General features: G+C 41.7%; 14 protein-coding genes and 1 long non-coding RNA gene across 28 annotated transcripts; 10 read left to right on the top strand and 5 right to left on the bottom strand.

Annotated features, from left to right (window-relative positions):
- Positions 1–39310: 39310 nt before the first annotated feature.
- jag1b (jagged canonical Notch ligand 1b) lies at positions 39311–65637 on the top strand. Its single transcript, XM_026309304.1, has 26 exons — positions 39311–39668; positions 39925–40230; positions 46744–46795; positions 49111–49368; positions 49774–49834; positions 52015–52145; positions 52240–52359; positions 54067–54180; positions 54260–54373; positions 54463–54576; positions 55043–55089; positions 55585–55758; positions 56173–56323; positions 57317–57481; positions 57592–57705; positions 57822–57935; positions 58123–58236; positions 58652–58768; positions 59350–59377; positions 59774–59859; positions 60456–60569; positions 60652–60761; positions 61832–62071; positions 62650–62781; positions 63009–63150; positions 63732–65637. Exons 1-26 carry the CDS (start codon positions 39612–39614, stop codon positions 64205–64207), a joined length of 3651 nt encoding a protein of 1216 aa, XP_026165089.1. The 5' UTR covers positions 39311–39611; the 3' UTR covers positions 64208–65637.
- Positions 65638–66503: 866 nt separating this feature from the next.
- Positions 66504–96011, bottom strand: slx4ip (SLX4 interacting protein). Of its 2 annotated transcripts, none has more exons than XM_026309872.1 (8): positions 95991–96011; positions 94324–94397; positions 87487–87576; positions 87027–87153; positions 76531–76608; positions 75139–75227; positions 68310–68416; positions 66504–68213 (listed from the first exon to the last, which is right to left on the bottom strand). In XM_026309872.1, the coding sequence occupies exons 2-8, from the start codon at positions 94348–94350 to the stop codon at positions 67415–67417; spliced, it is 1317 nt and encodes a 438-aa protein (XP_026165657.1). In that variant the 5' UTR covers positions 94351–94397; positions 95991–96011; the 3' UTR covers positions 66504–67414. The 2 variants fall into 2 exon arrangements, with proteins under 2 accessions (XP_026165657.1, XP_026165656.1); XM_026309871.1 differs by lacking the exon at positions 95991–96011 and adding an exon at positions 95503–95710.
- On the top strand, positions 95975–98492 carry mkks (MKKS centrosomal shuttling protein). The gene is made up of 4 exons (XM_026309870.2): positions 95975–97027; positions 97269–97450; positions 97862–97972; positions 98064–98492. Exons 1-4 carry the CDS (start codon positions 96043–96045, stop codon positions 98490–98492), a joined length of 1707 nt encoding a protein of 568 aa, XP_026165655.1. The 5' UTR covers positions 95975–96042.
- A 710-nt stretch (positions 98493–99202) lies between these two features.
- Positions 99203–101139, bottom strand: srd5a2b (steroid-5-alpha-reductase, alpha polypeptide 2b). The gene is made up of 5 exons (XM_026309873.2): positions 100768–101139; positions 99997–100160; positions 99762–99863; positions 99531–99681; positions 99203–99397 (listed from the first exon to the last, which is right to left on the bottom strand). Exons 1-5 carry the CDS (start codon positions 101040–101042, stop codon positions 99331–99333), a joined length of 759 nt encoding a protein of 252 aa, XP_026165658.1. The 5' UTR covers positions 101043–101139; the 3' UTR covers positions 99203–99330.
- A 745-nt stretch (positions 101140–101884) lies between these two features.
- LOC113132047 (uncharacterized) lies at positions 101885–103039 on the top strand. Its single transcript, XR_003295863.1, has 3 exons — positions 101885–102134; positions 102297–102405; positions 102543–103039. It is a non-coding gene; the product is annotated as an uncharacterized LOC113132047 (long non-coding RNA).
- A 2245-nt stretch (positions 103040–105284) lies between these two features.
- memo1 (mediator of cell motility 1) lies at positions 105285–110718 on the bottom strand. Its single transcript, XM_026309970.2, has 9 exons — positions 110257–110718; positions 108802–108883; positions 108646–108714; positions 108407–108519; positions 107801–107912; positions 107287–107429; positions 107090–107166; positions 106585–106689; positions 105285–106140 (listed from the first exon to the last, which is right to left on the bottom strand). The coding sequence occupies exons 1-9, from the start codon at positions 110315–110317 to the stop codon at positions 106009–106011; spliced, it is 894 nt and encodes a 297-aa protein (XP_026165755.1). The 5' UTR covers positions 110318–110718; the 3' UTR covers positions 105285–106008.
- A 592-nt stretch (positions 110719–111310) lies between these two features.
- spast (spastin) lies at positions 111311–115673 on the top strand. Of its 2 annotated transcripts, none has more exons than XM_026310118.2 (16): positions 111311–111689; positions 111767–111850; positions 111928–112011; positions 112114–112280; positions 112920–113053; positions 113130–113223; positions 113316–113390; positions 113523–113594; positions 113690–113765; positions 113862–113953; positions 114036–114115; positions 114215–114257; positions 114385–114464; positions 114551–114621; positions 114724–114764; positions 114875–115673. In XM_026310118.2, the coding sequence occupies exons 1-16, from the start codon at positions 111572–111574 to the stop codon at positions 114998–115000; spliced, it is 1437 nt and encodes a 478-aa protein (XP_026165903.1). In that variant the 5' UTR covers positions 111311–111571; the 3' UTR covers positions 115001–115673. The 2 variants fall into 2 exon arrangements, with proteins under 2 accessions (XP_026165903.1, XP_026165901.1); XM_026310116.2 differs by having other exon boundaries at positions 111925–112011.
- A 12411-nt stretch (positions 115674–128084) lies between these two features.
- LOC113132090 (opsin-5-like) lies at positions 128085–133040 on the top strand. Its single transcript, XM_026309911.1, has 6 exons — positions 128085–128223; positions 128880–129085; positions 130902–131001; positions 131991–132095; positions 132180–132403; positions 132573–133040. The coding sequence occupies exons 1-6, from the start codon at positions 128085–128087 to the stop codon at positions 133038–133040; spliced, it is 1242 nt and encodes a 413-aa protein (XP_026165696.1).
- A 1001-nt stretch (positions 133041–134041) lies between these two features.
- On the top strand, positions 134042–153847 carry vit (vitrin). Of its 8 annotated transcripts, XM_026308647.2 has the most exons (24): positions 134042–134136; positions 134309–134593; positions 139029–139119; positions 139331–139396; positions 140163–140319; positions 140427–140560; positions 140644–140721; positions 141163–141378; positions 142041–142085; positions 142516–142554; positions 142652–142702; positions 143781–143843; positions 144366–144428; positions 146424–146498; positions 146773–146838; positions 147233–147295; positions 148128–148190; positions 148493–148540; positions 148943–149008; positions 149402–149549; positions 149633–149736; positions 151127–151353; positions 151434–151947; positions 152212–153847. In XM_026308647.2, the coding sequence occupies exons 3-24, from the start codon at positions 139086–139088 to the stop codon at positions 152388–152390; spliced, it is 2499 nt and encodes an 832-aa protein (XP_026164432.1). In that variant the 5' UTR covers positions 134042–134136; positions 134309–134593; positions 139029–139085; the 3' UTR covers positions 152391–153847. The 8 variants fall into 8 exon arrangements, with proteins under 8 accessions (XP_026164432.1, XP_026164431.1, XP_026164433.1 ...); XM_026308646.2 differs by lacking the exon at positions 134042–134136 and having other exon boundaries at positions 134254–134593; XM_026308648.2 differs by lacking the exons at positions 134042–134136; positions 147233–147295 and having other exon boundaries at positions 134254–134593.
- A 331-nt stretch (positions 153848–154178) lies between these two features.
- On the bottom strand, positions 154179–178295 carry LOC113131434 (striatin). Its single transcript, XM_026308654.1, has 17 exons — positions 177937–178295; positions 167352–167455; positions 164856–164929; positions 162715–162793; positions 161852–162022; positions 161321–161456; positions 161072–161231; positions 160029–160139; positions 158781–158924; positions 158528–158664; positions 158237–158412; positions 157998–158045; positions 157798–157919; positions 157535–157702; positions 157306–157446; positions 156270–156458; positions 154179–155710 (listed from the first exon to the last, which is right to left on the bottom strand). Exons 1-17 carry the CDS (start codon positions 178147–178149, stop codon positions 155541–155543), a joined length of 2343 nt encoding a protein of 780 aa, XP_026164439.1. The 5' UTR covers positions 178150–178295; the 3' UTR covers positions 154179–155540.
- Positions 178296–178515: 220 nt separating this feature from the next.
- On the bottom strand, positions 178516–195731 carry heatr5b (HEAT repeat containing 5B). 2 transcript variants are annotated; one of them, XM_026309144.1, is made up of 36 exons: positions 195653–195731; positions 195080–195244; positions 194784–194995; positions 194305–194413; positions 193992–194141; positions 193182–193353; positions 192936–193093; positions 192553–192847; positions 190909–191064; positions 190427–190677; positions 190154–190265; positions 189911–190063; positions 189717–189816; positions 189415–189524; positions 189167–189330; positions 188762–188937; positions 188462–188567; positions 188158–188348; positions 187722–187881; positions 187334–187523; positions 186978–187147; positions 186743–186890; positions 186475–186654; positions 186036–186290; positions 184842–185023; positions 184676–184744; positions 183777–183956; positions 183449–183689; positions 183079–183315; positions 182719–182846; positions 182224–182368; positions 181745–182017; positions 181293–181517; positions 181035–181186; positions 180677–180890; positions 178516–179406 (listed from the first exon to the last, which is right to left on the bottom strand). In XM_026309144.1, the coding sequence occupies exons 2-36, from the start codon at positions 195203–195205 to the stop codon at positions 179099–179101; spliced, it is 6198 nt and encodes a 2065-aa protein (XP_026164929.1). In that variant the 5' UTR covers positions 195206–195244; positions 195653–195731; the 3' UTR covers positions 178516–179098. The 2 variants fall into 2 exon arrangements, with proteins under 2 accessions (XP_026164929.1, XP_026164930.1); XM_026309145.1 differs by having other exon boundaries at positions 192598–192847.
- Positions 195732–195913: 182 nt separating this feature from the next.
- On the top strand, positions 195914–198010 carry gpatch11 (G patch domain containing 11). The gene is made up of 8 exons (XM_026309568.1): positions 195914–196051; positions 196157–196383; positions 196472–196513; positions 196604–196724; positions 196814–196904; positions 197098–197205; positions 197397–197478; positions 197606–198010. The coding sequence occupies exons 1-8, from the start codon at positions 196002–196004 to the stop codon at positions 197659–197661; spliced, it is 777 nt and encodes a 258-aa protein (XP_026165353.1). The 5' UTR covers positions 195914–196001; the 3' UTR covers positions 197662–198010.
- A 3604-nt stretch (positions 198011–201614) lies between these two features.
- LOC113131943 (interferon-induced, double-stranded RNA-activated protein kinase-like) lies at positions 201615–210270 on the top strand. The gene is made up of 19 exons (XM_026309722.2): positions 201615–201861; positions 203592–203709; positions 203830–203984; positions 204066–204189; positions 204278–204351; positions 204490–204618; positions 204733–204865; positions 205926–205969; positions 206051–206105; positions 206432–206460; positions 207446–207488; positions 207579–207655; positions 207785–207904; positions 208003–208131; positions 208228–208444; positions 208526–208669; positions 208815–208916; positions 209254–209316; positions 209606–210270. The coding sequence occupies exons 1-19, from the start codon at positions 201755–201757 to the stop codon at positions 209741–209743; spliced, it is 2001 nt and encodes a 666-aa protein (XP_026165507.1). The 5' UTR covers positions 201615–201754; the 3' UTR covers positions 209744–210270.
- A 1259-nt stretch (positions 210271–211529) lies between these two features.
- LOC113131929 (interferon-induced, double-stranded RNA-activated protein kinase-like) lies at positions 211530–221749 on the top strand. Of its 3 annotated transcripts, none has more exons than XM_026309695.2 (16): positions 211530–211750; positions 214759–214879; positions 215089–215162; positions 215255–215389; positions 215535–215667; positions 217315–217364; positions 217475–217525; positions 217601–217688; positions 218037–218095; positions 218211–218333; positions 218473–218601; positions 218689–218893; positions 219452–219592; positions 220163–220264; positions 220540–220602; positions 221000–221749. In XM_026309695.2, the coding sequence occupies exons 1-16, from the start codon at positions 211644–211646 to the stop codon at positions 221135–221137; spliced, it is 1719 nt and encodes a 572-aa protein (XP_026165480.1). In that variant the 5' UTR covers positions 211530–211643; the 3' UTR covers positions 221138–221749. The 3 variants fall into 3 exon arrangements, with proteins under 3 accessions (XP_026165480.1, XP_026165481.1, XP_026165479.1); XM_026309696.2 differs by having other exon boundaries at positions 217598–217688; positions 218214–218333; XM_026309694.2 differs by having other exon boundaries at positions 217598–217688.
- Positions 221750–226716: 4967 nt separating this feature from the next.
- On the top strand, positions 226717–233317 carry LOC113131930 (eukaryotic translation initiation factor 2-alpha kinase 3-like). 2 transcript variants are annotated; one of them, XM_026309698.1, is made up of 16 exons: positions 226717–227063; positions 227297–227393; positions 227502–227593; positions 227687–227777; positions 228033–228097; positions 228181–228265; positions 229481–229512; positions 229690–229732; positions 229834–229910; positions 230022–230147; positions 230264–230392; positions 230642–230852; positions 230934–231077; positions 231169–231267; positions 231436–231498; positions 231666–233317. In XM_026309698.1, the coding sequence occupies exons 1-16, from the start codon at positions 226999–227001 to the stop codon at positions 231801–231803; spliced, it is 1557 nt and encodes a 518-aa protein (XP_026165483.1). In that variant the 5' UTR covers positions 226717–226998; the 3' UTR covers positions 231804–233317. The 2 variants fall into 2 exon arrangements, with proteins under 2 accessions (XP_026165483.1, XP_026165482.1); XM_026309697.1 differs by having other exon boundaries at positions 231166–231267.
- The last annotated feature ends 41501 nt before the right edge of the window (positions 233318–274818 follow it).

The raw sequence follows: 274818 nt of genomic DNA, 5'->3' as shown, positions 1-274818 counted from the left end.
CTGTTGCTTTCACCAGCGCTTCACCTCTAGTTCGTCCTTCCTTGTAAAACAGCGTTGTGTTGTAGCACAAGCTCTTTCTCTCCTGTGTCAACTCCCTGTGAGGGTGTCTGTGAAACATTCACTCAGCAGGGATACAAGCAGTTACGGGAGACTGCATTGGGGATAAACCAGGCAGAAAATCCACTCATCCCTGGGGTGACCATTAGATGTGATATGTTGACAAGATATGGGAATGGGTGGTGTTTGAGGTGAGGCGGTCTCATCAGAAGTTACAACTCGTAGTCCTGAGGATTTCAGCCTTGAAATACCATGACAAGGGAACAAAGCCAAAGCTCTGATCCTTAAGCGCCATAATGACTGGGTGCATGTCAGCCATAGGGACTGATGTCATGTACTGTATATTTGCAGTGTTTAGGTTTGGGATCCTCATGCTCTCAACTGAGCTCTATAGTAGAGCTGAGTACAATATCAAGCACTGCCTAAGGAGTGTCTGGAAACTGTCCAGCTTTATCGCTTGCACAGATAGGAAGGGTGTATCTACATGTAGATTTGTGAACACACTGAGTGAAATGTGTGATTGCAGTGTAGGGTGGAGATCACACAGGTAAAGCACAAGAATGTGGCATGAAAAACATACTTGTACGTGTTTGCTCATATTTACGTTTGTACATGTCACTGTCTCACTTGTGAGTTTGTCTAGCCCATTTATCTTCTACTGGAAGAAATGTTTCATCACTGAAAGCCAATGAGAGGTACTTGGCATAAACATACCAAGACACTAAATCCTAGTTCAAAAAGCATGAGATTATTTTTCTTCAGTAGAGAAATAGAAACATGGCTGGAAATATTTTCAGAAGGAATTTTGTGAACAGTTGAACAGTTGAAAACATGCAATGATGGAAATATGTAATGTTTAGGGTTTCAGTGCCCTGGTCAAAAAGAAGTTCAGCAGGGCTGAGGTATGCCAATGAGGCTTGACCCTGAGTGCTCCCATTGTGCTTGCTACATTATGACGCAAACAGACAGTAAATACATGGATTCAGTGAAAAATCAAACATGTATTGACAGGTCAAACATTTTGGCATATAAACATAGAATCACTACTGGCATGGCAATATCACCCCAGGGATGGGACTGGATAACAGTCACATGTGATTAATTTCCTTTAGGGTACTTTTAATTGCAAAGGAATGTTGTGTTGATGTCATTTCTTCAGTGTTCTCATGCTACATTACTTGGAGTTTTTCAAGAAGGACAAGTTGCTTTCACAATGCAGGATTTCAACATAGATGCAACTGCGTAGCAAGTTGGTAGTGCACATGGTAAGGCCACCTATGCAAGTGGAGTTTTGTTTTATAGACAATTTCACCTTGTGACTGTTTTGCCATTGTTAACATCAATTTGGGTGAAGTTGCTATGAGCTAAAACTAAAATCCTTTTGACTCTACTCTTCTCTACCCTACTCTGATCCACACTGGTCAGCTACAGGATTGTGCACTTACTGTATATTAACCACTTTTTATACTTTATTATGTTTGATTTGCACAGTAAAACACACTGTTCCCATGGCAACGGGGAAGCTCTACAGTGAAAGCCTTATTTGTGTGACGGATGATTTCCTCACCCTCTCTGGTTCACTGCCTTGGGTTGGACTCTCATGTTTGGTGGATTTGATGAGCAAACAGCAAATGTTCGCTGTGTTTTGGAAACAGTCCATTTCTGACCCAATTCTTTGGTCTACAGCATAAGCTAAAATGCCATATTAAAAACAGTATACTATAGTTGGTGTGACAGGGTCTTTGGAGATGTAATGTGACATTTTTGTTTTCATTGAGTGTATTCCTTTAATTTTCCAAAATACAGAATTCCCCTGCCCTGAGTCCATGGCACAGAAAGGTACCGTAGTATATTGATGCACACCACATAAGCCACAATTAAAACCATGTTTGCCATGATGCATAGTATCGTTGAAAGGAAATGTAAGACAACAAAGTATCAGATCTTATGCCCAAAGTGATGGTGGATTTCATATGCAACCATTAAAAATTAGAAATCAAACACAGATGACCAGCAGATTCACCACGGCATTTTGTTCTATTACAGTAATGAAAATGCATCATCTTGCTTAACTGTTCTTGAGGAATACAATATCATTAGCTGGAGGTTCTCAAGCAAACTACAGGGCATCTTTACAGTGGGACTGGTTGAATAAATCTGCTGTCTTGCAGTTCTCAGACTAAGTAGATTTTACGTGGTCTCTTTGATCTTCTTAGAGCACCTGCATCCGATGTCTCAGGGGAAATCCTTTAAAAGTCAGAGGCAAGTTTATGTGGCTCTCACAGAGACCTGCTTTCCCATCACTTTATTATCAAGTCTTTTAACTCCATCTGCAAGGCTGAAGCTCCTGAGCATGCTCCAAAGTATCGGCATGGGGAAATACCTAAAGACATAATAATCATTAAATGATTAAGCCAGGAAAGTGGGTATTGAATTATCCCATGTGCATTCAGTGTAAGTGCTGCAACTCTCAGAAGGCACCTGTGTTCTATCACGATGCCATTAGGGTCTAAAAAGATCCCGTCCAGGGTCTTGCTAACATCCTGTTTCTCCTCGCTGTGTATATGTTGTGTGAGGTTGTGTTCGGCTGCAATCCATGTGTACTGTATGTATATAAAGGGGAGGGGGGACACTAGGCTAAGTTGTTTTGTTTTAATCAGTTTCGCCTGTAATCACACTACTCAGAGCTGGCAGGCGATGAGACTGGAGATGGGCCCGATGTGGTTAAAATTACTTCCTGTTTCTCGGTCTCTCACTCTCCGTGGGCTGACTCATAGCTGGGGAGCGGCCGTGCATGTGAGTGTGAAGACCAGGGGAAGTGAGCTCACTGGTGGGCTGACCTGGCCCTCTTTGGGCCAAATCACTGCCCGCTAATTAACCACAGAGTTGCCCCTTCCCACCAGTGCCCAGCAGGGAGTCTGCTCACCACAGACACTAAGCCAAAACACTCAGTGGTCACTAGTATATTCAACTGCTCAGCACTTTTAAGCATCTACTGTATGGCAGATACAACACCATGGACACTGCTGAATCTCTCACTGATGTGCCCGATGCCTTCTCTCGACACTTTGAGTGACATCAGTTGTTTTCTTTGAGGTGATCTGGCTGTGGTCCTGGGATCATGTTGCCCATGTTTCCATGACAGTGTGTACCTTATGTTGTGTAATGTTTTCCAGATGAATAGGTGAAGCCAAACATACTACATTACACCAGCATCTGGTAGAATAATCTCCTACCACCTCCAAAATGCTTTCCTTGGATGCAGAAAGAAAGTGATGATCACAATTTACAACAATCGGCTTTGATTTCTGGAAATCTAGACCACCACCTTGTCTTGGCTGGCTGTGACTTATAAACTGGCAAGATGAGAGTCTGTGGATTGAAGCTAATAGGCTGAAGAACAGCCAAGCCCACCCACACCTGACAATCCAGTATTATCCCAAAAAAAAGGCAGGAATTAAGTGAACTGGGATTTGCTTTTTTTTTTTTAATTTTTACGCAGCTGAAAAGTCAAGATATCTATTTAACAACTCACAGCAGAGTATGAGGGATATTTCTGCTCTAACAGTAGTAAATGCTATATGTCTGGCTCATGAGGGAAGCAAAATGCTGATCAACACATAGTTTCCAGGAGAATAAATCCAACAAGGGCTCAGGGGGGATTCATGTAGTCAAGTAAACAGAAAATTTTCTTTTTGCATACTTTTTCTGGGTTGGAACAAGACCTTGACTAGACTCTCTTCTAGACTGATTCTTTTATTAGCATTACAGGAATGTACTTCATGTCACAAAGTGAGAAAAAGCACATACTTTATCTACTTTTCATAGGCACAGGTCATTTCAAATTAAGAATGAAAGTCAGAGTTTGTGATGTAACAACAGATGAGCAAACATTTAATGAGAGAGAATTAATTTTATGTTCTCCCTGTTTCTGTGACATTAATACTGATACATGTTTTAATAAAGACCAATTCAAAAGACATTAAAAATAAAATAATGTTTTTATAATCCCTTTGGATCTCCTTATGTGCATTTTAAAATAGAAACGTTGTGTAACTATCTATTTCAGCTGGAGAATCATACCGAATCATCATCGATATTGAGAATCATATGACAGCTTTTGACAGAAAGCGCATTGAAGCTTTGCATCATGGGATGTGTCATTAGTTGAGCAGCTGGCATGGCACTCTGTTGATGTAATATGACTGTCATTATCTTCCACACTCTTTGCCAAAGGAGGAATACCTTCTCAAATGTCAAGTCAGATCAGCTCTGTGGAAAACCACACTGACTATGAGAGCCAATTTGTCCACATTTGCAGTATGTGGCACCACACCAGCTCCAGTTACATTCACTGGTCTCCTGATTGGCCCTTATTAAGACAGCTATAATATGAACTAACTCTCTACAATCCCACTCATCATACAGATATTGCATTTTCTTTTCATTGTCAAATTCAATTGTTGGCCAGAGGAATAATTCAATTTCTGGCCTGTGCTGACTTCCACTTTCTGAACAAAGGACCAAAGCACTTTGCTTGCCAGGACAAATAAATGTACAGGAATTTGTCTTGGCACTGTTAGAATGGGACAGATGGACATTATAGAGTTTAACAGAACATACTGACAGACATACAGTTGAATAAGGACAACAGGACCTCACACACTGTGTTCAGGGATATGGAACACTTACTATGGACATCAGTATAGTGATATTTTTCAGAATAAACTGTCTGCACTACAGTTTGTTTTTAATTTATAGGTTCCTTTGAATGCAAGTGGCATGAGCTATTTCAGTGTACATAGCTTTCAAAACCCCCTGCAAATCCTGTACAGTGTTTTCTTTAACATGAAGAAGCTGTCTCTGTGCCATATGGATATTTTTTTCCCTTTGCAAACTGTTAGAAACTGCTTTCATTACAAGCTGTCATCTTTGTGTTTTAAAGTATTTCATACTGTATAGTTCTGCTTTGCCCAAGTGCAAAAACAGTGTGGTTGTGTGTGTATGTGTGCACTCAGGGGCGCTGATGATTATACTGTGCAGCCCTGAGGAATGATATTTATTGCATATAGGCATGAATATAGTCTCCTTTATCCAGAGGGCAGGGATGGGATCACTCTTAGAAGCATCCGGAACATACCTTTTTGTTGTGATTGGGCTGAGATTAAACTACTGAGGCTACAAACACAAATGTGGACCACATATGAATTAATGCAAACTACAACCATATGAAGCTGATGGCAGACAAATGAAAGAAAGAGAAAATAGACAATGACTGCAGGGTCTGTTGTAATTAGAAGCAGTGGACCTGCTGGAAATACCCCACTGAATTGATGAGATTGATTTTGTCTCCATCTGCACACATACACATCTATAAGTACACGCTTTTGCATGTGCAAATGCGCATGCGTATGTTGTATATGTGTGTGCACAGAGCTCCGGAGGATTTACTTTTCCTGGCACTTTTAAACAGTGAAGTGAAAGAAGAGCTTGTAGTCAGGCTTGTTTGCCAATAGCTGTTGCAATACTTCTCTCATGCAGGGTAAAAATTTGGGGTTGGGAATAAGAATCCAGTGTTACAGATATACAATAAGTAGGCAAGCCAGGAAGGTTTTTTTTTCTGCAAAACCAGCTCTGTATTTCTGGTTCTGTTCAATTCACTGAACAGTTTTAAGTGTTCGTCCATGTCCTAGGGAAATATATAACAGGTTTGGAGCATTTCTAAAATAAGGGCAAAACTATTTGGATTACTGTATTTTCTGGACTATAGGTCACACTGGGGTATAAATCGCTTTCAGCAAAAACAGCCTTGTTAAACACAAGAAAACGTATACAAGTAACTTTGGTGTATAAGTCTCAGGTCAAGCCAGAGGAGTAAAAAAGTGCGACTTATAGTCCAGAAAATACGGTAAATGTTTTGTGCAGCTATACCAAACTTACTGTGATTCCTTTTGTAACAGACAGATTTAAATCATCTCAAATGCATTTCTTTCTTTCTTAGAAGAGGAAGGAAAAGAATATGGGAATATAGGGCAGGGGTTGTAAGGAAAGCACTTTCAGAGGGAGAGCCCAGCCTTGATTTGACTTTTTGATCATTTTTGTAAAGGACACACAATTCTTGCTTAGGTTTATACATACAGTCAAGCTTTTAGTCTGCTTTCAATATTGTTCCACAGCAGCTGGCGAGCACACCTGGGTAAACACCATGCTCTAGCTCTTGTCCTGTTCGCTCTTACTGTCTCTGTGTAACCAGTCAAGATCACTGGCGGCTGCAGGGGCCTTTATTTGTCTTCATACTTCATTCTCCACACTGCTGGGCTTACAGGGATCAGATCCAACCACAGATCAATCTCAATTCACCAGCACTGTCCATCTAGATACCAGAGGGACACCACAACAAAAGGCCTGACCAGTTTCCCTCTTAATCCTCCTCGTGCAGAGCAAGCAGGACTCACAACAGTATGCATTACCTCAGGAGGCTGACATAGCCCAGCCCCTCCACTCTGGACTGGTGGGCTCATTTACATCCAGAATTTTGATTGTATCAACTCTGATGATGTCAGCCTGCTCTGCCACTAACAGCTTTCTGCCACTCTCTCCCAGTTTTCCCTCTCACTCTATATGTCAGTCCTGCCAGCAGATTAATCAATGGCTCCCCTCCACTCACTCATCATTTCCCCAGCAACAGGCACAAACTCACACTGCCAAGAGCAGGATATAGCCTATTAATGTCACACCTGACTGAAATTTACATTGTGTAAGCTGCACTCACCCACTCCAACTATTTGCTTCAGCAATTTATTTCGCATTATTGAAACAGCCTGCTCCTGCCCTGACCTTCCCTCAATTGCAGCATGGGCCTCCAGATGCTGGTGACTTAACCCCTCGCCTGTAAAACAAGAGTAAGAAAAACACCCTGGTTATGATGACTATATTGGTGGCCTTGTACTCCCAGAGAGCAGAGGCTTGGCTGAGGCTCACTGCGACTGCAGAAGGCCAGTGGGTATTAGTGGTTATTGTAAATTTCTTGGGGAGCCATTTAGTTTGGTATCAGACCAGTACGCCTTCACTGACCCTTCCCTCTGTACCCATTGCAGTCACCCCTGCTGTTCCCCCTCAGAGTGGGGAACTCTGTTTTAGGGGTTTGTAGATCTCACTGTTTATTTATGAGTATTTAAATGCCACAACACCCTGGCAAGTATTTTAATGGAGGTGAGACACTCCCATGTCGCACTACTCCCCTCAGTAAAGTTTTACAGCGTCCCACCACACTCTCTAGAGAGGCCAGGGGAAAGTGACGCCATAGCTTAGCAAAAAGTCAGAGGTATCTTGTGTGAGGTACCTTTGAAAGTGTGAAACTGTTGTTTGGGTAATTGCTTTTCATTCAAAGAAATGTAAATGCTACTGTCCCTCACGTGATGCTGTCCTCTCAACTTTTGCTAATCAACCCACACGGCAGTTGTGTCTGTCAGGCTTCACCACCACTGTAGCTAATGGATCCGTACTTTATCACATTGATTCTCCCTGTAAGGCCAGCCCTCCTGTCAACCCACCCACCTTTCCCCCTTCCTTCATATGGCCTTGATGAGATCCAGACCCTGTGTGGAAGCATATTAAAGTGGCCCAACAGTGTCAGCAGGAGATCTAAATGGAAGGCACTGAAATCTTTTGAACCTCTGTTACATTATAACAGTTCTAAACACATCCAGCTGGGTCCAAAGTTCAGGGAAGACATAAAAGCGCTGTTGCATGTTACCTTGGAGGATGATAATAGCCGAGCACCACTAAAACTACTAAGTCGGTCCACAATCAAAGGGCCTAGAGGAAGGACTCCCCGCACTTCTTGCTGGCTGCTAATGGCCTGTGTGTGTCAGAGACTACCTATCTGACAGCCATTATATCTCCTATAACACACGTTCAATGCATTGTAAAGGGAGGGAATGTTTTCAATGTTAGTGATTAAACTCCATTAACTTTGGGTTAATTAACATACAAGACTTGGAAGAGCAGTAATTATCCTGAACCAGCCTGGAAGTTCACCCTTTAAGCAACTTACAGTACACTGATCTTGATAGGGGGCCGCTCGTATCGTGACTTCATGGCTGCCAGACGTCTTTGTAGAATTGTTTTACAGGAGTTGGACTGCTGACATTGAAATAATGCTGATTCTGTCTATATCATAGAGGAGAGGATCTGGACGGACATAACAGATCGAGGCCAGACTGTATACAGTGTGTGTGTGTGTGTGTGTGTGTGTGTGTGTGTTCCTTGAGTTATGTGTTGGCTGTGGGAGCCTCTGTGGTGTTTCAACCACATACGATAAATATGAGCTTGTGGTGAGGCCGTGGTGCCCCAGGAATGCTCACATGTGGTCGAGCGCCTCTCACCACGATTGACAAAAGAGTTAGATGGCTTTTGGTCATGAAGATTCCTGGTGGGGAGAGCTACATAGGAGGCCATTTGACTTCAAGACTTGAGGCCGCAGTTGCCAATGCCAGTTTCCTTTCTGGCTCAAGTCTCTTACTAAAGCGTGTTATTTGTTTACTCCCAACTCTGACACAGCAAGCAATCACACTATTGTTTAGTAGCTGGCTAATCTTTGTTGGAGCCAAAAATGCACTTAATCACCAGTTACCAGCATCTGACAAACATGGAATGACATGGACGACAGCAGCATCGCCAAGATCAAGTGTAATTCTGTAGATGTCTTTCCATATTTATGTATACAACTCAGAAATACTCTTTCAGTCTCCATGAGATTATGGTTTACTCAGATCTAACAAGCTTTGCATGAAGTGTAATAAAGTAAGTACTTTAGGAATCTGAATGTAATTCCAAATGAAATAAGAGCCTAATAAATCTTAACTGCAAGGGAATTAATCAGTAAGATGTTTAAACCCTGAACCACCTAGACCAAGAAAACCCATAGACTGAAAACGCTCATCACCTCTCCGCACACACTCCTTAGTAGTTTTTTGTCTTCAGGTTCTTTGATGGAACTGGAAAGGACATGACCTGTCCTGACCAAACTAGACTTTAACATGTCCAAGCTCATCTCCTCAGTCATACTGGCCAATTGATTGTACAACAGAAACTGTTTTATAGCAACCTCCCTAACAAAAAGAAAAACATGCATCCTGATTGATGTTGCAGTAATTGGGGAGTCTGTTATTTTAATATCAATAGTCTAGAGAGAGAGCCAAAGTAATTTGTTACCTTCAGCAATAGTGCCAAAATATTTCTATGGATCTATTACTCATACTGTAACTGGACATTCACAAAATGATGCTTGATCCTTAAATAGCTTACTGAATACTGAGCTCATTATACGCTGGTGTAAATAATACACCAGCGGAATTTGAAAATTGTTTAACAGGCAACAATGAGAAAACAATTACTAAAGTGATTTAATTGGGTCAATTATGCTGCGGTCAACTATTAAATCGTTTTTCCAGCAAACATCAATAGTTTTAGGAATGCCAATATAAATCATGGAACTATGAAATGGCCTCTCCTTCCACACATCCGTCATCGGAGACCAATCTGTTGTCTCCCATAACTTCATGGCTGACAAAGGTCATTTGCCTGAGGCCCCAACAGAGACTATATCCTCTCTCTGGACAGATGCAGTGGCATAAGTGGGGCCCGGATGCCCCCCTCTCCTCCTGCTGACCTCTCCTTCTCTTCCAGAGTCTGAGAAAGGGTCCCAAGGTTGAGAAGGTCCTGGGGACTGGACACATTGCGGCATTAATTACACACTCAGTTACCATTCAGCCTAATGTTTGGCCTCCCCCCCCCCAGGGTTAACTCCTTCCTGACAAGCAGGGAAAGTAATGGGGCCTCTGTGACTCGTTTGCCAGCAGTCAACCAAGACAGCTCCTCTATGTCCTCTTCCTTAGCGCTGTACTCACTGACTGACAGCGGTTAAATGCTCCAGTCCCGAGTCACTGTGCACAGGGATCACATGCAGGGAGGAGGAGACAGAGATAATGGGAGGTGTGAGGCAGTGGGTGACAGGCGGGACACTTCATCCCATCAAAGGCTCTTTGCAGGTCGTCTTGTGCAAACAAAGAGGCTTTTTTGGAACGTTATCTATCAGAGGCTTCTCTTGCCGACATCCCCACTGCGCCCATGACTGCGAATGGCTGAGGAGGAAGAGAAGGAGAATAAAAGATACAGAAAGTTGAAAGAGTATGCACCGACAGGATATCCCCTGTGGTTAACAGAAAAGTAAACACGCTAGAAAGAGAGAGAAAGGAAGTCTACCTCTGTCACACAGACTTGAGGTGAGATGCTTGCAGATGTCCTTCGATGTATATAAGATTAGTTCCTGAGCTTTGGCAAGGCTGGCGTTCGTCTCCAAAGGCCCGCTGGCTGCAACTATAATCACAAGTGTCTCTGCCTATTGCTGAAGTAATCCGATTTCTGTTGACAGGGGCTATAGGCTGTAATCTGATAGGAGAGTGCTTATAATATCAAGGTTAGTGTTTCGTTTGATTAATTCATAGCCTACAGGGTCTGTGAGATAGAAGGAGAGCGCAGCATGAGATCATGACCCTGGAATTCTAAACAATAACCATCTGTGGTGAACTGTGCTAAGCTCGATCTGACTCTCAATCGCTGAATCACATTTCCTCTCTCACTTCCTTTTTCTCCGTCTTCCTTCTCGTCCCTCGTTCTCTCTCGCAAGATAACATGTTAAAACACACTCACATCTGGAATACACACAGACACCTGCAACAGCCATTTTGCAGCTAAATATGTCACGGCATGCATGCTGTTGAAAATAACTTCTAAGCCTGAGGCACATATCACCATAACACCTAAGCTAAAACAGAGTCTCTGTGAAACTCCTGTGTTCACAACCCCCCGAATGAATCATCTTATAGACTAGGTCAAAAATTGACCTTATTTACTTTCTATTTTAAAATATTTGTGTAATTTAACAGTTACTTAACTATAATCAGCTTAGTAGCAGTGTTACATCTGACAGGCAGTTCTCAGCTCCCTGTCATAGATTTAATGAATTGGTCCACTGCACTGTGCTGGAGAAATACTTCTATGTTTTACATGCTTGTATCCAACATTTTTAAAACATGGAAAGCCTGAAATAAATGAATTTCCTTTCTTTTGCTCCACAAAGAACTACATCTCTGTAAATGTCAGAGCTCTTCCAACATATAACTCCTTGTTAAGAAAAAGTGGCATGTTTTGTTCTCTTTCAGCTGGTTGCCACAGTTGTGGAAATGATAGATGAAGTGTTACTTTTTGGACTATTTTTAACTTTTCCAAACTAATGTTCAGACATCCCATCTGGACAGGGTTTAGGCGCAAGGCAGCCTAAGTTGCCGTTAGTTACAGTAACAGACACCCTGAGCCCTCCTCAGAAGTCAGAAACCAAACATTATACTTGTTTATGTGCCATGGCACAATGAGCACAGCTCGGTTAACCATTTTCAAAAGGTGGTTCGTGTCTGTTTTACACGCTTGGAAAGAGATGTGTTGAATGTACGTGATGATTTAAAAAAGCTGCGAACAGCCCCTTTCTGCTCATTAAAATTAAGTAGAGTTTCCATAAAGCTGAATAACTGTCTGATTATCGTTTGAGAGCATACAGTATTGTGTTTATGTTCAGGAAAATAGTCTTTCTGATACTTTTCTACCAGTCTTGTTATGTATTTCACAGGAATTGTAGCAACATGCTAAACAACAATAGAACTGAGAACGCCATACTACAGAAGTAAGGAAGAGTTACTATTTACACCATAAGGGTCAAGGGTACATTCAGCACGTTTGGATGTTTAACAATAACACATTTGTTGATCTCCACACATGTTGGCAAAATAATTCTCTTTGCCATTGTAGTAGATGGAAGACAATTTGTTATTACAGGATAGGTGACATTTGTTTCACTGTGTGGAGCTGTGGTGTAATGCAGTGATTTACTTGAGGGTGCGCTTCAGGTGGCCAAAATATTATTTTCCACATGGGTATAAAAAAATGTGAATAATAGTTTGTGTAGTGCAGGAAATAACTCCCTAATTAACTCCCTTGATGGCAAATTTTAAGCTTGAAGGACTGTAATTTAAGTCAGAGTTTTAAAAGCTATATTACATTATATGAAATCATTTTGGAATCATTTCAGTCTGTGACAGGGACACAACTGACTTGTGTTAGGGTTATTGGAAAGGCCAGATCTACACAGAGCAGGATGTCCCTATTTTATTTATTTAGCCACTTCATTTACAGATTTTTACAAAGCTCTATAGCCCACACCCAGACCCCAGAGGCTTTACTTTGACATTTGATTGACCAGGCCTTTCAGAGAAGGACTGTCTTAGTATCAGCATTAGGAATCTACTAATGTTTATGCTTTATGGGGTGTGGCAGGATGAGCATGTTCGGCTGAGATTCTTGCAGAGAAAGGGAGGTACACCCTGCCTCACGGCTAGAGTTGAATGTCAACTGTAGATACACTGGAGAACAATGCAGAAATAACACCGTCTACTGAAAAATATCCTCCTGCTTACAACTTGATGTGGCCCCACAGAGCTGCACTAAATTTCCTTTCTATTTCTTTTTTTACAGACTTACCACAAGGTCCACAAATAACTCTATATTGCATGTAATGTATTTATCAGGACAGGATTCTCACTTCATACCACTATTTTTGACTTTATAGTGTGAAAGGGCGTTCCCTTGACTATGGGTATACAGCGAACAATAACTGGAGTTACGTTTCCCTCTTTGCCCTCTCTTTGTGAGTCTCAAATAGCACATCGACCACAGAGAGTGCCTTAGGTTTTCAATTACACTCTCAGAGTGGTCCCCGATCACTTCCCCTGCCACAGGTGGAGGGATATATGTGGAGGGGCAAAACCTGGTGCTCCATTTAAGACATATGTGGGAAAAATTCACCCTGAGCTCTATTTGTTTGGAATGTTTTATGGTTACAGATGTGACTCCTACTGTGTCAGCATTACTTCGAACTAACAATGTCTCTGCTTGTCTAACCACTAATTACAGCAGCTGAGCTCCCCATCAGAAGTGGGGCTAATTAACACATAGCATATCCAAAAATACATTTGGCTGTCATTATGCTGCAATTCACACAATTGATTTTAAATCTAGAAATTGGTGCAATGGCCAGTGGTAATTTTCATGATATTTAGAAGCTTTGCAATACGTCAAACTATTCTTATCTTGACTCACTTCAAAAATGTCACCTAATCTGGAGCTTAAGCACTTTCAGTTTCTGCCACCTTGCAGTTGGCATTTGCCCGGGTGGCCCCATATTGCTTTTGGGGGGTCCTGAGGTACATAAAGTAATATTGCACCTATCCTTTTCTCATCTGTATTGCATGTGTTATTTGGGGGCCCGATAAGCCACCAAAGTAGAACACAAACTTCCTTCTCAAGGAGTTTTGTGTCCAAGAGAACAACAGAGGAAACAGAGCAAAAGACAGAGAGAAAGAGAGCAAGCACTGTATAGAGACTCAAAACCAGAGAACCATGTGGCTACACCATAAGACTCTGAAGGAGAAGCCCACACAGTAGGAACAACAGTGCAGTGAACATGATGGGAACACATGCACAGATTGAGCAGTTACAATAGAAAATCAGTAAAATACATCCATCCATCCATCCATCTTCTATACCTGATTTTTCCTGAAAGCCAGGGTCACGGGGATCTGCTGGAGCCTATCCCAGCTCCTATCCCAGCTCTCTCTCGGGTGAAAGGCAGGGGTACACCCTGGACAGGTCAGTAAAATACAATAAAATAAAAAGAAACCTCTGACAAGCATATCATGCTTAAAGCTGGCCAGCCTTCTTTGCAATATGTCATCTGTAAAGTTATATCCTGTAGTTCTGCCTGGTGGACAGGCAGAGTGTCTGCGGGGCCCCAAGTCCCAGCACTTGGAAGCCAATGCCAAAGTTTTACCTGGTCAAATATACAGAGAAGAGATTATTCCTTTGACTGAGATATCATTTTCACATTGCAGCTCAAAGCCTTTCTCTCATTTTAACAACTTGAAGGAATGTGTCATGAAGGATGATACACTGTAGTTACCATGTCCTGCATACATACATGATCTACAGTCAACTCAGTGGAGTAGTTCAACATGTCCCCCACACTTATTCATCTTTCCTTAAAAGCAATAGTTTGAGATTTGAGGAAATATACCTATTGGTATTCCTGTCAAGAATTAGATGAGACGTTTGATTGCGCTCTCATATCTATATGATAACTATGAAGTTATCATATGATCATGATCTTATGCTGCAGGTGGTTAATTTAGCTCAGCACAACCAGAAAACAGAAAGAAACTGTGAAACTTTGATTTTTATGAGCAGAATAAATACACAAAATGTAGTATGTTAATGAGTGAACTTTAGAAGTGATGATATATTAATTTTGTTGTGTTTGGACAGAGTCAGGAAAGCTTTTCCCCCATGTTTCCCATCTTTATACCAACCTAACCGATGTATGATGCTAGCTTGTACTGTTTACAGTAGAAGAAAGACAAGTGGTATCACCCTCATCTAATGCTGACCAAAATGTTGAATTATTAGATAGCTTATTATGGTGACTTAATTGAGTTAAGGCTCACTTTTGACATCCAGGTTAATTGTTTTTTATTAGCATTCAAATAGTCTCCTCCACTGGCAGTGGTACATTTCAGTTAATGCCACAAATCAAACCTTTTATTGTATTGTCAGGATCATCAGCAGAGTCAGAGAAAACAGTTTTCAGAAAGTGACCCCTTAAAAGGCTGCAATGCCCTTTGACCCCTTCCAATCTTCATCACAGGAAACGCACGGTCCTTGTGCTCATTAGCAGTTAGGATGTATTAGAAATTGGAAATTCAATTAGTGGTTTCAGTTTGTCATTGGGTAGCATTTCCTCTGTCTGAAAGCCAACCGGTCAGGCAGTGTGGTGTCTAACAGAGGAGTTTGAAATGGAAATGCTATTGTGGTCGTCCTCCACACCCTTCTAACATTAGTCGTAACCAAACCCACCCAGAAATAAAATTACCCAAATGCAAGGGGATTTTCAATTATGTTTTTTTCCTCGTTTCTGTCTTACACTTAGACACTTCTTTTTTGCAAGTGGAAAAGCAGCATACTGAAAGTCAGTCGCCCACTCACTCTGTCAGGACACTTGATTCCAATTAGATATTTTTCTTTGCTTTCTTGTTGTAGCCTGTCTGGACCTCCTCCTTTTATCCCTCCCTCTGCCCTCCCCACTAACTCCCTCACTGTTGAACTCTCCCCTCTTCTCTCCCATTTCCTCGCACATGTCCTCATTCTCTCAGCCTCTATCACAATATGTAGTTTTGTGAACCATAGTACCCTGCTTGGCTTTCATGTATTCTCTCATACGCAGATCTCTCACAGGCTGACATCCAGTGACCGATTTTAAACTGTCACGTCAACACAACAGATCAGGGCCGAAAACACTATGGCAAAGCTATTACAGCAGAACTGTTTCTATGATGACAGAGCAGGCATTTACAAAAGGCTTTAGAAGTTTCCAAACTGCTTTTGTTTGCTCCTAGGCAGTGAATATTTATTAACCTGTATGTCCATTTGACTTCAGCTCCGTGCTGTGAAGGTCCTCCTACACATTGACTAATGACAGCCTGTCCACAGAGTGCATACAATACATTTCACCCAGAGCGCAGTAGTCACATGCAATTCTTCATCCAAATTACTGTAATTAAAACATTCCACTATCCTCTATGTGTTGTATGTTCACGTGCTGTTGCTTCTTGTCCTGGCTTTCTTTTAATTCAGCAAATCCAATAGAGGTATTAGTTTCACAGTAGCTGAGATTTGCTGTATTTGGAAATCCTGTGACATTAATGGCATGAATTATTCTGCTGACTCATTACACACAGCCCTATGACACTGCCCAAATAGAAGAAAAATAAATCTCTGTGCTATTATTGCCTTAAGAAAGAAAGTCGGTAACATTTCTGCAAAGAAGAGAGTGTCAGTACACTGAAAAGCTTCTTGCTAAGTCCAGTTCTCCTTTGTTGCAAGCCAGAGACAGATGATTTAGTGTGCATCTCTTCAGCCTAAATTGTTTCCAAGCAGGGGGTTCCTCTGGAGTGTCCAGCCCATCACTTCACAACTGAGGCCTCAAGTTTCTGCTCCATGTTGCATAGAAGGTTGCAAGAGCCAAGCTATGTGTCAGCCACATTTATCATGTAATTGTATAACCCTGGAAAATTCTGTGTTATAGTTTGCAATTTCATGGCAAACCACAATAATAGAGTAATAAGATTATTTAGTATAGTTGATATTTTCAGAATTGCATCAGTGGTGTTTGAAGATGGAAAGCTTCCAATTGAATTTGCTATTGAGCTGGCAGAGTTGTGTTTCTGATTATGCAGTTGCTTGATGGCAGACTAAATTCATTTCCATTGGAAAAGCTGAGCACAGTCACCTCTGGTCATCCACCTCCAATTAGTCGTCATTCTGAATGGGATCCTGTTACTGATGGGCCAGCTGAGGTAGGGAGCTGTAATTAGGACTGCTACTCAGGGGAGAGATTAGGGCCAAAAACGCATGAAAGGGGAGGTATGGGAACACTTGGTCATCCTTCATCATCTTGAACGTACAGACTGCAGTATAGCTGAAAACTACTTACTGCTCACTCGAGGCTGAAACATTCAGCACATGGAAAAGAGCGATGGATGAAAACATACCCCCTGGTCAAGGAGAGAATACATTCAGTAAGTCAAAAAATCATCAGATTGCCTCCAAACCAAAAACACATCCACCTCATCCGGAAGATGATATCTAATGTTGTGCATGGTCTGGATGTAGATAGCAGATGGACCCCTATTATGTACTTTCCAGATGACAAGATTTACCCACAGATTCAAACTCTCAGTTGCACTGTAAAGCAACCTATGTTCAGAGAAATGACAATTGGAGGTTGGCAGGCGACATGATAAACAAATTAACTTCAGACTAAGATAACAGGGGAATAGTCTGTGGTCCTTTTTAAGATAAAAACCGAACATGCATGATACGCTGTAAATGTGCAGAGGAAATAGAAGTCAAAATTACAGTAATCTATACTATTTAAATCATTTTGCCTCTCTTCCTGTGTGGCTACAGAAAGATGAAATTCATGCCTAAAATTAGGAATGGTTAAACAATTGTGTTTACAATTAAATATAAATGTACTCCTGCAGCCATTTATGCAAATAACTGAAGCTACAAAGGAAATTAGAATTTTTCCAAGGCCTCTAAGATGTCTTTCAAGATTTCGGAAGTGCCAGCAGGTGGGATTTTCAATATCTGTGAATATAATCTAATCTAAATGAGGAACACATTCATTTAGTCAACCATTAGTTTACAATTGTTTGAAAATTTGCCCCAAGAGTCCTGTGTAGATGCACTTCAAGGAACGTAGAGGAAATGTTGCATTGACGGACGTGTCATCAGGGACCACACAGAATAATCCTTCATGACTCTTCAAGGCCAGAGCCATGCAGGCATGAAAGATCTCCAACTGGAAGGGAAGCCTTGCACCCTGCCTTTAAAAAAGCACTCCTTCTGCTTGAGTGTCTTCAAAATGGGACAGATGCAACAGGCCGAGACGACCTCTTGAAAAGGTCAAGGAAATACACAGGGACGCCTTGGTGTAGGGCGGGCTGGACCTTATTGGAGGTATCCATCATCCACTGAAGATGTTGGCACTTTACCAGAGACACATGCACATGCTCAAACATGCACAAAGAAATAACCCGTACACACACTTGTCTATCTTCTTTTCATGACAGGACGTCTCTAATGAATATGGCACTCAGAAGACCCTTGAGAGGAAGCAAGGCCACTCTCACTCCTACGGCTAACTCTGCAGGACACAGAGAGGCCCTCGCACGTCTGCACTTCACAAGATAACCAGATTGAAAAGCCATCCACAGACAAGCGTGTTCTGTCAAGGGCTGAGGGACATTTTTATGTTTCCCTGATGCTGTCTGTTGCAGACGTAGAAGGTCGGCTCTGAAGCAGTGCTTGTTCATGGCTATTACAGTCTCTGGTACAGTGATGGGGCCCTTTGGCTCAACAATACCCGCATTATCCTTCTCTGTCTCTGTCACTGTTCACCAGGCACTCTGTCTTGATATCCAACACACACTGTCAGTGTGTTATGGCCCCACTCAAGAGACTGTATAAATTCAGATTATGGAAGAATTATTCTGGTCTGTCTGGCAATTAAATACACTCATGTTTGTCTTTCCAGGGCAGCTATCCAAGGTCTCATCAACACCAGTCCCAGTCTGATCTAATTTTACCAAACACTTCCTTTTATCTGTGTTGACACATTTTTATCAGAAGAGGACTCATAGGACTGAAATACTTCATTCCACTCAGGCTTCTTCAAACCTTCAGTACAAAAACAATGGTATGGAGGATCTCAGTTGGTCTGTGTGGCTGCAATGGTAAACCGGTTCACAGTCTCACAGTCATCTGGAGTTTATGTTCTAAAAATGTATGTCTAAGTCATTTACATGTTATTTAATACTCATAGTATCTTATTACCTTGAGAGATGAAAAGTGAAGTTCTTCATTTTGACTCCTCTGCTGTAGAACGCTGTCTAGAGAGTGTAATGAGCAGCTGGCATTGGATAAAGCGCAGTGAAATCTATCATAGGGCCAAGTGGATATTCTGAAACATGGTGCAGGTTAACCATGGTCTCTGGGTGTGTAGAAGATACATGTTTATTTTGGAGTTGAGTGACAGGGAACACAACACTGAGACCCAGACTTCAGAGACAAGAGACGTCGCGTCAGAGCTCTCCCCACCACAGTGGCAGCCGCTAACGAAGGCTTACCTCTTCCAACAGTGCTGGTACTGCACACACGCCGTCGCACCGTCACCATCAGAGGAGACCCACCGCCCTACAGACGATGGCGCTTTGCCAGTGGAGAGGAGAGAGGGGGTTTTAAGTGCCTTGCCTGGCCTGGCCTCATCCAAAACACAGAGACCACTTAAAACACATTCCTGCTGCTATTTAACACAGCTCAACAGCTGGGGTCTTCCAAACTCAGAGAGGAGTTCAACTGCTTGGAGTCAGGCTCCCAGAGACTAACACAGTGTGGGGGGCAATGGGATTAAGCTATTACCTTAACACAGTAGATGAAAAATAAAACCAGGTAATTCCCCCAGGTCTCCTGCTGAGTTATGAGTTCCCACGTAGGAACATTACTAAACTTTTTTATATAACTTTCTTGTTTCTGGACACAATTAGTTATCATTGTCATCTCATTACAAAGGATGGAAGCTGTACGAACTGTGACATAAAACATTTGGATCATTCTGTGTTCTCCTTGACAAACATATAGAAAAACATTATCCATCTGCAGGTAATGTTTAGCAAGTTTGTATGTTTGCATTAATTAATTACAAACACAAAATTTCGAAGGGATGATGGCACCAGATGAAAAATTAAAGGATCCCCAATGTCACGAGGACATACATGCCTGAACCAGATTTCATGGTAATCAATCAAATAATTGATGTGATATTTCACTATGGACCAAGTGAAGGACTGACCGACCAACAGACAGACTGGCATTGCCATTCCTAGAGCCTTGTTGCTAGCATGACTGAACTAGTCAAAACATAAGGATGAAAATAACCTGAAGTTGGAGGCTGTTTTAGTTTGTAGAGTCATTGCTTTTGCTGTGACGATGATGCATGTCTGGAAACAGGACAGTTTTAGGTGCAACATCTAAAGAGCTGTTACTTTTGGCTAAATAGTTTTCTCAAAGACTAAATCATTCCTCTGGACCGGTTTTCTGCCGAAAAGACACTGATGCTCTATTTCTCTCTGGAACACTTTGAGTAAAACTCTGCATTATTCAGGGCTTGATGGGCTAAGGAAATGTTTTTATTCCTCCACAGATGCATGTAGACTTAAAATCTTCCAACATACACACAGTAACAGCAAGTTTAGACTGCAAATGATTGTGACTGTAAATGAATGCATACAGCACTTGCATGTGAACACACGTGAAGGCTTCAAACAGAACATTCCAGTGAAGCACCTCTATGGGTACTGTTACTTCACTTCCTTATAAAACATCTGCTCTCACTTTGTGGTTGATTATTATAGAGGCTCACTTGTAGTGTTGTGTCAGACAATTAAGTCACATGAGGACACACAGAGAGTACACAGTCTCCATCTTGTTAGGGAACCAATCTAATGATCTAAGGTGACCACAGGGTATTAATAGCCTGCAAAGTTGCTCACATGCGCTCATTGTAGATTAAACGGGTGAAGCAATCCTTTAGAGGAAGGCAAAAGAATCATTCGACCTTGATGTTAGGAAAAAAGGGGTAACTGAGGTCATTATCTAAAAAAAAAAAAAAAAAACAAAAGAGAAAGTCCCTCTGGTTAATCCGACAGAGTTTGTCGTTATTATGAGGACAGATAACACATGGGAACATGTGGAAAGAATCACAATCACAGACTCAAACACACGCGAGCACAGACACACGAACTTCCAGTCACAAAGGTTTTTGCGACAGACCTAACCATATACACCAGCAACTTTATATCCTCTTTTACCGCACAACTTGTCTGATGCACAGACAACCTCTTAGCTCTCTCTGTAAGATAACTTGTTATATACTGTATGGTCATTGCCACACACATACATAGACATAGTGGCCAGTTTTGTTTTTTTTTTTTATCCCCTACCCCACTGGAGCATGGACAGGCCAAAGCTCACTTTTCAAGAGGGGATGCTTTGAGTTCCAGAGGGGTGCACATGAAAGAGCAGCAGAATATAAAGGAGTGCCCAAGGATACACTGCAGCGCTCAATGTGAGGACAATTTAGCCCTGATGGAAAACCTGGATCAAAGGCCTGGCCTCCATAATTGCACATTCCCCAACAAACACTGTGCCATTTGAAGAGTGGGCCAGACCTCCGGACTCCTGAGACCTGTTCTGTGCACAGACACAGGCAGCCCCATTCCTTTCACCTTGCTATGTTCTCTATCTCAATGTCTTGCTAAAAGATTAGAGAAATGCTTTCATTCCAGAAGTGCTCACGATTTCTCTTTGAATGTCAAGATATGACCAAGGCTGAGGCAGACGGTCCTTAAAGTTTCCATTCTCTTTTTTTAAAGGTCACCAAGTCATGATTATTACCAAAGTAAGTCACAGTTTGCAATAACAAGACTAAACTCAGCGTCAGCAGATGCACTGTACTTGCAGTATATTCACATTGCTCTTTTGTAAGGTGTAAGGTTGGAATGTGCCAGAATCACCAAAATCTCCAATATAAGTTCCTGAATAATTCTAATGACTTTAGGATGATCTGTTTGAACAGGTGGGTTTATCTTTTTCTTTATCTTTACTGTGGAGGGCATAGCTTTCTGTGTCCTTACATGTAGGAGATGCTGGGGCAGGGAACTCTTTAAAAACCAAATGTTCCTTACTCCCTTGAGTCCTACCCGCAGGTTTAGTTTTTTTTGCATGCAGGTTCAGCCACCAGAATGCACTTTGAGAGGGTGTAAATCTTACTCGGATATCTTCACTGTGCTGCAGGTGGGAGACATCTGGATAATGTGGAATGTCTTGGCTTTGCTGCAAGGGAAAACATCAGTACAAAAAATATATATATATATCACTTCAAGCTGTAAATAGCACAAGTCAACTTTTTCTTCATTAGAATTTTTTCTTGTACGTTTCCGTGCGGAAGGATTGTGTTTTATATTGTTTTGTTGTAGGCTGTTTTGGTTGTTATCTTGTTGTAATACTGTATGATGTATGTTGTCATTCCTGTTTCGCTATTCGCTAACTTTTGGAAACGACGCACCAACGTTGGCAACAAGTCTCTCCTAACAGGGCACAGACGGCAGCAGAAAACCAGCGTGGTTGCACAGACACTGACAGCTCTGTCCATGAGAGCCTGTGAGTGCTTACTCCAGGACTTCTAATGGTTTTATGTTTCGTCTAGACTTTAATAAGTGGTTGTGTCTTCCTGAAAGCACACCCCAAATCTCCCCTGAAACTCCTATGGCGATGTTTTAGTAATAAAATACTAGATGCATGTGTTGTTGAGCTGGACTCAAATAAACATTCTCCTAATAGATCCACATGTGGTAAACCTACATAAAATGACTTGTCATCAGAAATATCACTCAGTAGTGTGTGTTTTTCTGTGTTTTACTACATCCATGCATAGACTTTGAAGAGGTTTTTATGAAGTAGAGATCAGACATAAAGAGCATAAGTTATTTCTTCAAAATGTTCTGCAAATTGTCTGCATGACACAGGTTTGGGATTTTTCAAATCAGGCTTATAACAATATTGATGTGCCTATTATTACGTGAGAATTAGTTATGGTCAGTCTAACCTTTCCAACTTTTCAACCAAAGTGCAAAAATACATAGTTCAGCCTCACCTTCATATGAAACTTCAGCTGTCCTATGAAGCCAAATCAAGTCAGTTTATACAAATACTATGTAAGACAGATTTCCCTTTTTTTTTTTGTTTGCCTGGATAGTTCTTTGCTGAACTGTGGTGGATGGATACATTCTAGTAGTTTCATATTGGTTTTATTACCACTACTGGGTTTTAAATTATGTGTTACAGAGTGTAGAGTGGAATTACATGATACAGCCTACAGCGTAACTCCACTTGTGCTCCTGCTACTGTAATGGTTTAGTATTATCCAATAATCGTCACTTGTTGCCATGGTGGATGTTTTTCAACAAAAATTTGTTTCACTGTTTCAGTACAGCTCTGGAAGAAGAACTATACAGAGTTTTGTGGAGTGCAAATGTTTGAGTACTTTTTTTTTCCTTCAGAGTTATTGGAAAATGGAAATAAATAGCTCAGATATCAGAGAGCCTGAAGACCTACCATGTTAGAGATCAGATAAAAAGCTCTGACTCAAAATCAACCTTTAATTTGGGGTTATATCTAAGAGTTATATAAATTATATTTTCCACTATATTATGTCACATTTAATTCTGATTAGGTGTATTTCTGGCTCCTCTTCACAAATGTGTAATGAAGTGATCTGGTACTCTGGTGCAATTTCAATTCATGTATGGATATGTAGATAAAACAAAGCAAGTTAAGTACTGTGAGCTGTCACTGAAACCTTCCAACAGTAGTTTAGAAATTACTGGGGAACCTGAGTCAAGTCAAGTTAAGTAGCTTTTATTGTCATTTCAACAGTGGATAATGAAGCAAAACAACATTCCTCCAGGAATCGTGGTGCTACATAAAACCAGACAAACTACACAAGACTACACATATCTAATTATTACACTAAGAGCCCTAAGCTACATAGAAGTAGACAATGTAGAATACAGCACAGCACCAACTAGTGCAGAGCTTACCAGAGCTGTAGTGAGTAAGGTGCAATACAAAGTAGTGCAATATATTTATAATAGATGTGAGCAACACTGACACGCTAATAAGATCTGGACACACTAACACACACAAACACAGATAGACGCACACACACACACACACACACACACACACATATCTACCATCTGACCTGTGACCCAGTCCTATTATACCTGCTAACCAGATGGACCATCAGATAGCCCCTCTCTGTAAATGTATAAGTCCATTCAGTAATGACCTGTCATTAACCTGGGAGGATTTTCTCCAGTTGTCAGTGAAAAGCATTCGAGTGGGTCAGATTGAATTTCTCTTTTTTTCTGACATTCAAGTTCAAAGCTGTCGGTGGAAAAGCCCAAGAAAATTGCTTAATTTAAAACCTGGTTTGAGCATTTTTCCAAAGAACTGAAACATAATGATCATTTCTTTGCCTCTGAAAATCTTTGTGGGGAAAAGGGGGCCAGTGGGCAACTGAGTGTTTCCAAGTTTTTATTCCTTCTTGGCTTTAGTAAAGCCCGTTGAGGTGCTAATAACAAGATGCAGACTGTCCACAGACTCAGTTTTGACAAGTCCACAGTCTCCCTTTCACTCAGAAGGTAGATCACTGTAGAGATGAAAGCTGGGAGAGGGAAGGGGGAGGGCTTTGGTGTTAATCAGGTGCTGATTGGCAGCTTGGGAGCCTTCAAGAGGTTTGAAAGCCTGTAGAGGAAAGGACCATTATCCCCTAACACCACAGCTTTACCTTCTCATTATTGTTAGTGGTGCCACTAAAGATGTAGTTTTGAATTGTTGGCTGTTGATAGCCAAAGCTAAGTGTGCTTTTTGAAAAACGCTTTCTATCAGCATTCAGACAATATACCTTAAAATCCAATCCATTCAGTATTTTCAAAATCATATCTGACTCATCTAAACCAGACCTACGGAATATGTTTTCATATGCCAAATCAAATTATGCAGTTAAACGCAGACTAAACCTTAGTGGGGATCAAACTCTTTCATGCCCAAATAAAGCCCCTCTCCCATAAATATGTTCACAAGATCCTTTAGGAAATGGGACACAAGTTGGCTAATTGAAGGCTTGGTAGGGGTTAAACACTTCCTTCAACGTTTCAATCTGTCCATCCACATTGCTCCATGCCAGAACTAAAGCCTGGACCTACACTGAATGTGGGATTCCAACTGGGTCTTTCCATGCAACTATAGACAATACTGAAAGTCCACCATTTCCACTTCTGAAACACACAAACAAAAACCATCACTTGATGCAGTTACAAAAAAACATATATACAAAAATGTGACTGGTAAATCCTCACAGACCTGTTCCTCTTTGTGTCTAAGCTAATGTTATGCACAATGGAGTTCCAGCAGCGAATTTTCCTCTTTATCTTATTGGGGCCTCACAGTGATTGAAGCCTTGTCTCTTAAGTCTGCCCGTTTAACCTGAGGCCATCACAGGATATGGCGTGAACTACACATGCACATCACACTGCTTAGAGTTTAAGCTTTTCACACTGTTAGATAAAACTGATTGGTGCAGAGTTAGCGGAGTCATTCACACCTCTTTAAGTATCACCCACTTCATGTGTAAAATATGTGACAAGTCTCAGTGGTACCATATAAACAATCAAATAATGAAGATTTCTATCAAGATGCAACATAGTTTTCTCTTCCCTGCTACTTTGTCTCACAGTCTAGTCATTGTTCCTTTCTTCATTAGTCAAACATAGTTGTGCATTTGTAAATTACACATTGATTATCTTTCCACTAAGATGTTGTGAGATAGTGAAGATGCCTGAGAGGGGGGCTGTCACATATTTGCTGCTGTCTTTCAACACTAAATGTTGGGGTGTTTTCTGTCTTTGGCTGTTTGTTTAACCACTTATATGATTGGATTGCTCATTAATTCTCGTTCTGTCACAACCAAGCGTTAATCATTTTTAACTGTGCCTTTAAACTGCCACCCTCAACATCTGTCCCTAATGATTTAATGTTGACACATTACACAGTGAGTTATTTTTCTGCCACTGATATAGTCTGTTGCTTTGATGCAACAAAGCATAGTAATTCATTTGAACTAAATTAGCTTATAGCAAATTTGATATGATGAGGCTCGGCTGAGTGGTAAGCTATGTCTGGAAAGTCGAGTCACAAAATGTGTATTACATGTACATGTCATATGTACATATGTATATTATAGTTAAAGACAAATTAAAGGGCTGGTGTTTTTTGTTTTAAATGATAAAAATGTGTAGACTGCACAACGTTTGGTAGCAAATTGCTTTTTATTTGTACAAAACATAATAATAAGCCAAATTGCTTAGTGAGCCGTGAAAATCACCAATTTATTATTGTCACATAGCAAGATCCTTATCATTATTTCCACACCTCAGTCCTATTTATTTGGGTAAGCTTGCAACTGTGAATTAGCATGCACTAAAGAAATGCCAATCTTTTTCTTGTTTTTTCTTTTTTCCTTGAATTGCTTTCTGCATGTTTTATTGTGCTATGATTTCCAAACATTGTGGCCACTAGCCTCAATAACCACACGCCATCTGGCTGCTGGTCACCACACCTATAGGAAACACACCCACAGGACATGGCTTATGCCTCAAAATATTGAAAACATCATCTACATTCATGTTTTGGGTTAAGAAATATTTCAGTAGCCAAAAAAATCCATCAACTTATGTTAAACATTCAGAGGCTTTTGCAACTAAACTTCCAAAGAGTATAAACCATTAGCTTTCATATAACTGATGAAACAGTTTTTATTCAGCTATATACAGTTGGTACAGTACGCAGTGAAACAAAACAGAGTTCCCCAAGGAGACCAGATGCAACATAGACCAATACAAAAAGACACATAAATATCAACAATATCTAAATATCATACACTATCTCTAGAGTGCAGGTTACTGGAAACTGCGAATAGTCTGGACATAAAGTAGAAGCATATTGTAAACAGTATGAAAATGACAGTATGTACATACAGTGAGTGCGAACTGCACCCTTAGTCCCTATATCAGGACTTATTCTGGACGTATAACTGCAAATGTTTGTGGAAATATGCTTTTCTGTAGTATGCCAACTTTAAAACACAGGTGGAAGCTCACTCATTCAAAAGCCTTTTTATGGTCTATTGGGAAATTAGAGCTGTACACACACAGCCACAGACCATAAATGTCAGTTCTGTCTCCAAAAAAATATGTTCACAGTCAACTAATTTGCAATGGCATTTTCTAGGAAAGACAATGCTGCAATTACATTTCATTGTCGAATTGTTGAATGTTTCACCTCCTGCACCAGAACAGAACTCAGACAATGAACATAAATCAGACAGTAAACACATCTCCTCATACGTATTTGCCAAGGGTTGATGATGTGTAGTAAATAATGTTTATTTGTTCATTTGTAACTACTTTAAGCTTCAAATAAACATACGTGTTCCAGCTTTAGGGCTAGCATAGAAATGATTTGACACTGTGGAAGGATCTGGGCCAGCTGTGGTTCTGATCCAGCCGTTCACTTGTGTAGGTCCAGACAGATCAGTGTGAGGGAGGGTTTGCTGCTGTGAGGCTGCTCCACCTAATCCCAAGCTGCATTACTCAACCAGTTCAGTCAAACAACGCACAGACGTGGGGACTTCCCCTTTCCTCCAAAGACGTAGAGAAATACTGTATTGCCTCATGCACCACTGAGGTAATATAATTACTTCAACCAAATGCTGCAAAATCGAACCTGAATATTGTCTTAACTGTCCAGACCATGTATAAGAATATATGAGAAGGCCAATTTGTCCGAAGACGTTTTACAGCAAACGTTATCATATGTCTTGGATTATTGTTGCATCTAAATACGTCTCACGGTGCTATGTAACAAAATTTTCTCTGGTGGTAACATTAGTCTGCTGAGAGCTCTCCAACAGAGAGTATTACCTTGACTCCTGCCAAGAGATTTGAACAATGCTTTTAGTCATTTTCATGTTTTTCCCCCTAAAAGATACCAATCAATCCTTCTTAAGGGGAAATCCATCACATGGGTGTACAGCACTTACACAAGGTATTGTCTCTTGCACGCAACTCTAAAATTACTGCTATCCACTGTTACTGGCACTCTTTCAATACCTTCAGGGTATTAAGGGGTGTCATTTCTGAAAAGCCCAGAACCATGTGGGTAACAAGGTTCATATCTGTTGGAACATGGCTCATAAAAATCCATCTCTCATCATATACAGTTCATGGGGGGGGTAACTGCATGTAAATGCAGCTCTTTTAGTGCATGTTAGGGTTAATTATATGATGAAAGACGTGAGGAGTCACAGATCCTTATAGATGGTCTTTTCTATTCACAAATGTGACAGCAAAACGTTTGATTCATGTGTTAATGTATGTAATAAAGACACTTGCAGCTTAATTCCTCTTCAGTAGCAATAACAAGGAGAGGAGACTGTGTAAAAAGTGCACACTGGATCTGCACTGACATATTTCCCTAGATAGATAAATATGAACTTGAAACAAAGCAATGGGTCTATCTCTGAAAATAAACAGGGCCATATATTTCACTTGGAATAACAGAGATCAGCTGTATCAACACTGGTCCTCCTACAGCAGCCAGCCACCTCAAGTGAGAAACCATCAAGTCTGAGAACTGTCCTCTGAGTGCATTTGCAGAGACATGAGGCAAAGCCATTGTCATTCGGCTGAACGGGGTAATGAACTAATCAGGGTTTGATACCAAAGACTGCAGCTGGGTTTTAATAATCAGTCTCAGAAAATACAAACAGCAAATCTACTAACAGGTCCAGCTGAAGAGCATGTTGTGGCTGTTATGATTTGATGGTAGTATTATGTTAGTGAGGCCTGCCTAGCTTTTCTCTCACAAATAATCTGACTGCTGTTTGCACTGGCACAGCTGATTGTGTTCCCTTTGTTCAGCTGTCTGTGCACTCCCTGCCTTTTCCCCAGTTTGATAACATAATACTCTGAATCTGCTTCCAAAGGGTAATAAAAAGAAAAGGAGCCGCTATCTGCTCTTTGATTGAGCAACAGCCGATTTAAACACATCCAGTGAACCTGGAACAGTTTACCATCCAGTGTTTTCTCACTCTCATACATCCTGAAGACGTGGAGCATAGCAGGCTCTGAGAATTATTTTCTTTTTAAAGCAAAAGGCACCCTCAATGAGGTTCAGATTTGTTGATCTTTGGATGTAGAACTCTCATCATTTAATGAATACAGTGTCTTCTCTTCACGCCACTGCATGTTTTTTATAGTACAACAAAACTGTATTGGCCGCCAGAGCTACTATCTAAAAGTCTTTATTGGTGATGCCTTTAAGGAACACCTTAAAAACTGAGTTAATAACATTTGTTTGCATATCAAATAAAAATCATTTAGGATGTCACTCCATGGGTTTTCGCTACAGCCACACTAACATGTCTTAATTACACCTTAGACTGCAATAAAGTGCACAAAAACATGGGTAGCTAATGCATTTTTTGCAAGATTGCTGAGTAAATCTCTAGAAAATCTTTTCACTTTGAGGTATTTGTCATGTTCATCATCTCATCCTCCAACTCAGCTGGCAGCTTGTTCATGATCCAGCATGAGGTTGATGTGAAGACGTCTTTGCTTTTTCTCCTTGTACTGCTTTCTGCATTTATTATTGCATTAACTGTTTATTATGTGATTTTCCAACTTTGTGGCCAATAGCCTCAACAGCCACAGCCCAGCTGACTACTGGGTCACCACACCTATAGGAAACACACCCAGAGGACATGGTTTTTGCCTCAAATTACTGAAAATATTATCCACATCCATTTGTTTGGTAAACAAATATTTCACTGACCAAAAATATGCATCAACTATACTATAAAATATTTAGAGGATGTTACAAAAAAAAAAAAAGACAAAAGAAAATTTCTAGGTTTTTCTCTAATTCAGCGTTTTTTGCTGCTTCCGTATGTTAGTTATAGTTTCATGAAACAACTGATGCTGAAAAAAGATGTCCTGCTGTTACGCTGGGCCTGTTCTGTCAAGTTTGGACGCTTGCAAACTGTATTTAATTTGTTTGCCTTGCAATATCTGCTCTTGGAAGCTGAACTGTAACTTATGATTTAATGGTTAACTTTAGACACTTGGTTAACATTAGGGAAAGACTGTGGTCTTGGTTAAACGCAGAAAAAGTCAACACTGATTTTAAGCATGAGTAACCTTAACCTAAAGGTCTCGATGACTAGAATAAGGCATGTTTTGTCTACTTTGGAAGCGAGTAGTTAATGTGCACACATCCAGACTAAACACATACAGTAAGAAAAAGCACAAATATTCAACCTCTGGGATCTGCAACAACCCTCATACAAGCGTGACATGCTTAGTCACAGGCCCACAGGCTGTAGTCTGGGGGGATTCTGTGTTTTGTTTCAGTCATCAAAGCTATTGGGTTTAGAGTCTCGTCTCTCTGCCTATCACTCAGCAACACTCATGGCCACTTGGACCCTGAAATTTTACTCCTGGCTGCTCAGAGGAGAGGGTGGTGGGGCTGAAGAAATGTCTCCCCGGCCCTGCTCTGCACGGCCGGGGGTCACCCTGCCATTCTTCTGTTACACAAAAGACTGCTTCAAGTGCCTGTGTGACAATGACCTTTAGATCACTGGAGCGTAATGATTGCTGGTTAACGTGAATGCACTCTGTATTAATTGAGCCAGAATTAATATGAAATTTTTAGGGGTTTTTTTTATAAGTTGGCAGGGAATCTTGTTAGTGGCATCCAGTAACCGTGACTAAATGTTTATTTTTTTGTTAGTGTTAGAAATGAACAAGCTGATCCCAGACTGGCAGACTCAAACTCATTCTAAGCCTGTTAATGAGCACAACCTCTCACTTTTAACCCTAACGGCAAACATAATGTCTCTCACAAGCTCCTCATAATGAATGTGCACAAACCACACGTCGACAATAGCAGTGAAGCTTGATTTCACAAGACAAGCTTTTAACTTAGCACAAAGGAATGTCAGATGTGCTGACACAAAAGATTCTTCTTTTTTCCTCCTTGATTTACATAAAGAGTAATGCACCGAGGGAGATGAGACATTCAAGACATTTGCACACCACATTAAAATGCATTTACGGGTCCTGATATAGGTCAGAATGAAAAACATTATCAAATAAAAAATAATTAAAACAAGGTTTAGGATCTATGGTTCCCAGACTGTTGTTGTGTAGCCGTCTTTGTAAACACAGTTGGCTGCGGCTGTCAGTGAGTTAAGAAAACAGTGGGCCTCTTCTGCTGTGTCAACCTTGATTCAACGATCCTGTGAGACTTGCCAGGGGCTCGCTCTCTTTCAGCACAAGTCGACTCAGCCAGTGACAGACAGGGACCCTCGTGTCAAAACACTGCCTGCTTCTGCCAGCCCATAGGCAACCCCAGAGGAACGGTTGCTCCATCACATTCCACACTGTGCACACATTTATGTATACAGTACATTCTTGTGTATGACAACTGATAGCATATTAAATATCTCACATCACTGTAGGGCAATTTAGCAGGAAGCCTAGTCCACCATCATATATTATACTACATGATGATGGTATGAATGTTTATGAAAGTCCTCCATGCACTGTCCTCTATCTGATCTAAAGCCCTTATCTTTTAGCTTCTCTTTCCACAACTACTTTCACTTTAAAGATTAATTTGAACATTTTAAACCACTAAGTCATTCTAGCAGCATGTCTGGGCCTGGAATGCTTTGCCTTCTCTGCTTATTATCTTCACTTATCGATAGCTTAACATGATTTTCTCTCTGTTGCCTTTGCTGATGTTTGCTTTGGTGTATTGGACCATTTTGTGTGGAATAACCACAAAAAGAGAGAACCAGGCCCAGATGCCAGTTTGTTGCAAACTGACACCTCTTCAAAGAGCTGCAAGTCTGCCAACCATGCAGAGTTATTCTCTTTCTGACCTGAGTTCAAAAGGCAAGACTACTCTCACACTTAAAGCTGATTGGATGTTTAGCTTGACAGTATTATAAATGGAGAAATGGCATCATGTTTTAAGCTTTTAGACACTTCAGACGTCTATACTTGGCTTATTTCGAGAAAGCTCTTTTTGAAGCCCTTAGTCGTGTATTTGTTTTTTTTGTACTTGTGTACCCTGAAAGCAGCCAAGTGAATGTAACTTTGCTTTCACCCACTGGAACGCTCTGAGGTATAGGAAGAGGGAAATTATGAGCCTGGACATTCCCTCTTCTCACTTTTCATGATGTCTTGGATGCAGCACTGTTGTGCACAGAGTTTCCCTTGGCTTCGTGTGATGTGATAAAGTATTTATTTTTTTAATGTTCCTTTTACCCAGTATCACTGTTTACTGAGGTATTTTAATATATGACCAGAGAGTTATTTGTTATGTTCTCCTACGCCAAGAAAAAAAAGCAGCTCAACTACAATGTCTCAATGAGCCAAACTAATAATTTGGAAACGTATTACACACACACACACACACACACACACACACACAGTATTATATGTTGTCTGCATGACACCCACATTGCCTGCATGTTATTTGTCATCATGCTGTGTGGAAAATATTGCTCCCAGTGACAGCTTTATGACTACTTCACACAGTATATGGAGATGCATGGCCGAGAAAAAAAAAAAACAGATGGCAACAAAAGCCTCCTGTTGTCTATTAAACAAATCAGCCTTAGTGAAATCGAACCATCCTGAGGTTTACCATTGATTCTGTGTCGTTGTTTCTATTGTACAGACTGAACAGAGGTGACATTTCTTTTAACAAACTGTATTGAAAAATATCTGCTATGTCTACAATGCAGCATGTGGTTACAACGTATAACGACTGTAAGCTGTAGTCAGAAAAACTTGGCAGCATTTTATTCAGTTGATGATTTGTTTAATAGTTCACCTCTTTAATAGTTGTTTATCGTATTTGGTTGTCAAAAGTAAATTAAAACCAGGTTGTAATTGAATGAACAGCTTCATCAGTACCTTGGGAAACTATGTGTGGTAGCATTTCAGTGAAGGAACCCAAACACACACAATGCGTGGAAATTAGATAAAAAAGCAAGAGTTAAGAAGTTAAAATCAATATGTTCATATTATAAATAGTGTAGATTTGCCCCAAATGTGTTCTGCACAGAGTTTAGTGTTCTGTGCTGACTCTCAAGCTTGAGTTAAGGATCTAAAAACAAAAAGTTAGCAACTGGCTGGAAGCCAAATTTAGAAGAGCCAAATATTTACATCAGGTTGTAGCAAAGACCAATACCAGGTGCTAAAAGGAAGATGAATTTTGAACTGACATTCAACAGGTGAACACAAACACAACTTAAAATGAACACTGGTGTTACTGCATATTTGTTAGCTGTATAAATAAGCAACTGTTTACACAACAGTTTTACCATATCAAATTTACAGCATAGGGGATAATGTGTCAGTGTTCACAGCTTGCGTCTTCATAGTGTGATCTTTGGTCAGATCTGGTCTTATTATGTTCCCTCTGCTTTATACAGGGCTGAGCTAGAGAATTATTTCTTAAAAATTATATTTTAAATGTATAATTTTCATTCTTTCAGTATAGAAAAAAGAGGAGAAGTCAATTCCATCATTACAATTACTAAGTAATTTATGTCAGACCTTTTAAACTAACAGGACCTTCACAATGGGAATGAGAGTAGGCTCATTAGTTTAACATTAACAGGTAGGTGACATGCTCCAGTGAAGTGGACCCGTCCAATATTCAGTGTTGACATGTGTTGTATTGAGTTGTTCCCACATATCTCCATGTTCCTCACGTGACAGCGCCACTTTTGTTGCACACACACACACACACACCTGTAAACAACCTGAATATAGTCCTCCCTTTTTTAGTTGACACTGTAAATCTAATTGGCAGCATATTGACTCAATAAAATATAAAAATAAAAAATTCACAGAGCACACTTTTACTGAATTTAAATATCATATTGTTCATTTTTATTGACTTCCTACCACCATATACTAGTGTTTAACATCATATCATGCACTTACATCCAGTTTCCTGAAACAACACTGTGGCGTTCAATCTGCAAACTTACAAAAACAACATCAATTCAACCTGACTCGAGTGAGAAGATTGAACATGAACGCATATATCAGCTCATGAATGCCTGTTCCATCTCAGGCCTCATTCCTGATGTGTGATCACACATTCTGTATGTGTGTGTGGGAGAGCTGGTGGACTTTGTTTACTTTAGAGGAAAGTGAAATGCCGGGGTTGCCTATATTAAAACTGACAGGCCCATTTGGAAACAATCATCAAATGTGTCATGGAAAAACCGTTACGTCATGGTGCAAGGGACGCCAAGACATTGCCAACATCAATATTTTCCTGACTGGCCTTATGTACTTGTTCAGGTTTCTCTCGACGAATCTACAGGTAATTTTTTATGACAGTTTGCTATAAAAAGAATAACTGCCTCTCCTTACTCTGATCTACGGTGTAATGTGATCAACAAACAGGCACAAAAGAGAGGAAGAGTTTTATCAGTGTCACCTCCTCCAGATAGGATGTTCTGGTAATTAACTGCACTCACCTCAAGCAGGAGCCAATATCCTGTTTGAAGAGAGCACTGTTCTGACTCACTGATCCTGGGGATAACACACACACACTGGCCCTCCTAAATCTGGAAGACTGCTTCAAATGGTGTGATGGGCAAAGGATCTAATCTCCCCGCCTGAATAGTTTGCATCCTCCCACCTGAGCCATTGTCACACTGATCAATGATTTCGGTCGTAAACATTAGTCGGCATTCCAGCATGTCCAGACCAAATCTAATCAAAGACAGATTTGGCTCTCCATAGTGAAACTACTGTGCTAACTGTGACATATAACTCTGCATACACAAATGACTTAATCACGTGACTACAACTGAGCGGAGCTGTATGAGATCTGTTAGCCAGGTGGAAATGTTACACTGGTGACTAGTAGGCTAGTAGCCTAAGCAGGGATAATCTGATTTGTTTCACTGACTGCAGCCCTCTGTCCTCCCTTCAGAGGATCAAACACCTCCCCTGGCCATTAAGGATATGCAAGGACACACAGGGAGTGATGATCCATTCACAGGTTCTTAACCTGACACATGTGCACTCGCACTGAGTGCTGATCCGGGCATCTCTTATGACGCTGTTGATGTGAAACATAATCATCTAAATCCCAGTTCCCCAGTGTGACTGACATACACAGCACCACTTTGGGAATGAAAAAATGCAATAAAGGCAACCAGAATAAACATCAAATAAATGAGTCACAGTATGACCACAGCAATTAAGCCCAGTTTGAACTAATGAAAAATCAAAACATATGCTTTCAACCTAACCGTCTATAATCCAATTTTCACTTAACCTCCTGTGCACAAACCACACTGAGATACTTCTCCCATACACCACTCACATGAAAATACCATCACCTCACAGAATGGACTTTTGGATAAATGTTGAAAATAACAAAGCGGCCAACTTTAAGAGTGAAAAAAATATTTGTCTGAGTGACGATTGCAGATACCATCTGTAACACGTTCTGTAAAAGCGACTCCCATAAACACACCGTGTAAACACTGCAATAGTTTTAAAAGGGACGAACACCCATCTCCTCCTCAGATGTGCTTCTTCATCCCTCACATCTTTCACTCACACGCAGAGAGACCGACTACTATGTAAACTAATTCACTGTATTTCTTTATGCTTGCACAGCTCCGGCTTTCCCAGCATATTACTTTGAAGATATATAGTTCACCATAGATATTATCTGTTGATCATCATGGTGGCTCCACAGGAGCAGATAGATGAGTTGAACGTAGTTCCATTTCATGTATTCATTGTAAACCTGAATTACTGCAGTGGTAAAAGTACTCAGACCCCTTGTTTAATTTTACATTGTAAAAATACTCCATTACAAGTAAACATTTTGTATTTAAAATCCCACTTAGGTAAAAGGTACTGAAACACTATGACTAAGTTTGACCCTTTTGGGGTGTCTTTTTCATGTACCTGCCAAAAACTCACTGACATCTGAAACATAAAGGAGCCCCAAGGCTGTGATCAGCTCGTTAGTTTTTAACAATGGGTTGTTTTTTGTAGGTTTTGATTATTTTGATTTAGCTTATCAGAAAGGTAACTACAGATATCAGATAAAAAATCTAACTTTTAACTCTGAAATGTAAGAGAGTAGAAATAAAGTAGCACTAAATGAACATATTCAAGTAAAGTACAAGTATGTCAAAACTGTGATGGTGTACAGCAGTTCAAGTAAATATGCCAAGTTACAGTTCATCACTGTATCACTGTAAAGGACATTAGATCACTCAGCCTATTATACAGATTCTCTCTAGACCTTTTTATAACACCTACATGTTACATATTGGACATGTTTGGCTTCCAAACTAGTTGTAATGTTAGAAAATCATCCATTTTGTCAGTGACAAACCCCCCCCCCAGCAAATGAAAGTGAAAATAGCCTTCCAGTGTCAAACTGTGCTCATGCATCATTCGGCACAGTGCGGGTCAAACATTCAGGAGAAGCAGAAATAAACACAGCGGGTGGAGATTTTAAACTTGGTCCAATGAGTATCCCCCCATAGCTGTACCATGCAGGTACATTTTTGAAAAGGTGTTGGTGGCTGATGTACATGTAATTTCCACCACGCCCTGATACGGTACAGTAAATCCATCTTTACTTTGTCACACTCTGCTTTTTTCTTTTACTGTTGACTGTCCACAATAAAAGTCCTTGTTGAAGCAACACAGCTGCGTCAGTTTCGGTCATACAAGAAAGCAGGGTGAAATTATTCTGTGCTGTCTTTGGGAGCCAGACCATAATGACATTAATATAAATGGGATAACATTTAAAATAGAAGGCTGGTTGTTCTAAATCTTTGTAAGAGAAAGTGCACCGCAGGTTTCAGTAAAGGTAGGGGGAAGGGAATGTTCACTAAGCACCTAATCCACCACATTCTTGTTAGGGGTCTAAGTCTGAGTTCAGGCAGGCTTCAATGCCATGCATAGGAGGGGTTGCTGAGGTAATTGGATTGGAATACGGCATTGAGTGTCAGACAACAAAAGATATCCATCTCTCTCATGCCGGTGCAGCTCTTTTGTTGCTGGCTGGAATTTACTTGGTCATTCACTGCAAGCAGGATCAGGCCACCAGGACTGGCTCAGTCTGGTGGTCTCGTATGTGGGCCGGTGGAGTCACAGCGCCTGTGCAGCCTGTGTGTGAGGATGTGTGAACCACGGATCCCCCAAAGCCCAGGGGTCATTTGTGTGATCATTACCATAATCACATTAAGGCTGCAGGAGATTAGCACCATGGCCTCAGAGGAGAAACCCTCTGTGTGCTCCATGGCGACTACAAACCATGCTTATAGGGAACAGCGAACACGCTGCTTAGATATTTCAGTGGCATGACAGACAAACATGGGCAAAGTGGCAGTTTAATTGGAAGAACGGGATAAAGAGGCTTCCTTGTGCAACACCATTTTCTTTCCAAAGATGTTGACATAGTGCATCTTTCTTTTTAAAGTGTATGCACATTTACATTTTTGTAAAAGTGTAAAATAGTTCACTGAGATCATGTATCTCCTGCTGTCTTTGTACAGAAGTGCAGTACTACCACCACCTTCCCACACCTCAGTCATACCAACACAAGCACCACCTCTGTGGAGGTCATGAGGGTATAGCAGATTTAAACTCCATCCCCCCCTGCCAACCCTTCAACAGTCTGTACGCTAAGATTTTGCTTTTGCCATCAAGGCAAAAAAAAAAAAAAAATCTGCTTAGCTCCCCAGGGTTTAAATTTTTCTCCAATTAACCCTAATTACACAGAGACAGCATTTCAATGAGGCCTGCAACCTGAGATGTCTATCAGTTCAGCAACTGAGGCGAGTGGGGAGGAAGCCATACCTTTTCATCTTGAAGTTCAACCACAGGAAACGCTGCTTCTGAAAAGTGACAGCAGTGATTGAAGATCGTGCAAAGAACACTACGAAGCTTCCCTCCTCAAACGTGAAGAAACTTCACCCCTTGCTAGAAGTCTACCAGAAGAGTTCCTTCAAGACAAATACTTCAGGACATTTGCGGCTGATCCTGCAGAAGCTGACATTCAAATCTTTGTGTCACTGACACATCTAAAGATAAGATAAGCTGTTTGCTTTGCTGCTTCAGTGAAAACAATGAACTAGGCTTTGGTTGCATGTATGTTCTCTTACAAAAATTGTGAGAAAATGACAAACCTCTCTGCTTATCAGGGACAAACATAAAAGTGAGATGTGTGAAACCCTCATAAACGGCTATAAAGTGTGATGGTGAAACATTACATAGTTACTGATTGATACGCTCGTCTCTCTGTAATGCCACAGTTCCCAACAGTTTTTTCTTGATTGTGACCCACTGAATGACCTCTGTAATTGGTCCACACTAATCACTAACCACAGGGGCGAGGGGGGGGGGCCTTCCTCTCATATATATGTCTGTGTGTGTGTGTCGTCCTAGTCATTTATCCAGTTCACAGATTACCTTCTTGCAGAGATACACCTGGCTCCAATTGCCCTTCGACACCAAACACATACAAGGGGAAAAATATCTTTCGGCCTGTTTCTCTGTGGCCACATTAGCGAACTGAATGTTTAATCTATGAGTCTGATCAGCAGGGTTTTCATTCAGTCAATCTTGCCATTACACTTGGGCATAAACCAGACTGATTGTTTGAAACAGCATTTAAAAAGCATGACTTTCCTCAGGCAAACATCAAACCCACTGTCCTGCCACTCTGAGGACGCTGCTGTGTGCGTTCCCTAGGTCCTAACTGTTAAGCTGAGAAATATGCTGAAAACACTGTGATGGAACTTGCTCTTCATCCGAGGCTGACATTACACAAGGAAAGATGTCTATCATACCATGCATTTAACAAAACACCCTTGACTCACTTGCTGGCCTTGATGTGAGCTAATTTCGCAATCCAGATGATTTAGTGTGTTACCTCATTGAACAGAGGTGCAGGAGAGCAACACCAGGTGAACCCAGTCTACCTATGTATTATGCAGACACATTTATGTTAAGATAATAGTAGATATTGCAGTGAGTGTAATATGCAGCTGATGCAGGATGAAAGAAGATAAGATCTCTTAAAAGGGGGGACAGGTATTGCTAAAATGATACTTGTCACTGATAGTCAACATGACTGCAGGTCAGAGTTTATTTCGACTTTTATTTTTGCAGCATGTCAGAGTCCTTAGCGGAGTGTCAGTGGTGGAAAGTAACTGAATACATTTACTCAAGTACTCAGGTACAGTTTTGAAGTATTTTTATTTTTCTTGTCTTAAATTTCTGCTACTTCATACTTGGACTTCACTGCATTTCAGAGGAAAATATTGTACTTTTACTTCATTGATTTTATAACTTTAGGTACTTTCTGGAATCAGATGAATTAAACAGAATATAGTAAAATAATCCACAAACTACCAGCAGTATGTAAAGTACTTCAAATTATGTTTTAGTAAACATTAGCTCCACCTTTACCAGCTGCAAAATTAAACTGATGAACACAATAAATGTGACCCAACGATATAAATTACATTAAAACGAGACGTGCCATTGAGTACTTTTACTTCTTGCAGCCTATTTCAAGTATGTTTGGCAGAGTATTACTGCACTGTGGTGTGTGTACTTTTACTTCAATGGGATGTCAGTAGTCCTTCAGTGTGTGATGATCGTCACAAGGTGACAGGGGCGGGCTCACTGTGAGCAGCTCATGAATATGGAGGCTCCGCAGACACTCCCTCCTTGTTGAACTTGTGCAGCCAGCCCCGGATCGGACCAGCAGTCAGTCAGTCAGTCGGTCAGTCAGTCAGTCAGCAAGCAGTGGGCTCGGCTGCCGCATGGCTACTGTGTAAACTTTCTTCAACAAGTGGAAACTGTCGGACAACGAAGCAGGGCAGAGCTCCGGCGAAGTTCAGGGACTTACTAGGGAGAGGTCTTCTATGAACCGGGAACCTGTGCTCCGCTGATCCAAGTCTCGTTCCCCACTCGTGCATGTTTAGAGCAGAGGACAGCTCGGTGCCGTGTGTCGGCCAGACGACTAGTACAAACGAGTGGTAACAGCAGTCCGGAGGCATGATTTTGAGACGGGGCTCGGTCCTTGCTGCCCTTTTACTCTGCTTCCTAGCCAAGGTACGTGCACGACTGGAGGGAAAGCAGCGGGAAGGGTCACTCGGTTCGGGTGTCCTTTCGTCGCACGCGTGTCTAGTTGCGTGTGCGTGGTCTTGCTAACGGCGACCACGGCTCGTGCGGACCTGTGTCCACGGTGCACATGACGTGCGCTGACAAACGACGACACGGCCCGTGTAGTTTTAACGATACAAGCTGGTTTTTTCATAAATGAGGTCAAAGTTTTGCATTGCACTCACTGTGTGTGTGTCTTCAACAGGTGTCAGAGGGGTCTGGACAATTCGAGTTACAAATCTTATCGATGCACAATGTGAACGGAGAGCTGCTGAGCGGCGTGTGCTGCGACGACGCACGGAGCGCGCCGGATAGAAAATGCTCACGGGACGAGTGTGATACGTTTTTTAAAGTTTGCCTGAAGGAATACCAGTCGAGAGTTTCTGCTGCAGGGCCCTGCAGCTTCGGAATGGGATCTACGCCTGTCCTGGGAGGGAATACCTTTTCTTTCAAGAGCTCTGTGAGGAATGACAAATCCAGGATAGTTTTGCCCTTCAGCTTTGCCTGGCCGGTGAGTTGAAGAAACGGTCTGTGCTTCCTGACGCGCCTCTCCACACCAGACAAAGAGAGAAAGTGTGTGTTTGCAGGGCAGCTCTCTGCAATTACTGTCAGTCATTGTCGCCCCTATAGAAATCACAACAAACAGAGTTTGAGTTGGTAGTTTTGGTAGTTGGCGCTCTGAATTATCCTTTTGAAGACCCCCCCCCCTCCATTATCTGAGCCAATTAACCAGGTGTAGTTTATTTTCCATCAGACCTTCCCTGTGTTCTGTCAAAACAGCATTATTGTTAAAACTACTTCTGCTTTTTAGATCATCATAAATGTGTGTTCAGAAACTGCACTGATGGCACAGACATGCAGTGGGAAATGGAAAAGTGTGATGACCAACAATTAATTTCAACCCCAGTGCTCCTGTCAATATGAATTTAAGAAAGTGATCCATATTTGGTTTATTCTACTTTAAAAAGTCCAAGCCTCCTATTGGTCACTACTTTTTACAATGCATTTTTGAAATCGCCCTAGAAAGCATTTCCCAGGTTTGGCATGGTTCAACAAATAAAAAAAAAAACTGAGATAAAAAGTTGGGTGAGCTGCAATCTCAATGATTTCTTCTCCTCCCTGGCGGCTGCTCATGTTGCACAGTTCAGTGAAGTCCAGAGTGAAAACCCACTTTCTGGTTTCCTCAAGTGTCAGCTCTTCTTCAGAGTAAATAAATGGGCCTGACAGGCCTGTGGGAGTGTTGTAGCTCCGTGAGAGATATGATTTGCCATGCTGGAGCACATTTCGATGTAGTGAGAAAAAAAAAAAAAAAAAGCAGGACTCTGCACAGACTAACTGGCCCCACAGCTTGGCCTGAAAACTCCTCCACTGTGCCTGATGGGTGAAAGGCACAGTCGGCTGGTATGTGTGTGTCCAGTTACATCAAGGCTATTTTTACCTCAATCTCAATGGAGGTTCTTGTTGTAATTTTAAGCTTTGAGCACAATGATGCTTCAAACAACCAGAATAATGGAGGAATGTTTGTATTTTCCTTTTATATCAAAGTTTTTATTATGTCTGTCACCTGTGGGACAGAGCAGATTAAACTCATGTTTAACCTGGGATCTGAAAACTGGTGAAACAATGCTCTCAGCAGGTAGCCTGAAACTTGATATAGTCTTTTTTATTTTTTTTTATTTTTACTTGTTCACAACTTGGACAATGGAGCCTGACACTTTTTTTTTTAAGACAATGGTTTCTGTTTATGTTCACACTGTGGAAACATTAAGTTGGCATGAACGAATGAGGCAGATTAGTTTCATCTTACTGGTGGGAAATTATTCCTACTTGATAACAGCAGTTGTTGACATTGAAATGAGAATTGGTGCCATTTCAAGTTTTGAGGGCTCTGATGGCTTTGCACATGTCTCACATACTGATAATATGTATACTTCTCAGCAGCTGCATGGAAATACAAGAACTCACCCAAAAGTGATGTAGAAAAAAAAAATCTGTTTTATGATGTTTCTGCTTAACTTCTGTGCAGTTAGTGAATCAGCTAAGATCAAGTTTTGTTTTTTTTCTAAATCCAAGTATGCTGTAGGAAAGAGGAGGTTGGAGCAGACCAACTTGTTAGATTCTCTCGTCCTTTACTTGAATGCACATGAACAATCGTCAGGTTAGGTACGATATCACTCTTTGTCCTTCTCATCAGTTGATTGGCTGTTGTGGACAGATGGCAGTGTGGTGCAACTGGGTTGTTGGGTACTCCGAGTTCATGAAGCCCCCACCTACCCCCTTCATCCTCTCTTGTGAGCTGCATGAATTTGGCCTCTTGTCCAGACCGAGGGCTTTGTTTAAGTCACGCTCGGTTGGACCCCAGGTATTTCATCGCTTTAGCCTCGCCACCCACAGTAACTGCTGCACTTAATGAGGCACCACACATGTGCTTGGATCGGGCAGGGCAAGAGCCAGGCGTCCAGCTGGATGCCATCGGCTGGACATCAGTGTTTTAGAGCGACATATCGATTCAACCGGGGTCCGCCTCATGCTTTTAATCCACAGAGAAGTGAGGGCCCTCGCACTGTGTCAAGCAGGGACAATAGTGTGCCCTCACTGAGGATTACAGAGCATAATAGAGGCAGTGCAGCTGCAAAACCAGTGCAGGGCAAGCAACAGGAAGCAGTTGTAGTAGACTCAGCAGTGATGAAGCTGGCTCTCAGGCTAACTGTGACCTTGCCTCCTTTGTGGCCACCTCAGCATATTTACTGATGTTACTCCTCTGTACAAGGACAGAGATGAGGTTTTTTTAAGTGGACTGGATCAGTCCTTTAGAGGTTCTGTTCAGCTTTTATGAATATTACCTGCTCACCTGCCAACTACCTTCTTCTTGAGCAACTCCTTCGCTTTCATCTGAAAGCCTTAGTCGAGCTGACATCTTAATTATCCTCATATTTGACTTAATTACACCTATATTTTATAGGATCATTTTCCTCAGTCTTTCACATAACACAATCCTCGCTTCTCTTCTCTGACCTGTGACGTGTTGGCATCCCCATGATTGATTAGCTGACAAGTCAGAGCACCCTGAGAACTGAAATCAAGTGAGACGTAGAACAATGGCCATCTCAGCCTTGAGGCTAAGCACTGCTGGCAGCTGTGGGTATAATGACATGTTTGTTTTATTTGGTTTGCTCTGATGTGGCAAATTACTCAAGTGAAAGGGTGAAAAAGTTCTTTCTTTTTTCCTCTTCATCCCATCTTTTTTAACTTCACCCTATTTTCTCTTTTAACACTGTTTTTTTTATGTGTTGCTGTGTGTGGCAGTCTGATGTTACATAAATGGCTTCTGGTGTTTTGCTGCTTATCACAGTTGTTTCAGGCATACATTTAATTAGGATCACCTGTGCCCTGATTTTTAATGCCTGGTGACCCATGCATAACACAGATGACTGGCTGCTTGTTTAGTTAAATGCTTGATAAGACTTTTGTTCCTGGTCCTGGGTTCATGTTTTGATCTTGTTTGCCTTGTGAGAGATCCAAAATCTGTTCGTTGTCTTTTGTTTTAGTTGGCAGAAGGTGAGTTTCTTTGGTTGGGGTGAGGTTCTGTTGTATCCCAGGCTGACGTACCTTTTATTTAGTATATTAAATGATTTGTTAATTATACACAGTCTTTCTCTAACTCTTGTTATGATGAAAGTCTCTTAGTAAATAATGCATTCCTTCCTTCTTCCCAGTCCATCAGTGCAGTCAGGCTTTGAAGGCCAGTCTTTCCAAGACTGAGCTTGTGTTTTATGGCAAACAGGGTGTGTTAATTTGCAGTCCTAATCATTGGGTAGATCTCAGTTTGATACTGTTGAAGTGATTGACTCAGGAAAACTGATACAGAAGGTCAACATCCCATAGATCGAACTGTTTACATTTCATCTGTGCTGAGACGAGGCCTAGACCAGCCTAGTGTGCTGTGCCTTGCCTTTATTTAGACCTCTGTTATTCTGCGAGACATAGCTCTCTTTTTATTTTGTTAAATTTCCTTGTAATGATACATTAGATGGCTCTGTTTTCAGTCAAGGGTAAGATGAGTGACCTGTGTGTGTGTATTGGGAAAATTCCCCTACTGCAAGGAATCAGTAGTGTTCTTTGGCAGGTCAGTGGGCTTCGAACGGGAATGATCTTTATCACTAATGTTACTTGTCTGTTGGACGATATCTGCTTGGCCAGGAAAGATAAGAAGACATATAGCCACACTTATTGTACTTGGACGTGTGTGTGTGTGTGTGTTCATGTGTGTGTGTGTGTGTGTGTGTTCGTGTTCTATAGTTCAAAGAGAAGTTGTGAGTCAGCTGGGAGCCTGGGAAAAGTGAACCTGGCAGGCGGTTCCAAGCTGATAACTGCCAAAGAGTTATGGAGTGTTAGCGAATGAGGAGCTAGGCAGTATCTCACTTTCTGGAAGCAGTTTGGTCTGGACTAAAGAGCCTAATAATGCTGAGGCTACTTGTTAAATCAAGCCACTATGACAGTGCAGTTGTTGCGAAGTTAGGCATATGGCGACGGTGTGAGCGTGCCAGAACTTCCAGACAGTGATTGACTAGTCAACACTGTTATCAAGGTTTACACAGTTTAAATTAGGTTTTGTTGGTGGGACCTTAGTTGTGTTAATGTGTGACACATACAAGATCAGTCAGTGGTGATGATCAGCATGGTGCTGCAATAATTTCCATGTTGAGGCAAGTCCAAATCATGCAAGATATGGGTGTGTAGTCATGTTCTTAGAGGATTTGCATTTAAAGGAATAAGCCAATAACACATTAAACTTTGTTCCTCCTGACAACAGTCCACCACGAAGTGATTTAATATTTAATGATTTTTTTTTCCCACGCCATTAGTACCGACAAGTTTTGTGTGTAGCAGGTGACCCAGGCTTGTTGATATTTTCACTTGGCAGGGATCCATCAGTGCTCTAAACGTCGCCGCCTCTTAACTGATAATGTGTTGTTCAAATAGTTTGAGAGTTCACTACAGGGTGAATTAACTGTAGTAGTATGCAAATTCTGATACAAGGTAAATTTTCATTTATTCTTTCCCCTACATGCGGCATCTTGTATCAACCACGTCAATTTAATGACGTAAAGGTGACTCATTTTAAAGTTTCAAGAGGCGGATAACTTACTCAGTTCATGTGTGGCCTTTTAAAGTTCAAACTTTAACAATATTGTATTGTCCTTCCTGTTTTTAAGGATGAGCTCACCATTTGTCTTTTGCTGTGTCACACGTGGGATTTGTTTAAATAAACGTTCTCCAGGCATTAATGTCTCGAAAATACTGGGGACATGCAGTAAAAGCTGTTGTACTGATTCATTCATGTACTGTTGTATAGACCTGTAAAATGACTCCCTTAATGGGAAAGTGACATCAAAGCAATAAGATGATCCATGAGGAGCCAGGGGACCCGTGTGTTAATATAACACGCTGTAGGTTGGGCAGTACTACTGGATGATTAGCTATCACATTACCACTGACTCACTCGCCCATGTTCTGTATGATGCGATTGCAGCCAGCTGTGAGTCAGTAAGTACTGTAAAGCCTGTGTTTAGGGATGAGCACTGCATTTCAAATAATAGCTGGCCTGATTGCAGTGAAATGCTGGCATACGGTCAGACAAATGTCTACCAGAAAGATGGAAAGTTGAATGGCTGACAAAATAAGGTAAAGCCTTGAAGAAGAAGAAAAAAAAAAAAAAAAGAAAAAAGAAAGCTCTGGGCATGAGTCATACCCTTTCTTTCTTTCTGTGGGAAGTGAACAGGGGTTTTCCTTTGAGCAGGTTTGTTTACCATGAAGTCATCGTGGAGATGAGGGCCAAAGTGGCAATGCAGAATGTCTGAAACGCCTCTGAGCAGTGCTGCATGGGGCATCTGTGTGTTTGTGTGTGTGTGGAGACTAGAAGGATGTGTTTCTATTGGGCGCTTGAGAACTGTAGGCAGATTACGCTTTCTCACAGTCGCATACGTCCTCTCTGACTCTGTCATGTGCGCTCGTAGGCACATTGTTTGTTCTCTCATGACTGTGGCACAGGGCAGTGCGAATGTGTAAGCTGATATCGGTGTGAGCGCTACCGGCCCTGAATCAGACAAAGCGTTTTCAGGAGTGCTGAAATCAAGACAGGCTCTCCAGAGTGTAGCACTCATTCAGTCTTTCTCTCTGCCCCTTGCATTTTTTTTTTTTTCCTGTCTTCTCGCCCTCGCCAGCCATCACATACACTTCTTCTTTTCCCTCGGAGAGTTTCTGCCTGTCTTGATGTTGCATCGTGTTGAAGCACTTCAGCCTGGATTGTTCACAGCATTCATAGCGTTTTGTTAGAGGTTCATAAATTAGTATGAAATTGAAAATCCCATATACATCGCTAAACAAAACTGACTGTGTGCTTTCTCAGAGCATTGGAAATCATCCACTCACTTCTCTTGCCACATTTTATAAACATGTGGAAAAACTGTATTTGGGGGGAAAAACTGTTTCTAAAGAGTACAAGGTTACCCTGGCTGAGAGCAAGACATATTTTTGGCATTGCAGGGTGAAATATCCTTTTCTGTGTGCTGTATTTTTTTTTTGGGAGTTATTCTAGTCACTGCTGGTCTGTCTTTTGCAGTCCGGCATTATTTGGCCTGCTGGGGTGTCCAACTAGACCAGGTCGCTATGTCAGTCTTCCTAATTTTTGAGATGCAGATACCTCTCCCCCACTGCAGGCTTATCCTCAAAGTGAACAGTCAGCGACTTGTGTATTTTTTTTTTTTTTTCATCCCTTTGCTTATTTAAGTTCAAAGTTGACCGTTGATGAGGTTATAAAATGATTTGATTTATGTTATATTTAAGGAAGAAAACCTGTGCCTGCAAGTTAGTTGAATGGTTACCAACAAACAAGAGGTTGTCAAGTGTTTTGTGGTTCTTTGTACAACATCTATCACCTTATCACTGAATAGTAATGTTTATGATACAGTGCTCGTCAGTGATCCAGCTCTTGGCTAACGCCCCCTGTCTCTGTCTTCCTCAGAGGTCCTACACTTTGATAGTGGAAGCCTTGGACTTCAACAATGAAACCAGCGGTGAGTATTTGTTCATCTCCATCTTGTCTTTCTCTTCTCTTCCTAGTCCCTCCTCCCCCCAGGGACATCTGGGAGGAGTCGTGGCGTCGTGTTGAAGGTCAGAAAAGGAAATTCATTCTTCCTGAACACCGCCCTCAGACCTCTCCCCACATGGTCCTCTGTGTGTGTGTGTGTGTGTGTGTGTGTGTGTGTGTGTGTGTGTGTGTGTGTGTGTGTGTGTGTGTGTGTGTAAAATGTGATGACAGGTGCCTGTGAGGTGGGAGCGCAGGACAAGGAAGCACAGGATGTGTGGGTGGGGGCAAGTACAGCGAGGTAGAGTAGGAACAACGTGCAGAGAGGGCCCCCCTTACAAAAATGTTTTTATTTGGCCGATGACTGACAGGTGCTGCCAGTCAGGATTGGGAGGGGGGGTCACACTGTCTCACTGTCACTGAGGCATGAAACACAGAGTTCATCCAGTCCGGCGCCATGATCCGCCTGTACTGACAATGCAGGGGGCCGAGGCCTCTGAACTATGCTGTCCCATAGGTAAAATGACCTCTGGCACAGGTAGGGTGAGGACCACAGCCTCCGAGGTACTGCTGGGAGACTGTGGCTTTTCTCTCCATGATGGTGGGAAGGACACGGTGGTAACGTGCTGAATCTAAATTCTGGTAGCCAGGTTTAGTTTGTGCTGTAAAGTATGCTGAGGTTCCTGCTGGTTGGCAGCCAGATTGGCGACAGCATGGCAATCATGGGTTATCCCATGATTGTTTATGCAGGTCTGTTGGAGGTCAACATGATTTCAGTCTTTTCTGCTGTATTTGCCGCTCCCCAGAGAGCTATTAGGGCATTGGTGTGAAAAGCCTCCTGAATGTACACACTCAATGCTGGTTAGGCTCCTCTGAGCTCCACTAAGAATTTGCAAGCACTATTATTATTATTATTTTATTTTAATTTCTTCTCCAGATCACTTGTTCAGTTGGTCCATGTCCAGTGTTTGAGAAAAGTTGTCCCTTTTCATAGTTTAAAAGTTTTGATTTTGTCTTCACAGAATGTATTTGGTGCTTCAGCGTCACCTTTGGAAGCTTTACGAAGCTGATCTGATTTATGTTTAGCTCTGAGCCAGGCTGCAGGTAGAAAGGATGTGCTACTCCTGACACTGAAGGCCAGCAGTTGGTAGAGAAATGCCACACAGCTGAGCTCTGGATCCCAAACCACTGTGAAATGTTGTTGGGCACTGTGATTTCAGGACACACCACCCCATACGCACCACCACGCAGTAAATAAATGACAGCAGGCCATCCCCCACTGCATTGCATCATACTACACAGAGGAGCGATTCACCCAGCGGTCAGCCACCTCCGCTTGTGTGAGCGCAGTAAATAACAGCTCTGACACATTTTTCATTCTCTCCAAGGTGGAAGATTTGGATATTAAGTAGCGAGTGGTACATGTGCGAGTGAATGAGTGGTGCTAACGCACAGTGCTAGTGTTGTGTCTGAAGATTGGGCTGAGCATGTTTGCACAGTTTGAGGGTGTTTGCTGTGTGTGTGGAGCTCATTACGGCCCTTGGCTCTCAGGTCAGTCCTTGCCTGTTTGACAGACCCATGACCTCTTCACGTTTGACATGAAAATAAATCAGTTCCTCGGTCTGTGTTTTTTGTAGGTCTCGTTAAGTATTGCTCAAACACGACATTGGCCGGGCCTCTTGCTCCCCATTTAAAGTGTGGATACATTCTTGTGTGTGAAAAAGAGTTGACTCGAGACTTTTTGACTGCTTTTAGCACAAGAATGTATATGAGAAAAGCGGCCTGGAAAAAAGTGCTGATGGCACATTGGCAGCCTTCCCAGCAGTGACTGTGGCATTGGTGTCCTCACACTGTAATTTATGGTGGCTGCGGTTCTGTCCTCGCCTGAGCAGATGCAAAGGGTAGCATCTGAGACCAGTAATATCCTCAAGCTGTAAACCTGAGAAAACCAACCAGGGAGAGCTGCAGAGGGAGCGTGAGAAATAAAGCAGTTAGGAGTGCTTATTACAGACAGCCTTTTTTCCTTTCTGCATTTCCACCTTGTACTTTTCTTGCTCTTTAGCGCACATAGCTGCTTTAATTACATATAATCTGCTATCTAAGAGATCTTGTGCAATTTGTGTCATAATTTTTGGGGCATTTCTGGGCTCCCACTATATGATCATGGAGAGCATTGCAACTCCGAAGTGCGTAATGTCAGGATGCTGCTTCCTGCTTTTCTCTCCCTGGTTCAAACCTCTGAATACTAACTTGGCTGAGAAAACAAGATCAGTTTTGTTCATCATGTCAAAATTGCTGTTTTAGGTGCGGATGGGAAATTGATAGAGAAGGCCTTTCACTCTGGCATGATCAACCCCAGTCTGCACTGGCAGAAGCTGACTCACAATGGCCCTGTGGCCCAGTTTGAGTACCAGATCCGGGTCAGCTGTGATGAGCACTACTATGGCTTTGGCTGCAACAAGTTTTGTCGGCCCAGGGATGAGTTCTTCGGGCATTATACATGCGACTACAATGGAAACAAAACCTGTCTGGAAGGCTGGTCAGGACCTGACTGCAACACAGGTAAGCTGCTAAGATCACTGCCTGATGTCACTTTAATGGAAATACAGTTCAGAGGCAGCAGCTTGAGACAGTGTAATAAGTATGTAAGTAGCAGGATGACTGTAATCTGTGATTCATGCTGATACACTGTCTGGATGTTTTTTCATCTTTCTACCTAAAGAAAGACCTTCCATTGTCAAGGAATAAGCTTTTATCCCCAGGAAATCAGCCTAGGCAATTTTTTATTCAGAATTTTATTGTGTTTATTGGTAAACTTGTTTGTTGACACCTGTTGTTTCTCACAGGCTGAAATATTAAGAGTAGTAATTATATCATTTATTTGAATAAACCAAATATGCTCAATAATGGATCCAAGTTTAAATTGAGTTTCCAGGCAGTAATAGGATTTTCCTTTTCCTCTTCTAGCTATATGTCGACAAGGCTGCAGCACTGAACATGGATCATGTAAGGAGCCAGGTGGATGCAAGTAAGTGACTGAGGCTGCTCTGTATGATTTATTAGTCTGCTATCGATGATTTTACTGCATTTTTATTACGTTGAGATGTCAAACATAGTTTGTTGAAGTGTTGTTACATAGTGTGGAAACTGGTGCCAGAAGCCTGTCGTGTGGATTATTCAGACATGTTGGATCCAAGCACTAGTTCTGTCATGGCACGGGTCTCTCCCTGTATGTGCAGGGTTTTCTGGCCAGTACTCGGTATCCATACTCAGGCTTTAGCAGAGAAGCAGACTGAGCTGGCTGTAAATCTCTCGTGGTGCTTTGGACTGAAGCTGCCAATCTGGGGAAAGGAGAAAGCTCAACTGCCGTTTCCATGTTGGAAACGTAGTCTATGTGTTTGCCTCTAATGAGGCGAGTGTTATCACTCAAATCACATGTAACGTTCGGATGAGCCTTAAAGTGTACTGTTTGTATAGCTAATGGTTTCCTAGTGCTGTTTATGCACATAGCCAGGGGAAAAGCCCGACACAGATGGATATCAGAGCCGGGGCATTGTGTGCAATAACAGTTGTATCTCACCCTCATCCTGGAGAAGGGCACACACTGCCCAACTCTTCCCACAGCTCAGGCATTGGTTGCTTTCTTAGTTGTCTGATTTGGCTGTAAATCAAGCACAGGAAAAGTCAGGTTTTTTCATTTTCTGCAGCAGGTTTGTTGTTTTTCCCCAAGTGTTTGGCATCATCAGGTTTCTTGTAAGTGCTTGTGTGGCCACTGGCAGAACAAGAGGTTGAACTGCTTTAGTCTCTGCACAGGTGTGGCTATATTTAAAGCTCTGGGTTTATATGCACTCTGCCAACAAACTCTACAAGCAAGCTCTACTACTGTTGTATTGAGTGAGTAGTTTCCCATCATTGAGCTGCTGCAGTGTGTTCAACAACAGCAGTACATAGCAACATTGGCTGCAGGCTAGGGCAGCCTCTTTGTCACTAACTTTATGTCAGCTAATGAATCTCTGTGGGATTTTCTTTTAGCCTGGAGTTTCTAAATAACAGTGCACCTGAAGACCATTAGAAAATTGGTTTCAGAAGCATAAAGTGCACAGCCACATCATACAGATTCTTACGTCTGTGTGTCTGTGTGCTTCAGCACTTCTGAACAATGTAATGTCAGATTCCACAGTAATTTGGCTGTGCAACAACTGCAAATGACTTGAGATCCTGTTGGGGAATCATGGAAAGGAATAGCACACTTAAGAAAAGCCTCTTTAATCAAAGGCTGAGGTTTACTTAACTACTGTGTTTTTTTTTACAGTCCATCCGTTTTTTGGGGCTAATCAGTCGTCTCCCCCCCCCCCCCCCCATCCCCCCCCCCCCCAAACACCAGAGGGGCTTCCTGTTGCTAGACTCCACAGCCGCAACTATATCACCACTTTGCCACCTTTAAAGAGTAGTCTTATCAGTCAGGCTGGATTGCTGTCTTAATTCTGGAGCCCAAGGTAAAAACAGCAATATTATCTGTGCAATTGTGGACCTAGACATTTCAGTGGTCAGCAGGCGGCCTTCCCCTCCTTGGCCTTGGGGCACGAGCCTGGGCCCTGACTCATGGGAACCATGATGAGGAGTAGAACAGCTGAGAGGCCCTGCTCTATGCAAGAACGTCACTACTGCCAAGCCACAGGCACAGTGTTGTTGAAGGGAGCGTCTGGCCGCATGCTAATGTTAGCCATGATAAAGCTCCCATTGGAACTGTAATTTAGTGCTTTGTTGTTTTTTTTTTTTTTTTTTTTTTTTTTTTCTGTTTGGTTAAATGTTAAATACTCCTGTTTCCCTGTCCCCAAGTATTGTTTAAGAGCTGTTGCATAAACACCCTGCTACTTAAGATTCATTTGTGGTCTTTAGATGGAGGCCAGTTGTGAGAGCGGGAATACTGCCTCTTTGTTTCATTTGTGCTGCTCCACGCTGTATGCACTGATGTGAAGTTCATTAAGTTCAGATTATCTCTGTATAGCCTGTGAAGGAATTTGGAATAAAAAAAAGAGATTAAGATATTAGCATTTTCAGAAAACGCTGGGATTACCCAACCTCACTGCTGTTGTTGTGAATCTGCCTGTTTGATTTGCATGTGTTGTGTGTGTCTGGGTTGATTTCTGTCTTTTTAATTTATGTCCCACTTCTGAGGAAGCACAACTCTGTCATGTCTGTTTGCAGGTGTCTGTATGGCTGGCAGGGCCAGTATTGTGACAAGTGCATCCCCCACCCTGGCTGTGTACATGGCACCTGTGTGGAGCCCTGGCAGTGCCTGTGTGACACCAACTGGGGCGGACACCTCTGCGATAAAGGTTAATTCTTTTCTCTTATTCAGTTGCAGTCACGGTGGGAGTGGCCCACGTAGTGCCAAAACAAAAACTAAAGCTGTGTGAACTGCTTTCCCAGATCTGAACTACTGTGGCACTCACCAGCCATGCCTGAATGGAGGGACATGTATCAACACGGGACCTGACAAGTATCAGTGTACTTGTGCAGAGGGCTACTCTGGTGCCAACTGTGAGAGAGGTGAGTATCAGTGATGCTCAGTAACACAGCTTTTATCTATCTTTCTCCTTGCTCAGTGATTGTTAGGAAGTTTCAAAGGTCAGAAAATTTTAGAGATGAAGCACAGTTCACCTGTCATGAGGGTTTTTACACAGTAACCAGCTGTGTAAAAACTCTCATGACTTATGTTAAATGTTTTGTGTGGAGCTGTGGGGAAATTTTCTTAAGTCCAATGTCATCAAAGTTATCAACTTTAAATCCTTCACTCTCTCTATTATGGATTTGGGTTTGAAAGACCTTTGTGTTCAGAGCGCCTAGAAAAAGATACCATCAAGTTGTATTATGGGAAACATTGTATCCAATGAGTTTGATTCTTGAAAGGCACTAAATGTTCATTCAGTTCAATTCAATTTATTTGTATAGCACCAAATCACAATACAATCATCTCATGGCACTATACAGAAACCCAGCAAATCTCCTATGAGCAAGCACTTGGCAGCAGTGGAGAAAAGTCAGGATATCTCAGTCTGTGTTGCTTTGATGTCGACCGTTCTTTATCTGTTCCTCACAAGTGCCCCTACTCTGTGACATTCAGTACTAAATCACCTGACTGCTTAACTTTTAGGTCAGTGACTGAAGAAATTTAGGTTGCACTGGTTAAATCTTAATTTCATCCAGATCATAAATAAATAAAATGAAGTAGCTCCAGTAAGACAATCTTCATTTGAAAAAAATAAAATAAAATAAAAAAGATGAGGCTTACAAACTCATGCTTGCAGTTAAAAAGTGGAGTTGTTCTGGGCTCGCAGAGCTTGCAGATAAAAGGTCAGGTCAAAGGTGCCTTCAGTTTATAATCAGAGTTGGTGGGAACTCAGCAATAAGCTGGTTCCACTCCAGTGTGAGTGGCCTCCAAGTCAGGTAATCCACCGAGTTGATCTCCAGGGGCCGGTCATCCCTTCGCTCCTCGGGCACTTGAGACAGATGGGTGTGGTGCTAAGGTTCAGCTGCTGTGAACACTTACCGTGGAGATGATGGTTTCTCCTCATTAAATCTGAGCCTCTCAGGGTGCTGACAGCTTAACTGCAGAGATGTCAGGAAACTGTGCCCTTCGTAACAGGAGGGCTGCAGATCAGGGGATACACGGGAGTATTGGAACGCAGAGGCCTCAGGGTACAGAGCTGCATCCTCTTCCCTCCCTTCTCCCCTCAGCATACTAAGGGCTGTGATCAGTTCCAACCACCCAGATATTCGCTGTGTGAATCTTCATTTTTGATTCATTTGGAACCCACTCAACCTTAACTCATCCTTAGAGGAGAAAGTCCAGGGCTGAGACTCCCCCTCTCCTGTGCTCTCTCCCGCCACTCTCTCATCTTGTGCCGCGTCTCAGAAGAAGAATGGCGGGGAGTCAGAGGGAAGTCATGGTGCATTGGTCAGGTCAACTTAGCATGAAAGATGATTTCCTGGTGGTGTGGTCTGCCGGGCGGGATTTTGAGGGGGAGGAGGATACGGGGTAATTGGTGAAAAAGGAGTTGACTTGATGTGTTCTGCTGACAGTGGTCCCAGGCAGAGAAATCAGCCAAAAAGATGATCGTCCATAACAAGGCAGTGATTATGGTTTAATCACAAACTGTCATTAAATAAAAGATGGAATACCCAAGGATGCATTTTGAATTATTTACAAGAGTGTGCATGTGACCCCTTTACAAAACTGTCGTTCTCTCTTTCTAGCGGAACATGCCTGTCTGTCAAATCCGTGCTCTAATGGAGGGAGCTGCTCAGAAACCAGTCAAGGCTACGAATGTCAGTGTGCACTGGGCTGGAGCGGCCCCTCCTGCACTATTAGTAAGTTTGCACTCACTCTGCACCCTCGCAGAAAACATCATGCTCGATAACCAGAACTGACTGACTGACTCTTGCACAGATATTGACGACTGCTCTCCAAACCCCTGTAACCATGGAGGGACCTGCCAGGATCTGGTCAATGGTTACAAGTGTCACTGTCCTTCACAGTGGACAGGGAAGACATGTTTGATAGGTGCGGCACTTGAGCTCTTTCCCTTTTTCCACCACTTCACTGTCAACTGCACATGCAAATATCACTAACCCCTTCTCTTCCTTACTTAGATGCCAACGAATGTGAGAGCAAGCCTTGTGTCAATGCCAATTCATGCCGCAACCTCATTGGTGGATACTTCTGCGAGTGCGTCCCTGGCTGGGCTGGACAGAACTGTGACATCAGTGAGTTGAAGGCTGTCAGCTGCAGCTGTGTAACAGGACACCTATCCACCTCCTGCCTCCTTTAGGTTTTCCTTTCTCTTCATTCAGTACAGGCAGAATTGACGCTGTAACGTGAAGGCACAGAGCAAACAGCTGGACAAGTGCAGCCTTTTCCTGCATTGTAAATGAATCTGATGAATCTGCTGTATCATTATTAGCCCTGTGTGTGGCCAAGGCTATAGCGATTAGAGGTGGCTCAAAACAAACCCAGGACCAGTTTCACTTGGCAGCAGACAGAATTGCTCAATACTCTCTGTTGCACCGATTCTGCAGCCACATTATCCAACTCTTGAAGAGGCCTGTCTAGCTCCGACAGAGTTTTTAAATACCCTTACCATGGGAAACATAAAGCCTGCACTTGTTTTCAAAGACAGACTGTTTAGTCAAGCTGTTCAGAATTAATCCTCAGATTTGTTTTTCTGTGCAGATATAAACGACTGCAAGGACCAGTGCCAGAATGGGGGAACTTGCAAGGTACATGTTGGCTCAGAAGCCATTTAGTTTTGTGGTATCACTGCTTTGTTTGCCCACTTTTTTTTTTTTTGTTTGTTTTTTTTGTGTGTGTGCATGTTCTATGTTTTTTGTTGATGTACACTGGTTATATAAATAACTTTAGTAAACTGTTCTCTCCAAACCGAGAGAGGAATGGTAGAATTCCTTTCTGAAATTGAATCTGAGGGGAGTGGGTTCAGAGGGGTTTCTAAGGGAGGGACACAAAAGTTGCTTGACCACACTAGATTGAATTACCATAAACATTATTAAGTTGAGCCCATGCCAGGAAAATGTGTTGAAATAATTGCGGAGCTGTGATAATGTTTCTCCAAACTTGTCTCGGCCCTTCCCCCTCTCTATGCCTCACTCTTCATTCTGTTCCCGGGTTTGACAGTTATTGTTTGGGCCCCACCCTGTCAAAGCAGTTAATCAAATTTGTGGCTGCGGGAGGTTAACCCAGGTTCCTCTCCTTCTCAGGATTTGGTGAACGGCTATCGTTGCATGTGCCCCCCTGGCTTCACCGGAGAGCACTGCGAGAGAGATATTGACGAGTGTGCGAGCTCGCCATGTATGAATGGCGGACGCTGTCTGGACGAGGTCAACGGCTTCCGCTGCCTGTGTCTGGCTGGCTTCTCAGGAAACCTCTGCCAGGTGAGAACCTCCTCTAACCATGAATGCATCTCCCCTGCTATTATTTATCATCTTAAGGCCTCGGCCCCCCTCTAGTTCCCTTTCTGCCAGCATCATTGGAAAGTTTTTCTGCCCCACCCTCTTAAATGGCTGTTGTTCCACAGTCCGCCTTTTAAAAAGGGAGTGCTTTGTTGAAGCTGCTCCTGGCTACAGCTGGATGCATTCCTCAGTGCTGAAGCCCAGAATCAGAGGACGGCTCTTATGTCTCTGCCCTTTTTTTTTTTTTTTTTCCTCTCTCTTTCCAAGTGCTGTGCGTGTGTTGTTTCCTGGCACAGCCTGTAGGGAGGATGCTGTGGGTTTTGCTCTGTTTAGTGTAACAGAAACTATGTTGGCTATCAGTTTCACCGCTCTCTATTCAATACCTTTCTGCTCTAGCTGGATATTGATTACTGTTCGCCCAACCCATGTCACAACGGAGCACCCTGCTTCAACCTGGCCACTGACTACTACTGCGCTTGCCCAGAAGACTACGAGGGCAAAAACTGCTCTCACCTCAAAGACCACTGTCGCACCACTACATGTAAAGGTACGTCTCCTGCCTGCAAAAAGCACAAGCTTTTTATTCTTTATCTTTTTCCCAGTGTTTCTGAAAGGTAATCTGTGTAGCTTGCCATAGTAAAATGCTGATCAAGGCCAGGTCTTCGCCATTTGCCTGAGTAATTTGCCCACATTTTCCCCATTAGGGTAATACCTGTATTTTAGTGTTGTGCGCTGTATGTGCGCTGTATTTTAGTGTTGGGCTGAATGGAGCAGTTTTTCTTAAGTGTAGCTCCTTTGATAAATGCCCCCCCCCCATCTCATCTCCTCAGCAAAGCTTTTCCAATGACTCTCCCTCCTCTGAGCTCCCTGAAAATCTGGCAGAATGCTGATAGCACTGTGTGTGTTCTTACTAATGACTAGGTGGGCTACCTCTTCTTTTTTCCCCCTTGGTGAACATGCACATTTTTCTGTGTGTGTGTGTGTGTGTGTGTGTGTGTGTGTGTGTGTGTGTGTGTGTGTGTGTGTGTGTGTGTGTGTGTGTGTGTGTGTGTGTGTGTGTGTGTGTGTGTGTGTGTAATTGTGAGTGAGTGAGTGGACCAACCGCGGAGCGAGATACTAGATGGTGAGATTCTCTCTGCTCTTGGCAAAAGCTAAGTGATTACAGAGAAGCAAATTCACGCTGTGCTGCTAACCTGATCAGACAGGGGGAAAGGATAGGGATTTTAGTGCAGAATGAAAATGCTCTCTCAGAATTGCTTATAAAAGCACAACAGCTTACTGCTGGTTCTCCTTTTTTCCACATTCTTACACTGATACAGTTTTTCTCAGGGGATTTTAACTTGTTGGCATTATCTGTAAAGGCCTGTTATCTTGTAGATCTCTTCCTTTATCTCTTCCTCTGTATTATTAACTCTTTTTCCCTGTGTCATTTGCCAGTTATGTTGCTCCTCATCATTTGGAAGATACAAACGGCATTTTATGATTTGGTGCATGTCTTTTACCTTCATCTGTTGTTTCACCGTCTCTCTCCTCTCTGCAGTGATTGACAGCTGCACAGTTGCCGTGGCATCCAACAGCACGCCAGGAGGGGAGCGCTACATTTCGTCAAATGTGTGTGGACCTCACGGGCGCTGCAGGAGCCAGGCCGGAGGCCAGTTCAGTTGCGAGTGCCAAGAGGGCTTCAGAGGCACCTACTGCCATGAAAGTAAGCCCAGAATCCAGCTCCATTATACAGAATTCAGGGTACAGATCAAAATATTTCTGTCTGGCCCCAGCAGAATAAAAAAAACAATCTTTTTTCTGTTTAAATTTCAGACATCAACGACTGTGAGAGTAACCCATGCCGCAATGGAGGCACCTGCATTGACAAAGTCAGCGTGTACCAGTGCATCTGCGGTGATGGCTGGGAGGGTGACCACTGTGAGATCAGTGAGTAGCATCGTTTGTTTCAAAAACATGCATGCAACCAATGCATGTCTCAACGTGCTAAGTTTTGTGTTTGATACGTCACACATAAACCCGTCTCTGTCCAATGGTTTCTCCAGATATCGATGACTGCAGCACCAACCCCTGTCATAATGGAGGGACATGTCGGGATCTGGTGACTGATTTCTTCTGCGAGTGCAAGAATGGCTGGAAAGGAAAGACATGCCACTCCCGTAAGGGCCCTTTATTTATTTATTTATTTATTTTAAACCCTATCACACCCATGCAGTTAGTTTGTGCAGACTCAAAGTATGTGCTTATAGATGTATATAATTGCCCAATCTTCTGCTGTATGTGTTTGTTCATAATCACCTGAACGCTCAGCTTAAGCAACTAAAAAATTTGGAATGGTCCCTCCAGGCGAAAGTCAGTGCGATGAAGCCACATGCAACAATGGAGGCACCTGCCATGACGAGGGCGATACATTCCAGTGCAAGTGTTCCCCAGGGTGGGAGGGTACGACATGCAACATAGGTGAGGCACCCTGTTTGGTTTAATGTTTCATATTTACACACACAGTAGATGATTGCTTTGTGGGAGATCTGCGTCTTGTCTTTGAGATTAATCAGATCTGTCAGATCTGCAAGGTCCACAAACAGTTTTCATCCCTTCACTCTGTCAGCGCTCCCTCTCTTCCCATCTCCCCCCGGCCCATTTCTTCTATTCATGTGAGTGCTGACAGATATCCGCTTAAAATCCTGATTGCACTGACAATACACTTCAAAGTGGAATGCAGATTCCCTCACAGAAAACGGAAACCCGACCAAAAAAAGCCAAACCAGCAGCGGTCTCCTGTGACTGTTTAAGTTTGATGAGTGCACTGATAATCCTCTGTAATGTCGGGTAAAACTCACTGGCAAAACTAAACTTTTAATGTTCTGTCTTTTAGCCAAAAATTCCAGCTGTCTTCCAAACCCTTGTGAGAACGGAGGTACCTGTGTGGTGACTGGGGAGTCGTTCAAATGTGTCTGCAAGGAAGGCTGGGAGGGTCCCACATGCACCCAGAGTAAGTGATCGTCAAGGGGGAGAGGTGGAGAGTTGTTGCTGTTTAATGACAACAATCATCCTGCTGTCCAGTGCAAAGTTCTGTGTCTGATTTAAATCTGACTCTCTTCCTCTCTTGAGCTCTACCTTTTTTTTTCTGTCTCCTTCCTTTCTCATGAGAGGGGAGAAAGGGGTTCAGTGGAGACAGATGTCCCCACACCCGGCGCACTACATACAGCACTTTCTCCCATCTCATCGTTACAGTGCCATGTTGGCTTTTTTTTTTTTTTTTTTTTTCTAGCAAACATAGATTCACTGACGCGTGTAAAGGAGGGAGACACAGTTGGGAAGGGAATCTGGGTGTGGAGATGGTGGTGGTGGTGGGGGGATATTGGAACTCATTTTTTTTTAGAGTGACAGTCGACTTGGTTGTTTGCTGTGTTGTTAATAAGGTGTCCCAACACACCTCTGCTCACACAAGCTCAGACGTGCTCTTTTCCATGCACTAAACGCTCACACATGAAAGGGAGAGGGGGGGAAAAAAAACAATATGCTCACTACTTTCTGCCTCTCTCTCTCCCTCCCTTTGTTTTTCTCTTTCAGATACCAACGATTGCAGTCCCCACCCATGGTAAGTGGAAGCCAAACATTTCCTGAAGATTGAAACATGTAAACAGGCTGCTCCTCCTGTGCTGTAGTTTCTCACCTGCAGGCTTTCTCTCTCACTGTCTCTCTGCTGAGAACCTGGCATACACCCTTCCCCGTCATCCCTGAGGTGCAACCCTCTTGTTTAACCATTCACCACTGGAGTGCACTCCCACAGCCATGCGCACTTGTACAATGAAAAAAAACCAGTCTGATTGCCTTAGTTGCCTTTGACAAATTGTTATTGTAGGTTTAATGCTGAGAAAATTCCATCCTGAAATGGACTGATATCAAAGAATTGTGGATAGACGCCAGTCTGTAGAAAACCCCTGGGGGTATCTGGAGACACACTCTGACTTCTTCATTTTTTTCCCTCCTGCAGCTACAATAGCGGAACCTGTGTAGATGGGGATAACTGGTACCGCTGTGAGTGCGCCCCAGGCTTCGCAGGTCCAGACTGTCGGATCAGTGAGTATTAACCCCGTCTCTTCTCCTCCCTTGTGATCCCTGTTTGAGCTGTCAATAGGGCCAGGACAAGGGCTGCAGAGCAGTCTCAGTCGCTACAAAGGGAAGGTCTAGCTGGCCAATTATCTATGCATTGGGTTGTAGGCCAGGCTGAGCCATTTTGGTGTCACTCCTTTAGGCTGTACTGCTGTCCCCAGGGGAAACCAGCTTAGCAGGCCCATAGCCAATCAGCCATGCTCTCTGACACTGATTACACAGATTGTTTTCCCTCTTAAAGGCTTTCAGATGGCCACATTCTTTCCCATTGGAAACCCTTTGTTCTGCTAAGTCCAGCCTCTAGCTCCTGCATACCTGCTAACGATGCTGCTTTTAATGAAGCTGCATGGGGCAAAAATGTCCAGCGCTGATTTAAAGCATGTAGGCTTGTTCTTTATTAACCAGTGTGTATGTGTATGTCCGGTTCAAATAACACCAGACCTTAGTGAATTTGGCCTAGGAAGTAGATGTGAGTGCCGACTGTTTAACATTTGTGTGCTATCTCACTGTGCTCTTTGTGCAATAAAGAAGTAATTTCTTAGCTCTCGCTCTTCCCCTGGCAGATATTAATGAGTGCCAGTCCTCTCCATGTGCCTTTGGCTCCACGTGTGTGGACGAGATCAACGGATATCGCTGCTTGTGTCCACCAGACAGGGCTGGACCCCACTGTCAAGAAGGTAAAAGTCTTGATGAGACGATAAAAGATAAATGCACATAACAAACTTAACATTTCTAACATGGTGGCTGTATTTAATGCAGTGACAAGAAAGTCTTGCTCTGTTAACGGACACGTCATGGCTGATGGAACCAAATGGGAAGAGGATTGCAACACTTGTCACTGTTCCAATGGGAAGGTTGTGTGCACAAAGGTATGTCTAAACAAACTAATTTGTAATAAAAATAAGTAATGGAAATCATTGTTTCCCAATGAGAAGGGGTGCAGAGGACAGACTGAAAGGCTACATAGGTAGTTGAATCTTTAGAGATCTCAGGTAGGGCCATGCCAGGCAACACAACAACACTGTGTCACAGGGTGGAGGTGGCTCGGGAGTGTCAAATTCTGTGCAGACATGATGCAGTTTGTTTTGGAAAAAAAACAAAACAAAAACACAATGGCACTGTTAGGCCAGGGTGTCAGATGCCAGTTCAAAATCTTCCATGTCACAGTGTTTGAAGATCGGGTGATATGCAGTAAAAGCCTGAAGTAGTGCTCTCAATATCATATTCATCTAACCCCTGGATAAACAATGGTGCCCCACTTATACAGCTGCCCTCAGGAAGAAAATGCATCATCGTGAGAAAATGATCTAGGGTTGTGAAGCCTAAACTACCATGTCTAAACAGTCTGACACAGAACAGTTATTTGAATTCCACAGTAGCCTGTGTATTGTATGTGGATTTCAGAAGCATATGTGTTGATGAGGAATAAACTGGTGTCATTGACCTCAATCTTTAAACTCCATTTTAGATTTTGAAGTTGGCTTGGTGCATAGATTTTTAAACAGCCATGGTTACAGCTGTAGAGGCCAGTATTGATATTGCAAACGTGCTGAGGTTTAGCAGATCGTCGATGCTTATGTAGGCATGGTATCATTTGCTAATTAACACTCAACGCAAAGTACAGCCGAGGCTGCTGGGAATGCCCTGGGTTTTGTGGGATGTTTGGTAATAAAGTGAAATTTTGACAAAGCAAAACGTTGATCTGCAAAATGAAAAGCTTCATTTTGGGGGTCAGGTGTTATAATTTGTCCAGATGAGACATAAGTTTGTTTGTGTGTGTGTGTGTGTGTGTGCCCACTAGATTTCATTCATCAAACACTTATGTTGTGATTCATCCTCTGGGAAAATTAATTTGGGCTAGTGTGGCATACAAAAATGCTTTAGTCCAGTCATTTAAAGAAAGGTCTGACACTGTCTCACTACTTTTTACCATTTCCAGATGTGGTGTGGCCCTGCATCATGCAAAGTGGGTGCCAAAGGTCGAGGTGGGTGCCCTTCAAATCAGATCTGCATCCCCATCAGGGAGGGCCACTGCTTTGTGAAGCCCTGCCCTGATTTAGGAGAGTGCTGGCGCTCCAATCCTCCCCCGGCTCCCACCAAATGCCACCCCAGCTCCAGTTACCAGGACAACAGCTGTGCCAACATCACCTTCACCTTCAACAAGGAGATCATGCCTCGAGTGAGTTACCTAAAGCACCAGGGACAGAGAGATTGAATTAAAGAGTTTCTGGGTCTTTTTTTATTTTTTTTTGACATTTCTCCACCACCACTCCTTAAAACAAACTGTAAAAGATCGAGTTCTCAGAAGTGCTCGACCATCAGTCCTGGGTAGGAGGTTTCTAGTCCAATGCTACTAAAAATGTAATTATGTATTTAAGTATGCTCCAAGAAGAAAAGTGATGCACAACGAGTTCACCCTTCTCTGTGTTTCTGAGAGTAAGGCATTCATGACCATGCAGCCCATGCCAATCACCCCTAAACCCAATCCCAGTGCAAGATTAATTTTAGGATCGTATGGATTTGAACTAAACAGGATCATTGGCGACACAGTCACCACACAGGATCATCACTCGCCAGTTGTCTAACAAGCATGACTGCAGATAGTGACAAGCATATGAGCCTGTTGTCTTCAATCTAACTAGATGGCCTGTTGAACTTTCTGCCAAAACCCAAGCTTACCTCCTCCTTTTTTTAATTTGTGATTGCCCTGTTTTTCCATGTGCATTAACACTTGTTTCATTTCTTCTTCCTGTCCAGGGCTTGACTGTGGAGGAAGTGTGTAAGCAGCTGAGACACTTGAATGTAGTGAAGAATTTCTCCTTGGAGCATTCTGTATCCATAACCTGTGACCCCTCATTCTCAGCCAGCAACGAGATCCATGTCTGCATTGTAAGTACCTCCTCCCACTCCCAGCCTGCCACATGTTTCTTAATGCCTACTCAAAAAAAAAATCCTAAATGATTTATATCCTGTAGCAGTAAGACATGCCGGAGGATTTAGGCTTGGTTGTTTTGTGTCATCATTGACAGTCAGTAAACAGGATCAGTGGCAGACAACATGGAGCTTAAACATAGACCATTAGATTTCAAACCTCACCTTCTTCTTGGTTCTTCTAGTCTACTGAGGACCATCGCTTGGACCAGAGCCCCATCAAAGAGATTACAGACAAGATAATTGACCTGGTTAGCAAACGCAATTGGAACAACACCATCATCTCCGCAATTGCAGAAGTGCGTGTGCCAAGTCCCAACAAAACTGGTATGAACCATCTTCAAACACTGCTTGTTTCCTATGAACTTTTCCAGACTTGTACACACTTGCATGTGTAGAAATAGGTGGGAGTTTTTTAAAAAAGATCGGATGAGATAGAGCCCAGCCCTGAACATGACAGCAACGCAGAGCACCAAAGACAAACGTGCATGTATGACAAATGGTTCCTAAGTCTCCCTCACAGCTTGGGCCACCCAGGTCTGCCATCTCATGGCTGCTGTAATGAAAGTTAAGAAGAATCTAGTCAGGCTTTCAATGGAAAGAGCAGAGCTGCTTGGCTATGTGGCCTCAGATTGGCTCATACTGTGAGACTGGCTGGACTCAGCATAAGACTCCCGCATGTGTCCACCATTCATCAACAGTATGACAGCAGACTGCCGCCATGGCCAAATAGAAGCAGCCTCCTCCCCTGTTCAGGGCGTAGAGGTCAGGTTGCACTGGTAAAAGCATGCTAATGGTTTAGCAAGCATGACAGAATAATAAAACCTATTGTGTGTTGTTTCACTTCGACCATTCTTCTACACTTGTGGCGTGTCTTTGACCTAGGATTGTCTTCTTTCTTCCATCAGACTACCTTGTGCCCCTTCTTAGCTCCATCTTCATTGTCATCTGGGTCCTCATGCTGGTTTCAATTTTGCTGTGGTGCATGCGCCGCCGGCGGAAACAGAGCAACCACAACGGGGCATCGGCCACCGGCTCTGAGGACAACACAACCAACAATGTACGGGAGCAGCTTAACCAGATCAAGAACCCTATAGAAAAGCATGTGGGTCTCACAGTGGCTATTAAAGACTATGAAAACAAGAACTCCCTCATTGCCAAAATAAGGACAAATCATCCCGAGGGGGATGAGGACGACAAGGAGAGGCACTTGCAGAAGGGCCGCTTTGCCAAACAGCCAGCATACACACTGGTGGAAAGGGATGAGAAGACTCCCATCTCTAATCCCAACTCCACATCCAAACATCCTAATTGGACTAATAAACAGGACAACAGAGACTTGGAGACAGCAAACAGCATAAACAGAATGGACTACATTGTATAGCAGACAGCTGTGTTGCTGTGCAACCGAGCCTTATGCCTTCACACCCCGGTGGTGGGTGAAACGGGGGAGCTCCGGCATGTGTAGTTAGCAAACGCTCATGTCAGTCGCGACCCCACAGTATTTTCCGATATTCCCCGTGTTAATTTAAGTTTTGACATGCTGGCTTACACTGGCAGTGACAGTTGCTTTGGTTGGCTGGAAACACAAGGCACTGGTATACATTTCACTGTTCTTTCAAAAGTGTCCTCTCATGCATTTCATCCCTTTTTTTTTTTTTTAATTTTTTATTCATTTAGTGGACACATGGAAGGGGGCTCCTGTTGTAATAGTTGTACAATGACTAAAACTACCCGACGTGTTCAACACTAGAGCTAATTATTTTTAGTATGTGTTTGAATTCTTTCTCGTTCCATTTGAGAAAGTGCCTTTTCAGCTTTAGACTTCAGCAACTGTCAAATGAGAAAAAAGATCAACTTTATTATTTATTTTTAATTTTGGGAGGGCGAGGGGGAGGGAGGGTTCAATGTCAGCAGTTGCTGCCAATATGAAGAATTTATGTGTCAATTTATAACATGTAGATATGTACATTTTTATTAATCATTGTGTATATTTGATTTATTAACTTAATAATCAAGAGCCTTAAGATATCATTCCTTTTTATTTATATGTTCTGTCTAGTTTGAAGGTTTTGATAGCTGTGGAAGCCTACCATTTCTTTCACTTAATTTTTTTTTTTCATCGCTTTCTATAAAAGCCAAATTGCAAGAAAACAAAGGATGGGCACTTTGGGCCTGAAAGATATACTTTTTTTTTTTTTTTGTTTTGTTTTTCTTTTCTTTTTCTTTTTTTCGCTCCCCCCCCTTTCATTTGACATTTCATTATTTGTTGCCAGGACCTTGATTGAAGGCAAGTGAGGTTAGGACAAGAGGGGTGGACATGGTGGCAGACATATTGCTTGCCATTAATGGATAAATACTTAAGGGAACAAGTATCCTTTAGCAGCTTCATTTGAACCCTGTGTCACAGCCTTTTAAAAACTGACATTTTTTTCAAAGGCTGTTAAAATCCACCAAATTGCAGATGGCAAGTAGTATCAATACAACACGGCAGAATTCCCACCTGCTTAGTCAGCGTAATATCATAAGCTAGTGCTGAGTACTTGAACAATACGGGGGCAATGGGAACACTGTAGAATCTGATAAACTGCCTTGCTCTGCAAGTCTGCTTTGTTTCTGTGCACATTTGTTTAAAAATGCGGCTCTTAAATATGTTTTATCTCATTTGTTAACCCTTTGAGATCATGGCAACATTTTGTCCTATTTTTGACTTTTGTTTTGAGAATTATGTGTTGATTTGGCAATATATTTTTGAAAGTCATATTTATTAAATATTTTGTATGAAAAGAGAATTAAAGTTGTTTTTGTTCTGGAGAACGAGTGAAGAGTCTGTCTGTGAAGCTAAAATATCAGAGTGCAGCTGTTGTGGGAACTGCTGCTGCTGGAGAGACATCATAGACTTCAGCAACATCTTTGTGCAAATGTGTTTATGGCTAATTACATTGTAGAAAACTACCCTTGTATTTAGTCAATTGTGGAGACAAAAATACCCATGCTCTTCATGATCCTCAGACAATTTTGCTCTTGTTTGTCTGGTTTAACTAAGCCCTTTCAATCTAGCTGATCTGAGAGACCCACAACATAGACTGGAACAGATGTACTCCTGTAAAATCTGTTTATAGGGACAAACACACAACTGTGGCGTTCTGACAGTCATCATCATGACAGGCATCATCTGGATATGTGATATCCAACTTAAATAGTTGCCTCAAACTCCCAACAGACAGTTGGTTCAGTACATATCTAATGAATAATAGACTAACAAATTGGGATGGATCACGTATTACCTATGATGTAGAAATAAAATAAGAGATTACCAGCACCACTTGAGAATGATTTTAGACATATTAAAGGCTTACAACACTGGTGTCTATTTCATTAATCCAACTTATTGTTTCTGTTGTGATAAGAACAAAATTGGCTCATGACTCACCTCAGGTTTTGCTCGATGCTACAAACAGAGGAGCACTGGTTCTTAGTAACTGTTTTTGGACAGACGTTCACTGTCAAACTGCTTTGACCATCAGCCAGTCTGGACTATGTGTGAGCGAAAAAATGCACAGAGACCTACATGTTGTTTCAGGCTGGCTGCCTTAGCCTGTTGGCAAACTTCCACAAAGATTCTGAGAGGTTTTTTTTTTCCTGGGAAAAAAACTTTAATTGATATCATAAAACGTCTTTCCAGTACAATAAAAATAAATCAGGGGTGAACTATTTAGGCAACATTATGTCAACAAGTGAAACATCTTTGGGCTTCTACAGAGATAGGAGTGACCATTGGCCTCGAGTTGCCCCTTGCTTTCTCTGGGCCTGGGCAAGGAGAGTGGCATGTACATCCTTGTCACGTGCTGAGGCAACAACAGCAGCTCCGTTTTAACGTGTGACGCTGCAGACGTCCTGCTATTCCCAAACAAAACCACTAATATTTCAAAGCTGCTCATGTTCCCTCACATACTTGTTTCAAATTCCATATAAAAGCTCTCAGATTTAAAGATACATTTCAGGTGCTTAGCAGCTTAATAGTGAGCAAATTGTATAAAAATGAACTCTAACTACAAAAATACATTTTTGAGAAGGGGGTGATGAAATAAATCTGGAAACAGCAATCAATCACAAAAGAGCTTCAGCGGGGAAACTGGACAGTTTTCAGACAAGTAGGAGCCAGTATTTCAGACTGAAAGCCATGACGTACTGCATGGCTCCTGCCTGTCTGAAATCCCCAATCTTCAACACAAAACCAAATCTAAACTCCAATTAAAGGTTTTTGACTTTCATTTGCAGTCCTCTCTTGACCACCACCACTTACGGGTGGAGGCAAAGTCTGTTTCAAGTATTTGACAAAGCGTAACTCAAACACTGTATCAATTGCCATCATGTGTTCAGCATTTTGTCTGTGTGTGTGTGTGTGTGTGTGTGTGTGTGTGTGGCTTGTATGTACAGTACATGTGAAAATAATAGATATTGTAAAGTGTAACACATGTACAAATGCAAGTCATCTGAAGAGACTGTATGGGGTAAACATGTAGCCTGACACAATATCATCTCCTTCTCTGTGGCGTCAGGCATCTTTACTGTAGCTTGTCTCTCCCCCTCAGGACCTCTTCAGTCGTCGTAATCTAGAGGTTCTGGGCACATTTTCACTCCCCTCCTCTCCGAGCGTGGATCTGGAACTAATAGAGGAGCCTGAGGATGCAGGCTTGACAGATAGGCCCCTCAGACTTGCGGCCAGCCTGTTTTGGTTTGTCTGTGCCGTGTTATTGCTTGTGAGGGGGAGCCTCTGGGCCCGTTTCCCTGGAGTAAGCAGCTCTACTTCCACTGTGGTTTTCTTGCACTCTGAGACTGGGAAAGCCTTGGACTCCACACTGGCTTCAACTGGAGGAAGGGGCAGCAGAGGAAGAAGGTCAGCCTTGAATGTTTGCGTGGAGCAATCAGTGGCGTGAGATTGCATTGTGGCTGAAGATCTTCCAGCGCATGTCCTCTTGGCTCTCTGTAGGCAAGGGTCTTCCCCCGCCTCGATCAGTTTGCACCTCTTGCTCTTGCTCTTGCTGGTTTCCTGACAAATTTCTTGTTGGCAGGAAACTACCAAGGCCCCGTTTGGGTTGGTGCCGTATGGAGGATGATTCACAGTCTGCTGCTCCTGGGTCAGGCTCTGCTTTTGAGTAGTCCCGACCTGAGACAAAGCTTCAGTTGAGCCACTCATGCAGGGCACCTTCTGATCTGTCTCTGGGAGAACCTTCTGACCACGGTTGGACACAGTCTCTTTTAGATTTGATCCTGACTGTCCTTCGCTGAATTCTCCTGTTTGGTCTTTTGGACAGGCTTTTTGGTCAATTTGCTGCTCCCTTGTACTGGAACCACAGAGCTCCTGCTGGACACCAGCTTGTTTGGCTCTGAAAAAGTTAAAAGGATAAGAGGATATGAGAAAGATACTTGTGTGTCCTCTCTGACTCATGGGGCTGGAAAGTTCTGCATTAGATTGTACTTACATCTTTTGAAGCACAGTCTTCTTTGTTTTTGTGGGGCTGTTTAAAGACTCTTGGGTTTCTCCCACTCTGGAAAAATATTCTGATCGGCTTTGTTCGCCCAGCTCAGTCTAGAGAGGACAAACACAATCGGTGTAAACAAAAAATATTATTCCTGGCATTCCCCAGAAAAGTTTGGCTCCACAGCAGACTGCTGTCATCACCTGGCATTGTTGGACATAAAAAAACAATCACTAGACTGCTGTAAAAATCATATTATAACAAAGACACTTAAAGACAAAATAAATCAATGTGATAAACAGATGTTTATATTAAGTTAAAATCTTCTGATGCCCCTGAATTCTAAGTCGTGCTGTCTCCTCACTATTTCAACTATGGCTAAGTTCAAGAAGACTATTTTCTATAATGCATTCACAGATACTGAGTAACAGCCCAGCTGGCACAGAATCCCCCACGTAATGCTGCTCAAAGCAACGACCTCAAAGGCTTCAGAAAATAATCACCAGCTTGTCATAGTGTTTCATAGTCTCCACTGTCTGAGGCCTGGAGTGATCTTACAGCCTGAGGCAGACTTACTAAACGGTGGAACCACTTTGACAAGTTATTACAGCAATTTGAAACAGGAAAAAAAAAAAAACAACAAAAAAAAAAAAAACACTCATTAATAAGATGACGGAGCAAGACAGAGGAAAATACAACTGAGGCATGGGAACGGAAAAATGCAAAAATGGCGTAATATGCTTTTGGTATAAGCCAGTTAGTGGAGGTAGCCTCTTGGTGAGTAGACTGCAGCAGTGTCACTGTTTTAAATACAGGGTAGAAAAATCAGAAATGAAAAAAATCCCTATATTCACTCTCATTTTCAAACTGTGACAGCATGACCAGCAAGGGCTTCATTTACCAATTCTTATTTTATCTAATATTGTCAGTATACACTTGATGCCCTGTAAATAGCACATTCAAATTTAGCTAAAAGGTTTTAATATGATCACATACTTTTAGGTTTTCTTAGTCCGGGGTTCATCAAAGTCATGAGGATTTGTCTTCTAGACACCAACAATTTATGACCCAAATGTCCTTGGACAGTTGTTAAGATGGTTCACACTGAATCAAAGCCTCGCCACTAGTGCAGCTAAAAACTCGATAGACTGTTGCAATGGGAAAATACAACAGAGAAAAGTTAAATCTTGGAACATTTAAACTTGTGGCCACTATGTTTATTTAATATCAGCCTTTTTTTTTTAGTTGATTACAATTTCATAATCTGGTTGTAAAATGATCAATATGCAGTCGCAGACAGAAAAAAGCCAATGTGGTGAGCTGTGGCATCCACACTTTCTATGAACGCACCGAAAAAAAAATAATTATTGTTCTCTCCTGCACGTCATGCTACCAATGACAACATATGGCCCGACACACAAGGCAGAAAGAGTAATTGTCCCAGCTGCAAGGGCACGCTGGGGCACTGTGGCTTTGTGTTGGATGTCGAGACCTAGCAGCTCTGGTCTGTGGTGGGGTGGACGAAATGAGGAGGGCAGGCATAGGGAGGGAGTGAAACGGCTGGGCAGAAAGGAAGTAGGCGGAGATGACAAGGAACCAGGGACAAGATACTACAGAATGAATAAGAAAGAGCGTTTAGACGAAGGCGCAACAAAAGAAGACGCAACCCCAGTGTCATAACGCCTGACCTCAACCGTCTCTCCAACATACCCACAAACACAAGAACCCTCACACAGGAAGTTCTCCACAGGCTGCCCTTTGTGTAGCGATGGAGTCATGCCTGAGTGTGGGCAGAAGTTCAGTCCTGACCCTCTGTTACTGTATACCCAGAGCTACAGCTAGCCGTCGACTCTGGTTTGCGACAGTGACACACATGCAAGCTTTGCCTACGCATTCACACACCCACCCCAACAGCAACAATTCTGAGAAAGTTGTGGGTGCCATCATTTGCATTGTAATGCCTTGATATGTATTCTCACTGCTTAATATGAATAAATGCTGTTTGAAAATGAACTTGAAAGAAAAATCAACAAGAAATCAATGGGAGGCTCTCTGGGAAAGTTAGTGCCTTTCTGTTCCTGTCGGCATGACTTCAAAAGAGCGCGAGACACCGAGAAGAAATAGAGAGAAATAACAGTGATGGAAAGGAAGAAACATGAAGAGAGGAAGAGGTGGGATTTACATAGCATGTAGACAGAGAAAGATAGAAAGTCAGACAGAGAGAGAGAGAGAGAGAGAGAGATGGTGCGGGAACTATTTTCACAGTGGTTTGGACATTCTGCAATAAGAGCAAAGAAAGAGAGAGTGGGAATGAGATGGAGCATAAATAACATAATTATCATAGGGTTTGTGCATACAACAGTTACTATTGTGTGGGAACAGAGGTGGCCTAATCTTGTCTGAGGTGATGCAAACTTGCTGTGGCTAGAGAGAGATCCATGAAAAAGGAGGTTTTGAAGGTGGTGAATTTGAACGTCTACCATCCCACCACCGCTACCATCTCTCCCTCAACAACAAGGACTTAACCCCTCCCCACCGCCAGCTAGTCTGCTCGCCCCCACACAAAGCTGCAAAACACTTCTCGTGATGCAACATGTAGAGCCTCCAAAACAACATGGCTCCACCATGGGAGCTGCGACAAGACAGCACATCTGGATGTCAGATAGTAGAGATAAGCCTGGCAAAAGGGCAGGGAGAGCACTGAGAATGAATCATTAGGTTTGAAAGGATATCAGCATAGAGTCTCATAGCTCGCACTTTTCTGAATGACTCCTGGAAAAAAAACTTCAAAAAGATAGCTAACTACAGGCTCCATAAAATTCAGGGAACGGAGTGTTTCTTCTTTGCCATCTAAGATACGGTAGGAGCACAGACAGCAAGATTAAGTTGATTATCTTTTAATGCAGCTGCACTGGAAAGTATCTTTGTTGATAGGGTCAAAGAGTCTCTTGAGTGGTATGAAATACTCCAGTGATGCACAGAATGACAAAACCTTTCTTGGAACAGTATGTGAAAACATTACCTGTTTAGTTTTCACATACTGGTTTTGCCCTTTATAACTGACATGTCTCTGTGCAAGAAAACAATTTTTTTTTGTTTTTTTGTATTTTTCAGTTTATCCAGTGGGCTTTCTAAGGATGCTGGTAAGTCGGAGAGTTAAACAGCTTTTTGCAAAAGTGTAGCCGAAATTAAAACATGAAAATTACCAGAAAGAAATCAAGATGACCAGTCAGAAAACAGGTCAGTAATCCTGTAAAGACAGTTATTTGCTCATCTGTCCTTAAATAATGTCAACTTGATTTGTTTGAATCCTTTAAACTACTTGAGTTATAAAAATTGAATTATTCATTTCACTGTGAAGCCTTTCAATCCTCTAATTGGCACCAAGAAACAACAATACTTTTTAGCTGTGTCAGAGCAGAAATATCTCCTGCAGAGATGTTCATGAAACTAGTCCACAAATTCCACACACCCTGCTCCCACTGAGGAACCATGCCCCATTTGTCTAAGCTCACCACATCTTCCCTGCAACTAAGTCAACAAACATGCATGGGCACATACTTGTCTAAAATAGGACAGTTCTTATCCCTGAACAATGATGAAAGTTTTTGGATCCACCCATGTGTAAGGATTAAGACAAGCTGTTAACTGTTTTTCACTTCATGCAAATCGATGAAAGCAGCTTAAGACAGAATGGAATGATGGGAGATGATCACGTACTGTAAGAGATTATAGCTGTGTTTTTGGCCTAGGTGGGGAGGAGATCAGCAGACACTGGATGCTTGGGAAAGTAGTGCTGCTAGCTGTAGCGAGCTGTGAAGAACAGAGGCGTGCTGAGGTCATGAGTAAACACACAGGCTTGTCCAGAGCTCAGAAGGGGGGGGGGCTGGAAACACATCTGCTCTGCCTTTGATCCAAACTTCTGCAGCCCAGCACGCCGCTCACCTCGGCTGCCCACTCTGTGCCTGACAAGAAAACAACGGCCACAGTCCTAAACACCCGGCTGTTCCTTCCCATGCTGCCCTCCTCACTGCTGGTGCTGACTCACAAAGGAGCAGCTTTTTATGAGGGATTCGAATCTTCAAATGTCAAGACAAAAAAAAAATAACATTGTCTGAGACATGCCTTTTGTTTGCTTCATGCAGACACAAGAGCTTAAGAGCAACGGTTCCTAGGTTATAGCAGACTGAGCATGACTACATTAATGTCACCTCCCAGATGTAGCAGATGTTTGGAATAATTTTGCTCAACGAATCCAGACATGGCAGTCACTTTTTAAAAGCCAAATCACTGTTGGTTTTTCAAAGAGTGCCTGAAGCCCTCTCCTCCCATTAGTTTGCAGTAATGGAATAAGGGGGGTTTGTGGGGAGACTGTATCTCTACCTTTCCAAAACTGCCAATCATGCCCACATCACACACACTCACATTTGCCAGTGAGAAAGTAAACAGGGGTTTGAACTTTTCTCTTAAGCTGTTTACACAATTTTTTTCACATTTTGTGCATAAAACACTATGAATGCCTTCTTTTAAACACTGTCTGACAGAAAGATCAGAACAACACTTTCACTTTTCAAAGTGTTTGCATGATATGTCATACAAAGCGGTTCAGCTCATTCCCTTACCTTAAATCTGCATCCAAATAAGCGTCAGCCTTCTTGAAGACGTTGCTAGCCTGCCTTACCAATTTTTTTTTTCCACTTAAGACGAGGGGAAACACCCTCTAAATGTAACATTGGCGAGCCCAACATTCATTCTCCTCTGGATTTCCCTAAGTCCTGAAATGAATATCTGGCTCATCAGCTGCTAGAAGCTCCGCTATGTCCACCTGCTAAGTGCTAACTTGTCGATCTGCTGTTTGGTGTGATGTATGTACAGTATGTTGGGGTTATTAAGAGCTTTTTGGTGAAAACATCTGCCTGCTCTGTGTGTTCTGTGTGAATGGACCAAAACTGTAAACTTGCAGGCATAAAACTAATACAATGTGCAGAAAGACAGTTGACAAACAATTCATAGAGCTTAGGGGATCTCCAGAGTCAGGTGAATATTCTTAGTGGGTATTCAGACTGGGATGTCTGCCATAAGTTAACTTTGTTTATATTCACATTGATAATTGAACTCTCCCTTGATGGTTAATATTGTTTCATATAAAGTGATCAATCAGCACCAAATAACAGCTGTACAAACTGTAGCCTCAATCCTAAAATGTAGATTCTAATACTGATTTTAAGTATCAAACATCTATAATGACTACAATCCTAGTTCCTTAACATGGTAGAAATGACTAAATCTCACCAACTCCTCTTAAGTGACCCAAAGATGAAAATATATTAATAAGAGCACAAAGTATACAACCATGATGTCACCATACTTTGCTCAAAGCATAACCCCCTGACCTTATGACAAGTGCTAATTTGATGAGTCTACATTTCCACTGCGGTTAAGGATTTTCATCCATCATAAGTCACAAAAACTGAATCCTAACAACACAACACAAAACCTACTTAAATAAAGGAAAAGTGGCATTATTAAGGACTAACAACTTTTGTGTTGTCAAGAGTTGTGGGATAAAAGACACCTTCTTCTGCATAAGATCAACTTTGACACAGAACCCCAAAGACCCTGTTATTTTTAAACAGCAACATTATTATGCTTTACATTCGCCGTGACTCACTGCATAAACTTTTTTCATTTCAATTTTCAACTTCCCTGGCAACGTTGAAACTGCAAAAACTCCCTACCTGACAAATTAGAACCAAGCGGCAGATGTAAACAAATAGTTTTGTCATGTGAACAACTTCAGCCTTGCTGTCTGGTATCTTTCCCTTACAAACCGCGCTCGAGGTTGGGCTAGTGAGAGCTCCACCACAAGACTCCCACCCTCCAATTCCCAGTGCTTGTACTGTATGAGCCCAGAGAACCACATCCTGAGGAGAGGAACGCAATCGACAGCAATGTCTCCTTGAACTGGAAAATTGGTTACACAATCTGAACTTTTCACTGACGACTGTGTTGCTCCACTAAAAATATTACAATCGTTGCTTTCATTGGAAGCCAAACTGTGGAGAGTGCAGAGACATTTCAAAGGGAGACAATAGCAAAAACCCCATAGAAAAACAGCAGGCCACTGATCATGCAATGTGATGGGAGAGATGTCTGTCCTTGATGTGAGTGCCAAGGTGAGCGGCTCCACCACTATTTCCCAGAATGCTCTGGTGAGTTTGTGATCAAATGAGCACTGGTCAAATGATAGCTGTCTGTAATTTCAATAGTCAAAAAAGAGCTACATCAGTAGATCTCATGACATGGGCAAGAGTACAACATTATAGAGACGCCATGGACACTTACAGGAAAATACACACTGATCCCAACTTTATCTGAGTGCAATCGATCAAGGGACATGTCATGTGACTGCAAACATCCACATTAAAAAACTCAAACCATGTAGATGTAACAGAATAATGACTGTTTTTGTAGTTGTCTTGGACCCTGAATGATGATGGAGAATATGATATATTAATTATGCATTATATTGATTTTAAAATATTTGTTTATACTCAAAGTGAGGCGGTTAAAGTGCTGACAAAACCAAGATGAATATTAGGTTCTGACAGTGTCAACATTGGCTGCAGTGCCACAATAAGCTTAGATAATTGTAGAAGTGGCTAGATTTTCTCAAGAGCTAAAATGTACAAAACAAGTTAGTAGAGAATCAGCATATATATAAAGTGAGAGCACAATTTGGCAACACATCCCTATAATAACACACAGAGCCATACGGGACTTTTTGCCAGGCGACTGGAAGAGGAAATGGAGGAGTATAAACAGCACTCACTGCGGCCAGGCTCGGGTTTCCATGGTGCGCTGAGGCATCCTCTGGACAGCTCACACATACAACATATCGTTCAGGAAACACACGCAAATCTGAAGGCAGGCAAAGAAACAACACAGACCATCATGGTTAATAATGTGGGCTCACCTCTAATTATGAGTCAGAGTCAGACAGAGGGAACTGTGGTGGAGGTTTGAATTTACATCTAGACACACCAAGTATTTACTATCCCTCTGACCACGGAGAAAATGGCAGTTTACAGATAACTGCTAAGTTTTATGAGCTGTGTAAACAGCATGAGATATTAGACTTCATATTAACAACGTCTCTTGGGAGTAATGACTGTTTCAACAGGATTCAGTGGTACAGACCATTTACAAAAATAATGCTACTGCATGTGTTATATTAAAAACACAAAACTATCTATAAGAATTGCAGACGAACTGAGCACAATATATGACCTCAAATTGGCCAGCCAATAATTGACCTATGGCCTGTGACATAACCTCAAGTATGTAAAGACCTTGCATAACAACAGAAATCCAAAATGTGTAACATTACTCTTCTGTATTCTCGTGTGTTTCCTGGCAGCATGCTTAATGGCAAACTTTTTCACTCATATTGTTTAAAATACACAGGTGTCATGAAACATAAGCCGTTATTTACCACCTCTGTGTTGTTTAACACAGAAATCAGAAAACCAGGATATCATATGTTTATTATAAACATTCCTGCATTCTTACGAATGATCATTTTAAAAGGTTTTTTGCCCAGTAGACCTAACAGGATTTGTATTAAAACTTATACTTTAAATGTGCAATTAAACAATCAGAATAACAACACTTTATAGGGTTTTATAGGGAAGCAGAATTTTTACATGACCACTATGTGCTGATAACTCAGTGGACAGAATTACACAACCTCTGACCTCAGGAGACTGGGTCTAATTTGATGTGTAATGGAGCTGCTGAGAGAATTCGTCATCTCAGTCTGCAGCAGTTCAGTGCTGTCTTAACATCCAGGCCCCCAGGGAGCAGATATTAACTTTACTGACAGGAAGAGAGCCATGTTGGTCCCATGAAAAGGTGGCCAAGGGTCACAGGCACTAGATGGGCCATGTAGATAGATTCTCACTACCCTCCATAGACAGTCCTCCACTCTTTCTCTCTCCCACTCTCAGTAGCCTCTCAAGGGAACCACTTAATGGCTGCCTGCTCTCAACAACATCCCGAGCAGGTAGGGACAGGACATAAAAACAAGTGAGGGGGAGAAAAACCAATATGCAGACCACAGATGATTTGCTCTTTCTGTGGGAAATTTGGCTAAGTATGAGCCATTGAGATTTCTGACTTGTTTAACTGGGAATTAATAATTGAAAACATATAGGCTACGTACCTCCATAGATCTGCTTGACAATACATCTGAGGTTCATGTGCCGCTTCAGAAAATTGGCCACCAGGTTGAAGTTTTTCCCTAGAAATAAACAAAACACAAATACAGTCAATAGTAGAAAAGTCAAAAGAGGAAAACAACAGAAACACACCTAAGTAAAACTCTTCCACATGTGGCGACATTTCCAAATGTGGAAAGGTGCCACCACATACACCAGTGCTTTAGTTCCCAGCGGTGCAAGCTGGCAGTGTCGTCATTCCCCACTATGCTGATAGCATTTATTCAATTCACCATCGCAGCACAAGACAACAGCTGTTGGCAAATTATGCTTTGGTCATGTGAATGTGATTCAGACAGATAAAGTGGTTAATCAAAGGGCATATTATGCAAATATTTTTGATCCAAAATTAAGCTCTTAATGTGATGAGCTTCACAACTGGCACTCCATCACATAGTCTACTGTAGAAGTAGGTCAGACATACTGACTGCTGAAATAAACCCATGGAGCTTAACTTAAAGTGAACACATGTCTTAAAAACAAACTTGCATAGCTTTACTTCTAAAATCCAAAAGGCTTCAGCACACTATTGTCCTCTGACTCTGTCCTGCTTAAATGCATTTTGTCAATTCCCTGACACCTTTAATCTCATGCTGAGTCTAGGAGCACTACAAAAGCACTGGACTGGGAAACTACTTATTCTGCTTTCATTTAACTGACCTCCAAGTTCGGCACAAGCAGGGAAACCATAGCTTGAGCCTCTGCTCTATTTGCCATGGAATCCTTGTCACGGTATGTAAGCTGGACAGAAACAGTGGCCTGTTGCCTAATCCGGTAGGAATTTGTTGACTAAAAACAAGGATCTAGCTAACACGCTATCCAGTTGTTCTTTGTAAACAAGACAACAGTTCAGGGAAGCTGACAGAGCCTGCTCACCCTTTCCTACCATTTCCCTCTTCTTGATACAGTAATCGTAAAACTATTTTTGGATTTACTCACACATCACTATTCTTTTTTATTCTTATCTGGAATTGTCATATTACCGTTTCCGTGTGACAACCTCATTAACTTCTAACTACAGGCACATTTTAGCTTCAATTAAAGTATTACTCCCATAGTTTGAGAACATCCTGATCTTTTGCGCTCAAGGCTCTTTGAGAACTCCCTGGATAATGTCAAATATGCACATCAAGCTAAAAATGAGGCTCTCCATTTCTGAAAAGCAGACATTTTGAAACTGGGGAGGTTTTAACTCAACAGCACTGACAGACACTCATCAAGTACATTTGGAAAAACTCACAAAAGTCACTTTCACATACAACACAGCACTTCCCCCCCACAAATATGAAGGGAACATTTCACCTTTCTCTGTTAGCAGTACATCATCTCAGCACCAACACAGCCCATCTAATGAGTGTCTTCAAAAAGCAGCCGTTTCGTGTGTCTTTGGATAATGACATGCAATTACAGAGACAGTTTGGCACAAACCTGCCATAGGTTTACACTCAGGTCCACTAGGACTGATTAATGTCACTCTTTCTCTGTGTTGTGGAAAATTAGAAACCTGGGTCACTACTTTAGTGCACACAAATCATAACAGCAAAACAATACAAATGTAAATGGATAAGGAAATTAACAAATTATCGAAATAATCAGTCAGTCAAACTAAGGACGCATCCTAAACCCCATTAAAATTCTCAACTCAGTTGTTCTGAACTCAACTCCGAAGGCTATTTAGGGTTTTAAAGTACTGATACCTTGTTGCTATGATACTTAGCAATTCAAATAAATATTTTCTCTTATATATGTGACTGACTGTCACACCTTAGCACTTATGGGAATGTGTATGTGTAGGATCAGCTATTCTAAGGAATTTAGCCTACAGCAAAGTTCATGAGACAACGTTCGACAGCATAGATAAGATCTGTGCACACACTATACATATAAAATCTCTTAGAGACAGAAGGAAAACAAATCTCTAGACTTAACAGTTAAAAGGAAAATTGCCATGATTTGATTTCATGTGAGACTTGGCATCAGTTACAACAGTGTCTTTTTATGCACTTGCCATATATCTATTTTATAACACAGTCTGAAGCCTTAATTACTTACACTTTAGACTCATAATGAAGTCATGTCTCTTAAAAAGTTCCTGATACATAACATTTGAAGTAGGATTTCCCTAGATGTTACTTCAGGGTGGTAAGCTCTCACATGAAAGACACTCATCTTAACAGCTTTTCTTAGTTCAGTGATTGTTAATCTTGTTCCTCGGGCCTCATTATTTTTCATTGTAGCCACCTAATCAGGGGTTGACTTAATCCTGGGATACCAACTGAAAGCATTTATCTAGATGTGAGGGCAGAAAATCAGTGTAGCTCCAGAATTGGTCAGGTTGGGATTAAAATCCTACCTTGCATCAACAAGACCATGCTACAGGGGGCATGTGACAGTTTCAGCTGAATGACAAATACGGATTTATGGGAAAAATACATGGTTTTGTCATTTCACATCTTGATGAACTGGAGGATGCATATTAATGTATCGGCTGTTAAGAGTACCTTCCTTACTGAACTGTCTTACTGTCACTGTGTGGGATTTATGAAAGTTTGTTACTTTTATACCCGTTTATGTAGAATATCAAAGACTACAAATAAGCCAGTGGAGTGCTTCATTATTCCCAAAGGGAAATGCAGTAACACACATTATGGGTATGTTGAGCATATCTTTAGTTAACAATAGCAGTATTCCTCTATTGGAGAAAAAAAAACAAAATCAGACATTACTGTTGTTCTTTAAATAGCAAAGTGGTGGTCCTCTCTCTCCCATTCTGGATGTCTACCCAGAGAGGAATGCAGATCTGTATCTCTGTTTTGTTTTCTCTGCCCATTCTGGGTCCAGGAAGCAAACATCATTCATAGCACACTCATAGCATTCTATGTTTTTAGAAGCTTTGATTTAGTCCGTTACACTCTTTAGCCTCATGTCTAACTCCACAACTATTCTCATTGCTTTCCCTCGTGGGTTGAGCTTGCCAATTCCCAGGACAAATTTGACAGGAACGTCTGGACACAGATTTGGGAACCAGTGCAACACCATGGCCTGAGACATCAGCTGTTGCTCCAACTTCATAACGTCCTGCGCAGCGCAGCGTTGCTCTTGGCCATCTGCCCTGGTTCTCTCGTGCTAAGCTTACATTCATGTTTCTCTCTCACAAAGTTTGCTGGTGCCTCCTCTGGGAATGACTGGCCCCTTTCTGTGGCAACTGTGGCCCACAGTGGTGCAATACCCAAATCTGCAGAGTACAGATTTTAAACACTTTCATTTGTACTTCCTTCAAGAGAAGATGGTATTGCTTAATTGTTTTGAAACCCAATGCACAACAATATTATGACAGGTCAAATCAAACAGTAAACAAGCCAGCACGCCATGGTTTCAGAATTGTGGTAGATAATATTGTAACCGCTTGTATGGAGAGACTTCCACCATCTTGTAATATACCGCAGGACAAAAAAAAAGACTCCACAGAGTTGGTGCCAAGACTAGAATACTGTACTTTCAAAACACACACACACACACACACACACACACACACGCACACGCACACGCACACGCACACACACACATCCCTGCAGCTTTCACCGCTTCCTGGGAAAACAATGAGAGGAAAGTAAAGTCAACAAACCAAACGGCATCCAGAGTGACTAAGAGTGTAAAATGGAACAGAGAGGGGTGAGAGGCATTCAGAGCAGGGTCAAAGGTAAGCCCCAATGGAACAGACTTCATTAACTTCAGTCATATCCTGAGGAGATCATTAAAACAGCCATAGAAAACATAACTTTTTTTCTTCTTACCATCTGTATTCCTGGCAGCCAGTGCTGCTGTGGTACATGCAGGAAGCCTTAATCCTCCATATCAGAGCAGAAATGTTAGATTTATAAGTTGGACTCCCTCCCTCCCAGGGCGCTCTGATATGGAGGATTTGCTAGTTTCTAGAAGGCCCTGGCACTGCATTAGCCCAACCACAGTGGGTCGATGAGGTTTAAGAAATAATATTTCAGCATGTGTCTTCTCTCAGTGCATGTACATGCACTTATGTTACCTGGTAACTGCAGTAACATGACTATTTATGTAACCTATGCTCGATGTGAGTCAGACAGTTACATTTCACCTAGAGGAAACCAAGGAAAGATGGTAACTAGTTGATTAGCCTTGTATCCTAAATTGTTATATCCAAAGCCTGAGTGAAATGAAAGCCCTAATACCCTTCAGACACAACAAATGAATAAATAAGTCAACATAAACATGATTACCACAGACGAATAGAACCTTTTTTTTTTTCAAATTCTGGCTCAGGGGCACAATAAAGAGAAAAATGAGCAGCCTCAGTCAGTTAGTCTAAATGTGTCCAAGCAAAACTGAAAAACTCATCAGGCTGCAGTATTATATATCATTAATATGCTTAGCTTACACAGCTTCAAAAACATGGCACTGAGAAGGAGAGAAACCTGATTACCCACCAGCTGCATGTAAATGCAGGTTTTACAGTAACCTGGTTATTGCTATGCATGTAAAGGCATTCTCCAATTTCCTGTCGTTAACTTTCTAGTGTGCATGAAAATGTAGTGACTATGTCAGGAGAACTGCAATTCCCACGCAATCCCTTTATGAACAGGAGTTGAATCAGCAGGACAGTCAGACATCAGTGCCTGAGAATCCTGTTCTTTTGACATCTCTGCTTTGATGTGGACCCCCTCCCTCTGTCCTCAAGTGTGGGTGGAGAGATGGGGCTTAGAGCGAAAGAGAGGGGTGGAGTGGTGAAGGATGAGAGAGCATGAGGAAGTTACCCATATGTAAGTGGGGGCTTTCCTGGAAGGACATCACTCTCTGTGTGTAACTACGGCCGTAGCAGAGCGCACTGTGCCTTATCATCCTGCACAACGTCCACCTGAAACAATATTTGCACGAGTGTTCAATTTAACATTTGGGTGACCCCTTGATCGCAGTTACAAAATACGCCACAGCATGGTAGCTCAGGCCAACCCATAATGCAGCATGTGACTAAAGTGGTGGGGAGCATTTTGGAGCACAGAACAATTATCAAGGGAAAAAAATCTATTTCTCAGAAACATAATCTGCTGAGAGAAATTCAGTCACAATACAAAATGTCATGTTCAATAATCATTATATCTTAATTATCCCAAGAGGCCACAGATCTGTCAAAGCACTGCCACCGTTTATATTCAAGATAATTCAGAATGAGGAAGATGCAAACTGCTTATTTTGCATTAAGCTACTTTGGACTAATGTTGTGCAGAGCAGTTTGTGGACTTGAGTTATGTACTGTGCTGGCCCTTTAAAACTCAGATCAAGGTCTCATTGGAAGCAGGCTGTCTCTGCTTGAAGAATCCTCTATATATCTGCTACCATGTGTTTATAAATCAGAATACATGAATCATAGCACACATGGCTATTCTGTCTAGGTTTTACTACCAGTGTCTGATGATAAGAGGCAGATCATGAGGAAAAGAAGGAAATTCTGCATTGAACTAACTGAGGTTTTAAATTTTGTTATTTTTAAAATATATTAAATGATGCAAGGCACTGACCTTATACAAACAAAAGACCTGGAACACAATAATTAAAAGTTAAACTTTGTTGTTAGTATTGAGGAAATCGCAGGCAAGCCTTTCCTAACAACAAGGTAAATGTGACCAACACCTGTCCCCTGATAAAGCAGAGCTCACAACATAAACAGAAAATGACACAGGCCTATTTCTTTTAAAGTTATGCAAAGAGCAGAGAAAATGGATATCATCTAAAATGTTTCAGTAATTCCTGAAACAAGACATTTTGGTCAGGCTGAGCACTTAGCATGAGTTCAAGAGAGTGTGTGCTGTCTCCCACACCAGATTGTGGTAAAGTGGAAAGTCACATGAATGTGATCCGTGCTCAGGCTCAGGCTCAGGCTCAGGCCCTAATTATATAGGAAAAGAGTGTGGTGTGACAGCTATGGTGGGGATTGCGGTTATGTCCTACGAGACTGCAGCTGACCCTGCGGAGAAAGAGAAGGAGGGGAAGTGAGAAGGCATAAAGAGATGACATGAGGACCACAAAGAAAAGCAAACACAAAGAAAAAAAATCATAAAGGACAATAGAAAAAAAGAAAGAACAAAGAAAAAGGACACAGGCAAATGTGTGTGTATATATGTGCAATAATTGGGGTGGGGGTGTTAACAGTGGAGTCAGGCTGTCCTGTGTGCTGCCGAGTAAGGCCAGGGGCTTACAGGCAGGATTTAAAGTGCCACAGCAACACCACAAAGCACCAGGGGCAAGGGGGTTGCCCAGCAGGGGCCGGGGGGGGGGGGGGGGGGGCAAGGAGGGAGAGGGGCAGGCTGGCTGGAGCAGCTATGCTGATCAGGATCCATTTCCAGCCTGGGCCTTGGAATTCCTTTGTTCCTGTCACAGGTCTCCATTTCCCCCTCGCCTTAATCCCAGCCTCCCTCACGCCCAGTAACACAGAGCAGGGCAGGTAACTTGGCCACATGAATGCCTCTCTATTTACAGACCAGTCCCCACACAACAGCCGCCACATAAGTACTAAAAGCAATGAGAAGAAACAAGGTGGGTTAATACATGTCACTAAAAAAATACTTCTCTAATAGCAACCAGTCACAGTAGGAGGCTGGGATACATTGATTTCCCTGGGACAGATCCCCACCGCTCATAATTTATGTGTCTATACGTTGGTACATAAAAAATGGCACATTTTGACTGAACAGCTTTTCCAAATTTGATTTTAATGTGTTAGCTTGGGGCTGTAGGCCTTCAAAAAGCCATAGAGGCCAAACAAAACTAGACCCATCATGGAGCAGGGCAAAAATTAGCCTTCTCCCTTCTAGGATCTACACATACTCCGCATACTTCATTGTGAGGGAGATGGTCATTCGCTGTGAGGGAGATGGTCATTCGTAAACACATTCTCCAACAGTAAAGCTATCCAGCAATGCTTTTCTCACAATGGCCGTGGCCAGGCTGCCTTAAGCCCCCTTCATAGGGCTGCCAAGAAGAGTCAGTGGTACACTGTGCAGCACTCGCAAAGCCCTCTCCCACGGCTATTAGTGACCATTCATCTGGGGAGCCTGGGAAAATGCCTCTCCAGCCTGCAGTGGCCATGGGGAAACAGGCTGGCAGGTGTTCCCTCCCCATAAGCCCTGGCACCTGTGCAGGGAGAGGAAGACGGAACCAGCTCTGCCATGGGCTAAACAAGACTCTAGGTACCACTCTGCCAGGGCTCCTCTAACACTTCTGACTGGTAGGAAGAGGCTCAAACACCAGGCTGAATTATACCCAAGCTATGCCTCACATGCAGAGATCAATATGGACAGTAGACATTAGACATCTGGCAATGTGCTTTGGCAGTTTGAGATGGCATGTTAACTAAATCCGTGTAAAATGGGGCTTCTCAGTTTACACTTCACACATACACAAAATTATATACACCATTATGGAATATAAAATTAATACTAGATCAAGAGAAAATGAAAATCAACACACAACCAGCACAGAGTAAAAAAAGAGCTAATGTGAGAGAAAAGGTAAAAGTATACTAGTAATATCTGACAAACAAACAAACAATCTCTTGGTCAGTCAGTACATCGTGTTGTTTTCTGCAGTTTTCTGTAGTGCTGAGGCCTCTTCATGAAGATATGACACTCTTTTTGTTTGCCACAGCTGCCCACGTCCCTGCTGAAATATCCTATCAGATGACAAAAATGTATTCCTCAAAGTACAGATAACCTGCAATTACTCTGAGAAATTTGGGTGTGTTCAACACAACCTAACAGGGAGAATGTAAAAGTCCTCTCTCAAGCTCCCCTTCACTGGGCTTTTAACATCTAGCATCTCCTTTCTGCTTGTCCAAAGCCAAAATCTTTGGTGGGAAAAGTTCCCTCTGTTCATCTCTCTAAAAACATAAATAAATCACATCACTATGAGCTAATCACAAAGTCTCAAGCAGCCAGGGTAAAAAAAAAAAGGGGGGGGGGGGCTGGGTTTGACAGTTGGCCTCTACAGCTGAGATTTGAAGAAATGGCTTTGATTTATGTTGGCAGAAAGGATGGGATAAACCTCTGTCTGACATATTCAGTGGGTGCTATACACACTCATGCACCCAACACAGTATACATGCATAAATATAATAACCTATAGAGATAAGTCAGACACAAACACTTGCACTGAAGGGAGTTGGAATGTTAAAAGCTGTTGATGGCTCATTTGAAGTGCCAACAGCTGAGGCTGTTACACTGCTCTTACTGCTGCCTGTTGGCGGAAGCCCCTGTGATTTCACACTGGCACCAGCTCAAACACTGCCTCATACAAGACCCACAGTCCCCCTCCCATACTATGCTACACATAGCACCACACTCCAGCCGCCTATTCTTGGCCCAGACATCAGCACAGCCCAACCCGACACCTTTCCCTATATGCAAGAACATGCATGTGCACGTGTTTGAGCACATACATATGTCTCACTCCAGGATATCCAGATTAATTCTGCTCTCAAATAACATAATAACATAACACACACACACACACACACACACACACACACACATACACACATACACACAAAAACAGGTCTACAAGCAAGCAGAAGACCAGCTTCCACCCCCTGGACTGGAAAGTCCTGTGAGGATTAGCAGGTTAGCATTTGACCTGCTTACAGAATGGACAACCCCAATACTTAATACCCACCCCTTAATACCCAACCCCCTCACCCTCACCCCTCACCCTCCCTCACCCCCTCACAAGCCTATAGTCTGTCCTCCCCTTTTTATGGCTCCTGCCTGCCTGCTCACTTTTCACAGTCAGTCTCCACCTTTACTGCTCTGCTGCCTCCCTCACATGGGACAATGAAAAGACCAAGAATGTCATTACACTCACTTAAGACCTTTAATAGGGCGAGAGCACATGAACAGTATAGGCCCATTTAAGGCGCTATGTCTGTTCATGTCCTGAGAAGGGAAAATTCTCTGATATGGTACGGAGTCATGTTCCATTGGTTACATTCTTTTTGGCAAAGCTGCAATAAGCTTAATCATTTTTACATGCATATTTCACTGCTGAAATACTGATAGTCCCCTTGTTCGCGCAAAATAAATGTGTGCACAAAAATGTGTGTGTGGAGCCTCAGACTGTGGTCTTCATCATTAGAGATGTCTGTCTGTCGTCTGTCTATCAAGGGGAAAATGAGTCAGGCTTTTCAGTAACTTTACACTGTCAGCCTGTTCACACCTAGCCCAGGGGGGGACATATCTCTCCATTCCACTATCACTCCTTTAAATTCTCACAGGTCGTGAAGTGCATGAGTACCTGAGTGTGTGCACAATGATTTATGCAACCAGTATTTATACTGACTGTATGCTTAACAAGAAAATGATCCAAGTTGAGTAGCCTTTACACATGCAGCTGTGTATGAAAACAAATGCGCACATAAATAACGAACAGATGCAAAGTCTAAAGTAGAGGGGAGAGCTGCAGCCATAGGAAAATCTTTATGGGGCTGACTGCCCTGCAATCCCACTGACAGTCAGGCCTGCCTAGCTGAGTGAAGCTAGTTTGACTGCCCTTAACTGCTACCTGTAACAAGTCTGTCTGCCTTACAGCACAACAGCTGGGGGTTCATCTGAAGCTAGCCCTACAGTGCCTCAAAGGCATGTGTGTGAGTGGCAGGGGGAATGTACTTGCATTTTGATAACCAGGGGGACAAAGTCAGTTGTTTTTTTCACACTGATGCATAATTTTTCTCTCTGGCTGTACATGTATATACGTCAGGGCAACTGCTTTTGGTTAAATACAGTTGTGATAACACCACATTAAACACAATGTTAAGAAACAGCAGTTTTAATGGGCTTATCATCTTGCATGTACAAATGCAGTCATGAAATGCCAAGTCAAACAGTTCAACACAATATAAATCAGCTCTTGCCTCCACAGGTCACACCCTGGGTGTAGATAGCCACCATGTCCCAACTAGTTCTGTTGTCTTTCCACCCACTCTCTCCTCAAAAAGGTAGCCATGAAATGCTTCTAGACTATTTTATAACTCCATTCCATCCTGCTCAAAGGGCGCAGTGGCCCACCTCTACGCACACAGCCATATCTCTGCACTGATGTCCAAGTGAACAAATAATGGGTTTGAGATCACTGCCAACGCAAACCATTTTACTTATTCAAGAGACGATGATAGACACACCTAAGACAAGGAAGGGAGGACAAGGATGACTACATTCCAAAGGAATGAGTAATATTGAAAGCAATATAAAATAAACATAATGTGAACTCATTATCAAATAACTTAAATTAACACTCCAAGTAAACACATGGAGAAACGAACATTAAACACAATAATGGTTCATTAAGCAATACATTGTATCATGATAAATATTGGAATACTTGGCTGTAGTGTAGTGTAACAAGGGCTACAAGGTGATGTTACCTTTCACAAAAAAGGCTGAGGCAGGTGCCAGTTCCTTCTTCTGTTTGGGCTGCCTTCTGTTATGGAGAGACTCTGTGTACTGCTTAACCCTCTGATCAACAGCATCTCGAACGAGGGAAGTAACCTCCTAAAACAGCGTGCGGATGTTAGTACATGTTATTGAACTGCTGAGAGAAGAGCATTTTTATTTGATATCACCTACTTCATATACTAATCAAGAGCACAAGCAAATAAGAGGACAGTACAAGTGTCAACTGAAAGGCAACTCCGCAAGCAGGTAGGTGAAGCAGTGGAAACGGTTTTTCAACAATAAAAACCCCAAATAAGAAAAAACTGACAGCTCAAAGCCACTTCAGATTCCACGGTAATGCTGTCTTTCAAAAGGCCCCCCAACAGAGCAGAAGCTATATATTCAGTCACACACATATTCACACACACGCCCTTCTCCATGAGTCCGTACCTCGATATTATCCATAGTAAACCAGCTGGCATCCTCTTGGCCGCCCAGGGGCAAAATGTGGAGATCCACCAGCACAGCAAAGTTCCCACACTGTAACACAAAGAGGAAGGAGAGCCACAGGTTGCTGAGGGGCATTAAGTTCACAGACAACAAAGAAAATCAGAGTTTGCATGATTGACAGCGAGACAAACCACAACGACCCCCTATGTCCAACAAACATCACCCCAGGCCTCTCACGGCAGTGCCCTCCCTCCTGTTCCTGTGTCTAGCCACCTCTCTACAGAAAATGTTGCCCTGTCTGTCTCGTCAGATTTCCTCTCTCTCAGCACAAAAGCATTTTCTTGTTCTATGAGGTTTGTAATGCAGTCACTTCATCAGATGACAATAAGGTGCCCCTAAAGATGTACCACATAAATGAGGATTATCCTACTTTGTAACACATTGGTGATGAAACCCCTCAGATCTAGAGCACTCCAGAAGTCCTAAAACGTTTGAGTGCTGAAGAAAGCTGGAGAGAGGGCCGCAGAGTGGATTCCTAAAGCACTACGTTATTGTGTCTATGACAGTAAGCTACAAGGGATGGGGAGGCCAAAAATGCGGCCGCAGGTTAAGTTGCCATTACATCTTTCTCAGGCTAGCTTGATTACGGTTTACACATGAGTGCAAAAGCTGCCCGCTGCAACGAGCAAATGGATGTGGGTCTCGTGTGAACTTTGCCTCTCTGTGGACAAGCAAGTAATGGATGAACTGAGACCACCCACAACATGACACAGGAGAGCAACAAGTTCTGCTTTAAAATCCAGAATGCCAACGCAGCAAAAAGCATTCAACAAAATGGGGTAGCCAAAACAGAGCAGTATAAAGACAAATCTAGACATGGATTTTAGGGTCACAATGTAGAGCAGGAAAAGAGTGCATGCAAACAGAGGAGGTTATTCATTTAGTAATAGGAAATACTTATGCACACTAAAAGCTTTGTTTAAGCCAGGCTCATCCCATGGGCTGAAGTATTGCAGACAGAATGACTGAATTCTACAAGCCAGACTTGAGGGATGTTCCTACAGCCCCACACTCAGGATGACGTGAAACAAAGAATTAACGCAGTGTGTAGGGGAAGCCCCCTGCTACTTAGGTCCTAATTCTAGACACAAGTTTACACTCCTTAACTACAAACTCTCTACAGTTATCTCCTCCCTCCCAAAGGAAGGGCACTGTGAAAGTTTTATATACTGTTATAAAACTCAAGTTGGGCTGAGAAGCTTTTGTCAAATGGCATTCAAAGGAAACATACTGCCTCGGAGCAAATCCAGCTGCCAAATATTTTACATTATTGTTTCCCCATGAGAGCATTTTCCCTTCTCATTGTCTTTCTGAAAATTATAACTGAAGTAAAGCTGCTTCCTTGCTTCTGCTTTTAGTTCAAATAGAGGAAAAGGCGCCACCATAAGACCGATGGTTGAATGTTTCAGTCAGTCTCAGTCATTGCACTGTTCATGTGCAAAATATGTCATAATAAATAATGTGTGCCAACTTGTTTGTCATTGTATCCCGTCAAACGATGGGAAAGTAATGTTATTCTAAGTCTCTCTAAAACATTGCATTCATCCATGATCGTCTAACTAATCCTGTCATATCTCAAAATATGTGAGAACAAGATAAAGTACAAAAGTCCAAACATCTAGATGTGATCACAAATGCGTAATAGTACAAAACATAAGAGCAACCAGCACAAATTGTAGTTTCTTAAAAGCAAATAACTGCAGGGTTGTTGTACAAAAACATACTTTCCCAGACAAGAATGCCTGACCAGAACAGATCTGACTTGTGTCCCAGCTCACACAAAGTATAAAATGTGTGCATGCTGCCTGTCAGTAGCAGGTCTTCCCTAGAGATCAGTATTCTCTCCATCGTCTGCCCTTTGTCTCACATCAGTCCAAGGATGACTGGTGGCCTCAGATGACTGCCTCCAAAAATGTCCACTGTCTGAAAGCTTAGCAACAGAGGTTCAAGACCTTGTCAATCAAACCAGGGCCTGACTGGTAGATGAGCCCCACAGTGATTTCTTAGTGGTTGGACTATATACACACTTTGCATTTTGGTATCTGTATTTAACCCTTTACAGAAGTGTTTAAACTATACCACTATGAGTGACCCATTCACCAGGTGTAATAGCTCTCTGATGAATCATTCACTTATTATTAATTTTAATGTTTATTCATTGTCATGGTGATTTCTGAGGTGACAGTGAATGGTGCCGTGACACTGGAATGCATTCCAACAAGAGGTGCTCCTAATGCTCTGCTCCCTATGTGTGTGTTAATCCTGACAGATAACACAAGCTCAGTTTTCCAGGGTATACGGATCCAAATTACACAAGTGAATGTAAGCTCTAAAAAGTGACACATAAAGATTGATCGATTTCGATGAGTGCGGTCCTTACAGCACAATGAATGCCATAAAGTAGTTTTTGAGTGTCTGATTGAGTTTGTGGCTTGCGCTGAAAGCCAGACATCTAGAAATCCTTAGACTAACTTCTCTTTATCACATTATAGCAACAGACGAGACTCGATTGGGAAGGGGACATTAATGATAAACACTGGCTTTCCCCTTACACAAAAACAGCATGTGATTGCCTGAACTTCTCATAAATGGGGGATTTTGTCAGGAATGCAAACTAATGCAATCAGGCTAATGAGAAAATAATTCATTTGCCCAGCAAAACTGATGGCTTGCTCGAGGTGCAAATTCCCCACTAAAGTCAACATTTGAGGACAAGATGTGCTGTTAACGTTGCTGTGCGGTCCTTTGTGCTGACTACTGTCAATAAGACATAAAGCAATACAATCTAATTTTATACAAAGGTTCTGTTTACAGTTACATCATGTCTAAATGTGTTAACTTTGTCAAGAGTAACAAGTGGATGTGTAAGTTGAACTCTGCCATGAGCTATGACCTCCATTTATTGCAACTTAAAGCCCAGCTATGGCCCCTCTTCAGTAAGACCTCTGCAGGCAGCCTAATAGTTTGTACATGAAGTATAACAGAGACAAATTCCTTGTCCTCCTTGAGCAAAGCAACCTTAAAGTAATGAAAAAAGCCAGCATGCTCAGTCAGGGAGTGAAAACAGCAAAGGCACACTATTTCAAAGCAGTCATTTGAGTAAATACTACCATATATACACCCTGACAGTACCATAAGCAGGACCTTAAAGGCTTTCAATAGCCTGACATAATAATCTTGTATCAAATTCGTGAGCTATTCTATTTTGTGTGCCTTGCTTTAGCACTTTTAAGCTGATAGTCTGAACTGTCGCTGTTGTTGGAAAGAAAAAATTGAGGAGCCAGGTTCTAGAGGAAGTTACTCTTTTCATAAATGCTAAAGTGGGCCAGCACTGCTTTGTTCTCTGTCGTGCACAGGCTTTTAGAGTTATGAACAGAGGCTGAATGCTGAATGAGAGGTGGCGAGGAGAGCTACTTAATACCAAATCCTTTTTTGTGCCATCTTTTGTGTGCTGTCACATACTGAATGAATAGGACTGAGCCTTTATACAGGCTTTGCTCAACTTCTCTATTCCTAATTCTCCCCACTGCCAATCCCATTACATTTACCTGTAGTAAGAAAAGGATAATCAAAGATAAAAATATTAGAAACATGTGAGACTACTCACAATCCACAGCACACTGACAAAACTCCTTTATATATATATATTTTTTTATTGTCCATCTGTAAATAAACAAATCCTGACTCAAAGTCATTGAGTTTTTTTTCCTTTTCTGGTCTTTAGAACTCTGCTCTATATCAATCTCAGTTCCCAAAACACTCTCTACCTTCCCTTATCTCTCTCTCAGAACCAGCTCTCTATCCTCCTGCCTGTGCTGCTCCAACTTGGGCACGGGGCCCAAACTCTATGAACAGCTTCACCCGCCTCCCCACCTCGCTGCCCTTTGCCACTGCTATCGCAGCATATAAGAACCAGACCTTCTCGGACTGCACTTAGCTCAGAGGCTAACACTAACCAGCCACAGATGTTTACACTGGGAGAGAAGGGGCAGCAGATGCGATCTCACTCCATAAAACTTCTCCTATTTTCCCTTTGTCTCTCTCTTTTTCTGACTTTCTCCCTCTCTCTTTCTGCAAAGAACCCAGGGGAGCTCTTTAGATCTATGGGTGGGACAAACTTGCTCTCAGGCATTATTTACCTCATTCCCAGCTCTCTGTGTTGTCAGTCACCTGGTTCCCTCTTTAAAAAAAGGCACTTCTCTTTCCTAGTTTTTCAAACTGCCAAATACTGAGTGAAGCCTGAGACCTGAATATTAGTGAAGTGAATGTTATTTATAGAGACCGTGCAGAATTGTTTTGTGTGCAAAGCTCCCTTCATTCAGGTGAATGTTAGCACACCTGAGTCCTCTTTATTGGATAGTAAAAAAGAGACACAACCCAGGAGTGGAATTCCAGCAGCAAGAACAGACAGGAATATCTCCAGGTAACACTCGGCAAACAAAACTCAGTCAGTCACATCCTTGAGAAATTGGTAGATAGACAGAAATAGCAGGCTAAGAAATGTTGGCCTCATTAGGAAATGTGAATTCTCTACAGCAATGCAGGCTGGTGCTGAGATGAAAGGAGGTTTTTCTTTACCCATGTCACCTTCTCTTGTGAAAGATTTCCCAAGTTGGAAAGTGTCAAAATGTTTCCAATCAGACTGCCATGACTTTGTACAGAGGCATGATGTGTGGTCTGATATGAGCTCATCTGCAGTGACAACAACACTAAACAGCACATAAACCTCCGACAATAAACTGCTCTGTGATATATCAAAGTTTTTATTCTTAAAAAAACACTTTGGTCTCTGCCTAAACCAACTACATTAGATGGTTAGAAGTCAGCAGTGCATGTTTCTAATAGAAGGCAGATTGCAGGATTCTGCAGCAGTAATGTCCTGGCAGACAGCAAGCGCTTCAGTGGATCAGTGTTTTAACCTGCGGGCTCTTTTCAGGGGGTCTGAGAAGTGGCAGGTCACTATATAGTCTGACCCTATTTAAAAGCAGCATACCAGCACCTTCTGCTGTTCCACAGGCCAGGGAGGGAGCTACTTTGAAAATATTTTAGGAGAAAGGACTGTAAAACACACTGCTGAACAGCCTAGTAAACATAGCATAGGGTATCCAAGAACATAAATCATAACTGCTCTCTGTGAAAGACAGCAAATAAAGTTTGCAACATGTCTTTGTGAAAACAATGTCTCTGCAGATTTTTTTTCCTTTAATATTCTTAGAAGTTAATTAATTCATTAAAACCGTAATGGAAGTGGTGTTTGTTTTTGTGAAAGAGGAACCCAGGGTAGCGCCTTGAATGCTATTGTTTGGACTGATCCTTTCTAACATACTTGTTTGTGGTTAGTTTTTTAAGCATGGTAGAGGCTGTGTGCATTTTCTCAGGCAGAGTAACACAACAGTATCATTATGTGCCCAGTGGGAAGGAACCGTCCGTGAACCTCTAGGGTTTTACTCTCCCACAACCAAGTGAGGGGGATGGTGGGGTAGCCTGTATGCAAGCATGCATATGAAACAAATAAAGGGAATGAATGTAATATCTGGTCAACCAGGCACACATGGTATTACGGAGGATGTGAGAGATCAGTGCAAATGTCTGCAGCCTTCGTCCAAAACTCTCAATAAATGAAACATCAACAAAAGAAAGACGAGCGGCTTTCCATGCACTTAACAAAAACATCTGATGTGCATTATTCCTGACAGAGAATCAGACTGAGGATGAAAAACTTTTTTTTAATAGAACGAGTTTCCTTTGCTTGGTCCATTAGCAAAAGGCTCTCAGGGAGGGAGTTGGTTAAGATTTGCAAAAGGTGATCAGCAATTTCAGAAAACATGTTCTGAAGGATGAATAACCACCTCGGGATGTGAAGGTAAGACACGTGAAACGTGTAACTGCACTTCCCTCTAGTGGCCAAAGGATTTACAACTGAGAAGAGCAAAACAATGACTGAGAGCAACACAGAAGACCTAAAAACAGAATATTAATAGCATACATTTTGGAGAAACAAGCACATACTCCTGCATTGCATATTTTCCCCAAATACACAACAGCTTTTAACTTGTTTAACATAGGCCATGTTAACTCAAGCCATTTGCTAGAAGTACTGTGTGCAGCAGTTCTACTGTTGGGCAGCAACACAAACATAGTTGTTTATCATGAACACTGGCAATAAAAGCTGAAAAGCTTTAATCACATGCAGATTCATCTTATTCTTTAGTATCTTGTGTGCATTTTATGTGGAAAACATTTTGTTTAAAGTAATCATGAGGCTTTGTGGTCTATGAAAAGCACCCAAAAACTGCTCTGCCTAGTAAGAAAATATTTCCCAACATAAGGCATATGCACTAGTTCACAAGATACTGAAGAACCAAATTATGAAGTATTTAGATGGTAAATTTTTACTTGTGGACAGTACTGTTTTTTATTAGACCCATTTCCTTTATTAAGTATCTTCTAAAACTACCATAACTAGGTGTTAAACGCAGCACCGGGTTTTATAAGGTAACATGGGCAAGTCTGTTGCTGCAGAAAGTTCTGGGCAGATGTAATTTAAAATCTAAACTTTAAAGTCACACAGAACTTGACCAAAAACATCTAAACAGAGTAAGACATTAAATGGTGGGGTAAACACAACATTCAGGGTTATGTGTCTTTAAGCTTACATATAAAATCTCCCCTATGTGTTGTAATATAACAATACTAATAATTAATACTGTAATATACAGTAGGCCTATATTAATTTAATTCAATACTGTAATGCAGGGGTCTGTGTGTTGCACTTACCTTAATGACAAATTTGAGAGGAGCCATTGCAGCAAGCTTCGCAATCACTTAGTTCCACACATCTGTGGTTTCACCTGAAAAAAGTAGTACTTTAACATACTCTCTAATAGAGGTCGACCAGCTAATCGGTTGGAGATTAATCGGGCTGATTATTGCCATTTTGACCAGCAAAGAATCACATCACATCGGACAATCTCTGAGCTTATTAGGCCGATTAACAGGCAGGAGCATCCGCAGGCAGCCTGGTGTTGTTCTTGTGGAACACCTGTGACACAGCCCCTTGTGTCAATCAAACTGCCTTTCTACCAGACCTCAGTGGTTTGTGGACAAGTGGAGGCTTACTAACCTTTGGAAGGGTGAAATGAACATCATCATGGGAGAAAAGCCCTATGTATTAGGGATGCTCCAGCTCACCAAAAAAAATGTTAATAATAATAATAATGATAACCTTTTATTCACTAACAAAACTATTAATTTTGTGAACTTGTTTAGTTGACTTAGCTTCATACTTGCCAAGTAAAGAGCTAAAATAACAGATGCACTTGATAACTTTGGAGATAAAAAAGCAATGATGTGCAGTATTATAAAGCATTGCAATTATTCTTCTCCATAAACAAATGAAAGAAACCTTTCACACTAAACACAGTTAACTTCACTCCCATGTCTTATTTCCACATGAATAAGAGTTATCATGAACACCTCTGCCCATGATGCACCACTGTTAATTTAGTTTATATTGACATTTAGTTTATATCCCTCTCCTGCACCCCCACAGGTTTAGTTAAACAATATTCCGTTTTTACATAACAGCGTAACATTACGTTCATGTTAGTCTACTGTACAGGCTGGTGATGCTGTGTGTCTAGTGTAGTTAACACTGTCAGGTTAACACAAACTGTACAAACCTGGTCTGTGTGTCTTCATGTGTCAACACTGAAACTAAAGCATTTCTGTCATAACGTTACAAAAATGAGGGTTTAACGTTAATCGATCTTTTCTGTTTACACAACAAATTGTTTATCGCCCAGAAACAAATCTCCATATCTCAGCCATCATTAGCAAATGAATTATTAAAGACACAACAAACTCGTAAATGTGTCCGATTTAGCACTGTGTCCCTAAAGTTACAATAAAATTAACAAAATAAAAATCATACCGCCAACAGTTTCGAAAACCTACCGGAAATGGCGTGAAAGGGTCGTGCAGTTTGTAGTCCAAAGCCAGCAGGAAGTTTTCGGTGGATGTTTTTTGGTAAAACTACCTCGGAAACACTAAGTTATTCAGCTAAGCAACTCTACAGTCCCGTTACCCAGCCGAGTAACACAACTGTGGATTTTAAGGTAAACTATCTGTCTACACCGCCACCATTTCTTGCGAGACCAGCGACAGAAAGCGACTCCTAATCGCATAGGTCCCCACTAGGACCCAACGCGCTACCCGCTACCATGGAAACGAGATGCATATTGAAAAAGCCTGAATTAATGTCGATAAACTATGCTGTTAAATTGTATGTAGATATTATTTTTGTGATTATATGACTCAATATAAGTTCAAACTAACACCGGTTGATTTATTTTATAATGTCATTATAAAGGATATATTTTAAATTAGTTTAATATTGATCGGGCAATGCTGGAAGTCTCACTGTGAAAGTCGTAGGTGCTTACCATGGATGAAGATGGAATAGTACCGTTTTCTGTGTAAATAGTGTCCACAGTGATGGCTCGACGCGTGAAGAAAGCTCCCTCTGTTTGTACAGATCTACCGCTGGACACCGCTGATGTTTGTGCTAAGCTTCATTTGCTGAGGCAGCTCCTGGGCTCTTGTTTTGGTCCGACAGGTCGACTCAAACAAGTCCATAACAACATCGGGGGACACGTGGTTACCACCTCCACCTCCTCAGTTCTCCTCCCAGCCATTTCCTCCTCACAGCCTTTTGTCAATATGATCAAAACGTCCATCCTCAACCACGTATCGCGTTTTAGTGATTGTGGTCTGTTTGCCGCCGTGTTTTGTTTGGCACTGATTGAGCGAGCAAAGCGGTCTGCTCTCAGAGAAAGCGTGGCTGTCAAGGTGAACAGGCACCTGTTGGGTCTGTGCACCAGGTACTTACAGCGAGAAGACTGCGGTTGTAAAGTGAAGCTCGACTTCTGCAGCATCCACAACCTGATCACATTAGCTCGCAGTGTTATCTCGAGCAAACCGGCGTGTGTGTTGACAGAGTCAGAGACACTTCACCTCAGCAAGTTGGCTGTCCAGGCTTTTTTGCTCACGGTCCCTTGTGACAACCCGGGGACAGTCAGTCTTGGCAAGACAGTGACTGTGCCTGTGGAGGGTCATTCTGTGCTACACTCTGCAGTCTTTCCAGGTTTACTGCTGGGCATTACTGATGTCTTTTGCCTCAGCAAGGTCGATAACCTGAACTCAGCTCCACTGATTATGGTGTTGTTCAGTGCATCTCTTGCTGGAGATCTTTGTGAACTAGGAGATGGGACGATTGAGGTGCACCCAGGTGCAGACACCGATTCACAAATACTGGATCAGCTCCTGGAGCTCGGCAAACAGGCGGTCAAAGATGAGGTGAAGCTTTTTGTATGCCAAAAGGTCATACACCCAGTCCTACAGCAATACCTCAAGAGTCATGGTGTCGTTGTAATAGAGAGACTGGGAATCAGTCTCATGGATCCACTAATTGAGCTGACAGGTATGTCCTTTCCACATGGGCCCATTGGCAGATTTACCACTGCAAATTCATGTTGAGCAGATAAGTACCTACCTAACCACCCAAACCTTGTGGTAAAGGTCATTACACTCATATAACTACAACTGTAATTACTTTGTTAAAGTGATGTTCAGTATCTGCTGTTTTATATCTTATATCTATATATATATCTATATATATATATATCAATGTGATGTTTTCATATCTGTCTGTAAACAAATAGGTGCTCAACCTGTGGCAACATTGCATACCACAATCCCAGCCAAGGCCTATGGGAAGGTGAGAGGTCTCAGTATAAGGCAGTTTGGTTCCAACACTATGCTGCATTTACATCCTTATGCGGAGTCAGCAATATGCACAATGATCCTCTGCCACAGAAACGAGACAATGTTGAGTGAGCTGAAGGTAAGATTAAGTGTGGAGTGTTGGGACTGTACTGTTGGCTTCTGAGATTTAAGAAATATAGAGAGAGATGTGAAAGCTAAAATGTTTAACCATTATATTTTAGATTGAACTTATGACATGCAATGGGTCTCGCTCCTGCAGATTTACAGTCTTCACTGTATACTGTATTATTCAGTTAAGCAGAAATGATTAATAATTTATGGCCCTATGAAACTGAGAGCCTTTCGCAGATTCAGTTCTACTGCAGTACCTTTTATAAAACAGTCCATCAGCTGGCATCAGATATTTCTAAACATTTTAAAACACTTAAAAATACTTTTAGATGCATAAATTAGCTTGGAATGTCAATGTAACAGGAAACAAATATGACAGACGAACAGCTGTGTTAATTTCTAGCTCTGAATGTTAAAGGTGGTTTGCCAGAAGACAGAACATGTGCTAAGGCTCACCCTGAGGGAACCATTTGCATTACTTGGAGGCGGCTGCACTGAGACCCACTTAGCTGCATACATCAGACATGAGGTAAGATCGAAAATGTAGTACTAAACCAGTCAAATTTTATGAATATATTTAATATTATTTCATTTTTAATTGTGTTTTATTTGCATCTTAGAGCATGAATGAAGTCACAGAAATAGCATCGGCATTAGGGTGTTCCCAGACAGAGTACCTCATTGGCGTGGAAGGGTTCTGCTGCTCTCTGGAGTCTGTAGTCACAGCACTGGAGCACAACAATGGGAATTCTTTAGTTGATCTGACTCATGCTCACCACTGGACTCTCTCTGCAGATGTTATGAAAGAACAGATGGAGGATAGCTTTGCCTTCTGTGGCTGTGGACTGGTGCAAACTAGCTCAAGCAAAAAGTGGACTTATATAAACACTAAATACACAGAGTTTGCACCTGCACCATTGTCTAGAGACACTATTCTTCAGCCTTGTGTGCTGGACTCCTTCACAGCTAAACTCAATGCATTTCAAGTGGCTGTAGAAACTGCTAATCTTGCACTAGATGTAAGATATATAATTCAAGATGTGAACTAGAAAATATGCATTTTGTTTAGTGTGGGATTCTGGTTTGTGTTGATTAAAATAACAAATCAATTGTATTTGTAATTTTTCAAAGGCATCGTAGTCAGTGGACGTCTTGTTTATGCTCAGTTGCTGGAGATTTTCCTCTTTCTTCAGACTTATTTGTAAGCAATGATACAGATGCTGATTTCTACTGTATCAGCTTTTTGTGAATTTTGTAGGCTTTACAGCCCATCCACACAGTGCAGCATTTTTAATTCACCAGCAATCTCACCTACCCATCCAACCACTTTAACAGGACCTTTAAATGACTTAGAGGGTATACATATTTAATGAGTCAAATAGGAATTATGCAGGGCAAATTATCTGCCTTAACTATTACAAAATTTCTGTCTGGGAGGTGCTGCAGGTTTGCCCACATAACCTCGAAAACTACCAGCAACTGACTAATTTTCACCCAGACAATGGGTGAAACTAATGAGAAACTTTTTTAATTTTTTCACACTGTGCTACATCCAGAACCAGCATATTGCTGTAAAATAAACTCAATACCTAACAGATGTGAAATATCAAAGGCTTACCTTAAGCAATCAAATGTTCCACCAGGCAGTCACACACACCATGCCTAGTGAAAAAGGAGCTGTTTGTGTATGTGTCTGTGTATTTAGTTTACACAGTTTCTACTTTTAGTTGATATATAAAAAATATTTTTTTCTTGTCTCTTGTCACAGTCTTGCTAGGTGCAGTCACTTATTCTATCAGCGTCTTACTGTTCTGAAGCAGTTTGTATAGCTTGTGTTGTCTGTTATTGGTTTTTAGCTGCTCTTACAAGATGGCAGTTCTTTTTCTCTCAGAAAATGAAAGGAATCAAAGCTTTTCGTGACTTGGGATATTCTTTGAATTTCTCCTGGTAAAATCTGTAACAGAGGAGCAGAAGATAAGAGCTACCACACGCAAAAATAGCATATGAAGTAATTCTAGAGGTTTTGACAGATGAATACTCATGCACTACGTCGGGGCTGCTTAGCTTTTCATGAATGTTTTAGGCACCTGTGATGATAATAGGCTCTTGGTCCAATGAAACACAGGCTGAACACAGCTAACGACATGGCAGGAAAAGACCAGGTGGCCATAGCATAGCCACACCACTCCACGATCTCTCCTAAGTAGTTGGCACCAGACACATATTCAAACAGGCCTCCTGCCGGAGAATAAAAGGAAGGCCATTGGTCACTGAGCACAAAGTGGAAATATTGTTCATGTGTAATCTATGTTTACTACCTGTCGGAATCTTGTAAATGATTTCCCCAGGTTTCCTCAGGTTGCGGAGAATGTAGTCGCTGTGTATATTGATGGCCATGCCAACGTAAAACAGTAGTAAACCTAAAAGAAATTCTTAGTTGTATATTATGGAAAAGTAAATCCTTTTAAATGTTGACATTAAATGATGTGTACAAAACGCTTGCAGTTCTTCAAGGGTTTCATCAATTTAGGAAATGATGATTATTGCTCCTACCGGTCTTAAAGCGATAGTCAGCTGACCACTCATCATCAAAGTGGGCACAGTGCAGCAGGTAGTGTCCATGAAGGAAAGCATTCACGCAGCAGAACAATCCTGCTGCCAGCATCACATGCAGTGGGAAAGGTCTTCCTCTGGTCAGTAGGGAAAAGACAAATATCCTGTAGTAGGTGGAAAAAGGAGAATAATATTGGAAAATGTGTTTTACAACCAGGTGAAGGAAGTGTGTAAAATGACTTTGAGCTGAGTATTTAAGTACAGGCAAAAAAAAAAAAAAAGGCTTCACTGTTCATGGATGGTTATGAACACATTCCTCACAGTGTTAAATCTTCAAGAGTCTAACAGGATGTCTGCTTTTTCAAACTCTTATGACTCCATCTGGAAATGGATTTCTAATTTGGAACTTTTTTCACTTACAAAGTGTCTGAGAACATACAGTATAATATATAGTAACTATAGCTATAGTCATAAAATAATAAATTGGGCCAGTACAACTTTTTTTTTTTTAAGGTAATGGGCTGCAAGCATTATCTCATGCGTCACTGGTTAGGTTATCTCATCAAACCAGTTTGACAAGTAACATGTTCAAATAACACAAAACCAAAGAAAGAAAAACCTGTCCTGGTGGCAGTTTAACCTTTGCTTGTGTTTGGTAACTGAGACAGTACACCTTCATGCACACAACTTCTTTTATCATTTATCTCCTTCACACTTCCATTCACATACACATAAAACAGCACCAAACCAGGCTTCTGTATTTGTATTTACCTTTGAAAGTAGTGTATGCAAAAGGTCCCAAGCAGCAGGTACGTCCCCATACTGAAGGGTTTACCCGAGATGAGCAGTAAAAGTAGGGGGATCAGGAAAGCTGGCATCTCCTGGAGGAACCAGGCCACTTTGGCTGGTACTGTCCTCACTGTAGGTGAGAATCGCATGTGACGTCCATAGCTGGCCTGTGCCTTCCTGTGAAAGACTACGTGCAGAAGTCCCAGCACAATGAAGCCCAAGCTGAGATAGTTGACTAGGTCTCCAAAGCAGTACATCACGCAAGTCTGTGCCTCAGCGCTACCAGTGTTACCGTGATCCTTTCTTCTCAAACACCAAGTGTGTATAAAGTTAAAATGATCCTGGACAGCCTCTGACTCCTCCCAACTGAAACAAGAGAGCACTACCTTTTTTAATCATGTGTGTACAAACAATAATTATCAGTTCCATCTCAAGAAATAAGAGCTGATGTTAAATTCCTGAATTTCCCAAAAGTACAGCATGATTGAGCTTAATTATATAGAGAATCATAATCAGCAGGAAGTCAGCTGCTAGAAATTTGTTCCGGTCTGAATTCTTCTAAAGTCCCTTGCTGCACACCTCATCTGCTTGTGCATTCTGTTTACAGACACACACAGCAACATCTGCATTAATCTCAAATAACGCAGCTGTTTCTTACATTTTACTATAAGTATATGACTAAAGATGGTGACGCTTTGACTTTAATAGGGTTCTGCTCGTTCTAAAAGAGTGGATGGTACCTCAGGGAGAAACTCAATCATTTTACAATAAGTTCATCAATGTGATTGTCTTCTCCTAATGATTTACTAAAAACATTATTGATAAACTGATGTTTCTGAAATAACCTCCATTTTGTGAACTGTGCATAATACCAGAATTAAACTACACTGTTAACCCAAAAGTTGTTTCTATGCAAACAGTTTGAGTAAATGTCACTTAAAAAAATTTGTTTTATCGCATTATTACTATTTATTACTTAAATAGTATGAGTATATGAGACAATCACTAGGTGTACTCATTTTTGTAAGTTTAACAAACTTAAACTATCAAGTTTTACCCACGGCCACACCCCTGTTTTCATTCAGTTGGTTCAAGACTCAAGACTAGTCTGGGCTTGCTTCTTGGTGGATCCCGAGAAAATATCTTTTTTCTTATTTTCAAGAAGTAAATTGGGTCTTATCTGCAATTTACCTCCTCCTTTGATGAACATGTTTTCTGCCTGGGAGTTATCTGCAGTAACATGCTGTTGAAAAAAATGTAATTTGCATTTTTCAGTTTTTCATGAGTTTGGACTATTGTAATCAGCAGTTGACTGCAGTTAAGAAGATGCCATTTTCTTGGTGAACTTGGTGAGTTGTTTTCTATGTTCAAGTATTACAAATTAGAAACCACTGAAATGTTTCTAGTTAGTTAACTCCAGCATACAAACAGTAGCTCTCAACTTATGTTGTTCCACATAAGATTTGGCAACAATAGTTAAAAAAAAAACAAACAAATGATTCTTTTTTTAGAACGAACATGGACATCACTTTTGCCCTTAGAAGAGATGAGGATATAAAGGATGAGCCTGACATTAGCCAGATGGTCCGACGCTGGCCAGCCCTTTTCACAGAAAGCCAGGTTTGTGGAAGTTTCCTTTGAATATGTGTTTTTTCTTACATACAATAGATACTTGGACAACATGTTCAGAGAGGTTCATTTGTGTTATAAGTAACTTTGCCTGTATGACAAAATTTGGCTTGTTTTGCATTTTTCAGGTTTACTTGGAGTTTAACAGGGTTGTTGGAAGAAACCTTTAAGAGGAATTCTTTGGTGTGCTTGATGGCTTGTGTCCAAGCTTGATGGAAATTTTCAAGATGAAGACAGGTCACATAGGACCTACTACTAGTTGGGTATTTCAAAGTGATTGTGAGAGAAAACATCTGCAGCAAAAAGGAAGAATATACTGTAGTGACTGGTGGGAAAAAAAACACACAAAACATTTTGATAATTTGATAACCAGTTCTTACTGTTTTTGGTTTAAAGCTTGTGTTTGAAAACTGGTTTTAGATCTCATAGTTCACGAAGAGCATCATTATCAATATTTGTTGCTTTGTTGTGTTTCAATAAAATTGAAAAAAAATGTACTGCGTTGTATGGTCATTGAATTGGAAGTTTCCTATCCCATTTATTTTAATACAAATATAGTTTTAAGTGTATTTGACTTAAAATATTAAGTTTTCACTATTTTGCATTAAAGTTGACTCTACTTAAATTAATTTTTGACTGTAGATTACTTAAACCATTTAAGTGTATATGACTTAAAAATATTACGTTCCGACTGTTTTGCATTTAAGTTGACTATACTTAAATTAACTTTTTTGACTGTCGATTACTTAAACCATTTGAGGCAAGTGATTGCCTCAAATGGTTTAAGTACAATCAACTTATCTGGGTTTACAGTGTAGTTGTGTTTGACAAACATGTATGAAGTCACCAACTTCTCAGCTACAATATTTTTTAACTTTAGCTTGCAGCTCTCAAAGGTGTTGATTCAGCTTTGCTGTTCCAAAAACTGAACATGATAATTTTGATGAAGGTATCTATGTCACCATCATTTTATTAGACTGTATCAATTTTCGATAGGTGTAACTAATATACTAATAAAAGCCACAGCTAAGAGTGTTCTTGTTGTATATACAACATCATCTGGACAGTTTCAGCTCCTTAACTAAAGGAACGGTGTTGATTTTACTATACTGCTCCAATCACTTGGCTCCCTCTGCAGGTGGCATGCCTAAATGTAAACTGAAGCTGGGTAAACATAGTCATAGATATTAATTCTATCCAGGGTGTCTGCATAAGTGGCTCAACAGTGTGCAAAATAAAAGTGATGAATCCATACCAAGTCAGTATTTTGTGTGACTGTAAATACACAAAGAACAAGACACCAGAACAAGGGGCTTTTCATTACATTTTACTTGTTTTGTAACATGAATCCTCGGCCTTATTTGAAGAGCCTTCTGGGATGCTTTGTCAGTGGAACCTGAGATCAAAAAAACTCCATTTAGGGAGTAGTTAAGTAGTATATTTTAGGTTTGTGAAGTGTAAGTTCCCATTATTTAAGCAAGAAAAAAAACTTATAATATAAAAACCATTTCAAAAAAAGATCAACAAAGATCCAGAAACAGAAAATGAACAGTGTTGAGGTTCAGCCTTTTGTCTCTCTCTACAGGAATGAGGTGAGGTGGAGAAAACAGAACACCACCCCCTGCTGGAGAAAGAAGGTAACAGTTGGTGCCATTTAGACCAACACATGAGGGACAGGTCACACATCTGTGGAGTGCTGGGTGAGCTGGAGATAAGGGGGAGGATACATGTGGAAAAACAAAAACTCAAAAGTACAAATTCTAAAATAAGACTAAAAGTGAAAATATGCCCTATATGTATATGTGCAACAGTGATAAAAGGCACAAGAGCACAGTGTGTCATGCTTTCCTAGTTTCCCTTAAATTAATGTCAGAGGTCAAGTGAGTCTGGGGATTCATCTTTCAGTCTGTGCCCACTTGGTTCACCAGATCTTGTAGCTTAATGCCAAGTGCGAAGCCTCTTATGGTGGTGAAAGAGAAGGACCAATGTTAAAGGACTGGATCATTTCAAAGGTAATACTTGCTTTCAGCAGCAAAAGTCAGTCAGTGATGGACAATGTTCAAATCTCAAACAACAGGAAAGTATAGATGTGTGCAGCCTAAATCATAATGTCACTGAAAACCTATACTGCCACTGTGAATCATCAGATTATTCAGGTTTTGTTTTGCAGTGAGCAACATTTTTAGATTTCTAGACCTTCAGCGAAGCATCATGACTTTATTCTGATCTTAAAGCTGATTGTGTTTTAGCCAATTGTTAAACGATGCTCTTATTGCCTTAGGAGTCATTTTGAAGTGAATTTGCATACACTGAGAACCAACAAACCTAATAACTACCTAGTGTATCATACTGTATATCTATTATACAGTAACATACTACCTAGGCATTAACCAATTCACTACTTTGTTCAGCCCAAAACAAAAGCTTTGTTGTTCTTACAAAACTGGATGTGTAACAAAAAAAATCAAAAACAGTCCATCAAAAAAAGAAAAAATACTTTGCTCAAGTCACCTATACTGACAATTCAACAACTACAAAGATTCAAGGTGGCAGTGTAAACAAAGACTAGAGGTTTCAGTGTTGAAGTCATTTACACAATATCCAGCTTTGATTACATGTTTGTAGCACCCAAATCTGCAGTGTGGCCCCAGTAAAATACATCTGTAATGCAACAAGCATAAAATTGGAATCTGGGAGCAGTGTCACACACTGATTGCACACTAATTTTAACGGGGCAAAGCATGGTGCTGGTTTTAGAGCTAAACTGACAACACTGCTTTTGTTGAAACCTGAACACTACTTGCGTAAATAACCATCACAACTAAAAAAACAAAAAACAAACAAACAAACAAACAAAAAAAACTAGGGAATAACATATGAAAAAGATAATATTTAATAAACTAATAATAGAGTAATCATGTATTTGGTTTTGTACAGGGGGTTAACGAGCTTTGTAGAGCGCAGCCCTTTGTTAACAATTACAACATATGTTGAGCAATGGTAGTAATTATCTATGACACCATTTTCAAAATTTAAGTTGTATGTAGCTTAAAGCAGTCAGTGAAAACACTCATAGCATCTTCATCTGGCAACATTTCAGCATTATCCATTAATATCTGCACCTTTATTTTCATTCCTTTTCTGAGGCAAATTACATGAGTCCAAATGTAAAGATTGTGTTATTACAACTCAAATCTATTGTTTGTCATGAAAACAGTAAGGGGACTAATAGGACAACCATAGTCCTTACAAAAATGCAAATAAGTTTTCCCCTCCCAACATTTATTCCAAGCCTAACTGAACCTCCTCAAACCATTCGCTCCTACATAATCTTAAAACTGCACTTCAAGCAAAAATGTTTCAACCAAAAGCTCTGACACACTTCAAATTGAGAGGAGGGTGGAGAAAGGCGAAGAGCTGAGGGAGAGACAGAGAGACTATATTGGCTTTGACTGTCTAGGTCTAGGTCCTTCCTGCAAATAGTGGGTGTAAGTGGGAGTAAGGTGAGGGGGGAGGGTGTCTGGGTCAGGTTATGGCGACAGATAATAAGGACAGGGCAGCAGTGCTGCAGTGGCCCCCCTGTGAAAGTCGACCTCAATGAACGACGAGTGCCCCGGCAGCGTAACTCACAGAGCTGTCCTGCCAGTTCCTGCACTCACTCGACTGGGCATAGTTTAGGAAAGTGAAGTTCATTTCTAAACCAGACTTCCTCAGCTCAGCCACAGCCTGCAAAACAGTAACATCCATTCAGTTACTGATTCAAACCATACCGCATACTAAGAGGGTTGACCCTCAGAGAGTGTAAGGATAGTGTCTCATTTTCATTTGCTAAACAAGCGCCCCAAAACAGTGATTGTCCCATCATATCTTTCAACAGGCCAGACCCATCAAGCTTACTACCAACTGTTACAAAACCAAAGATTATTAACAGCATTAAGAGTGTGGGTTTACAGATTAAAATGACTCTGATCTCTTATCAGAATTAATATCCCATTACTGTTCTGCTCTACTGTACAATCCTGTTTCGTAATTTTCATGTACAGATCACCAAGTGGTGAGGATGCTGTTTCTTTATTTGGGATGTGCAGCTTTAGCTGACCTGCCTTTATCACATCTACACGAAGTTAAATACTGACACACCTGGTGAGTCTGTTCTGCTGTGATACTTACATTTAGCAGCACTCCAATTGGATGACGACCACAGATGGTGTTGCGGTACTTCTTCAAGTAATTGGTGAAAGACATGGGATCCAGCTGCTCTATAATGCCCATCCCCTTCAAAAGTAAAGAAAAAAAAAGTGTAACTGAAGCCTTAAGACTTTTATGCGATATGATGATATGAGTTATGATGATACAGTTCATTTTATGATTGGTTAAAAAGGTTTTTTCCCCACACTGTACTAAAACAGCTGTAACTCCTGTATGCCCTATGTTCAAGAAAAACGTCATGAGCACAACTGAAGAAAGATTGTAGGTGAAATAAGTAATCACAGTGAATGCAGAAGGTTTTCAAAATACTACTGGCTCATCAAGACATTAATGTCTATTTAATATAGATTTCAGTTCCATGACAGTTATGGATGTGGCTGATGGTAATGAAAATGTTTTGTTTATATATATGTATTTTTTTTTTTTTTCTCCATAAGCGATTTCACACTTGAATCTCAATGGTTACCATTTTATCAAGATGCTCAATAGACCTGTAGATCTCCCCTTGAGATTCATCGTAGTATGTGTAGCGGAACCGCTGACCTTCACAGGACAGATGGGCATCAGTATAAAGCATGGATACAGTCATGATGCATTTATGACATTTAGGTCTGAACTACCCAGAGATCACAAACCTTTACATTTAATGACAGGATAACCTACCCCAGTGGCAGAAGTCAGATGAGATGATAAAAAGATTGGAAGGGTCTGCCAGGTACTTGCTGAGTAGCTTCCCATATTCCTGCTCCTTAGATTCACTCAGGGCACCCACGAGCACAGGGACAATGCTAAACTCATCTTTGTGGCTGCAACGTGACATTTTTGAAATTAACAACTTTAAATCAATAACTGCACATTGCTGTTGAATAGGCATGGATAGAAATAAGCTACACCAATACAGTTAAAGCACCCATCAACTCTTCTGAAGAAAATGTGTTAAGCTCATGCAAACGAGCCACTTCATCCCACCTGATCCCTGCTTTTCTGAACCAAGAAAATGTCAAGATAATAGAAGGCTGCATTAGTTATTCATGTCATACTTTGAAAGTGTCCCTGCATCAGTGTTGCTTTGGCAATGAAAAAAAGAACAAATCTAATGTTCACACTTTATAAATAACTGTTAAGAAAGAGCTTCAACCTTCTGTAGTAAAACGACCATTGCTCCTGTGTACATTACCTCTCCATGGCTTTAGCAGTGTAAGGCAAGTGCATTTCAATACTGTGCTCATCTTCATCTGTCTGTAGACTCATCCGCTCAAACAACCCAGTTTTCCAGAGATCAGCATAAACTGCAAAACAGAATTGAGTTTCAGTTTAATTGGTGCATGTTTGACCAAGAACACCCCTACTGATTAAGAATTTTTGGAGTTCATTTAACCTGGGAATCCTGACAAGTGCCTTGCAAAACAAAACCTGTCTGGTGCCTGGAGGGTGACTAAAAGGGAATCACCTTCCAGGACTGCTTGATGGTCCACTTGTTAACACTCTGTTCAGGCTATACTACAAGCTCTCTGCTTGCTTTACTTTTTCCTGTTAGATAAGGTGCTCGAGAATATCTGAAGAAATGCGCTCTCTTGAGTTTTCTGGCACGAAACATGCATTAATTTCAAAATTTAACAAGCCTAATGTGCAATCCAGACAGTGGTTATGTTACTCCCACACATCATCCTTTAAATACCCTCTAAATAATTAAAACAGTTAATTTGTTAACACGTGTAACTGAGTGACAAACAAACACACATAAAGGAGAAATTACAATGTCATGAGTGAAAACAGTGAATACCCTTCTCATCGATTCTCAGGTCATAGAGAGGTGTTCTATAGATGTCTGCAGGTGACAGGGCACAGCGAGAGAGGGGCACATGGTGAGAAGGTCCCAGGATGAACACCCTACGACTGAAGGACAACAGGACTTTATCTGTGCTGTACTATCCAAATTAAAATCTGTAGAGAGCGATGTACAATAAGAATACAAGGGATTTTCTTGAATATTTTACCGAAATAGGAAACTGAATGACTTACGTAATAGAGGGATCAACCTGCTTATAGGCATGTGCTGCACAAGCACCACAGTAGGTATAACCAGCATGCCTGCAAACAAAAGTCAAATTACAATCAAATGCCATCACAGGTACCATTTGACAGGTTAAGGAATGCTTCTCCCAACTGTGTGCTTACGGTGCTATGATGGCTCTAGCAGGTCTGATGGTGGACTGTGCTTGGGACAGCCAGCCCTCTAGTTGTGCATTCAGCTGGGATCCTGAACAGAGAGAATTGGAAACAAAAAACAAAATAATTACAGATTCATTTGACTCCTAAGCACCGGATTACAGGAAAGTCACCAACTTGCACTGCTCTCTTTGTGCTTTCCTGTAAATAAAACCAAAAACATAAACCGTCTGATCAAGATAAACAAAATTTGATAGATTCAGGAAAGCTACAAGCAATATGTCACTATAACAATCCCGTTACGGTGAATCCCAAATGTGGCCAGAGTGGCTAATTTAACCTTCTCAGTAAGTGTTATGTTATTTTGGGTGAGAAATGGAGACAAACTAGAATAAGCTTTATTATATCTACTGCATAATCCATACACATAACAATCCATCTCTGATTCTATTTAATACAGCTCTTGACAATGTTTTATAATCTACTAAACCTTTCAGTAAAACACTTTCAGAGTTAGTCGACTGGAACATGTGTCCAAGTTGATCCAAGTTAAACAGTAATAATAAAAGTACCGTTGCTGACTATACACTACCAGTGTCTACAGCTGCTAACGTTATTTCAACATCAATCAAGTCTGACTTATATAATTAAGTCTGTCTGAAACAAACCGGTATAACAGGTTTGTAAAAGATATCGGTTGTATATTATAGTTCATACTCAATATAAACTATCGATTATGTTTAACTTCTGTGCTGTTGTTACCAACAGTGCAGTAGAGCAGAGGATAAACAGGCCTGCAAGGTTTAACAGAAAGAAACTAAGTTATCTGCTAGCTAGTGAAATGGGGGAAGGGGTGCAACATGAGCCTTCAGTTTTCTGCCCTGCCCTACCTGATCTTTTGTTCCAGGGCGAGAAACATTAACGCACTTCATTTTGTCGACGCAGGGTCGTGTAATAACAAAAGCACAGAAATACCAACATCTTAAGCGAAAAATAGTCGCTGACAGGCTGTGTCGGGGACGGGGGGGGGGTTGTATTATCGAGCTATAAAGCAGACAGGCCGAGAAGTTGTGAAATATTAGCCAGGTAAGCCAGTGCTGAGTTCATAACTGTGATTGCTTGTCAGAACTGCTGAGCAGGAGATGTTTGTTTGTTTTGAAACATTTCAATGGACCATCCGAGGAGGAGGTGCTGACTAAGCTCAGACCAGCCGAGCACGAAACGGGATAACACCAGCTAAATGTTAGCTAGCCGACTTCTGCTGAGCTGGATTAGCGTTACAGCCCCAATGTTAGCTCCCATCCTTCGCCGTGGTATGAATCTGACTGTTTTCTCCTTCGATAGTAGGAAGGCTGTATACAATCGGTAAATGCGATGAAGCCCAGTGTCATGAGAAAAAAAACAGCCAGCTAGCATCCAGTGAGTGTGCTAGAGTGTGCTAACGCTGACGGTGCTGACAGTTACCCGAAGCAGAGTACCAGCTCCCGGCGTGACTTGCTTCTCTGCACACCACTCGGTTCGACATCTTGGTTCCCAAGCCGCCTATCTTGGTTTCCTTAACACTTGTCAGACGAAAAAAAAATTAAAACAACAAATGCCGGTGCTTGAAAAAAACAAAACAACGCCTGTTAGCTAAGTTGCTGGTAAAGACAAAGGGTCCTGGGCTAACAGGCTAACAGGCTCCGTGGTCCAGCTGGCAGTTGGGCTGTTACCGGTCGATAAGTTAGCCGGAGCGAGTAGCTAACGTCACTTTGTTAGACAGTCCGGCGAAATTATCATGGAAAACTTGGAAAGGAACAAATCGCCAGATCTCTATAATGTGCCGCTATAGAAGAGCCAGAGCAGCATTACCAAAACCAAGAGCTGTCACAGCCGAAATCTGAGGATTACTGTTTAGTCTGTCAAGACAGCTGAAACAGCTACCACCGTGACGTCAAAGCATTTTGATTGGTTGGCTGATTAACCAGCATAAAGTGATTGGTGGAACGGTCCAGGAGGCGGGTCCATCACTAAAATGGTTGTTTGATTATAAAATTGCTCTGTCCGTCAGGAGAGCGGGTATGGCGTGATCGTGGGAGCAGGTGACACCAGTCTTGAGTCCTTAGACTCGATTAAACCCCTTCTGAGTTCATTGTATGTGCTCAGGTTAAGTTGCAGTAGCCCCAGTTCATGTGAGTGCCAGGTCTGCTCAGTCTAAACACCAACAATGTATAATCCCAGGAGGAATACCCTATTCTAACCATTCAGTTTAGAAATTTTACCTCCAGAATAAAAGCATGCAGCTCATGTTTAGTGCTGTTCTATAAAATACAACCTATTCTAATCAGATATTTGGACCTGTAATAACACCTTACTAACACTTAGCCCTCAGTGCTTTTAGTAAGAATACATTTTACGACAGGCCCTTAAAATGAATTGTGGCATAACATGTACTGAAAGATAAAGTGTACAATGTGTAGTTTATTATGGCGGACGACTTTATTCTGAACACTCAACCGGAAATCATCTTCTTTGTTTTTAGCACAGGAACGGAACAGGAGGGCGGGGACTGCTAACAAGCTTATACACGAGAAAGCGGAAGCTAGCGTGTGGAAATGTTTGGGTAGCGACGAGCTATCCGTTTTCTTGTGATATATGTGGCTAAAGGATTGTTTTATGAATCACAGATTGCGGATTGAGCCTGTTAGAAATGCTTTTCAAAAGCTAAACTTCACCGTATCCTCTTTCACAAGTGGCTAACTCGGAGTTACAAGGAGACAGCAACGTCGACGTGAGAGTAATGTCGGCCAAAATAAACGCCACCAAAAGCAAAGACAGCGCTGAAGTTATTAAAAACTACCACAAGCAGGCGTTTGAGTGTATATCGAAGGCATTAAGGATCGACGAAGACGACACAGGTTGGTTTTGTGCTGTGAGGTGTTAGCTGATGTTAGCTGATGTTAGCAATAAACAGCACCTCCTCTCTGATTGACAGGGGAGAAGGAGGAGGCTGTGCAGTGGTACAAGAGGGGCATTGCTGAACTTGAGAGGGGTATTGCAGTAGAGATCACGGGAAAGGGTAATATGCCAACCAACAACCATTTGTACATGCTGTGTTTTAGCTCTTTGGCCTGATGCTCAGTGTTTTGTTAGCAGGCGATCAGGATGAGCGAGCAAAGAGACTTCAGAATAAAATGGTCCACAATCTCACCATGGCAAGAGACAGGCTCGCCCTTTTAGGTGAGTGACAGCTCGGGTCACCTGTTGTCCTAGAGTCTAGTTTCTGCATCTGGTTTTAAGCAGAACATCGATGCTGAGGATAAGTGCTGTTCTTGGTCACAGAGGCAACACTGGCATCTAAAAGGAGTAGTGATCCCCAGAAGATCTCCCAACGTGTCCCCCCACAACCAAGACCTGTTCCTAAGAGCCAGCCTGCAGTACGTGGTGTCTCCTCTAACATCAGGCCCTCAGCTTCTTTCAGAACTGCATTGAGATCCACTGACCCAAAGGTGATTTTTTTTTTTTTTTTTTTTTTTTTTAATTATATGTCCAGATGTATGTGAATTTAAGATGCCCCAGAAGCTGGGTTAAGGTAACTGGACGAGTTTTTAGGTGGAAACGTTTCACCACTAATCCGAGTGTCTTCTTCGGTCTAAGGAAAAGCTGCTAGGAAACTCAGACTTATCTTTCAGGTTGGTTTCACTCCACCCCTTAGCCTGAATAGGCTTGTTAAGGTGAACCGTGGAAGAGAGCAGAATTGAGGGTCATAATAGTACACAATGGTCGACTCTTGACCCCTCTGATCCAAAAACTGGGTGTCAAGTCTGCCCCCCCCCCCTGCAGGACATGTTACTGCATTGCTCCTCTTTTGTTTTGGTGTCTGGTCTTTAGGGAAAACCAGTCTCTGTCCCAGTGTGTTGGTGGGTTTGAAGTGAACTGGTATGTGATGTTTCCCAAAGATCCTTCTAAGCCTCTCTGAAACACCTGCTACATTGCGGTGAAATGTTTTGAAGTAAAAACTAGAAGTCCAGTTGCCTTGACTCAGCTTCTAAATAACTTCACCTGGACGACTGAGAATCTTCAGATTTTAAGATGCGTACTTCTGACAGAGTATGTAATTCTTTCTGGGTATGTTTGTTCCCACCTAGGTGACACCACGGGTGGGAAAAGCTCAAAATGGAAAACCTGCAGCAGTGAAGCAGCCACCAAAGAGAGAAATGAAGAACTTCAAAAATGTGGACAGCAAACTGGCAAACTTGATTCTGAATGAAATTGTTGACAGGTATTTAGAATTACTATTGTACATTTTCCTTGTCACTGACATACAATTTTAAAGTGGCATGTTCTGTCCATTGCAGTGGGGCATCTGTGTCCTTTGAAGACATTGCAGGACAGGATCTGGCCAAGCAAGCACTCCAAGAGATTGTCATCCTTCCTGCCCTAAGACCAGAGGTTAACACTTATAAACACAGTCACAGCTGGTCATATTTATGCTTTTTCCAGTACACATATACCATAATGCTTTTCTACATTTTGACATTCAGCTGTTCACTGGCCTGAGAGCTCCAGCACGTGGCTTGCTTTTATTTGGCCCTCCTGGAAATGGGAAAACCATGCTGGTAGGTTAAATGTTTTTTCTAACGCAATAAACTAATTCACTCAGATATAACTGTGCATCTCCATTTGTATGTAGCTGCTGTTAGCGCCCCAGTATTATCAGATGAATCTCACACTTTATTTCCTCATACAAGGCCAAAGCAGTTGCAGCGGAGTCAAATGCCACTTTTTTCAACATAAGTGCTGCCAGTTTGACGTCTAAATATGTAAGACAACACTTCAGTTCAGTAACTCCACACTTAAATGTGAAGTTTTTCCTTTTTTTTTTTTTTTTAAACATTTCTGGGCAACTCCTTCACAGGTGGGAGAAGGCGAGAAGCTTGTACGAGCTCTGTTTGCAGTAGCCAGAGAATTGCAACCTTCTGTCATCTTCATTGGTTTGTATTAAATAGTTATGCCTTAAACACCTATTTTTATCCCACAAATCTCAATTGTGAAATAAATCTCTGATTGTCTTTTTATTTGACACTCAGATGAAGTGGACAGCTTGCTTTGCGAGAGGAGGGAGGGAGAGCACGATGCCTCTCGTCGTTTAAAAACCGAGTTCCTCGTTGAGTTTGATGGGGTAAGAGCTGGAGAAGCCTCTGAAATTGGGTCATGAACCCAGATCGTGCACTAGTGTTGTTAACACGCCTTATTGGTTTCAGGTGCAGTCAGGAGGGGATGACAGGGTGCTTGTAATGGGAGCGACAAACAGACCTCAGGAACTGGATGAAGCTGTCCTAAGGTTTTTGTTTTTTGGGGGGGGGTTTTTTACAATCATACTTGCACATAATACAGTAATACAGTTGTCACCCACTGTTTTTCTTTTATATTTACATTACAGGCGATTTGCCAAAAGGGTTTATGTGACATTGCCAGACGAAAAGGTATTCACTGTTAAAAATCTGTCCCATTTCATACATTTTGGTGGTCTGTTGTTAGCTTTAAAATAGAAAATGTGCAATTTTTTTTTTTATATAATTAAGTGATAGTATAAAACTCTTGTTCCTCCAGACAAGATTCACACTACTGAAAAATCTTTTGGGAAAGCATGGGAATCCACTGAGCAAAAGTGAGCTGTCCTATCTTGCAAAGTGAGTTTCATAGTCATTAGCCATACAACTGCTATAGAAGTATTTTCATTTGAACCTATATTAATCCTGGATATATAATGTTACAGAGCAACTGCAGGATATTCAGGGAGTGATCTCACATCATTGGCCAAGGATGCTGCACTCGGGCCAATTCGAGGTTAGACCAGTTTGTCACATCATTATGCCAAACACATACTCATACGCTGGTTTCAGTAATGGGCTTGGTCTGCTTGACTGTGATGCAAAATCTCTCTTATAGAATTAGGACCAGACCAGGTCCGGAGTATGGCTGTGAATGAGGTGAGATGCTGTGAAAGTAGTCACAAAGCTACAGAAATATATGTTATCTCCATTTACTACTATGTAAAAGTACTTCTCTGTACAGTTACACTTTCTGTGCACATTCACAGATGCGTAACATCAAGATGAAAGACTTCGAGGATTCCCTGAAGCGCATTAAGCCCAGTGTTAGCCCAGCCACTCTCAACGTGTATACCAAATGGAACAAAGATTATGGCGACACAACAGCTTTTTGAAGGTGCATTTCCATTTTTAAAGAACTGGACTGAAACAGAAAATAAAATAGAAGTTTCCTGTGTTTTACAAGAGGTACAAGATGTCATTAGCATTATGTAAAACAAAAACCTGGAAGAAACCTTTTGTAGGTTGGTAAAGCTAAACAGGAATAATGAATAAATATTATGACACTTGGAAGTATTGTGGGTATATTTCCTGTTTTATGGAAAGGCTTCATTAATAGGATTCTTATGAGTTTCTTTAGTGTATTATTATACTTCTAAAACACTGCATTATTTATTAAGAATGTCCTGCAAAGTTGCAAGTGTTTTCTCTCTTGCATAGACAGCAGGTTTCTGTAAATCCTGACCTAGTCTTTTACACTTCCATTGTCTACCTGATTTATTGATATATTGAAAGTACTGATCACCAAGTGCTTTCTGTATTCTGTATTAATGCAAGAGCAAAGATCATTGGGAAAAAAATCTGTCACATTGGTGCTTTGGAATTATAAGAAAGTGTTACAATTTGCACTTAGAACTTATAGATATGTCTTTCAAAGTATGAATGAATTATTGTATGAATTCATATTCATTCTCCAAAAATTAAGCACTTAGTTGAAAAGTATTTTATTGAGCAGAATCATGATTTCTAACTTTCCTCATATATTAATAAATACATTTATTAAGTTTCTCCAGGTTTATTTTTTGATTGGTGACCAGTTTTACTGTCTTGTTTTGAGGTATCTAATAAAACAAACACTGCAAGAGCCCAGGGGTACGTTTGATTTTTGTTTTTTTGTTTTTCTTTCCATTAAGAAAAAAAATCAGTTCCTAAACAATAAAAAGTGCCTTAAAATATTCCTGTAAAAGATTTGGAAATACTCAAGGTTCAAAAGTTCAATTATAACCGGCACTCTTGTAGGTAGATGGTGCTGCAGTTCTGTTTTTGCCCAATCCAATGAGTATTTCCTGTGGCTTCAAGCTGCAAGTTTTTGTGCAGTAACCACAGACTTGTGGAATGCAGTTTGGTGCTGCGGTGTCTTTACGAACATAAAAAGTAGGTGCTTTGGAGAGAAGGTCACATCATTGATAAGTGACGTTACATTATCTAGCTCTGTGGTCAAGACCCCAGTAAGCAGCCACCATCTTAATAACAAGGCCACACACGCTGCGGTCACCAGCGGTTTTGGCATGGTTCATTCAAGCTTAGAAAATGTTTGTGGTCAGTCATAGGTCTTTAATTCAATGCACTTAAAAAATGTAACTTAAATCCCACCTCTGTCCCAAAGGGCCTTCATATGGTCAGCCAGCATGGAGTTGCCTGAGGTTTCTGTGGCCCTGCAGCTGCTTCATCTGTGCCTGCAGATGTTCAAAGACAAACATTTTCTGTAGTTAATAAGTTTTTCAAGCATGTTCCCTGAGTTTAATTTGAAGTCTACTTGAAGTTATAATGACATTTCTTGTCATTATAACTTGAAAAAAAATAGCTCAACATGCAAAACACTCACTCCCAGAACTACAACCACACCTAGGACTACTCTCTTTCCCTCAGGGGAGAGATGTTGGATGGAGTGTGTTTTTTAACTTGCCACGACTGAAGAGCTTCTTTCATCATGCCAGACAGGAATGGAGAGTGTTAGGGGTTAGTCTTTTTTTTTTTTTTTCTGTTTCTATTCTACACTGAGAGCATTCTGCACTGTAAACAAACGGTCTTTATAAGAGACTATTTAGTCATGTTATACTCCCACCTTTCAATTTACTTGTTTTCGTTTAAAATAAACGCTTACAGGTTGTAAATTTAGGTAATTACCTCATATCAACATTCTTATAAGTAATTTCTTTTGAAAATATCCTGTAATTACAGTGGAAAGAAATGATCATGTGTACATGATGTGCTGTAAATTTTCCAGCTGACAGTTGACGGAGATTTATTGAGGTGGCTTAACCCTTGCAAATGATTGACAGCTTCCTTTTTTCGGTTGCGCGTCAGAGGCCTGCACCTCCACACTGGCTCATTGATGCTTTGGGCACTACATCCACTCAAGAGAAAACAGAATAGGTGATCATTTGATACCTCCAATGAAATAGCCCACCCTGTAGAGAGTAGAATAATAGTCAACACAGTGAGGACCTCTGACTGACTGTGCAAACAGTCTGTGAGTGTTTCTTCAAGTGGCCCAGTATGAAAACACCATGTGAATGGAAGAGTCTCTTACAGTAAACGCATGTCTTCCTTTTAGCAGAGATTATTCTTTGAGTATGTGGAGATAATTATAAACCAGACATTAAACACTAAAAGAATATAAATCATTGCACTGACTATGTGTAGTACCGTGTTGGAGAGTTGCCCTGAGTGAAAGTGTTTTTAAGAAGAGCCCGATTGTAAATTGTTTAGCCCTTGGAAACGGATTTCCTTCAAATTCTGAGACTTGGCCCGTTTATCACCCTTGGTTTAAAGATGTGGTTCAGAGCTTACACAGTGAAAAGCCTTCAGGGCTGAGTTCTGTCCAACTGGCTGCTACTGTTCCACCAGCCAGCACACCCAAAACATAACTCCATTTACCACAGGAGTGTTATCTTTCTCTCTCCTGGGAGGCTAGCAGTAAAGTCTAATCTCATATCCATTGGCAATTCAGTCTTTTATGAGCAAAGTTATTTTTCTTACTCGTTTATTTTTGGTATGTGTGTTGGTGGGTGTGTGACAGCAGAATAAAGACGTTGGTATATAGATACGTACATGTATATACAGATGTGAAAAAGACAAACATCCGTTTGTCTCTTTACAGAGATCAGCCTTAATATTTAGGAAACTGTTGAGCTAGATCTCCTGAAGTTTACACTTTAAAATGGCCTAAAGAATAGTTTGAAAAAATATTTTAAATGTTTACAAAATGCACCCATGCACTTTCCTAACCAGGGGTAAAGATCAATACCACCCTCATGTCTGCATGGTAAATATGAGGCTACTTCTCAACAGCTGGTTAGCTAGGCTTAGCATAAAAACTAGAGAAAGTGAAACGCAACCAGCCAGGTTCTGTTCATTATACATGATTCGTTTAAACCATACAAAATCTGGAGTGTAGAAACTACACTGTGATTATATGAAGGTTGGCAGAATCAGTTTTGATCAGGACTAGTTGCCAGTTTCCAACCAGCACATGACCCTCAATAAAAGCTGTTGTTATTTTTACATGACATTTTTTTTACTTAAGCCAAGCTGAATTACAGTAAATGGTCTAATCAGAGTGGTTTCAATCTTCTCATTTCCCAAACTTCAAACAGTTTGTTTTAGCTGTTGTTTGCACTCTAAAATCTAAAATCATGGACGTTATATTTCAGATGAAGTCAGCAGAATTTCTTTGTTTTATGATTTTACTAAGTGCTTATTGGACAATGCTATCTAATTTTAAATCTAAATGATATATTAGATAGGCTATATTAAATAGGAGAACAAAAAGAACAATTGTCCAAGTCTTCAGGGGCCACGGGGAGGTGTTTGTTTTTGCTGTAGATTTGTATTCATGGGAAGAGTTTACAGTAACCCTCTGTCTGTGGTAAGGTTAGTAATAGCTGCTCTTACAGTCTCACTATCTAATTTGGTGTGCTGCACCTTTTTTACAAGGTGTAGAATAGAAACAGCCTGTGAAAAAACATGGTTAGGTTTTTGAATGTGTGTAGATGACTGACCAACAGAGCGAGTGGATTGTTTGAGTCCATTGTGGATGTTGAAGAACTGTTTGTTTTTTGTTTAATCTGTCAGAGCAGACCTATCTTGCATCTGCATGCCTTAGAGTGAGCCAAGTTAAGCTAATCTATTTTATCTCCTACAGCTGCCTGCAGCCACAAAGCCGTAAAAGACATTGGTGGACAGAGGGGAGCAAACTCCGTCATGTCTGCACATGACCTGCAAAGCCATTTATCTCAGTAACCCCTGTGCAGTGATCAGGAGCCAAGACTTCATAGAAACTGTGTAAGTGTAGAAGAGTCAGTGCAGCTTGACAACACATCTCTATAAAGGTCTGTTTTTAGTTTCACATCTGGATAGCCCTCTACACTGGCTAGTCTCTATGAAAAAGCTAAATGAGACTACATGCATCTAACTCAGTCCTTTAAGTGGACAAATAGCATCTTCAGGTGATGCTAAGGATACATATATAGAATTTGGACTGAGGTGGACATGTCGAGACGTGGGTTTGATGCTGTGAAGGGTGAAGAGACTATGCTGAGGGGGACGGTGCAGTGTCAGGGTGAGTTGCAGGCTGCCCTGCGGTGCATTCCTTCAGCTTATGTGCAGCCAAAACACTTGATGAAAAGTGAAAGTGGAGAAAGGAACAAGCATTTTCACAATAATAATGCTGTGTCTATCTGTCACACCACCTTTCCCACTCCCCTTTTCTTCATATTTTTATCTCCTTTTGTGACCCTTCCCCTCGAGTCTTTCATGTGAAGACAAGTGTGGTGGTTCAGTTCCACCTCTGACCACAGTGAGACAACCAACCCACTCACATCTCACCCTACTTGTGAGAACACAGACTTTAGAGTGCAGGATTAAGTCTAATGTTTAAAGAAGAAAGAAACAGTCTAATGATAATTATATTATATATTATAGATGATGACAATCTATTATCGTTGTCAGATGTAGAGTGATGAGGAATTAGAGCAGCAATGAACACACACAGCTCTTAATTATTACCATTTTACAGCTATGTCTCCTTAGAGGACTAGAAGGCCAGATTGGGTGACTGAAGGTATCTGACTAGATATTGAGGCAGTGATCAGTCCTAAACTACCACTAAAACAAATCGAATAGTTCAGCTCTATGAGGATGTAAACAAAGTAGTGGACAAACTGAAGTTCTGACCCAATGATAGTGTGAACTGAAAAGTCAGTTGCTAGTTACATTTCATGGCAATCCTTCATGAAAAGTCAAGAGTTCACCAAGTCAGTACTATGCATGTATACAGACAGGACAAAGGCAGCGGATTAACCAACCAACACAGCAAATGTGATCTTTTATGAATATTAAAAATCAGGACCACAAAACACACACTCCTCTCTTATCCAAACAGTCTTTTGTTTGTGGTGAAATAGGTATGTGCAAGGATCAAAGCAATTAAATGTGGGCCTTTTGAGTATAATTTGTTTTGGCAGGTATTGAAAGAGTCAAACAGAACACACATTCCTGCTTTGGCATTTGTAATGCACCAGAAAGAACTGAAGCAGTTTACAGAATCACAGATTTGCAGATCTGAACATGTTGGCATGCAGACTGCTAGCCTCCTTCAGCGAATAAAACATGCGAAGGCAGCTTATTTACAGAGGTGAAATGTGACGTGTAATGTGAATTCAGTCCCATTAAACAAACTTCAGCAAATCTGACGAGTCAAAAAGTCAAAGAAACTCAAACATTTTACACAGTGTATCCTTCATGATGGAAGTCAATTTGATTGTGGTCACTGGTAAATGTCATATACCTGTTTATCATGAGTAGTGTAACAAGCACATCAAACTCTATCAAAGAAATCCTGGTGAAATGAGCCGACAGAGAGTTTTAGTTTCAGCAGGATGTTTCAAAGCAGACTGTCTTGGCCATAAGCCCAGGAACAGGCCTGGAGCCCTTTCATCTCTCTGTGTCCTACAGCGTCTCACACTGTCTCACAGCACTACTCACAACACACACTCATCACGTTTTCTGTGGCATTTTGTAGATCTTTACTTTATGGTAACCTGTGTCACTTTGTAGCTCTGTGGGGTAACTTGAAGTGTTCAAAAAGATCCAATCCATGACTCTGTCATCATATCAAATTTCTGGCAACATCGATTTGAAGAACACTATAACTCTGTGTTTATATTGCCGGGACTGACTGCCATAAAAAACATATTGGATCCGGCTCTGTCCTTAAATCTGGGCCTTGAATGTTTACATGTTGTCCAGGAGCGCTTGGTCAAGGAGCAGACCTTGACCTCTGTCATGTGACCTGTAAAACAGATGTCACTTTATTTACAGCATAGAGCCTCTGCTTGGGGGGCAGGGGGTGATGGAGAATGAGGTCACTGGCGATAATGTTTTGGAAATATAACACATGAACTTTCATGCAACTCCCTGAAACTCCTGAACTTTGCTGCACTGGATAAGTCATGAAGAAACCTGACCTTAAACATACTGTAGATGTTACTGAGGAGAAATATAGGTGGGCTCAGACACAGGAAGAGCTGGGTCTGGAAATGACTTTCAAGTTGATGCCAACTGAGAAGCCATGTTATATGGAGCAGAAAGAAACCCAGAGTAAGTAAATGATAACTGCAGTGATTATTAGATGTTTTAGATGGTGATTTTGATGTATCATAGGGTAGCACGGCACCACGGGTTATAAAGTTTAATTTGCACCACTGCAGCATCCTGTGTAAATCACCGTATAATTTAACCATGAATGAACCACTGAAATGTGCCAAGTGGAACTAATGATAACTGGCATCGTACTGCAACAAAGCCCCAGAGATTGTTGCCACAGCATATAAAAGCACAACAGATGTGTCATGTGTGTCTGTTTGCTGTGAGCATGAGCATATTCACATTATTATAAACATTGGAACTATGTGACGGGGTTGCTTACAGTGAATTGTGACCTGAATCTGCATTTAACTTTATTGAGCTCTTTTTTTTTTTTAGCAGTCCGGCCCCAAAATATTATTGATCAGTCCACCTACACTACTCTCACAGCGTTGTGGTCGGATGCAGCAGGAAAAAGCTCAAATACTCACTATACGTTACCTTCTCAGTACTGAAGGCACAGACACAGCAAGCATGCAGCTGGTAAACACCGTGGCACATTAAGCAAAAGAGCTAGAGGTTTCCCTCGGGAGGGTGAATATTAGGCACACATTTGCCAAGGTGTCCAGACACATTACTGCTTGATTATAATGTTTGTTAGTAACAGCTGGACGTATTAACAAGCAACTGTTTGCTGTCAAGTGGCCAAAAATCCGTTATTGCTCCTTTAAGAAACTGCTGCAGCTCCTTGGCTCCAATTTCAACCAAACTGCTGTGTTTGTCAATGTGCTGCTAGCATGCGTTCAATGTGTGCCATGCTGGGAGAGAGGAAGAGATTAAGTTACTAACTGTCATGAGTTTAATACCTGGGCTGAAGTGACAGAAGGAGGCATTATTTATGGGGTACAACAGATTGGGCTCCCCGAGGGATGTCTAAATTTATTATATCCTTCATCACTCATATTTCAGCACTCTGATTTATGACGGCTTCGATTCTATGCTTTGTTACTTTTGTAACGAGAGAGGGGAGGTAAGAACAATATCTAAATTATTTACTGACTAAACTGCTCTATCAGGGACAAACACTGTTAATATAAGACTTTATGTGACTGGTAATTTAAGTGGAAGCCCAGTCTTGCCAGGTGTTCTACAGCTGGGCGTTGAATGTTTAACTGAGTCACTATATATGGACAGTCTGGTATGTTGTCCAGGTGGTCAGGAAAACCTTTCCTTTTAAGTAAGACCAGGATTCAGAAGGTTGAAGCTTTACATATGGAAATGAACAAGAGAAAGTAACTCAAAAGACCTTTAAGAACTTGTTTCGCTCCATCTGAAGTGTGGCCTTCTGTACTCATTTACCACCTGCCTACATGCACCTGACTCGTACATATTTCTGTACATTAGACAAATAAAATGTCATCTGGTAATAACAAGAAGTAACAATGCACCTTTACATTTCAGCTTACATGTGAATAAAACACCACAGCCTACATACTGTACTGTATAATATTCCATAATTACAATTACAATGTGAATAACTAGTGCTGGATTTTTTTGTAAATGTTATGAAATGTAGGCTGGTCCAGGTTAGACTACACATACTTTCATGAATTCTGTACATCTTTTTTTGTGATCATTTCTAAATTGTTTTAAACTGCTCTGTATTCCTCTAATATCTACTTCTGTCACTGCAATGACCTAATTTCCTCACAGTCAATAACACAGAAGGTAAAATTGGGTTTTCCATGATGCAACACATCATTGATTTGTAAAGAGCATGTCAAATATTTTGATAAGGGACCCTGAGCAGTCTAAAAGAATAATCCGATAATTTGGGAATGTCCTGATCACATTAAACACAGTTACACACCCTCAGTACAACCACAGTCTGACCTGCTGGTCACTGAGCAGCTCCACTGGAACACTGCTGTTACACTTGCTGAACCCAGATTTAATCCTGCTGGTATGGGGCTTTGAACCAGCAGCCGTTGTTAATTTGCTTCCATGTTCAGAATTACATGTGAAGATTAATACCACTTTTTGTGTCTGTAGTGTAAATATGAAACTATCTTAGCTTAGCATACAGACTGGAAATTGGGAAATACATTTTGGCTATGCACAGTCACTTCCTGTGTTATCTTGTCTGCTTATATGAAAACAGAGTCAAGCTGTTTTTATGCTAAGATGAGCTAATAGGCGACAGACATTATTGTAGTACGTATCAAGTAATTCTCAAAAAAAAAAGAAAATGATCCCAGTTAATCTATACACCTAAACCACCTAAAGTGATGATCTTGAGTAACAACCTAATTGTGTCAAGGAGTATTTCCCTTTGTTCATTATTCCTTCTTAATTAGGCCCAAGCAGGCATGTGTCATGGGTCAGCAGGTGTGAGAACTGTGTCATCTTTAAGGATAACAAGTTTTTACTGAGGCGGGGGATAATGGTGTGGCCCCTGAACCTTCTGTCACACACGGGTCAACACACTGACCCTGATGGGGTTTCAGGACAGTTAAGAACATCTGTCCTGTTAGCAGGGTCACATGTTTTTAGGAGATTTTAAATGTTTGTTTGATGTAACTTTAATCCTGACTGACAGCTTCAAGCTCATTTGCACCAGTGGGCTCCTCTTTGAATATATACCCATATATATATATATATATATATATATACACATACACATACACATACACAAAGAGATCTGCAGTATTGTAAGGGTGAGTGTAAGGCTCCTGCAGCTGCGGCTCCTCAGAGAAGCTGGGTCACTAATCTCCTCCTCTCTTGAGGAGAGTATCCAGGGTCTGAGCACAAACATTTCACTCAGACAAAGAAGCTGATGCAAAGAACTATCTAAAATCTCTCCACAGTGCTCAGGGGTGCCAGCAACTCCAGGTAAGACAGCATGGAAGAAGAAGCCACAGTCTGTCAGATAAAGAGCTGGCCAGGCAGAAAAAGACCCTTGAAAATCTCTGGAGGTTTGAGTGTGTGCTTCAGTTTTCCTCTGAAAAATATCCATCCTATTGCATGCATATCCCAAGAGGATGCAGAATTTTATTTGCGGATTTTACATTTCCGCATCCGTGTTTTGGCAAAATATCCCCTTGATTCACATCTAATGTGAAAACCCCTTCAGAGAAGGCGTACATTCAACACTAAATGAGCCCTAGTTACATAGGTTACCTGTTTAAACAAACAGACTGGAGGAGAAACTGCAAACTGGATCCTGTTCCCAAGCCAAATGTTTGCATGTGGTTCAGCACCACAAATCCTGAGCCAATCCACATCAGCTAACAGAGAGACTGTGTTCACTTGCTTTTAAATGCATACTGAACCATTTATCTATTATTTTCCTGGAAGGTTTATTATGCAGTTTTGTCCAAAAATACTTCTAACAATAAAGCAGACTAATTTCCCCTTAATATAACAGCCAAAGATAAGACCAGTAGTATAAAGTGCTCCTTTCATAAAGTTCACCTAAACAGCAAAATTAAAGCTCTGTAACACCATGCAGAGTGATTATATTTTCAACAGCAATCTCTGTGGCTGCAGGTTTGCCTTGTCAGGCCGGGGCAGAGGACTGTTTTGGTGCAAGAAGAAAGATGAAAAACAGTCCAGTCTTTGTGGTTAAGTCACTGCATGAACTGTGGACACCTTTGCCTTACAAGGAGTATTTCACAAATCTCAAGCTGTGCCATGAAACTGTGGAGAAAAGTCCAAATCAGCTGCCCCATCAATCCGTTCCTGTGATTCCTATAGAATTCTTACTTGCAGCCCAATTCATATGTTGTATCAAGCTCACATATTAATACCAAAAGCTGTCCTCTGGTGAATAACAATGAATTCTTCACTTCTGTGCACTGATATTTGCCCTATGACTGTCAAACCCTTTGAGGAGGAGGAGGTATGAACCTGTCAGGCGAGCAGGCAGATGTGGTTAATAGGGTTTTACTGGATATGTGCCCTCTTCACCTGTAGGCCAGCTGGATGCTCCTTTAAATGAGCTGTCCTGTTTCTGAAAATAACCAAATGTCCCTCTACTATGTTTCTTCAGTTTTTACTTATTCCTTTTGGTTTACACTAAATCATCTGATATGTCCACTGACACAGAGCAGATTTAAGATACTTGTTAACATTACTGTCACAGGTCTGTTTTTCTTCTTGCAGCAAAACAGTCCTCTGGCAGTGGCTTGACAAAGAAAGCCTGCAGCCGCACAGCTTGTTCTCCATTTTTACAAACAACATATATAAAAGACCAGATTCTGGCAAATCTTTGCCAAGATTTCACATCTTTGAACAGTTGTGAAGCACAAGGATGTATAGAAATGTGTGTTGCTTTGGACGACACTCTGTGCAGAATCGTGCACGGATTGACCGAAAAAATGACAGGGAAGCCATTTATCTCCGTACAGTGTAGAGCCTTCATACAAGCACTCCCTGTGTCGCTTATTTAGTGACAGGGAGAGAGAAAGTCTGTAGACCCGTATTGGTCTCTTGACTTGGTGTACTTCTTCTGTGAAGAGAGGCTTTGTTGCCCTTGGACAGCTTGTAGCTTTTAACCCACACCTCCATAATAGTATCTGTGTCTGTGATTTTCCATTTGGAAAATTGTGAGCTTTTAACCTCACAGAGAGAGAAGGGGAGGGAGAGACAGAGTAATCATCATAAGTCTAATGATACAGTGGTTTACTGTGGCTGCACTGTGATCGCCAAGCTTCTCAAAGCATACAGGCAACAGTGAAGCTGAGTTTGGTGTCTTGCTGCAATGTGCTGTGTGCTAACACCTGGGCGTTGTACAGCGTAGTGTGTGTCTTTTCAGGAATCCTCACATGTAAAAATATATACAGATTCATTTTGGCCCAACACAGATTCAGTGTTCAGGTGACTGCATACTGATTACAAGACCTGGCCCTAATACCGATTAACACTGGTTCTCTTGACCTTACCACCAACTGAATGCAGATTCCTCCTTGGCCCTTGGCCTGCTAGTTTAGCCACAGTGTAATCTCAGTAGCAGATGTCCTCAGCACTGACAGCACAGCAAAGTGCCGCTCACTTGCTGCTGGGTGAGCTAATCTTCTCACTTTCACTGCCACTCCTAACTGCTGTAGGTGCGATCAGCATTCATTAAAATGATATTAACAACAATGCCATGACGTCACATTAGAAACAATACAACCTGTCAGGCAGCATAGCACATTAACATCTGACATTATCAGCCATGAGCTTTGTCAAGTTTGCTTCTAAATCAAATAATCTGTGTCACTGTGGGCTGCACACGCACGGATCACCGCAGAGCTGAAGCTGTGCTGTGTGGCATCTCTGGCTGGAGCTGAGTGTTCAGTGTTTTCTCTTAAATGGATTCAGAGGTCCACTCTCCTCACGGCTCCATCTCGGACTCTCTGGACCAGCTATGAGAGACTGGAAGAAAAGGTTTGATGAGAAGGACCCAAAAGCACAGAGGCATCTGGCTGCAGCAGCAGTTTGTCCCCTGACATCCCGAGGGCCAGCAGAGTGGCTCTGTGGTGCACAGAGGAGGAGGGGAACAAGGTGTACTCTGTGATCTAAACATGGGCTCAAAGGGGTGGTTCAGGTTACCCCTTTGGTATGTGGGTAGGTGTGTTTCGAGGAGAAGAAAGGTGAAGGAAGGAAAACTGTAAATTCACAATGGACAAAAGGGTTTTAATCAGTAAAATTGCACCAACATGTGTTCCCACAGTTCCCCAAAATCTGCTATGGCTTAGCATGCCTTCATTGTTTCGTACTATAACTCTATAAATCATACTGGAGGGTACCACATGCTCCAGCAGTGCCAGATGCTGTCATGATGACGTCAGAGCACAGTGGACTTGTCAGTGCACACATTATCTCACCCTGATGTAATTAGACAGTATGATTCCTCTGGCTTTAGTGTACATTAAGAAGAATATGCTTTACGTTTTAGCCAGGTGCAGTCACACTGGCAGGACTAAAGTCATCACCTGCATGACCCTTTCTAAATGGAAGTGATTAGTGAAAACTAGAACATGTCTCTGGAGAGGAGGTGCCAGTTCATGCTCGCTGGTGTAGGATTTATGTTCAAAAAACAAAGGGGTTATTTGAATGACTGTAAATTGTTGCCAGAGCACATGGACTGTTTCCACAATCGGACAACATAAAGTGACAAGATGTGTCTCCGTGTTGGTCTGTAGGGTCTCTATTTCAACATACATTGCTAGTGGAGAGAGTTAAATGAAAAGACTCATAACTGTACAGTAAATAAAAAAGCGACGGCTGTAGCCTGTTAATTTAGCTTTTGCACAAATCCTGGAAACACAAAGAAGCACCTAGGCTGGTTCAAACTGCACCTTCAGTACCCTTTAAGGTCTAAGCTAAAACTAATTGCGTTGTGCTCTAAAAGGTGTTGACGTCATTTGAAAGAATGTTTTTTATGACCATATTAACATGACATACTCTTCTAAACTTGCACCTGCATTTTGATAAATTGTTAAGCAATGGTGAAAGTTTGGTCTCTGCTGAGGGCCATAATATGTCCTTAATTCATTTAAGCTTAATGAAACATATTTCCATTAGTGCACCAGCTGACCAGACATTTCCCTCCTTGCTAGGATTTTTACCCAAAAACTATCTGCTTAAATGTTAAGACATAGATAGGATTACAGCTGCAATCACTTAGACAGTGAGTGGTGAGGTATTAGTGACTAAGCTGGATTTACAATGCACTAACTGGCCATCCCTGCCGGTGTAACACAGCGTTTGGTCCGAAAAGCAGAAGAAAGCAGAGCTGCTATAGAGAACAGTAGAGATTCATGCCTTGGCATCGAAACTCAGGCCATGGAAATAACGCTGAAGGGATTTCCTCTGAAGGTAGTGAATATTCCATGGAGGAATAACAACCTCAGTACTCTGCGGACAGACACCCCTCTGTCCGAACAAGGAGAGATCATCATTGGCGTCTACTTGTTAATGATGGGTAAGTCAACCGTCTCACTGGAAACTCCTAAAACTTGAAATGTAGGGTTGCCGTGTTTCATTTTGTATATTTTGTGTATACTTCACAGTGACAGCTCAAACATTGACATATAATTTCAGGAGCAATCACTGAAGACAAAACAAAACAAAAACAAAAAACTCAAACCTGTTCTGTCTTCCATGACTCTGTACTGAAACAAATATACCTCCGAAAGAAATTGTTTTAGGTCAAATATTGCAAGAAAGAGTGACACGTTATTTAAGAGTAGACCTCAAAACAACTGTTGTCTCTTAAGTTTCCAAAGGCCAGTCCACCACTGACACCGACAATTTGGTTTGAGTTGGTAACAGTGTTTGTCTGTGGGTCCATTTCTATGAATGCAGTTGAGGGATTTTGTGCAGCACAAGACTAAGTTATAAAACAAAGGCTTTTGGCCACAATTATCAAATAACAGAAAGAAAATGATTTAATTCTGATCCTTCTCTTCTCTCTCCACTGTTCTAGTTTCTGTTACATTATTATTCATTTTCACATTGTACTCAACTCTACTGCAATATGTACTACACTATAGAGGTCTGTGCTATACTGTGATGTACTGTACTGTCAATGCTGTCCCATCTAGTAACTGAATGTACTGTTTGTCTCTCTGTCTGTAGGATGGTTGTCCTGGTTTGGAAACAGTTTAGTGATGTTTGTCCTGTACAGACAGCGGTCGTCATTTCAGCCAACAGACTTCCTCACTTTAAGTCTCGCCATCTCTGATGCCAGCATCTCAGTATTTGGCTACTCCAGAGGGATCCTAGAAATATTCAACATCTTCAAGGATGACGGATATTTGATCACTTGGATCTGGACCTGCCAGGTAAAAGCCTCACCAAGACAGCTCTTATTAAAAATAACATTTAGACTACAATTAGTGAAATCCCAGGAGCATTTCTTTGAAAGCAATGACTGTGCAGAGGGAAAACGTGCATATGCAACTGTTGTCCTCCCAATCCCAATTAATGAAGTACATTAAAAGAATCTGTGGAAGTCTTACAGTAAAGTAGGTATTTGTGTGAGCGTGTATGTGTATGTGCATGAGATTATGCTAGTAGCCACGTGGGCGGGAGGTTAAATCTGTAATAAGATTATCACAGTAGAGGCCTTGAAATGGGTGAACTATTTGAACAGCATAGTACCTGTCAACAACAGGGAACAAATACAAGCAGCGGGGGGGGGGCATTTGTTGCTCTTATCGTTCTAAATTAAGACATTTATATAAAAAGATTAGTTGTTTGTAATTTCCAACATTTCTGTGTTTTCCTCCTCCCAAAGCCAAAGCTTGAAATGAAATAGTTGTCATGCTTGGAATTCATCCAGGATATTTTTCTTGCTCAAGGCCAGCTGTGGTAGAAGCTGTGCTAGCGGTGCCACAGCGACTGAACTCTCTGAGGAATCATACAAAAACAAGCCGGTCTAACCCAAACACTTTCAGCCTTCGACGCATTAACTACTACTAGAAGTCCGAGTTAGACAGGTCTGCTGCTCTTATAGGCTTCAGTGCAGCCACACAGATGACCTCAGCTCCCAGATATTCAATATCAGCTTTTTAGGTGAAGGAGAAATATTGGGATTGTAGCGCACCCCTGTCATTTGACCTTCCCCTGAGAGGAGGAACGCCAGAGGTAAATAAGGGAAAAGTAAGAAGAGACAGAAACAGAGGGAAAGAACAGAAAGGTGAGGGAGACAGGCATGCAAGAAGCATTAGGAGATTACTGCATGGTGCATGATGGGACACGAACAGTTGCAAGATGGGCCCTGTGTGTTGAACCCTATGGGACAGGACATTATTGAATATGACAGACCTTCATGGGACCCTTTGATGTAACAAAGGGGAATACAGATATGAGATTGTCAAAGCAAAGCAAGTTAATCTATTACTGATGTGATATTTGTTCTGTCAAATGGAATTCACAATGTATATTCTTGTGAGCTGAGGCAGATACTGCAAGATGAGCTGAGAGGATCAAATCACAGACCTCCAAGAAGCCACTACCTTCATGCACATGGCCCTGAAGTCATATGAAAACAGCAAATGTACAATGTACCAGTTCTAAATTAAAATCATACCGGCCTAGACATTGACAGTGTAGTAATCAGCCAAATGTGAGCATGAAAAAACGTGATGACCGACAGTAATAGGATTAGGACTAAGGAAGATAAAGAAAGTAATCAGTGAGAGACCTCAACTGATCCATGTCACCTGGAAATGGCACAGCAGGGGACTGGGTGTCACACAGTTGGAGTCAGTCTGAAGCCCAGTGATATAAGTCCCTTTAAGAAAAGCTGTGCTTAAAAGATGGCCTTCTCTATCAATGGATGTGGAATACTAGAACACTTCATGGTTTGATGTATTACTCAGACACCTAACTTTTTTTTTTTTTTTTTTTTTAAAAAGCCTGCGGCCTGCATCAAAAAAAGGATGTGCACTCTGTCTGGAGCACATTGGCCAAAAGGCAGAAAGAACTGTTCATCTGTAACGTCTCTATCAGATAAAGTGTAAAGCAAAATGAACGAAAAAGAGAAGGGTCTGGAACAATTAGGCAGAAAATGGATACACACCCTGAGGCTTCACTGACAACTTTAAAGACATTTTAAAGCACAATTTACCAACCCCTCTCTCTACCTCCTTCCAGGTAGATGGTTTCTTCACACTGCTCTTTGGCCTTGCAAGCATCAACACTTTGACAGTCATCAGCGTCACCAGATACATCAAGGGATGTCATCCAAACAAAGGTCAGACCTAACCTCCCTAAATTGAAGTGACAGAACATAAAGAAAGCTTCAGATCAGTATCTCTGCCTTCCTGCATTACAGCCAATCGTATCTGTCACTGAAAGTGTGTTTTTCAGTGCTAATGAAACCTTATTACGACTTCAGCTGTGGAAATGACTGCAACCTGTCTCCAGCTATTATATTTACACTTCTCCAACGTGTCATTAAGTTAATTTAAGGTGACATATTTTCTATTTTCAGGTGTAACTGATGCTGAAGAATGTCTTAATTACACAGGAACAGGGTTGGGCAACTGCCTCTGTTGTCAGTGTGATTGTTTTTACTGTGTTTAAGGTTTTTTAGTGAACATGAGCAATATAAACCTGTTTTATTTTGTTTGTTTGTTTTTTTTTTACATTTGAGGTTAAATTGTGGTGGTGCATGTAGGATATCATTAGCTGGATTGATTTTCTGAGCTGCCATTACAGAAAACTGCTCCTGACATGAATCTAGACACAGTAATGCAAAATAAACAAATATATTTAGTCCAGTAAAAACTTTAGGTATGCTTGTGCAAGTAAGCAGCAATAACTATTCATCCAGCCAGTAACCCATAGCAATAAATGTATTATATACAGTATTGCCGGTCCTGTTTTGGAAACTATACTGCACCTACTGTATGGTATCGTGATATAAAATATTTGAGCGTTGCTCAGAAATAGAGCAGACCTTCCCCTGAATATAACTTTGTGTTTTTTCAACAGAGGTCCTTTTCATTCGAAGATGTTTGCAAAGGCTGTTAATATGAGAAAAGACCTCATTGTTCAATAAATGTCACAATCTTGACATTCATAACAAGTCAAGAATGCTGGATCTTTAAGTGCCTCTCACTTTTTCTGTCCCAAATTCATAACATTTAACCTTTATAACAGCACACAGTTCTCCAGCTGTTTTGCAGATATGGAAACATTATGCTTCAGTGTATTATTGTTATTTCTATATTTTTACAGCACACTGTATCAGCACAAACACTATTGCTGTTGCACTCATCTCTATTTGGACTGGAGCAGTGTTTTGGTCTGTTGCTCCACTGCTGGGCTGGGGTAGCTACACAGGTCTGTCCACACACACACTCAACAAATAAGAATTAAGCAACATAATCCTTATTATGAGCCATAATCTATTCTATGATTCGCTAGATCGAGGTTATGGCACTTGTGAGGTGGACTGGTCCAAAGCCAATTACTCCACCATCTACAAGTCCTACATCATCTCCATCCTCATCTTCTGCTTCTTCATCCCCGTGATGATCATGCTCTTCTCCTACATCTCCATTATCAACACAGTGAAAAGCACTAACGCCATGTCAGCTGACGGGTTCCTCACTGCCCGTCAAAGGAAGGTGGAGAGGGACGTCACAAGGGTATACAACTGGGAGAGAAAAGTTATTTCTGTGGTTTCTATTCGAAAGACATGGTTGCAAAAAAGTAAAATGAGACTCTTAAAACTCTACTTTAAAGTGCCCTCTCAGCAATAAACCTCCTCTGATGTAATGCCACTCCTGACAATTGTTCCCTTATGTTTCCCTCTAGATTTCCATTGTAATCTGCACAGCTTTCATCATGGCCTGGTCGCCATATGCTGTGGTATCTATGTGGTCAGCCTGGGGCTTCCATGTGCCAAGCACAACGAGCATCGTCACCCGTCTCTTCGCCAAGTCTGCCAGCTTCTACAATCCGCTCATCTACTTCAGCATGAGCTCCAAATTCCGAAAGGGCATCTCTGCACTGCTGCCATGTACACAAGAGTGTAAGGATGTGGTGCGTCTGCAGCACTTTAAAAACATCAAACCCAAGGCTGAGGCCCCATCACCGCCTGCGCTTCCTGTTCAGAAGCTTAAGGCAAAAGACACCGCAGGAGAGCCGAACCAGTCCAATCGTGACAGAGACTCAGGGGTCAGCAGCCCTCCTCAAACTCCTCCATCTGACACGCTGGAGGTCTTCCACATCAACTTGCCGTCACACATCGAAACATCAGAGTACTGGTGTGACAGGCTCTGAAGACTGCTCCCATTTGAACCAATACTTGAATTACAGGGGGAGATTGAAAGTATTTTTTTTTACTTTTTGGTCTTACCCATGTCAAAGTTTATGTGTAACCAATATTAATAATAAATTAATTTCTAAATCTCAGCTGGGATTTCACATCTGTTGGAAAGAGTTTTCAATTCCACTCCCGTTTATGGCCACATAGAAATACAATGCCTGAATCTCAACATGTGTCCAGCTGATGAAATGTCCAGTCAGTAACATATTGAGAAAAAAGATGTGCAAAAACATCTGGAAACACTGAAGTATCCTGAGCTGAGGCATGTGACGGAGTAGTAGTCTGCCATTTCCCCTGCTGTCCTGCCATCAGAGCTGCCATATATCCCACATTCCCCAGAAGATGCTCCACTAAGGACTCTCAACTACCTATAACCTAATGTGTCATTCACATCTTCATCCATCAATGCATCATCATGCAACTAAAAGCAAATCGCCAAAGGAAATGTTTTCATTAAAAGAAGCAGAGTGGCTCAGAAAACTGAGGAAAAGGTCCTGATGAATTAGAACATCTCCCTGTTGACAGGCTTTCAGATTAATGGCACTGCTGAAACAGAAATAAGCGAGCCTGAAATAACTCCGAATCTATCTTTTTCTGGCAACATCAATGGGCAGTTATCTACTTGAGCCATGAATGTGCAATCTTAAAAAAGTTCCAGAGGTGGTTTCTGCAAAGACCATAATCACAGGAACAATGAGGTTTTTTATAGCAGCCATTAAGACCTTTGAATCAGAAAGGCAGGCACTTCAGAAAAATCATTCATTTTGTGCGCAATAGCAGCAGCTTGCGTGCCAATCTGCATAAACCAACAAGCTCTCCTTGTTAGAGTAGCTGAGGTTGACACAGGATTTTGTGTGTGTGCGTGTGTGTGTGTGTTTGTTTTGGGAGGGGCTGTGATTCTGGGCTGCACATGTACTGTAGACCACAACAACAAACAAAAGCCACAAAGCGCAAAGTGATACCGGTTATGACTTTGTCTGTTCTTTAAACAGGTGTTTATTAGGAGGAGGAGGAGCGAAGACATAGTCTCCCCATTGGGTTGTTGTTGGGGTGAGTGATTTGGATAGATAACCAGAATTACAGCTCGTTTTTTCTTTCTTACACAAAGAACAGTGCCAAGTTAAAAAAAAAAATCTCCCATGTTAAGCCATGAAAATACGTGTTGGCTGCGTCTGTCTCACCTGCGACACAAACAAAAAGATGCTTGCACTTAATGCTACAGGGGTCCAACTCCGCGCATCCTCTCCTGCTGGCCCCGGGTTAATCATCTGACGAGCTGGGAGCCTGAAGTGGGACGGGCAATGAGGGGAGACTCTGGCCCCGTCCCGTCCCGCACTTTTAATGAGCCCTACGATCACACAGGAGTAAAAGTGCAGGTGGAGCAGCTCAGCGCTCGCACACACGCCAGTCGGTCCGAACTGCTCGTCAATGAAAGAGTAAAGACGGGGGGGAAACCGCGCAGGGAATTTCTTCTTGTAGCGCCTGGAGGATTATTTTACCTTCTCAGGTAAGTTCAGCCTCACTGCTCTACACAGAGGTGAGGATTTTAAACACAGCGCTACCAAAAAGCTCCACATGTGAACAGGGGACTTTTTCTGCTGCGTGGCGCGTATGAATTGTCCGCTTTTTATATAATGCGCAATTGCGCGCAGTTGATGTCATTTTGCCTTTAAGCGCTTTTTGATTTCAGATTTCAGATTTGAATCAACACTACACGAAGTTTTTGCGGTTGTACATTATTATTTATACATATATTTTCTTACCTTTTCAGTTTATGAGCATTTCAGCTGAGTGTGTGAGATTTGACAGATTTATCCAAACAGCACACTCCGGCTTATATTCAGCGTGTGTTCAACATTTGTTTATCCCCCCCCCCCCCCCCCCCCCCCCCCTTTGTTTAGTAAACAGATGTGTTTACTCTGGTGAGATTTTTTTTAATTAAGTCGTGTCATAGACATGCATATTATAGGCTACTTCTCATTGGTGATAAAAAATAATGATCTGTGGAAAATCGCTCAGCTTTTTTTCGATCAGGACGCCAAAGGCTTTGTATTTTCAAAATGACTCTTTTTTTCCAGTGTAACAAGCAGCAAGCCTGCCTAAGGGAAATTCTTCAGCTTTTGTTTTATTTTCCTGTACATCATGTTTGACATTTCTGCGGCCGATTAAGCACAGGTGGTCTCTATACAATCTGTCCAGCAGCAGACTACAGGCTCTGGCTTGCACTTATACCGGAGCCAAGAATTAAAGTAATTCAGTGTGTTCAGTGCTCGGTAAACAAATATCCCGGCAACAGCAGCCCCAAAAACTACAGAAAAGACCGTGCAGAGACTTGTTAAGTTTTCCTGTGTCTCATCTCTCTTGTCTTTCTTTAGCTGGCCTGCTGCTGCAACACTTGGCACATCTAACAGGCTTATAGTTCAGTTCTGACACCTTTAAACGCCATGTCAGTACTGTGTGTGTGTGTGTGTTGTCTAATGTCAGGCAGGCCATCACTCAGGAACACTATAAAACAAAGCCCTCAGCTGCTTATGACACTCAAATAAACCTGTTTCCTTTATGCGTTATTGCATTTGCACTGAGCCTCTAGACAAGGAATGCAGTGCTGCTGAAAAGGGGAAAGTCATTGTGTTGTGGTATGAAGTTTCATGGCCTTAAAGTTTACCTTTCATTACATTATCAGGGCTTATCAACAACTTCCTTCGAGCACTTGTGAAACCATGATGCCCCAGTCACAGGTGTGTGTGGTCTGCCCGTGCTCTGAGAACCCATCCTTTGAAACAGGCACAGAGAGCTACTGTACTTCCTGTTTGCATTAGAGCCTGTGCGTGACACTCCTGCCAGGTGTGATTTTCACCCTGCCTTATCAGATGGCTCGTCCTTATGCACTACAAATAGTTGTCACTTTGCCTACAGGGCCTTGAAATGTTCATTTTACTGCAACAGCAGACCAACAATCTGCTAAACATCTTAGCGTTGTGTAATCAACATTGTGTTGTGCATGTAATCCACATAGTAGTGAGAATTTCACACCAAGCTGGATTGAGCTTTGATTCCTGAAAACAGTGTGACCTGTCTGAGCTGCTGGGTTTTCTAGTGACACAGACTTTTATCTTTTTCAGTGGCTGAGAAAATCACTTTGCTTATTTTCAGCATGACTGTATGGATGCAGTTTCTCACAGTTAATTGGGACCATGTGGATGCTTTGTTTGATTTGGATCCCCACCCTGCTCAAAATAAGATGCTGGAGATGCTGAGTTATGGTGGAGAATATAGTTAATATGGCCACAAAGACAAACTGAAGCTGGGCTATAGGTACAGGTAAACACATGCCTTATCGAAAATTTAACACAAAGTTAAGTGTATGCAAATATACAACACCCACACCGTGTGAGACCCCACCCTGTTTGTGACTGAGGGTGGTGGTAAGTGTTGAACCTGAACGCACTCACGTACCGTGACATTCTTCAAAGCTATCTAAGCATGTGGTAAGATATGCAGGGTCACTGTTTATTTTATATCCTTTAGTTGAATGTGTGTGTGTGCACTTGTATGTGTAATCAAGGTTCATACCATGGGAATGAGGAAAATGAGGAGATTTTGGTTAAGTTATAATTAGGCTTTAGTTGTGATGGTTAAGAACTCAGAGAATGGGGCCAGGCAGTGCATTATATTAGTGACTGTCCCCACAGAGAATTTGTACAAATGTGTCTGTAAGAGAGGAAGAGACCTCAAGTCCCCTCACAGTCAATTATCTACTACAGAAGACTTACACAGTGTCTGTCCAGGGGGATCATCTGCCCTTTCATTGATGGGAGAAGGAGGCATTTAGAGGCTCATGCTGAAAAACACAAATTAAAGAGGCCATTTTTTGCTTTTTAAATTTTTTTATACAATGACATCATGCCTTTAATTAAAGGTTAATGAACAAAGTCCTGTGTTGGATAATTTGCATGCTGGAAGTAGCACTACATTGGGCTGTTTGCAGCTTAGTTTTCCTCGTACAAGGCAGATTAGATTTATACTTTCTTTTATCCTGTGTAACATGCTGACCCACCTCTCCTATACTGCACATTTGTTTTTCCCGTACTATAGATGTACATATCTGTCCCAGCTTGTTCCCAGCTCCAGCTTTCTTCCCCCGCAAGGACAAATTGTAGCCCTGATTGTGCAGCAGTGCTTTACCTGCCTGTCAAAGCACAACACCGTGGAAAAATCAAGTCACTGCTCATGATTGTTAGAAAAAAATGCAGCTGCATTAGGGAAAGTCCCATCACTGCCAACAGCAGCTATTTTAATTTTTACTTCAATATGATATGTTTGTGGTGTGCATTCACTCTAAAGTTACCTTCATTACATGTAAAATACAATGCTTCAGTACATAACAAGCACCTCATACACAACATATGTAGAAGCTACAATAGTAAACTGTCCAGGGAAATGGCTGATAGAGGTAACACCTAAATCGCCTGATAATTCAGATACTGCATATTTAGGTTTAACAGACTGGCTTGACTCATATGAGATCAAGATGTAGCACAGGATGCTTTTGTTTTGGAATCAGTTGATGATTTCCTACAGAGTTGTTAAGGAATAGTTTGGATATTTTGGGGAAAGGTTTTCACTCTGTTGCAGAGAATTTAATGAAATTATACTATTCTCATTTTTGCATAATAAATATGTAGGAAAAGGCAGCTTCAAATACATTGTGGGAGTTTAGTTTGGCTTAGCTTAGCATAAAGACTGTAAACACTGAGACAATATCTTTATATTTATTGTTCAGACATGGTAGTATTATCTAAATTTAAAAAGAAAGTGCAGCAGTAGCTGTATTGAGGTGGGGATGTTTCCCACCCAAAATTTGTTCTCATTTATTCCTATATGGCAATCGTCCTCTTCTTGGATAATATATTTTTATACTGTGCTTTCAATAGCATTACTTCATATTACTAAGATACACATGTATGATCACATGTTCCCACTTATTGGCATGTGGCAGCAGTGAAAGACATGACGCCACCCTTTGGGGAAGTAAAGCATTCCTCTATTAATAAGAAGGCCTCAGTCAGCAGCTCCTCAGTCAGGAGCTTCATCCCACTGCTTTGCCACAGCACAGGGACTGTGGTGACTCTCGCGTGGAGTTTATCCTCCACCCTGTGAATTAAGACTTTCTCTGTCAGTCTGTCTTATTTTAGACTCTGCTGCTCTGCAGTGACGTCTTGATGACCCACTTCTGTTCTTGTTAACGCAGGCTTTGATTGAGATTAATGTCTTTATATGTGTATAACTCTTGAGTTTGAATGACAGACACAGAAAGAAATGTTCTGCGACCAGATTTTATTTCAAACAGGGACCCAGCTTCATGTGGTTGTTGTTGTCAAACAGAGACGCCATCTGATTCAACACAGTTCTCCATTCCTTATGCATTAAATTATGTCTGCATGCTCTCTCATTGAGCCTGACTCCATAGATTCTAGTGGGAGTTTTATCCTAGAGCCCAGATGTTCGCTGTGGAGCTTCTGATTGACTAATTCTCTCACCCTTTTATAACTTGAATAGTTGGAATAAGAAACACTGACCAAAGTTTGAGGGCAGTCCTTAGATTCCTTAGATGTAGGTGCAAAAACACAAGTTACAACAAATGTTTGCAACATGTTTCATTAGTCACGATGACTTTATGGATGTTGGATGAGTCATTCAGCTCTCGGTGTAGTTCCAGTCCCAAGTCTGTGTGGATTTTATCCAAAACTCTCTGCAAAGTGTATCTTATTGCCACAGTCTTGCTCTGTGTTGTTTCCTGCTGACACCGCAGCACTTGTACTCGTCAAACTCACAAATGTTGACTGAAGTGCCAAAAGTTATTTTCAGGGTTTAGGCAGGAAGCAGGAAATGAGTGTCAGAGGATATTCACAAAATTTTGCTGTTTCTCCTGTTTCTCTAAGGGTGGAAGGTAATACAAGGACACCTGGTTGACCTGCTGAACCAACACATCACCCATCATGATCAGAGCATCACTCACTGCTATTTGCCTCGGTAAGCAACCCATCTGTCTTTCAGCAGGAGTGAAATACATCATCTCTCACTACAGCGTTTCATTACTGTGGTTGCTCTCACTGAGAATCTGTTTTCTGTACGTTGACACAATAAAGATTTAGTGCTATCCATCAAAGGCTTCTTGTGTGTACAGAAAAAACACTGATGATTATATTACTTTGTGTGCTAACGCCCTCTGCCTCGCCCACAGCGTACCTCCTGTCCTGTGCTTGCTGGGCCAAGCCTGACGGATCAAAGAACAAGAAACCAAAGCAAGGTAGACATCATCAACAAGCAAGCCTGTAATCTCTGTCAGTCCCAGTGTTATTGTCTCCACTGACTCTCTCCACTGCTGTCGGTTCTCATTCATAAAATCATTCCATCGTGCACAAATGTACAATGCTGCTTTTAGGCTACAAAAAATAATGTTATGTAAACGCCACAGAACGATGGTTGAGTAAAGTCCACTGCAATAATTAATACCAGTTAGAGGTACTGTACAGTAATTTATCTTAAAACTGGGCTTAAGTTAAGAAAAGTAAAAGGTCTCTACATATAATCATTGTTTCAACAGCATTTTACTACTTTACTTCTAATGTGAAACATTAAGTGTTTAAATCTAGTTGCATTATCAATTATCTGTTGTTACTTTAATGGATGATTTATCCACCTTGAAGCGTGAATAAAAAGCCTTAATCATAAATCTTAAAGCCCAAAGTGATGTGTGATTGAATTGTTTCATCAGACCAGATACTTAAATATTCCTTTAACACAGGACGTCATATAGGACGAAGAAAAACAACAAATTCTAATATTTGGAGGCATTTTTGTTTGAACAATAACTTAATACTAAAATAAAAACAAAATAATCAGTATAGTTATAGATTGTTTTCTGGTCAACTAAATAATCAATTAATTGACTAACGGCTTCAGCTCTCTAAACATGCTGCTGAAACAGTGGCTTTATAGAACCCTAATATCTGAATAATACCTAACTCGATCTGTCTTGAACCACTGTGCTCTACTTCCTGTTCCGTTTGCAGTTGTTCCAGACATAGGGTGTGACGTCAGAGCGGGAAAGATCAACCTCCCAGAGTTCATAGTTAAATGTCCTGCACACTGTAAGGAGACAAAGCAGCAGGTCTATGGGACCAGCGTGTTCGCCTCCATCTCCAGCATCTGCAACGCAGCCATCCACAGGTGACCAGCGAAGTGACGAATGCAAAAGAAACCTCGGTGTGAGCTCTTTATGGTGGTCGGGGTGGTCATTTAACAGTTACATCCTATGAAAATCTTTTTGTCCACAGTGGCGTCATCACTAACTCAGGAGGAAAGGTGATAGTCAGGAAGATGGCCGGGCAGAGCGCCTACAAAGGCAGCAATTCCAACGGGGTGCGCTCTCTGTCTCTACCTAAGTGGAGAGAGTCTTTTCTCGTCTCAGGTATTAATGATGATGTAAGTGATGTTAAGCACAGTTTTTTAGTATTAGCCTTCCAGTCAACAGCTCTTATCATTGCGTTTCAGTGGGGAAGCCCAAGAAAGGAGTGATCTACCCATCTACTCTGGACTTCGTCCCTTCAAGACCAACTTATGTGAAAACAAGTGAGAGGAGGGTTATTTTATGAATATAAATTTATGAGTGGACTGACATATGCTTATTGTTTCTCAGGACTTGGACAATACAATTCTTACCCAGTAAGCACTGAACCGAGATTTGGTTTCTTATAAGCTGAGCAACATTTGGTTAAAATGTGAATGTTGTTTAGATATGTCATCTGTTATTTTACTGGCACTCACTACGTCTTAGCATATAATTAGGACTGTGTTGAAATATAGTGCACTGCCATGCTATCTAGACCCAGACATCTAGACGTCTGTTGGCCTACAAATCATCAGATCAGCCCTCGACTTTGTCATGCTGAACTTCACCCAGGCTGAATGAGGAGCTGGAGCACTGCGTCTGCTGAAGAATGCCAAGAATTTATTACAACACTGAAGTTACTCTAGATGCTCTTCCATCTCCATCCATCCATCTCCTTACAGGGCAAGAGGAGGACAAATCACCTGCGGTCACAACGGTGATGCCTACGACAGCAGCACTTAAACCCACCACAACCACAACTCCCAAAACCACCACCACCACCACCACCACACTGGCTCCCACCACCACCACCACACTGGCTCCCACCACCACTGCACCTCCACCATCACCAACTACTGCCAAGGCTCGAGCTGCTGTTCATAAAGTCAGGGATGCAGGTGATTAAAACGAACGCGCGCTTGAAATGGATCATATTTTGACACACATACATGTACAAAAAGCTCACTTTCTTCTAAATCAGCGGATCTGTGTACGTTACGTGGAGGATTGTGTATTTACTTGGATGCAGGATGTTGCTAATGATCCAGTAAAACCAATCCACACGGATGATCCGCTGCAGCCAGTGTGCCGCTGAACTGATGTCAAACTAACATTAGCAGCTTGTAACTAGAATCTCTCTTTTTCCCCAAAACACGCTTTCATTTGTTAAACTGAGTGATGAAGACAAACAACTCCAGCTGATGATTACAAGTCACAGCTTCAATTACAACAAATTACAACTGGCCTGTAATGAAGATAGTATAATGCTGTTCAGATGCTTGACTGACTGACTTAACAGTACACTTGATCACCAGACCTTTCATCATTGTTATTTAATGAAAACATTATCAGACGGTAATCACTGTGAGTCATCCGCCCCGTTTTTGGATAGAAATGCAGCTACACTGACTAGACAATGCGGCGGTATCTTAAGGTATGTGTGTAAATGAGATGGGCTGTGTGCCTCACGGCCTCCCAGCCATTTCTTTATCCTTCATCTTCTGTAACATTATCTCTCTCCCCTCCATATTGGCACCGCATTTGTCTTTCTTCTATCCAGGCAGCAGTCACCCGTACCTTGCCTCTGCGGCAGGCGCAAGTTCAAGTAAGTGAAGCAAACTAACAGGGGTCAACGTTGGTTTTCTTTACTTTTTTTTTTGTTTGTTTTGTTAGTTTTTATTTTTTGGTGGCATGAGGCAGTGTGGTGATGTTGCTTAACAATAGGGTTGTGCAGGAATTCGGGTTTATATCAAGCATGGGATGGTTGTTTCACAGGAATCTTCTGAATACATTATGCGTCACGATTAATCAGTTGTTTTGTTCATTTCACAGCAAGTTTGTCATTATCAATGGCACAACTTGTATTTTTTAATAAGGGAAATAGGTTCAGTTCTCGTTTTAAGCAGCGCAAAACCATAAGACCATGACCTGAATTAAGGTTTGAAAACCCAAACTGCTTTGCTATTTTTTGTAGATAATTTGCTTGCAAACAAAGATTTTTGTCTAAATTTGCCCACACTGTGTTATTGGTATAGGACAGTCACAGTATGGTCAAGTGAAGAGTCCCAGCCAAGGTATGTCAATACTCTCACTCATTCTGCAGTTCTTGGAAAGTCTTTTACACCACATACAACAATTTAAGTTGAACTAAACCATGATATTTCTTCGAAGTACTCAGAGGAAGTGCCTATCCCAATAGATTCCCACAGCGTGCCAGCACAGGTAAACCAAGCTTTGATGTCTTTTTTCCATTCTGCCTTTGGATATCCAGAAATTGTCTCCATGTTTGCTCTGTCTTTCTTTGATTTCCTCTTTTGCTTCTGTACTGATATACATTAACTCTGCATGGTGTCTCTGTTGTCTATGTGCACAGCTGCTTTAAAAGACTTTTACTAGTCTGCTAACACACAGGGCCGGACCACAATGTTCTGGAAAAGCCTACTTCCTCTGCTACTGTCTTTCAACTAAAACATCACTATATCCACTCTGTATTAGTCCTTCTCTTGAAAATAATGTAGCATGTAGCACTGACACAGTGATAGGGTAACCTTTGCACAATATGGACGGGTAGAAAACCACCCAGGACAAAGGGGTTATTTTGATCCATTAGAGGCTCACTCTGGCTCAGTTTTTACCCCAGAGGTTTTTATTGTGCAATCACCATCTTATTATAGGCTGCTAAGATTTAGTAAGCACCACCAAACACAGTGGCTAATTGTGATGTTATTAGTTTTATTTAATCACAAAGTACTAGACAAGTTAATATTTTGACCTGATGTTGGATCTAAATGAAAAATATATTAGAATATATGGACCCATGTATCCATTAATATCTGGACTTTTGTGGCAATCCACCCAAGGGTTGTTGAGACATTACACTATAAGGTAATGCCAATCAACAGTCAGGGACTATGATTGTATGTGCAGAATTTCATGGCAAGTTGATCAGATTAAGTAAGCGGTGGACCATCATCACCATCTGAGACATTTTTCAGTACATATGGAGATACTGCAGTAATACAGTTACCATTTTTGTGTGTGGTCATTAAACCTATGTAGAATTAACTGTGTAAGGAGAATCTCCAGCCTCTTACTTTTATAGCTGGTTATATTTGCTGTACAGATCTGATTAAGTTGAGTTTAGTTCTAGATACGCTCATGATCACCAGTGAACTGTTTTGGCTGCCATTATTGTGACATGATCACCATACAATAGATGTTATATTAGTCTTCTGTCTATCAGCAGATAAGCTAATGAATGTTATTTCATGATATCCATGTATCCCAATTTTGGTCCCAGGCCAGCGCAGACCAGAGGCAGGGCCGGCTATCAGGAGACAGCCACCCTCTCCAGTTGGCCCAGGTCAGCCTCATCATTAACACACACACGCACGCACGCACGCACGCACGCACGCACACACACACACACACAGTAGGTAAATAAGGTGGGACTGACAGGGGATGTGGGTCAAGTCAAGGGGAAGGAGGGTATGAGTAGCTGTAGATGGTGTAAGCCTGGCCGTCATGTCCTGAGCCCTAAGCCATAAGCTGTGATCTTCACCCTTCACCTCCAGGGTCACCACTAATCTACCCCGTCAAGCATCTCAGCTGGCATTCCTTTCATGATAACTGATGTTCTGTGTCATCAGGTCCATCGGCTTATTGATGTTTTCATTTTCATAGATAAAAAGAGACAAATTAAGCTGAGTTAAGGTCTGTAAATAAGCTCAGCATATATCCTTTTGTTTTTCATATCATGCTGCGTGCAAAATGCTTTCAGCTTCACTCAAAGCAAAACAGCTGGGCTGCATTTGTGGATGGAGCCCCAGGCCTGAAGCTCTCTTCTGCTCCCCTTCTCCTCTGTCTTTCTCACTGCTACAAACAGCTTTTAACAGGGTTCAGCCGGCCCCACCCGACCGGACTCCAACCATGAGCCAGTCCAACCCGGGTAAGTATCTCCAGACCCAGAGAGTCCTCAAACTGCACAAGGAGACACGCTGTCACAGAGAAGTAGATGGGTTTGATCAAATAGTGCAATAAGTGGGGCAATAAAAAACACTGGTTTAATGTTTTTAAAACAGCACTAATGTTTAACTCCTGCGGGATGCTGTGGTTCAATGCATGGTCACTTCTCTATAAACAACAGGCAGGAACACAATGAGATACTTAAAGTTTACAGTACCCGGCATGAAAAAATGAGCGATGACTATGTCGATATACCTCAAACACGAACAGCGATGTAACGACACTGTTCTCAATTCATCCTGTGCCACATCTCGATGTCTGAGACAGTAGCACACTCTCAACTTTCTCTTTTAGATAAGACCATGATGAGAAAAGCACTCTGTCAGTACTGTAATAAGATCTTATGACAGATCCCATCTGGTCTGGCCTCTCCTCCTCTCTTGTAAATGCTTGTGGAGAGGGGGCGAAAGATGAAAGCAACAGCACCAAGTGGCCCAGTGTGGCTCCCCAAAAGACCTATGACCCGCTCCATAGCGCCATATGAACTGGGTCCACTCTCCAGCTTGCCAAGAATAGAAAGCTTTCGCCCATTCAAACCAGCTGAGGTTTGGCTCACTGAGGAATGCACTTCTGCTTTTGCTTCTGTGGTATGCAAAACCATGGATCCCTAAAATAAGTCAAGGCTATAGTCATTTAAATGATGATCGTATCATTTCTAAAATTCAGTCTAAGATGTTTCAAGCCGGTACATCATTTATCTGACTATGCTGTTGGAGAGAGCAGCTATTAAGATGTGCAGTTTATGGATAATAATTTGATAGCTTATTGATCACCTCAGGGAAATTCTTTATGCCTGGGGTCAAAGGTCAGGAGCAACTCCACAGCAGTACCCCCGGAGGCAGCAGGGATTCAGTGTCTTTCTCAAGGCCAATGCTGGAGTTCTGAACTCTGATTTATGAGTTAAGGGGTTGCCACTAAACAGGTGTTCAAAGTTATTGCTCAGCTTTCTGGAAATGTTACAATCTAGTTTGGCTTTGCATTTGGAATGAAATATGCTGACTTGACAACCACAAAATTCATGAAAACCCTCTGTCATAGGTCAGGATTCTGTTCGTTGGCTTTCTGTGTTGCTGTAAAATGCTATTTTGGTTTAAGACCGCCAGAGAAACGGCACATTACCATCACTCCTACAGACATATATTAGACAGAGTTTCAACAAGGTGAAGATTGTTATTCCTGATCCCTCTCTGACTTTGAGGCTACAATGACCAGTGAAGTGGCTGTGATCAGGAAAGCTAACCTCAATCCTTTTAAAGCACCTGATTCATCAGAAAAAACAACACTGCTGTCTGCAGTGTAGCGTCATGCCTTTGACCAGCAGCAGATTAGGGTAATCTCTGCGTCCTACTATCTACACTGTCCCTGGTTTGACACCAACTTTAGAATAATACTGCCATGCCTCACTGGGTTGCTGGCTGGGCTCTCCCAGTCTGTCCCAGTCTACAAAGTCCCTGCTCACTAGATGCCACTGGATGGGAACCTCAGAGCCCGGGCTGTGTGTTTGTGTAAGCTGCCCATCCACAGCAGGGAGGGGTTAACTGGTTAACTAAAGGCACCGTTATGGTTTTGCTCAGCTGTTTGTGGATCCACTGTTCAATCACAAATGAATGAACGTCTTCACGAGAATCTGCATGTCTTTGCCACGTTATACGTTAAAACTGTGAGTCTTTGTGAACAAACTGATGCCAGAAGCAGAAGCCAGGAAAGAGAAAAAATGAGAAACACATTTCAGACACACACAGCATCGTCTGTCTGTCTGTCGTGCAGGTAGAAGGAGAAGTTAAACTGCTGTGTCTAGTGTCTGACTCAAGGCTGAACATCTTGTATATATCCCACTAAATTATGTGGCAGCTATAATGGAGGTCATAAGCAAGGCCTGCTTCTCCTGAATGCAGCTTTCTAATCTTTCCCTGCGCAGCTTTTCCCAGACGGGACTGGGCGCCCCACTCCTTTACTCGGCCTGATTGGTTTCCTGGAGCTAGACGACCAGCAGGTACCAGACATCTGCTCACCTTACATCAGCGACTCTTAACTGTTTCATTTATTTAGCCCAGACCAACTTTAAGGGCTTTACAAATATCATTTAGCATTCTCACTTATAACCAGAAACAGGTGGGAAAGAGATTGAGTAAGAGTCTTTGGTGATCGATACATTTGAAGAGCTACTTCAGATAAATTATAAGACAAATTGTAAGGTGCGTTATAAATGAAATTTATTTCTCGCCCCAACACTGAGCATCCTAAACGTAACTCTGCTGTACATTCAGATGTTGGTTACGCAGTTCCAGAGTCGGGATACGCATGGAGTGAGACGGACACACCTGAGATCACAGGTAAGTCAACCTCCCTGTGGAGGAACAACGTGACCATTCGGTGTGTTCTGCTCCCTCTGAAGCCGTTTGCATGTGCATGTTTGTGTGAGTATCTGGGGAACTGGTTCCATGTGTAAGTACACCCAGTGTCTCTCTTGTGTTTACATGCCCTCTGCCTGCCATATGAGATACTTGTGTGGACTGTGGAAGGAACGAGCATAGGGCAGGTTTAATGTTGGTGCATGTGTGAGAGGAACACTGTGAGGTGATAATTCAGCAAAAAAAAAACCATTGTTTTCACTGGTCTGGGATTGGTTGAGGAGAATATGTGACCAATCTCAACCGTGGAAATGTTTACTTTTCTCTCTCAACTTATTTTGGGCAAACTAACAGATTTGAAAACATCCCCTTCTAGCTCGGGATCACAGGCCTGATACCTCAGAGTATGAGCGCTGGTATTATAACTTTGGACAGTACCGTAAGTGTTTTTCTATTCTCTTTACTGGGGACTAACACGGCTTGGGGTTCAGGTTTTATATCGTCATACGTCCAGATTGTGGTTCTGTAGATGTAAAACCCGTTTGACTGTTTTCTCTCAGTGACAACACGTCTCCCAACCTCCCTGGCTTGACCACACTCTGACACAGAAATAGTTTTATTTCTTTCTCATTGCATTTAGTGTTTATATGAAATGGGTTGTGTTGTCATTTTGACTTCTGACCCAATTCCATTATAGGTAAGGTAAAGTCACATAACAATAAGAAGGAATGGAAATGATTTCTATGTGCGAGCTGAGAACTGGGCCATGACACCTAGAGGAATGGTAACATGCCAATATGCTTGTTTATCCATGCTTCTGGTCTAAGCTAATCAGCTCCTGGCTCTAGCTCCCTGTTTGACACACAGATGTGAGAGTGGTATTGATCTTCTCACCTAATGCAGATGTCAAACTGTTGCTTTAAGTGCTTCACAGGGATGACACATTTGATTTGTTTGTGTCACGGCCTTTGTTACTAAAAAACACAAACCACTTGCAATATGGTCCACTGACAAGACACAAAAGCCCTCGCCCGATTACAGGCCACGGTGTTTGATGACACAGCCGAGCCCTGGAATCTAAGAAGGGACACAGTTTGGAAAACCAAGGGGCCGAGCCAATTCCAGTGCGCACCACAGAAATACCACCACACACCCAACCAAATGAAACATGGAGCAGATGGGAGCAGGGTGTAATACTATGGTGTGTTCACAGTTGTTTCACATGTGTCATGTGTCACAGTCTGTCATCACCGATGATGTCTTTACTTTAGCGCCTCGATCCACTGACTCGGACGGCAGCCGTAAGATGCCACTGGATACAGCCCATACTAGAGGTGAGCAGTGGTTACCATGGCTACAGACATCACCAGGAAGGCATCACCTCAGACATTTTTCATATAGCATCTACAAAAAAGTCCTACTGTTTTCTGACGATTTACTCTTCCATTCAGTAAATCGTGACTTAACAATCCTAACAGCTGCTTAGCTTTCTAGTTATGACACAAGAGACACAGTAGTTTCCAGTTATAACAAAGGAATCAACCTTTTTGTGAGTGGGTGTTGTCAATTACTCGCTGCTTGCTGCTTTGTGGCAGACATATGTTAACGCTCAGCTTGTATAATATTATCTATGCAGCGGAGCCGGTGGATGCCTGGAAGCCAGAAGTAAACCTTTATGAAACAGGTAAGTCAGCTTGCACTGCAGAATACTTTATGCCTCTTTCTGCCACTTTGCCAGTAATTTCAGACTGTAAGTACAAACCAAACCAAGGCTATACAAAGAAAAGGATCTGGGTTTCTGCTCAGCCTGTAATTGAAGGGATTTGGAGTCAGCGTTAAATGCTATGGTTGCTTGATGATACAATCAGTTCCTGTTTGGCACAGTTTTTGCCACAACAAAAACTGGTTAACTTTGGAGATTTCTGGAAAGTGAGCAGCTGAACACACGATAGGGCCAGAGGAAATTTTGACATCAGACATTTTCTCTTAAGCAAAAGACTAAGAATTTCAGAAGGATGTATTTTTTGAATTTCTTTACTGAATTGTCCTGAGGGTACTGAGAGGGTAATGATTTCTTAATTTTCAGGCTTCAACATAAGAGAGCCAGAACCTGTGCCCAGAGCACCTGAGCCTGTGTCGCAGGGAGACCCAAGTACGTCCCGATTATTTCTTTACACATCAGTATTGTAGAATTTATATTTGATCACTGCATCTTTTAAATTCTAAAGTATCAATGGAGAGTCACTTTTAATGTCTGCAACAACCATTCTTTGAATTGTATTAAATTGCAATAAATTGCATTAAATTGCAGGTAGCTGGTGCTATATTTCTACAGCAGCTGTCAGGGCATGGAGCCACTGGCATGTGCTGATAAAAACGTTGCTTTAAATTGCTACCAATGATTAAAAACTCTAGAGGCCTGTTTTTGCTAATGCTGCTGCAGGGCATCAAAGCTGAAAATCTCCACACAATATGACTTGAGCTAAACACAAATGTGTTACCAAAGATTGTGTCTGCTGTAACTGGGAGACGTGTCCTTGTGCAGACTGTAAGGTGGACCTGGCCTTCCTGATGGACGGCAGCTGGAGCATTGGGAAACGACGCTTTAAGATACAGAAGGACTTCCTGGCTGAGGTGGCTCAGGCCATCAACGTGGGTGTGGCTGGTCCCATGATGGGCATCATCCAATATGGGTAACCTCATCGTACTTGTTGTGGTATTATGCACCATTATAAATAAGAAAACATAACGTTATCGCTTGTGATTTTGTCTGAAGGGATGACCATGTGACAGAGATCAATCTGAAGACGTACTCCAGCTCCAAAGAGGTGAAGTCAGCCATAGATAAGATTGTACAGAAGGGAGGCCTCTCCAATGTGGGTGAGTGACCTGCTGTTGGCTGCCTGAGACAGTGAATGCCTACAAACATAAGTGTGAAAGTGAAAGGGGAGGGGCAATTATTGCGTGGTTTACTACCCAGGCACATTTTCAAATGCAAGGATAGAATTAAATCTAAATTTGACGCAGGGCACTGTTGGCTAAATTACAGTCCTGATTCTGTAAACCATGTTTTTCCCTGAAAGCATTTGGTTTTACCAGCACATGAGGGTCGGCTTTTAGTGGGCAAGTGCTGTTTTTCTGCTTTGGGCTGGTGCGTCTGCACGCATCCACAGCTACATGTGTCTTTATAACCTGCTAAACTTTGCATGTTGATACAAATAGTGTTACTACTAAAACATCTATAGACCCCGACTGAGCCATTTTCTAGACCACCAACCATCCTATGGCAGGCTAAATGATAAGATGGGAAAATATTTGCCACTTTAGAAGAAAGAAACAAAGAAACTAAGATGGCTAGATAGATGGATAGATAGCCTCACACACTGCCACGGCCCCTCTGATAATACCAAACTGCTGTCACACACAATAATTATGCCTAGGTGCATAATGCATTGTCAGTGAAGTTCAGTGTCTTCATGGAGACAACACATGTGGCAAAATGGCAATTGTGGACATCAGTTGTGTTGATATGTCCCTTAGGTATTTAGGTCAGCAGCACAAACCAGGGAAGATGGCGGCTTCACACATAAACTCTAACAAAACAAATTGTAAATAACAAACATATCATGAGATTAAAACAATTCTTACCTTGAAGCTGACAGACGAGACCAAACTGGGCTCTTTACAGGCGTCCCCTCTCGTTGCTGTTTAGGTCAATGAGGCCTCGGTTTTGGCTTCAAGTTGAGTAACAAAGAAGATGTGGCTGTAACTGTGGATTATCTGGCTCTGGGTTGCTAACAGATACCTCACAACTATCATCCTCTTTGGTCTTCTTAATAAATCCAAAGTTAGAAAGACTCAGCTGCAAAGCTCTCTGTTTTGACAAAACATAAAAAAAAAAAAAATGGCCTAAACTCAAACTTCCTCTGAAAACAACAGATGCTGCAAAGATGTTCACCTTAAATTAGCACCCCCTGTGGTCTGGAGGAGAAAAAGAGGGGCAGGAGAAAAAGAGGGGGTGGAGCATGTCAAACATTTATTGTTTTTAAGTATGTAGTTTCTTTGATGGTTACAATTAATACAATACACTACAATACTGATACACTTCAGTCTATGTGTATTTTTATTCATATGTTGATTTTGTCGACTGCTGGTTCTACTCCTTCTACTTGTCTTTTCCCAAATGCATTTAAACCACAGACCTACTGTATGTATGAAGTGGATTTAGTCATTTTAACGTTCTCCCTGCTGCCCTCTGGTGCCCGGACAGGAAAGGCCCTCTCCTACATCAACAAGCAGTACTTCAGTGATGCCAACGGAAACCGAGGTGGCGCTCCTAACGTGGCCGTGGTGCTGGTGGATGGCTGGCCCACAGACAAGGTGGAGGAGGCATCTCGGCTGGCTCGGGAGTCTGGCATCAACATTTTCTTTGTCACCATTGAGGGCCCTGACGACAATGAGAAACACAACTTGGTTGAAGCCAACTTTGTTGACAAGGTGGAATATTTTGACAGAAGTGCGTCAGTGCTTTGTTTAAACATGTCATCATAAAACACTGTGCGTCTCTCTTCCCACAGGCTGTGTGCCGGACAAACGGCTTCTTCTCCCTGCCTGTGACCAGCTGGTTTGCCCTGAGAAAGGCAGTGCAGCCACTGGTGAAGAGAGTGTGTGACACAGAGCGCCTGGTGTGCAGCAAAACCTGCCTCAACGCCAACGACATCGCATTTGTCATCGACGGCTCCAGCAGTGTGGGAACTGGCAACTTCCGCACGGTGCTGCAGTTTGTGGCCAACATCACGCGAGAGTTTGAGATCTCGGACACGGACACACGGGTCGGAGCGGTGCAGTACACCTACGAGCAGAGGCTGGAGTTTGCCTTCGGCCAGTACAACAACAAGGCCGAGCTCCTGAACGCCATCAAACGCATCAACTACTGGAGTGGTGGAACCAGCACTGGTGCTGCCATCACCTACACCGCAGAGCAGCTCTTCAGTAAATCCAAACCCAACAAACGCAAGATCATGATCGTCATTACAGATGGGCGCTCCTATGATGACGTCAGGGCGCCTGCACTGGCAGTGCATCGCCAAGGTGAGAGGTCAACAACAACAACATGATTTCTAAGAATAAGAATGATTTCTGGTCAATCATAGATTATGTCCTTGCATTTATGAAACGTTTTCAGAGTTGTTTGATGTACTCATTTGATACTTTTGCTCCTCAACACTTTAAATGACTCTGAAATAATATTAAATGCAAGAGGTTGTTTGCTCCAGTGTGTGTCAGTCCACAGTGAGGTGTCGTGTGTTTGATGTGACAAGCGTGTGTAATTTGCCATCCCCTCCTGTGATCCAGGTGTGATCGCCTACTCCGTTGGCATCGCCTGGGCAGCCCAGGACGAGCTGGAGTACATCGCCACAGACCCCGACAAGGAGCACTCCTTCTTCGTGGACGAGTTTGACAACCTCTACAAATTTGTACCCAAGATCATCCACAACATCTGCCAGGAGTTCAACTCCCAGCCCAGAAACTGAGGACCTACAGGTGGGGAGGAGGATTAGAGAGGATCATGTCGATCCTGGGCTGTCCTAGCAGAACACTGACGGTAAATTTACTCACTGTGTTGGCCAGATGGTGGTGCTGGATTGGCTGCAGCACCCAGTATTTGAACGGGGAGGGGTTTTGAATATAGGTGAGGACTGTGGGTTTGGACAAAACAAATCTTAGAAGTCTGTACTCCCAAATATACAGGTGGTGCAAATGGTAGAGGGTTTGCATACGCAGTGACGTTTTGTCATCCCAAGTATACTGTGGTGCCAGATATTCTCTGTCAGTGCCATAAAGAGAACAGAGTATTCCTAACCTTTTCAAATGATGGTACCACTTTCTATTAAGTCTCCTATTAGAGTGAGTTAAAAAGCAGTAAAAAAGCTTGTTATCATTTACTAATACTTTCCTCAATACTCAGTGAGAAACAAGAACAACATTAGCCTTTTAGATTTTGACATTATTATCAAACCTCTGACCTTCTGGAAGTATTAGCAACTTTTCAGTGTTTACTAATGGCTCATTTGAGGAATTGAATTCCTAACTACAAGCTGGTAAAAGCTGGAGCAGCCAAAGGGATATGTAACAACTCAAATGTTCTTCAGTAAAGCATTAGTAAATCATTAATTAACATTAATACAGCACTTATGTACAACTTAAAGCTTTTGTAAAGGGTGCCTTATTAGGAAGTGGTACCTAAATGAGTAAAAACTATAATGGGAATGGTGCTTGCAGAGAAATGGTGATATAAAGCATGCCTAGCACTTGCTCTTATGGCTTAACATAGTTCAGAAACTTAATAAAAATGTACTTTTTATACCGTTCTCTGTAAAGACGATATCCTTTCTTAGAACTGGTGCTTTTCGATCTTCCGAACAGGAGAGATTTGTTAGCAGGGACATTGTCTCTACAAGATAATAGTGCGGACGTTGTTGTTGCTGTTGGTTTGAGTCGTGGTTGAAATGTCCAACCAACTAGTGGACGTGAAAGACAAATCAACATCATGCAACACGGAAGAGTGGACTTGTATGAGAAAGAGGAAAGAAGAGCTAGTGTATCACTGTAGAGATCGATGGCAGGTGATACATTTGCTTCTCAAGAGTAAAAGCAATTCCTCATCACTCGGTTTCTAACAGCGCAGCTGCTTGTGACATTGCAGGCATTTCTCAGTTTTGTTTAAAGAGTATTTATGAGTTTCTTCATTATGTCCTCTTTGTACATATGCATATTAAAAACCTTTTGCTAATAATGTTCAGATTATTGATCAATATATTTTGCAATTTTTAATAAAATAAAGAAAATGAAAACAATGTTTTTCTGAATTTTTTGATATGCAAGTTGCTTCATAATCACACTCCTGATTCACAACTGAGATGAATCTTAACATACAAAATATATATTTTTAATTCAGTGCGACTTAAAACTTTCCAGTTATATTATCTCCATATTGATTCATAATGTGAATGAACGTCCACAAATCTGCCTAAAAATCAGAGATAATGATTTGCCTTACTCCAGCACTTAGACTTAGAATCACTGTTTTCAGTTTTTAGTAATCCAGTGACCGTTGTTGATGAAAAATACCAAACAACACATTGTGATTTATCATACAGTCAATGGTTCCACTTTGCCAAAAATGTAAACAAATAAATTAAAACAAACAGGCCAAAGTGTAAACCCATGGAATCCCCTGATCTGAGGTGATAACCACATCTGGTTTCAGTAAGGTGAAAACAGCTTCTGCATCTGTCAAATGACCAACATCAGAGCCCAGGTGACACTTTACAGCAGGTTTTATTTAGAACATACTTCCATATACAAACCAGTGACTGCGAAAATGGCTCATTTGAAGCTGTACTCTACACGTACAACAACTTGATTGATTTGTTTTCACCCAGGATCGTTTCCTCCTCAGTTTGTATTGAAACTGGAATTCGCATGGTTTCAAATAGTCCTACAGTACTGCACTAATATCCTGCTTAACACTGGACTATTGTAAATATCTGGACATGATACATCACATTTTAGTCAAGCATGTCCACACAATTGGGGAAAACTACAGACAGTACAAGCCATTCAATTCAAACAAGAGCAAACTGGCCAAAATCAATTAGTTAATCTACGATGGACATCTAGAACCAAGTCTGAATTGTAATTATATAACCAGGATGGTTTACTTTGGACACGTATGGTTGTAATCTTACTTCTGAAGTGTACAATTACTTAATTCTAACAAACAGGCATTATATTTAATGGTCTGTATCTACCAGCTTTGCCTTGAAATGCACAAAATTGATTCCCCGACCACACTTATCAAAAAGGAGCACTCAAACTCACGCTGCACAGTAAATCTTAAGACTGAATATATATTTTGTTTATTATAAGCATTTGTAATTTTACATCCAATGTTAAAATCGACAACTTTGTGACAAATCACTCCATTTCTCTGCTGTCCCCCTCCCTCCCTGTTCCCCAAAACAAGCTTGTTAAAATAACATTTTCAAGACCTTTTTAAAGCAAAGGCACATTTGTCAATACGTGTTTTAAAAAAGAAAATAAAGGCAGGCCAGCGAGCAGAGTCAGTCTGGGAAGCAGAGAAGGAGAAGTGAGAGGTTTCCGCAACAGCTCCAGTGAGCCTTCAGTACTCCAAGTTTTTGGAACAACACAACACAAAACCTGGAGTTAGGGGCCTGGACCTGGTTTAAAAGTCTGAGGGAGAGGGCCAAGGGCCTGAGGATCTGGGGTGAGTGTGAGGTCACAGGAGCAGAAGACTGGCTTGAAACCTAATTTCTCCGCTCAACACTTGTCCTGAGTCCCCTAGCAAAGGAGGTTAAGTTTTAGTCTGTCTGCCGGGGCACTGTGTACGGTCACACCCAGGCCTGCCTGGATGGTAGATGGGGGACTAGAGAGCAGTTCTCCTCCTGACTGGCCTCCCTGCCGACCCTTTTGATGAAGAGTCACGGCCTGTTTGAGGCTAGCGGCTACATAGTCTGCCAGCCCAAAAGGAAACCAGTGGGCTGTGTGAGGTGGGACTGGACCCATGCCTGAAGGTCCTTCCTCTGCTGTGTCTCTATTGGTCCCTGGTGATGGGAGGCTGAGTCAGAAAGCGGGGCCGCAGAGAGAGACACAGCTTCGCATCATACGAAAACCTTTGCAAGAGCATCTGCCCCGGCGCTGGCAATGTAGCACTTAGATGGATGAAACGCTACATCATGGATAGATTCCTCAAACTTCTTTCTGTGAGCAGTGAACTCCTGGATGCAGGTTTTACTCTCCAGGTTCCACAGGCGGATAGAGCAGTCATGACCTGTGGAGGATAAAAAAAAAAAGTTACAAGTGGTACGGGGGCAAAGAGTTTCAAAAATTTAATATCCAGCACTCTCCAACCTGCATTAAGTAACTGTGAGAATGAAATCAGTTGCACCAACAACAAGCATTTAGGATAACAATGCGCCTGTAGATCTAAAAATGAATATAGAAGATTAAGTTGTAAACAAGAGCCTAAAGATGAGTATGTAGTGTGTAGTACCTACTCATAACAGATCGACTGCACCAGTGCATGAAAGTACTGTAATGAACCTAAATGTTTAAATTCAGTGATTCAGCCCTTTACAAATCCTTTTCCTCAGGCTCTGCGACTGAATTAAATTGTGACACACTGGCTGCAAAAACAAGTACTGTTCCTATTGTGTATTCTCTGGCAAAATTAAATGTTTTTATAAAAAACAAAAACAGTGGCCACATCAACACTTGGAAAATGACTAATACTATGTATCAAGCTACCAACTGCACTGACTCCTGATGCATAAATCAATGAACTGAAGTATGAAACACAAAACAGGAGGCACTGGTTACGAGGCACTTACTTCCTGACATGAGATACAGTCCGTTAGGATCTACAGCTAAACTGGTGACAGCATCCAGGTGAGCCACCATGGAGTGAATCAGCTTCCCGCTGTTGTTGTCAAAGAACTTGATGTGTCTGTCCTCCTGTGCTGTGATGGTGATGGGAAGAGTTGGGTGGCTGAGGACCTTATTGATCTGACAGGGAGTTCCTGATGAAAAACAGACGGACACGTTAGGACTTCACACAGGGGGACAGTCATGGTAGACAGTCAGCTGGAAACAATCATTACTAGCAAACATATAGAGCAGGTATAACTGGTGGTTCTGTGTGTGCAGCATAAAAATTACCATATTTTGCAGACTATAAGTCACACTTTTTTTTTTCTTACTCCTCTGGCTTGCAGTGCGACTTATATGTGTGTATTTACAGTCATTTTGTCGAGTAGTCACTAGTGTTAGATGGCTCTCTTGATTCAAGTGAAGATACTGTACCACCGAAAATATTAAAACGTTTATGTTCACGCTAAACTCTAACTGCTAGGAAATGCCACCCAAAAGAAAGAGCTATACTGCAGATTTAACGCTGCGGGTAAAGTATAGAGCTGAAACAAAATTTAGAGTGAGTGTCGGCATTTAGTCAACCCGAGAGACGAGGCGGACACGCCGCTTCAGGTCTTTACTGTACCAAGTACTAAGCTTGAAATTTGTAGGTCAGAGAATAAGAAGGAAAAAGAAATATACTGGGGGTTGTGGAGAATGTGTGTTAATTGCCAATGTTTTTATTTTGCAGTAGCTGCCACCACATGTTAGCAAACAGCCATATTTCTGCTAGCCCTTTTATCGGTCCATCCTTCAAATATTGTTATTGAATTCAATATATTGTGTTACTGATACTCTCCTCATAAAACAGGAATTGTGCTGTTCTTTGGTCTTAATGATGCTACAGTTTCTATTGTTGGTGACAAACTTCCAAGTGTTTGAATCCACCCCTGTCACGCAGTGCTTCGGGTTCAGCCCCGTCTAGCTCCTCTTAGTGACCCACACCTCTTAACCTACCTGGCTCCAAACCAGAGTCCAGACTGAGCACCAGCTGGCACGTCTCCATATTGAAGAGGCCTATCTGCCCATTTGTGAAGGATGTGACGAGGTGGGCTGGGTCACTGCACACCAGGTCCACAGAGGAAGGAACTCCTAGCTCTAGTACACAGACAGATATTTTTATGTTAACTATTCAAAGATTATTTTAGGGAAAAAAACCATCCTGATACAAGACAAAAGTCAGTACTTTTGTTTTCGTTGAATACTGCGAGGGCAGGAGAAGTGGTGTTGGCATCCCACAGTCTCACTGTCCCGTCTGCGGAGCAGGAGAGGAGGCGCTGGTGTGCGCTGCTGTACACTAAACCCCAAACTGAGTCAGTGTGTCCAGTCAGTGCTCCGCGCAGCACTGATGGGTCTGTCACAGAAAACACAAGACGGCTCCAGTCAGACTCCATGATCTGATCTTAAAGTCCGCAAACCAAGATAAAACTGATGAGATTAAATTGTTACCGTAGGAGTCATAGGGGTCGATGTTGGGATTGGGGGTGCTCCAGCACTGTATGGTGCCGTCAACCCCTCCACTAAAACACTGCTCCCCTGTACTGCTCATCACCACGCTCAGTACAGCCCCCCTGGGGGTTGTGGGACAAAGTATTAGAATCCATGTCAATAAAAGCAGCTTAGACAGGAATGCTGTGCAGTGTATTTACCTGTGGGCTCTGAAAGTATAGATCGGCTCCACATCTAAAGACGTACTTCTGTGGACAAACAATGAGTTCATTACTTTAACAGCAATGTCAACTAAGCATGTGTCAATGATTTCCAATATTATTGACCAAACATGGTATAAGGACTGAGATGAATCACAATATATATATATACACTCTTCTGCTGTGCCAGTGGTCCACAGCTAGCACACGTTTAAAGCCAAACTGTTTTCTTGTCTTACTTCTTGGCAGGAGCAGTCTTCTGCAGGTTCCACATCTTGAGTGTGTGGTCCTCTGAAGCAGTGATTAGCACTGGTTCCACGGGGTGGAAGGCCAGAGCGCGAATCCCATCAAAATGACTTCGGAGAGTGAACTTGGGGTTCCAAGTCTTTCTCATGGCATCCTTGTTGTTGCCAATCTGCAGAGAGATAAGGCTTTAGATTACAAGTCTTCTTTGGAACATGAACAGAAATGGCATTCCCCAGAGAAATGGTCCCATGGCTTTAAAATCCATCCTGCTTGTTCCTTCTCACATCATATGCCAGGCTGTCGGCTTCATTGGCCACGGTGAGTCCAGCCAGCTCCCCCAGGCCCAGTTCACTTTCCATGGCCTCATCTGTGCCCATAATGAAAGACTTCCCTGAGGTGGGTGGGAAGGTCAGCGCCTCCACTGGAAAAAGAAGGAATAAATAAATAACCACCACTTGTCTTCACAAGCAGGTGAAGGGAATTTAAACCAGTTAACACCTCAGCTGCTAAAATCTGCTGGTATCTTTGCTCAAGCACCTTCATCTGTTCGGTTCCCATCATGCTCATTGAATCGGACCACACTAGGGCGCGACTGTGGTGTGGATGGAGCCTGCATATGGGACAAGTCCTCCACATCCCTCAGGTTAGCCAACATGTCTTGCAGCTTCGACCGGTTTGGCCCTATGTGACAAATCAATTGGGCAGAGCAGTGTTACCATACAGTACGGTGATGGAGAGCGGAGGGAAAATAGAATAAAAACTGTGAGTACAAGCAGAAACAGAGACTACTGAATGGATATGGAAGGGAAGCAGCACTGTATTGGAAAGAAAAAGATAAATTATAGTTTGCAAAAGAAGAGAACGTGAAAAGTCAGCAGCAGAGTCCTTATTATTGAGTTGAAGAGGGAGAAAAGATGAAGAGGCATGTTTATCACTACATGTGAACTGTGTGGAGAAGGTAATTCGAGATTAAAAAAAAAAAAAAAGAACAAAAACAAAAAAAAAAAACACTTAACCCTGGTGTAAAGAAATTCAGCATATGAAACCCACAGCTGCCTGGAGAAACACCGCAGACAGATCACATGATAATTTCTTCCACACAGTCACAAAAGTGATAAAGCACCAACACAGCAAAAACAAAAATAGATCTCTCTAAAACCACAAGAGAAAGCGAAGTGTAAAAAAACGAAGGTGAGATGAACGAGTTGTTGAACTCGTGATTTAATTATAGTAAAAGAAAAAATAAAAAAAAAACAAAAGACAGCAGAGATGCAGAGGTTGGGCCTCGTAAATGTAAAATCTAAGCGCTGACAGCCCCTGAATGAGTCTGAAGTGTGCTGTCATTAAGAGAGCAGCAGTATTCAGCTGAATCACTTCACAGTCACTACAAAAGCCCTTAATTGGCATCAATGTACAATAGCAGCAAATTACTTATTACTGTAGTAATAGTACTCTTTCAGTAGTCCCAGATGGGACAAAGATGGACATGTCAATACGACCTTCACATTAATCTCTTGATATCTGACAGGGTGGATGAGGTGGTGATGAGAATAGAAATTCAAACATTTAAATGAGACAAAAACATGCATCAAGCAGTGCACTTTGTTCAGGTAAGAAAATAAAAAAGAAGAAGAAGAAAGGGGTGGAACAAGGAGCAACTAGAAAAAGAGATGAAAAAAAAAACAGTGATGTTTTGCTTTTGATTTGAGGCTTTTTGGCTGAAAGTCAGGCTGTATAGAGAGAGGAGTAGAAGGGAGGGAGGCAGCAATGCCTTACAGGACTTACTCTTCACCCCCTTTTTCCCCTTGCGCTCCTTTCTGTACTGCTCCTTGAGTTTGGTTATCAGGCCCGGGTCCACATCCCAGGCCTCAGAAATGGGACCTTGCTCGTCCTTCTCTACACAGGGGGAACAAAACCAGACCGAGAGGCTGTTGAGAAACTGCTCTGGTCGAGGCCCGAGTGGCCTGGCAGGGTGGAGTAAAGGTGCAGAAACCTTTTTCAGACTGATTGTCTCATGGAGGTTTCTCAAGCCTCCAGGAGAGGAGTATTAGGCCTTTAGGACCTGAGATAAGCATCTTTTCTTTGAGCATGCCACTACCACCTCAGTAATTAGAGTCATTATAATTGGGAGCAGCATTCACAGCCATCTCTTGCAATCTTTTTAGGATTTCTCCTCTAGCGGAAGAAGAGAGGGTGGTGGGTGGGAAGTTAATGTCGTGGGGAATTCTTTCACACATTGCACATTTGGATTCTGAGTCATGACAAACCTAATATTAAACTCTAGTCGTGAAATGTTTGGCTTGTAAACAAATGACTCAAAATAACCAAACCCATGTTCAAATACAAAGAAAACAGCATGACATTAACAAGCTATTTTTTCCTGGTTTTACTCTAAGGATCAGTGAGACTCAAAAGGAATCAGGCTAATTTGACGGCACAGGAGTGACAGAGACACTGTGGTCACAGACTGGCTATGGGAACACAGTGAGAAATCACAAACTATGGGTAAAACAGACAGACTCCAAACATCATGATTTATGACCACAGCATGATATATGAATGACGACTACTCCATGAACCAAAGCTATTACCAAACTATGAGCAGAAGTCAATTTTAGAGCAACAGGTAAATAATACGTTTACAGCATGAAATAATTAGCAATCTTTTCAGAGCCTGTGAAACTGATATTATATTGTATTGTACTGTATTTGTATAAAAATAAGACTTCATGACTGTGCAGCACAAAGGTACTATAATTGCATCTGTGGTGTCTGCACAGCACTTTTCATCTGGATTCAACTCTGCTCTTCACTGATCCGTGACTTACCCCAGTCTGTGCCATCCCCGGGGCCTCTGGACTCCGGCGAGGTGTCCATTTCGTCAGGGCTGGACAGGAAGTCAAAGCCCTTCAGTGCCTCCTCTGCGTCAGGATCCTCACTGGTGTCCATACTGGCCGGGGATGACGATGAGGGCTTCTTCCTCATGATCTGGAGGAAAACATCAATGGCCAATATCAATAGTACAGCGACAACTTTCTACTTAACAGCGTGAAGGAAAGGGTAGGTGGTTTTCTTACCGTCCGGGATTCCACAATAGTCCTGTCCTTCCCCTCGCTATCCTCCTCCTCGTCTTCATCACTGAACTCAGCTGCTGCATTCTCAATGAACTTGAAGGCCTCCAGGACAGCGCTAGTGTCAGAGAGCTCAGCTTTCCTGTTGAACAATGATGCATGCATTAGACACAGTGGCACGACAAACTGCCATTACAACACATTTTCTTTCTGGTTAAATACTGTCTATAGTTTCATGATTATGTCAGCAGCATCAATTAAAAATGTACAGGATCAATACTGAATCACCCATCATGGGTGTGTGCTGCCCTTTAAGATCCCCTCATCCTGTAAATAAAAATTCAAATCACAGAAGGAACATGGTGAACTCTTGGTCATCAATCTGAAACGGTGGTCTTAGATTGAACTGTTATAGAAGATATACCTGAATTGATACGATGACTACACTTTCATCTGCTACAAAGCACAACTCCTCTCCAAGCCATATGTGGTGATGGTTTGGTTGCTGCACAGGCACCTTTAGAGCACAGTACTCACCCTCTGGTACCCATGCCTTTTGTTGTTGTGTCCGTCCCGTTAACCAAAGGCTCAGTACTGGTCCGTTCACCTGTCCTTCCGCCTCCATCCCCAGCTAATCCTAGCAGCGCTCGGACACGTTGGGATTTAACATCTAAGATGGTATCCGTGTAGCCCACTTCCTGCAGGTACCTGGAACAAGGTAAACAAACTTAAACGTGACTCTATTTCGCCTGGCTAAGTCCCTGGACAGGAGTACTGCATTACATTTATTGTAGTCAAGTACTTATTATAATCACAAGAGTCATGTCCTCTGGCACTGGTCTAGTATCAGCTTTGCTGAGGCAAGATGAGCTACTTATCAAATCTTACATCTAACCTGTAGGGAAGCAGAAGAAGCTGTAGCCTATTACTGGGAAACTGACTGAAAGGGAGGGGTGACTTAGCACATTATTGATCTGTCCCCTGACAAGAATTGACAAGAATAAATTGACTGCCGCAACAAAGGCATGTTGAGACTGCAGATGTGTCAGGCTGCCTGATGGTGTCTGGCATAAAGGCTGGAGTTGGGTTTATTTACACAGACTGACTGGAGACCATGATGATATGATGAGCCACGCTTTCCTGAGCCTGATGGGTACACCAGAGAAAAACAATACACAGTACAGGTAATGACCTCTGCAGCCCACATGAGGGCGCTCTTCCCCACAGTTGTTTGGGCCAGTGCTCAGCTTGAAAAGCTTTTTAAACAACTGACAACTCCACTGCAAAAAAAATGTGACTAAGGGCCTGCTGACATCCTTTGATATTTTTATAATTTTAGAGGACAGCGGTGGTTCTGTTTTCTGGGTTATAGACTGTCACAGAAGGATAAGAGCACTTACTGTCTGAGGAGCTGACGGCCTTGTTTCCAAGACAGCTGATTGTTGAGCGATCCAGACATCTCGTTCTCGTTGGCCTCATCTGGAGGAGAGGAGGAGGGCACAAATCAGGGCTCCTCAAACAGCACAGCCTCTGACATTATTTACACTCTGTAAATATGACCACAACATTCCTGCTTCATGCATCCTGGCAACTACACGCTCAGTTGCTTTCAGTAAGACGACAGGGATTAGTGTTAAATAGAAGAGGGTACTGCGTCTCTTTAAATTGTGCCAGTGCACTATGACACAATAACATTTACCCGTTAAATGCAAAAAAAACTAAACGGTCACGACAGCTGTGCCCAACAATTTATCTGAATTTCCGCTCAAACCCAGTCGCCTTTATTTGTAGTTCATGGTTGTGTCTGAAGTTACTACATGTAAACATGTCAATCTAGATATTTACACTCCAACAAATAGGTATTGCCTTGCCAAAACTGTGTGCACAACAGCATGAGCAGTAGAAACAAAGAATAGATTTGAAACTCATTAGCAACGGCTTGTTCTTGATGCTAAAATCAGACATTTGATGTTAAGTGACATATTCCGACATCTTCAAAATGGCTGGTCCCTGCTCCATCCGTGTCCCATGACATGCTAGAATCAGCAACACTGTGTATCTGTATCTACAGTAACAATGAACACTACGTCTGACAACACAAATAATGGTGGGATTCAAAGCTCACTTTGATATTCAACGTCAGCGCCCCTGCTCACGAGTTTGCATGGACCAGAGAAGTGATAATAAGATTTAGACGAGGTGAGAGTGTGTGTTCATGGGGCAGAGACACGAAGGTGTCTCAAAAAGTGGGTCATGCCTAATTCAGCAGGGTGAGGAGTGGGCAGGTGTGCCACCATACGAGCAACACCTCCCACTCCTCGACTCCCACTTTTCCATCCTCAATATCTAACACTCTCGTCTTTAGCCCCCCCCCCACCACTCTCCCTCGTTCATCAACACTTCAAGGGTGCCTGGGTGCTTTGAACAGCCCTCATGAATAGAGATGAGAAGAGAGAGAAGGAACATCGCAATGTGACTTAATGATGGCAGAGGACTTAGAGCGTCGATTAAACAAAAAGAAACAGGTACTGGGCTGATGCAGGCACGATGCTGGCATAAAAACAAAACGTCCACTGTGTGAACTTAATTATTGTGATTGCTCACACAGAAATTTCCTTTTCAATACTCATATCATTAAAAGTATACATTTACGGCTGCAACAACAACTATCCAGTGAGATTATCCCTCAGATTCATCAATGGCTCTATAAATTGACAAAAAAGACAGGAATAAGGAAAGCAGCAAATTCTCTTAACTGAGAAGCTTGAACTAGCTAATTTTCAGCATTTCTGCTTGAACATTTAGATTTATATTCTTTTTTTTCTGCTGATGTGAACTGATGAATTATTCCACTAATTGTTTCAGCTCTAATTACATTTTAAAAATTCAACAACTTTTTCCAGAAACAACGTCCCTGTTACTGTGGATAATCCACAAAATATATTCTTAACAGCCTTAATTTGAACTACTTTCAACAAAAGAAAGAGTCCCTTTAAAAACTGTTGACAGATCTGTCAATAGTACAAATGTATTATATTGTACAACAGGGACTCTTTCTGGAAACCTTACAGTTGAATTTTCTTCAGTGCAATATTTCAGCGTTTCAAACACCACAGATTAAATTCTATTTTATCCCCAACCATAGACAAACAAAACCGTAACTATGTGCATGGCTGCATGACAAATACCATCAGAGTCAATAGAAAAATGTTTCTAGCATAACTTTTTCAGCTCAAAGTATCTACATTGACCACCACAAATGCTCTCAGTCTGTTCTATGTCTAAAGTACTGGATCACATCTGCTATTCACTGACACTTTATGGTGCTCAGTATTTGTGCAGTACATTTGTAACAACAATAGTACTCTTTCAGCATTCAGGAAAGCACGCTGTGAAGAAATCTATCAAAGCAAACAAGATCCAACATGAATACAGCCTTCACATACATAACAGTCCTGTCTTTCAAGGTATGTGAGCTCAACAATCACAGTGATTTAGTATGAAGAGGTGGAGTCGGCAGTTTGAGCCTCTGTTGACTTACCAGAGTCATAGCTCGGCGGCTTCATGTCACCTTGATTTAGCTCTGTCCCATATTTTAACTTGTGGTACTTTGCTCTAGAAGGGAAAAAAGGAGGAGGAAGGCAGATAAGAAAACAGGACTGATCAAAACAGTCTGAGAAGAAGCTTTTGGAAAAAAAAAACAAAAAACAAACTCATTATGCATGGCATCTGCATAAGCTTTGAAAGTCATCCCAACTGCATCTCTACTTCTCACAAACACAGTGGCTTGATAGACAGACTCACTTGTCCCACATGTTGGGCTATAAGGTAGTATAGTTGGCTGGAATCACTATATTTTTGGCTTTACTGCACAATAAAAAAAGACCAATTAACTGATCCTTTTAGATGTAGTAGCAAATATATACAAACTCACATACAAGACAGGACACTCAAACTGATGTTCATGAAAACTTGAGATTACTTAATTGGTCAGTTTATCAATTTAGACAAAAATGTGTACAATGTATAAATAGTAATTAAATATACAAATAAGAAACATTATCAAAATAATTCCACTGAAAGACAATTCACAAAAAGGATAATATACCAGTATAAAATACCAAGGTCTTGCTCTTTGCAGAGGTGCAGTTTCTTCCAATGACTGCACACACACACATGCACTCCAGCAGTAGTACACAGGGAGAGCTCCAACACCTTTGAGTTCACACATGCCCCTGTCACACTTCTCTAGTTGTGAACCAGAGGAAGCAACCCCCATCAACATCCAATTCATTTTAAATTGTGCGCATCCTACATTCACATAGCCATTTCTGATATTGCTTTTAGATACCCCTCTGAGGCATGACCTGTTGCTTAGCAACCAGGCAAAGTGGTAGTAATTCCGGATTAAATGTCGCTCTTGAGGCAGACTCTGTTGTGATCTCTCTGAAAATCAGGAGGTACATTTACACTACAAACAGCTAGAGGCTGATTCCATGTCTAACAAACCTAAAGAGGATGCTCCTCATACTTGAACTAAGCTTTGCCTGCAGGAAAGACGGGTCCTAACCTATTCTCACACCTGTCTAAATCAGTTGGGGTAAGGCTCTCAGCTCAGACAATCTACCAGCTCCGAGCTTTAGCAATCCAGGAAAGACTCTGCTGATCGTCGGTGCTCATTTCAGCAATACTTTGCTTTGCATTCCCTGAATTCCATACATGCCTATAGTGTCTCATACAACCACCGTCCTCAGTGGAAGGTGGTTCCTTCTTGAGGAAGGAGACAGTGACTGGACTGTCTGGCTACATAGACAGCATTAGATCACAAGGGAGTGGTCAAAATGTGAGCAATATCTAATAATCTGATTCATGTTAATGACGCATAATTCTGGTTATTACAATTAAGATCTGATGGGTAGAGAAGCAAAGCTGTCAGGTTGTAAACAAGAAAACTGCATCATATAGAGGTACAACAGACAGGGAACGCACCTAAAATGTCAATAATAATCCCTCACTACACAAGAAATCTGTGTGTACAAGCACAACTGCAGTAATAGTAGGTTAAACTTGAAGCAGAATGATAGTCTGTAACCTGTGATGAATGCTAATAACAGTTAATTTTACCTTCAGCCTTCATTTAAAAACTTATGAGTACTTATTTTTCTTGCCCTATTAGCTGTTTCCCTTTTTGTGCTATTTTGCATTCATTGTCAGAAATTACCTTGGTGACACTGGTAATGATGACCAAAGAAACTAAATGAAGACCCACATTTTTAAAACCTGAAATTAAATTTAAAGAGTTCATCCTGAACTATGCCAATAGAAACACTTTTTATAAACATGTATCCAAAGCAAAAAATGAGTATTTGTTTAGTTTTGCAGAGGGCCACTGTGTTAAAGTCTGTCTGAAGGATGTGGACAGCAGCTTAAGTCACATTTATAGAGACATGTTGAAATCACACTGAGCAGCCTTGTTTCAAACAGACAGGAAAACACATAGTGTATCCTCACCGCTACCACAAGGACATTTTGTGCAGTGGTGACGAGCTGGTGAAACATCAAAATGAGAACAATGTAATAGTTTGCTCGAGCAAAAAAGTTTGCTGGCCCTGCTGACCTCGTCCTGGGTGGAGAGAGACTTTGTCTCTCCTCCTTTCCCCATCTCATCCTTCTGCTGAGGTCAGAGTCACCAGCATCTGACAGCAAACAAAGCTTCCCTGCCAACACATGCTCTCGTCCAGAGACTTCACACCAGCTGGACTCGAGGGAACGTCTCTGGCACTCTCACTCCATTACTGCTTCTGCTGACACCAGCTGAGATGTCAGACTCATAATATAAACAAATGGACGCTGGAAATTACTTAAAAACCCTTTAGTAAACATTTAACAAACTATCAAAAAAATGTTGAAGAAAGATGAACTCTATAGAGTTTGCTCACTTTGTGCAGATGCAGAATTTGGTTAGGGGCATAGAAAACTGAAGTATTTGTTTGTCTTGGAGGTGGGCTGAAGCAGCAATGTGTTGCAAGGCACTCACCTCTCTTGCTTCAGTGCATACTCCAGCATTTTGATTCTCCTCACAAGGTCCTTCTTCAAGTTCTCCTGGCCCTTCCTCTCCCCCTGCAGGAACGCAATTTGGGCCTGAAAACACAAAAATAGGATTGTCAGGTCACATTTTAAAGTGGGAAGAGATTTACAGTAGTTACTTTTATAAATAGGTTCAACGTTTCCGGTGTTTTGGCATCTTAAATATGAGCTAGCTACAAAGATTTCAAAGACAACGTCCATGAGGCAACATCTGAGAACAGCTACTTCTGTCGAGACTGAAATAGGAGTATGTCAAATCAATATTCATGGCAGGGTGGGAAATAAAAAGCCAATCTGGACTAGTCTATTTTAATCTTAACCTACTCACTCTCCCACACATCAACTGTCCCCCCTCCCTCCTCTAAAATCCCCTCCCTCTGCACAACTGTCTCTGTTCAGTAACAGGCAGCAGCTGTTGACGCACTCGGTCTGAGTCAGCATTACACTGGATTACATCGCTGGGTACCACGCACACACTCGCTTGTAATGACGGTGGTAGAGGTTAGTGCAGGGTGTGGAGTACAGTACATGAGCTGCAGCAGGTAAATCAAACAGAACAGATCAAACATTGAGCAACACCGTATCTATCGTATAACTGGTTTGGACATAATATGACTGCAGCCATCACAGCACATTCCAGTTAAAGGTATTTTGATGCACAAATGGGGGAAAAAAAACTAAAGAAAAAGTAAAATCATATTTTGATGTGCTAATCTGTATGGACAGTCTAAGCTAGGCTACTTAGCTTTTAACAGGATAATTGTATCTGTTCTTCAATATCCATTATGATTACATTCAGCTTCTGCCTTCTATTTCTAGAATAATTGCATTAGCAAGATGCTGGATTATGGATTCGGTTTTACTAATTGCAAAAAGCAGGCAGCAAAAAAAAAAAAAAGCTACCTGTAACTGCACTGAGCCTAACTTTAGCCTTGAATAAAATCAGTCTTGTGTTTCTAAAAACTTTATATACAGTACTGTTTACTTTTTTAATTTATGGAATAACAGGGTAAATATATTCTGGTTTAAACTCAGTTATCACATTGTAGTTACTTTGCTTTTGCTCTAAAGGGCAATGCTGAGATAAATAGCTATACATTTTCATATATTTTTCTGTAATAAAAATCTAATTATGTTGTTAAGGATCACAGGAAGGTTTAGTAGGTGTCAAATGACTCTAGAAGCCGGTCAGGTCTCTGAAGTCTGTGCTGTTTACAGAGAGGAGGATAAGCACGCTGTTGTTCCTCTTCAGCACTTCATCAAAACCCTTTAGAGTCCATCTCAGCTGTTTAAACCACCAGGAAGACAATGTCGATTTGAGTGGATCTGAGTGCCACTCTGTGGGTAGGAGAAGATGACAGAGTGACTGGAGTGCAAGTTTAAATGGCATTTTGGATTAACACAAATACACAAACCCTTAAACAGCAGAACACAGAACGGTTGTGGTGAAATATTAGAAGAAAAAAAAAGCTCCGTAAGCCACACTTCAGAATCAGGATATCTCCTGGGAACAATTCAAATTCTAAAACAACACGTTAACATCACAGAAGGAATGAACATTGGCTTCAGTTCTCTGCATTTCACTCAACATGCAGGGGAGGGTGCGAGTTTGAGTGGGCTGGATCACACTTTCACAAGGATAGCAAGTAGTGCTGCTGCTGCCTGCAACAATGAGTCATGACAGCACTTCAATCTGCCTTGTATTAATAACAGCATTTCTTATCTTCCCCAGGTCTCCACAGAGGAACTCATAACAACCTGTGTGCTGTAGCGCCAGTGCTCTTAGGATTTAGAGTACTGCCTCTCAGTTTGACAATGGAAAGAGCACTGGGTTTAGTTGGCACCAGTCACATGCTAACAGTCTGTACAGATGCCAAAAATGCATGCTCTTGAAAGGTGGGTAAGCACAGCACATGCATCACTCTGCTTAATACATCTACACAACAATTCCACATTCATCCTGCTTTATGTGCATCCACCCACAGCTGGATCTGTACTAATGTATTCAGGATTGATGTTAACAATGTTTAGAATGCATCTGAACTATCCTTGAGCAAGTATCACTGGGCGAGTAAACGCACAAAGGCAAAACAAGTTAAAGTTCACAGAAAAAGTGCATTTATAATATAGGCTTAGTTACAGTAACAGTGAGCAGGGCAGATGAACAGAGAAAATCCCAGCAATACCACGGTTGCCATCAAAGTGTGACTAAGCCGCTCATTTTTGATCTGATGAACAATATCAATATGTCCTGCTAGATAGGTTTAAAAAAAGCTTTTTTGGATATGACAGGAGGAAAAAAGTGTTGTAGATGACAATTACTGACAAACTTACTTACAATCGATAAAGCAGGGATCGCTTTGTGTTATCGTTGAACAATGAGAGAAGAGGCACATAAACAGGCACAAATGAAGCATTAGGAAAATACTGCATATGGAAAATTATAACTGTTTGGATTGGGCCAGACTGCCAAAATAACTTACTGGCTGTAATCCAAATAGCAGTGAGAACAACCGTCTTTGGACATTGAAACTGCATCACATGCAAGTGGTCTGCTGAACAAATTCTTCATTAGGTTAATGGCAGAGCTATCTCACATTAAATATCTCCCGACATCCAGCCAAATGGCTGACTTGTTTAAGAATGTTGTTGATTTGGGCATGCTTGCTGTAGTAGTAGCTCACATGTCAAAACAGAGATGCACACTGACTCATTGCTCACTGTAGATGAAACTGTACATCTGTGTGGTTTGAGATAGTGAGCAACCATTCACTTCCTTTTCCAGATAAAGCGCTGGCCCAGGGACCCCCGGCGTCCTGCAGTGCCAGAGACAGACAAGAGCACTGCTCTGTGAATCCCTGGCTCGCCATCTCCCCTCCATCAAACATTAACCTTGGGAGGAATGCAATGAGTCAACTCGGGCCATAAAGAGACACAGGAAGCATTTAATTCCCGGCCTCACACTGACTGCATTATTGGGCTGCTGGATAAGGGCTCCTTAGTCTGTCTGAGTAAGAGACATGGAGAATGGGGCATCCATCTCGAAGCACAGGGCTTTTCAGAGACAGGAAAAGGAGGCAGAGGAGATAGGCTAACATCTAGGGAAGAAAATAAAGCCAGTGCCTCAATAAGCCAGGATAAGAAGGCTGGTCATAATACCTTCTACTTTGACAAATGGTCAATTCTGGCCTGGGAGTCAAAGTGCTACTCTTAATTAAATTGGTAGAACAAGGATAAATGGGCCGTCTGCAGCATCCAATTTCACCTAATCACAATTTGAGACACTTTTGAAAATGGAGACACATAAAACTGCACAAACATGTTTGAAAAGATACACTTCAGCTCTTTCAATTTCAATTGCTAAGTGTTAAAGAGAAATACTATGCCTTTGTCCCTTTCCAATGGCCTTGATGTCAACTAAGTTGTTGTGGTTTACTTTTATTTCTTCCGTTTTTTAATCCTCACATGTGCATGACATTGACAAAGTTAACATCCCTTTTAACATGCAAACAGTTATATGTTATATACTAAAATTAATTACGTATAAGGTTGTAAATTCCAGACATTTTCCTCCAGACTTATTCTGCATCACTACTGAAAACAGCTACAACAGAATGAGGCCATTTAATGCAGACAGAGTGCACACGGTCAAAATTCCAGTTTGTCTCAGCAACAAGACTGAGCTCTCGCCGTCCTCAACAGGAATGCTGTCGATTCTGACACAACCTCAGGGCATAAGCACAAACGAAACTGTCACACCACAGCTGAAGAAGGGAAACAACCTGATGTTAATCCCATATTTACAATGCAAACAACTCTTCAGTGAACACTGGGTTTACACTGGGGCACCGCGATGGCCAACCCGATAAGCAGCCAAATACATTCCATACATGCCATTACACTAGTAACAGAAAAAAGGCAGACCAACATACACAAGACAGGAGTGCAGGGGAACACAGTAGCAGGGCTACAGCACAGCGTTTTCTTTCATAGAAAACATGACCCCATATAAACCTAATATCTTTAGGGATAAGATATTTTTCATTCTGGCTGACCACTGACAAATTTATTAATTTATTTATTTTTGTATCTAGAAACACAAGATATAAAAATGATTAAATGATGATAAATGATCATGACATATTCACTATAGTAATGTCAGTGAATCCAGAACTTGCTTTAGCTTTTGAAAAAGGTGTTTTGTGAGAAAGAAACATATTCAGTGCAGAGATGTGGCTCACTGGTGTATTTTTACAGTGGAGGTCAACGTCACGCACAAATAAATTTCAAGAAAATAAATTTCATGGATTTCTGGATTCACAGACATTATGGTATGTGAAATGTATTGTTGGTTTTAGTCTCTATTTCTACACAGACCTCATCTTTTCAGTAAGGCATTCATAGGTAGCTTCGAACATATTTCAACACACTAAATACAGACAGTGGTGCATCTGAAGTCTGTTGCTGTTCTGCTTGAACCTGCCAGTTTCTGAAGAGTAATATTTAGGGGTTGGAAAAATTCTCAGAGTTAATTAAAGATCACAGTATTGATATAAAATGACATCAACCTCAATGCTCTAATACATTCAGACTAAAAACAGGGCACAGAAACCATAGTATAACAGGGAGAAAATACTTCTAATGATCAAGAAATAATAGATTATCCCTTTAAACTGTAACTATTAACTTCAGTTTCACATTCAGCCATCACCTGACATCTTTCCCTGCTCAAGCTGGTGAGGGTAGGTGAAGTGCACTGCTCATCTATCCACAACAACACAGCTTTCTTTCTCTGCGAACATCTATAAAAAGCCTACATACCAACTGTACAGATACATATTACACAATTATCTCCTAACTGGCGGGTGTACGCAGCTTAGTTTAATGCACTGGCCCATTTTGCTCCGACTGTGTCACAGAAGCAGTGAGTTAGATGTGAAATACAGAGGAATCAAATGCTAGACTCTGGACATCGATCAGGACACAGACACAGGTTTTCCGTGGGGGTTAGAGTGAGACTGAGCTACTGTCAAACTGTGATTTGTACTATGTTGCCTGCAATGAGCCAAAACGGTGTTCTTCACTTCTTCCGTAAGCCAAAAGAAAATCCAAAACACTGCCAGAGATTCCTCACAGACAAAAATACATCTCTCCTTTTCTAAACCATCAGACAGATTTTGTTTTCATGTCATCGCAACTTTCCAGAGCTTCATTCTCCACTAAGCCATCACACAGTTCACGTCAAGTTGAGTCTACAGTGCTACCTCACAGGGCTACAAACAAAGGCAGTATGTTGGGTTTCTTGAGGACACGGGCGCTGCATTAATGCTACATTAAGCTCATGGAGTACATGTACACACTCATATGCAGGCAAAGAGCTCTGTTTTCCCAACATCAGCGTTTTCACCGACAAAAAGACTGTGTGACTATAAGGTGTGGTCCTGGCAGAACTAAGGCGAAATAACAACTTAACAATACAGAGTAAAAACAGATTTGAAATGTGAGGTCAAATATTTCAGGAGGCTAATGAGTCTGATGTTTTATAAAGTTTGCAAACCGTAGGCCAGGCTGCATTTCTTTCCAAATGTGATCCTCATTCCAGTACCCAGACAACACCATCAACAACGCACATTTGTACAGTTTAACAGTGGGTTCAGACAGAGCTTGTAAAGTCCTCTTTTTCAGAGTATGAATTAACAGAAAATGCACAGGCATTGACAGAAACATATTTTCTTCCACTAAAAGGTGGTCGGCCACCACATGAGGGAGTAAGAAGGCAGCTGCTGCCCTTTGGCCCATCCTGTCTGTGTGGGACACCACAAGATAGAAACACTCATCTCAATTTTCGATGCCTCTCTCGCATGTGAGGCCTGTCAGACAGAACTCTGATATAGCTATAATTTCTTTTTAGGAATATCTCCACTTTTTAACCACACACGTGCACATAGGGATAGAAACAATCATCAGATCTTCAGGATTAGGATTCCTGGGATTCTGCTGTTGAGACTGACACAAAAATTTAACCTTAATATTTTTATGTAATGCAGAAAAACAATGAATAACTTAGCTAACTTGGGCCAGTTTTGTATTATAGAAAATTAACAAAAACAGTATGACGCTGACACGTGGTTTTAATAAACTGAAAGGTCTCCAGCTGTGTCCTGCTAGAAAACTATACTGACAAAGAACTAAGCTGCACATTATAATTAGAAATTACATGCAGATACAATTAGTATGGATAACAAAATATTGTCCCAACCATATACCTTCAAACAGGAAGACACTGCCGTACCAGAGCAAAGCATATTTCACTATATGACCAAATCGCAACAGCAATTTGATGGGGCGCATACACCAGTTTACATCATGACCGACCAGCGGCCTCAGGTTTACTGTATAAAGTGGGGGAGGCGGGCAACTCGGAGGCACAACCAGACGTTCACAGACAAAGGTTGTAGGTGCCAATGAAGGAAGGTGAGGGGAATTAACAGGCTGAAAAAGGCTCCGGTGTGAGGTCAACAGAAACAGTGGCAAAAAGCTCAAAGGGCCTGGATTTAGTTAATAAAAAAAATATTCTTCTCGAGGTTCATTTACAGCAAAACCACAGACTCATTTAAACTACTTACTACTGTCTGTAGTGAATATCTGTGATATGAGCTGCAATGTCTTGTGCCTTTGTGGCACTCTTATTACCACAGCCCGTCTTAAACCAGGGGCAGAGAATGGGGCGGATTCTTTGTGGTCTACACGCCGGTTAAATGCGAAAGTCAGAGTTGCTGTGTAGCATTTGCTTCTCTGTGTCACAGTAAAATATTTCTAGAGCAAAACAATCTGTGGTTAATATCTGAGAGAGGCATTATTGAGAAACAAGTATGTAGATTCTCAGTGAGGTAATGTATGCTCTGCTTTTTTGTATTTTCCAACCCTTAGGCACACACAGAGGGCAAAAATAACTGCAGCATGGGGGTGGATATAGTATCGACTGAGGAATGGCGGTGACTCCCATTTCTAAATTTCTGAATGCCACGCTGCCATGTTATGCGTATGTTTGTACATGGCTCAGCCCTTCTTATTGCCACACCATTGATCTAAATATGCTTTGGGCTTTTCCATTAGCAAAAGTAAATATAAGATCACAGTAATAAGTCTTCTAACAGAGCTAGACTAATTTGAGGCCGTTCCACTGTTTGCTGCAGTCGTCTCTGACAGAGAAAAGCAATCAAAAAACGAGCCACGTAGTAATCTCGTTCATGTTAAAAGCTTTTCCTTCAGAGATACAACAGGCACTTCTATCTAGTGAAGATAGGCAGCGTGATTTTCCCATTTTCACCCACACTGAGCCATCTTACACCCTGAGTCACCTTCAACCTTCTTCTGGTGTCAAGTTATGGCTGCTGACAGTTACTTCTGGCAAGGAGATACCCTATGGAGAACGGATTTCCTCATAACTGGAAGGCTGATGAAGCACACTGGAGCTCTGTCTGGCCTGAACAGGGCATAACTCAACCGAGCCTCAGTCGTCGGGCCTGTGCTAAATTAACATCAGACTGCAGCTGATAGATACACATTGCAAAATGGCAAAGGCATATCAAATCACTTGTAAACTAATCACCTTTGTTCACAACAACATGCTGCCTTCCATTGTTATTTATAAATTTATAAATCTCCACACAAATATAAAGCAAGAACTGATTTTTGTAACTGCAACATTATTTGTTTGAAATCATTTGGCCAACAGAATATTGTAAAACACCAATACAATCATAATCTAATTCCAATAGTAACTACTACATGGTTATAATTAATTATAATGCTGTCCAAAATAAATAATTGTTTCAATGACATTCAGTGTACACACTAATTAAAAATAAATTCACTTGACTGGTGCGTGCCACTAATCTGACAAACATATTTCCATTGTTCAGTTCAAGTGTCAAACTACAATTACTTCAAGTGCTTCAAGGATTAGTCAAATAATATTTCAATGGGAAATTAATCAACAACATTTTTGGTTAATTAAAGCTGAAAAGATTAGTTAATGGAAAAGCAGATGGACAGAAAATTAGTTTTATAGATGAAACTATTACTGGATAAGGAAAATAACAGGGCAATATAACATAGCAATATTTAATCATATGGGATTTTGCTTGCTTTCTGTTCCATATTGTCTGCAGTATTTGGGTCTGCAGTGTTAGGATAAAGACCATTTTAATTTTTTTCCAAACACATAAATTAATTGATAGGAGATAATGAAATAATCATTACTTGCAGCCATTGTTTTCTTCATTACCAAGACAACATACCTGAAACTGAGTGGAGCTGTAGTCTACCATCAACAAAGCAAATCAGCTCGACTGGGTCAATCAATTGATTATCATTGGCTGCTAAACAGGAAGCTAATCGTGAATGACAACAGTCTATATGTTGCAGAGAAAAAGCAGAGCAGCAAGACAAGATGGGCATGTACAGTACTACTACTGTGCTCCTCTACTAAAGAGAGGAGTGGCTCTGAGCATGACCTAACAGGCTGGCTGGATGACATTCCTACAAGCCCTGGGCTTCGCCTTCCTTCCAAGCACTGACATAAGGCACAGATTCAACTGTCTTCCATTCAATGTCTTTGCAACAAGAAAGAAAATAGATCCAGGGTGGAGAGTTTTCACTGGGTTGTGAATCACTTTGTGTACATTCATAAAGGACTTTTACCTGAAACCGCCTTAAGAGATGCAAAATATTTGGTTCCTGCAATTTAAACCTGTGCGGACATAACGTTAAACACAATGAGCAGAGAGAACGTACAGTAGATGCTGCTGGTGTTTTCCACCAGAGCTTTTCACTATTTACACATCTATTTATATTCTTTTATAAGGCTTTTTCTTCTATACCATGGTCCCTTCCCTGTTAATTAAGTACTATATGTGTTTGCAACATCTAGACTTTCATTCACTTTCATTAGATTTCTCAAGGACACCACAAGGTTACGTCCCCTGTGGATTTTCAAAGCTTTTCAATATTTGATTCATCATTATTTCTCCAAACCTGCACAGCACTGCTGTAAAAGAACAATCCTGTGCTGCAGTTATTCCTGTACAATTATGAATAAGTTAGAGATCTAAATACTCTACTGCAGCCCAAATTCAGTTCCAAACAATTACCAGCATTGTGTTTACAGCTGGCTGCAACAAAAACAAGAAATCAAATTGAGCGCGCAGTTTTGCCGCCTGAAACAAACCACCCAAAAAGCCATTTAGCAACCCGACTGTGCTCTGCCACAGTTGCTGCTGCATCGCTGATAAGCTTGCTTCATGACAGGAAGCTTAACACACAGACTGAAAGCGCTGTATGAGGCTGATGAGTCTACACTGATCATGGTGTACGTCACCCATCTAGAAACAATACAGGGTCTCCCTGTTGTCTCTTTGTTAGCTGATGGAGCTTCCTGTTAACGAACCCCTGTTGGGCCTTGTCTGTGACCCAGAAACTATGACTCCCAGAACTGGGTCAAAATGACAGAAAAAAGAAAAAAAATTGATTTTAGCTGAACATAACAAACTGTAGAAATGTCTACTTCACTTAAAACCAGATATAGGACTTCATATTGTAAATATGTAAAAACCAACAGGGGTTAACTGATTCAGCTACAAATATATGTTAAAGTGACGAACACAGCCACTTTGTAGTCCTGTACAGTCTATCACATGCAAACATGGAAAAACAAAGATTAAAAAAAACAAAAAAACAACAACTTGAAGAGAATGAAAATTCAAGATGAGAGGAAACCCCAACAAAGTAAGCATTACAGCATAGACTGGCTTGTATTTTTAATACACAACAAAAAACTTCTACTTTCAGCAAATCAGTTTTTGTCAGGTTTCCCCTCTTATTAAAGTGAATATTTGTTCCCAACAGGAACCCCCTCCCTGCCTTCATATATTACAATATATACACAGCTGATTACAGGAGCTTCTGTCCATCAGGTAAGGAAGAGGCAGATATTTCTGACTGTCTCCAGGTGTGGCAGTGACATGGCAGCTAGCTTACGGTAAGATCATAAACAAGACTTACTGGAAACCTCTTAGCAAAACGACCACCACTCCTCGGCCTCACAGTTTCTGGGTTTACAGATAAAACTGTAAATAAAATCCAGTAGGGGTGTTATACATTTAGCTTTACGAAGGCAGGTAGCTGTTCTGTTTCTACACAACCTTGTTGGACTGCATATTAACTTTACTAGTCAATGGAGTCAGGAGTTGGTAGTTGTAGTCATACGAGTCTTATCTAAAGCCTGTCTTCAAACTTCTAGAGGCACCAAGCGACTTTTGTGGGTCCGGTCAGAGTAAGGAGGTCTTCGTGCACTGGGTCATGGGGGCGCTGCAGCTGCTGTAGCTCCTGAGCTAAAGCTAACGAGCTAACTAGCTGCTAGCCCGAACAATCAAACAGAAAGTCAGCGCGACTTCACAACAAAGCAGCACAGCTATAGCCAGGTACTGCCGCTAAAAAGTGGTCGTGTGGTGGTAAAATGTGGTGGTTTTCACCTGCAGTTCGGCCCGCTCCACCTCCCATTGTGCTCTCTCTACTTCGAAACGGGCCCATTCGTGCTGCAGGAAGTGCAAGATCCCCGGGATACTGTACTGCGCCCTAGCCGCCTCCCCAGCGTCGCCATCAGGCAGCGGTCCTTTGCCACCGCCGGGTAAAACAGAGTTGTTATTGTTGTTGAAGAACACGCCGGGGCCCGCCTGTTCATCCATGGCCGGGCTCGGTGGAAAGGCCTGTCCGTAGTCTGGCGGTTTCGGGGGTCTAGACACCAACGGAAGGGCAGAAACCCATCGACAGCGGTCCGTCTCCTCGGCTCGGGGGGAATGAACTCACTTTCTGACAGCTAGCTGTCACCGGATGACGTCAGCCTCTACGGCCACGCCCACACCATGTTGGCTGGAGGCGCTCGATTCGCTCACCCAGACACCCCGGAGGGACATCTCTGCTGGTGTGTTTTACCCAGAAAGGAAGGAAGGAAACAGTGGTACATCGTGTCACCACCGGAGGAGTTTGTTTTCCAAACTGTGATTGAGTATCGACTACAATGTGCAACAAAGCAGAGACAACAGCAACAGCAGTGAGGTCGAAGCAACTTTATTCACGTCAAAGAAATGAGAGAGGGCCATTTCTCTGTCAATCTGAGATGGTAGCTGGTTAGTTATAAAGAAAATCTTAAGACCAAGACCAAATAACTGTCTCCGGGAGAAAAACAAACAAGCATGATGGAAACAAAAGGGAAAAAAATAATGCAACTGCCATGCTAATCATGAGGCAAAATCACAGAGAAAAATGGCACAGTAAACACCAAGTTCAGCTCAGTGAAAGATGATGGCTGGACAAGAAGAACAAAATCAGGAAACAACTACCTACTGGAAAAATAAAAATGCTAATTGTGTCCCTTTTTAAATGTGCATCAAGTCAAGAAGTGATAAATTCTCACAATAAGATTTTCTACAGATTTTAAAGTGAACATTCAAAGGCTCTTTAATATTTACATGTGCTTGACTTCCCATTCATTAAAAATAAAAGATGAGATGTACAATAAATAATACATTTAAGAGACTGTAGTTAATGTGGTGCACTGTTGACAGAAACAGAAACAAAAGAGACATTAAAACATTAAATTAGGCTGCGAGAGCGTACGGTGCAGTTATGGAGTATTCAGAAGAAGCTCGTCTTGAGTTTGATAGTTGGTGCCGTTTGCACAGTTGGCTGAGCTTGCCTGGCTGCAGCTTTGGCTTTGCTGCTGGCCTGGCTGGCCCGTATGGCAGATTCCAGACGGGTTTTAAGTTCAGGTGCTGCACCAATTACTGTCTTGAAAGCAGCTGGATAAAGGGGACCAATCCGCATTAAGTTCTGAAGGGCAAAATCATGCAAACCTTTGGAAACCTGGGGTGCAGAGGAGATGGCATTTTCATCCAAAAGGTATGAGATGAGCGTTGGTACAAGAAGAGCCAGCAACTGTACCCCTGTTAATCACATAAAAACAATGGGTTAGATAATCATTAAAAACAAAATGAATTGGGCCTATTGTTATGATACCAAATTTGTGATTTTAATACTAATACCTGCCTAAATATCTGAATATAAATATAGAAATGATACCAGGGGGAAAAAAACAAATCATCAGGAAAAGTAAAGGAATTATAGATTACAGAACATGAAACTTAATAAACACAAAACAAAGAAAAAAATATTTAGACAATGTCAATATTGTGGACAGTCTCAAAAGAGGTCATAAAAGAAGAAAAGAATGAATAATGTTAGTCACATTTGTAAGATAAAATCTAAATAGAAAAGTTAAACTGGACAGACAGTCTTCTGGCAGGGTGCTTTGGACGTGTTGGGTACCTTGAGCTGCCAAAGTTTGAAACATCTTCCCCTGACTATCAGCTACATAAGCAAAATAACACCATATTTTGCTACGTGCTTCTGCTTTGTTTACAAACCATAGATGGTCGGGAAGAGCACTTTTAGTTGCAGCCAAGCCTCTTTGTTACCATGAAAGCTGCCTGCCGCACACACGCACACACACACACGCACGCACGCACGCACTCTCTCACACACACACACACACACACACAGCACCGCCCACTGTCGCGCAGTAACGTAAGTTTGTATATACAGCTCTTATTAAAATTGATGTTCAAGTACCGACACTTATAAAACAGGGTACAGTACCGTTTTTAACAGCAGGGTATTGTGATAACTTTCTATACCGTGCAACACTAACTAGAGCATAAAAGGATTGGTGAATGTTTATTTGCACCAAACTCGAAGAAAATGAGTAGTTGCAGCTCTACAAACAATAAATATGAAATAAAACAGTAATGCCAAAAGATGATGCATCTCACCAACTGCAAAAAGAGACTTTTAAAACCACAACATGGAAAAAGCAACGTCACAGCTTAATGTAACACATATATAAAACCAATCAATGTTTTTGATAGCACATTTTATAAATATGTATTGCATTTTTCTTTATGAGGCAAATAAAAGCAAAAAGCAGGAACAAGATAACTGAGGAAACAAAATAAAAAATGTATATATTAAGAATAAATTTACAGAATATAAACTATAACATAATGTTGAAAGCAATATGGACCAATGCAGGGATTCTAAATTTAGCATTTAAAAAGACAGAGCAATATACTTTAAGTGATCTACTTTGATGCAAGGGAACACTAATGGAAAAAAAGTACAGTGCTTTAGTGATCCATTAGGCAGAAACACACTTACGGTTCTTCTCTTCACCCATGCCGACCAGATTCTCTAGGACCCTGATGCCCTCCTGGACAGCCTGCAGCTCAGCAGCAGTCCCTGGCCGACTGCGCTCCACTGCCTTCAGCTTCTCCACCATGAGTGGAGCGAGAGCATGGATGTACGGGGTAGACAGGGCTCGGCTGGAATGCTGAAACACTGACAACAGCAGCTGGTAACACCGGGCCTGGACCTGTGGCAAAAACATAGAAATTAGCCAGGCCACACCCATTTGGAAAGTCTGACACACCTTTGGTTTACAGTTCAAACGTGTCCAGGCTGAGATTCTCATTCCCTCTCACTCTCAGTTGAACAGAGAGTGAATTCAGTTGATTACCCATGGATCACTGGAATTGAGTGCATTTCGGAAGCGGTCCATGCAGCCCCTCTGCAGGACAGTCACTCCTACAAGTTCATTGCTGGCAGACAGCAGGAAGAGTGTGATCGCCGTCAACATGCTGACCTCATCCATGTCAGGTCTGGACTCATCTGCAGGCAAACATACTGTCAGTGAATAATCAAGTCTTTTTTTTTTTCTGCCCCCTCCACCGAAAGACTGGACATAACAGTCAAACATCCACATGCATTTGCTTACCTGGCTGTGAGTACTCAAGCACAGATGCCAAGCTGCTTCTCACAAGACCGGTCCACTGTTTCTGCGTGCTCTCCACCCGGGCCAGTGGGGAAGTGATGATGGTCTTGATGCCCTGTAGAGCAGCTGACACAGGCATAGGCACTGAGCTGTCAGAAGTCTTAACGGCAGTTTCTCTCAGCACACCGGTGATTAGGAAGAGCACAGTGGGTAGGATGGTCATGCTTCCTGCAAAGGAGTTAAGAAACTGTGAGAAATGTGTTTCATTTTATGCCGAACAGCACCCCTTGATGGTAATAGTATTCATACTTTCTCTTAATTTCACTCTAGACCACTGAAACTAACAATGTAACCACAACTGAATCAGCTTCTTACTAGGTGTAAGCAAATCATTAACAAATCTCAAAAGTCTCTATGTGTGTATGCTTGCTATTGCAGTTTGCTTCAGGCCTAACCAGCAGGAGAGCAGAGTGAGGGCAGCTCTGCCAGGATGGAAACTGTGTTAGCCACCAGGCGTGCACTTTCTTCGGGCAGTCGGCGAGGTCTCAGTGGCGCATGGCTTGGTGACTCCTTGACACGTGTATTAAGCTGTGGTAAGTGACGGACCAGGATGAATACGAGCAGCTCCATGGCTGCAAACACCAGAGATTTGCCAGGGACAAGCTCCCCCGACTCTCCCCCTTCCCCTAGGCTGGGCTGAGAGTCTTTCTCTCCTTCTTCCTCTTTGCCTAGGCAAAATAAAATAACATAGTAACCTAGATCACTGAAACAGCCATATAATTAAAATCATTTCACTATGGTCAAACTTCATATTAACATTCGTGTTTAGTATTTTTTTTTTAGATGATGCAAAACAGCACAGTGAGTTTATGTTTTAAGTGGCATTTAAGTGTAATGTAAACAAGGCAGATCTTGTAGTCTGTTTGTTGCTGACCTTTGCTGGTTCTCTGTCGCTGCAGATGATCCTGTGCAGCCCTGATGGTCTCCTGTACGACAGCAGTGACCTGGAGCTGGACAGCAGGAGGATCCCGGGTCAGCAGCAGCCTGTGTAGCACGTTCAGGAGCTCCACTGCCAACAGCTACAATAGAAAAAAAAAAAGTGCCATTAACACCATGGTGAAACACCAGGAAGGTCTCCGATATTCAAAAGGGGAATCAGTTAAACGGAGCATTGGGGCGAAACTTGTCACCTCGTAAAGTTAGTAAATATCACATGACCCTGTTGTATTTACCAGATATCTGCAGTAAGGTGGTGACCAGTTACTGGCAAATATATCACTTGAGCTAGACCAACAAAGTAACTACTACAAGGTGTAAATAACAGAGGTTATGCATAAAATCCATAATTTTACAGTAGAGTAAAATAGCATGGTTGTACACATCTTCCAGCATACCTCTATTTTCTAACAACTCTAACTTGTGTCGTTACCTGGTCGTCTGCGATATGGGTCTTAGCACAGGAAGATTCCAACAGAGTGCACAGTGCGTGCAGGCACGACATCACATGCTCAATGGGCTCCTCAGGACGGGGGAAGCAAAGAAACTCTATACTGACACCTGAGAGACAGAAAACAAAAATGCTCTTAGGGTGTGTTCATGCTATTTTCTTTGTTTTTCCTCATCCTCTACAGTCCTTTCAGTGTTGGTGCAGGTGTGAGGTAGATCTGGTGGCTGTAAGGTAAACAAACCTCTGGGCTTCTTTGCTGCTTCTGATATAGGTGCTACTCCACAACACAGCAAAACACGGTAAATGTTCTACATCACATATGATGGCTCTGTATGTCTTTACCCAACATTAGATGCATCCTGTCTTTGACTGACTCCTCAAAGGTCTTCGTGGTGGACGAGGCTCCTTGTGGGAGTGCGGGAGCCTTGGAGGGAGTAGAGGAGTCCTTTTCTTTCTCTTCACCAGCTCCAAACCCGGTGCTGCTCAGCCACAGGGCCACTGCATGCAGTACAGGGGCCCATGAGCTGCGGTAGTGAAGCCTTGCTGTGTCTATAGTCTCTGGAGTATAAAACGCTCCACCTGAACACAGATGAACAATTGTGGGAAAATTCTTTTACACAAATGTACTTTTCAATTAATACAGAAAATGTGACATTTAAAATACATTTCCAGTTTGAATTTAGCATTTGGGCAACAGAAATGTATCTTGTACCATCAGGAGGCAGCTGGCTAGAGAACTCAGCCGGCAGAGTCAGTAGAGCGTAGTCTCTGAGCATGGCTAGCCAAAGGCGGCTCAGTGAGGGCAGCTCTGGCTGCACCAAGGTGATGAGACTGTCGGGTGGAAGCACGTTGGCACCCAGATCCTCCTCGTCTTCATCATCATCTGCATTTCGATTGAGTTTGGCAGGCTTCGACTCAGCCTCTTTTTTAATCTTCATTGCTACCACATACACCTGAGCAAAGAACCCCATGCATATAGTCAGATTTATTACCATACAACAAATATGGTACAGTGCTCTGATCAGGGTCTTCAGTCTCACCTCAGCCCATGCCTTTAGCACAGCCAGTTTCTCCATCGTTGTGGCGCTCTCACTGTACAGCTGACTGGATGAGCCTTTCCCAGCCTGCACCTTGTCCAGTGATGACACGAGCAGGTTGTGGACTCGCCGCAGGTCATTGAGGTCACTCACTACGCCACTACCAATCCACGTACTACACACCTGGTAGTCACATAGAGTGATCAAGGTAACAAAGGGCAAAACTAAATCTTCTACATCCCTCTGAGGACTATTAGAGTGTCAGGCCAAGGGCAAGAGTCTGAGTAGACTACTTTAAGGAGACTTTAATGAAAATGGTCTAGTGAGACACCTTGTTTGCTTATTTAAACTATCATGTTGTGTGATCCTGCAGTTAAGCGCTCTTTAAATTATCTACATTTGCTTTTACCATCTTAAGGAAAGTATTATAGACATTTACTTTGTTTTCTAGAAAAGAGAGATCAAGCTTTTGGCCTTCAGGAGGAACAAACATGGTATTAGTGGGCAAAAGAGAAAAAGAGTTTTGAATAAAAGTGCTGAAAGGCATGACTGTTATTCCCCTGTCACTCATGGTTCACATCAGGTTTATAAGTCAAAGAGCATTAAGGCAGAAAAATTGACACTGCTGGGTCCTAAGGGAATAATGACTCACTGTGCGGTGGTAATTAACTGCTATTGCGGCAGCACTGCTACAGAGGACATCATCAAAATATATGACCATAGGTAAGGGCGGCTCAGGACAATGAACGCTACAGCACAAGCAGAGCTGGTTTCTAGATGCTAAAATGCAACTAGGATTTTGAGGTCCTTTAAAAAAGTGGTACTAGAGAAAGGGGAAAGAAAGCAAATTTATCTGGTAGAACATTTTTCTAAAGCTACATAAAGAAAGCATGGTGTCTTACCTGGCATGCTTTAGCGGTTATGTCAGAAGGCGTATCAGGTGAAAAAGCAGGTCTGAGAGCAGCTCCAACCTAAATGCACACAGTATACGATTGGCACAAAATTAACCCTGTCAGTATTAATTTGGATTTTCAGAGTATAATTCAATTTGAAGCGTCTCTGACTCACATTAGCCTGGTACTGTTCCAAGATCACATGCCCTGGGAATTCAGGCTCTGGTACTGATGCAAACTTCTTAATGATGTCTTCCAGGGCCTGCAGGCCAGCCATCCTCAGCTGGTTACTATGGTCTGTGGCCGCCATGAAAGCCATACGGATGAGGTCAGACAAATGGAGCACCAACAGATCTCCTAGATGGACAGAGGAATAGAACATATTTAAAATCAATGTGAGGAATGGGACAGTGAGTAGCCTAATATAGGATTGCCAACTCTGCATTTTTAAAATTTTGCAAGTCAGTATTTAATATTTGCTTTAGTACCGTATTTTCTGGACCATATAGTATAGCTCTTTCATGTGGGTGGCATTTTCACTTGTCTTATAGAGTTATAGTTTAGCACGAACATAAATGTTTTTACTTTTTCTGGTATAATATTATCTTCAGTTGACTGGCATCTAACACTAGTGCCTACTCGACAGAATGACTAACTATACACATATAAGTTGCTTACCTATATAAGTCGCACCACAAGCCAGAGCAGTAAAAAGTAGTAAAAAAAAAAAAAAAAAAGACACTCCAGAAAATACAGTAATCATTTGGTTGCATCTCAGCAAGAAGATACAATTACTGAGTCTTCCAAAGTTTGCTTTTTTTTTTAAAAACACCTTCCTCTCAGTAAGAAAGAATTAAAGATACCACTGGACACAACAAATCAGTTTTCAGTGTCCTTGCAGTGACTCAGAAGAAACCAGAAATCGACCTTGAGGTTGAGACTTAATGGAATTTTAGATGAAGTGTATCTTTGAAGGGATTAATTGAACAGACAACATGCGGATCAACCACACGCTCAGTCCAGACACTAAATTTGGCTCGACTGCTTCCAATGTTAAAAAAAAAAAAAAAAAAAATCACTGCACCATGCTATTACTGTCTAGCCTATAGAATGTTTCCTTATGTCAGAGAAGCTTATAGAAATACTGATTCTTCATCCTGTGAAAAAAATCCCTCTCACTGTTGCTTGTTAAACTTGGGTGTCTTTACATTAATGCACATAATGAGATTTTCTCCACAAATTACACTAGAATTTGCAAAAAACAAATATAAAAACAAACAAAAATAGCCTAAAATTCAGATTTGAACTAAAAAAATATTACAGGGGGCATAAATCAAATCACACAACTCTTCTGGCAGCATTGTGGTACCTTTCGGGTTCTTGGTTTGTGCGGATCGGGCAGCTGCCAGGTCAAAGTGTGTTTTGTCTGCATTCTCGCATAACAAGATGATGCGACACAAGCAGTCAGCAGCAAATACCCGCGTCACCCAGCGCGGCGCCACAGAGGGTTTAGACTTGTCATCCTCGCCAAGGCCTGTGAACATGGTGTCATCGTCCATCTCGTCTTTTTTCTCTGAATCTTCCTCATCTTTCTCAACCTCAAAAGTAACAGCTCCTCCGACATCTGATGGAGGAGATGGACACAATCATAATTCAATTTTTAAAAAAAACTGACTCCACCTTGACATGTGAAGTCCTCTCCACTGAATGACATTTTAACTGGGCTATAGAAATAAATGATGTTTCCATTATTGTGTGATACTTTCCTAGAAAATGATAACATGTCATATTTAGTTTTTTAAATCTACCTGTAGTTGCTGCCAGGACATCCTTGCAGAGTTTCAGCCAATGTGAAAGCTTTTCCACAGCAAGAGAGGACAACATGTGGCCCAATGTGTCATGGATATCAGAGCATAGCTTCCTGTCTGTCTCCCGATCCAGCATGCCAAACAAAACGCCCTCCAGGCCGGTCTCTGTGATGTTCAGATCTGAACCAGGGATAAAGCAAACAGTCACGCTGTCTCACTAAGGTATATTACCTAAACAGAATGCTTCTTGCTCATAATTCGTACTCACTGATTGGAGTGCTGTCTTTGCTGTCTCCTGCTCTCTTTGCCAGGCTCATGGCATACTCACACACCTCTGCCGCTTCTCTCTGGGCAAGCTGTCTCAAGCAGGCCACTGCAGCACGGCGCAGCAACAAGTGAGAGCTGCATAGGTGCACCTGCAGGTATCCCATAGTACAGTAGGAAATGATGCTTATGTTTAAGACAGACTACAACTATTGTACATGAAACTCAATAGGTCTTACACAGAGGCAAGGCACCAGGCTGGACAGGTTGACATGGCGTGGAGCGAACATGTGTAACTGCTGCAGACATGAGATGGCAGCTGCCTGCACAAGAGAGTCGGAGTGGTCCTGCATGATGGCACAACCGACCAGGCAGGACGAGCGAATGGTAGAGACAGTGGCTCCATTTCCTTGAATCCAACAACACAGATTGAAGAAAAAAAAAGAGAAAAATGGAAATAGAATTTTTAGTAAACAGAGGATACATAGTAAGCCTCCAGCTATACATCAGTGGCTTGTGGAGTGTTAAAATTCATTACACTGCCATCTTCTGGCCAATGAGAATCAAATAAGAGAGCCACAGTAACAGAATTTACCCTGCAATTCTGGTCCCACTGTGGTGATGAGAGCACCCAGGCAGCGGCCCAAACACTGGTGCACCTCTGTGTGAGATGGGGGCACAGTGAGGAGCAGGGTGAGAACCAGGGACAGGGTGGGCTCCACGTAGCCTCTGTACATAGGACCACTGGAGTCTACGATCAGAGCCAGCGAGTGCAGAGCCCATGTCTGACAAAAAAAAAACAGAGACCATATTGGAATTACTAATGGGTAAAAAATGACAGAACAAAGCTAATAAAAAAACAAAAAAGTGAAATCTAGTTTGGATTAAAACAAAGCTACAGGAAATTATTCAATTAAAAAAACTCAAACTCTCTTGTGAGTAAATCCTAATATCTAATATATTCCTCATCTAATTCACTGTACCTGGACCTCATGAGAGGATCCATCCTGGGCCAGGGCCAATAGGATGCTGACACTGGTCTTTAGATGCTGACCAGAGCCAATTCCTCCAACATATCGATGCAGACAGCCAAGAGCCAGTGAATGACCCGTCCTCGAAACTACATCACGGGCCGACTTCAGTCTGGAAACACAAGGGGGGAGATTATGGAATCTCATGATTAAAGACAAGCGTAGACAGGCAGCTCAAGACAGGTTAATGTCAAAGACTGAAATTATCTTTCTGAAAACATTAGTGACCTAGACTAAGCAGTACTTGGTCTTACCATTAAAATGAGATGAGTTGAAACTTTATTAATCCCCAAGGGGAAATTGAGGTAATAAAATTAAAATTAAAAATAACAAAATGGAAAGAGGCTAAAGCTTAAAAGTACTTTTAATACAGCTCTAAAATATTTACTTGTCAAAGCTGGTCTGGGCCATTCTGGCAATGAAGGTAGCCTCCCCCACCACCTGAGCCATCCTGCCCAGGGCCTCTCCAGCAGCACAGCGCAGGATGGGGTTTGGATTGTCCAGCGCTCCCATCACCAGTGCCAGGGCTGACTTACGTACCTCCTCAGGACCCAAAGTGCTCTTGTTCTCGGCCAGACCCTTCAGTCAGAGAGTAAGGAACACATACATTATTTCTCACTGTATATATTACCTGAAAAAAAACAAAAAAACAATAATGTGGCATTCACAGACTGTATAAAGAATTTCCTCACCTTGAGGGCACTAAGCACTGCAGTGAAGATGTTCAGCTGGACGGCTTGCTGTCGAACACCTTTAGCCTGCTTTATGCACTCTGCAAAGTGGTCTAGCATCTGTAGCCTGAATATCACATAGAAATCATTACTAACAAGCACACCAAAAAGATAGCACACAAAAAGAACAACACAAAACAACACAAATAGATAAAAAAAACAAATGAACAAACTTAAAAGGCTCAATAATGCAAAAATATTTACATTGCAAACATTCAAGACACTTTTTGAAATATACACATGGATGCCTAAACTATTTACCTATGTTTGAAGGAGACATGGGGGAAAACTACACCAAACAGAGCCACTGAAGCATCGATGACTGACACACCCAAAGGGAGAGGCCCTGGGATGGCCTCACCAATAGGGACCCGCAGGTAGATGGAGGAAGGATCATGCTCCAGAGCTCCACTGCCAGACGCACTGTTGGGCTGCAGCTGTTCAGTCCAATAATACAGAAATATTAGCACTACTAACACAGACCCAACATTGCAGAGTGCCACAGAAATCAGATAATAATGGTAGTTAGTTACTGTTATCGAATTAACACAAATTAATTGATTTCTGGGTAAAAATCTTAATCTCCACACATACAGCATCAATTTTTATTTATACATCTTTAATGATTATTGTTTTGGATTATTTTTTTATGTATAGGTAACTAACTTGATCCTCTATGGACTTGTGATCAGTCTCCTGTAGCCATGAGCCCATGAGCACACTGTCATCATAGTGACAGAGAGAGCGCAGCAAAGAGGTGGTGGTGTTGGCCGAGTTGTCAGTCAAAGTGAACTCCGCCACCAGCTCCCTCAGAAGTGCGTTGAAGCTGCCTACACAGGGAAATTACGGGGTTTAAATCACCTTACGTTAATCTTCTTAACTGCTGTGAAAAAATGCAGAAGTGACCACGGTACCTTCATAGGTCTTGGGAGGCAACAAAGCCAGGATGTCATACAACCTGAGCCTCACCATCGCTGCACTTGCTTTCAAGTGAGCACCATGGACCTTAATGATAGCTGGTACACTGACAAAGGGCAAAAACATACAATCAATATTTATTCTGATACACACACAGAAAACATTCAAAGAATAGCAGGAAAGAGTTATTGAACATGACAAAATTAGTGAAATGTATGTACAAAATGCTTTAACAAAGACAATATGTCTCTGTTTTTATTTCTTCAATAGACCATCAAACTTAAATCATCACACTCACTGAGACATCATGGTCATGGCACATTCAATGGGAGTCATCAGTCTACGGATCACATCTTCTGTAAGGAGCTCAGGGCAGTGGGCCACAAAACTCCGCATGGCTACAAAACAAAGGCACAGGAGGATCAGTAAAAAAAATGGTGTCATTGCTGACATTACAGAGATTGTGAAGGTAAACAGTAAGTTTTTCTTTACCACACAGTGCTCCAGCTCGGCCCTCCAGGGTGACTTGCCAGGTGAATGAGTCTCCTCTAGCTTTTTCTGCCTCCAGCTCCTTCTGGGAGCGAGGAAACACGTTCCTCCACAGCAACAGCATCTTGGGGAGGTGATAGCGCACCAGGGAGGGACCTGGGAATACAAACACAATGTGCTAGCAGTGATAGGTAGAAGGGTTTGCTGACAAATTTCCGAGGAGCAGACGGCATCTGGGAGACTCACCCAGAGTCATAAGGGCTCCTAGCAGCAGCCAACCAGCCTGAGTGCGCTGCAGGGACAGTCGGCTGTTCTGAGCGGCTGTCCGCAAAAGGTCTTCGGCTATACTCACTACCAACTACAAGAAAGGAAATTCAATTTAAAATTTATATAGGACACTCGAAGTGGCTGTTAAGAGTAGGTCAAAATAAGGTGCAGATCTAACTGACAGAAGCAAAAGGGAATGAACACACAAGAGTGAATCTCAGATTGATCTGTGTTTCATTAGTGGATAAACACCTTGCCCTTGGAGTGGGGGATACCCAGGGGACACTGGTGTACACCTCCCAGCAAAGCAGCCATCGCAAAGCTGTAGCCGCTCACAGCCTCAGGTGAACTCTTCAGGTTGTTGATTCTTTCCGCACAGCGGTCCAGCAGTGGGGTCAGTTGGTAGGGTAGTGCCACGGCAACACAACGCAGGCACCATGCCGCTGCCAGGCGAGCCGCCATGCTCGGGTGAAGCAGCACTGACGTCACAGTTTCAAGAAGTCCTGGCAAAAAGATATTTAAAGTATTGGTTCTTTGTTAATGGATCCAACCCATGTTTGACTAGAAGAATGGTGTAATCATGTAAAAACATGACACCAATGTTATGCAAGAGGTTGGTCAGTATCATGCAAAATGGCCTCTCCACTTTGGTTAGGGTCAACCCAAAGTGTGATGAAATTTAACAGTGCTAAACCAAACATATCACATGTCATGTAACATTTCTGGTGTCCCACCGACAGAAGGCTCCTGGATGAGAGGTGAAGCTGTGGCACTCAAGCTCTGAACTAAACTGCCCAACTCCTTCAATGCGCACACCATAACATGCTGACTGGCAGACACGTCAGCCGCCCCGGCCTTGTTCTCTCCACTGATGTCATTCACAACTGCCTCTGGAAAAACGTGGCAGAAAAAGAGAAACAAGAAAAGTTTGTCACTATACAACACCTTAATGTTCCAAGTGCTGGTAATAAAATGTATTAAGCATCTCATAATATCGTTCATCATTCATGATTTAGAACGTGTACAGCATTGATGGATAATCAACAATCAACATAACCTTATTTAAAGCCTGTTAAAGTAAACTGTAGCTTATAAATTACACAAATGACTGACCATATTAGACTATGCATTGCTGTCACACATCATTAACCTGCAAAGTCCTGTAACTACAGAACTACTTCAAAATATAGAAGAGCACTGCACCTCAGAGCTCTGTGGATTTCTTTCAGTCCAAAAGAAGTGCAAAACAGAAAATCTTAACTACAGCTGTATATTTGGATAATTGAAACTAAGGAGGGAAACAGTGAAATGAAATGAAATTGCTAACAAGTACAGCCACGATCAGTTATCATGAAGTGAAATCCACATAGCTTTAAACAAGCGCCAGACAAGAGAGGTCACACATAAGGAAAACGTCAGTTTAATGACTTTAGGAATTGATTTGAATTTTCCTGAACAACCTTTTTTCCACACAAAGTAGGAACATGGAGCTGACTGTAGAATATAAAAGTGGACATATACTAATAGGTCCCAGTTCCATCATCAAATAGGATGAAGATCTAACCCTATTTGATCTAACTCCAAAAATGTTTAACTAGTTACTTTTAGCACAGACATTTCTCAAAGTCTAATTACAAGAAATTTCACAGATCCAGTTTTTGAAAAAGATACAAGCAGGAAGTATAGTGAAGAGACCAAAACCAAGTCTTGACAGACACCGACATTCAACCCATTTTTACATTTCAACGTCAACAACAACAAGAGAATGACAAAGTTTACAACAGTGTCAAGGTTGCAAAGCAAATCAGAGTAAGAATCATCCTTTTTGAATGATAAAGGTGATTATGAAACACCTGATGTGTTGTTATACTGCAGAAAAAAGGGACGTTTGGTGGAACTAAAATAAATAAAATCAAATGACGGACAAACTTGCAGATATTACGTCCTGTTGATGTGGGGGAAAATGGCTTCTTCCTACTATATGTCTAGACATTAAGTGGCACATGCAGTTTTTCTGCTCTTGTAATCCACATGCCGACAGTTGGAAAGAGTTATGTTTTTTGCCCCTTAGGGACTGCAAAAATGGAATATAAATTCACAGACAAACAGCCATGAAGGTTATGTAATCATGCAAGCATGGCAATGAATAGTGTCACTGGTATTATGATGCTGCCTATGGTTAAAATCAGGTGTACAGAAAGAAGAAAAGAAGAATCAGAGCAGAAAGCAAGAAGAAAAATAGAAATAGGAAAAGCCATCCCCACACACAAAGCAGAAAAAAAAACACCTCCATATGCAGCACAAGTGCAAACCATGCAAGAATATTAGAATCTGAATGAAGGGTGAATTAAAAGTGATAATAATGGATGAGTACTTACTCTGTAATGCTCTGAACCGTGATATTTCCCCCCCATCCTCCTTACCCACAGCCCTCATTTGCTTGCTGATGGCTTGGCAGATTTCTTTGCCGGCTGCTATTTGTGCTTTCTCTCCAAGTAAGCCCCCCAAGGTGGCACGCAGCATGAAGGACACACAGCGGCGTGAGTACACAGCCTCAACATGTGTCTGCGTGGCCCGCGGGTGAGACACTAGGTCCAAAACGTGGGACAGGAATGTGGCAAAGTTGCGCTCCAACCACTGACCACCAAGTGTAGTCACAAACACAACATAGGCCTGAGGAAGATGAACAAAGATTGCCTGTGAAATTGTTTAATCAGGTGTCACATGCTCGGATTCTCTCTGTTTGGAGAGTTCACCTCACCTGTGTGACGCCCACCCGCACCTCCCTGCTGACCGAGCCTCCACCCTTCAACATTTCCCCCCCACTCTTCAGGAAGCCAGACCCGCCACGCAGAAAGCCTGTGGCCATTAGTTCTAGCACCTCTTCCAGAGTGGCCCGCTTCACATTCTGACGCATCACTGAGGAAAAACAGTAGGACTATTAATCATGAAACGTGGTGAGTGGTGTGGAAAAAGAAGACCTACACATGTAAACTCTTAGTCCTACCAGCTGCTTGTTTGGGCATCAGGGCAGTAGCCATGACTGTGCCCAGCAATTTGGCCACTGCTACTCGAACACCATAGTTGGATCCTTCCAGGGCCTTAAAACACAAAGTGGCCATGTTCTCCAGTTCCGTAGTCCACATAAAGACTGCTTCATTCTGCAGCTCCAACAAGCACTGACAACAACAGAGTGAATAAAGGTGGAGTTCTTAGTTTGACTGTACCAAAATCAAAATTTCTGATTGACTGACTTTATATATATTTACACATGCCAATTATTCATTCAAGTGATATGAATGCTTAGTTCACACTGCATAAGTTATTAGAATACATAAGCCATAAAATGTATACAATCTGTAGTAGAAGTGTTGTCATGTTTTCTAAAGAGGAAGTTATCTTTCACAAGAGAGAACGGAATTGCACGACACATCCGAGCACCAACGACACAGCACAAAATGTAAGTGTTGGGTGTGCATTTTGACTTCACTTCACTAGACGCTCTAAAGATAAAAAAAAACATGTTGCCAAAAAAAGATTACAAGAAACTATCAGAAGTAGGAAGTGCTATATTGCAGTAAGGGCTTAAAAAACATTACTGACATAAAAGCAGCTAATTTGTGGAACAGAGTTTGTTTGACCATTACACTGGTCAAACTGGTGTCAGTTCCAGGCTTTGTAAGAATCCTACATTAGTGCATGAAACCTGTATAAATGTTCAACAGAATGAGAAATAATCTTTTCTTTTTTGACCTTGCCTACTAAATCTGCAAGACGTCTGGTAAATCTTTTACATCACTAGATTTTTGAGACCAACCTTTGCCACCGCACAGCGTACAGCCATGGACCTGTCTGTGAGGAGAGACCGTGCATTCTTGTAGATATCTCTGTGACATGAAGCTGCAGCTCCACCCAGTCCACTGAGCACCTTCTGCAGGCTGAGAAGGATCTCTCCTCTGCCTTGGGACTACCATCAGTAAAGTAACGGTGAAAATAAGAGGATTAAAATAGACGTCACATCAATTTCTGAATATTAAATCTTTAGTTATTCATTGATGTTCCTACATTCCAGTATGCATTTGACCTCATGCCCATTCCATTTGCAAGTTTTATTCTGTTTAAAGTCATACCTCTGCACTCTTTAATGCCTTCAACAGATTATTAATGGTGTCTGGAAACGAGCTTCCCAGCATCCTGCCCATCTTCTCATAAAAAGCTCCAACACATGCCACTGCAGCACTATAAGAAAAGTTACTGTATGCATTAATTTGAAAATAAAAATAAATTATTATATCAGATAATAAATATCTGCATCAAGAGTTAAACTAAAACCTAAAAGTTGAAAACAAGTTATGTTTCAAACACTGTTTGAAACGTGTTTATGTACATTTGATCCCCCCTTTTTAAACAATAAATGGTAGTCTACAGATTTAACATGGCTTAAGAGCTAAAATTTGTGAAGGAGGTCCTACAATATATACCCAAAACTCTGAGATTAGCCCTGAAAAGTTTCTATCTTAATACAAATATGTATAATCTCATACAAAACGCGCGTTATACATACAAAGCCACTGAAGGCACACACTGCTGTGATTAAATGGGATCTTACAGTTTTGTTGGTAAGTATGCAGGAGTGTCATCCTTGCTTTTGATGATTTCGTTGCATTTATCCAGAGTCTGGAAAACAGTGAAAGTGTCCCCGATGCTGTAGAGGGTAGCAAGGTTTTTGGCCAACAGCTTTCTCGTTGGTGGACCTGGGGCACTGCTGATCAGTCCTGTAAGCTGTTCCACCAACTTCTTCTGCTTCTCCTTCACATCCACCTGCCGTGCAAACGCAAACCAACGTCACAAACCGCTGCTAATGAAACCCACTAGGGAAAATAATGACAACATTTGAACAGTAACCTTATTTGCTGCTACAAGCACTTTATCCAAAAAGCGGAGCCACTCGAAGATGAAGACAGGCCTCTTGGCTTCAGTGATCTGGGCCAAGGCGTCTTCATTCAGCAGGAGACTGTGGGCCAGCTCCATGGCGAGGACCTTAGATCACACGGCTCTGCACCCTCACCTCTGTAGGGTGATATTAGGGGATGTGAGGTTTCTTTAATATCCGACTATAAAGTAGAAAGCACCTGAGACACTGAACACCGTGCTGGTAACGACTAACACGTTTTGTGGCTTGATAATAAGTGTAAGTTATAGTGTGTATTTACATCTCACTCGCTTGTTTGTCGTTTAGTTTGTCGGAGCAAACTAAAGTGTCAGAGCAACTGTGACACTTTAGCTGCCTCCAGCTGTTGATAGGCGTTAGCAACCTAAGCTAACCAGTTCCTACGAGCTAATGTCCCGCTTCACCTCGGCCAAGCTCAGCGTTAACTGTCACACTTATCACTATGAAACATCTACGCGGCCGTAAACACGCCAGGAAGAGCCTTTTAATAAAATATGGAGGATATGAGGCCAAATGTCTCATCCTACCTGTGTTTCGATCACCAGGATCAATGACGACGAGTATCGTGTGTGTCGCAATAAAGGTTCTCCGATGTGAAACTAAGGAAATAATATGCAGACTATAAGGCGTTAACAAATTGAAGTAAAAATATGGCACACTTTGTTTACCTGTTTTCAGGTGAGTCTATGCACTCAAAGTCAGCACCTTCTTATGAATTATTCGGAAAATGCGCCGGAACTTGCGACTTGTTGTATACTATGTAGCTACTCGGAATGTTTTATTGGACGGAACCAAACAGCAGGGAAGCAAATACGATAGTTTCAAGGCGCCGCACTTTTCCTTCTCTAAGTTGTTTTCGTTCTTTAACAGGGCAAAATGTCTGATGAGGACGAAGACTATATGTCTGACGCCTTTCTCAGTAAGATGTAAGCGTTCTGTGGTTTCTGTAATAATATAATCTCAGTATGTGTTTACAGACATCGATTTTTAGAGTACCTGTCACTGTTGTGTCTTTGTATGTCCTGCCTCAGGCAAGATGTAAAACCAGGTGTCAGCATGGTGAGACGAGTAAAAGAAGCAATGAAGAAGGAGGAACGGCAAAAGGAGAACAACGCCAAGAACCGCCAGAAAACCGTGAAGCAACAGGAGGAGGAGAGTCGAGAATCAGCTTTACAGAGCTCCATTAGCAGCCAGAACAAGGGGTTTGCACTTCTCCAGAAAATGGGCTACAGAGCTGGTCAAGGCCTCGGCAAAGAGGGCAAGTCTCTTCTTTAATGAATGATCTTATTTCTGATCTGCTTTACGTTTGTTAGTTGTATTAATGTTTGTTTTTGTTACTTCTTCAGGAGCAGGAAGGGTTGATCCAATTCCTCTAAATATCAAAACTGGTAAGCAGTATATTTTTAATGTGAATTTGGTAACAACATGTGCAGTTCGATCTGTGGTTAAGCATGTACTCTGTGTGTTTGCTGACTCAGACAGAGGTGGCATTGGAATGGAAGAGGTGAAGAAGAGAAAAGCTGAGGAGGAACTTGAACGCTATCAACAAAAAGTACGAGCCAAACAACGGAATGAGACCAAATCTCTGCAAGAATTTAGGTGACGTTTGCAGCTATGAGATTAGATCTCCTCCTGTAATGTCAGTGTTTTACAGCCAGTGTGTGTAATCTTGTGCTTTTTCATTATAGGTCGAGAGTCAGGACAGAGAGAGAGGAGCGAAAGATTGAAGGAGACCTCAGAAGGAGTCAGCGAGCCTGTGAGCAGCTTGACAGTCAGAAGGTTGGAAGACTTATGACAATAACACAGGCTCATCAGAACATCACAATACTAATGTTTTTGCACATCATCTGCAGTGATAATTAAATACATTAATTCAGAACAAATTCTAATAGTTCACTTTATGTCAGTATAAAAATAGCAGTTGAGGTTTTCTATGTGTGAACACTTTGGTTGAGATTCTTTTTCATTTCAGGGCATTACTGTTCCAAGAGAAGACTGGTATTGGCCTAAAGCAGACGCTGATGTCGAAGAAGATGGTCTTAAGGAGGAGGACGAAGAAGAAGACGCTGAGGAATTAACTGTTAGTATTTACATTGTGTGGTTCAATCATATTAATTTTTTATGTGACATAATATTTCATTATTTTTGTGGGCGGCCCGCTAACAACATGACGTACACAGTTAATATAGTGGCATGTATATGGTGCAATAAATGCTTGTAGGATTCCATTGTGATTAACTTCAAAGTGTATTTGGTGTGTCTATGTTACAGTCCTTTGACAAACTGCAAATTTTGACATCCTATTTGAGAGGCATACATTTCTACTGCATATGGTGTGGGACCACCTATAATGGTAAGTGTGATTCCAGTTTGGCTGTAGTTTTATTATTTTACTGGCTTTGTTGATATATACTCTATGTACATATATATATATATATATATATATATTTTTTTTTTCCTTCTTTTTTTTTTTTTTACAGACGAAGAGGACTTGTACTCTAACTGTCCAGGGGATACAGCAGCAGACCACGAATGATAAAATATGAGCAGCAGTTCCTACTAAAGAACATCAGATCTGGCTATGATAAGCACATAAGGCAATAACATAATATGATCTGAATTAGGGAAAAATTAACTGTTTATCATCTCATTACATTCTGCTGTCCATCTCTGGAAGGGCATTGCTGTTAATGTTTGTCAGTGGTGGTCCTGAATTTGTGTTTGCATTTAGAAATCCACTGGGAAACTGCATACCCTTTTCATATTTATATTTCGAAAAGATGTACTGTGTTGCTATTAAATGTTTTAAGATTTCTACATTTTTAGTTCATGTAGTGTTTTATTTTAGTTATTGTTTTATTTTATAAAAATCTGGTGTCATTGTATGTCAGTGTCATTAATCTTCTCACCAGAAATTGGATAGTACTGTCTCCAATGAGTGATGTAGAAGTACATTTACTGTCCTTTTAGTAGTTTGGACAGTTTATTGTTACCAATTTATCTGATTTCAAACTATTTGACCACTATGTAATCCATGATATCTCACACAAATTAATAAATAAATATAGGCCTGCCTTAATACAGAGCCTGCTCACAACAGCAAGACACAAGCCAACAGTGGAAACACAAGGCAGAAGAGGACCAGAGAAACACTGATGAGACTACTTTGAGAATTATACATTGAATTAGATTTTATTATATTTTATGTTACAAAAGCATACCATGAACTTTAATTATCAGTAGGGTTAATATTTTACTATATTGAAAAAAGTGTTGGTAAAACATTAACAATACGCAGTTAACTGAAAAGAAGAGGTGCCATGACATTTTGCTTTTTAATAAGGTAACAGCTTAAGAAATATTTATAGAGCCACATGTAATGAACCATGAACTGGCAAACCATAACTTTATCCATCAAATTATTTGCTGTTACATACAGAGATTTGTTTCACTCTATAGAGCTGCATTCACAAACCCATAGATCCATGTCCAGCATGCATAAGCTCATTCACACAGGATGGCCAAGGGTGGTGGGATATAGGAGTAACATAAACGTGCACATGCACTGGTCTCCCAAACAGCAAGTCTGTCTATCCTGTTTTTTCCACACAGAATTGGGCTGATGTGAAGTTAAAGTTAGCTTTTAACCAGACTAATAATGTGATATTAGTTTTGGCAGTGGTCCACTGGAGCAATATCCACAGCAGCAATTACATGAGAGGCAGGTTTTGAACTGAAGCAAACAAAAGAAAAAAAAGTCACCACAGGACTGGAGACTTAGCTAATGTTACCATTAACCACAAATTACATAACTAACTACTCAGCTAAGCCCTAGCATTAAGAATTAGTCAACTTTAGAACTTATTCCTGCTGTTTGGAAAAAAACAGCAGGAGAGAGACAACTTACCTATAGTTTGGGAGCTCCCTCTGGTGGAAGCTATTTGGCACAGGTCTATGGCCAGGGAAGAGCTGTTGGTCTGGACAGGTGTGGGGCCTGAAAAGTGAAACTGAAAATGGAAAAAAAAACATTGGTATTACACTTACATCAACAAAAATTTTGTATTTTTTCAGTATTAATACTATTTTAATGCCATTCTTTTCTTTTTCAGTACAAATGTTCAATTGTAATATATATTTTTTTTTCAATTCTGGTTTTGTTTTCAGTGCCAAGTACTGTTGTTCTGTGCCAAACTTGAAAGTCAGTGTTCTAGATCCACAGTATTCAGTTTTCAAATGATACTACTGCTTAACAGAGGTGATAAGGAAAGTCACCTCAAAATACAAGGTACCTGGAAATCTCCTCATATTTGGATTTTCATTAAAAAAAAGTTTTTGACATTTGCTTAAACTTACAACTGATTCCTATATAACAATGTAAAGTATATTACTGTACTGATTTTCAGAAAATTAAAGGTGCTTATAGGTAATTACCACAAAATATAGCTACAGCAGTTGCATTAAATGTATATCATTTTAAACAGCACCCTTTTAGGCTGGGCACACACATTTTATAATCTTAAACGATTTAAAGAACGTGGGAGACCACAGACATAAGAACAGTTTCAGATTATTTTTAATATTACAATGTTTAGACCGCACACACTGGATGATTCAACCAGACCGGGAGACCACACACTTTCCGACTGTAGTTGGCGAGTCCACAGACACGGTATTTAACAAACACTCGAGGGAATAAACGTGACGTCGGGACGTACGCCTTTTCATTGTCGGCTCTATTGTAGTAACGTTATTTCATGCGCAGTACGTGAAAGTGACGTTTTTCGGACTGCTCTCTCTCATTGGCTATTAAGGGCATTCCGTTGGACATCGAACATGTATCGAGGTTCCGACCTGTTGGGAAATAAATTTTACACATTTACTAACTTCATTTATAACTGTTTGGGAATAAAATCTTACTAATTTCACTTATAATATTGGGAAATAAATTTACATATTTACTTCTTTCATTTATTATATCATTACTCTTATAGACGTTTATACATTGTTACAAAGAGTTGTAAGACCAAATTGTGAGGATCAAGGGTTACAAACCTTGTCCCACTGTGTGAAGAAGCAATCAGATGTGAAGGAGTCTAACACATACACTCACACACGCACACACATACACTTACCTCACACATATACCCACATGTACACTACAACACACACGCACACACATACACTTACCTCACACATATACCCACATGTACACTACAACACACACGCACACACATACACAGGTGCTTACACGTATACTCACCCACATAAGTAGTTTAGGAGAATGACTAACTAAAATACTATATTTACATGTGTGTTGTGCAATGCCATAGAAATGCAAGAGAATAAATGTAAACAACTTGATGCTGGGTTAACCATCTAACTTTGTAATTACTAACATATGTGTTGTTCAGGGAAAGGTCACAGGGAGAGAAAGGTCACAGGAATAGTTTCTACAGTGTGTATGCATGATACTACAGATAAGATCAGCCTGCAGAAAGAGAGGCCCCATATGATACACTGTTGCTGAGGGGAGGCAAGGTGAAGTTGCCAGGCTGAGAGAGGCCCTGTATGATACACTGTTACAGAGGGAGAGGCAAGGTGTAGTTAGGGATGAGAGAATCATAAACTTCAAGGATGAGTTACCATATAAGGGGGGCTTATGTAAAAGGGATACAGAGGTACTAGGTACTGTGTCACAGAATGTTTTGTAGGATGAGGAGCAGCTCTGGACAAGAAGATAAGAAGAGGAGGATGGCAAAGTGCTGAGGGGTTGGGACCAACCCAGGGCACCAACAAGGGAAGGTGAAAGTCTAAACCAAAGCCCTCCCCACCTGTAGTCAACCAATGAGATGTGATTTTTGGCAACCTTATAATGTCATGTTTGTCCTTTGTTCATCATCTCTCTTCCTGTGAAGTTGGTTACAGCTAACTGCTTGCAGACTGTGATTTTCTGATCAGGAAGTGGGTCCTTGTACAAGCTTTGGAATTTCAATTAAATACTTTTAAGATCAATTAACCTCTCCTCCACTAATTCAGATAAACGAACACGCTGACAGACCCGATCAGGAGCAGTAAAATAATCGTGTTGACGCTGCACACTTGAGGATATTTAGACAGATAATCGGTCGCGACAAAAACCTGGAGTACAACGCCCCCACGCTCACTGGAGGGGGCAGTACAGGATTAAAATCATCTAGTGTGTGTCCAGAGTCCTTTTTGGGTGCTCCCAGCACCCGTAGCCTACCGTAATTGCAGGAAACGATATGTAACAATAGGGATTCAACGACTCTTAACTTAGAAAACATCAGTGTTGTACACTAATACTGTACCCATTGCTATATGTCGTCCACAGTGACAGGTTTTAGCTTCAACTTGATTAATGTCATAAAAATATAGTGGCCTGTATCTAAGGTTATCTGCGCTCAGCCACTATTGATATCCCCCACATAATATGAGCGCACCGTGTTATGTGACGTTTACCGAGGAAACGAAACTTAACCATGGTCAAAGTGAGCCCTGCCTTACGTGGAGCAGGAAACAGAGCTCAGATGAAACCCATTCTGAGCTTTGCGTTTTCTGATCGATTTCATGAAATTTGAATTTATATTCCGACTGCTGAATAGTTCAGAATGGCAATGGAAAATTACGTAGCTAGATTAAACGAGTATACACAGAAAACTAGCTCGCAGTTGAGATATGAGGACGTCGCATGCGTTGGCCCGGACCACATTAGAACGTAAGTTTAATTAATAGTCAGGTATAATTTACGTCCTGCAAAATCACGCACGAATGCGTGAGGAGAAAACATTAAGAGGACGAGCCCTGTTCAATGGGAGGAGATTTGTCCATCTAGGTGTACCCCGTCTCACAGCCTGTGGCTTCGGACAGTAGCCTATGTTATTAACAAAAACAGGATCCATGTGACAGTTTGGACCCCAGAGGTCTGAATGAATACTTCTGGGTTTGATTTTAATACATTTGCAAAAAGTGTCGAAAAACATGTTTTTGCTTTGTCTGGGTTATTTGGTGTAGAGGGGTCCATTTAAAATTAAATCAAGACAACTAAAAGATTAGGGGTTTAAATACTTTCTGACTATTGTATTTGTGTATTTACACAATTATCTGCCAACCTGCATATTTATTTTCTGTTTGTAGAAAAAACTATGCTTCTGTAAATTCAGGCCATTCTCTGTTCACCAAAGATTCCACAATTTTTTCTTGTGTCAAATATTATTATGTATAAAGTACTCATGAATAGAGGTCGATCGATACAGGAAAATCGGGGCAGCCGATAGCTGATATATGATGCCGAGTCTTTTGGCTGATTTGTTTGGTGGATTTCAATTTCCCCCCTTTATCTCACAAAGAATAAAAAGTGATTTCATTGCTTAAATTAAACATTTATGACTCTAAAATTGCCCGTAGGAGTGAGTGTGAGTGTGTGAGGTTGTCTGTCTTTGTGTGTCTCTATGTGGCCCTGCGACAGACTGGTGACCTGTCCAGGGTGTACCCCTGCCTTCCACCCGAGAGAGAGCTGGGATAGGCTCCAGCAGATCCCCGTGACCCTGAACAAGGAAAAAGCGGGTATAGAAGATGGATGGATGGAAATTAAACATTTATTGAGGCCGCCGTTTAATCAGCTCGGCGGATAGATCGGTCGACCTCTACTCATGAAACCAATGTAACGCTAAAAGCTGCAATGATATAAGTTACTATCAAAATTGGGTTGAGATATTATTTATTGTTTTTTGCATGTTGAAAATCAGTCTGCAAAACAAGCAATGGGAAAATGCTGAGGAATGTCAGTGTATACATGAGTGTGCTATGAGTGTAACACCATCAGCTCTAGTGTTTACATGAAAATGAATAGTTATACATAAATTACAAAATTCTTAACATGTAATAATGACTTTATATGAGCATCTCAACCCCTCTAGTTTCCTGATGAGGACCTGTGGGGATGCACCACTGTTAAGCCCTATATGGATTAGCAACATATGGGACAATTGTGAAATACAATTAGTCTCTCTGTGTCCATCACTAGGTCAGTGTGAGATCTGACAAACTCCAGCAGAAATTCAACTTCTGCCTAATCAAAATTATGAATGAGAGCATGAAAAACTGCCTTATAGCAACAACAGTCAACACTCATACAATTGAACATGTTCTAAATATTCTAACTGCATGTCTATCGATTGTGATGAAGTGTAAATAAAGCACAGCAATGCAGTACTATCAAGTTTAGCCACTTAGAGCAGCCTTGGAGAGCCAGATGTGCCACATTCTGCAACCTTCCCAAAACAGCAGCAGGAGGCTGCGTTGTAATAATAGATACAATGTGGTTCCTGAACCAGGACTGCGAGGGTGGTTGGAGTCAATAAGTTTACATTTGCAGATTCACATCTTTGTAACTCAACTTCATTCACATCATATTCATGGTTATTTTATTTTCTAATATCTTCTCAGATTTACCATAAGGGCAGTTGTGAATGATAAGGCATATCCTGATGGTGTAGGGAAGAACAAGAAGGAAGCCAAACAGAACGCAGCTAAAAATGCCCTGAGCGGTTTGTTTGAGGAATCTGTAAGATTTTTACACTTTTTTTATTTACCTCCTTTATGTGTCTGTTTTTGTTTTCCAAAGCAGAGAGCACCAATTTTTGGCATATGATGCCTCAATGTATATTTGTTGTTATCTTGACAGACAGAAAGCACAGCAGAACCCTCTTCTTCACCAGTTCATCAAACAAGAATCAGAAACATCAACTACACATGTTGGCTCAATGAGTACAGTCAGAAGAACAGGGTGACTATAAGGGCTGTGGAGTCAATAAAACTGGGACCCAGTAATCCTGTTCAGTAAGTTTCCACAATGCATCCAAATTCCTAGATATTGTATCACTAATAGAATTAATTAAATAAAGATTGTTATGATATTAGATGCTGTAGCTTTGTGGTTGGAGATAGGGAGTACCCAGCTGCCTCTGGGAAAACGAAGAAGGAAGCCAAAGAGGAAGCAGCAAAGCTTGTGTATAATGAGATACATGGCTGTAAAACCCCAGAGGTAAGGAGTAACACACTACTTTATATGTTACAAAGCTCACACTCCTATCAGTGAACCATATTAAAATCAGACTTTTTTTGTTTTCCAGACTAGAGATGACAAATACAATGGCACACCAAGTCCACAAAATGTGGAACTGAATCAAAATTTGTCAGACATCTGGTGAGCACCAACATTGGCAACGTACATTTTCACTTTGATTGTTATGATTTAAGATTCAAAGCATGTTTCCCTGTACAATTGATTCCATTTTGGTTCTTAAAGTTTTTGTTTAGTAACTGATTTGTGCTGGTATTACAGTGACAGGACAAAGAACTTGAGTGTACAAGAAACAAATTTCATTGGAATTATCAACCTCTACTGTCAGAAAACAAGCCGCTCCCATGCCTTCATTGAAGAGAGGAGATGTGGCCCAGCCCATAGCCACCAGTGAGTATGACTAAACCTTTCCAACACACAGCAGACATTCTGTGCTAACTAATGAATCATGAAACATTAACACAATAATTTCAGGTATTTCCTGTTTTTTAAAACCCAACACAGATTTTTCTACAAATTAGTGATCAACAACAAGGAGTACCCTGTGGGTGAGGGCAAGACTGTCAAGGAAGCCAAACAACATGCAGCTCAGCTGGCCTGTGCTGCTCTTCAAGAACAGCCAGAGTGGGACAGCAAGGTATTTAATATTTTCAGATCTTTTTATATTAAATATAGATTTATTTATTTATTTAAATCTAAAATGTCCATACTCTGGCCACCTATCACATCAAGGTACAGGCTTGTATATTTTTTCTGAGGCTTTTACTTAACTGTCAGTTTTCTGTTTCACCAAACCGTGGATGTTTTAATATCTATTAGCATAAAACATGCAAGTCCATCCATCATATATCCTGCTTAGTCCTCTTTAGGGTCACATGGATCTGCTGGAGCCTATCCCAGCTCTCTTTGGGTGAAAGGCAGGGGTACACCCTGGACAGGTCACCAGTCCATCACAGGGCCACATAGAGACAAACAACCTCACACACTCACACTCACTCCTATGGGCAATTTAGAGTCACCAATCAACCTGACATACATTTTTTTTCGACAGAGTACAACAGTGCTAACCACCAAACCTCTGTCCTATTGAAATGTCCTATGACACCCAAGCTTCAGCTTCCTCACAGATGGCACAGCATTTTCTCGTCAGATGTCCTGATACTTGAATGTATTCATCTTACCTTCCACACTTCCTGCAGATGTAACATTAGTTGTATTGAACTTTTTTTTTTTGTTTGATCTGCTAATTGCAAACAGTTGAAAGTTTGTACATTTCTCCAATACCCCTAGTTTGCAATGGGGGTTGAATAATTGAGTGAATTATTCAACCAAAAATCTGCAGTGCATGTTAAGGTAAAGAAGATCTAATTTAGAAGGAATAAAATTATCAAAATAACAAATCATTGGATCAGTTACGCAATGAACACAAAACATCTAATCTAATAATCAAATAGATCAGATTTTATCTATGGAAACATGATGAATTTTGATTGTATGTTTGATTGTAGTGATTTTGTAAAAACAAGCAGATGATGTAAAAAAAAAAAAACATAAAACAGGTTCCCAATTAGTCAAATATCACATTAATGTTATTATTAAAGTAATGCTGCACTCCTTGCCCAAAAGAATCAGTTACTAAAAAAACATGGTACAGTGTAACAGCTTAACACTTGCTTTGTGTTGCTTTGTGTTTTCAGATGACGTCCTCATCCGGAATGCTGTCCACACCAAGGAACACACCGTAAGGCACAGACTGAGCAGTACAGTACATGGAAAAGATACTGAAAATATTCTACTAATGTGTCTCCTTTTATTCTCCAAGGGAACCCTGTGACACACCTTTAAAAAGGGGGGACTTGAAACCTTCCAAAGATCAGGTTGGTTTGTTCCTATGCACTGCTCTGACATTGTTGTGGCTCATGGCTCATTTTCAGGATACGGCATGTTGCTTTAATTTCACTGTCGAGTAAAAGCAGTTTTTACAGTTTTCACAGAAAGTGACCGTAAGTGTGTGTAATTTCAGCCAATTTAGTGTAGGCCTCAACACGCCTCTTAATCAAATCACATATTTACTCTGTATTCTGTGCTTTTCTAGGTTCTTCAGACGTAAAAGAACACTTGACTCTATCCTTATATAATAAACATTAAATATGCACACGCTCACATATAATATGACCAAATTTTTCTATTTCCCATTATACAGGTAACACCTGATGTGAAGCCAAGAATAAGGTAGGCCTTCATTTGAGACCTACTATAAAGCCACAGTACCTACAGTCCAGACAGTAAGCTGTTACACTTTTTGCTCATATTTGACCAAAGTTCATTGAGAATCATTTCTATGATTTTACGTATCAGGGCATCGTAAAAAAAGTTAAATACACCAACACACAACATGACTTACAACACATGACATGTGTCACGGTGTCATTATTTATGCTTGTGCAATCTTTTTCTAATTGTACTGACTTTAACATTTAACATGCTAACTGAGGCCTGTAGAGTCCTAGATGTGCCTCTTTTTTACAATGTTTTTTACAATGTCTCTGAGCTATGCATTTTGTGACCTTGGGGTGAAATTGGTGAAACATTGACTCCTGGGAAGATGGGTGACTGTATGGAATATTTTCCACTTGTCAATCCTTTTTCTCACTGTAGAATGATGGATTTTTTCCTCCATGGCTTTGTTTTAACACACATCTGAGTGCTCCAGACCAACAAACTGCCAAAACCTCGATGTGGTGGTCACACTTACTGATGATCAATTTATCAAGTGCAATTGATCAACAACACCCTGGCTGCTAATTACCTTCCTATCTCCTATGGAAGCAGTAGAAGTGCATGGCTTATTCTTTATTGAACAATGGCACGGTGCAATATGTTGTGTTGTTCTTCATCTGAGGTTGTATATACCTAATTTTTAGACCTGGTAAGGAGCAGGTGATTTTTTTTATTATGTAGTATATAAAACAATAGAGCTGAAAAATGTTGTCTTTCTTTTTCACATGACTGAGGGTTGTGGTGGAGTTCTCTGTCAGTATGAAGAATAAAGATGTGGCCATTCAAGTGAACATTCAAATGAAACAAAGCAATAAAAATAGGTATCAAAGGTAGCCTCTGTGCTAAGGTCAGCATTCTAGAAAGCAGGTGTACACAGAAAAACTAGAATATGGAGAACTGATTATTATTAATGATTAAGTTGTTCTTGTCTTGTTAGACTTGCAGCAAATTTCCAGAATGCCCTCAGAAACAGCAAAGAGGTAAACTGGAAGTACAGTAATAATGTTTATGTTGTTGGCTTTTGTTTAACATTTGAATATCCACATCGTAACTTTATTTCCTCCATTAAGGATATCCCCAACTTCACTGACAAGAATACAAAGAATAGTCCAAGTCTGAAAAAATCACCCCAGCCAGTAATCTCAAGGTACGGAAAACTAAAACAATGAATTAGAATGAATTAATAGTATGTTTCAGTATTTCTGTGGCCTTTAGTTGTGTTGTCTATTCATATGTAGTCAGGAAGGCGTCTTCGTATTTGTGGTGATCTCAGCAGGTTTACGTCAGAATTTGACTGCATTGAGCGCCTCGGCACCGGAGCCTTTGGTCGTGTTTTCAAGGCAAGACAAAAACTGCCAGAGAAGTATTATGCTATAAAGGTCGTCCGCTACAAAGAGTAAGTCACATATTAAATTAGGAAAGGTTTCAGATGCAGTGCAAAAGAAGTTGAATTTCTATTACCTGACCTATGCTCTTGTCCTCTGTTGTCCTCAGAAAAGCTCTACGAGAGGTGGGGGCATTATCAGACCTCCATCACCCCAATATTATTCGATACTACGCATGTTGGATGGAGGATACAGGATACCAATGGGACAGTGCAGCAGACACTTCTACTACTTCCCAGTAAGAGTCATTCAATTACAAAATTTCTTACTGTGCATTGTTTACTAAACATGAAGTTATGTCATTTCATCATTTTTTCTTTTATAACTTTTCTAGATCTTCTGGTAATTCAGCTTCAAAGTACCTCTACATTCAGATGGAGCTGTGTGACACCAAAACACTCAGAGTGTGGATAGATGAGAAAAACACTCAGAATGTGAAGAAATCTCTGCGCAACTCCAAGAGAAGAGAAGAAAGTCTCATCATTGCTCAGCAGATAGTCAGTGGAGTCGAGTACATTCACTCGAAAATGCTCATCCACAGAGACCTGAAGGTGAGAGGAAGTGGATAAAATCAGCATTTATTACATCATATCATGAAGCTACATGTTTGTTTATTGGTGTGCTCTGATTAGCCTGCAAATATCATGTTTGGGCGAGAAGGAGAAGTGAAGATTGGGGATTTTGGTCTGGTCACTGCTGAGAATGACGACGATGCTGAGAACTTGTTGGAGAGAACAGTGTACAAAGGAACCCCATCCTACATGGCTCCTGAGCAGGTGAGATGGTCTACACTAACTTTATATTCATGTGGATTATTAAACAGTGGCTGTCAAAAATGTACGCAGCGGACATCTTAAGAACGAGTGATGCTCGCAGAGCTAAGCAACCTTTTCTGAATACCGTGTTCTCGTTTCATTACAGAAGAGCAGGAGCACCTATGACCGAAAAGTGGACATATTTGCTTTGGGGTTGATATATTTTGAACTTCTTTGGAACCTGTCAGCTGGTGCTGAAAGGAAACCAGTGAGTTGTTAACAGACACATGCCAAAGTCATAATATATAGAGTTCGTTACAGATAACAGGTGTGTATTGATTTTCAGATTTCAGAATATCATTTTTCACAACAGATATTTTGGCTGTCAGAAAGAACAGTGGAAGACACTTACTGATCCTTGTGTGTACTGTTAGCTCATATTGTACATTTTATTTGTTATGCACAGCAAATGGACTTTGAAATAGAATTCAACCACTATCATTTGTTATTATTTCCGCCTGTGACATGTCAAAATGCTTTCTGTGAAAAAGGCAGTTACACGTTCTTCTCCCTCACATGTTCTTTAATCACTGCATGAATTTCAGATTTGGGATGATGCCAGACAACAGCAATTTCCTCAAGGATTTTCTTACCACTTTCCCCAAGAGGTACATCACTTTTCTTTCAGTTTACTTGATACATGAAACAGCATTTTCACACAGTGGCAGTAACTTTGAGGGTTTGCACTGTTATTCAGTTGGTTCATCTGCGGAGACTGTTGATATGTGTACGTGTAGCAGTGCTCGCAAGATTGTATCGTTTGAAGAAAAGATTTATTTTGTCAGGATGTCCCGGTAGAGTCATTGTGAGGGACAACACATTTGTGTGGAGCCTCAGACACATGGGCAGCTTTTATTGTTACTGTGGACATCACAATAGCTATTCTCTGTGTTGCAGAAACAAATTATAAAGACAATGCTGCGTGTGAAGCCAGAAGACCGACCTGAGGCAAGCAAAATAAAGACAGACCTGGATGAGTTTGCACGTTCACTTATGACCCTTACAACTATGCATCAAGACAGAAAGACCGTCTGATTATACAGGGGAACACTGAAACAACAGACAAAATGACCATGATTATGAATTATGAACTGTAATAACTATTATGTGGATATTTTGAATGCTAAGTGAAGTCTTTTTTAAATGTTGAACTGATATGACGTTATTTATCATGATCATGCTGTTAATTTGGTACAGTACTTGAGGGAAATCATCACATACACACATGCATTTTACAATCGGTGCATGTAACATTCATTTAAAATCATGTCCTAGCTGTGTATTGACTTTGTTAACTGACACTGAAATAATGTATTCTTTGCTGGAAATGGTTAAATGTGCTGCACTGGCTAAGTGGTGTTACATTACACCCTTTGCTATAAGAACAGGCAAACCTGAAGAAGGATCCAGTGTGTAACACTACAGGTGGCTGTGCATTTGCAGCTCCAGACATAAAAAAGGGTTATATCAAAATGAACATCAGATTTTCTGGACATGGGGCTGCTGGCAGTGTTATTGGCGCAGCAGTTGGTTAAGGCATTAAACCATGAAATGTCTCCTCACATGTGACTGATTCTGTTCTGCATATATTCACAAAAATGCAATGGCTTTAAGGTCCTAACAGTGGAGTTTTTCTGGAAAGCAGTCAAAACGAATGACTGTTGGTCGGTTTAGTTGAGAGAAAGCATCACCAATCACAAAAGGCTGGGTCACCTGAAACACTGAACAGTGAGTGCATCTAACTAGTGTGAGCAGCCACTGTCAGGCTGTCTAAGAGCTACTGCTATGGCAATTACCTGTTGCTGTGGCTTTAACTGTACAGTACATAAGACCATAACAGGGACCTGGTACTTCTGTGGCATATAACGTGTTACATGTTACAAATACACCCCAGGAGATAAGGAGCTAGTGACGCCCGAATGCTCACACTGCCTTTGTCACTTGTGTGTAGGTTTGCATGTGTTGCATATTAAAAACCAGTGTCACACAAGGCAGGTTTAGACCTGCAATGACCAACAGATTAGCTAACTGGTATGATAAAATAAACACTACCACATTATTACAGAGTGCAGCTTTATAAAATGTTATAACATATTTTTTATCATGGCTGCTACATGGCAACGTAAACTAAGGCAGAAGTGGAGCAAACTGAGCAATGATTCAAGGTGTAACCTGTACCATCTTAGGGAACCCACAGCTCTGGGCACACCCACCCACCCTGAGTCACTGGGTGTACATGCACACCACAGATCAGAGTACACTACACAGCTTTAACTGCAGTGCAGTTACTGATAGATAATGCTAATAACAGCTTACCAGAAGTTTAAAGCTGGGTGCACACTTTCAGTTTTGATTGTTCATAAACGTGTAGGGAAGCATTTTTGTGTCCGATTAATCTAATGAACAAAATCCCAATCACAAAATAACAAATATATCTAACAATGAAAATCCAGGTATCACTGAAGAGCTATCCATATGTGTTCATACAAAGCCAAATAAGGTGAGTCAATAAAGTAAAAAGCCACACAGCACATAAGCAATAACAACATCTATGAAGAAATCAACAAATTCAAAGCAACAAATAACCAGGGCCCACGTCAAATCATGAAACTGGCACAGAACAGAAAAGAGAAGCTGAATTTAATTTGTGAGGAAGATGTTTTATTTATTGACCTCTGTGATTATTATTTGATGTCTGCCCATTTATTGTTTTTGTAATGTGAATTTGTTAACACTGGCACTAAAAAGCTTCCGCACAATGACGTAGAGTCGAGGAAATGAAACCTACAGACCTATGAACCTCCGTAAAACGAAACCGGGCAGACAGAAACACAGAGGTGGCAGCAGATTGAGGATGGGACTGGAGCACAGAGCCGCACAGTGAGAGCTGGGCTTTCTTTGCACATTTTATCCTATTTAAATTGCATCATTTACGATGGAACCTGAAAACTACGTCGGGAGACTAAACGAGTATGCAAATAAAATACGTTGTAGAGTGAATTATGAGGACGTAGCGTCTGAAGGACCTGACCATATTAAAACGTGAGTTGAAAACATTTCTGCTATCCTGGTTGTGCATGACTTCATTTGATCTTCTGTGGGGTGACATGGCTGACTGGGGGTCGTGTGGTGGTGGATCAGTACTAAGTAATGGTCACTAAAAAGCATCTGATCATCAGTGCCTTACCTACAGATACCTATTTCATGAGGTATCTGTCGTATACACACGTCATACAACAACACACATGACATACAACAACACACATGACATACAACAAATAGAAGCAGACCTGGGCGGTGTAGCATAAAGTCAGCTGACTTAAATAAGGGATGTTTTTTTATGTTAATGTACCTTTTAATCACAGCAGATAACAGCTGGAATAAGCCCAGGATCAGTTTCACCTGTGTTGTGTAACATCTTGGCTTTGAACAGTAAATAGTGATCAGGTAAAAGTGACAGAGGTATGACAATGGGAAGACTGCAGTAGCTCAGTACTGTGTTAGTTTCACAACATGGATTGTGAGTGGGGATGTAAACTCCTAGAGGCTGACAGTGGTAGTGTGGACATTCATATAACTCAATCCAGCCTAACTGCTCTAATGCCTAAGAGCTAAGTCAAGTTTCCTGTTTAACAAAGATGTGATCATTCCTCTACAGATACACCCAGAGAGCAGTATGTAATGTTGTATAGAGCCTGACCGCTACAGTGGGTACGGAAAGTATCCAGACCCATTTACATTTTTCACTCTTTGTGTCATTGCAGCCATTTGGCAAAATCAAAAAAGTTCATTTTATTTCTCATTAATGTACACTCAGCACCCCATCTTGACAGAAAAAAACAGAAATGTAGAAATTTTTGCAACTTTATTAAAAAAGAAAAACTGAAATATCACATGGTCATAAGTATTCAGACCCTTTGCAGTGACACTCATATTTAACTCACATGCTGTCCATTTCTTCTGATCCTCCTTGAGATGGTTCTGCTCCTTCATTGGAGTCCAGCTGTGTTTAATTAAACTGATTGGACTTGATTAGGAAAGGCACACACCTGTCTATATAAGACCTTACAGCTCACAGTGCATGTCAGAGCAAATGAGAGTCATGAGGTCAAAGGAACTGCCCAAGGAGCTCAGAGACAGAATTGTGGCAAGGCACAGATCTGGCCAAGGTTACAAAATAATTTCTGCAGCACTCAAGGTTCCTAAGAGCACAGTGGCCTCCATAATCCTCAAATGGAAAATGTTTGGGACGACCAGAACTCTTCCTAGACCTGGCCGTCCAGCCAAACTGAGCAATCGTGGGAGAAGAGCCTTGGTGAGAGAGGTAAAGAAGAACCCAAAGATCACTGTGGCTGAGCTCCAGAGATGCAGTAGGGAGATGGGAGAAAGTTCCACAAAGTCAACTATCACTGCAGCCCTCCACCAGTCGGGGCTTTATGGCAGAGTGGCCGATGGAAGCCTCTCCTCAGTGCAAGACACATGAAAGCCCGCATAGAGTTTGCCAAAAAACACATGAAGGACTCCCAGACTATGAGAAATAAGATTCTCTGGTCTGATGAGACCAAGATTGAACTTTTTGGCGTTAATTCTAAGCGGTATGTGTGGAGAAAACCAGGCACTGCTCATCACCTGCCCAATACAATCCCTACAGTGAAACATGGTGGTGGGAGCATCATGTTGTGGGGGTGTTTTTCAGCTGCAGGGACAGGACGACTGGTTGCAATTGAAGGAAAGATGAATTCGGCCAACTACAGAGATATCCTGGAAGAAAACCTCCTCCAGAGTGCTCAGGACCTCAGACTGGGCCGAAGGTTCACCTTTCAACAGGACAATGACCCTAAGCACACAGCTAAAATAACAAAGGAGTGGCTTCGGAACAACTCTGTGACCGTTCTTGACTGGCCCAGCCAGAGCTCTGACCTAAACCCAGTTGAACATCTCTGGAGAGACCTAAAAATGGCTGTCCACCAACGTTCACCATCCAACCTGACAGAACTGGAGAGGATCTGCAAGGAAGAATGGCAGAGGATCCCCAAATCCAGGTGTGATAAACCTGTTGCATCATTCCCAAGAAGACTCATGGCTGTACTAGCTCAAAAGGGTGCTTCTACTCAATACTGAGCACAGGGTCTGAATACTTATGACCATGTGATATTTCAGTTTTTCTTTTTTAATAAATTTGCAAAAATTTCTACATTTCTGTTTTTTTCTGTCAAGATGGGGTGCTGAGTGTACATTAATGAGAAATAAAATGAACTTTTTTGATTTTGGCAAATGGCTGCAATGACACAAAGAGTGAAAAATTTAAAGGGGTCTCAATACTTTCCGTACCCACTGTATATCGTTTTGCCAATTTTATCGGCCAACATGAGGCTATTGCAGATGTATTAGTATCGGCCAATATACCACAGATATTAACATTTTTTAATGTGCGTTTAAAATGCGTTTAAATATATATATTCAGTTTATATATACTGTTTTCTATATACAGTACCAGTCAAAAGTTTGGACACACGAATTGAAAGGCCATTGCCTTTGCAAGTGTATTCAAACTTTTGACTGGTACTGTACTATAATATACACATAAATAATATTGGCCAGTATATCGATATCTGATTTCAGCATTGGCCCCAAAAAACCCATTTTGGTCAGGCTCTAATGGTGTAGACTCAGGGTTGTTGGGAAGACCAAGAACGAAGCCAAGCATGATGCAGCTAAAAGTGCCCTGACATTTTTGTTGAAGAATAAATATCCAGACTCAGATGACTCAGTCAAGATTATACTTCCTCTTACAGCATAGTTGATTGTCGACATTTAAAAGTATTCAAACAGTTTATTTTATGACTCACGTCTCCATGCTCTGTGAGGTTTTCAACATGCCAGCAGGAGGTTGCATTGTAATAACAGATACAGTCTGGTCCCTGAACCAGGGCCGCGAGCGTGGTTGGAGTCAATAACTTCACATTTGAGCATGAATACAGATTCACACCTTTGTTACGCAACTTCATTCACATCATATTATGTTATTTTATTTTCTAATATCTTCTCAGATTTACCATAAGGGCAGTCATGAATAATAAGGCATATCCTGTTGGTGTGGGGAAGAGCAAGAAGGAAGCCAAACAGAATGCGGCTAAAAATGCCCTGCGTTGCTTGGAGGAGAACAGATCTGTAAGATTATTTGACCTTTTTATTTACTTCCTTTCTGTGTCTGTTTTTGTTGTCCAATGTAGAGAGCACCAATTCATGGCATTGTGACTCCTTGGTGTATATTTGTTGTTATCTTATTATCTAAAAACTTAGTGTGGTCTAGAGTGTAACATACTATATAGGTCACATCCATTGTCTGAACCACCTCAAAATGATTCTTTATTTTGAAGACTGCAGATGAGATATCCAACTCTGCATCTGGTCAGCAAAGTGAGGAATTAACACAAAATGTTAATGATATCAGGTACGTAAATCACAACGCTAGTACAGGGTTTAATTTTGATGTCTGTGTTACTTGTAATGCTGTGTTTATGTAATGTCACTTGTTTATTACAGTGACAGGACAAGAGATCTGAGAGTGAGCTCTCCAAGGACCAATTTCATAGGATTCATCAACCACTACTGTCAGAAAAAAAAACTGAGCCATTCATTCATTGAAAAGGACAGACGTGGTCCTCCTCACGACCCTACGTGAGTTCAACCTCAACATCTGTAAACTGACCCTGTAACCTGAAGACACAGCAGACAGATACTCTGTGCTAATCCTTGAATAATGTTAATATGAAACCAGTGGTAACACAGTTGATCTAAACTAATTCCTCAAAACCCAACACAGGTTTTTCTACATAGTAAAGATGAATGACAAGGAGTACCCTGTGGGTGATGGTAAGTCTGCCCAGGAAGCCAAACGTAACGCAGCTGAGCTGGCCTGGGATGCTCTTCAAGAGCAGTCAGACTGGGACAGCAAGGTATTTAATATTTTATTGTCTTTTTGTATCATTGATTATAATTACATAGAACAGTGTAAACACCTTCCTAATAATCAAACGTCTTTTTTTAATAAAATGGTTTCACTGAGGTGAAATATACAATATATACAGTGGTGTGAAAAAGTGTTTGCCCCCCCTGTTAAAACATAATTTAACTCTGGCTTATCACACCTGAGTTCAATTCCTCTAGCCACACCCAGGCCTGATTACTGCCACACCTGTTCGCAATCAAGAAATCACTTAAATAGGACCTGCCTGACAAAGTGAAGTAGACCAAAAGATCCTCAAAAGCTAGACATCATGCCGAGATCCAAAGAAATTCACAAATAAATGAGAAAGAAAGTATAACTTTTTCCAGACTCAATTAAAGTGATTTCTAAAGCTTTGGGACTGCAGCGAACCACAGTGAGAGCCATTAGCTACAAATGGTGAAAACATGGAACAGTGGAGAACCTTCCCAGGAGTGGCCGGCCAACCAAAATTACACCAAGAGTGCAGTGACGACTCATCCAAGAGGTCACAAAAGAACCCACAAGAACATCCAAAGAACTGCAGGCCTCACTTGACTCAGTTAAGGCCACTGTTCAAGACTCCACCATAAGAAAGAGACTGGGCAAAAATGGTCTGCATGGCAGAGTTCCAAGACGAAACCCACTGCTGAGGAAAAAGAACATGAAGGTTTGTCTGTTTTGCCAGAAAACATCTTGGGTGATCCCCAAGACTTTTGGGAAAATACTGTGTGAACTGACGAGACAAAAGTTGAACTTTTTGGAAGGTGTGTGTCCCATTACGTCTGGTGAAAAGTAACACTGCATTTCAGAAAAAGAACATCATACCAACAGTAAAATATGTTGGTGGTAGTGTGATGGTCTGGGGCTGTTTTGCTGCTTCAGGACCTGGAGGACTTGCTGTGATACATGGAACCATGAATTCTGCTGTCCACCAAAAAATCCTGAAGGAGAATGTCCGGCCATCTGTTCGTGACCTCAACCTGAAGCAAATATGGGTTGTGCAGCAGGACAATGATCCAAAACACACCAGCAAGTCCACCTCTGAATGGCTGAAGAAAAACACAATGAAGACTTTGGAGTGGCCTAGTCAAAGTCCTGACCTGAATCCGCTTGAGATGCTGTGGCATGAGTCGGTTCATGCTTGAAAACCCTCCAATGTGGCTGAATTACAACAATTCTGCAAAGATGAGTGGGCCAAAATTCCTCCACAGCGCAGTAACAGACTCATTGCAAGTTATCGCAAACGCTTGATTGCAGTTGTTGCTGCTAAGGGTGGCCCTCAATCTGTTATTAGGTTTAGGAGACAAACACTTTTTCACACAGGGCCATGTAGTTTTGGATTTTGTTTTCCCTTAATGATAAAAACCTTCATTTAAAAACTGCATGATGTGTTTACTTGTGTTATCTTTGACTAATATTTAAATTTGTTTTATGATCTAAAGCATTAATGTGTGACAAACGTGCAAAAAAAATAAATCAGGAAAGGGGCCAACACCTTTTTCACACCACTGTAAATTGTTATTTTATGTCAGTTAAATCGTTTTAATTTAAAAAAAAAATATATATATATATATATATAATATCTAATGTCAAACATGTTTTCTGTGCATTTCAGATGTCTGTCAGATCAACAGCTTCTGAAGATGGTGCTCCACTAACTACAATGTAAGAGAAAAGCAGACTGGACTTCAGTATTCTAACTGTGTAACTGTACTATCAGTATCAGTATGCTATACACTGAGGAAGCTGTACTTATGTCTGGTGTTTTATTATAGGGACACCAGTGACTCATCAGAACAAAGCACCATTACAACATCAAGTTCGCTGTAAGTCTTTTTAATGACACTTGTTACTGAAAAAGCTGTGGTCTACTGATATTTCCTACTGTTTTCTTTAAGCAGGTCTCGTGACCCATCATCACAAAGGGCGGCAACAAGTAATAGTTCCTCTATAGTATTCAGAGATTCATCAAGCCCAACCAAGAAGGAGGTCTGTTATTTCTTTCAGAATTTTAAAAAAAATGTGATAGTTAAAAAAAAAAAAAGTTCACCTCTGAATTTTCTACATCATTATTATTAGTAGTATTAGAATAAAGAATTTGGTTGTCTATAGGAAGCTAGAAATACTAATGTTACAGCTATACTAGTGACATCTTACTCCATTTGTGGAAAGTCGAGAACTTGGCTTTTTTTGACATGGTAGATGACATGTTGTGTAGTCTGGTAAAAGGTTGTGTGTCCAGCTTTATTGTCAGAGCATTGTAATTTTACTAACAATTTAAGAATTTTTTTTTTCAGCATTTTAAATCCTTATTGTGTATATGTTTTATTCTATAAGGATGCTGTCAAAAGCAATGGCACGACAAATAGTGTGAGTGAAACATCACCTCAGTCAAGGTATGAAAAACATTCAAACACAATGAATGCAATTGCCAGCCTGTCTCTCTGAATTATTGATGGACAATAATGTACAAGATGCCACTGTGTCATTTAACAATTTTGTTCATCTCAGCAGGTTTACATCAGATTATGATTCCATTGAGAGTCTGGGAAAAGGAGGCTTTGGTCATGTTTACAGAGCAAGAGAGAAACTGCTGGACAAGAATTATGCCATCAAGATTGTCCGCGGTACAAAGTAAGTCAAGTATGCAGTGCAGTTTTTTTAGTGCATAGAAGGACATACTGTATGTTCAAGTAAAGCAACAGATGTATTACAAGATAGTTCCATGATTGTTATTAATTAACCCATTTTCTTCATGTAACTGTTCAATCAGAAAAGCCCTGCGAGAGGTGTTGGCATTATCAGACCTCCATCACACAAACATTGTTAGATATTACGACTGTTGGATGGAGAATGCAGAATACAAGCAGGACAGTGCCGCTAACACCTTGAGTTTCTCTCAGTAAGTCTCATCCACTCATATACTGTTACTGGACTTGTGTACTAAAATCAACTGAGTGCCATTTCACCTTTTTCTTTTCTTTAACAGGTCCATCAGTGATTCAGAATCACAGTATCTCTATATTAAGATGGAATTATGTGATACCAAAACACTTAATAAGTGGATAAAAGAGCAGAACAAGACAGCTCCACAAAACACCAAGAGAAGGGAAGATGGTCTAAACATTGCACAACAGATAATCAGTGGAGTTGAGTACATTCATTCCAAAAAGCTGATTCACAGGGACCTTAAGGTGAGACATAGTTCATCCTCTGTCTTAGATTTATAGTCACCAAACATGAGTACAGGCAGTTTTGACCCTCTACACACTGTGTTAATGTGTTAATGTGTACTGCCACTTGCTAAAAAAATCTTCTACAGTAAATAGTCAGGCATTACAATGAAGGACAAATAAGATCACTAAAGTGATTTGAATAAGATCTCCTACTTGAGCTCATTTTAATTATCTTTTAAAGACAAACTTTTATATGGCTGATTTTATACTAGGCCAGCATCAAATACTTCCCCATCAGAATTTTATTACTGGCTGAGTAAAGAAAATATTTTTTGAAAGCTCATGGCCAGGTTATTATTATTAATCATCTGAATATTATATTCAGTGTTCCCATTTTCTAAAATTAGGTTTAAGATGTTTTATCTATTCAAACCAAACAAAATAGCTGCTGCATTGAGGTCTTATACAATTGCTATTCCAATGGATAAAGGTTGACCACATGTCTTTGTATTGTACATCATTTATCGATGTGATTTGAATTAGACCTAACTGCTGCTTTTGCTTTTCAATGGTTAGCCTGCCAACATCATGTTTGGGCAGGATAAAAAAGTGAAGATTGGAGATTTTGGGTTGGTCACCAATGAAAATGAAGATGACAAAAACCGGATGGAGAGAACAAACAAAACAGGAACCAGATCTTACATGGCTCCTGAACAAGTGAGTTGGTGATGGTCTATGTTTACATTAGCATTTTATTCTTGCGTGTTATTGCTTTAAATGCATGTGGTGAGGTTGCAGAATGCAACCCTCTGAGCACCCTTGTTTCCATGTAGTCACAAGGGAGGGTATGATGGCAGTCACCTTTTAAATCAAAACATGATTCCCTGCCTAGAGCCAGTGCTTGGTTTGTTCATTCTGGGCTACTGTAGAAACATGGTGGTGCAACATGGCTGCCTCTGTGAAATGAGACCCGCTCCCTATGTAGATCTAAAATATTACACATTAAAACTTTTAAATCGCTTGCTTACTACCTGCAGCTCTATGCGCACCATGATTTCCTCAAGCCTTCCAGTATCTGACACTCTCTTGCTGTTTTACAGTCATAAGGCAGTCACAGTGTGTATAACTTTAAAACTAGTAGAACATTATTTTAACATTTAATTGCAAATGTAAGCAGAGAGCCCTTTAAGGTTCATATTCCAAATACAGTTTCATCTATTGTACTCATTAATGGGACACATCAGGCTACTGAAGTGCCACTTGCTCACAATCTGTATTTTATTACAGAAGAATGAGAGAACCTATGACCGAAAAGTGGACATATTTGCTGTGGGACTGATATACTTTGAGCTTCTCTGGACACTCTCTACTGGCCATGAAAGAGCAATGGTGAGTTTCCTATATACATAATCGAACATTGCAAAAATGACTTTTCTTGACAGTGTTACTTTATTACATAGGTTAATGTCAGTGATATACAAATATGAACACAGCTAACTACAAAAGTTTATTTATTTTCACTTTAGTATGTATCAAACAATATATAATAAACACATATGACATAACATTGATTTTTTTTTAATATGTAATATTTAATCTGTTTTGTGTTTAGTTATTAGTTGATTTCAGGCTAACATGTCCCTTTGTTACTGCATGAATACCAGATTTGGAACAATGCAAGAAGTCAGAAGTTCCCCACAGAGTTTCTACTCACTTTTCCCCAAGAGGTACATTACCACAAGTTTGTTATCTTAATTAATTTACAAGCACCTGTATTTCCAACAGGGAGCCAGTTGGTTAGTTGGTCACTGAGATAATACCTGGGTGGTTTACGTACGGGGTTTAACACTTTTAAAACAATTATATATTTCTAATGCTTCAAAACATGAGGAGTCAAAACAGGGTTGTTACTGTGTGTATGTGAATAACATCAAATATCAAGTGGCACATACAGTATTTAGTAACTGCTTTGAGAAGAAATGAATCTCAGTTTTAATAAATTGGTCAGTTGTCAGAACAAAATGAGAAATTTTGCGAAGTCTAACTTCAGAAACATTTCAGTATGCCAACATTTACTAATGTTGGTACCGAGGTGTCACATGTTGTTCTTATTGTTCTTTGCAGAACCAAATAATTAAGCACATGCTGTGTGAGAAGCCAGAGGATCGACCTGAAGCAAGTACAGTGAAGGAAAAGATGGAAAAGTGGGCTCAGACAGTCATAGCCAAAAAAAAAGTGGACCGGCAGAATGTAACTCAGTGAAGATCATAGGGGCCTTTAATGTTTCTGAGGGGGTTGAAATCTGTCTTCTGATGCCTGTGCCTTCATGAAATGACTTGATTGTGGTATGTTGTAGCGGTTTTATGTGAAAATGGTTAGCATACTGCACTTACAGCACCTTAACCTGACATCCTTAAAAAGCAGTTCACAAGGCCTCACTTTCACCCAACTACACAATCATGCACCTGTGGTGGAGATGTATTATAAGAGCTCTCATAATACAGACATGGACAGACAGCAGTGGTTGGCGGTTTGTGGTTCTATGTTTTGCTCAAGGACAACATGCAGACAGTAGATTAAATCACTATTCCTGTGAGTAGTGAACAACTTTAAAATATGGGTTTTAAAAATCAGTGAATGAAACACAAAATCAAACAGTATCATGATTTTAAACAGTGACTTTTAAGTTAAGTAACTCCTTTCTTGTTCTAAATAATCATGTGGCAAGTAATATCTGGGTCAGCGGGTGATGGGTTTATTCTGGTCTGAAAGTGAAAGTGAAAATGAAAGTGCTGTATTTTCTGTGATGTCACGTTATTGACTTTTCTTTGTCTTAAATATGTTAATCTGGAAAATAAATCAATGTTATCCTGGGGAATATGGTTTGCTTTATTACCACTGCAATTAGTGCAAACACCATTTGAGAGACCTGCTGCAGGTGTTGACTGTGTCAAGGAGTGTGGGACATAAACACATGGACAAAACTGTTGGTACCCTTCCATTAAAGATAAACCCACATTAGTCACTGAAATAACTTGAAACTAACAAAAGTTATAATAAATAAAAATTTGCTGAAAATTAACTAATAAAAATCAGACATTGCTTTTGAATTGTGGGTCAAAAGATGCATTAAAGAAAAAGAAACTAATGAAACTGGCCTGGACAAAAATGATGGTAGATTGGAAAGAATTTGACCATAGGGACATGAAACTAAAGTATGTCCTGTAGTTGACATCACTGGTGTCAGTCTATCTATTTAAAGGGTGAAAAGTAGTCACTGTGCTGTTTCGTATCAGGGTGTGTACCACACTGAATGTGGACCACAGTGAGCTATGGAGAGAGTTGTCTCAGGAGATTAAAAAAACAATTATATACAAGCACGTTAAAGGTAAAGACTGTCTCCAAGCAGCTTGATGTTCCTGTGACTACAGTTGCACATATTATTCAGATGTTTAAGGTCCACAGGACTGTAGCCAACCTCCCTGGACATGGCCCATAAAAGGAACATTGATGACAAAGAGACAGATAATACAAATGGTAACCAAAGAGTCCAGAACAACTTCCAAAGATTATTAGAGGTGAAGTCCAAGGACAAGGTATATTAGTGTTGGATTGCACCATCCGTCACTATTTGAGCCAAAGTGGACTTAATGGAAGATGGCGAGGACTCCACTGTTATAAAGCAAATCATAAAAAAGCGAGATTGGAGTTTGCCAAAATGCATATTGACAAGCCACAAAGCTTCTGTCCACTTTGGACAGATGAGACAAAGCTGGAGCTTTTTGGAATTCACATCAGCTAAATGCTCTATACAGAGGGAAAATGAAGCATACAAAGAAAAGAGCACTGTACCTATTGTGAAACATGGAGGGGGCTTGGTTATGTTCTGGGGCTGTTTTGCTGCATCTGGCACAGGGTGTCTTGAATCTGTGCAGGGTACAATGAAATTTCAAGACTATCAAGGCATTCTGGAGCAAAATGTGTTGCCCAGTGTCAGAAAGCTTATTCTCAGTCACAGGTCATGGGTCCTCCAACAGGATATTGATCCAAAACACGCAGCTAAAACCATGCAACAATGGCTAAGAACAAAACATTGAAACACTAATCTAACTGGCCTTCTATGAGCCCTGATCTAAAGCCTAATGAACATGTGTGGAAGGACCTGAAACATTCAGGAGCTGAGGACTGTACAGAAGGAGCTGAGGAGAAAGATCAGAGAGGGGAAGGCCAGTTACAGGAGGAAGATGGAGGAGCAGCTGCAGCAGCAGAACATCAGTGGGATGTGGCGGAGCCTGAAGACCATCTCAGGCTTCAAAGCACCTCATGCCCAGGCTGAGGGGGATCTGCAGTGGGTTAACGATCTAAATCTGCATTTCCTTAGGTTTGATCAATCACCCTCTCCTCCCCCCATGCAACTGCAGGCCTTCTCCTCGGCACCTTGACAATGCCCCACTCCCTCAGCCTTTCACACCTCTGGCCCACCCCCATCACCCCACCACTTCACAGATCCATGGACTCACCCACCCCCCCAGCACACTGCCCCCCTGCCCACCCTTGTCCCTCACACCAGCCCAGGTGAGAAGTGAACTGAGGAGGATCAAGGCTAGGAAGGCAGCTGGACCAGATGGCATCAGCTCCAGGCTCCTTAAGTCCTGTGCAGATGAACTGTATGGAGTTATGGAGCATGTCTTCAACCTGAGCCTCAAGCTCAGGGTGGTACCACAGCTCTGGAAGACTTCCTGTGTGGCAACAGTGCCCAAGACACCGCACGCTAAAGACCTCAACAGCTTCAGGCCGGTGGCTCTCACGTCCCATCTGATGAAGACACTGGAGAGATTGGTCCTGCGCCACCTCCGCTCCGTGGTGAGCTCAGCGATGGACCCGCTGCAGTTCGCCTATCGACCCGGCATCGGAGTGGAGGACCCCATCATCTTCCTGCTTCACCGTGCTCTGGCACACCTGGAGAAGCCTGGCGGTGCTGTGAGAATTCTGTTCTTTGACTTCTCCAGTGCGTTCAATACCATATAGCTTTATGCTTTTAAGGGACAAACTGGAGAAGGCTGGTGTGGACTTTGACCTGGCGGAGTGGATCCTGGACTACCTCACAAACCGACCCCAGTTTGTGAGAGCCCGGGACAGTGTGTCCGACATCCTGACCTGCAGTGTGGGGGCCCCCCAGGGGACCATCATGGCCCCCTTCCTCTTCACCCTCTACTCTGCAGACGTCAGACACAACACGGACGGCTGTGTTCTGCAGAAGTTCTCTGACGACTCTGCGATTGTCGGGCTTATCACGGACAACGATGACACGGAGTACAGAAGACTGATGCAGGACTTCGTGGACTAGACTCATAACACAGATGCACTGTACAGGAAGGGCCAGAGTCAACTCTACCTCCTGAGGAGACTGTGGTCTTTTGGGGTGAAGGGGGCACTCCTGAGGATTTTCTATGACACTGTGGTGGCATCAGCCATCCTGTATGGTGTGGTCTGCTGGAGCAGCAGCATCACGGAGAGAGAAAGGAAGAAGCTGGACAAGGTCATCAAAAAGTCCAGCTCTGTCCTAGGCTGTCCTCTGGACTCAGTGAGGGAGGTGGGGGACAGAAGGGTCCTGGCTAAACTAGCTTCTATGCTGGACCATGAGTCTACCCCCTGCAGGACATCCTGTCTGCCCTGGAGAGCAGCTTCAGTGACAGACTGATTCACCCTCGCTGTGTGAAGGAGAGATTCCTTCCTTCCTGCTGCCGTCAGACTCTACACTGATCACTGCTAACTGTACATTTGTCATCCATCTCCTGTGATCATGTACAATAGTGTAGTATAATGTAAATCACATCAGTGCAATATACTGTAGTCACTTTACCTGGTATTTATTTATATATCCAGTGATGTCCATATACTGTACATACCCATAGGCACATACTGTATATACTTATAGTTTTTGTAGCTTCATAGTTTTATTCCACTTAGTACTTTTTTAATATTTTTAATTTTTTATTTATCTCACATCTTGCTACTTCTGGCTCTCTGCTGTGTACTGTACTTACTGTTGCAACAATGCATTTCCCCATTGCGGGACAAATAAAGGTTTTCTTATTCTTATTATATTTCATTGCACAACCTTTTAAGTTATGGGTACCATCATGGGGAGCATGGTGCCTGAGTGGCTAGCACTGAAGGGAAAGTTCGCAACCCAGCAGGGGCCTTTCTGTGCATAGTTTGCATGTTCTCCCTGTGCTTGTGTGGGTTTTCTCCAGGTACTCTGGTTTCCTTCCCAGGGCCATGCCTCGTTAGTACTTGGATGGGAGATCAACTTGGAAGACCAGGGGCAGCTAGCCTCGGCAACTGAGGTTGCGTCAGAGAGGGCATCCGGCATAAAACTGATCCGATGTGGCAACCCCGAATGCCAAAAACATGTATGTCAGGTTGATTGGTGACTCTAAATTGCCCATAGGAGTGAGTGTGTGCGTGTGTGAGATTGTGTGTCTCTGTGGCCCTGTGATGGACTGGTGACCTATCCAGGGTGTACCCCTGCCTTTCACCCAAAGAGAGCTGGGATAGGCTCCAGCAGATCTCTGTGACCATGATTAGCAATAAGCAGGTATAGATGATGGATGGATGGATACCATAATTTTTGTCCAGGCCAGTGTCATTAGTTTTTTCTTTAAATGCTTATGTTGAACCACAATTCAAGAGCAATGCAATTTTTAGGGCATAATCAGATAACTTAAAACTAATGCTGCTAACTAACACTGTCTCAATCTTTTAAGCACATATGTTTATATGTTATAGTAGCAGCTAGTAACTAATGCAAATGAAGTGAAATAAAGAGTCCAATATTTCCCTCATATTTCCTCTACACTGGGGTACAGCATTTGAGTAAATGGACTTCCAATACGGGTACTTGGAAGGGTTAAATGAGAAAAAGTGGATTTGGCAACAGCCTTTTCTGGCCATAATAGAGATATTACCATTATTTCTGGATCCTTTGATGTGGAAAATAAATTACCTGGGCCATACTTGTTGGCAGAAGAGCTACAGAGAGTGCATCAAATGTGCAAAGTGAATAATATTAGAAATGTTTTGATATGCTTTGAATCAGTTTCAGCTCTCAAGTGGTGAATGGTCTCAGGTTAATTCAACAACATATGGTTTGTGTTGTGTCTGTGTTCCTGCTCATGTAGATCTAAAGGAAAACAGGAGGTGCATACTTCATATTAGCACCACAATCTGCAGACAGGCGTAGATTTTAGAATTTAACTAAGAAGATGTTATATTATGTTTATAACAAATTCAAAGAGAGTGGAACTCATCAAAAAACATAGCAGGGAGGCTATAACTAGTTTACATAAGCACTATCAGGAGTTTAATGTTTGTGTAGTAAGTGTTGCTCAAGGTGATCAAAAATTTAGGAATGAGGAATTTAGGATTAGGAAGACTGGAACATTTCAACACAAACAATAATGAGCCTGTGAAATGGTTCATGTGGCAGAGATTAACTAACATGGACTAGATGGCGCTGTGGTCGAAATAGGAGCTGCCAGCAGTAGTTAAAAAACGAGAGGAAGAGACCCCCGTCTGCCGCGTTTACCTCCGTCAAGAGTTACGAGTTTTCAACTTGTTAATTGCGTTCGAGCCACTTTCAAACCAAAATTACACCAGGGAAGTGGGATTTTTCGATCTAGCACTTAGTTATATAAAAAATAGGAAAACCAAAACAAATAAGGACGTCCCACATCTGCAGAAGATTCTCGTGAAGACCGGTCGTTGTTAACATGTGAGTCTTAAACTTTGATCGTTTTACCATTTACCGTGTTCCCTGAACGCAACATTAACGGGAACGGAAAGCGAGCGCACTTTAAATTTGACCCAATAAGATTTGACCATGTGGGGACACTTGTGGAGCTGCGACTAACATTTATCACATTTATGTTATCATAGGTGTTAGCCGCTGCTACATAGTGTAAGCAGCTGCATATTGTTAGCCGCTGCTACATAGTGTAAGCAGCTGCATATTGTTAGCCGCTGCTACATAGTGTAAGCAGCTGCATATTGTTAGCCGCTGCTACATAGTGTAAGCAGCTGCATATTGTTAACCGCGGCTACATAGTGATAGCCTAAGGATGGAAAAAACAAACAAACATGACCACAGAGTAGCTTCAGTGCTGAAACATAAGGGCGCTGAAAGGTGAGTAATAATACTGCTAAACAATGTCATGTTTTTGTGTTTTAATGTCATAAAAGTTATCTCTTATTTTGACTGTACTTCGTTAAACGAGCTTCTTGCAAAAATAAAGGCACATGCTAGCTGCTACATAGGCATTAGCTCTGTCAGTAACTGCGATAATGAAGCATCAGTTGCAGATAAAAACAACACAGGGAGGCTTGGTTACAGTGATAAGTTTGATAATCCTTTATCAGATCCGTCCTGAGGCCCATCAATGGTCCTGCCAAAAAGGGCCCAGCAGCTAAAAACATCCTGAGTGATGTGAGCGAGAAGGAAAATCACAGACCAGTGGTGAGATTGCTGCCTTGTCTTTAAAAGATTACATGCAGAGTGTGTCATTCATGTGTTTAACTTGGGAGATGGCAGTAATTACTAAAACACGATTATATTTCCTTTCAGAAAACAGCAGAAAATCCTACTCCATCCATCACTGCACCCAATAATGGATCCTGTCAGAGGAACAGAGTGCCTGAGCCGCTCACACTGGAAAGGTTTAATGCTGCACTGTGTCCACACTGCATCCTAATAAACTGTTTAATTACCATTTGAAATGTATTAAATAAGGTTTTATTTTGTTGCTGTAGCATCGTGATTTCTGGTGAAAAGCATCAAGCTAAAACCGGGAAAACAGAGGAGGAAGATAAAGAGGTTGCAGCCAAGTCTGGATATCACAAGGTATAAAAAAAAAAAACTCAAAATACAGTACTACGCAGTACTACTCACTCCTGGTCCCTGGCTTAAATAATGATCAAAAAAGTTGCAGAAATTGTAGTGGCTTATTATTCAGGTTGGAAATTTAAGACTGTGGTAAATGACACTACAAAATAGGTGTAAAAGTCCACACATCAGCATGCAAATTAGTTGAGGCTAAGATAATTAAAATGCAAAGTAATTGTACAATAAACGGCTAAAGATCAGTTTGTATTTCAGCGGTCTTCCTGGTCAGCTGTGTCCGATGATGCTCTGGCCAAGCCGTCTACAACACCATGCACACAGTGAGTCACTGACTGATGATAGAGTGTAGAGACTGATAATATGTGAACATATTTTATTAATATCTCTTTTTGGATTCTCCAAGTGTACCCTGTGATGGAAAAACAAAAATCAGTGGAACAGCTACAAGCAATCCTGTTGTTTCATCATCAGACTCTTTAAAGGATCAGGTGTGTTTTTGTCTTGGCACACCTAACTCTCCAAGAGGCTAAAGGAAACAAATCCACCCCAAGATACTTTATCATTATTGGTTGTCTTGGTGTGATGATTAGTGCATTGTATAAATTGCAGTACATTAAAATGTCATGGTCTAAAAACCTAAGTAGGATTTAGAACACATGGGTTCAAGACAGAATTTCGGGACCCTGGTGTTTTTTGTGTATTAAACCTAGTCAAAGCTTAGACCTGGCTCTTTAATGTGGAACACATTTCAAATTGAATAAGCTAAAGCAGGGGATCATAAAGATCAAACTACGGCGGCCGACAAGGGCAAACGCGCCGCAACGGCCAAAACGCATGCAAGAGAGAAAACAACGGAAGTGCGCCAAGTCGATAGGGGACCCCGAACTGAAGGATGCTATGAACGAAGAACTTTTACAGAGGCGAGAGACACACGTAGTGATAGCCGCGTCTCATTTCGGAGGCTGTGCATATGTGTATAGTTTTGAATTGCAACATAATGAGCATCCTCTGATGATTGTTCTCATGTGCGCTAATATGTGCTAAAAATGTTCTATTACATTTGTTTACTTGATCAAAAGTGTCATACAATGTTGGGAGACATGGGGGTGGAGCTGTATGGGGGGTTGATTTTGCAGGGTGGGACCTTTGAAGGTACGTTTTCCATTTATTATTTTTTAAACACTTGGCCGTCACGTTTTACAATACTCTACTTTTATAATATTGTAAAACGTGACGGCCAAGTGTTTAAAAAGAAATAAACGGAAAACGTACCTTTTTTTTTTTTTTTTAAATGTCGCCTCTGTAAAAGTTAGCCAAACTTTGTTCATAGCATCCGTCAGTTCGGCGACCCCTGTCGGCCTGGCACACTTCCGTTGTTTTCTCTCTTGCGTGTGTTTTCGCATGTGTTTTGGCCGCTGCGGCGCGTTTGCCCTTGTTGGCCACTGTATCAAACACTGTCCAGATACTTACGGTTTGGTCTGTATGTGTGCAGAATTAAATACAAATAAATAGAAAATGTAAATGTGTGTTTTACAGTTAGTGGGCAGATTTTGCATTGGAAGTACAGAAATAATTGATTACAGCCAAAGACATTTCATTTACTTTGCCAAAGATTTACCTTTACAATATGTAAACCAAAGTGATGTCTGTAAATGCTTATGTTTGACTGACTATTATTTTCTATATTTTCTCCAACTAAAAAGGAACAAAACCCTGACGTGAAGCCCAAAATAATGTAAGTTACCCTTAGAGAGCTGTCTTAGAGCTCCAGTACATTATAAGTCACTAATTGTCAAGAACAATTTCACTAATTATTTTTTATCCTAACAATGAACTGTATGTTAATTGTGCTATAGAGCTAGTAATTATTATTGTTGGTGTTGGCAAAATATAAGTTGACTTGTCTCGTTAGAACTGCAGCACATGAGCGAAACGCCTGTCAAAACACCAAAGAGGTACACTGAACTCTTTGTAGAGTTTATTTTACGTTTATCATTTGGTAAAAAATTTTTTCCTGTAATGTAAATTCTATATCGTCATGTATTTGTTCATTAAGGATGACATTACATCTGAAGAAACGAAACCTGGAAAAAGTGCCAGTGAAATGACATTAACCCAATCAGAAACTTTCAGGTATGGAGAATTAAAACTAAATATTGGCATGTTCAGTATTTGATGTTTGTTTTGGTTGTTGTCCATTGTAAAATAAGGGAGACATTTCTGTATTATCCGTTGCTCCAACAGGAACAGATTTACATCAGAATTTGATGTTATAATGTGCATCGGTCAAGGGGCCTTTGGCTGTGTTTTCAAAGTAACACGAAAACTAGAGGGGAAGCAATTTGCTGTAAAGATTGCCAGTTATAATGAGTAAGTTAGCCATCCCATGATTTCTTTCAAGTTTTTCATGAGCCTTTCATTGTCCAGTGTGTCAGCTGCAGATGTCAGCCAACATATTTAACAGCTGTTTTCTTACTTTGGATCAGAATAGCTCTGCGAGAAGTGAAGGCATTGTCAGATCTCAGTCACCTGCACATTGTTCGATACTTCACGTGTTGGGTAGAGGATTCAGCATATCAATGGGAAGATGCAGATGGCAGCTGGAGTACTTCTCAGTAAGTCTCAACCACATTAAAGAATTAAACCTAACATGAGGCTGCTCTCTCCGGTTGGAGTTTCAGGCCTGTTTCACCTCCGATAACACTCAGCGTCATTGGTGGGTGTCAGAAATATTCTCTATTCTACCTGTTCATCACTGCAGCAAGGTGGAAAGTTAAATCACTGGAGGTCAGCAATGACACATTTCAGGGGATGTTAAATTGCTCTCTGTTACGTTGTTTCAGCGTGTTTTCTTACTTTTCTAGATCTTCTGGTAATTCAGCTTCAAAGTACCTCTACATTCAGATGGAGCTTTGTGACACTAAAACACTCAGAGTGTGGATAGATGAGAAAAACACTCAGAATGTGAAGAAATCTCTGCGCAAGAGAAGAGAAGAAAGTCTCATCATTGCTCAGCAGATAGTCAGTGGAGTCGAGTACATTCACTCCAAAATGTTCATCCACAGAGACCTGAAGGTGAGAGGAAGTGGATAAAGTCAGCATTTATTACATCATATCATGAAGCTACATGTTTGTTTATTGGTGTGCTCTGATTAGCCTGGAAATATCATGTTTGGGCGGGAAGGAGAAGTGAAGATTGGGGATTTTGGTCTGGTCACTGCTGAGAATGACGACGATGCTGAGAACCTGATGGAGAGAACAGTGTACAAAGGAACCCCATCCTACATGGCTCCTGAGCAGGTGAGATGGTCTACACTAACTTTATATTCATGTGGATTATTAAACAGTGGTTGTCAAAGGAAGACATTATGTTTTTATTTCACGACAGAAGACTGAGAAAACCTATGACCGAAAGGTTGATATATTTTCTCTGGGGCTGATATATTTCGAACTTCTGTGGAAAATCAACACCGTTCATGAAAAACAGATGGTGAGTTGAGTCGTTCATGCATTATTTATTTATTTTTTTTAAGTGCCAGATATTTTCTTCAGATGTTTTATTATTGTTAAAGTTCAACAGGGCTTGTTAGGTTTATCAGTAGCTTATTGGGTGCACCAGGGTAGTTACATGTACTTTCTCTTTTTTTTTTGAAAACAGATTTGGGCTGATGTCAGAAGACGGAAACTGCCTGACGGGTTTTTATGCTGCTTTCGCCACGAGGTACATCAGTGTTTTAACTGAGCTGGTTAATGGCTCAAATACACAGAAAGTGTTTTAGCTGCATTTTTCACACGTCTGATGAAACAGATGTGCTCCCATTTTAAATGTGAATATGAGCAGAAGGACACCTCACATTTAGTACAATTTTTTTCTTTGCAATGTTGCAGTACATCATTATAAGGTCACTGCTGAGTGAGAAGCCAGAAGATCGACCTGAAGCAAGTAAGCTCAAGACAGACCTGGATGACTGCGCTCGCAGCCTTAACACTGAAGAAATTGCACGTCGTGGCAGCAGAACGTGTTGAATATCAAGATCAAAAAGATCATGTATTGAAGCTTTTTTTGGTGGGGGGTTGCTTGCTGTTTGTGCAATAATGAATTGGACATCTTTAAATCCCAGATGACCAAGATCAAATGATTAATGCTGGATGTTCGAATCCTGACTAAGGATATCTGGCTATGTCAGTTCTTCTAACAACTGTCATTTATATTACCTGCAATAGCAAAAGAAAGCACCACACACAGGTGGCCTGGGAAAATGATGAAAAACAGGAAGTATGTTTTTTGTACACTTTCCCAATTACATTGCAACACTTTTCCCTGGATGTTTTGCATTTCTCTGATTGTATAAAGGAAAATGCCAGTAGCTTAAAAGCTCAGTGTAATGCACACTGACTGTGTATTTGTCAGTGGAGGACTCCTTTTTGTTCAACATTTACAATGAGTCACTAATGAGCTACTCAAGTAGATGGTGCCCTCCTGAATAAACCTATTATGAACAGGTCAGATTAGCCAAAGGGTCCTACTACTCACACAGCGCTATATTTTAAATCTTGTCTTGCTATAATTGCACAGTGTCAGTGGACAACCTAAAAACCGTGCCATTGTAGTTGAACGAACTTCATGGTCTAATATTGATTATATCTGAGAGGTTTTCCTGTTTACAATAACTAAACCTGAGAATAAACCTCCCTTGCAGGGTTGACATCGCAGGTATGTTGCCAGGAAAACAATCTCAACATGACTTTAGATCAGGGGAGTCCAATCCTTGTCCTCGGGGGCCACTGTCCTGCTTGTTTTCGAAAAATCCCTGCCCTACTGGATTACCTGGATCAGGTGTGTTCAGTCCATTAGAATCTGGAAGATACCATCTCAGATGAGGGTTAAGGGAGGGGAAGACAAAGTGAAATGGTATCCCCCAATTTCTGATCGGCAGGGAGCAGGGATATTTGACAACTGACCCAGATTATGGGGTCAGTTCTAACATTTCACTCCTTGTGTTTGACATTAAGCCATGCATTTTCTGTTTGTGTTGCACAGGCATTTTCTAGGCCATTTTTTAGCAGAAACGTGAAGCTAGTTTGTATAGCAGTTTGAACACACTGAGTTAAAAGCGCTCAAAGTGTCAAGTGTTAAACTCCCCGGTCTCCCCTATGTGATTTAAATGTGGTTGAAAATGAAATATGTTATATTTTACTGTCAGTTTTATCTGGATATTGCTCTATAGATGAATGATAATGACCATGTTAATGCTTCCTGCCAATGTCTGCTTACTCAATTTGGCTGAGCAGCAAACTTTGTAAGAGCCCTGTTTTTTCCAGACATCTTCCATTTCTGAGGCCACTGTGCTGCTGGGAACACTAGGTTATAGAAATGGTTTTAAACTCTTGCCCTGATCTGCACCACCGACCTTGCTCCACAGTTTTATCACAGAGGCTTACAGAGAGTTCCTTCTTTTTCATGTCTTGGTTTTTGTCCTGTCAGCTTTTCATTATGTTGTAACTTGTTTCTTCAGACTTAAAAATGACTTTAATTCCTATGTGTATCTTACTGTGTCATGTTAATGTAGATACAGAGCAACATATATTTTGGCCAATTCTCAATATATTACTGACTGTACTCCCTCACAAAATTGTCAGTTTCTTATATTTATTTATATATACAGTGGGTACGGAAAGTATTCAGACCCCTTTAAATTTTTTACTCTTTGTGTCATTGCAGCCATTTGCCGAAATCAAAAAAATTCATTTTATTTCTCAATGTACACTCAGCACCCCATCTTGACAGAAAAAAAACCAAATGTACAAATTTTTGCAAATTTATTAAAAAAGAGAAACTGAAATATCACATGGTCATAAGTATTCAGACCCTGTGCTCAGTATTGAGTAGAAGCACCCTTTTGAGCTAGTACTGTACTAGCTGTACCATGAGTCGTCTTGGGAATGATGCAACAAGTTTTTCACACCTGGATTTGGGGATCCTCTGCCGTTCTTCCTTGCAGATCCTCTCCAGTTCTGTCAGGTTGGATGGTGAACATTGGTGGACAGCCATTTTCAGGTCTCTCCAGAGATGCTCAATTGGGTTTAGGTCAGGGCTCTGGCTGGGCCAGTCAAGAACGGTCACAGAGTTGTTCCGAAGCCACTCCTTTGTCATTTTAGCTGTGTGCTTAGGGTCATTGTCCTGTTGAAAGGTGAACCTTCGGCCCAGTCTGAGGTCCTGAGCACTCTGGAAGAGGTTTTCTTTCAGGATCTCTCTGTACTTAGCCACATTCATCTTTCCTTCAATTGCAACCAGTCGTCCTGCCCCTGCAGCTGAAAAACACCCCCACAACATGATGCTCCCATCACCATGTTTCACTGTAGGGATTGTATTGGGCAGGTGGTGAGCAGTGCCTGGTTTTCTCCACACATACCGCTTAGAATTAACGCCAAAAAGTTCAATCTTGGTCTCATCAGACCAGAGAATCTTATTTCTCATAGTCTGGGAGTCCTTCATGTGTTTTTTGGCAAACTCTATGCAGGCTTTCATGTGTCTTGCACTGAGGAGAGGCTTCCGTCGGGCCACTCTGCCATAAAGCCCCGACTGGTGGAGGGCTGCAGTGATAGTTGACTTTGTGGAACTTTCTCCCATCTCCCTACTGCATCTCTGGAGCTCAGCCACAGTGATCTTTGGGTTCTTCTTTACCTCTCTCACCAAGGCTCTTCGCCCACGATTGCTCAGTTTGGCTGGACGGCCAGGTCTAGGAAGAGTTCTGGTCGTCCCAAACCTTTTCCATTTGAGGATTATGGAGGCCACTGTGCTCTTAGGAACCTTGAGTGCTGCAGAAATTCTTTTGTAACCTTGGCCAGATCTGTGCCTTGCCACAATTCTGTCTCTGAGCTCCTTGGGCAGTTCCTTCAACCTCATGATTCTCATTTGCTCTGACATGCACTGTGAGCTGTAAGGTCTTATATAGACAGGTGTGTGCCTTTCCTAATCAAGTCCAGTCAGTTTAATTAAACACAGCTGGACCCCAATGAAGGAGCAGAACCATCTCAAGGAGGATCAGAAGAAATGGACAGCATGTGAGTTAAATATGAGTGTCACTGCAAAGGGTCTGAATACTTATGACCATGTGATATTTCAGTTTTTCTTTTTTAATAAATTTGCAAAAATTTCTACATTTCTGTTTTTTTCTGTCAAGATGGGGTGCTGAGTGTACATTAATGAGAAATAAAATGAACTTTTTTGATTTTGGCAAATGGCTGCAATGACACAAAGAGTGAAAAATTTAAAGGGGTCTGAATACTTTCCGTACCCACTGTATATTATATATATATCTATATAGATATATATATCTATATATATAGATATATATATAGTAGAATCTGCTTTGTTGGCTCAAAACTGTCCCCAGAATCAGCATGAAAAGAATAGAAAACAACAAAACCATAATCATTTTTTATATTGATCTCTGTATATCATTTATCTCTGACAACCACAGAGATGTTGATGTTAGCTCAGCTGTCCTTGTAATTAGCTTATATTATATGAATTATTACAAATTTTCCTAAAATTTGTTGAATTGAGCTGCATGGTTTTTGTAAGTGAAATAATTTTGCCCACTGACCTGATTTGTTGTTGTCTTGTGAAGTGTGGCCTGTAGGGGGAGCTGTGGCTCTGTAGCTCAAAGCATTCAGACTTCAGGTCTCTGCAGCCTGTGGGTGAGAAAGGTTTATTCACAGTGAGAGGGCCAAAACCAAGGAAGTTGTTTGACATTTAATCATGCCTCTGGCTCATGCTGGATGATTAGCATCCCAGTGGAAAATAACAGTAATGTGCCAAAAAGCAAAATCCCACACAAACACCTGGCCTTAGTGCACACAGTCACGTGGGCCCTGGCAATCAGCACAAATCAGTTCCTATAGTTCAGTAAGTTAACTCAACAATTACCACAGTGCAAAGCCCCTTTAGCGGCTGTGGGCAGAGGCCACAGCTGGGAGGACTGATTTCATTTGGATAGAATAACAGTTGATTTCAGGCTTCTCAGCAGTGGCTCCAGTTTTTGATTCCCTGTAAAACTCAGATGTTGACAGAAGCTGTAAAGACGGAAAAGCTGCTGAAATCAACAATTTCTAAATCCAGGATTACTTCACGTAGTGAACACAAGATTTTTTTTAATTTTTTTTTTTATCCTTGCGCGTTGATATTCCCTCAAAAATTTAAACATTACTAAATTATTTTAAATCTGCATAAATACATTTTCAGCCACTTGGGGGCGGCACAACCAACAAATAACACACAACATCACAAAGTTCATCTGCAGAAATTGTTAGTCAGCACTCAGTTACTAGCAGACACAAAGGAACATCAGCATTAGTATATGTGTGTTAAATTGCATCCAGATGAACAAGACCACACAGCCCACTTGCACCTGTAGAATAAGGGACACTGCAGTGAAGACAGTAATTTGTACATCTTGGCCTGAGAATGGTGGTTTGACGGAGGAGTCAGACTCCATGTCAAATTGGAGTGGGGGTGGTCTGCGACACCTCTTATATGCCTACAGTGATTCATCCTCACACCTCATCTCATGTGATTCCAATGACCCATGTGTTTTTAAGGTGTAAGGAATCCACAAATGTTAAATAGCTTTTACCTTTCACCAGTGGGTCAGCCCTGAACAAGCTTCTTAAATTAGAGGTTAAACATTTCAAGCACATCTAATGGTCAGCTATAGCACTTTAGAGTATAACATAACCTGGATGACTGAGAATCAACACAGACATGGTTCAATTTCACCTGCTGAATAATGACCATTATTTGCCAGCTGATGTTACCCTATTTTATACTGGATGTCTTTTAGATATCAAGTGTATGGGAAAACTTCACACCACCAAAACAATGTACTTTCTCATTTTAGCAGTATCTAGGATAAGAAACCTGGTGTGTTTCCAATCTTCCCCAGCTGTCGCGCTTGTACGAGCAGGGTTATTGGATGTATTGAGGTCACTTCCTCTGAGAGCAGTGTGGGCACTGAGGCAGTTCTCTAGTCAGTGGTCTGGATCGTGTAGCTGGGGGTAAAATGGACTCACCGGTCAGGGGAACAGCAGCAGAGTGTCTGCCCATAGTCTCAGGGGTCAGAGCGAACGATTACTCTCTACATAGTCTCACTGCAGAAGCGGCAACCAGAGTTTGTTCTGCTCTGTGTGTTTTAGGAATCAGCTTTGCTTGCAAAGACAAAACTATCACCCCCAGCAGACATCAAAATGAAAATAAGAGTTGAGGACACACACGAGTTGTCAGTGCTCTTATCTTCCCTGTCTGTACATATATTTTAAAAGTTTCTGTTGTTAAGTTATAGCCCTCTTAACCTCTGGTGAACTCCAGTTAACTGGAGCGTGACCACATGCTGTGCCTTGTCAGAGGCCCCAGCTTGGCTTTTACTTTGGACTTTCCACCTCTCCAGAACCACATCCTGCCTTTGTCCAGTCAACTTAAGGAACATTGCCTGTGTGATTTAAAGGGCCACACCAGTGAATTTGAACGTTTCAACCTATTTACTACAACTCGTGCAACGTTTCAGATGTCATAATGAATTTATTTGTTCATTTTCAAACAGTCTTTGTTTTTTTTCATATTGTACTCAACTTGTGACGCCTAAAACTAGCCTGAACTGCATAACCTCCATCATCTTAGTGTGGCAGTGCAGTCATGCAGTTGATTTAGTCAATTTACACATTGCTGGTGACCCCACTGAGCATAAAGCTCTTTCACTCAGCCCCTCAGAATTGCATTCAGCTTGTTTTTTTTTTTTTTAAGCTTGCAACATTTGTGTTTTAGTTCTCTAACTGCTTTTTACATAGCAGGCAGCTGTTTTCAATCACACTTCATACTAATGTAGGAGCCTTTATCCTTTAACCCCTAGACTTAATGCAGGTAATGGATTCATTGTTGAGTTGTAGAGAAATGATAAAAAATGCAAAGTCCCTGCTGTGTCCCTTTAAAGTTACAGTACAACCAATTTAACTGTGTCAAACAGAGACATAAACGTCTTCACAATAATTTAAATATATATACTGTCACTTTTCCTTTCAAACCGTCATAATCCAAATTTATTTGTGTATCTGTGTATCTCCCATTTTGGGAGAAACCCCTTGTGTTCACTCAGATCCACCTGATTCAGAGAACAGAGGAGAGCAGATCCTCTCAACTACACCTACAATACATCCTCCCCCAAGCTCCTGAACTGCAGTTACATAAAACCTTCACAGGAAAACACCCAACCGGTTTATATTAAGTGCACTGTAAATCAGAGACAATAGATTTGGCAAACCTCACCTCCACATCAGCCAAATATTTTTTTCATATGTTATGATATTAATTTAGGCTCCAGCAGATCCCTGTGACCCTGGTTAGGAAAAAGTGGGTATAGATAATGGATGATATTCATTGTCATGACTTATATTATCCCTAAAAAGCATAGTTCGCTTGTTTGTCACTGCTGTATAGACTCTCCTGTCCTTGTCTTGCCACTCTGGATTATGGAATCAATGTAAACTAATTTTCCTCTATGTTGAGGTATTTAATGCATCTTAAAGTTATTTCTTCATATTGTTGTTGTCAGGATAATATATAAGTTCATTCAAGAATTTGTGCCTTGACTCAAATAATAAAATAAAACATTCACACCTCAAAAGTTAAGTTTTTAACTTCCAGAAAATATTTAGTAAAATGTTCTCCAGCAATTATACTATAATAGTGTTTCCCAAAATGAGATCTATTGCAGGGGGGGCAGGAGGCATGCACTTCTGAACCCGGGGAACTTTTTCATATTTCTTAAAAACTTTAGAGGAAGTTCCCCTATTTGTGTGGGAACCACAGTTGGAACTGAGAACTATAGTAGTTCTTAGAGGTTTCTGCACTGACCTGATTTATTGTTGCCTCCTGTAGTGTGGCTTTTAGGGGACTTTTTTAGCTCCTACTTTGGAGTAGGTACTTTTCAGAGTGATGCACATTTGCATTGATGCCACTAAGCATCACCGGCAAGCACCAATTTGAAAAAATAATTTTAATAATGTAAACAACAGCTTTTACATGGAAAAATTCACGAATGGAGTGACACAGAGAGAGAAAATTAGAGAGATCTTGATTTTCGCTACCGTGCAGAAGTGACGTCGCTAGAGCAACCATCACCATTGACTTGAATGGGGAAACTACTTTCATTTTGACATCTAAAAGAATTGAATTTCAACTATTCACAATGTGAATTCCAGATATCCACAATTACATGTTTACTAGTCAAAAGTCGAATTACAGATATCTTTAATTCCACACAATTCAACTGTGGATACCTGAAACTGAAATTGGAGTTCTGACTAGTCAAAAATCCATTGTAGATTTCTTAAATCTGAGTTTTGACTAGTCAAAATGTAATTCCAGATATCTAATAAATGCTCAGTAGTGCCTGTGACATCATTTTGGATATTAATAATATGGGGTTGTGCAAAAACTGTAAAAAAAAAAAGGGGAGGACTTGAAGAAAAAGCTTGAGAACCACAGCCTTACTTAATAAATACTGATACAAAATAACATTTTCATTTCATGTATCCAAAGATTTTTGTTGGGGTTTCATTAAAATTGATCTGGCTGTGTTGGTGTGTGTGTGTGTTTTCTTGGAAGGTGTGTGCAGTGGCTGAAGGAGCTGTCAGAACAACTTGCCTTATGCTGTCTTGTGTCACTTTGTGTGGGCTGGTAATTTACTACAAATGATATTGCATTCTCTCTGTTGACAGCCTGCCAAAGCTGTCGAGTGGCAAAGGCAGCAAAGTCGTTTGTCAACCTCCTGCTCCCTCAAATCCCCAAACACTCGCAGTCTTCCTGCAGTCGTCGCACCAACTCACAGCTTTTGAAGGTCAAGGGCACGACTCAGTTGGTAAATCTTTAATAAGTCAAAGAGTCAGCCCCATCTGGAGTTCAGCAGTTCACTGCGGAGCAGCAGGGGAGGTGGAAGTGTGTCAGGAGGATCCTCTGAAAGCTTCTGCAGCTTCTTATTCTCCTGTTTTCATTTGCAGAAATGACACCCTCTGACAGCCCAGCTGTTGTGCCAATTTCATGCCCACATGAAAGACGTGTGTGAGGTGATGAAATCATGATGTCAGAGTGCATGTCTCAGAAGGCAATGTAAAGAAAGACCAAAGGAAAAAAAAAAAAAAAAAAAAAGAGGATTTACTTAAAGGGGTGACTCGATTTTCTGTGAATAAATAGAAACTGCACTTTGTGTCAGAGTTTGTGTCTTTATCTTTGACAAGTATTAGAGCTGAAGGTTACAATATTCACCCACTGCAACCACCAACGCTAAAGTTATTTACTACTTGAAGGAGCCTTCTAAATCGGGGACAGGGACATCTGAGCATCCTCCTCATTGCTGTCACATATATGTCATAAGTGTGGTAAATACAAGGCAACAGGCAGTTCTGTGAAGTAACCATTTCATTTGCTTTTAAAGGATTCAGAAGGAGATGTATAATTCTAAAAATGCAGAGTGAAGCTAAGAGATAGGATTCATGTTTGGCTGCTATTAAAGGCTCTACGGTGAAGTGTTTCTGGTTTAGAAATTTGAATAATCAGCTCCGGCAGTATCAAGAATGATGATGTCATTGCACAAACGAAACATGAGAATAAATTCAGGTAGCGTGATGCCAGTGGTGATTAACTAGGCAGGGTACAAAGTTAGCACGGCTGCAAAGAAAAAAGAAAAAGGCAAACTCATCAAACTGGCAGATGAATTGAAAGATGGAGTGAATTGACAGGAATTAATTACTTTTGTAATGTTTGCAGATCTATGCTTGCCTCTTCCTCTTTGTGTCAGTAGTAATTACACAGACACCTATGGGAGAGGACAGGGAGGGAGATGAAAGCGCCGTGAAACCAGGACATGAACAAAGCCTGCAACAGAAAGAGGGGGCCAACGCTTGAACACCATGCCATGACAGACAGCCTTTGGGGTTGTTTTATTCAGCTGCCAGGAGCCTTTTAGGATTCGTTTTATCTGCTCTGCCTTCCCACCCACCCACACGCCCACCCCTTTGGATGGTCCTCCAGATGATTTGTGTCCAGTTTGGCATCACTCGAGCCAACACAGCCTCTAAAAGCAGACACACTCTGCCTCCTTTGCTGCAGTCAAGTCACTTGTCTTGTGTTTGAGAACCTCTTTTCTGCCTGAGTAGGTTTGTTCACATTTAAGTGAAAGGCAACTTTAGAATGTGCATTTTAAATATGAATATAAGATATATTTTAATACTTACAATGAGATATATTTTTCTGGATGTTCCTTTTTTTTGCAGAATAAATAAAATCCTGCAAACCGATAATATTAGTAAGTAGGTACTGAATAACATCTTGGTTTACCATGCTACACAGTGCACTGTCACAGCTGCAGTATTGAGTCAGAAACCAAAGCACTGCACAAAGTGAACATTTAGGCATCATATTGGTAGATGTAATGAAAATGTGACCGGTATCAAAGCTGGGATTCATGTTAGTAGTGCACTGACACAGTGCAATCACTCCAAACATTTCTCTACATGCTGTATATAACCTGATAAGATGTACTTTAAAAGCCCCTCGAGGGATAAACACAGTTGAATCAAAGTCAATGCGCGGCACATCTGGGCTCTCACAAATCCTTTTAGGGAGGGTTAAAAGTCCCGATTGGTGGCACTCGGCTCCTGCATTCTTCATCAGACCCAAATTAGTGGCATTACACTCTGAGAGGCATCTCATAAATGGATTTCTTGTTGTGTGTGACGCCTCATAGGGGAATCGGTGCACCATGTGGCCATCTGTCTTTGTACTTCCTGCCTCCTTCCCAGAAATCAACAGTCTGTGGTCTGAACCACACTCGCCATCCTGTTGTCTGCATCCCCTTTTTTTCCCCATCAAGGTATCTAAGCTCTATAGACTGCATCTGCCCTATGAGCACATGCTGTGCTTTGTGACTACAGCCATGTCACTCTGCAGAGAACATCACACACATTGTCGTCCCTAAGAGCTTTTTTAGTGCTGCACATTATCTTTACTCAGTGATATATGGCCACATTATTGAGAGATTCAGATCAATGGGGGCCTATTGATTACTGACATCACATCCATTTCGTTTTAGTATTTCAAGGTCCAGCCATACCTCCTTTTAGCACATTAGCAAAGCATCCTCTATAAAATCTCTACAACCATTTTTCTTCCTTTCAAATTGGGTAGAATTTAATGGAAACGCCAACCCATAAACTCAAAACAAATATGCCTTTTCTGCTTAGGTACAAATAACGACAATTCCTTTTTATAGACACAGAACTATTTTTGGTATGAGATAAGATGTGTTAATAATTAAGCTATAGCAGATTTCTCTACCATTGAACAGAGCCAGGATAGCTGTTTCACCCTGTTCCTGAGCAGATGTATTTCCTCAGCTCAGACGGACTCAGATAATGACGCATCACCCAGTATGTTCAAATATGTTCTTGATACGACTGATAAGGATCCTTTAAATGTGGGTATTAAAGTATCGTGACCATGATACCACGGGGACAATTTCCACAGACTCTATATCCTAGTTAAATTTGGCAGTGCTCATACACGTCTTTTATATTCATTTCTGGAAGACACATACTGTGATAAGCAAACAGTGGTCAGTATTAACCAGCTACCAGTGTGACTCAAATCAGGCTAATGTAACCAGATTTACTAAAACATTGGTTGTGAGAATTTACACAGAAGAAAACAAAAGCAATTTTGCCCAGCGGGACCAAAATATTTTTATACCTTTTGTTATTTTATAACAAAGTATAAGTAACATGTATCATTCATAAACACAAATATTGCATATTAAATGTTAACAAACCCTAAACTATACCATACACTTCAACTGCAACACACAAAGCCACTGCCAAATATAAAAGTAGATTGAAACATACCTTTACAAAGACAAAACACATTCTGCTGGCTGACTCCACTGCACACCACTGGTGACATAGCTGGGTTTCATTATATGCTTTAATTACTAATCATACATAAATATTAATCCTGATATTATTACTCCATCAGTGACTGTCCTGCTCAGCACCTGGCCACATTTCTCTCCCATCTGCTGGCTGCCTGTGAGGACAATGACTGGGCTCATGCACCAGTGCAATCGCTGGCCAAATTGGCCAAGTCCATTTGGAGCCACAGAAGTTGGCCTCCCTGTGGAGTGGCACTTGGATATTTGGTGTGCTCATTGCTCTGCTGCTAATTGTGTGGCAGCAAAAGGGCGCTCTGGCAAATGAGTCCCTCCATCACTCCATTGTGTTTTCTTGTTTTGCCAGTGACAGTGCCAACCCAGCGTGACAAGGCCGGAGCACACAAAACCATATTTGGACTGTATGGCTTTTGTTTCTCTCTCTCTCTCTCTCTCTCTCTCTCTCTCTCTCTCTCTCTCTCTCTCTCTCTCTCTCTCTCTCTCTCTCTCTCTCTCTCTCTCTCTCTCTCTCTCTCTCTCTCTCTCTCTCTCTTTAAACTATTTGGCTTGGTTATATTTCTCTTTGACATAGCATTTAGTGCAGCATCTGGTAATTAGAAAAAAAATGTTCTATTAAGTGAACCATGCTAATTATATTACATAAACACCACATCCTGAATAACTTTCAGTCTGTAAAAACACCCCATCGTGGCCCTGTTGTTTCAAGCTTATAGACACGTTCACTAAGAAACTGTGTCCTCCAGGGGGCACTGTTGTATCAGGCTGCAACAGCTCTTAATTTGTAACTGAAGGAGATGGGAAGTAGCAGGACTGTCTACCACCCCTATCTGTGTTTGTGTCCTCACTTTGTAAGACAATGGCACTATATTCTTATCCAGTCTAACCTCTACCTGGAGAAAGAGACAAACTGCATAGCACTTTCCCTCCTGCAGCAAATTAAATCAGAATCCCATTACAGAAAAACAGATAACACTCCCACAATTCAATACCACTATTGTATGACCAAAACAGGAAATATGGTACATGTTGACTACTGGAGATATGTCATTTCAGGAGAGGAATACTTGTACGGTTCTCAGTGAGGGGGGTCCATTAATCGACACAACGCGTGATTCTGAATGATAGCCGCTCTGCTAATAGAACTGACAAGCTCATTTGAATTATTGCTAAATTACTGGAGAAATGTTGATCTCACTGAGAACAATAGGTCTGATCCCAGTCCAAGGAATGGAGCAGTTTTATAGGCCTATGTAATTACTTAGATATTACATGTGTTTTCTGTGCTTTAGCCATATTCAGATAATGCATAATGTGCTGTATAATTTCCTTGACCTTGCCCTGACTATTTTATTGCATTGCTCACCCTGAAAGCTGTGATTGGCCTCACCACGTCTCACCTCCGCTCTCTCCACCACCAGTTAAACCCACTCGGTCCTCAGATATTTGAATATGGATGCCATCTTTCACTATGTTATTGGCCTCTTTCTCTCCTCCCGTCTTTCATTACAAATGATCTCTCAGTGCTAATGAGTACATGTCTAAAAATACCATCCTTGTCCAGAGAGCTGGATGTGTCGTGGTGCGTGTTGGGCTTTAACAGATGTTAATGGTTATGGAACATCAGAGTGGTGTAATGAATAGAGGCACAGCTACTCTGAGTTCATTTAGAGAGACTATTTTAATATTCAACATGCATCCGCACCCGCCCACTGAAATTCCACAGCCGTGGATTTAGTGCAGACGCCCCCTACGCCCCTCCTGACTACCTTTTTAACATAGCGCTGGTGTTCCCTGTTGCCATGGTAACACCACATGACCTTTCCTGGTAGGTCGAGCTCATGTCAGCGTGTTGTCTGAAAGATTTTATTCTAGCTCGATGCTCACTGGAGGTCTTTGCAGTTAGAAATGTTCTCCGGTTTGACGGATGAGGGAAGCGTTCCAACTGGACCTGGTCTCAGGGTGAAAGGAAACGTAAGGTGATGGATGGAGCCGTCACCACTCTCATCTAATTAACTGACAGGGTCCCCTCACTGCCTGCATGAAGTCCCAATGACTTCGTTCATAGAGAAATATGTGGGAATGGCCATATTTGCTTTTGCCAACCTTCTCCAGTGAGGGAAAAAAGGAGTATACTCGAATCAAGTTCATCTCCACTTGAGACAGATTGGCAATTATCACTTGAGAGGTTACAGCCCAGACAAATTTTAACTTTAGAACTGGAGTATTAAGAATTTAACAGTGTTAGTTGTGGTTACTGCCATGAATTGGGCATAAAATGACTGTTGTAATTTCAGGTTGAAGTGCCTATTCATTTAAGAAATAGTTCAACATTTGGAAAAATATGCTTCTGCTGTTGAGGTTTGTTTAGTAGTGTTGACTGTAGTGCCGCTCGTCATGATTAGTGTTAGGACACAATTTAGATTAACATGAGGTTGTGACTAGGTGTTATTTTAAGCCTAGCTTAGACTAAAGACTGGAAGCAGGGGGAGCAGCAGCAGCAAGCCAGGCTCTCTTCAACACTAATTATGTTGTATCTTGTTTCCTTGAGCCATGTAAAAGGAAAAATGTAAAAAGACTGTGATTTAAGGGCCAGTTACACACCGCACTAATGCTGCACATGCAGTGGGAAGAACTGGTAATATACACATTTTCTGACTAGGACGTGTTTGTACATTAGTTTAAGATTGTTAGCATTACAGTGATTCCATTTCTATTTGTTTATAGATTAAACAAATGGGATATAAAGTGTTGATGTACAGATGCTGAGAAGCAGATTTTTGGAATCAACCAGGCGAGCTGTTCTTCCTGCCTCCACTGTTTATCTTAAACTGTGGTAATTGCTAATCTGGTTGTCGAACTCTGAATTGGTGCCCAAATCTACAACTTGTTCGGCAATTTGAGTAGATCTGCTGTTATGCACATTTTTGTGCATAACAGTTGAAGAAAGAGTCAACCAATCACAGCGTTGGAGGTGGGGCTTAAAAATGCCACCATCACATTTATGTAGAAATGACTAACTGATATAAATGAAAACTTTTAAATGCTGCCAGAAACAGCTACAGCAGCCCCCAACTCCTCAACACAATGAACAAAATCACACCAAATAGGTGAAGTGAAAGAAAACAGCAGTTCAGTCTGATGATCACAGCAGTGGTAACAGTCTTCTCACATAAGATCTAAGAACGTGAATAACTATATTTACCAAGTTGTTTCTTCATCTGAGTGACATCACCTGCTGCAGGCAAGCCAGTCATGACTTTGTTTGAATCAGCTCAGTTAATGAGTCTCTAGACTTTCCGCAGGCTGACAGCAGTAATTTCACTTTACAAACCTGGACATTACACAGTGATGCATGATGACTGTGTGACCACATGGGGAGAAACCATCTAGATGATTTCATCAGGCCCGTTAGTTCATGATGACCAGATCAGAAGTGCCAAACCAGCAAAATGTTTGCAGCATGAGAGTCAGCTGTAAGTGGGACCCCACACCCTTGCCTCTCTCCGTGAGAAACATAGGGGAGACATGAAACGTGGGCCTCCCGCTGTTCTTGCCGAAGGCTTCAAGTCTAATTCAGACAAGATGTTGAATGTTCAACAGCCCCCTTTTCTTATTTGTAGTGCAGATCAAGATGAAAACGTGGTGAGCGGCAGGAGCAGACCTCTCTGGAGGGGTTTCATTAGATATTACAATCTAAGCTTCCTTCAAGGCCAGGGTCAAAGATGGCTCCTATTTGCACCTTATTTCATGGCCAGGAAGATAATCGACCCACGCAGAGTCCATCTGGTTCATATGGAGGTCTTGTTTAGGAATGGCCTTTGTAGCACGCAATGTGGCACGGCTCACACAGCCCGTGAATGAGAGGAAAACAAGGACTGTGAGAAACCAAACAAAGAAAGATTTGTTTTCTTTTATACGAAGTAACTTCAGCATCAGAACCTCATTTCTCACAGCACAGTGGTTTCAGGTTTGCAGACAGTAACATGACAGTCTCATGAGTTTCCAGGCTCTGGCTATCAATGAGTCTGTTGTCTTCGTACAGTCTTGCTGAGTGCGATAATGCCAGTGTGACCTCCCCTTCTGTCCTCGTGATCTGCTTTGTGTCCTTCATAGGTGGTAATCAGATATAGTGGACTGATTGTGGAACAAATGACCCAGGGCAGTCCAGCTGCACTGGAGTACAGTTTCATCCCTTAAATGATGATGTCACTACCCCCATGTGACAGAGCTCAGTTTCACTGTCAGATCAATTATTCACAGCGTTTAATTGGATCAGCTGAATCCAGATCGCTCCAGGGATCCATTTCCAGTAACAGCAGCTGCAAATAAACCCTGAGCCAGCACACAAGACATAAGGCTCCAGATCAATATCCACACCATATCCGACTACGGGCACACCTCACTGACTTTATAAAACTACACAAAAGACATGCAAGTTTTCTTCCATGGGAGGAAATAATATATGCAGTATAAGTATAAGTACACATTTCCTTTTTTAGATGAATCTGGGCTGCTCCACGCTGTAACAAGAGGAGGGAGTGGAGGTGATAATCTCAGAACATTGGGTGAAGGCCAGTCTGTGATGATGCTGCATGTATTAATCACAGAGTCACGTACAGTGGCATTCACAGCCTCTTAGTCATCAGATATTCCCCCTATCTGCTTCACTCCTCTCTCCAACTCATTACTGGCCTCACAGTCAAAGATGGCCTTTGTGCAGGGGGAGGGGGGCAGAGCTGACCAAGACAGTCCTACTCCCCCCAGACAGTACTGGGTTTCAGGCTAGTATAGTGCAGACAGCTTTCCATTCACAAGGTGGGTGATCAAAACACTGGGCCTATAGTACTGTGGAGAAGGAGAAAGAGCAGCCCATTCATGTTGTGTCTTCAGATGGTAGTTACATTAAACTTGGTTTTCACATGAAACCTATAGTGTTTGTCTTCCAACCAACTTAGAAGCTATTTATATACTCAGTCTTATCAATAAGCACACACAAATGCAATAAGCTTCTGAGTAATCCAATGTACACACCACTAAATGGTCACGTTAGTCACCGAAAGCCCCTAATTTGCTGATTGAAAAGATTTATAAGCCCCCTGGTTCCCATCATCATGAAATTACCCTGAAGCCATGAATACGTCTCTTTGATTCCCTGCTTGTATGCAGTCTTATACCACCTATAGAGGCAGTACTCACGAGGTCCTGAGTGTCTTTTGGCAGGTCTCCAGACATGTTCTTTGGTAAAAAGTTAACACAAACGAGCCTAGCTGTAACCCCATTCATGTCGCATCCTTTGACTAGAGAACATTGCCTCCTTTGACTATGGCAGACTCACCATGTGTGCACACCTCACTACTCTGTTATATGTGCCCACTGAAATACTTTCAAATGGACCTACTCAATGGCCTTTAAAACACTCGGAGCAGATATTGGAAGCAAAGCTAGTTATAAAAACCTTGTGTTAAGCTTTCATCTTAATGGCTACAAGGAGTTCAAGTGGTCCCTTCAAACATTAGCATTCGTAGCAGTACGGGCATAGTTTCAAAAGGAAGCTAAGCACGATTAAAAATAAATAGGATCAGAATGAGCACAGATTACTGTTTTCTCAGGGTCTAATTCTATTAATCGTACGTGCCGAGAGGGTGATGATCGCCGCAGTATGTACGACCAGCAGCTCCGCAGGGTGCAGTGACCTTGTGACTGGTGACCTTTTCTGTGTTTCTCTTCAACCTGAGGGGACATGCTGTGGAGACTCAGCTAATCGGCTTTGTTCACCACTCAACTCCAGCTCTAATAAGCCTATTGATCTGGGTATGCATTGATCCAGTGTTCAGACCGGTGGCTGGGCCGGGTTAGCAGGTTGTGTGGGTAAATTCTGAGTGTGTGTGTTGGGGGATGGGTTTATGTTCACCACTTAACAATCAGGCCTTTTGTTTTTGAATTCAGAATATTTTTCATACTTCTTGTGTGAAGTTGTAGCATTAGGCTCAGCTAATTTAAAACAAGAACACATGGGCTCAATAGGCCATTTAAATGCTTAACATCAAAGACTGTGCCTTTGTATGTTAGACCTTGTATCCATGTCATTGTACCTGTCTCTGTGTGTGCAAGTGAGGACATTCCAGTGATTAAGAGCTCACAATGTACCGTTATACATCAGTGAAGCTGCTGAGCATAGTAGGCATGGGACAGTTTACATATTCAATATGTGTATATGATGAAAAGGCCATTACGTTAGGTCAGCAGAGACACTCTCTTGGAATTTACTGGCTGCCTCTGCAATAATAAAGCGGCATGTGAAATGCTGTGTTTGTCAGAAACTGCTATTCATTCATTACATGAAATATGTGATTTAATTTTGCGCTTGACTCGCCACAGTATGCGCCATAATGTTTAGTAAGTCATATGGGACATCATGTACGGATCGGTTGCTGTGCTGGTGTTCAGTGAAACACTGCAGTGTGATCATTCATCTGGTTTCATGAATGCGTGCCCTGATTTGCTTTAGATGTTCAGCTACAGCAGTGGTGTGACTAGTGATGGCAGTCTAGGGTTGTTAATAGGCATCTGTGCTTTGAGTTTGAATGGGTTGAATGAAATTTGCTGCAAAAAAAAAAAAAGTGCTCCACAGGATGAATTTCTAGCACTTTAATGATCTTTGACTTAATATAGAGTGCCATAATTTGTTAAAATGTTTTTGTCCATTAATCAGATTTATGCAATTAGATTTATTCTCCAAAAGTAATTACATTCCCATCAGCCTCAGCGGCACTTTGTTTAGTGCTATTCAGCCAAGCTAACACAGTAAACATGCAAAATGCCATAGAATATTAGCATTGTCACTGTGTTTGCATGTTTCCTACAACTGCAAAAATGAAATGAATGTGGCACTCATGGCTGTAAACTCTTCCTCTCGCAGTTCAAAAAAATAAAAAGTCAAGGCCATGTTGAGAAAGTCTTTTTGCACTGTGCTGAGAGAGCTGGTGAGCTCATGACTAATGTTCAACACGACAAAGTCGGCTGCCCATTTTTGACCACTTATATAAACATTGTCTGTTGCGCCTTAAGCTCTGACAAGTCTATTTCAAAGCATCCTGTCAGAATAGGCTCTGAGACTGGGCTGCTGTCAGTGCTGCATACAAATCCTGCGAGAATCCACAAAAACAAAATGACTCAGAGACCGATTGGTCAGGGAATTAATTTCATCTGAAAATCATCTCAATGGAACCATACCTCATTTACTCATGACTGACATTCAGATGGAAGATGATTGCTACCTCACATACTGTAACTTGGTCATCATCTTAGCTGATGTTAACAGCACAACGCTCAGTTCTTCTGTAACAAATATAACCTGACAGGAGAAAAGGCCAGGATAAGAGTGCAAGGGCGGTCAGAGCTGACATTGGGTTAAATACATTCGAGTTGCAGCAGTGAATTAGGGCACAAAGGGAGCTCAAATGGAACGGACAAGCTTCGGTTCCTTCAGGGAGATTATGAAACTAGCCTTTACAGTGAAATGATTCTCCATTCTGATGTTTTCATGAAACATTTCTATTTCTGGACTATCTTCCCATCATCCTCGCTAACCAAGCACACAAACATCAGAACGTACTCAACACATAGGACATCACACCGAGTGTTATTGTGGATGGCAGATGAAGTCACCCAAACACGCAAAGAGTGCATAAGAGTGGAGCATGCACAATCACACATCATGCACGAAGAAAGAGAGAGTACAAAAAAATAAAGGCATTTTCTACATGAATCGAACAAAAGAGATTTTCTGTGCAGATGTGTGTAGCAGATGCCTCTTATGGTTTAATATTCAGTGTACATGTGCACACGCCCAAGATGCTAACTCGGGCTGAGTAACATTAAATTGCATAATTCTTATTTGTCTGGGACCAATGTGGAAACTGTACTAAACTCATACAACAGCTATGTCTAATTCCCACTTCCATTTTGCACAAAACACAACAAATCCCTCCCCCTCACTCACACACACGCACACACACACACACACACACACACACACACACTGCCCTATGGCAACAAATACTCAATGTTCGCCTTCCCTTGCAGAGTGAGATCACCAGTCTGTGTGTGTATGTGTTGAAAATATTCTCAGCTCCCGCAGCCAAGTCTGCCCTGCCCCCATCAGACAGCAAAACACTTGCATGTGTAATTTTTGGCCCGGAGGATTGATGAACAAAAAGTAACAGTTGGTGTGCATGTGTGCGATGTCTCCTTGTGCCAACATGTTTTCTGTTTCTCTTATTTGTAGATCTGTATGGCCCTGAAATGCTTTGTGTTTCGGGATAGCAAATCTCCGAGTGCTCGCTAGCCTCCGCCTCTGAGCAGGGTCAAAGGTCACGGTGCATATCGTCTCAATACGGAAACTGCTCTTCCAGCTCTGCAGCTCAAAAGCTGGCCACACTGAGCTCTTTGTCATCGGTGCCAGAGAGCCCAGTTGGGTCAACAATGCTACTTCCAAACTAATCAACAAAGGATTTCTCATTTATGCTGCAAACATTTACAAATAAGAGTGCACTTTCTACAACAGCTGCAGAAAAAACATGTAATAATACCATCTATGATCTTTTCCTCTTTTGTCTGTCTGTATTTTTTAAAATAGCCTCAGAACCATTTGGCTCAGCTCCAGCTGTTATGAGAGGATGGAGAGGAAGAGATTTGCTAGGAAGAGGGTGGGGGTGGGTGAGTGCATAAAAGGACGGAAATGTAGGGAGAGCCACAGAGGAGGAGGGGTATCTGCTGTAAAATCCTGTTATGCAACCCCTTTTCTGTGGAATACTGTTAAAAATGTAGGAGGAAAAACAGCTTTGCAATTAGCGCTCAGTGTCCTGAGGGTCCTGGTCTCCCCCAATCACATCGCTCTGTCCTGCTCTCCCCGGCGTGCGTGTTGCTAAGCAGATGATGTGACTCAGGAACACACACTGCTATTCTTGTAGTGTCAGTGTGGAGCAGACATGCTGATAGCAGTGCTCTGTCTGTGCCTGCGAGTGAGCCAATGTTTACTGGAAAAGACCAGGGTTGCTGTTGTTTCCTCTGCCTCGGCTGCTCCCATAAATGCCGTGAGAGCCGAATGAAGAGCTAAGCCTCCTTATATTTTGGGTGCATTCATGGTTTACAGCAACTTAGGGTGTGGTCTCCATACGCGGGTGCTTCCTATGTGGTGAGTGGTGTGTTTATGGGTCTGGCCCTGTTTCCTGACTCTCAGATAAGGACCACCCACCAAGGCCTCATCACTCCAAATCCGCCAACAGTTAATGATCCCAGGGGAGGCTCTAACGTTCTCGTTATGGGGCAATGATGTAATTACTCAGCATTTATCAAAATCTCCAGAAACATGATTGAGAAGAAAATGATAAAGAGAAATAATAACAGACAAGTGTTTCTATTTGCTTTATGCCTTAACATATGATTTTATATAATGTGGCAACTGTTTTCATAAATACAACACAGACGTGTGAGACCCTTGGGGCAAAATGTGTAAGGTCCAGAAAATGTGTCAGGTCCAGACAACCCAGCTGAAGCAAGGTCCTTTATCTTCTGTGTTCCACTAATTGTTAGGGAGCTCTTTTCACAGGTTAATCCAAGCTGAAACCAGGCGGGTGTGTAATCTGAGTCCGAAAAGATTGGATGGTGAGGTTGTACAATGAGGTCAGGAAGCACTAAGATGACGGCTCGCAGGAGCACTCATGAGAAGGAAAATGTACTATCTACCGGTTGTATAAAAAGAAAGAGGACGCAGAGGCTGTATTTCATTGTTCCACATAGCCAAAGCTAATGGTCTCCATCCCTAGTGTGAATGGAAGGTATTTGTGTGAGAGTGTGATGCATTATTTAGGAGTAAACACGATGGAGACAGAGAGGCCCAGTGGTTCTGGGGTACTATTGATTGTGACAGGCCAGAGGAGACATGCACACCTCTCTTAAGTGTCTGGGGCTTCTCACAATGCCCCCACAAATCAACTTTTATTGCTCGAGCTTTGGAGTCTCTGCAGTCAGCAGCCTATCAGGCAAAGCAGCTTAGCAGAGATAGCCTGCGGCAGTCCCACAGTGGGCCTTGCTGCTATCAATCGATCATTCATCACGAGCCCCTGAGAAACAAAAACAAGCAGCCAAAAGACAACCAGGGGAGGTAGGCGGCTGAACTGGACTGCGTCACAGAGCTCTTGGCCGGGTGGAAAAACCCTGTCAGGTTTTATTTGAGAAACAGTCCACGGCCTGTTCTGTGCAGCAGAAACTGAAACATTTGAGGAGGAGTGGGAGAAGAAAAGTAATGAGAAAAACTTTCTGAAAGAGGTCGAGTGAAATGTGGCCCCCTGGTGCCCCCCTCTCTTCTCTGCTCCCTCCTTCCTCCAGCCCTCCTGCACATTCCTCTCCCCTCAGCAGATCTGGCATGCCCCACAGGAGGCAGCGGCAGCAGCAGCAGCACAGTAATCTTTTCAAAAGGGCGGATTTGAGTGGCCGCCAGGGCAGCCGGCCAACTATTTCTCATTTGGAGCTGGCCTGGAGATGACCCTCCTGTTGGAGCCTCACTCTCAGGAAAAACAAAAACTCCAGCGCCGAGTAAGGGAGCGCCTTGGCAATGCTGGATAGCAAGGAACAGACTAGGAAAAGGAAAACAGGGAAACCGCACGCCTGCTCACATCTGCACCGCCTTCCTGTGTAAAATGAAAAAAACTTAAACTTAATACTGTCTGCATGAGCCCAAGGGGCTTAACAAAAACATGGGAGGGCTGTGTTTCATTCTTTTTTTTTTTTCTTGGAACTCTGTCTGCATGTCTTTTTTTCCCCCTTTGTCCATTTCCCTCTCTGTCTAACAATTTCCCGAGCCCAACAACAGCCCCCCCCCCCCCCCCCGCCTCTTGTACCTTCAGTGGAAGCCCACCCTTGGTTTGGGAGGAGCTAGTCTGGGTCCCTGTTATGCTTGCTCAATGATGGATGGACAGGAAAACTAAGAATCCAAGCCCAGCATTCCTGCGTTTACAGTGGGGTGAACGAGTGAAGAGAAAAAGGGGAAATTCCTGAGTCTCTTTGTAATCACTATATATTTGACAGCAACTGCAGCGACCCTCATCCAAACCTGCGGTCAACCCCCAGACAAGAGTGCTCAGTAATTATCTGGGTGTTTCTTGCAAAAGTAATAAAAAAGGCAGCTTCCAGAAAAAGTGAAACAGAAAAGGAAAGACAGGACATGAGGAAATGTTTGGAGACCTAAGGACTTTGTGAGTCAGACCTAAGACATCAAATTCCACATGCTGGGTTCAGATATCGTGTCTGAATGCAATGTTTGCTGCCACACTCAGCCCTTACTTGGCCACTGGGCCAATAAGACGCCCCTGTGGCCAGCTTCAGGGAGAGAGCAGGGGACGACAACAAAGAAAGCACTTATGTTTTCCCTCTAAAACCCATCTCTCACTCTGCTCCCCCTCCACCATGCACACATACACACCACTCCAAAGGAGAAAAAAAAAAAAAAAAAAAAAAAACAACACTCCAGTAAAAACTCATCACACATCTGCCAGATCCGCTGAGGCCTGCCTCCAATTATCCACCCACCACACTGGAATCCCAGGAAGGCTCTGTCCAGCAGAGCGTTTGATGTTGCCACGCAACATTTGACAGAGAACAGGGCGGCTTTGAAAATCAGAGTGTAAACTTGCCTGCCAAGTTTGACGTGAAGAAAGAGGGGACGGAGGTGATGGTGGAGAGGGGATGGGGTTTGGGGGTAGACAGGGAAAATGCCACTAGATGGAAAGCAGCTGCTGATGGCTGGGAAACATTGCTTTAAATGGGCCCAAATGTGGCGAAGCCCTCCCAAACCTCTGTCAAGTGGTCAGCATTTACTCTTCTGGGGCCTTTTGCTGATGTGTACAGTGAAGAAATGAAAAGCACGTTGCAAAAGCACTTATGCAAAGTAAAAACCTATTTGAATTTCAGGGTCAGGCTCCTGAAATGGACCTTTTTTTTTTTTGTGCATCATGAATGAATGAAATCCTTTAAGCAGAAGTACATTGACAAACAGTTTTGAAAAGTTAAGTTTGTTCCGTGTTCCTTTATAATAGTCTACATCATTAAATAATTTCTTCTAATAAGGTTTTAGTAATAAGATCCTAATCATTTCTGTTACCGAGAGGGGAGCTGGATCAGCTCCATCTGAATCATCTTTCACACTAATTATCGTTTCAGAACACAATGATGAATGTAAAGTGAAACCACAGCTCTACGCTGTGAACCTCCCGAGGCAAATGAGGTCACTCCAGCTTCATTTTGTTTGGAGTCTTTCCCTATTACAGTATCAACACGATGATCTGGAAAGGTGACACCATGGAGGCATGACTATCATGAGAAGCGGTGGCAACGCTTTACATAGTGACCCAACCACACCTCTGACACAAAGGAAAACAAGTACAGTAGAGGAGCCGCATTCTTTCCCACGATTACTGGTAGAGCGAGGTAAGGCGAGCCAGATTCGTTGGAGTGCAAACAAACGGCATTGTGCGCACACAAACCCACACCCACCCCAAAACCTTTCACTGCTGTCAGGTTTAAAATATCATTTTCAGACCATGTAGTGTCCATGAGTTCTGAGGTATTGTTTGAGTTTTTCAGTGTTAAACCGTTTGTTAGAAATTCTCTGGGCTTGGGAAAACTGCATGAGACCACATCGATGTTCATTTCAAACTAGAACATGAAATACAACTGAAGTTACACACCTGTTCCCCAGGCTGTTTGGAGAGTAAACAGTGGTGCTGGCACCTAATGTATGCCTCTCACCTGTACTGACCTGAGTTTCACCGGCTATAAACAAATGAGGATTACCTAAAAAAAAACAAAACTCCCCAACGTTCAAACAGGTTCAGCAAGATTTCCCGACTTTGTTTAGTATCACCACCTGTAGTCATGCCATCGATGTTTGACAGCAGTCTGCCTGTGACTTTCTAGTCCTGAAATAAAATGGTGGTGAGTTCTACAGCTACATAACATTGCTCCTATTTTGGTTAGGGCATGATATTCACTGATAATAGGGGGAGCCTGGATCACATGGAGTAAGAATATCATTCATGACTTGCACAAAACAGCAAATGGAAACTGAGCAATGACAGACACTGCTGTTGTCTCCTGCAGGAGAGTAGTGTGTAGTAGTGATACATGACGGTCCCCTGACGCTTTGTCTCGCTCCATTTAAGCTGCAGATTGTGTTACACACTCTCTTCCGGACCAGAAAAGATCACATTGTCCTCCCTGACATACTGAGATGCGTTATGTGTTCAGACAGGCTCGCCAATACACCAGCACTCAGGCAGACACCGGCCTGAGACGGCACGTAACATATGCAACATGTGATTCACATGGTAACATGCTGAATGCATTAACAGGAAGTGTAACATAAGGAAGTGGGTTTGGAAACAAAAGCAAGAAAAGCAGTGATGTAGGACTGATTATTTCCATTTCTGCTAGATTGTTTTGTCTCTAAAACAACTGGGTTTTGACCACTAGCTCAAAATTTAATGATGTTCAATGTAAAATGATTTAGGAAACATATTAAATGAGCTGGAACTGACAAATCTTTGACATTTTGCTCAAAAAAAAAAAAAAAAAAAAAGACTCAAATGAAGAAATAAAGGGTTGCTGATTAATTGTCTGTTGAGTGACTGATTAATTAGCTAATTCCTGCAGTGTTACATTGACATGTCCTCTTTATATTTTTGATGCATTACCTATTAAAATCAGTGTGTGAAATTGCAGCTCTCCAGTTACGTCCTTTCACCAGATAGAAAATGTGGTTTGTGAGGGGCGTTCTCTTAGCTGAAACTAAATAAAGAAGTAAGCAAATCATGTTTGAATGGATTTACCCAAAGGGCATCAGCTGACTGTCTACAGCTGCTTTTGGCCTTTCAAATGGTCGCCATGGCAACAGTCCTTCTAAATCTGGCCACTGCCAGCCTCGCTCCATCATAACAACAAATCCCATTGATGCATCTCTGGAATGCGTTGACCTGTTTCTAGGGAAACCTAAGGCCATTCACGCAGCTGCTCAGCACTGAATGAATGTACAGTTTCAGTGTCGATCTCATCTCACTCTGCTGAGAGTAAATCACAGAAAACACGTCGGTGAGGCTCCGACAGTCATATTGGCATGTTTGAAAAGCTCACACAACTGCATCCTTAAAGATTCTACTGATTCTGCTGTCCTTCAGTCATTTATATAACATAAGCCACTGAGTTCAGACTTCAGCGCCCCTACATAAATCACAACGTACAAGATAATGTTTGAAAATGGAAATGTGTATTTAATGTTGTCACTGCTGGCTTTTCTATGGGTTTAAAAGCTATTTAGCATCAATCCAGCTGCATCTCAGTCATTTGACACTAAGCTTTTCACTCATTAGGATGTAAATGCTGTTGTCAAGCAAGTGGCACATCATTAATCAAAAATTAATTACCTCTCTGTGTAAAGCAGCCTCTCAATAATAAGTCGATGTGTAAATAAAGACTGAATAGAGCCTTGGAGTCAGACCAGCCAGGGCAAGATACATACTGCAGATCCACAAAAAGAAGGACTGACAAATTACTGAGCCTAACTTATGCCAAAGAAGTTCAAAGATGCTGTGACTTGCAGTAATTTGTGTGTTTACAATTAATAAAACCTGCTTCAGATCCCTGGGGACAGCACATTAAAGTCTGTATGTTCTGCACATGGGGTTAAAGTAAAGGCCACAAGGATTCCCATTGGGAGCGATGAAGTCAGTCCTACATTTAGAAGTTTATCCATGGTGTGTAGAGCTTGGCAGTGAAAGCCTGATATGGCTGCTCTCAGCTCGCTCTAAAAGCATCTCTGGAAACTTAAGTCGTAATATTGAATTACTCTAATCAACTACTTCATACTATTGATCTTGTTTTCCTGGCTGGCTGCTGGAGCAGTGAATGGATGTGTGGAGAACACTGAGGCCTTTGTGTGGAGCCGCCCAGGCCCCCTCCATCCACGGCGGCTAGTAACCCAAGCTTCGAAGCCACAAGCTCCCCTCCTTTCTCCTCGAAGCAGGTAGCGAGACCAGCTGTCTCCATGGTTACAAGCCACAACCAGTCTCAAGACAGTGCCGGTGAGAAGAGGGGAGGCCGGCTTCCAATCACAAGGGCGACTCAATCACATCCAGCATCAGCTCAGCAGCGCACAGGCAATCTCCTTCTCTGTGCAACATTTCTGCAACACAAGATTTAATCATCCTGCTGCCATTCTGCTAAACGCCGTATATCAGGGGGAAGGGAGAAAAGCCTGGCGGGGGCTCAGAATAGCACGATTAACTGCCTGTAGTGGAGAGCAAAGCCTCTGCTACCAGTTACTGTGAGTCAGCTGTACATGCACACAGGCCATCTGGCTGCTACCTCACTTGCACTGATTTCAGTCAAAAAGAGAGAATATGTGAAGGACAGAAAAGATGAATGTTGTTTTATTGGTTCATTGTTATACAGTATTTTCTGAATCAGCTAACCAACTCAAACACACAGTCTGCAATCAACAAAATGTGCACATCCTAAAGTAGACATAGGAACATTTACAAGTTCTTACCGATGTCACATCATTTTTATAAAACATCTATAACTAGTGTCCAAAAGAATGAATGCTGGATTATAACCACCTCCACAAATGTCTTGTATTGAATCTTACTAAATGCTTTAAAACACCATATGCCGAGAATGAAATATGGACGTGATTTCCAGTGGTTCCTTTCAGTAAACCAGAATCTCGCCACATTATTTATTTTCCAAATAACGGACGAGGCAAAGGAAGGCAGCCCACCATTAACTCTGAGAGAAACAGGTTCAGTGAAAGGAACAAACAAAATTCACATATACCTAGGCTAGGAATAAGGTGGAAAAAATGTGTTTGTGTTTTAATCACACAGCTAACATCATTCATTGTCATCGAGCATCTTATTATTTTATCTTACAACTACAATATACATCATTATTCACCATCTATTTATTGTTAACCTGCTGTTTATCAGTGCTAAATAGAGGATATTAAAGTGTTACCAACATCTGCAGCACAGATAGGTGTTCTCTGCATTAGTGTTTCCATCCACCCATCCATTCATCTAACCCCAACTCTGTTAGATTGTTGCCATGGTAACTGGGAGAAGGAGCCAGCTCTAAAATGTGATTCCTCTGTAAAATTACAATGAATCCTATTCATATGGATTCCTCATCGCCACCACAGCATGTGACGAGAATCTGTCTGCATAGGTGATCCGACGAATGTATGAGTTCCTATCAGCTAATTATCCAGGTGTTTGTATTTTACTCCATCAGTCATAGCTGTATGGAGCATCTGTCATTCACCTATAACCAGCAGTCCTCCCACAGATGTTACAATCTATTTAACATTTAAAAATAAAATATCACAGAGCACAAATAGATGAGGCAACATGAAAAATTAATCAACTCTAAAGAAGCCGCCCTTCTGATTATGATTTATTCAACCACACAATTAGCATTGGTTAATTAGCATTGGTAACATACCTCCATCAATCCTAATAACAACAATGCAGCTGATTCTCTTTGAAATGCAAAACCGCTGGAAATGCTTTGTCCCAAACATGAAAGACATTTAGACAGCAAAATAATAAATTCCCCACAATGCTTGTCTCATCAGTATTATCATTATTCTTGTGAATAAGAAGCTTGAGCAGTCTCTTGCCGACGTGTATGAGGGATGAATCACTTCCATTCCCAGCCCACGCTTCCTCATGCATAAATTCTCATTTGTTCCTGCATTAGGGTCATTCTGCAGTAATTGTTTGTTTTACTTCTGATGATTGAATAACAACCTCGCGGCAGTGCCATGCTGTGTTTACCACATGTTGCTATGGTTCATGGGCTCCTTTAATTGGATTTTGTTGTTTCCTGGGAAACAAGGTAACCCACTGTATTGCTCAGCAACCTTACCAATTCACCCTGTGTGTGTGTGTCTGTGTGTGTTAAGATGCATGCTGATGGGTTTGTATTCCACGTTTGTCTAGCTGATCCTAAATAAACCTAAATGAGGCATTGGAGCAAAAAAACATCAAAATTCAGAAAGGAAATTGAGCCTAATACTGAGGACAGTGAGCTGCACATACAAGGCCGGACCCATGTATTTGAAATTATCTGTGCAGTGGGATAATTCGAGCACAAGCATGGGTTGAGTATCTGTGTGCAGGGAGACAGAAGAGTGCTGTGTCCATGTTAACCGATGGGTGAATAATTACGACGATAACACACAAGCTGTTAGCTTTTTGCTGGCGATGGCCAGGGCAGAGAGAGAAAGCACTGTAATGAGTGGCATGTAATTACCATGGCTCGCTGCCTCAACTCAGCCCCTAAGGAGCCGGGCACTCTAAAGCAGCCATCCACATAAACAACTGCAACAAACAGCAACAACAACACTAAAATGTCCTTGAATTTGTCACTCGGGCTGCGAGCGGTCCTCTATCAGAAGCTCCCAGACTCTTGGTCCACTCGATGCCTGAGTGACTAATCGCTTTAGAGGAGCGGGGACCAGCAAAGCCCAGGGGCATGGGGTAAGACTACTGCTTCACTGCAGTTCTCAGTTTGGTGGTGGGGGTAGTAGTGGTGGAGGTGGGTGGATAAGGATAGTGTTGAGTGTGAGTGACAGAGAGGCTCTGAGAAATGAAGGTTTGGCAAGAGGATGGAAGAGATGATTTGGATATAAAAGGGGGCACTGTTGGGAGTGCCAGCAACATATCAACACCCACCTGACTGCAGGAGGTGATATCTAACCCTGTATGCACTCACTTCCACCCCACATTTTCTATTTTCAAATAGTTCACAGTTGAACTTGATGAATTCTTCTCAGGGATGAAGAAGGCCCTGTGCACATAGTGAATCATGCAGGATGAACACCATGCAAAATTGATACTACTGCCTGCAAACCTTCTCAATTATATATTATATAAGTTTGCCTGCACGTATGAATCCATTAATATATCTGCAGTGCTCTGTTTACAGCTCTGTGTGCATGTGTGGATGTCTCACGGCTCTGCACAGCTGGTGTTTTGAGAGATGAAGAGGAGTCTGTCTCTCCCTTTTATCTGATACAGGAGATGATTGGAATATTAATGGCCTACGCAGAGCAGAGCACAAGCAATGCCCAGGCAGATTTATTCAGCAATCAAGAGGAAGTGATGAGGTACAGAGTGAATGTGAATAAGTCAAACAGTTTTAGTGATGTTCAAACTAGTAAAACTTGGTCTGGTGATTTTATATGAGCATCTTTTCAGAGCTTTTATTTTAAGTTTGGAAAAATGTTGGAAGTATAGCATCAAATGAGAAATCTCACCTATTCCTCTGGGCTGTATACCATTTCAAGATTGTTTTTGGCCTCAGTAGAAGCGCACAAAACTAAATAATGAGCCCTTGAGGTAGAAACAGAAATAGTTTTCCTTCAAAAGCCTTGTTTCATCACATTTTCGTTTATCATATGCCACCTCTCTCATCTTGTCATGCCGCATGCTCAGTGCTACATTTTGTACCAGAGCTGCCGGCCCACCAGTATCAATCATCCACCCTCCCACACGCCAGTCGTCCCAGTGAACCCATCCAGCAAGGAAACACAGGGATAGGAGCGCTGCTGTCATGATGGGTGCAATTAAATGAAGGGCGATGAGAGAGTAAAATCTTCAGAGCAACAGATGTCGTGAGGCCGGACAAATGACACTACTGACATAGGTAGCTTTAGTAAAGTACAGCTGTGCTGACAGCATTTTATTTGCTACCTAAAGTCAAACAACATGGTGCGATGCTGGTGATGACTGAACACACAACATATTGTTACACCACCATCTGTGTCTACTTGGTTTGTTACATATCCTGCCTCACAAGCTTCTTAATGTGTGCACGCCCAAGCTATTGACACACAAGCGGCAGACATAAAGCTTGGATACATGCAGAAAGTCAGTGCCATTGTGTTAATTATGCTGACATGCTGTAGATACTTGTGTATATGACTGTGTATCTGAGTGTGTCTGAACCCACCTCTTCAGTGCTTTCAGGAAATTATTAGTTTGTCTGTTTGTATATACTTGCACATATTTTGTTGTTCCTAACATGAAAATTAATGAAAGTAATTATGTCACAAGTCCTGCACACAAAAGATTCTCACTCGTGTAAGTGTGTTTGCCATGGCAACCGTCTCCTCACGCTGCTGCATCACTGCTGGCAACTGACCACTAACAACAAAAGCCGAGAAAAGAAACAGCAGACCATATTAAGACAAATTCGATTGGGGATTTTAAGGAAAATATTTTTTGCACAAGCGAGCCCAGCAGTCTCAGCTTGTTTCACATTCACAGTGCAGACTTTATAAAGTTAATATTTGACCTGCACTTGTGCAATCTCTGAAGCAATCGGCTCCTGTCATTTGACAGGTTCAGCTTCACATTTGACATCAATTAGTGAGCTCTTGTCAGTGATATTTTTACTTTAGCACTGACTGTCAGTGTCCCCTTCAGAACATTAACATCTGTGAAATGATACTGAATGGTGGCATTTAACCATAGCACAACATTAAACTGCAGACAGACAGCGTGCTGAGTGTGTGTGTGTGTGTGTGTGTGTGTGTGGAATAGACGGAGTGAGCTTCAGGGATGCTAGCTACTGCACTGGTCTTTGCTGGAGCTGGGCCAATGTCATTTCACAGTGCTAAGCCTTGTAAGATAAGATGGGGGACATCAGATCCTGACCAGCTCAAATGAATGGGATGTCACTTCTGCTTAGAACCACAAGCCCTGTCGTCTACACTGGTGAGCCTCTGTGTCTGTGTGTGTGTGTGTGTGTGTGTGTGTGTAGACTCTAAACAGAGAGGACATATCCAATCCTACAAAAAGGTTTCCACTGTACGTACCCGTCTGGTGACATGTAATAAGATTTCCCCCCCCCTGTGCTGGGAGAAAGAGCCAGGACATCTGTTCAATGATAGTTGATTTTTAATCTGGCCTGGGTAATTGCCCTGAAACACTGGTGCTGCCTGGGTCCTGCAGGATTTCTCTGTTGCCTCGGGCAAACTCAGGAACAGGTGGGTTCACTCCTGTGCCTTCACAAATTGAGCATTTCTCATTTTCATTTTTGACCAGCAGACATTTACACATAAATTAGGTGCGATATGAACCTGGCAGAGGTTTAGTCGTGTCGGAGGTGCCAGTGTGACCTCAGCCTGGACACAGATCATCTAAAGGTTACCCTTCTCAGATGAGGTTGAAAGGTTGTTTATTTCAGCTCGTGGGGTGTTGCCATAGCAACTTTTCATGGGTCTGGCAAAAGCGGGCGCTAGGGTGGAGCTTGGCTTCAGCCTGGGAGGCAGCAGGCACACAGGTGCCCCGGCCCGAGCAGCTGCCTCCCCTGTCAGATAAAGAGTGGTTTGTTGTTTTTCCCCTGAACCCCCCTACCCACCACGCACGTCAATCTCACTCGCCCTTTTCACTTCTCTGTCTTCTCACTCTTCTCTTCCCCTTTTTTCTCCTTGGCCTTTGATCAGGGATTGGATTTGCTGCTAGAATGACAGAGGCAGGAAGTGCTCTGAGGCACAGGAGGGGCTGGGGGCCCCAGAGCTGGGGCCAGGGCTGTCCACAGTGCTCTCTGTTTCCCTGGGCCTGCGTCATCTCTGGCCTGGCCTGGCCTTCAGTTACAGAGCCTGGCTTTCAGCCTTGACTCTCATCATGGTCTATCTGTCAGACTGGCCCCGTCACAACAGCCCAGGCCCACTGATCACAAAGGGGGAGGGACAGCTGCAAATTGAAGTCCTGCCTGGGTACAGCCCTGGGCACAATGGCATCATATATTTATTCACAAATCACAAAGGTGACCTTCTCTGTCGCCTCCGGCAGGATCGTGACCTCTGACCACTGCCATTCATCCAGTGGGATCACAGGATTTCACTTCACTTCTATAAGCTCTGGTTCAGTACACTCAGCTAACTTTACAATCAGTAGGTGGCACCTACAAAAACAACACGAAGAGCTCTAAATAAAATACTAACAGGGTCTAGCCTTGAATGGGACAATCTGTGTCTGTTTTTGAAATACCTAGCAACAATTTAAAACATCTGACTGGAGCTTGGAGCAAAATAAACTGTAATTAGCTCAACATCTAAAAAGATGTTTACTGGGGTAAACTGTAATCAGGAACTTGAAAATGAGCAGCTTAACATGGTGCTATTTTAAGATAATAAAATTGAGCCAAACTAAACTGTCTTCAACTGTGCAGAAATACTATACAATACTATACAGTATCAAGTGAATCTGTATGGTACAAACAGGAAAAAGACTAAACAGGTGCATTTTGTCTCATACTATATTATACTGTGCAAATTTGGTAACATAAACAATGGGAGGTTTATATTTGAACAAAAAATATTTTACTCTGCATTTTATTAAAGGGATAGTTTGACATTTAGAGAAATTGACCTATTTGCCATGCCATGTTTGCTCAGTATAGAGCTGGAGCTGAGAGGAAATGAACTATCTTAGCATTAAAGACTAGAAAGACGTGGCCTAGCTCTCTCTAAGGTTAAAAATACACCCACCAACATAAAGCTCATGAATTAAAACAATGCCTGTTTAATGCACATTGCTTCAAGGTGACCGGTCACAATTTGAGTTACAGAAATTCTAACTAGCATAATGTAAACACAAAAAAATTGATTGTGTATTTGCTACTTCTGAGAACTGTACACATGTATATGCGAGTGTAATACATACTGCTTGTTCAGATTGTGTACACCACTGTACATGTGCTGTACCTGACAGCAGGGTTGTTAATCTTAAACTTTCTGCCTGGACGGGTGGACGCAACAGCACCTGAGACGAATGAGATCTCCAGCGGTGCCCTGCCCTCCTTCCACTGTTTACTGGCCAGCTTATCCTGTTTATTTGATTCAATTACAAAACATGCTCTGTGACTGATCTGTTTAACGTGGCTCGTTGCCAGGGAAAATAGTCAAGTTCCCAGCAGTTCTAAGAAACCTGGCATAGAGTTCATGGAGGCCATGATGATGACATGTCAGCACAAGGCTAACACAGCGTGGCCCTTATAGTCACAGCTCAGTACAAACTGTAGCCTTGACAGTGTGCACAAGCTGTACTTGTGAGTTCACTGATTCAAGTCCATAAGAGATAACTGGGAGAACTGGTGGACTAAGACGAAACATGTGAATAAATGAGCAGCCCATGGGCTGGTAATGTTTGACCATGCAGCTTCACTTTGTCTAATTTGAAATTCATTTAAGCTCCAAAGAGTCTGGCAGCAACAGCATATCTGTTTCTCTTCCCTTCCTCTGAGAGAGGGTAAAGTTCAGTTGATCTCGCCTCAAATCACTCCAAATATCTTTGGAGCCACTTCAAAATAAGCATGAAGCATTCCTGCCCCAGCATTGTAAAAATCCAAGGCAGCTGTTTTTTGCTTCTAAGGCTTATCTTCCCCATGTAAAGACATCTCCGGGCTCCAACAAGCACAATAGCAAGCCGTAGCCAAGTTGAGATAAAAAGCAGCAATTTAAGCTCACGCAATTATATTTCTGTCCACTGGAAAAAAAAAAAAAAGAAAAAAAAAAAATCCCTCCACAGAGTGAGGAGAGATCACTGTAGTTTATATCAACGTAACACTATAACTGTGCAGTAATTTCTTTGGCAGCAGCCTGAGCTGGCGTGTTTCGGGGAGCCATCTAGCTGCTGAGGGATTACAAGCTGTTCAAAGCCTCTGAAGGTATGTGGGTTTGGATGGCTGATGTTTTTCCACAGCAGTAAATGGTATTGCAGTTAATTCTGTATTTTGGCACCGATCTGCAGCTGGAAAACAACTTCTCTGTGCCAGAAGCTGTTTATTATTGCAGAGAGCTTTTACCCAAAATGGCCATTCAGCTACTGTGGTGTCCATGTTGTTCTGACCTGGTTGCGTGGTAACCAAGCAAGAAGGCGGCAGACTGGAAGATAGACATAAGCAATAGCACAGGCTCGCAAATGCACCCACACACACATTATTACAGTGTACAAATACAGTAGGTCATATGCATTTGGGAAAGTCTCAGTCTTTACAAATAGAATAAGGGAGACATGCTATTTATCCTCAGCTTAACACTGACACAGCACTTTTTCAGTTGCGTCATACATGCATGAATATGCACATTAAGTGAACCACAGTTATTATCTTCAAGTATGGGGCAGCAGTTTTTTCACTGTAACATTACTGTATTTAGAAAAGCCAGGATCGGCTTATGTCTTTAGCTGGAGCCACTGTGCAGGTTGTTATTTTTTTTTCCATACAGATTCAAATAATCAAAACAAGGAAACAACATGGAGACAAACATCAGGAATTCACACAACAGTGAACAAAGTGGCAGGAATGGGTTAACAGTGGACTCAGAGCTTTCATTTCCTCTTCTGTTCCATCTGAACAAACAAGGCGGGTGACCTGACAGAGCACAGAGGGGCGGGGTGGGGGGGCAGTTTGCCGTGACTGGAATCTAACCAAATAGGGGAGGGGGTTTGGAGGACAGGGGAGGGGAGTACAAACACACCACGTGATGGTGAAAAGCCTGCAGGCTGCTGTGCTGGGAAAGGCAGACAGAGTCACTCCCCCCATATTGACGCTGCCGTTTCACCACAACAACAGTTCTGGGAAATGGCTGCCGTCTGTACTGTAGCTACTATTTACATGGAATTGATTCAGCTTGCTTATCGCTTTCATCATCAGCTACAGTGGCTAGACTGACCAACGCACTTCACTCCTCCCATTGATTCCCTCCCCTCTTTCTCGGTCAAGATTTGTGGGCCTGTCAATTTGCTGAATGAACTCACAGAGGAAAAAAAAACAGAGCAAATAATGAAAATAGGAAAGGTGAGATAAACATGAAGCATGCTACAAGGTAGAAAAAGGCAGTGTTGCTCAGGGATGATGAAGGGGGGAGCGAGTGCAGTCTGGACCAGAAGCACTGGAGACATGAGTCATGGCGAGCAAGCTCCCAGGGGGCTCGTTGGTGCAGTCTATAAATGGAAATAGCAGAAAAACAGCGGCTTCCCTCGCCCACACAGGACTGGGTTATGCCTTATTAGAATTTGATGGGTTATGACAGTGGCTGTTTTTTTTTAGCCCCAGCCTGAACTTCACTATCTTCTTTATCCCTTGACCTGGCAAATACCATGGAAAAGTGAATGTAGATATATAAAGTAAGCTGCTTAGTGTCAGAATAATCAATAATCAGGTGTCTTTAACTAGAAACAACAAGGCTGAAACTAGAAAGCCGCCTCATTTTTTTCCCCACAGTTAATGCAACCTATATCTGTTACAATAAGTTGCTGAGTGACATGAACTAGTTAACTGGACTCTGGTTTCCCCTGCCTGCCCTGCTGTGGAGCTGGCCTAGATCAAACACTGCCAGATATCTAGGACAACCTTCGGAAAAAAAAAAAAAAGTCTGGTAAAGTAACAGAGGAAAGTATTGCCTCAGAAAAATACAATACACTGTATGTTCGTAAACGTTTAAGAGTTCATATGAAGTGGTAGTAAACATATAGAAATATTACTAGTTACTGTTACTTTAACACTAAGATTCTTCATACAAAACACTTAATACATTTATGAAATTCAGTACATAGTTAAATATTAAACCAGGGGTTCCCAACCCTTTTGGCTTCTGTGTAATTTATCACAATCGTTTATTCATTCCTATATTTCCATGTCACTTTTGGACCCTGATAGTTTTTGCACTTTGTAGTTCTTCATTTATATTCCCGATTCCATACTTTAACCTGAATGCAGGCCTACTTGCAGGGGAGTATTTCTAAATTGTCAGTAATTCTTCCACCAGGGTTAAATCTGGTCAAACACATCCCACGTGTATTTTTCTGAGACAGACAAACAGCATTTACATTCTGAGTATTTGGACAAAGTCATTGCTCCACATTCATCATGTTGGCAGGCCCTTGTCTCTCCTGTTCAGAGATAACTGGTTAAACTACAAGTCTGCATGATTTCATCAGCGACTGCGTCACGTCAGCACACCGCTCCGTGGCTGCTGGGATCAAGCCAGTTGCACCACACCACCTGCTCTTCCTGACTCCCTACCTCCCTTCCCTCCCTCCTTTTCACCCCTGAGCGCTATCTGCCCACCTGCTTCCATGGTAAGCAGACACACCCTGTCCTCCGTTCCTCCCTCCTAGCCTGCAGCTGAAGTGGTGCTAGTCTGCACAGGAGCACAGATGCAAACAGAGCTCCAGCATGCCTGGTCACCATACCAGAGGAGGGCGGGATCTACGTTGCTGTGGGCCTTTTGTTTAGCTGCCACCACTAAAAGCTCCCTGCCAGGTTGTGTTTGCTCTTCTTGTTTTTCACCTGTCGCCTCACTGCTCTCTTTCATCTGTAGGGTTCATCTTAGAGATCATCCCTCGAGGCAGTGAAGATATTATCTCAGTGGAGTAAAAGCGAGAGGTAAAGTGACAGAGCTAGTTTTAAGAGACTTGCCAAAAGCACGACCGGAGCCCTTTGGCTGTGTTTTTTGAGGCATAGGTCAGGTTGGACTACGATGAACAGAAGGGGCATGCAGGTGAAGGGCAAAAGCCCTTCGTTGAAGGCTACCCCTGTGTTTGTTGTTGCTGTTGTTGTTTTGGTCCTAATACTGTGTGTTTATCTGGAGCTGATGCTGACGTTCCCTTGGTGACTGATATTAGACAGCTCTGCTGTTTCATCAGTGGCTGCTATAGCACTTGTGGAAAAATAAATAAATAAATGTCTGGGACTCTGTCGATTCTTCTGTGTTTGTGTGATTTTGACGAAAACATCCTCACTGCATATAAGTATTTCTCAGAGAAGTCATTCAATATTACTGCAAAAATTGATTTTGTGTTTTTAATCAGAAAATAGTTTTCTGAAGCAAACTAGTCTGCAAATAAGTCACATGATTGCACCACACTGGCCAAGGTCTTACTTCAATAGACCCAAAACAGCAAAACTCAGATGTGGATAACTATTTGTACACATGCCAAACAGTTATCCAAAGCTTCAAGTACAAAAACATTGCAAACGCACAATAAAACACTTCAATTTTGAAGCATATTTTGTTCTGTCACATTGCAAACACACTGAATACAAAGTAGGAAGAACTATATGATGCAACTGATGGCAACTGGTAATAATGCAGCACTACAGCTGTAATAATGTGTTTCTTAGTTTCGGTTTATAAGCTTTATTTGTTTTTCCTCTAGCGAGATGAGAGCAATGCTGGTTCAGCACAGCCTAAACAGCCTACAGGGGCTCATTGTTAAACATAGTCCTCCTCCATAAACTGATCTCACCGCAGGGCTTTGGCGCTCCATCCCAGAAGCCCTCTGGCTCACATGACAACAGGAGGCCTATTTTCCCCTGCAACATAGCAACACCACCCTGAGCTAACTGTGACCCTTGACAGTTAAAACACATTATTGGCCCAGGTGGACAGGAGCTTTGCGCTAAGCAATACAAATACTCCAGGGGCAGGGTGCTATGTGTTCACACTGGCTGTTGAATTAACATGATGTTATTGGTGGATATTCGAATATACAAGGTGAGTAGATGCCACATATTTGCTTTGCTAAATAGGTTTCCAAAGAAGAATTGCAAACAAAAGAGCTCAGAGTGTGAGATCAGGACCATGGGGAGATCTGCAGTAACAGACGTTCCAGTCTCATATTTCAAAGCCGTAGAGACAGTGCAGGCCTCAGCTGGGCCACATCTACTGTAAGCCTGATTCATCTTGACATCGTTGCAAGGTTAAAAACTAAGGAAAACAAATCTATAGCCTCTTATACCTAAGCGTTATCCAGCCAATCTATAGCTGCAGGGGGATGAAGCTGTACTTCTTCATTATCGCTGCAGGAGTTTGAGTCTTCCGGCCTACTGTGGTGCTGCTGCATCAGCATAAGTCACACAGAGACAGAAAAGAAAGCAGGATAGGTAATTCACCAACATGACCTTGCACCTCCCTCAACAGAATCTGTTGTTTGTCCTCAAAGACAATGTTTATATGCCCTCATACATATCAATTACTTTACAACTTGAGCGGTGTCATCCTCAAGGTGCTTGAAAATTAGGTTTCAATGTCAGCTGAGAGGCACAATCCAAACGAAAATAACGGAGCTTTCACCTTCAGGCTGTTCAGCCTCCACATCAGCACGCAGTGACTGAAACTGAAACCCTCCCGTCTAAATAACAGTGAAACCCAGGCTTTCACAACCAATGTGTTCGTCTTACATCAGCAAATAAACTTCTTTCCACATAACACTTCAGCTGTCAGCAACTATGTTTATGAGGGGAAAAAAAAGGAGGGGAAGTAAAAACACTCTTTACTGCTGGAGCACATGGAGGATTGGATTCCTGAAAACTCGGACAGCAAAAATGGCGTCACCCTTACTGTGAGTCAGAGACACAAAGTGTGCCCTGCATGAACTTCCCGTTTCAGTCTGTCACAGATATAGGGTTTCTCTAGCCCAGCTGCACACAGGAAGTGAGTCACACTTATTCGTCAGTCGTCTGCAGGCTGCAGACTCTTCAAGCCCCAGAGTGACAGGCCGTGGAGGAGCCAAATTAGCTTCTGAAACTTTAATCTCCTACAACTCAATTATTTAATATCAGAGCCACCCACTTCAAAGGAATACCTCAGCTCCCTCCTCCCTGGCTGCTTTGATGGAGGCTTTCAATCCCATCTCCTGAAGGACTCGCCCATTTTATATCTGTACCCTCCCTGCGGTTTGAATGACACTGCTGAAATCTTACAGTGCTCCCTGAAATCCGAGATATACTGCAATAATAAACCACAGTGCATTAAGAGCTGTAGTAGCTGAAGGTGAAACCTCAGTTTTGTCACTATGTATTCACCCATACTAATTTTGGATTCCCCTTCCAACTCTAAAACAAAATCATTTGCAGCTGCAGAGCATAATCTCTTTAGGCTCCAAAAAAAAAAAGCAAGAGGAGGAAGCAATTACTCTGATTTGGAATAGAGCGTGAACACAACAATCTAATGGAAAAATGCAAAACAATCTTATGTAATAAACTGTAAATGAATTTTAATGCTGGCAACAATCAGAAACTCAGACATGTATTGAATGATTGCAAGTCACATTTTCAGTATAATAATAAATGTCGTCTGAATGTAAATAATGTCCTTGTTTACAGATTCATAATGGAGATGAGGTCATTGAAATGCGTAAGCAGCAAAGGTAAAGAACAGAAATAACCTTGAGACGGGGGTCATAAATTATTTTGGAACTGGCCTTGATTTTTGTCTCACCCAGCTACACAGCACATTTCCAGATCTGCATAGTTATTGGCTCTGTGGAAAAGTGGATCAGAGAAGTGGAAAGTTAATCCCCAAGACCCTCACGGCCAGAGATGAGAAAAGGGGGAATGCTGGCAACTGCAAAGAGGCATGGGGGGGGACTTTCTGTCTCTGCAGATTCATAAGTACACACACACAAACCCTGCTGCAGTGACACATACAGACATAAAATCGCAGACCCCTCAGACTTATGGAAATATGAAACAGCTCCTGATACACCAACCAAGCTCAATTTGACATTTAAATCTAAATGTTGAATTTCACCTGTAGCATTTATATGCAGGTCTTTGCTTGCATGACAAAAGTTTTCCTGTCTACTGGTCAGCTAATACTATGCAGCACGGTGGATTAGTGGTTGGCACTAATGCCTCACAGCAACAAGGTTCCTGGTTAGAAACCCGTTCTGTGTGGAGTTTGCATGTTCTCCAGGTACTCTGGCTTCCTCCCACAGTCCAAAAACATGTATGTCAGGTTGATCGGTGACTCTAAATTGCCCATAGGAGTGAGTGTGAGTGTGTGAGGTTGTTTGTCTCTATCTGGCCCTGTGATGGACTGGTGACCTGTCCAGGGTGGACCCCTGCCTTTCATGCTGACCTCTTTCATCTACCTGTCTGCAACAAAGAGAATACGTACATTTCCCCAAACACTGAACATTTAAAGTGAAAGGTTATTTTTTTTGTATAAATCTTATAAATGTAAAACCATTTTGTGCCAAAAAGTCTTGGTGGATGCAACCCTTACTGAACCTTTTTATGAGAGGATTTTTAATACTATGGTCTAGCCTTAGCACATAACCATCTTCCAAAATGGTAAACAAGAATAACTATGGCTGCCAGCATCACATCATATCTGGCACAATTCTCCTGGAACACATGGCTTTCCAGGCAGACTATATTAAATGTACCTAATGAGCCAGAGCACACATGATCTCATCCTAGCCTACTTCCATTCTTATTCTGCCTATATCATGGACATGTATGTGGGTTGAAGCTGAAGTGATCCTGGTAGTAAGTGTGCACTACTTCACCGGGTGAATGCATACAAATACAGATGTGTCTGTGCAGGCACAGGATGCAGGATATTCTCTGTTCTTTTCAAAGCCTTTGCTATGTGGAATGACTCTATCAAGGGAACAATGGGTATTCTGAGCCATGCAATGTGACAAAGGTTCACGCTGACACGCTTTCCCAAATTAGGCCGTTCATGCACAGGAGGGAAGTGAGCCCTGCTCCTATTCTTCTCCTCTACTCGAGGGTCATTGTGCAGACAGGAATGGCCATGGAGACATATGACTTGACATGGTCTCTAAAGTAGGTTAAGGGCACTCTACATGGAAATCAAAAAAAAAAACAAAAAACAGCGGAACATTAAGAAAAATAAGTGGCATGTATTGTATTCCTGAGGGGTTGGATAAATTAGGGTTTATTGTCACAGCAAGATATATTGTCACAGTCAGCAGCTAACAACAAAACTGACAGTTTAGATATTTGGTAGATAGCTTTATACAGTGAGAAGAATAATTCCCAGATCGCCAACACTACAAGGAGGCTGAAGTGGACAGCAGAGTCATCTATCTCTGACAGCTGGAGAAACAAACCCTCCTGCCTCCATTTCACCTTTTCACCTCCAAACACACAGGCAACTTCAGCATGTGAAAAGCAAAACCTTAACTGATGTCATTGTGAGATAACCTGCGTTATGTCAAACCTTGTTTTTCTGCCATGCATGTTTTCCCCTACATACAAATACAGGCTGTTCAAGAAGAAACTGCAACACTGCAGCAGGGAGCAGCAGATGTGAACAGAGATGCCTTTGAAGGAGCAGAGTCTGGGCCTACTCGATTCCACCCCCCGACCCACACGCCCACTGCACAAGTCTGCTTCCAGGAAACCAGCTGTTGGACTGGAGAGAAGGGAGGAGGTGATATTCTATATCAGGGCTGTGAATCACAGTTCCATGCTCTGTGTTTTTCCTATGGTGGTTTGGCTGCCTGGCTGGCTGCCTGGCTGAGTGGCTGGCAGGATGCAGGAGGAGGAATGTGTTGTGGAGCGGGCCCCAGCGCTGAGGGACTGGCTGGGAGACTGGGATAGAGGGTTGCTGGGTTATTAGATGGCCCCGGGGGTTCTTATTTAAACCAAAGTCCTGTCTGGACTATTGCACTGTTATTGTACTGCAGCTGCACGAAACACAAAGACAGGGAGATGGAAAAAGGGAGGATGAAGAAGAGAAGGAGTCGGAGAGAGTTATGGGAGGGGGAGAAGCGAGAGGAGAGAGGGCAGAGAGGAGGTCTGGACAATGTCATCCCTCCTTCCCAGGAAACGACACAAACAAAAAGTAAAAATGTGAGAGCGCAGTGGAGCAGAAGAGAGAACAGTCTGGGGGCAAGTCATAATTATACACAGGATGACAAAGGATTTACACAAGTGTTGTTTAGTTAAAACTGGAACTAGGAGAAACCCACAATGTAAAAGTATTTGCAGACTGTAGATGTCAGACATCAAAACATGTTTGAATGAGTTTGCATGTTTAGGTGTGACCAAATTTTGAATAACATCTGGTCAGGAAAGATTTAACATTCAGTTGCAGAACAAAGAGCAACAGTAGAAGCATTTTTGTTTTTTTCATGGATGGCAAGTTGCACATCATGCAGGACTGGGTGTTGCGAGCATCAGCCGGGATCAGTGCTGGGGGTTGGTGCAAAGGGAGATGAACACTTGCAGAATCTGGCCCATGGTGTAGAATGGCAGAGATCCTGGTCCGATTGTGCAGCAGTGTTTGCTTGTGCTCAGGGAGCTCCTAGGAAAGGAATGTGTGGCCTACATTCCCTCTCCAGCCCCCGCCTCTGCTTCTCCAACACCAGCACTCACTGTCAGCACAGCGAAGTTTAACAGGCTGCATACCAAGAACAACAAAGCACGGAAGCATCCTGTGCACACAGCCCTGATCTACAGGCATTTTCCGGTGGTGACAGGGACACAGTTCATAAAATTAAAAAAAAACAAAACAAAAAAAAACAAACAAAAAAAAAAACAAAAAACACATGGCCATGAGACAGTGTTTGCTCTGCAGGTTTGAAAGTGCTGCTGTGCCATAATTTAAGCCTGACACAGGAGGCAGGAATGGGTTAAGTCTACTGCAGAGAGAGAACAGGCAGAGGAGTGGAGGTATGGGGAGACAGAAGGGGTAGGAGTGGGGGCAGGGAGGGAGTGTGTGTGGGGGTCAGCACTGCATTCAGATGAAATTAAATGGAGGCTAAAGTGCTGACTCATTGCGTTCAGGCTCTTTATTACCTGCTCCGTCACCCAGGCTTTATGGGGTGGGCTGCCAGTAGAAGGCTGGGGGGATGCAGCAGCGAGCAGTCAGACAGCCCTCATTTACAGGAACCCTTCTGGAGGCAATAACACTGCAGTCAGCCAGCCAACCCCGTGGCTCACCTGCATTGTGCAAAAGTACCCTTCAGAACAACCCTTCACAGAAACAGAAACACACACACGCGCGCACACACACACACGCACACACGCACATACACCCACCCACCCCATCCCCTTTCATTTCAGGCTAAGCAGGAGGAGGCCTGCTTTCGCTGCTAATGAGACATCAAGTGGAGCTTGGGAATCTGGGCTCTGAGTCTGGTTGTCCGGTCTGTCAC

The sequence above is a fragment of the Mastacembelus armatus genome, chromosome 15 (genome assembly GCF_900324485.2).
Source record: "Mastacembelus armatus chromosome 15, fMasArm1.2, whole genome shotgun sequence".
Lineage (NCBI taxonomy): Eukaryota > Metazoa > Chordata > Actinopteri > Synbranchiformes > Mastacembelidae > Mastacembelus > Mastacembelus armatus.
The sequence above is the reverse complement of the archived record's forward strand: the minus strand, read 5'-3'. Positions and strand labels throughout refer to the sequence as shown.

What these genes read in the sequence shown, in the direction of transcription:
- jag1b (XM_026309304.1), top strand. Translation starts at nt 39,612, where the DNA reads ATGATTTTGAGACGGGGCTCGGTCCTTGCTGCCCTTTTACTCTGCTTC. An exon ending in AGGACCTGACTGCAACACAG is followed by an intron (nt 49,369 to 49,773) that starts GTAAGCTGCTAA and finishes TTCCTCTTCTAG; the next exon opens with CTATATGTCGACAAGGCTGC. An exon ending in TCTCAGGAAACCTCTGCCAG is followed by an intron (nt 55,759 to 56,172) that starts GTGAGAACCTCC and finishes TTTCTGCTCTAG; the next exon opens with CTGGATATTGATTACTGTTC.
- slx4ip (XM_026309872.1), bottom strand. Translation starts at nt 94,350, where the DNA reads ATGGCTCCTCTCAAATTTGTCATTAAG. An exon ending in CTCAGCCTTTTTTGTGAAAG is followed by an intron (nt 76,609 to 87,026) that starts GTAACATCACCT and finishes GTTTATTTCTAG; the next exon opens with GGAAAAACTTCAACCTGGTG. An exon ending in GAAACCCGAGCCTGGCCGCA is followed by an intron (nt 68,417 to 75,138) that starts GTGAGTGCTGTT and finishes TGTCCTCTCTAG; the next exon opens with ACTGAGCTGGGCGAACAAAG.
- mkks (XM_026309870.2), top strand. Translation starts at nt 96,043, where the DNA reads ATGGCTCGACGCGTGAAGAAAGCTCCCTCTGTTTGTACAGATCTACCG. An exon ending in TCCACTAATTGAGCTGACAG is followed by an intron (nt 97,028 to 97,268) that starts GTATGTCCTTTC and finishes GTAAACAAATAG; the next exon opens with GTGCTCAACCTGTGGCAACA. An exon ending in CTGCATACATCAGACATGAG is followed by an intron (nt 97,973 to 98,063) that starts GTAAGATCGAAA and finishes TTTGCATCTTAG; the next exon opens with AGCATGAATGAAGTCACAGA.
- srd5a2b (XM_026309873.2), bottom strand. Translation starts at nt 101,042, where the DNA reads ATGTACTGCTTTGGAGACCTAGTCAACTATCTCAGCTTGGGCTTCATT. An exon ending in CATTTACAAGATTCCGACAG is followed by an intron (nt 99,682 to 99,761) that starts GTAGTAAACATA and finishes ATTCTCCGGCAG; the next exon opens with GAGGCCTGTTTGAATATGTG. An exon ending in AGAGCCTATTATCATCACAG is followed by an intron (nt 99,398 to 99,530) that starts GTGCCTAAAACA and finishes CCTCTGTTACAG; the next exon opens with ATTTTACCAGGAGAAATTCA.
- memo1 (XM_026309970.2), bottom strand. Translation starts at nt 110,317, where the DNA reads ATGTCGAACCGAGTGGTGTGCAGAGAAGCAAGTCACGCCGGGAGCTGG. An exon ending in GCTAGAGCCATCATAGCACC is followed by an intron (nt 108,715 to 108,801) that starts GTAAGCACACAG and finishes TTTTGTTTGCAG; the next exon opens with GCATGCTGGTTATACCTACT. An exon ending in CAATTGGAGTGCTGCTAAAT is followed by an intron (nt 106,141 to 106,584) that starts GTAAGTATCACA and finishes ACTGTTTTGCAG; the next exon opens with GCTGTGGCTGAGCTGAGGAA.
- spast (XM_026310116.2), top strand. Translation starts at nt 111,572, where the DNA reads ATGTCGGCCAAAATAAACGCCACCAAAAGCAAAGACAGCGCTGAAGTT. An exon ending in CTGAATGAAATTGTTGACAG is followed by an intron (nt 113,054 to 113,129) that starts GTATTTAGAATT and finishes TGTCCATTGCAG; the next exon opens with TGGGGCATCTGTGTCCTTTG. An exon ending in GGAGTATGGCTGTGAATGAG is followed by an intron (nt 114,765 to 114,874) that starts GTGAGATGCTGT and finishes GCACATTCACAG; the next exon opens with ATGCGTAACATCAAGATGAA.
- LOC113132090 (XM_026309911.1), top strand. Translation starts at nt 128,085, where the DNA reads ATGGAAATAACGCTGAAGGGATTTCCTCTGAAGGTAGTGAATATTCCA. An exon ending in CTTGGATCTGGACCTGCCAG is followed by an intron (nt 129,086 to 130,901) that starts GTAAAAGCCTCA and finishes ACCTCCTTCCAG; the next exon opens with GTAGATGGTTTCTTCACACT. An exon ending in GGGATGTCATCCAAACAAAG is followed by an intron (nt 131,002 to 131,990) that starts GTCAGACCTAAC and finishes ATATTTTTACAG; the next exon opens with CACACTGTATCAGCACAAAC.
- vit (XM_026308647.2), top strand. Translation starts at nt 139,086, where the DNA reads ATGATCAGAGCATCACTCACTGCTATTTGCCTCG. An exon ending in ACTCACTGCTATTTGCCTCG is followed by an intron (nt 139,120 to 139,330) that starts GTAAGCAACCCA and finishes CCTCGCCCACAG; the next exon opens with CGTACCTCCTGTCCTGTGCT. An exon ending in AGAGTCTTTTCTCGTCTCAG is followed by an intron (nt 140,561 to 140,643) that starts GTATTAATGATG and finishes ATTGCGTTTCAG; the next exon opens with TGGGGAAGCCCAAGAAAGGA.
- LOC113131434 (XM_026308654.1), bottom strand. Translation starts at nt 178,149, where the DNA reads ATGGATGAACAGGCGGGCCCCGGCGTGTTCTTCAACAACAATAACAAC. An exon ending in AAGACTGCTCCTGCCAAGAA is followed by an intron (nt 158,046 to 158,236) that starts GTAAGACAAGAA and finishes GTTTGTCCACAG; the next exon opens with AAGTACGTCTTTAGATGTGG. An exon ending in GGACTCTGGTTTGGAGCCAG is followed by an intron (nt 156,459 to 157,305) that starts GTAGGTTAAGAG and finishes GTTTTTCATCAG; the next exon opens with GAACTCCCTGTCAGATCAAT.
- heatr5b (XM_026309144.1), bottom strand. Translation starts at nt 195,205, where the DNA reads ATGGAGCTGGCCCACAGTCTCCTGCTGAATGAAGACGCCTTGGCCCAG. An exon ending in ACGGTTCAGAGCATTACAGA is followed by an intron (nt 191,065 to 192,552) that starts GTAAGTACTCAT and finishes ACGTTTTTCCAG; the next exon opens with AGGCAGTTGTGAATGACATC. An exon ending in GCCTCCCAAGACCTATGAAG is followed by an intron (nt 189,331 to 189,414) that starts GTACCGTGGTCA and finishes TTCCCTGTGTAG; the next exon opens with GCAGCTTCAACGCACTTCTG.
- gpatch11 (XM_026309568.1), top strand. Translation starts at nt 196,002, where the DNA reads ATGTCTGATGAGGACGAAGACTATATGTCTGACGCCTTTCTCAGTAAG. An exon ending in AGCAGCTTGACAGTCAGAAG is followed by an intron (nt 196,905 to 197,097) that starts GTTGGAAGACTT and finishes TTTTCATTTCAG; the next exon opens with GGCATTACTGTTCCAAGAGA. An exon ending in AAGACGCTGAGGAATTAACT is followed by an intron (nt 197,206 to 197,396) that starts GTTAGTATTTAC and finishes TCTATGTTACAG; the next exon opens with TCCTTTGACAAACTGCAAAT.
- LOC113131943 (XM_026309722.2), top strand. Translation starts at nt 201,755, where the DNA reads ATGGCAATGGAAAATTACGTAGCTAGATTAAACGAGTATACACAGAAA. An exon ending in ATGGCTGTAAAACCCCAGAG is followed by an intron (nt 204,190 to 204,277) that starts GTAAGGAGTAAC and finishes TTTGTTTTCCAG; the next exon opens with ACTAGAGATGACAAATACAA. An exon ending in AAGGTCGTCCGCTACAAAGA is followed by an intron (nt 207,905 to 208,002) that starts GTAAGTCACATA and finishes TGTTGTCCTCAG; the next exon opens with AAAAGCTCTACGAGAGGTGG.
- LOC113131929 (XM_026309694.2), top strand. Translation starts at nt 211,644, where the DNA reads ATGGAACCTGAAAACTACGTCGGGAGACTAAACGAGTATGCAAATAAA. An exon ending in ATTACAACATCAAGTTCGCT is followed by an intron (nt 217,526 to 217,597) that starts GTAAGTCTTTTT and finishes GTTTTCTTTAAG; the next exon opens with CAGGTCTCGTGACCCATCAT. An exon ending in CAAGCCCAACCAAGAAGGAG is followed by an intron (nt 217,689 to 218,036) that starts GTCTGTTATTTC and finishes TTATTCTATAAG; the next exon opens with GATGCTGTCAAAAGCAATGG.
- LOC113131930 (XM_026309697.1), top strand. Translation starts at nt 226,999, where the DNA reads ATGGAAAAAACAAACAAACATGACCACAGAGTAGCTTCAGTGCTGAAA. An exon ending in CAGACTCTTTAAAGGATCAG is followed by an intron (nt 228,266 to 229,480) that starts GTGTGTTTTTGT and finishes CCAACTAAAAAG; the next exon opens with GAACAAAACCCTGACGTGAA. An exon ending in TATGCTGCTTTCGCCACGAG is followed by an intron (nt 231,499 to 231,665) that starts GTACATCAGTGT and finishes GCAATGTTGCAG; the next exon opens with TACATCATTATAAGGTCACT.